We start from the raw sequence: 283,914 nt of genomic DNA, 5'->3' as shown, positions 1-283,914 counted from the left end.
ATGCACACATATATTTATATCTGTAGCTGCTGTTTTGCAGCCGGTGGGAAATGAAGGCTGTTCTCAGCCTTGTTCCCTTTCTGCACATTACCCACACTCCCCCTTGCTGACATCCACTGGACACAGTCTTCTCCCAGAGGAGAAGCCAGGAATTTATTAGGCAATGAAGGTGCTTGACGTCTTCTCAAACTGCTCCTTCTCCTCTCTAGGAGTTTTTTGCTGGGTTGGAGTGTTGGGATTGTGTGAGGAAGGCTGAATGGAGCATGGCTGCATATCTCCCCTGGAGCCTTTCCATCTGACTGCTTTCAAGTGCAAAAGGCAAAACAGAAACACAACTGACCTCTGAACCCTGGATGGGCCCTTTCAGCACCTCAAAGCTGTTGCATTATCTCTCTTTTACCTCCTTCCTCTCTTTCCTCCCGAGCCTGGACACTAAGGCCAAGTCTGGTTCTCAGCACATCTGCTCTTTCAAAGAGTTGGGAGGTCCCAAGACCACTCAGTCCCAGAGTCAGGATCTGACATCTGGCTTGGCCCTGCCTATGAGTCACTTGGGGAGCTTGGGAAAGTCACGTAACCCTTCCCTGCTGGTGCAGCGGCTGCTGGGGCCATCCAAGGCCCAGCCCAGTGGGCCCCAGTTGGCTCCTCCTCTCCAAGGCTTCACCTCCAAGCACCTTGAGCTCTCCTGGTGGAAAGAGCCTTGCAAGTGCCCCATGGTCTGATGTCCCATGATGGCAATACAGGTGTCCTGTGCCAGCGTTTCTCTGCCAGCCCGTCTGGAGAAGTGGAAGGTGCAGAGATGCTCCAGGTAGTCTTCCATCAGCTGTAAAAACTTCAACAGGACTTCATGTAATGCAATCCTGTGGGATTTACCTGCTGCTCCCCTCTGCCCTGTGTCCATTCCAACCCACTATTTTAGAGAGAATTCAACTGTTTCATTGCATTTGCTTCTCCAGACCAAAGCCTCCCTGGAGAAACACCTCCAGTCGCAGCTTCACACTGGGTGAACCCAGCAGAGCCTGGCCCTGAGTGTGTTAATTGTCGGCAGACTCGTTACTGCCCTTTCCTGGTCTTTGTTTCTCCCCGGAGGGGCTGGGAGCCATGGGCCTCGAGCAGAAGCGTGCTGCAGGAATGGGAGCTGGCAGCTCCCAGCCAGGGGTTGTTGCAGGAGATTTTATTCCACCTCCTCTGCTGGGGCTCTGTTTTTCCATCCCCATCCAATGAAATAAACACTTTCACATGTCACAAAGCCCTGCAGACACAGCTTGGGAGTTTTGCTTTTCCTTGTGGAGCGGCTGCCCCCGCTGGTCTCCCCGCCAGCCCAACTTGCTCTGTTGCCATTTCCAATCCCCTCATCTAAGAGGAACCTCAGTGCTCCCTCCCAGGGACTCCAGTGACGCTTTTCAGCAAGGACAGGAATTCTGTGGAGGTACAAAGCCTTGTGGTTTTTGCGACATGGTGCAGGAGTGTCCCCACCATGTGTGGCTGGCAGTGGAGATGAGCTGGATGCCCAGCAGGAGTGTTGGTCAGGGACAAGGAGACAAGTGCAGCAGAGGGGGGCATGTTTGCAGAGACACCCCCAAGACTCCCCACTCCTCTCACTGTGGAATCCCAACTGTCCATCACTGCTCCTTGGCTGAGCTTGAGCCTCTGTGCCCCAGAGATTCATCCAGAACATTCCCCAAGACCCCCTCCTCCCCTTTCCTGTGAGCCCAGAGGCCGTACAGGGAAGGATGAGGGGGGGCAAGGGGGAGGGAGCATATTTAGGCCCCGTTGTTTCTGCTCACAGACGTGGCAGTCCCCGGCCCCTGCAGCTCCAGCCCTGGCAAGCACAGCCCAGCCTGTTTTTATGTTTCCTGCCTCGGCTCCCAGGCAGCCCAGAGCAGCCCAGCACCGAGGCACCGCCTGGCCGTGACCCTGCTGAGCTGGCTGAGCTGGGGGATCTGACCCCTGGGTAGCTGCAAGCCCCTCTGAGCACCTCTGCATGCAGGGAGTGCAAAGAAAGGGCAAGCCAGCCCCAGGAAGAGGAAAGCCTGATGTAGTCTCCTGGTGTCCTGGCTTGGGTCAGGACATGCACCAGCCAGGGCGATGCCATGCCCTGCATTAACCCCTTCCATGGGGAGAGCTCAGGAGGAGGGCTGAGCCAGTCAGCCCTCATCCCATGGGAAGGTTCTGGCCCTCCTGCCTTCCCCACATGCACCTGAGGGAGGTGGGGATTCCTGGGGAAGGAAGGCTGTAGAGCCCAGCAGGGATGAAGGAGCTGTGACCAAGGCTGCATGAGGAATCATATAGCTGGGAACATTCCATGGATCCCTAGTGGAATTAGCTATCTTCTGGGGGGGGGGGGGGGGGGGTTGGCTCTCCTGGGACATCCAAATTAGTGTCACCATCTGCAGTAGGCCACAAACCAGGTGGTTCTCTCTGCCCTCCATTGCTGTCATCAGACAGGTCCAGGTCTGATCCACATCACAGAGAAAGGGTCAAATTCTACTAAAAGCTGGGTCTCTTGTGGCCTGGCTTTCTGGGTCCATTGCTGCATCCTGGGAAAACCAGCTGCACTTGTGCTTTGGACAGATTGCTGCAGAATCAGGAGCTCCCAAGAAATGGGACTGGGTGGCACCTGGAGCAGGGAGAAGGCAGCACCCCAGCAAAAAATATTCAGGGCTGGGAAACTTCAGAGCTGGTGGCAAAGGGAACCAGTAGTCCAATGTCCCCAGTCCGAGGCAGACTGGTTCTATTTTGAGTGCTCAGCCTTGAGCCTGGGTTCTTGGAAAGCCACAGTTTCCACAGCATCCCCAGTGGGCAGCCTGGAACCAGGCTGGGGCCCAGGTGGAAACCTGCTGGCTCCTCTCCTTGCCTCTGCATCCCTGGATCTGGCAAGTGCCACAGGCAGGATAGCAGGAACAGACATTTCATGGCAGAAACACTCATGTCCCCACTGTGTTGGCAGCCTGGCTGCTTTTGCTCCCCCACGCAGGCGAGTCCAAAGCTTCCCCTCTTCCGCTGCGCTTCAGTTCTGCTTCTCTGATGCCACAAATAAAAGGCAGGACATAATAAACAATAACAACCATAAAAACCCCATGCACAAACACATAACAAATCAAAATGACCCTGTCTGTGAATGAAGGGAAAAAAAAAAGGCAGTTCCATCCCTGGAAGTCTCAAGAGCTTCCAAAAATAGGCTGTGGTCCCAGCCAAGGAGAGCACAGCCAGGGTTTGCTCGGTCAGCGCCAGCGCTGGGAGGGAGCTGAGGTTTCCCAGTCACTCCTGCCCTGCTCCAGAGCCCGTGGGCAGCTGTACCACATCCCCCTGGCAGGGGCAGAGCAGCCAAGGGCCCTGTGGGGCAGGGAGGGGCAGCATGGCTCAGGTGGTGTGAAATCCATCTAAAACTTGGGGTTACAATTTATTTTGCTGTTCACAGCTGAGCAACCCATGGGCCACAAAACACCTCCCCCCTAGACATGCACAGAAGGTGGGCATGGCTGGTGCTGTGGCTGGAAGGGTAGAAGGGTCCCAAATTTCAGCACCCAGCTGCCTTCCAGCTCTTATGATGGTCGTTACACAAGCCTGGAGGATTTTCCCCATTTTCCCAGGTGCTTGGTACATGCAATCGGAAATTTTCCACCTCCGAACAGCCTGCCAGCAGCAGCCACTCTCCCCACTGTGCTTTTCCCGGGGATTTGGGCTTCTCCCAAACCTCGCTGCAGGAACGCTCCTCATGCTGGCCACTGCCTCCCACATCTGGGAACCATGAGCGGAGCAACGGGGCCGGAGATGGAAATTTGGACTCGGCCCCATTGGCTCACCTGCCTCACCCTGCAGCCGGCCCGGGGACCGCAGCAAACCCCCAGCAGACCTTGGCACCCTTCCCCTTGTGGAAGGCAACTCCGGGCACCATCTGCCAGGCAGGAGAGGGAGAAGGAGAGACGGAGCTGGAGCTGTCTGCGCTCGGGCGGCGCAGCCCCGCTCGGCTCCGGCCAGGGCCGCGTTCCTCCCTTCGCCCGGCGTGCCGCAGCTCAGCGTGTGCACGGGCGCACACGTCCTCCAAGAGCCCCAGCCGGTGGCCAAGAGACTCCAGATGCTGGAGGAGCTGTGCACAGCTGCTGGCCAGCAGCAGCAGAAGGAAAAATATAAATAAAGACTTGAAACCCTCTCCTCTCCTCTCCTCTCCTCTCCTCTCCTCTCCTCTCCTCTCCTCTCCTCTCCTCTCCTCTCCTCTCCTCTCCTCTCCTCTCCTCTCCTCTCCTCTCCTCTCCTCTCCTCTCCTCTCCTCTCCTCTCCTCTCTCCTCTCCTCTCCTCTCCTCTCCTCTCCTCTCCTCTCCTCTCCTCTCCTCTCCTCTCCTCTCCTCTCCTCCCTTGCCAGCTCGGTCCCTCTGTCCCAGCATGTCCTAGCACAGCAGAGGGACAGTCCCGTGTCCCCTGCATCCCCTGGGTCCCTCCTGCCAGCTCCCAAAGCCAGGCCGTGCCGGCGGGGTCCCCGTGCCTGGCTGGGCGGGGGACAGGCAGAGTTCGTGGCGTGTCTGGAAAGAGAAACTCCCCTGCAGGATGTGTCGGGAGCAGAGCGAGCTGGCCCGTGCGGGGTCTGCGTGAGGAATGAGAGCATGGCGAAGGAATGTCAGGTATTTCCTTGGGCTCCGCAGCGCTGGAGCAGCCCCAGGTAACTGACAAGGGCACAAGAGGGACCAGCGCTGTTACCCCGCATCCCTGCGCTGCGGGAAACCTCCAGATCACAAAGCTACCGGGGCGGAAGGGAGACCGTGTCTTGCTGACGAGCTACGGATCGGATTCTGTTTGCTCGAACGGGAAAGGAAACGGAATAAAAACCGAAAAGATCGCAGGAGGTTTTATTGGAAGATTAAATCGATCGAGTGCGGGAGCTGGGGAGGAACCGCCTCAGACGGGGCCTTGCTCTGTTCAAAATGAAAGCATTTTCTGGGTCGTCAGCCTCTGGGAGAGGGATGGGGAGGGCACCAACACCACGGAGTCCCACAGACCCTCCTGCTCCCTTCTGCCCGCAGGGCCGAGCGTCCGCCGTGGGATGGGGAGGGTAGAAGAGGGGATGCGGGACTGGAGAGACACCAGCCCCCAAAGTTGAACTCAGGTCATGGTCTCACTAGCCCTCGGTTTTTTTCCTTCCTTCGCGTGGCTTGCGGTTGAAACCCGAAACCGGCTCATGTGGCCGGGCTGGGAGCGCTGGATTTGGCCCCCCGCCTCGCCTCGGCTGCGCGCAGCTCCGGCCATCGGCGCAGGGCGGAGCGGCGCAGGAAAGCTCTCGCTTCCTCCTGCGCATCAGGGCCACTGTCAGCCGCAGAGAGGATGGGCAGGTGTTCAGGGCCGGGGCACGATGCAGAGCGGCTCACCCCGGGAGCGGGGAGCCCCAGCACCATCCTTGTGCCTGTGCAGGGCTCGGGCCGTAGGACATGAGAGGAATGGTGGATTTGTCTTTACAAACGAGCTGTGGGTCTGCCGGTAGATAAAACTAGGACTGAGAGAGAAAAGAAACAATGGGAAAGATTCCACTGATTGATGAATGGAAAAAGAGATTTGCTTTTACAAATAAACTTTAGGTTTGCTGATAAATGAAATTGGGCATTGAAAGATGAAAGAAACAATGGGGGAAACCCTAAATTCCATAAGAATTAAAAATGAAAAGGGAGAGTTATACTTTAGTGGGAAATCTTCGGTATCAGGCACACCGGGAAGTCTGAACCTCCCGAGTACCTCATCCAACGGGGAAAGAGAGAAGGGAAACGCGGCCGGGAAATTGGGATAAAAAGGAGGCTGCATCCTCCTAAAACTTGAGAGACCCCAGGGGAATGCCCCACGGCCTCTCCCTTTATTCGAATAAAGTAAAACGACTCCTCTGACTCCTGTTTGGACACAAACCTCTGCTGTTTGTGGATTAATTGCCCCAGCAGCCACGAGCAGGGTGCGAGCGGCCGCAGCCCCCGCGGCTTGCCCGGCGCTGGTGCCAGCGCAGCGCTGCCCGCAGCCGCACGGCGGAGGAGCGGCTCCCGCTGCTCCGCTCCCCCTGCGGACTCTGCCCCCTCACACGGGGCCTTCCCGAACGCAACCCAGCGGCAAAAAACCTGGGCAGCTCGGTCCTTCCCTTTACTCAGCTCAGAGGTTGCAACACCATCGCCTCTATGCTTATGTCCAGGGATGGGGGCAGGTCCCAGCTTCAGCCGCTCCCAGAAGATTGTGAGATGGAAAGCAAAGGGAATAGAGCAAAACAAGGTGACCCCACACTCAAAATCTGTTATTTCGCTTTTACCTTGTGCTTGTTTCTGAGCATCAGTAAGGAGACTGGTTGTGCCAGCTATCCCACATGTGAGGTTTGGCTTAAATCAATAGAAATCCAGCTGCTTTCCATGAAGAATATTAAGTTTTTCTGAAAAAATAGCAGCTGAAGCTTTTAAGTTTGGAACAATCCACAAATCCATCCTGGTGGCTCTGCAGGCCAGGGCACCCTCGCCTCTTCCTAGTGAGGTCTCATTGGATGGGTTCTGCTCTGCCACCTCTTCCTAGGTCACTTGGAAAAGGGGACACTGGACAAGTAGCCTTGTTGGCCACTTGCTGGGGCCATCGAGGGCTGTGACACTGCAGGTGCTCTTTGCAAAGCCCCACAGGGACAGTGACAGAGTTCTTTGCCTTTACTGCTCTGCCCAGGACACGGCTCCCACCTTCAGCCCTCTCTAACCTTGTGCTTTGTCTCAGCAATTCCCATGTTTCACCCTTTTCCAGACTTATTCTTTCCTGGGAGTTGATCCTGCCCATTGCAGGACGTGCCCATGTCCTCTTTTATCAGGCTCCTCACCAGAGGCAGATGCTGGTGGCGCTGGTCCAGCCTTGAACTTGGGGTTCTGCTGCCTCCCCCTTCCTGGCCCCTCCTGCCTGGCTGATATTCAGTATTTCTGTCTCCACCCTGGCTCCTCAAAGGCCATTTCCCAATGCTTGTCTGTTCTAATTTGGGTCTTTGGCAGGACAAGTCTCTCTCCTCTCTGGGTGCAGGTCCAGTCTGTGCTCATGGCTGTGGCTTGGACCCATCTCTGTGGGGACAGGCAGCCTTGCAGTGGCCCCGAGAGCACCAAACTCTGTGGCAAGCACACCTTTTGGTCTCTCTTTCTTTCTGTGGCTGAAGGTATGCAGGAGTTTTATCCTTCTGCCCCACTCCTGAGCCGTGCTGGGACTGGGTGTCATAATGCTGACATCCTGGCTGCTCCCATTGGATGGACAGAACGAGATAAAATTAATTATTAATGTAAAAATTAATTAGGCAATATAACAAATTAAATAATAATTATTAATTATCAATTACATGATCTCTGTAAAGAGGGAAAGGTGGAGGAAAACAAGGCAGAACCAGAACCTCTCTACCCACCAGGTCCTGCCCTCTCCCTCAATAAACAGCAGCTCATCTTCCCTCCCACACACCCCAGCTCTCACCCAGCCTTGGGCTCTTGGAGAAGTCATGTGGTGCTGGGGAGAAGCGATGGTGCCTTTAAAAAAAAACAAACAACCGAAAACCCAACAGAAATAGGTACCTGCCAGGAAAAAAAAAATCAAGCAAATTTTCCGTTGTGTCTTGGCTGTGGAAGGGGGATGTGACAGCCATGGAAAATGGACAGATTCTACAAGCAATAAAAAATGGCTTTGCTTTTTCCCCCTCTTCTCCCCCTGTCTCTTTTCATGTGCTGCATTTCCTACAATCTGATTTTCTTCTCTCCAGCAAATACAGGTTTCAGGTTCCCGAGCACGGGGCTGTGGTTTGAGAGGAGCAATGGAAACTCCCTGCGGTGGGAAGGGGCCAAAGGCACAGGGGGTGCAGGAGGGGAAGGAACATGGGGCTGTTCTCGCTGGGGGTGAAGGCTCACAGGGGCTCAGAGCCAAAGCCCTGCACTGTGCTCCTGTCTGGGCACGGTTTTCGCTCAGTGCCTCCTGTCTCAGGCTGAAGGTGAGGATGCATCAGGAGCTGGGGGTGTGTGCTCCCGTGCTGGAAGAGGGGACCCAAGAGGGTCCCACCACCCCAAGGCCATCCCAGACCACAAGGATTACCACAGGAGGGTCAGAGCTGGGTTTGCTGGTGACGCCTGCCCGCTGTCACCTCCATCCCTGCCTGTGCATGTCCCCCGGGGCACTCCCCTGCCTGGCTGCTGGCCAGCGGGCTGGCCTCTCCCAGTCTGCTGCAGAAGTGAAAGTGCTTCTCCCCATTCCCGAGTGAGATCTTTGTTTACAGGGACTTCAAATATTTATCCAAAGTGCGGGGCTCTGGCAGAGACATCAGGTCTCTCTTCCTCACCTTTGGGCCATCTCCTTCTTTTTATTTATTCCCTTGAGGATCTTCCCTGCAGTAAATCACTGCTGGCAACATCAGCCTGGGGCTGATGGGATTCAGCTGCCCACTGGCATTTTGGCTGTGACCTGCAGGAGCACCTCTCCTTCTCCTTACAGGGGTCAGATTAATCCTACCAACAGGGAAAACAATGGGGTTTTCTAGAGGCTATTTCCCCACATCAGGGAGCTTTGAAGCAGTCGGGACAAATGAGAGGCATCCTCCTCCTTCCCCACCACCCATGCAGGCATCACCAGCGGGCAGGTACTGCCAGCGTGGCTCAGCTGGGTGAGGGTGAGCTCTGCCTGCCCGTCACTGTCTGTGCTCTCATCAGACTCTGAGAAAGAAAAGTGACTTTCTGGATTAGATTCTAGCATGAACAAACACTCATGCTAGAATTTGCCAGTCTTTCAGGAACTGCAAGTATTTTCCCAGTGTCAAATGTTCACGCAGATACTGTATAAGTAATGACCTCGATTATGTCAGTTATTACAATGAGCAGAGCTCTGGGCTTTGGTTCATAACAGTATCTGCAAATCAGTGTCTTGACTTTTTGCTCTTCTTGGGAGATTGCTCATGCTCCAGCACTCTGAGGCCAAGCGTCTGTGCTTTTGGACAGGGCCGTGGCAGCCTGCCAGCACCTTCCTGCACTGGGGCCAAGTGCTGCGTCCCCATGACATGGCAGAGCTGTTCTGGGAGAAATGTGGGGTGTGTGACTTCCCAGGGGGGCTGGCCACGCACCACGGATCAGGGACCTCTGTCCATGGCACCTCCTACAGCAATCCCAAACTGTGGGGAAAGCCCAGCCTGGTCTGCAGCAGAGGAGGTGGGAACACCCCAGAGGGAGCTGGGTGTGAGGGTCCCACTGCAGTGCCCAGGGCTGTTTCCCCGGGGGGTGCCAAGCAGAGCAGGGAAATGCGGCAGTTGTACCTTTGAGAACACAGTGCTGTCCCTGGGGCTGGGGGTTTTGGGGGCTCCTCCTGCCCCTCCCATGCCTTGGTGCCTCTTGGGGGATGGGCCTGGGAGGGGGGAGGTTGGAGACATTCCCCAACCTGGGTAAGTTGGAGACACTCCTGGGTGGGATGAGCAATTAATGAACCCTGACTGCCCTTGGAGAACATCTGGGATCAGCCTCTGCTCCTTACCCCAAGCTTGGCACTTGCAGAAATCTCCCTTTTTCTCTCACCCTGTCCCAGGGCTGCTCCCAGAGGCACGAGTGAACCATCTGCCAAGAGCACAGAAAAGCCCCAGACCAGCACCTCTGCTGCCTCTCCAGAGAAACGGCATCCACAGGCTGTGGGTGAGGAGAGCGCCCGTGGGAAACGGCCAGGCAAAGGCAAACTGAAACTAATCTCAGTCTGTTTTTTCTCCAGATTGCTCTGTTTATTCACAATCTTTCTTTGATAAAATTGTAGAAAAATCAGAGGCAACATACACTGCCTTCCAAATGTAAAGGGAGGGATGGAAAAAGAGCCAGGAAGAGAAGGCAGCTCCAGCACAGAGAGTGATGCAGAGGGGCCATCTGAGAGGCACAAACTGAGTAACTGCACTCAGTCTGTCAGCAGCCTTCATTTGCTGCTCCTTCCATGCAGGAATTTCCCATTAATAGCCAGTGTCTGAATCAGCAAATTTAATAATAATAATAATAATAATAATAATAATAATAATAATAATAATAATAATAATAATAAGAAGATGGAAGAGAAAGACCTTTTGTTTTCCAGGCTTGAAGCAGCTCCACAGCATCTCTCAAGATGATGGCTGCAAAGATGAAACCAAAATCAGGCACCAGTTTCACATCAGCCTGGAGCAGTGTTCTGCTCCAGGACATGTCCTTGCCTCGTCTCCCACTCTTCCTGCTTCCTCCTGCCCTCAGTTTGTCAGAAGCTGTGCATTGCCCATTTGGGATGCTTACAGGGTACATGTGGGAAATGAGATTGAGAGTTGGATTGCTTTGATTTGAGCCAGAGACTGCAGAGTAGGTGAGAGTCTCCAAAAGAAAAGGGAAAAAAACCTTAAGAAAAAAAAAAAAAAGGAAAGAAAAAAGCATTCTTACAAATTTCCAGCAGTTTTTATTGTAGGTGGAACTGGTAATGGATGTAGCCTGACACTTCTAGCTACAAGGCTCTGATTTCATTTGCCTTTAACTTTGTCAGACTCAAAACCCTTGGCCTGAACTTCTCCTGGCTGGCTGCACATCAGCCAAAACAGCACCTCCATTTGCAAGGACAGGGTTCAGGCAAAAGAAAAGCATTTTCTGCACGAGGGCTCCAGCAACCTTCTGCTCTGGCAAGGAGGTCCACTCCCCAGAGGTGCATTAGCTGGAGATGAGATGAAAACCTGCCCAGGTTATAAGCTCTGGAAAACTGAGGTCTGCCTGGCACAAAGGGCAAAAAACCTGAGAGTTCGAGTTTGAATTTGTGTCTTTTATAGGCTGATGTGGAAGGAAATGGTGCAGCCTTGCTCTGAGGCATGAAGGGTGTTAATGTGGAGCTCCAGCCCTGTACAGAAAGCAGAGCTTCCACTGCACTGTGCCAACACAATTCCTAAAATCCAGACTGAAATTTACCCTTCCAGTCCAAAGTGGACATCCACTTTCTTTCTCCTTGGCCTCCTGCTTTGGGAAATGACCCAGGCAGGAATTCAGGAGGGTGGGGAGCATTCAGGTCAGACGTCTCATTTCTCCTTGTTCCAGGACTTTTCCAGCCATGCTCTGGAGAGAGGAGCACACAACACCCTCAGCACATTCACCGGGGGTCCTCAGGACTGGCACATCAATGCAGGAACAAAATAGCAAAATATCCTGTCTGTGTCCTGACTCCAGCAACCAGGGTCCATCCCGAGCCAGCTCCACCCTTCCCTTAAAAAAGTGGGGAAAGGATTTCTCCAACACTTTCTTGCAGATAGATCAACAGCAAGGAAGGGAGTTTCCATTCCTTGTGTGCACTGCGAAGCAGCCTGATGTTGTCTGGGCAGCCAAAACCCTCCTTGCTTCTGCCTGGGATCTGACAGCAGCAGGCAAAACCTTCCTGGCTGCAGGGCCAGCCCTGGGCAGTTGTTATGGCCTGGACCAGCTGAGGAGCTTTGGGGAGCCAGAAATTGCAGCATTAAAAACCTACGGAAGGAACAACTGGGGAACGCTCAGAGCGGATCTTGGCCGTGGCGCCTGACTTAGCCCCTCGCCCTGGCTGGCAGCACTGAGGTCTCCTTAGCAACAGCACTTCAATATTTAACACCAAATGCATGTGCCCAAATGACCTTCCAGGTCCTTTCCATAGTGTTGCTGCTGAGCTGGCTCCAGGAGCACAGCAGCTGCCAAGTGAGCCACTGCCAGCTCAAGATTTCCTCTGCTTCTCCCAGACCAGCACTCACAGGGCTTGCCACGATCTGGTGCTCAGCGCTGGTGAGCTCATGGGCAGGCTGGAGCCTTCAGCAGAAACAGTGTCTGACCAGGGGGGTTAAAGAAAGCCACAGTCCAGAGGGTCCATGGATAGAGACCATCCTGTTGTGGCCACCATATGGAGAAGGAGGAGATGTGCTTGGAGATGCAATCTGCAAAGAGGTGGAAAATACAGCTGGCAGGAAAGCCCTGATCCCATCATTGTCCTGACTTTGGGGAAGGACAGAGGAGATGGTCACAACCTGACCAGCTGAGCTGAGGGGCAGCAGAGGCAGGGAGGGGGTCTGGGGTGGTCCAGGAACAGAGGAGGGCAGTGAGTCTGACTGGCCATGAGGAGCTAATGGAAGCTGAGGGAGACAAAGCCATGGCCTGGAGGCTGTGCAGGCAGGATAATGGGCAGTGTCTAGGCTTGCAAGGGCAGAGACTCAAGAGAAAGTCAGCAAAACAGGGACATGGAGGCTGCAGGAACTCAGCACTTCTCACTCCAGTAAGTGGCTGTTTATTCGGGTTGTTATGAAAAGCAGGACTGACACCGCTGCCTGCAAACCACAGCTCTCCTTCCTTCCCTCCATCCATCCACTCACCCATCCCTGGAGTATCTAAGCCCCTCCAAAGCAAACTGTGTTTATTTTCTACAGATTCATCCAGGAAACTCTAGCACTGCACCTGCCTTCACCCTAAAACCTTTCTCTGTGCCTCCGAGCATCAGTGTGCAGTCACTGTGTGCATGGAGAGGGAGCAGCCCTGCCCCAAGCAGGAGCTGGGGATGCTTTATGAAAAGCAGTTACAGCCATTCTTGGAAAACTTTGGCTCTGAGCCCCTCTGCCACATTCTTAGGAGAGATCATATCAAAAAAACTATTTTTACTAAAATTGTAGTGGTAACAGGCTCCAGATGTCTGTTGTTATGTAATAGGGTTTGTTTTAATGGATCCGACTTCCAGATGTGCAGCGTGGGCTCAGGGTGTCTGCTTGGTCCTCTGTGGGCCAGGGGGAGCAGCCAGCTCTCCCTGCAGTGCCAGAGGGGGCAGCTGCCTCCATGGCAGATGGGATTGCTCCTGCCTCCTGAGCACTGCTCTTCCTGGTCCTTTCTGGTACAGCTTTCGTCATCCTGGGCGCTCATCTCAGGTTCCACGTCTCATTTTGGGACAAAAGCAAGAAGGGTCACTGAGTACTGGTTTGCTCAGCTCTGCATGGGAAAGGAATGAGCTCACTGGCAAGGCTGGGATGAGGAATAGTCCCTGGCAGCTCTGTGGTCCTCCCATGGGACTCCTTGGGACTATCTGTAGGTGTCACCATCACACACACAAGAAGTATTGCTTGGGGATTCTGATTAATCAGCGACTGAAGATTGGAAGCTAAAGGGAATTAAGGGATTGACCATGTCTTGATTTCCCAGGGCCCATTATGTGCTTTCCCTGCTGTGAGAAAAACTTGGGCAGGATAACTGCTAGGAGGAATGAACCAGACAGAGGTTTCCTCAAGCAGAAACATTTTGGACTTGGAAGTGAAGAGGAAAAGCATCTGAGGAAAGAGACTGTCACCTTCCCATTGAGCCTGTGGGAGCAGCTCAGTAAACACCAATGGGACCAGCCCACACATCCTTCTGGACCAGTTTCTATGCTGTCATTGATGGTTTCCAGCTGAGTTCTTGCCTTGGTTCATCTTGCTTGGTGAGGTTCACTTCCCTGCTGGAAGCTGAAGGGAAGGTTTTTGAAGGCATTTCCAGTCCTGGGGGTTTCCCCTTCCCTCAGTGCAGCTCTTGGTGCCACAGGATCAGTGTCCCCCTTCCTCAGCCCTGCAATTAGCTGGAAACATCAGCTGCTCCCCCATTTGATAGGAAGAGCTCCAAGGAGGGATGCAGCAGACGTCTGGATCCTGGCTGCTAGGTGGACAGGGGGATGAGTGGTGCATGCTAAGCCAAGGAGGATTTAAATTCAAAGTGTGTGGCTCTGTGCCATCGCTATTAACATCTGCTAATGAAATGCTAAGACTTATTAAGTGTGCAGATCGAGGAGGGAGATTTAAAGGGATGTACTTGGACTGAAAGCAAGAGGCTTAAGTGCTTTCTGGAGAGCAGAGAAGGGAACGCCCAGAGTTGGCTCCCCTGAGGAGAAAATGGAACTGCCACCTGATGGCAGAAGGAAAGAGCTGGAGAGTCAATACCGACCCTGTAGCACCCCATGGGACACGAGCTGAGCCACAGCTCCGAGGAGAAGGGAGATCAGGGGAGCAGTGACAGATCTGCACCTGTGGAGGGGCACTGACCTGGCCCCAACATCACTGACCAGCCAGGCTGGGACCTCTGAGGCAGCTCAGGAAAAAGTGTGGTGACAGAAGCTTCCTGTGGGTTTGCTGCGTCTCTGTTTGAACCTCCCTAGTGCCAAAAAAATCAACAAAGACCAGTGGGACAAAATCAGCACTCAGCTGGAGCCTGGGAAGTCCAAGGAGGAAAAGAACTGGTCTGGGTTCTCGAGTTCACATCCACTCTTGTGCTTGATTTTATCTGCAGCAAGGCTTTTGCAGAGCTGGGTTTGCTTTGCATTGCAGTCACGTGCCTGTCTCAGTGATTTGGTTTTCTCTCTCCTCTTTGCAGAGCAGCACAAGGCGGCTCTGGGGCTCTGCTGTGCACAAGAAGGAGCCCTCGGCCACGGAGTCAATTGGAAAGCCATCTGCTCCCACGAATGAGGATGTTTCCATGGTTTTATGAAAGAAAGGGGCTCTTCTTCTCCTCTCTTTCCCCTTTTTCTTTCTATGAGGAAGCCATACGTGTGCACAGACAGCCTTGCCAGAAATGTGGTGTTTATCAGAGGTGTATTCCCCCCTTTGCCACGGGACTGAGCCTGAGGGAGGGGTGAGAGGGGAGGGGAGAGTGGATACAAAGGCATCCCCAGCCCAGGAGACAGCCTATGGAAGGTGTGGAAACAAAGCAGGGGAAATGAATGAACACTTCATCCCGGGCCCTTCCCCCCAGCACGTCCATGTGAAATGTGGAGATTAGGTGGAAAATCCATACAGAAGGAAATGTATGCCTTTAGCAGAGCAGGGCTCCCCACAGGCCAGCTAATTGTTCTGAATGGATGTCCTGGCTCACAGACAGTCTTCTCTAGGTTTGTTTTCCTGCTTTGACCAGTGTTTCTGCTGTTAACCCTTCTTCCATGGAGGACAGTGGGTGGGAAAGGGGGAACTGTCCCTGCCCTGTTTAACCAGGGCAGCAACACCTGACCCCTCCTGACCCCTCCAAGAGCTTCCAAAAGTCACAAGGGGGGAAAACATTCCGAGATGAGATGTGAGAGGTGAACAGAGGGGTCTGACAACAAACAGCCAAGGAAGGAGGGCTATTGCTGGAAGGAGAGTATTGAAGCACTCTTGCTTGTTTCCTGGCCAGCTCCTGGACTGGCAGGGATGGCACATGGAGGAGACTGAATTAACTTCCAGGTTTAACCATTAGTGATTTTTACAGTGCAAAAGGATTTCTCCAATACCTTCAAATGTCAGCACCCTTGGGGGAATGGAGCCTCATGTGGCGTTCAGAGCAGGTGAGCAAATGTGGAAAGATGAGCATGGAAGAGGTATCTGGGCACTTTGCCAATGGGAGATCATATCTGCAGGCTGGCTGTGCTGGGCAGGAGAGGTACTGCCCTCTGAGGGCCTGCCTTGAGCCACTCCAGGCCCAGGTGTGGCCATCACACCCGGCCCCTCGCATGGTAAAGAGGTGATTCACAAGGAGAAGAGAAGGGAGGGTTGTCAGACATGGGCTTGAACTAAGATGGGGAAAGCTGATGTCCTGGAGGATGTTCTTCTCAGTCACAGCAAGCACCCAGTTCATCCAAGTGCCAACTCCTCTGGGGACACCAGTGCCTAGGGCCTGGGCTGCTCAAAGCCACTTGGGAAGGGAGGAGGAAACATCCACATGATGAGAGAGTGGAGAGCCAAAGCAGGGGCACCCAGTGCCCTGCTGAGGCAGGCAAGGTTCAGCATCATAGCCAAGGGGGAGGGTGGACAGCCAGACCCAGCCCAGTGTAAATGGATCTATCAGATCTGCCATGGGGAGCCCTTCCAGCCAGCCCTGATGAGGGTTGGGGATCAGGGTGTGTGCAGGCAGGACAGCACAGGGTGGAACTCACAGGCCAGCTCTTGCTCAGCTTCACTGCCTCCCTGCAGCCTTGGGGCAGGATTTCTGCTGCTGAGCTGAGCTCCCAGTGAGGGGATCCCACGGCTGGGGAGAGCCTGATGATAGCTGACAACTGCAGGCAGGCAGCAATGGTTCTGAGCTGGATCCTCCAACTCAGAACCTCACCCTGTCCCCAGGTCTTCTCCTGGACATCAGACAGGTTATGGCCACACACATCCCCACTCTGGCCAGCTCTAAATGGGATGCTAGAGGGATGAAGGAGAAGGCAAGCCCTTATCTCCTGCTTTGCCATAACCATCCTCAACACTTCTGTGGCACACACATCCCATACCCCCTGCTACCCACTCACGTCCACGACCTGGGGGTCCCAAGAGGTGCAGTAGCTCAGCAGAGGAGGGCAGAGCGTGGCCAAGGCAGCGTGTTGAAAATACGACCACTAATTACACAATGGGTTCCTTATGTTCCCTGGAAATGCAATATGTGGGAGGACTCGCAGCCAATTCATGTTTTAGGGCAAATCAAGGCGATATATTACGCGACTCGGCTCCTAAATTTGGTCATACTTTAGCTGGTGTTTTCAGACGTTTGTGAGTTAGGTTGGCCAATGCCACAGAGAAAAGCGATGGGGCAATTATCCTAATGAGGAACAAATGCATTACTTCTGCAAGTTATTTGGTGCTTGGAACAAGCCCTCCCCATTGCGTGACGGCTTTGTACAGAGTTAACCCCTGCTGAGACCTCGGGGAGGTCATTTTTCTGGAAGATGAGAAGGAAATTCAGTGCCCATCAGATTGCTGGGGTTAAACACTGTGCAATGCATGAAGCTTTCACAGCATCTGGCAGCAGCCTCAGTGGGTTCACTGGCACTGAGCAGCTTTTGCCCTTCACAGGGGTCATGGACGGGCTGCGTGTCCTGCAGAGGTGCAAAGGACCAGCCCAGGAAAGCCCAGCTGCCTTTGGGGCCAGAGCAGCACTGCAGAGATCAGCCTGGGCAGTGTGTCTTGGACAAAGCAGCATCTTCACCATGTGGATTAGCAAGGCTTTTCTTGTCCCTAAATCACAGCCTGCAGGTGCTGGTGATGCCATGTGTGTGTCTCCTTGCTTTTAGGACCCTGCATGGGAGCAGCATGAGCTCAGCCAAAGACCTGACCCTTCCCAGTTGGCCACTGGCTCTGCAGACTTGTCCCAGCTTCACACCCCCAGCACCCAGGGGGCTTCTGAAAGAACCAGCAGAAACTCCTGGTCCTGTTGGCCCACCCACTGTGCCTCATTTGCCTCCTTTTTAGCACCATCCCCAGGTGATTTAGAGGCAGTAAGGACCATCCTGCCTCTGACCATCCAGGATTCACAGCCTCTCACAGCAGCTCTTCCCTCAGCCCATAGGCCAGTGGTGTTCAGGCTCTTTGTGGCCACAGTCATTGAGGGGACAGAACCTCATCCATTCCCCAGACCCAATTTCAGAGCCTTTAAATGGCTTTCCAGCTCAGACATCCCAGCATTGTTTTGGGGATTCATCATCTCAGTGGTGACTGACTGAGTCCCCATGGCTGGGTGTTGTGTGGTGAGGGGGGCTCCAGCAGCTTGCTGCACCTTTCTGGCAAGTAGCCCCATCCAAAGCCAGACCCCCAATTTCTGCACATCCACCCCCTCTCTGTATGAGCCTGTGTCTCACACCAAGCTTCCACCACCTGCCCCAGTCCCATAGGAATGCTGGGTGGGTGACAAGGGACACGGCAGGATCGCTGGGACAGGCACAGCCTGGCAAACCCCCATCTATGCAGGACTCCCTGGGCCCATCCACAGTGGGTGCAGGAGCACGGGCTGGAGGAGCTGCTTCTCTCCAAATCCTTTTTTGCTTTTGTATTTTTCTTTCTTCTTTTCCTGCCTTCTCCAGAAGGGCCCAGATGCCTTTACTTTGGCTGGGCTCCCTTGGCCAGCAGCCCGTGGAGGCACCAGGAACGCCGTGTGTGAGTGCGTGAGCCCGTGTGTGCAATATTAATACACAGAAATGGAAGACGACCAGCACATAAACATTCTTTACTGTTTGGGTCACAGCCCAGGGAGCTGTAAGAGCTTTTGTGCTGTTTTGAACACACAGACTAAATAGACAGGGAGCAAGTAGAGCAGAGAGGATGAGAAGCTGGGAGAGACAGGGTGGGAAGATGAGCGAGAAGGAGCAGCAAGGAGGACCCCTGCACACCATGGGGTCAGCCAGGAGTGGGCAGGGGAGGTGTTGGTGCAAGGCTGGGAGCTCCCAAGGACACCCACATCTGCTCCACACAGAGGGCTAGGCTGGGGGTGGGAGACAGACCAGCTTGGGGCCGCTCCTCACGCATATTTTTCTGCATTAAAGTAAAAGGTAAAATAATAATAATAATAATGATGGAAGCTGGCTGAAGGCTGAAATAGCCAGGATTCCTGTGCAGATCTCATTAGAGTGGCTTCAGTGTCAGTTTGGGAATAAGGAGGAGGGGGCTATGCTGGAAGTATTTCTGCAGCAGGCGAGGGAAGGACGGTCTCTCCGGAGCTAACAAGGCCCAGCTGGCTCCCAACTGCAGCCGAGAGTGTTAAATCAGAAACTATTCCGTCAACAGCCAGTTTGGCCACATATGAAACATTTCCAGGGAATCAATGGCCGGTGCTGGTGACGCAGAAGCCAATAGTCCTGACTGCTTTTCCAGAGCCTCCAGAAATACACTCGTCATGTTGGGCTTAAAGGGACAGGCCGCACTCTTCCCGCTCGTCTCGGCGGCGTTCGGCTGAGAAACCCACATGGAGCAGCAAGAACAGAGGCTGCGCTGGTTTAATCCACTGGTTAATGCTTGCAAAGGGCCCCAGGGGGGTTGGACCTGCCAAGCTGCTCCACATGACAAATCTGAACTGGCCGTGTCCTCCCCAAATGTTTTCCGTGGAGATGAGCTCAGATGGAGGCCTTGAGCTCCGCGCAGCTGAGCTCTGACTGCTGCTGCCCTCACCCTCCGTGGTGCCTGAGCCTCTGACCCTCACCTGTGCAGAGCACGACGGACACCAAACGTTCAGGCTGGGCCCATGGGGCTCCAGGAGAGCAGGGAGTCACCAAACCCTCTGGCACAGCCAGGGCCGACCGGTGTCCACCTTTGCACTTGGTGACACATTTATTGTCCCCATCTGCACCAGGGTGAGGGCAGCAGCAGGGCTGCAGCCAGCATGTCTCAAGAATATTTAGATCTTTTAGGAATAAAACAGGGCAAATGGTGTAACTTTTTCTCTAGGTCCTCAGCCACTGAGGTCTTCTCCCACTTTCCAAGGCTCTGGGATACCCCATACCCCAGTGGTTTGTCCCAGCCTTTCTTCCAGCCTGGGTCACACTCATCCCATCCCAGCAGAGAAACAGCCTCCATGGCACCTCACAAGGCACAGCTAAGCATGGCAGAATAATCATTAGAGGCAGAATAATCATTAGAGTATAAAATAATGATCCCTGGGGATAACACGTTGAGGAATACATTGAGTGCAGGTAGCCTGGCGTGCAAGCTGAAGGAAAGTTTCCTTAACAGACAGAAGGGGTAAAAATGGGAAAAAAAGAGAGTATCAAATAATAGTAAATTGCTTGACAATGCAGCAGTAAGGTCTGTGGGGCTGCACTTGCTGCTACTTGGCCTGTACTGCAGTTGGAGCAAGGCTAAACCTGCCCAGGTCTGAGCTTTGCAGTGCCCATGCACCCACGGCCTTTGGCATCCTCCCTGTCTCAGAGAGTTCCTTCCCCATTCCTGTCCCTGATGGGTCATCAGAGATCTTCCCCCCAGATGGCATTTGGTGAGGACATGCCCACACCTGCGGCTTGGTGCTGTAAAAAAGCCCTGAAAACCAATCTGCCACCATGGTTAACCAGGACTTTCTTCCTCATAGCCAAAAGCTGCTGATCAGGGCTCCCTGGGGCAAAGCTGTCCAGCTGCTGGGACACTGGTGGCATGGTCTGGCTTTCCCCAGGGTGTGCTCAAGCACACGTGGCTCCTCCAGCTCTGCACAGCTCCCAGCTTGAGCAGGTGAAGGGCGCTCTGCATCCACTGCACTGTCAGCTGAATGTGTATTCCCAGTAGTGCCTGGACTTTAAAGGCTGGGTTGGTGGTCTCCTCTGGTGATCATAGCTTTTATCAGGGGCCAGGGAGCTGGAAAAAGGAGCCAAGCATCCTGTTTCTCCTTTTCTGCTGTAAGCAGCTTGCACTGCCACCAGCTGCTCTGCCACAAAAATAATCCTGGGAGTTCTCCTGTTGAACAAACTTGGGGAAAGAGTGAAGAAGATGGAGAAGTTAACCTGGGGTGGGGGGCAGCCAGAAGTTGGGCAGAATTAGAAGCAGGGGAGGAGGCATTTGGAGCTCCCTGGAGAAAGGGGCTCTGCTGGGGCATGGCAAGTGTGTCCCCTTGCTTTAAGGGTGATAATGGAGCAACTTGTGTGTCCAGAGGGCACAGGGGTGGCAACTGCCCTCGACATGGCAAGGGATCAGCAGGGCTCCCAGGCTCCTGGGGAGGCTCCTGGGCAAGAGCTCTGGATTCAGTCTTGCCAGTCAAAGGCAGAGCATGGCAGGGAGACTTGAGCCAATGGGTGGAGAAGGAAATCGTGGTCATGCCACAAGGAAAACAGAGGATGAGCCACGAACCCACAAGCTGTGTCCTGTTCCCCATCCCTTGCACCCTTCTGTGCCTGCACCAATCATTCATGCTGATGCTCCCCCTCCACTGTGTTTCCAGAGGTGCTTCCAGCATGGAATGTTCTATTAAAGGGTATTTTTCCTTTCTCTCTCTTTCCCCTGCCCCTACCCCAGTTTGAGAGAGAAGCCAAGGGGCTGTAAAATGCAGAGTTTCCCACCTAGCTGAACCAGAGGAAATGATGCTGACAAAAAGTTTAATTTATCCCGCTGCAGCAGTAACAAGCACCAGTTTTTGGAGATGGTCAGAAAAGCTGGAGTGGATGAGATGGACCTTGGCTTGGGAGAAGAGGCGCTTGGCTCTCCCCCTGCTTCCTAAGCCGCAAGGCACAGCTGGGGAGACCCAGGGTGGGGTCAGAGCAACACAGCTCCTGTGCCCCTGGCAGCTCCCGAGCCCTGGGAAACACCTCGAGCCTCCAGACACAGGGCAAGCTCCCGCTGGAGCTGAGCACGAACGAGCTGAGCAGAGCACGCCCGAGCTCTTGCACCTCCCATGGATCCCGGCCACCTCTCTCCAGATGGTTTCTCTTCCTGGGATGCCCCTGTGGAAGCGCTGTCCGTGCTGGACCCTGCGCTCCGGGACCGGGGCTGCTCCGAGCCGGGCCCTGCGCTCCCGGGGCTGCTCCGAGCCGGACCCTGCGCTCCTGGGGCTGCTCGGGGCCGGGCCCTGCGCTCCCGGGGCTACTCCGAGCCGGACCCTGCGCTCCCGGGGCTGCTCCGAGCCGGACCCTGCGCTCCCGGGGCTGCTCGGGGCCGGGCCCTGCGCTCTCCCCGGGGCTACTCCGAGCCGGACCCTGCGGTCCCGGGGTTGCTCCGAGCCGGACCCTGCGCTCCCCGGGGCTGCTCGGGGCCGGGCCCTGCGCTCTCCCCGGGGCCGGGCCCTGCTCCGAGCCGGTGGCTCCTACCGGAGCAGCCCCGCACACGCCCGATCAAACGCGCTTTGAGCCGCCCCGGCGCTGGGCAGGGAGGTTAATCAGCTCCTGGGAAACCTCTGGAGAGCAGGCAGGGGGCAGGTCTGCCAAAGGCGCCAGGAGGAGGGAAAAAGGAGAGCGCACGTCGGAGGTCACCGCTCTCGGGGGCGACAACGGGAAGTCACCCGGGTCCCCTCGGCCAGGGGCTGCGCGGGACCCGCCAGCCTGTCTGGGATGCAGCACACCCTGTGCCACACGTAGGGGCGATTCCCTTGGGGGATTAGGCTTGATTAATGCTAATTCCTCGGCTGTGCCGCACTTTTCCAGCCTTGCCGGTATGCTTGGTTCCAACACATGCCGAGGGAGCCGCTGTAACGAGTGCGCAGCGTTCCTGGCGGAGCTGATGGTTGTCTCTCACTGTTTCTTGCTAATTGTTGGGACAGTTATTTCAGGGAATACTTCGCTCTCAAAGTCACTGATGGGACATGAGCAGGCACCAGAGAGGGACAATTGAGACCCTGTATCCATCTGCTGCTGCTCCCAGGCAGGGATCTGAGCATCAGGAAGGCAAGAAACACCTCTGTGTCCCTGCAGGCACCAAGAAAGTGATGTGCATAGATGCAGAAGAGGTTAGGGGCAAGCCTCTGCTCCCAACAGAAGGACAGCTGGGCAGTTGAGATATTTGGGGGATTTTGGCTCTTCTGAAAGCCTTTTTCAGGCTCCAGACTGCCAGCATTGGGGTTGCAGTGAAAATGAGCTCTAGGATCATCCCATGTTACAGGAGGGGTGAGCGAAGGAGTGCCAGTGCAAATGCCTGGGGCAAGGGGCCAAATCCAGCTCCAGCTGAAGGTCTGGCTATGCTGGCACTGCCAAGGAGCACAAATCCTGGCCCTGGATACAGCAGCCAGTGGGTAGATAAGAGGCAGCCCCTCCTCCCTGAGCAGTCACCACTCCACAGCTTTTACAGGCAACAGGGTCTGACCAAATGCTGGAGGTCAGGACCTCCTGGAGTCACTCGTTCCCAATTAACAAGTCAGCTGCACACCAAGATCTGCCAGGTTTTGCAAGAAAGCATCCAGGGACAGACACAGACTGGCTCTGTGAGCACTGTGCACCTTCACCATGGGACCCTGCCTCTGGCCGCAGCCACAGAGCTCTTTCTGGGCCAGGGCCAAGCTCCCTGGGGATGCTCCAGAGAGCAGCTGAAGATCCTGGATTTGTTTGCACCCTTCAAGCCAAGCACGCCAGGATCTTCTGCTCTGCCTCTGTTCTCTGGCCTGGGTGGAATTTGGGATAGCACTGTCTGTCCTCGAGTGCCCAGCTGTTGAATGCCCCTGCTGGACTTGTGGCTGGGATATTACCCCTTACAGGTGGGCCTCAGCCTCTGAGATTGCCCAAACTCCACAACTCTTCAAGGCAGCCTCAGTTTTGGGAAAATTCTGGCACTTGCTGCTTGGGTCATTTTCATGCTGTGCTCTTCCCATGCTGAGCTCAGCAATGGTCCAGTCACACAGGCAGATCACCCTTCTAGTCAGATCAAAGCAAACAAATAATTATTTTCAGGTGTTCTTGAACCTTGTTTGCAGTCCTCTTGGATATAAGGAATTTTGCCTCGGATGTGCACCATCCTCTTTGGATGATGCCTTAGATGATCCTCTATCAGCAGTGGTGTCAAAGCAAGATCCTTCTTGGGGTAGAGTCCTTCCTGAAGGCTGCAAACTGCCTCGGGGTTATAATTTCTACACCAGACTCCAGTGATGGGGAGTTTTAAATTCAGACTCTCCATGGGGAAATCTGGACATGCTGCAGCTCTGCCCCAGCAATGCCTCTAAACCGTGCTAAACGTGTGCTACTCCAAGCTGTGAAATATTTAGGATCTAATTGTGAGTTTACCTCCCCCCCTCCCCAGATTCAGAAGCCACACTGGTCAGCCCAGTCAGCTTTGCATGCTGCAACACTGGGAGAAAACGGAGATAAAAACATCCTGTAGGGCAGGAGCAGGATGGTGATTAATCCTTGGAAAAGGCTAACTGACATGGCCATCAATAACTACAGTAACTTGTTATGGCTGCCTCATTCCAGGAGGATTACATGCCTGAACACTCCTTAAAACATCTAATGAATGTCATTTTGTTTTTACTCTCGGTGCTCATGCAAGTGAAGCACTTGGCAGCGCTGGCCAGAACCATGGGGAGAGCCGGCAGGGCTGCTCCAGCTTCCCACACACTGATCCTCCTGCACCTCCCTGCTGACCTGAAATATCCTAGCTGGGTGCTCCCGCTGTCCTGCTGCCAGCTCTGTGCCACCAGGATCCTTGCTGTGGCCGAGTGCTGGCTCTCCCTGGCTTGGGTGACGTCTGGCTGCAGGACACCTTCCCTGTGGCACAGGCTGCGTGGCTCTCACCTTGCTCCTGCTCTGAAAGCAGAGCTTTAATCAAGCAGGACTTGGCGCAGATTTTCCTGCCTCGCCCCCGTTTTTTGGGGATTTCTATGACAGTGTTCACAGAGAAGGATGGCAAAGGCACAAGGGTTGACACGAGTCGTGTTTCACGGAATCACAGCATCACAGAAAGGTTTGGGTTGGGAGAGGCCTTGAAGACCATCTATTCCAACCCCCCTGCCATAGGCGGGGACACCTTCCACCAGAACAAGCTGCTCAAACCCCATTGGACCTGAATTTTAACATTTCCAGGGATGGGGTTTGTCTGCTCCACCCTCAGGTTCCTCCTCCTGGTCCCTGCTGAGAAAACAAACCAAACCAGCCATGAATCTGCCACTGGGGGCCAACAGCCATGAGCCCTGCAGGCTTCAGCAAGCCAAGGCAAGGTGTGGAGTGTCCAGAGAGGGTTTTCCAGCCCCAAGTTTGTCTTGGTATGCACCATCCCAGCCATGAATGTTACTTGCATCTGTGAGATCCATTTCCTCTTAATTTTGCCAAGGAATGTTCTTTAAAAAGGAAGACTAGTGAAAGCAAAGCTGTGAAAGGTGTGTTTTGCACTGCAGGACTATATTGTTTTGCCCCTCCTGAGCAGACAAGCAATGATGAACTGCCTCCCAGCAGACTGGGGCTAGGAATCACTGTGGAGATGCTCACCTCCCTGCCACATTTCAGGGAGGGGCAGAGGGAGTTTTGGCAAAGGTTCTGTACAGCTCCTGATCCTGAGAGTTAATTCTCTGCCTTGTTCATGCTGTACAGGGGCATTATCAGTGAAATACAGGGGCCACTGTTTTTCTCCAAAACCCCACCATTAATCCGTTATGGCTCCAAGGAAGGCTTTTCTGTTTTCTGCTGGCAAGGCTGTCTGGGTTCACTCCAGACTCACCCCTCATCCCCACACCAGGGGCAGCCAGGACTCCTGCCTCACCCTGCTGTGGATTCATTTTTTCAAGGTGCTGACAGTTTCTTGCCTGCTGATGCTGTGGGAGACTTTCTGGATCCCGAACAAAGGCTTTTGAAAAGGTCTGGAGATGCTCTCTGGAGTCACAGTGTCTGACCCCACCATGCAGCCATGCAAAGAGACCTTGGCACTGACGGGGACATCAAAGCAGATCCAGACTCTGAGATCCCACCCCGCTCCTCCCCACATCCTGCCAGTATAAGCAGCCTCACCAGCGAGTCGCTGGAATTCCTTAAACACAGACTGTCTGCAGAGGTGCAGCCGAGCCCAGCCCCGTGCACAGCTCACACCTGACCTTCCCTGATTTCTGCAGCCCCAGACTTGGCTTTTCCTATTAGCAGAGGACCTTTCTGCTGCTTCTTGTACTCTCAGCCTCATATTTCAAATTCCTCCGCAGCTGTGTCTGGTTTTCATTTGAACATATTACATTTAGATAGATCTATCTATATATAATACAATGAGAAAGGATTTTCAAGGTAATAAATGGAACATGCGAGCCTAATTATTCAGGATGACCCAATGCAATTCGGTAAGTCCAGCGAGTTGTTTACATTGGCAAGATGAGAACAAAATATCATTGGATATGGTCATTACTCTTATAAGATTTCAATATATATACATTGTCAGGAGTCCCTGAGTTATGAAGTCCTCCTCACTGCAGGAATAAACATGCTGGGTAGTAATCCTGGAAGCAATCAAAATGCCTTCAGCTGGGTGCCTGCAGAGCCCCTGTCTCTGCAGCCAGCCCTGAGCCCGTGGGCCTTGCTCACAGCCCAGACTCACCCGCAGATGGTTTATCTCGCTCCGAGGCCACGGGCAGAGCTTGGAGAGTGAGCAGAGAGGCAGAAATAGGATTCTTGGCGTTTCAGGTTGAATTACTGGAGCTGACTATGACTGGCCCCACTGGTCAAATAGGAAAAAATAACACGAGGGAGTTGGCTTCGCTTTCAATATGGCTGGGGGAGCCTGACGGGTGTCTGCTCCTGCCTGCCGGCCCAGCAAGGGCCTCAGGTGCTCTGGGATGGGGGAGGCACGGCTGGCTGCTCTGTGCTTTGTCCAGGACATCCCACCTGGGGACACTGCCTCTGTTCCCCAGCCAGCTGAGCATGCCTGGGCAGCAGCTCCTCCATTTGTGGATGCAAGAGTGGGCTCTGCTGGGAAGGACACATGGAAAAGGGCTGGCCTCCACTCCTACCTCCTGTGCACACCTTCCTGCCAGCTGAGAAGACTTCTGGAGCTTCTATATTGCCACCCCTCGCCCACGATCCAGGGAAGTGGGGCACTGTGGGGATGCAGGTCAGGGCAGCACTCAGGCAGCAGATGCCAGAAATGCCACATGAGCCCTTCAGCTTCCACGGCAAGCCTCCAGCTGCTCGGGAACCTCTCTGTTATGGTGATGCACAAACTCCTCCATGAAACAGGGGGAATGGCACTCTCCCAGCTCCTGTGTGCAGCCCTGGGTTTGCCTCTCCTGGGACCCAGGGGACTGTCACAGGGTGCAGGGCTGAAAATACTCATCAGGTCCCAGCTGTGCTTACTGTCTGTCCAGAGACACACAGCTTACCCCCCACAGCCCAGCTCGCTCCCAACAGAGCACCCAGGAAACTCCTGGCAAGGTTCTCCAGCGGGTAAAGGACTCACCCCTCAGCTGGTCCTGTGTCTGGGGGGTATAAATCAGCCCAAAAGACAGCGTTTCTCTTTCAGGGAGAAGTTAACTTTCCACTGAATACACTGAGCTGACAAGCAGTGAAGCCTTGGCTGTTTACCCCAGAGCCCAGGCGTCATGGTCCACATGGCTGGAAGTCTCAGCAGGGCTCTATTCACTTTGATTTTACACCAGGGTTAACTAGACCCCGGTAATTATCCCCTTTTAACAAGGCAGTGTTTACACCTATGAGAAAGGGTCAGCTCCTGACTTGCTCACTTCGGCTGGAAGGAGAGTATTGCTCATGGCAGCTGCAGAGGTGATGTGACCGTAGGGGGGAAAGAAAAGATGGGAAGAAAGAAAGAAGTGGAAATAGGAAAGGTGATCTTAAAGCTCAGATGAAAAATATCCCCCATGATCCCTGACTCCACAGCTTGCTCCCTCCCCATCCCTCCTTCCCCCACCAGGATGCGATGCAGCCTCGGAGTGCACGCAGAGATAGTTGGAAGCTGGGATATGTTGATGGATTTCTTAGCTCCTGGGCTATTAAATGTCTGGACCAGCTAATTTTAAAGCAAACAAGCAAAGGCCAAATGACAAATTGTTTGGGAGGCCCTTCAGGAGGAGGAGGGAGTTTTACGACCACCAAGGGCACAGTTGCTGCCATTAAATCTGTGGACAAAGGGGAAAAATAAGATCTGATTTATTTGGTGATGGTGGAAAATATTATCCACGCTATAATTTATTGATCATTGCATCCTCCCAGTTTTCAAGGCCTCTTTCTCCTGCATATGGAACGTATACATACTTTTCTGCACATATGAGGCTGAATACATAGTGGCTCCTGCACCTGAGGAATTTTTGCATGCTCTGCTGGCCGTGGGGCAGGAGCCAGCAGAGCAGGACTGTGGAGCAGCTCTCTGTGGTGAGGGACAGGTCCCCTTGGGGCTGGGGCTGCTCTTCAGTCAGGCAAGGAGCTGTGGGATCACTGGGAATCACTTGACCCTGGCAGGTTTCTTCCTTCCTGCTGGGCACTGATCACCAGGTCACCGCTGTAGGATCCTTCCTCTCCCATCCTGCCCCCCTCGACCCCGTGCCTGCCCTGCCTGCTGGTCCCCAGAGCATCTTGGAGACACTGAATCGTGTTTGGAAAAACCTGCAAGATCACCAAGTGTGACACAGACATGGGACATGGACACTGTTACTGCCATCACTGACCCGTGTCCCCAAGTGCCACATCCACACATCTCTCAAATCCCTCCTTAGATGGTGACTCCACCACTGCCCTGGGGCAGCCTGTGCCAAGGCTGGATAACCCTTTACATGAAGAAATTTTTCCTAATCTCCAGTCTAAACGTCCCCTGGCACAAGCTGAGGTCATTTTCTCTTGTCCTGTTGCTTCTTGCTTAGGAGAGACCAGCCCCAACCTCACATCCACAAGGAGGAATGCTGTCCCTGGGGAAGGATAAACTGGCCCAAACAGCCCTGCATTCCCATGGTGAGGGGAAAGCAGACCTTGAGGAGGTTTGGTCTTTGCAAAAGGGAGCAGGGACACACAGCAAAGTACTGTCAGCAATGTTTCCCAGTGCTCCCAGCCAGCGCAGGGGCCCATGGAGCCCAGCTGCCTCCGTTACCTGGCTCAGCCAGCAGGATTGCTTCCCACAGCCAGCACGGGTGGTGGGAGCAACATTCAAGATGGCAAATGAAAAGAGGGCAGGTTTGGGCCCCTGGGAGCCTTTCTGGAGCTGGAGGCTCTCTAAGCCAGTCCATCTGGAGAAGAGAGAGCCAGGCTCTGCAGGGATAGCCGGAAATAACAGCAATTTATGCAGTTATGTTTCCAGATTTTTTTCCTCTAACTATCAAATAATACCATAAGGAAAAAATAAAAAGAAAAAAAAGGAGAAAGGAAATAGAAAAAGCAATATAGGGACCAGAGCTTTTAATCCTCTCTGCGTTCCCAGAGAAATCCAGGGGCTCTTTCCACCCTTTAACTCACTCCTGCTCTCCATTAAAGGCTCCTCCAGTAGACCCAGGGAGAGGAGCCCAACTGTTCTACACACGTTCTGGGACACCTTTCCCCCGTGCAAACAATCAGATGCAAAACCTGATCCCTACAGCTTCTGGAGGTGACCACGGTGGCCCTTCTGTGGCAGGTGACATTTGCAGAGCCTCACACTCCTCCAGCCTGGCAGCCCAGGGACAGCAGGAGCTGGTGCTGGGGGATCTGTGGGAGCCAAGCACTGCTCCTGGAGCAGCACGGAGTGCTCCCACCCTGCCAGGACGATGCTCCCTCCCGGTCAGACCCGGCATTTCCCGGGTGTGTCCATCCCACGGCCCCGCTGCGCTGCTGAGCCGCCGGGAGCTGCAGCTCTGCTCCTGGGGAATGACAGGACAGCAGCTTTTACTGCAAAGGCTCCCGGCCCTGCTGCCAGCCGTGTGCTCACCTCTGAGCCTGGGAATGCTCCAAGCACTCCAAGAGCGCGGGATGTGCTCTGGCTCAGAGCAGAGCCCTGTTCCCTCTGTTCTCTGCAGTCACCTATCACCCAGCCCCGCCCCAGGGCTGTGCCCAGGTGTGATGGCACAGAGGTGCCTGGATCTGCCGCATCCTGCTTGGAGAAGAGCACCTGGATCTGCAGTGTCCTGCTTGCAGAAGAGCTCCTGGATCTGCAGCATCCTGCTTGGAGAAGAGCTCCTGGATCTGCAGCATCCTGCTTGGAGAAGAGCACCTGGATCTGCAGCATCCTGCTTGGAGAAGAGCACCTGGATCTGCAGTGTCCTGCTTGGAGAAGAGCACCTGGATCTGCAGCATCCTGCTTGGAGAAGAGCACCTGGATCTGCAGCATCCTGCTTGGAAGGAGAGCACCTGGATCTGCAGTGTCCTGCCTGGAGAAGAGCACTGCCTGGAGAAGAGCACCTGGATCTGCAGTGTCCTGCTTGGAAGGAGAGCCCAGGCAAAGAGCAGCTGGGGAGGCAGTGAGGCAGAGAGCCCCGCGAGCACAGAGCCCCTGTGGTGCCACACATCTGTTTTCCTTGATTTGGGGGGCAAAGGCCAGGGCAAAGGTGGGTTGCCCAGACCACCCACAGCCCTTGGTGGTGACAAGGAGTGATGAGCCACGAGGGACCTGCCATCCCCCCCAGAGCAGAGCCACAGCCAGGCAGAGGGGATGAGCACAAGCTGCAGCAGGGATGGATTCCTCTGGTGGTGCCCGGCTGCTCCCAGCAGCCTGGGGATGGGCGAGGGCCTGGATTGCCTGGACAGCAGGGTTAAATCCAATAAACAATGAACAGCACAGTCTGCTTTTACTCTAGCATAGCATCTGGAAATGAGGTGAAGAAAACTTTTTTGGGTGGATTGAGTGTTCCCATTGCACCTATCATGTTGGAAATCAGGGAGAAGATGGATAACTGTATCCTCCCACCTGTCAGGGAGAAAATAAACAGTGCTCAGAGAGCTGCTGGAGCTCTTGCCTGTGACACAGATGGACCAGGGTACAGGTCCTCATGCCTCTTCAGAGACCAGTGAGAGTATTCAGGTGAATGCAATACCCCAGTGAATGCCTCTTCCCGAGGCTCCCCTCTTGCTGGGGTAAGAGCATGTGGTACCCAACCAGCCTGTCCTGATCAGTGAGGAGAGGGGGCCCTGGGAATGATGATTTCCTGCCTCAGCCCTGAATTAAACAGCAAATATTTTTTTCTTTTCTTGGAACAAACTGGGAAGAGAGTTGTGCTGCTTCCAGGAGAGAGCAGAGCCTTTCAGCGTGCTCATGCATCAGTTGGACTCGATGCCCAAAGCACGGTGCAGGATTTCTGGCATCACCCAGGCCTGCTGGACGGGCTTCCCGAGGGACAGACAGAGCTCCGGGTGAGCCAGCCCCTGTCAGCACAGACCCCCCTCGATGGGGGCAGACAGAGGACATGCAGCCCTCACACTGTGCAAACAGAAGAGGATCTCTCTTGGCACTGGAGCTGTTTTCCCTTCCCAGAGTAAAATGCCCAAGTACTTGCTATATTTAGACCCCGGGGTTTTTCAGGAAACACAAAGAAGCTTATGTGAAGCTCCATATTCACCTCTGGAGATGGCTCCTGGCCTCCTGACTAGGGCTGGCTCCAAAGCCCATCGTTTCATCGGTGCCAACCCCACGTGTCCTTCCTGCCCCACCAGGCCTCCACAGGGCATGGGGGGTCCCTGAAATGCCCTTGGCCCAGGGCGAGCCCCGTGGGCTCTGGGCAGCCCTTTTCACACGGGGAAAGGCTTAGGAAAGCCGGCAGAGGGCCAGGGCTGCAGTGGGAAAGAGCAGCAGTGCCTGAGTCCAGCTGCCACCCCGCCCTGGCAGCGAGGGCTGCTGTGCTGGACGGCAGAGGGCACTTGAGGTGGCAAAGCCATCCCATACCAAAAGCTCCTCCAGCCTTTAATGCTTTTTCCTTGAGAGAAAAAGAAAAAGGTTGCATTTTGGACTAAGTTAAAGGCTTGCCACTTCTCCTTGGGGTGTCCGGGCTGGGGTCCCCATCCCCATCACCCACCCGCAGCTGCAGGGCAGCCCTCCCTGCCTCCCTTTCCCAGCTGGATGGCTTCCCAGCAAGGAGCAGCAGGAGAAATCTTGGCTTCTGGCGGGGAAAGGCAGCCAGCGGCAGGGAAGGGCGGGGAGGGAAAGCGATGCATTTCCAACGCCGAGCGCACCATCCTCGCAAGCATCCCCGTAATTGCAGCCACATGCTGGCTCCCACAGCCCTCGCCTCCGAGCCCCAGATCCCCTTCTCCGCTCCTGGGGCTGCTGAACAGCCCTCCCCGACCCAGACATGCCTTTCATCTCCTGCTCCAGGCCGAGAGCGAGCTGCACCCGTTCTGCATCGCGGACCTGGAAACCCAGCGGGGGCAGCGGGGAATTTCCAACACACCCTTAAGCCACAGAGAAAAACGATGGACCCTGGATTACAGCGGTCCCCAGGCCCTTCTTTCTCTTTCTATCCTCCCTCTCTCCTCCAACATGAATATTTATCCCCTCGTCTGGGCTGTCTCCTCGCCGGCCGTCGCCATCGGCATTCCTGCAGGAATTCCTCCTTCTCCTGCCACCGAGAGCGGCCCGGGGCCGGGGCGAGGGGAGGCAGCGCTTTTCATTGCCAATCCCCCATCCTCGATGCAGAGTAAACATTGTTCTCTCACAAAGGCGGGCATTGTGGCAGGACGGGGGAAGGCGGGCGGGGGAGATCAAGTGCGGGCTGCAGGGAGGGAGGGCACGGGAGAGCCCCCTGAGAAGAGGGAGAACGGGATGTGAATATAAATTCTGTAAATATTTTCTTTAAGGTGCTGCGTGTAATCCCAGGAAATAGATCCAGTTTCACGGGAGAGTGGGGGGAGCCGGACCGCATTGATTGAAAACCTGATGGAGAGCTGGGGGGAGCACCCCAGGCAGCTCGGGAGAGCACCAGAGCCTCCCTCTGCCACCGTCCTGCCTTCCCTCCACGCCCAGCCAGCCGGCAGCAGTGCCTTGCCCCTGTGCTGTCCCCACTTGCACTCTTCAGGCTCTTCTCCCCTAGGATAACATCTGGCCAGGATGGTAAAACGGAGGAAAATGAGGTTCCAGTCCTGCAGCAAAGGGTTTAGACTCCATCAGGCTCATCACTCTGAGCAGGGACAAGGCTCTGAGTTGGGGGGGGCACGTGGCACCCCAGGGAGGGGTAGGGACAGCTCAGCCTGGCCATGGCCCAGTAAGCCAAGTGCAAAGTCTGAGATTTGTCTAAAGGGGACAACCCTGGTGATAGTGTCCCATGGGCAGCAGCAGCAGCAGCCGTGGGACAGCCCCACCATCCCCCTTCCTGCCCAGGAGCTGCTGTGCCCTCTCCTCACCCAGCTGGACCAGCTGCCCTTTGCCAGGGAGGGGACAGGAGGTGGGATGCCTCGGGCTGGCACTGTGGCCATGCCAGAGGGGATGCTGCTGCTGCTGTTGCCTGCCCCCCTGGATGGGGCAGGGGCTTTCCCAGCCCTCCCACAGAGCTGCTCCGGGAGGATGAGCCTTTACCCCGTTCCAGTCGGACGAGCCACTGAGTCTCCTGCAGAAAAGGATTACCAAAACATCCAATTATGCTTTCCTTTCTGCCTGTCTCCCCTCCTTTGATGGTCTTTGTCATTGGAAGAAACAACTGTGTCCAGAATTCAGGCTCTCCATGGACACTTCCCTTCATGGTGATTCTCCACTTGCCCAGGTCCATCCCAGGAGCCCCATTTACCCTCCTGCAGGCACAGCAGCTCTCCCCACCCCACAACCCCCTTGCTTCAGGGCTCTGAGCAAAGCGCTGGGCAGGAGCCAGGGCCACCTCTGCATCCATCACTCCTGTGGGAGCTCATCCACATCCTCAGTTCAGGCCTCTGGGGCAGAGGACCTTGCAATGCTTTTGGTTATCCCACATCATCACAAAGGGCAGAGGCTGGGAGGCAGCCATGCTCCACCTGCTCCCTGAGCCACGTGCAAGCACAGCAACCCCTGATTCTGAGGCATTCCTGGGAATTCAACGGTTGCTCTATAATTATTGCTATCCCCTTGGTCACAGAGGATCCCTGCCACCCCAGCTGGTCCCCCATGGCCCCAGGGGAACGAATGCACACCGTGGCCAGTCCCCTTTCACCAGGGGCACCACAAAATGTGCCATTGGTGGTGGGGGAATGGGGAGGTCAGAAGTAAACCCGCATTGCAGAAGAGATTAGGGCTGTTCAGGGGGGGCTGCAGGGGGCTGGCCCAGAGGTGTGCCTCACCCTTTCACTGCCAGGAGCATCCCTGCACACTTACTTCACTCCTGCTGTCCCAGTTCCTGCTGCTGGCTCATGTTTGAGAGGTGACGTGGGGCTCCCCAGGCCTTTGATCTGCTCGAGCACAGCTGTTCCCAGACCTTCATGTAAGGGACAAGAAATGTGACTGAAATAACCCACGGAGTGAACAGAAGCAAGTGTGAAAGGCTATAAATAAATATGACACAATAGCTGTGGTCACTGCTAAATAGGTTTTAAATTGAATTGATGGTATAAATAGAGTGGAAGGCAAAGATGCCACCAGCAGGTGACATGGATTTGAGGTGGGGAGTGACCCGGGTGATGCAAGTGCAAACACACGGAGGCCCCACGTGTTCTCGTGGCCCTGCTCCATCCTTGCTGTCTGTCAGCCATGGAAATGGTTGTTTTGCCCTCTCCTGCTTTACAGGGGATGTTGAGCAACAGCCAGTACCAGCAGTGAGTCCTCCTGGGGGTCAGAGCACCCCTGAGAGGGGAGAGGGCTACAGTGGGATGGGGAAATGCCAGTGGGACCAGAGGCTGCTCCTTCCTTGCCTTCCCATGGCCATGCTGGACCTGGATGACACAGGCAGAGTGGGATGTGCCAGCCCAGCCCTCGAGATGCATGAAGAAGGTTGAGCCCCTTTGAGGGATGTAGAAGCTCGGGCCCCTCTTACCACCCTCCCAGAGCCCCCTTGGACAGCTGACAGCCTCACATGTGGCCTCCATGCAGCCATTAAATGGAGTTTACATTTCACTTTCAGTGTTTAAAATCTTTTCTCCCTTTCCTTCCCTTCTCTCCCCAGCAGATGTGTTATCCCTCACTCCAGCAGGTCCTGGCCCTTCACGGGGCTGCAGCACTTGGCAACAAGAGCTGTACCTGCATTGCCTCCCTTGCTGGCTGATGCAGAAGCCTTGTGAGCTCCTTAAACCAGTCATTTTGCACCTATGCCCCAAATTCCAGAGGCACAAACGCTCTGGACACCTCAATACCAAACCTGTATGGGAGTGCAAGGGCTGCTTCTGGCATAAGCACTGCAGTTCCCATGTAACCAGGGCACCATCCCATGTGCTTGGCCACAAAAACAGACCAAGGAGCAGAGCCAGGGACCTGCCCCCCCTTGGCTGGCCTTCCTCTTCTGGGCACAGCACTTCAGCAATACCCCAGAGACGCTCAGCAAACGCGGAACACTGAGATCAGCCATGGGAGATCCTGGAGGGGACAGTGATGTGCTGCTGTCCAAAGGGGCTCACACTGCCAACCCCCCTCAGTGCCAGCACAGGATGCTGCCAGCTCCACAATGCTCAGCAGCACGTGGGAGGACATCCCATCCACGGCTGGTGGGGCAGAGACCTCTTCTGATTTCACCCATGGATGATTTGCCCAGCTCAGATTCACAGCAATCCTGGCAAGCTGGAAAACTTTCCCACTCTTTCCTCCCTCTTTTCCACCTTCCTTGCTGTGGGTCCAAACCGATCTCTCTCCCAATTAATATTTTAGGCAAACACCCCCGTTGGTAGAGAGCTCCAGGCTGGGTTCAGCTCCATGCAGGGGGGAACGTGTGGGAAGGGGCGAGGGGCTGCAGATCAGGGCTGATATGGCCTGGCATTTTGGCAGAATTTTCTAGGACAGTTTGTACAGTGTCTTCCCCATACAATGGTTGTGTCTAGCCGCCGCTCTGCAGCTCTCATTTCCATGAGCAAGGAATTCAACCGAAAAGTAAACAGGAAAAAACGTTACATCTCACAGTTTATAAATATATACGGAATTATTTAGGCAGTCAGGCCAATTTGCACAGATGCCGCATATATGCTGTGACAGATCTCTGTGTTGTTTTGGAGCCACCCCTTGTGAATGGGAAACAGGGCTGGTTTCTTGCCATGTCTGCATGAAATATCAGTATCCTCCTGCAAGCTGGCTGCCAGCAGCGAGTGCTCGGGCTCTTGGGAACAGCTCTGTGAGCTGATGTGAGCTATTTGCACGTAGTGCTCACACACTCGAGCCCCCACCTTTCCAACTTGGGCTGCACAAGGCCTTGGGAAGAGGCAGGGGAGTTTTTCCTGGGGATTGCATTGGGGGTTTCAGCCTGGGATCTGATGGGACAAACCGTGCTTCGGTGGGATGGGGGCAGGACTGCCCTGGCACTGACATCTCCATCAGGGTGAGTCAGCATTCTGGAGTCCAAGTTCCCTGCGTCTGACAGGCTGGAGCCACGGGTTCCCAGGGCCTGGGGGCACAGATGGGCACAGGCAGGGCAGAATTGCCTCCAACTCCACACTGCCCAGGGGAACAAGGGACCTTAGTCCTCACCCCATCAACCTGTGCCCCGAACCTGGAGCCGCAGTCCAGATCAGAATGATGGGAGTGGGCTTTTTCACTTCCTCCCCCTCTCACAGCCAGCCTGAGCCCAGAGGTTTATTCAACCTGACAGGCGAGTGACTTGAGCCTTCCAAGCGATGTCTTAATTGCAGGACATCCTCCATGGCGTTTTCTGGCCACGGCTAGTAAAAGAAACTTCTCTTTGCCATCCTCCCTCTGCCCCCCCAGCACCACTGAGCCGTGCCGAGCCACGAGAGCTGCTCAGACAGTGGGGATATTGTTTTGGCCACTGCCTGAATGGCCCAGCCTCCTCAGCTGTAAAATTACCTAGAGGATAACTAAACAAATCCCAGACAAACACTTCTTTAAAGGCACTGCTTACTTTGCAGCAGCCATTTCCCCCTGCCCGCCACATGTGCTCATGCTGTGTTTTCTTTTCCTCCTCCTCTCAAGGGTGACACAGTTGCAGTGCCCTTGCAGGGCATTGGATGGGGAAGAAGGGACATGAGGGCACATGAGGGATGCCATGGGCTCTTCTGGATCAGGCTCTGCTCAGCCCAAACCCAGGAGATGGAGACCTTGCAATGCCAAGGAATCCAGAGCTAACAGGGAGGCAGAGAGCAGCTCCTTGGGCTGGTCCGTGTTGGAGCTGGGAGGAGAGTGGTGTTTCTAAGGGCTCAGCTCTGACCCATTGCCTGCAGGGTCTGGGGCTTTTCCCAAAGGAATACTGGTCCGAAGTCCACTGAAGCCAGTGCAAAAACTGTCCCAGACTCCAGCACCATGCATGACCCAAGGGGTTGCTGAGCTCCTGGGGACAAACCCAAGAGTTAAGGGATGATGAAACCCCTCTGGACTGTGCTGGTTAAATGGGGAGGTCAGGACAGGTCCCCTCTGGGAGGTTTTGCTGCTTTCCAACTATCCCTTTTAAATAGGAGAAAAGTTCTGGCCAAATCCTCCTTCAGAGTCAATCTAAGCATTTCCTGAGTCGGTGTTGATTTCACAGATTAAAGCTGGTCAAAAACAACCTGGTTGCAATCCAGACAGCATTAATTTTAGGAAAAAGACCTTGAGGAATTTCCTTTGAGTTTGTTCTGACGGTAGGGGCTGCGCTCTTCCCACCCAGAACCTTGTTTGCTTTTAGAATACGTGCGATAAACACATGAACACCGAGCCCCAGCTACAAGCAGGAAGGCTGCCTTCTGCTGCAAAGCCTTTTTTTTTTTTTTTTTTTTTTTTGTAAAAATATGGGTTACTAGTTAAGCTGAGGTTATGCCTTTAATTTCAGGTCTGCCACTAACCCAAAGTAATACAACTGCACCCAAGTTTCCATGTTCATGAGGGCTGCAGTAAAAGCCTGGGTTTTGGCATGGGGAGCAAGACAGGAATTTAGGATCAAAAATCCCATTGATCCCATAATAAGGGATGTAAATAAATCCCTCTGTATTCCTGCAGCCTGTCAGAGTGAGGCTTTCCTTTCTGTTGTAGTTGACCCATTCAGAGAGAGTGTGCCCTTCAAAGACAGGGGTGGAAACCTAAAACACAACACTGCAGCGTGGGCTCTGGAAATATGCACAGCCCAACTGAGGCAGATCCCAAACTTTGGCAGATTCCTAGGATCAGGAAATTCCTTGAGAGTTCGGGAAATTCTCCAAGACTGAACCCAAGCTATTTCACTTGCAGAAGATATCAAGTTCTCCTCCTCCTCCTCTTTTTTTTGTTTGTTGGTGATGGGTCAGTGGGACCTTGGCGAGCGCACGTTCCTGTACAGTGAGACAGAGGATTAGCAAACCCAAGCACAGATGCAGGGCCGGCAGGAACAGCTGCTTGCAAAGGGAAGAGGGTGAAGCCAAGTATCGGCCATGAGCTCCAAGCAGGTCTGGAAGGAGCCCAAGCTGGTATCAGTTACTCTTTCTTCCCTGTGCATAAATAACCACCTGTTATTTATGGCCATTCTCATCGCACCCGCGTGCCTGCAGTGTCACCTCAGGGGATGGGGCAGAGCTGGCTGCAGCAACAGGACATCAAGGGCCCCTCTTTGAACCCAAAAATAACTGCCACTCATCTCCTTGCCTCAAGAGATGTGGATGATGGCAGAGTTTCAGCCCAGCTGTTCCCACATTTGGTATATCCAGAGTCACCCAGTGCTTGGGGGCATGAGGGAACCGTGCTGCCCAGGGCTTGGAGCAAGCAGGTCATGGCCACAGCCAAGAAAAAGCAGGGCTGAGATATGGGAAAACTTCCTGCTGTCCCAGGACCCCATCTCGAGGCAAAATGGCCATGGCTAGGCAAAAATAGGAACAAAGTAGAGAATCAGATGTGCAGGATAAGTTATCCCAGGTGGGCTGCTCTCCATCAGTCACCACAGAAACACTCACTGGCCACTGGGACAATCCTCATCCAAGCAGGCTGTGGGTGCATCCTGGGAAATTCTCTGTGGCTCGTGCCTCTAAAATGCAGGAGATGCTGGTGAGGGGTCAGACTTCAGGCTGCTTCTTCACAGAGCCCTGCAGCAGCCTCTGCACTTGGCCATCACCCCTGTGGGCCCACCAGGGACAGGGAAACCTGTATCCACAGCTGTCCCTCATGTTCCTCTCTCTTGCTGAAGTCACCTCAGCAGACCTGGCTTGCTGTCCTTCCCTTGCCTGCACAAACCAGCTGCCTTTGGGTGAATTTCAAAAAAATCACCCAGGAAGTTTGTTTGTATTACTGCCCTTCAATATTCCCCACATCCCAAAGAAAAAGTATTTTCTTTCTGCTCCTGTGGTGCTTTTCTTCCACTGTGTGCAGCCGTGAGGTCACTGAGCAGAGGTTTTGTGACTCAGTTGCTGGGTGGCTGCCATCATCCTGTTCCCAGGAAAGGCAGAAGGTGACTCAGCTGGACATACAGCTAAGGAAGAATATGGATCTTCCTAAAATCCAGAGGCACAGCTCTGCCAAGGACCAGGCTGAGCCATGCAGGAGCAATCAAACATATCAGCAGGTTTGGGCTGGAAGGCACCTTAAACATCATCTAAACAGTTCTGGGGTGTTTCTTTAACCCAAAAGCAGTGAAATTGTTTCTTGCACCAGGGGCAGTCCCTAGAGGACATTGACACAGGAGCCCTGAAGCCACACAGTTCCCCAGAGCCAGGGCTCCTCAGGCCCTGCAGACAGCAGAGTCTGCAGGATAGTGTGATGCTGCTGGGGATGAGCTGGCACCAACCCCTCTCCCAGATCCTTGGGACTGGCATCTCAGACACCTCTTCACATGGCTGATCCTCTGTGAGGGCATCAGGGACCCCCATGGTCTCAGCCAGGCTGAGCAAGCCCATGACTTGCTGCCAGAGCCCTCTCCAGCAAAGCCAGGACGGACAGGAGTCACCAGGACGGACAGGAGTCACCAGGATGGACAGGAATCACCAGGATGGACAGGAATTGCCTTGCAGGGACTCCTCTTGCCAAAGCTCCCCAGCTGCACCAGTACCTTCCCTCACAGCACGTGGCTTCAGCTCTGCTCCTGCCAGCACAGCTCTGTGCCTGACACAGCCTCAAGCCTGCACTCCAAAGGCATTTTCCTCTCCTGCTCCTTTCCTTTGGCTTCAGGGATGTCCTTTCAGGTAGGCAGGAGCCGATTAACATTTTTCTTGCCCTCGGGATCCCTCCCAGATCTCTGCCTGCCCACAGAGCAACCTTTTCTCTCACACCCTGGATACTCTGGCAAACAAAACCCCTACTCCTCCCTAGCCCTGGCACCAGCCTTTTATAGCATTCCCAGGCTCCTGCTCAGCTGAGATCAGGGCTGCTCCTCCTTGGGGCTCCCAGGGCCAGCTACCCCACCACCACAGGCTCCCAGAGCCCCACCATCAACCTGCTGGGGTTTACTGGGAGGGTGCCATCTCCTCCTTTCCTCAGTCTTCATCCTCTTCACCCTGACCTGTGTGCTGCTGAATCCTGCTCCTGCTCCATCTCCATGGCCGTTGCCTGTTAATGCTCTCATCCCTGGTGTCCTGGCAAAGCTGGGAAAAGATTTTAAGCACATCATCTCATCCTTGCTCAATCTCCCGCTGCCAGTCTCCCTGCACATTTTCCTGAAGGAAAGACACTAATGGATATATAAATAAAGCAACCTGTGTATTCTTTTCCCTGCTCAGAGCTTGGATAACCTGTGGTTGACCCCTCCTAGTCCTCCCTAAACCACAAGCCCAGTATGTGCTGCTGCTGCTGCTCTGGCATTTTTATGAATGGCCGTGAGCCCGGGGAAGAGACGTGAGCCTGGGTTTGGAGCAGCTCCATCCTTCCACCGCACGCGCTAATCTTGACAAACGATCAGCGTGTGCCTTCCCAAGGCAGAGATAAGGCTGCTTGGCCACTGCAAGGCTCTCTGCTTTCCCACCAAGAAAGGGATTTTGTTCTCAGCCCCCACTGTGGCCTGGGCAAGGCCAGTGCCCCCAGCCCCGGCACAGTTTGGGGGACACACTCTGCAATCACACCCCGGACTGCGGCCAGGGGCTAGCTCAGAAAAAAGCCTTGCCAACCTCCGAGCAAGGTGAATGCTGTGGCCTTGCCTGGGTTTCTGATGCACCAGGGATGCCTCCTGCTTGCACACCTGTGTTGCCCTGCTCTTCTAAGTTCTTCTAAGCCTTCTGATGTTTACATTTTTGTAATGGAGTTTCTCACCCACTTTTCATGTAAAAAATGTTTTTCTTGCATTCCTTTCTAGAGGAAGAGAGAATTTGATAAAGTGTTGGTTTGACCAGTGTGGCTGGAGAGGTGGCAATTTCATCCTCCAATCCATAGTCACTTTTGAAAGTCTATATATATTGGAGTTTGGAAATAAACTACCCCTTTTTTACCTTAGACATTTCAGCATGTGCATGTCACTCATTTCGTGTCCTATTGGGACACATCTGCATCCCCTTCCAGTTGAGACCAGTGGGAGAAGTGGTCCATGCCCAGCAAGGAGCAGGGATGTGGCAAAAGCATGTGCTGGGAGCCAAAAAGATCTTCCAGTCCTGTAGCTGAATCATGAGCATGGTGGGCTTTCCTTGAGCTCAGTTTTAGCTGGGAACTGGAGCACCTGCAGAACTGTCACTGTTCTGCTTGAACTGGTACCCCCCAGCGCTGCTGTGGCATTGGGGACATGCCTCCTGCCTGGCAGTTTGGGCAACACAGTGTCCCCACCCCTCCCCAGGGCTGGGGGAGCAGTGTGGGATAGCTGTGGGATCTTCCCAGGGATTATGACATGGGAGAATGAGCCCTGAGTGGGTCCTGATGGATGTGCACCTGGGAATCCAGGCTGCGCAGAAGGTTCCCTCTCTCACACAGACACAGACCCGCTGCCAAGAGAAAAGGCCTCTGTGAGTGCCAATTCAAGGAATGCCTTTGATCCACTGGGAATCACTAGGGAGAAACTCTGCCTCTAAATAGAGCTGCTCTCTTGCCTTGCCACTTTGGGAAATGAATTTGTACTTGGAAAAAACTCAGGCTGGGAGAGCACTTGGGAAGCCATCCAATCCATTTCCCTACCCCAAATTGGTCCTGACAGGTTTTTTTTTTTAATCTAACCTTTCCTTTAAAATCTCCAGATGGCTCAATGCAGTCTCCTCCAGGGCTATATTATTTTTACTAGCAGATACTGCTTTATTATTAATATTCAATTTAGATTTCCCTTGCTGCAATCTGCTCCTATCCCATGGCAACAGAGAGAGCAACTGCCCTCTTATTGCCCAGCCTGGTGGGGGATTTTCCACCACTGGTACCTATTCAAAGCTCAGCATTAGGGTGGGCAAGGCTGCTCCTGGCCAAGATCAGGCTGAGTTGCAGAGTTCCTGGGCTGTGCTATGACTTTTGCTGTCTCTGTGGGTCTGGTGGTACAAGAACACACACCCACGCCTGTGCAGGCACCAAACCTCATACCCAGATGGGAACGGGAGGTCGGGGGCTGCTGGCTTGTTGACCCATGAAGGGAGGCAATTACTCAGCTGATGAGGCCATGCAAGTGTTAATTAAAAAGCATGGGAAGCGGACCAGGTCACTGTTTGGTGTCATCCACTTGTGAAATTAGCCTCGTGGTGGTTCCCCCAGCCCTGCCTGGGAGCTGGAGCAGGGGAGCAGCTGCCCCAAGGGCCTCTGCTCTTGCTCTCATCTCTTCCTGCTCAGCTCCTGTTTCTGGGTGCCTCCTGTGTCCTGCATAATGTTCCTGCTGGATCCTTGGATGGGAAAAACTTCTACCTATTCATTTCTGGACTGGCTTGGAGCATAGCTGTGCAGAGGGAGAGGTGGAACCAAAATAATCAGCTCCTGGCAGTCCAAGTGGAGAAGGAAGCTCCCTAGGCACATGGTGAGCCACTGTAGGATGTGCCCATATGGAATCACTGATGGACACAGCCCTCCTGGTTAGGCACCCCTGTGGGTAGGGCTTTCCCAGCATCCAGATTAGAGCAGCAGCAGCTCTGGTCCCCTTTGCTCTCCAGGTGAAGCCAGGGAAGAAAGCAGACCTTTCCTCTGGGAAGCACCAAAGGCTGTGCTCCCTGACCAGAGAGCAGCTCTGCAGAGCCCTTTGGCAGCGGTTCAGTGTGGCAAAGCCCTTCCATTCTGCTGGAGAGCTCAGTGCTCAGCATGTGCTTCCCAGCTCTGGGAGATGGGGCTTGGCATCTTCTCTGTCAGCCCTGGGACATGCCCATGTTGGGAGGATGCCCTGGGAGAAAGGAGTCTCCTGTTTGTTCTCCCCATGAGACCTCTCCAAAGCCAGGCTGCCATGCCAGGCTCCTCATGGGCCCCCTCCTGTGCCTGACCAGGGCTTGCAGTGTGCTGGGGACTGCCAGAAGCACAGCTGAGCACCAGAGAGTTCAACCTGAGCTGCTCCCTGACAAAAGCAACTTCACAAATCCCAGTTTCCTGCTGCTCTGTGTCTCACGGCTGGATTAGCTCACAGCTAACAAGGCACATGAGAGTTTTCCCCATGATTTGGGGCACCCATAATGGCTCTTTCCTGTATGGATTCCTTGATGTCTTACAAAAGAGTTGATGTTGAATCCATTTCCTCAGTTGGGACTCGAGTTTGGCGTTCTCTTGTCTACTCAGATGTCTTTTTTTTTCATAAACAATTAGACAATAGAACAAGAAAATGGGATTCAGTGTCTCTGAGGATCTGCCTCACTCTGAAATCTGGCAGAAAGGGCGCTGGTGCTTCAAAGGTGGGTTTGGACAGCAGTGCCAGACAGACAGACACACCCACCCAAGAGCAATGGCTCCCACCTCCCTCCCTTTCCCAGCCAAGCTGGTGAGAATGAAGGAGCACTTTTAACTCAGCCCCGTTGTACCCATCCAGCCCAGCACAGGCTCCAAGGCTGGGGCCAAGGGCTCTTTCTGAAGCCGTGCAACACCAGATGTTTTTTTCCGGAGGCCTCAGACACACACGTGCAGCATGCTGTTATTAGAACTGGCTCACACTCCCTGCGCACAGGGAAAAAAAATTAAGGCCGTGCTCAAGCTTCGTTCTCCACTTTGGCATCCAGCATTAAACCGGGCAGGCTCGGTCAGCCTTTGTTTGTTTTTATAGAATTGCTCGTGGACCGTCCCTCCTGCAGCATCCCAGCCGAGCAGAACAATTCCGTGCACCAGCTGGATGAGGATTGCTTCATGTGCTGCCAAATGTACCACGTACAAACCACGCTGCAGCACCTCTGGGGTGCAGCCTGACAGGCCACGGCGGCTCAGCAACACCCTGCAGCAGCTTGAACCAAGAGGATGCACTGCTTCAGTGCTCAGGCTTCCTCCTCTTGGTTTTCTGCCTGGTCTGTCCAGCTTGCCTCTCCCAGCTCGGCCTTCTGATGGATTTTTCTTCTCCTGATAATGTTTCCGTACTCACCTCAGACCGAGCCAAGGACTCATTTTAACTGAAAAAGGCCGTTTGTCTCGGTATCTTATCATCTCTGTCTCAGCCCAAGCCTTGATGCCTCCTTTCCCCAGCAGCAGGTTTCACTCCTTCATTTGTAATTTCACACACAGCCACCTTTTCTTAGCCACCTCTTGTTTTCCTCCAAGAGTTTTGGAGAAGCATGGCACACCTTGGCATGGAGCTTCCCTGGCTTCTGCCAGCCAAAATAGGAGTTTCATCCAAAAACCTCTGGTGAGGTTTTGGTAGGATGCTGAAGGGTGTAACTGCCTGCCTATATCACAAAATTTCCTGCTCTCTGGCATGGCTTCACCTCTGCAGGGCTTCAATATGACCTCCACTAGGTAGCACCAGGGATGTTACCCCCTCCCAAAATGCCCATGCCCCAGGTGGGGGCCCTTTCCCCCTACCTTGCAGCCGTGGCTCACACAAAGGGTCTTGAACCGCTGTGGTTAACGGTGTGGAGCCTGGGGAGGGCTGGCAGGGCAGGGCAGGGTGCTCAGGGTGCTCCCTGCAGTGGGTCACCTCTGGGTGGGGGCATCGGGGTGCAGGACAGCAGGGATCTCTGCAGGGCAGGATGGCAAGGAGACACAAACATGCCTTCCAGAGCCATGAAAGACGAAATGTGCTTGGCTATGGGAAATCCAGGGGTCTGCAGGGAAAGGCAAGGGATTCCCTTCTCACTCCTAGAGCCTGGATCCACAGCCAAAATCTGGGGAGGGCTCCAAAACAGCACTACTTCCCTCTCCCCGTTCCTGCAGGCGCTGGGTTCGCTGGGGGATGCTCGGTGCACCCGGCTGGTGCCAGCCGTATGACTGGCAGCTGCCAATCTCCAGCAGGGCAGATGTCCTCAGGGACAGCGGTGGGGTCGCTTCAGCCTTTCTCTCGCTCGTGCTCCGGGGCGAAGCAGAGCAGAGCTGGGGACTGGGGGGGACCAGAAGCCACAGGGCTCCAGCCCCCGCTGCACCTGCTACCCCGTGGGAGCACAGTCCCAGCGCGCAGGGAGGGGGCATCGGGAGAACGGGAGAAGAGGGGGCCGGGAGAGGGTGCGAGCCCCTGCAGCCCCGCCGGGGTGGGCAGCGCGCTCCACCCGGGCCTCAGCACCGCTGAGCACCGCTGGGGGGGCTGGACGGGGGAGAACGGGGGTCGGGGGGCTTCGCTTTGTCTCCCCGCCCGCGGGGCCGGGGTCGGCGGCCGTGGGAGGGCGGGAGGAGGAGCGCGGCCCGCCCCCGCCGCCGCCGTACAAAAGGGGCCGGGCGGGCGACGGAGCGGCGTGTGCCGCCGGGCAGGGCCGGGCAGGGCTGGGGACAAGGACAGGGACAGCAGGGCAGGGGCCGGGCAGGGCGCAGCGGGCGGCGCTCCGGTTCCCTCCGCAGCGCTGTCCCGGCGGAGCCCCGCGGCCGCCCCGTCCCGTCCCGTCCCATTCCATCCCGTCCCATCCCATCCCGTCCCATCCCATCCCGCTCCACCGCCGCCGGGCCGGGACCATGCGGCGGGCGCGGGCGCTGCGCCGCCGCGGAGCGCTGCTCGCCTGCCTCTCCCTGGGGACGCTGCTGGCCCTCGCCGACGCCAAGGGTGCCTTCTACCCCCCCGCCGCCCCCCTGCCCTACGGCGGCAGGTACAGCCTCTACACGGCCGGCTCCAGCCCGCAGCTCGGCCCCGGCAAGCCCGTGGGCAAGCACAAGTAAGCGACCCCCGGCCGCGGCGCGCAGCCCCTCCGGAGGGCACCGGGAGCCGCCGCCCCCGGCACCGAGCCGGGTCTCCGTCGGGCGTCCCTTACCGGGAACGGAGCGCGGCCACCGGGCGCCGGCCGCGCGTCTGGGCTCTACGGGCAGCATCCCCGGGGGACGGGCTGCCGCGGGGACCCAAACCGCGGTGCCGGCCGTGGGCACCTTCCCCGGGGCTCGCCTGCGGGCATCCCTGGCCGGGCGGGAGTCCGTGGCTACCGGCCGCGGCATCCCTTGCTCCGAATCATCTGCCAGGGACTGAGCGAGGGCTGGCGGCAGCGCAGCAGCGTGCGAGTGTCTCGGTGCCCCCCTCCATCTAGAGGAGGGTCCGGGAGTTGTATTTCCAGGAGGGAACGGGCTGCGTGCGGTGGGGACGCGTGTGCTGCGGTGCGGTGCGGGACGGCGCTGGGGCAGGTGGGGATGGGGGTGCCCGTGTGTGGTTTTGGGGTAGGTGCAGCTCCCTGCTCTGCGTGACATCGGCGCGGGGGGCTGGGGGTGCTGATGTGCGGGAGGGGAGGATGGCAGTGCACAGACCTATGTGTGAAAACAGCTTGCTTTGGAGGGAATTGCTTGTAAAATTCATACATGCTGGAGTTTAAATACGTTTTCAAGAAACCTGGAAAGCTCAGGCCGTGAGGAATGTGGGTTTTACACAAACTGTAGACTTTTTCCGTTCAGTTGCATAAGAGCTGTTACATTGGGGGCGGAGAGGGGGGTGTTGCTTCCCTCTCTGCTTGTTTGCTAGGGGAGTTTCTGCCGGGCTCCTTTGAAAGAGGGAGGATGTGGGGTTACGAACAAGCTGAAATGAATAAAGTAACGCTAGGGATGAACAATACTGGCAGTGCCAGTGAGAACTTTCAAAAACCCATAACATTTTCCAGCTGCTCACACTAAAAACATCAGGCTGGAGCTATAAAACTGCTTGCCACAGGTGTGTGAGAAGGGAAGGGGTTCTGAGAGGGAGAGCGAGCCAGAACCACACTAACCCGAGCAGTCACAGGCAGGCAGTGTTCATTAGTAGTGGCTAGCGGATCTGCCTGCTTTGGCTACTAGCTAACTTAGAGGCAGCTGGTGGTGTTTGTAAGCAGGTCTTGGATTTATGGATAGATGGTGATCCTAAATTTCCACATACACACATGAACTCCCTTGCCTCCAGCTGAGACAAGTGGCTGGCTTTCCTTCTCCTGTGGTCCTGTGCACGGATGAGTGACTCACTTGTGGAGGAGCAGGGAGCAGCACAGGGCCCTGCTCATGCTCTGAGCCTGGCAGTCCCTTGCCAAGGCAGAGCTGCTCAGGTCTGGGCAGCTGGAAATGCCAGTCACAAGTGGGAGTGGTGTGCCCATCCCAGGGGATCAGAGAGGGCCCTCGCTGAGGGGCTGGGGTGGATGTGCTGCTGCAGCTCCTGGGGGGAGCAAGTGGGATGTGATGGGGCTGTGGGATCAGGGGATCCCTGCTGGAGGGGAGCAGAGAGAGGCTTGGAGGGAGGATGACCCTGCTCCCACCTTGCTGCTTCACAGAGAGAGCTCCTGCCCTGAGTGGGCTGTTGGAGATCGTGCAGCCTCTGAGTGGGGGCACTGGCAGGCAGCTGGGGCTGCTGCAGCTCAGCTGCCTGGTCGCAGGCTGGGATGCAGTCAGAGCTCCCTGGCATGGCCATCACATGGCCTGTGGAGAGCAGCCTCGGGGCTGAGCACAGAAACCAGCTGCAGGGCCTCAGCCCAGCTCTCATGGGCTTGCTGTGATGGTCCGGATGATGTTGAGACACTTCTGGCAGGTGGAGGTACAGGAAAGGGACCGTGACTGTCAGGATGGAGCAGAAGGGTTTGGTAAGAAGGGCTGTGGTGTCTCCTGTTTGCGTGAGTTTGTGTGCATGCACAGAGTCGGTGTGCAGAGCCCTCCCCCAGCCCCCTCACCATGTCAGGGGCCAGAGCAGCAGCACTTTGGCTCGCCCTGAGTGGGGAAAGATCAATGAAGGAGGGACAAGCACTGATGGCAAACAGGTGAAGACAAAGTGTGTTCCCTAGCCATCCATACCGAGCCCCCAGCTGGCACAGGGGCAGCCACGTCCTCCCGCCTCACTGAACACCTCTCTGCACCTGCAGCTCGCGCTGGCCCATCTGCTCCATCCTGCTGACCTCCCGCCTCAGCTCTGCTCTGCTCCGTGGGCCTGTGCCCTCCTCTCCTCCCGCTCTGCCGTCTGCCACATCCCCCTGCCCTTAATCCCTGCCTCACACACATCCCTGCTGTCTCTGCCCCTGTGGACCAAGTCCATCTGCTCCTGCCGGCAGCCCTGCCTTCAGCTGGAGCAGCCTTGGCCTCCATCTGTCCTGCCAGCAGAGCTACATCCTCCCCACACGCTGCCTTCCTCCCAGCCAGCTTACCCTCAGTGCCTGGCAACTGCTTGGCTCAGGAAAGCTGACTGGTACCTGTGGCACCCACCGCAGGGGGATGGCAGGAGGGAAGAGGCTCTCTGTACGCGCTGTCCCAGAGATCTGAGGGGTTTCCAGCCTCCATCACAGATCTACTCCGTGTCCCTGCCTCCATGATGGAGGGACACACGGTGCTGCAGCCCTACAGAACAGCATCTCCTCTCTGTGCCTTGTCTGTGGCAGCACCCACAGCAAGGGCTGAAGGCTTTTGGGTTGGCCCTGCACTGGCAGCACTCCAGACCAACCCTGCCAGGCACTGCTGGAGCTATTCCTGGGATGCTATTCCTACAACTGCTGCTGCTGGGATTATGATTGTCCTCACAGCCTGTCTCACCACACGGTCCATGCTGTGCCGAGCACAGCCCAGCTCTGGGGACACCACCAGCACTGGTGACAACATGGCTGAGACTGTGACAGGAACCACACTCCTGCAGCATGGTTGTGATGCCCCTCCCTGGCAGCTGCCCAAGCTGGGGGTCTCCTTCCAGCTCCTGCCCCTTAGAGCTGGCTGGCAGTGTCTGGCAGTGCAGGCACTGCTGTCTGCTGCGGGGGGGTGACAGTGCCTCTCTGTGTTTCCCCCAGGAGCTACTGTGCCTACGTGGTGCAGCGCAATGTGACGTGCACGCTGCAGGACGGCGCCGAGAGCTACGTCAAGGCTGAGTACCACAAGTGCAGCTGGGGACCCAAGTGCCCAGGGAAAGTGCTGTGAGTATGGGGCACACTGGGGCATGGCTCCCTTCCCCTCCCAAAGAGCTTCATCTCCTCAGACCTTGTGCCACCTTTCTGACCATGCATCCTCACTTTCCAGAGGGCAGTGAAAGGGGCTGAAGGGCTTTTCCTGGACACGGCAGTCAGTGGCAGGGCAGTGGTGTTGGGAGGAGGCAAGGTGGGATCTGTCAGGAGGGAGAGGGAGCTCTATCCCTCCTCAGAAACTGTCAGGGGAGGTTTAGATTGGATATCAGGAAAAGGTTTTCACCCAGATGGCAGCTGAGCACTGGAAAAGGCTCCCCAGGGAAGTTGATCATCGCACCGAGGCCTGACAGAGTGGAAGAAGCATTTGGACAATGCTCTCAGGCACATGCTGTGATTTTTGGGGGTGTTCTGTGCAGTTGCTGGGAGCAAAGATCCTTAAGGGTCCCTTCAAACTCAGGATATTCAATGATTCAGCAATAAATCTGTAAATCATGGGAAGTGGGGAGGCGCCTGTGCAGGTGTGTAGGAAAGCAATTTGTCACAGACCTGCAATGTGGCAGAATGATGGCAGCTCGGCGAGAACCTGGCTGAGAGGATGAGGAAATGGAGCCTGTGGCTGGGGATGGCTCAGTGCTTCCTGCTCCAGGAAAATACTTGCAAAACTCTGCCACTGCATCAGTGCTGGAGGGAAGCACTTGACTGTGCCACAGCTGGAGTGCTGGTGGTGCAGGGGCTTTGTGCTTCACCACCCTCCAGGGATGCTGCTCTGTGCAGAAAAGCTCTTCTCCTGCATCCTCCCCAGGCTGGAGGAGTGGAGCAGAGCTGAGCACAGAGGAAAACTGGGATGAGAGAAGTTTTTGTCAGAGCCTAGTACCCATCCTGAGGCAGCTGGCTGGGACTCTCCATGTCCCAATGGTGCCACGGGCTCTGCTTGCATCATCTTCTGGCAGAGACAGGCAGCTGAACCCACTCACTCACTTGTTCTTCCCATCACTAGTGTTTTAGCAGCATTTGGGGACTTCAGGATATCCTGCAGCTGCTGGCACCCATGGAGGAGATCTCCAAAGCCTCTCCCATCTCCAGGATGCCCTCTGTTTGTCTCCTTCAGACAAAACCAGGGTGAAACCAGGGTGTTTTCTGAGAGCAGGTGGACTCACAGCTGAATTTTCTGCAGAGCCTCAGATGCTGCATCCATGGACAAAGGGGAAACATGGGTTTTCCATGTGCCGGGGCCATCAGTGAATGTTTGTGCAGCTGGCTGCAAAGACTTTCCCTTGCTGCTGTTTGGAGCTGGGGGGGAAAGATTTGGAGGTGTCCAAGGCTTTGAGCTCCTCTGCAGAGGCTGGGATGACCCAGAGAAGGTGCTGGGATGACACAGAGAAGGTGCTCTGCCTTGTGCATGCCACCCTCCTCCTTTCTTCACCCCCTGACAGTGGCTGGAGCAGCAATCTCCCGTGGTACATCCAGGCAGGTTTCTGCACACAACAGAAGGAAGGATCATTGAAACTCAGCAGCATCTGTGAAGAGGAGTATCAAGAAGAGCTTGTTTTGAAACTGTCCCTTTGGGAAATTGATGTTGAGGAATTTTGAAGAGATTCAAAGAGCAGAGGCTTTGGGTTTGGTTTATCCCCCTGCCCTGTGGTGTGTATGGAGGTGGCTGTATCTTGCTGGGAATCGTGTGGAATCAGCACTGCCAGCGGCTGCAGCCTGGGCTGGGGACACTGAATTCAGACATGGATGGCAGGGAATCAGCCCCGTGTGCTGCCCTGACTGATGGATTAGTGCCTTCTGCAGCCCCTCTGCAGCATGGATGGCTATGCAGCTCCTCCAAGACCCTCTGCTTAACATGCTGGAGAAGAACAAGAGGCTGATGGTGTGTGTTGTTGCAAAACACCAAACCTCAGGAGTTTCAGGCCCTGGTAAATTCAGATGGGAAGTTTCCAAAAGGCAGGCTTAAAGCATTGGTGTTTGGAGGCAGTGAGAAAAGTGTTGTGTTCAGCTCCGTGCAGCTCAGCTCAGCTGGTGGGGGAACACAGGTGCCAGCAGGGCCCTGTTCCATCAGTGCTGCCTCACAGGGAAGCAGGGAGCAGCTGAATCCTCCCCCGTGGCTGGTGGGACCCCATCCAGAGTGAGAGCAGAGGGGGAAGGTGTGAGCTGGGCTTGAACCTTGTATGCTGTAGTACCCAAATTAGTGACGGAGACACTTCCCAGGGCATCCCAGCTGAGGCAGGAGGCAGGGTAAGGAGTAATCCCTATGTGCACATCACAGCATCACCCTGGAGACTCTCACCAGGCCAGCCCAAGCCCCTTTAGTCTTCCCAGCAAACTGATGCCCTCCACACAGTGAGAAAACACCTTTTCAAAGGTATTTCAACCCTCGTGGGGCTTCCAGACAGGATTACAGTTGAGAAGAAGATTTTTTTGATCCCACTAGGAAATTCTATAGGTCAATTCAAAGTGCAAACCACTTTTACAAGCAGTCCACTTCCCTCTTGGAAGTGATGTGAGCTTGCAGGGCTTTTGAAATCAGTTTCATCATTTCATCTTGTGCTCTGCTAGCCACAAGTGTCCAAACAGTGTCACAGTAGTCACCTATCAGGCCAGGGATTGCAGCAATACACTTAGATCTGCAGTTCTAAATCAACACAGTTTCCCAGGTTAAAAAATACTCGACCAAAACCCCACTGTAATGCTGCAATGAGCTATGGTGCAGCAAGAGCTCTTGGAGAAGATGGGCCATGGTCTGCAGGGGCAGCACAAGGGTTTCAGCCAGGCTTCCCCATGTGCCCAGATTTCCCAGATGCAACAGGACTGTGACCCTGCTCTATTGCTTGATGTTGAGGTTGTTTCTCTAAACTGTTTTCTCTCTCTCTCCCTCCCCTCTCCTGGCAAGGTACCGCACCTTCTTCAGGCCCAAATACAAGATTGGATACAAGACAGTGACCGAGCTGTCCTGGAGGTGCTGCCCGGGCTTCATGGGAGAAGGGTGCCATGACAGCCCGACAGACCAGCCTGGCCTTCTGCCCCAGCATCCCAGCCCTAAAATGCCCCCTGGGCAAAAGATGTTTCCAATGCCCAGACTTCCTCCCTATCCCAAAAGCCACCCTGACCTGTTTCCAGGACCAAAGAAGAATCAATATGGTGAGATCTTGCTCCTGCTTCATGTCCCCATGTCACCACACCATTGTCATGCACTCGAACCTCCAGGTTCTCTCTGTTCCAGTGCAGAGCATGAATCTGGCAAAAATTCAGTGGGTGACATGTTTTCCACCAGAGACCTGACATTTGATTGCTTTGAGGACCATTTGCTTTTTAAATCTTGTCTCTTTCAAAACATGCAGCTTCAAAATTGCCTTTCCTCATTGATTTAGAGAATTTTCCCATTAATTTTGGGGTTGATAGGGAGTGCCTCAAGATGAAGCTGTCCTGGGCTGTTATCATCACCTGCTGTTGAACTTGGGAACAGAGGGCTGAATCCCAAGAGGAAAGAGGGTTTCCTGATAGCTCAAGGAGAGGTGTGGGCTGAGATTTTGCTGAAATGACAATAACAGAGGGCAGGACACAAGGTTATTATGGGAAAGGACTCAAAGGAGGGAAGTTAAAGGAGCACCAGCCCTCACTGTGCCCTCTCTATATTCTTTCCCTGTGCAGGCAGGAAGCTGCCCGGCCTCTTCGGGGACCGCCTGGATCGGCTGGAGGAGGAGGTGAGGCGCCTTTCCCAGTCCTACGACAGCCTGCACACCATGGTCAGTGGGCTGGGGGACCGCCTGCGGCTGGCCATCCAGGAGGACACCACCAAGATGATTGGCTCCCTGATGAACAGCCCGGGCACGCCAGACTCGTCCGTGGGCTTCGGCATCATTCCCGACGGCCTGGTGGATGTGGCAGACAAAGCCGACATCGCCACGTACCCTCCCGTAGGGGAGATCCTGACCAAAGTGACCGAGGTGAGCGACGTGCTGAAAACCAAGGCAGATCTGCTGCACGAGGTCCGGGGCATGGTCCTGGACCACGACGGGCAGATCAAGCACCTGCTGGAATCCGCCCGGCCCTCGCCCCTCACCTCCATCGACCTGCTAGAGGAGTATGTGGACACGAGGCTGAGCAACCTGCGTGGAGAGCTGCTCGACGGCTTCGAGAAGAAGCTGGGCAAGATCCAGACCACGTGTGATTTCCGCATCCAAGAGGTGCGGCAGCAGTGCGAGGAGGAGAAAGCCGCCAACCTGCGGCTGCAGCAGACGCTGGATGGGAAGGAGCTGGAGATCAAGAAAGAGATCTCTCAGCTGGAGACCCAGATCCAAGGGCTGACAGTGGTGGAAAGCTGCTGCAGCAACCTGGACTACCTCACCGATCGCATGAACATCCTTGAGAAAGGCCTTCACAGCATCTCCGAGTCCCAGAAGAACCTGCACTCACGCCTAGATGGAGAAATCTCCACCGTCACACTAGGGAACCTCTTTGAAGGGCGCTTCGAGGACCTGGAAGCCAGGCTCAATGCTACAGAGAGGGAAACTGGGAGCTGCTGCTCTGATATAGAGGACAGCATGAAAGGCACAGTGGTGGCAGAGGTGGATGGCATGAGGACTGCCTTTGAAGACAAAATGCAGACCTTGGAGGACAGGTTCATGACCATCGTGGGGGAGCTGAACAATGTCAGTTCTCCCATGGGCATGGACGGAGCAGTGGTGCCTGTGCTGGAAGGGGAGCTTGCCAGCATGAGGAAACGGACGGATGAGACACTGGAGGCATTGCAGAATCGCCTCATCACGCTGGAGAGCACCTGTTCCCTGGGCTGCACCTCTGCCTCCAAAGATGTGGAGACCTTTCGGACAGAGATTGAGGACTGCCAGAACAAGAACCAGGACCTGCTCCTCCGGATGGACAGCAGTTATGACCTCCTGCGCAAGCTGAACGCCACCATCCTGGAGATCCAGCGGCGAATCGAGGAGGAAGCATCGGGGGCTTTGCAAGGGGAGATCACCTTGCTGAAGATCAACCTGAACACTGTCAGCAAGTCTCTGACGGGGCTCAAGGACTCTGTCTCCCAGTACTCAGACACCATGACACATGTCAACTCCTCACTAGATGAGCACGAGCGGAAGATTGAGGATGAGGTCCACTCCATCCAGGAGAAGGTCAACGACCAAGGTTCTCAGCTTTTCTTCAGCAACCGCCGTGTCCTGAACCTCAAGGGAGACCTGGAGCGACTCAAAGCCAGGATTGTCAGCGACCTGAGCTCCTGCAAGAACGTGGCCCATGGCCTGCAGCAGGAAGTCTCTCGCTTCGACGAGCGGGTGGCGCGGGTGGAGAGCGCCTGCGGCAGGCTGGGGGCCATCACCGGCAGCCTGGACGACATCAGGGAGGAACTGGAGAAACACACGGGCAGTCTGTGGGACTACATGGACCACATGAACGGGACACTGGCTGCCCACTCTCAGGAAATAACAGGACTGAAGGACAACTTGCTTGACTGCCAAGCCAAGGTCTCTGAGCTGGCGGAGCAGGTTGGGCACTTGGAGGAGAAGGCAGAGAGGAGGCAGCATTAGCCACACTGCCATGCCATGTGTCTTCTTTCTCCTGCTGTGAAGGACAGGATTAAATTATATCACACAGACTCACTCCAATGTGACAACAGTTCTTGGGATAATTTTTTTATGAAAAGCTGCTACATTTTTTTTTTTCCCTTAATCTTGTTGGCCCCACTTCTCCTTAACTCCACTGTGCTGGTGCTCCCCTCCTGCTGCTCAGCAACTGTCCTGACCCTGGTGCAGCAGTGTCACTGCCTCCTGGCTGGGGGTGTTGCTTTGGCTCCTGGGCTGATGACCCCAGAAGGACAATTCAAGAGTAAGCTGGAGGCAGAAACATTTTTTTCATTTTATTTTTGTGGATTATTATTTGGATTTTATTTTTGTGGATTTATTCTTGAAGAATAAAACCCCGTAGTTATCAGCTGAGGAATAGTTTCTCTGACCTAAAGACCACCTGCATCTTAATCCAGAGACTGAGCAGAGCCAGGGCTCCTTGCAGGGAACAAAACTCACCACAGGAATTGTCGATTTCAAAGAACACACGTATTCACACATCCCTCCGGGAACTGGCTTCCCTTCTCCGAGATGGCAGCCCTCCTTGTGTATGGTAAATCCATTTATAATGCTCCCTCCTCCATGCAGATGCACATGCCTTATGGAGCAGATGAGGGTGTGCATTAGAAAAACACACACACACACACATATATATATATGGTATGTGTATGTATATTTTTGAACAATCCTGTGTCATGGTGCTCATCTGATTCCAGTTTCCTAATGCTGCCCCCATGTCCTTTGCCATATTCCAAAGACCCACACTGAGTAGCTACAAGCTGTGGCAGCAGTGTTTGGAGAAAGCCCATGGTTCTGGGGGCTGCTGTGCTTTGGTGCTTTGCAATCCCACTTCGCTGGGCTCTCTGGTTACACCTGGGACTGACATGATGGTTATAGAAGATTCGTGTCTTCCCTGAGGAGAGGTGTGTCCACAGGTCTCTGCAGAGACCAAGCTGGGCACAGAGCAGTCCTGTCCTCCAGCTCTGGCTCTCTCCTGTTTTATTGCTTAAGCTGTGAACTCCATCATCTCATCCCAGGCAGGAGAGTTCCAGCTGCTCCAGGGTGTGAGTGCAGCGGTGGAGGAGCAGGAGCCTGCATCCTCCTCAAGCTCTTCTGATCCCACTGGGATGCCAGTAGCACTGGGACCAACACCGATGTGGAACAAGGCAGGGCATCTGTGAGAACACCTCTGGAGGCCTGTCCTCAGCTGAGAATGAAAAACCCATTTACCCAGCTTGACTCTGGTTTCCCACAAATCGGCAGGCTGGAAAACGTTGTCCATGTTCCTGAGCAGCTCCAGCCTTTTCCTACAGAGCTGTTGCACACAGAATCCACCTCTCCCTAGGAGCCCACCATAGGCACCCTCCACTGATCAGCCAATGGGGACTTCATGACTAGGATGAGGAGGAAATTAAAGAGCCTCCATCCAAGCAACTCTGGCACTTTATAGCAGAGGAACATACTTTTCTCTCAGCATTGAAGCTCATGAACCCTCCCACACCAGCCAGCCTTTTGCTCTCACACAGTGCCTGTCACCCTCACCGGGCTGTCCCTGCTCTTCTGCACCATGATTCCCTCTTTGACCTCCCCTGATTGCATGAAGGAGCAGCTCTGTGCTCTGACTAGCACAAACCAGCAGCAGCTCCCAGCAGAGAGGCATCTGGGCACCTTTTTTCCCCCAGAAAATCTGGGTGAGCTCTCTTAAACATGCTTCCAGGCACGGGGATCACTATGCCCAGTAGCCACACCATGTTCCCCTGAGGCAATAAAAGCTCATTCCCCTTCCAGAGGAGCACGAGCTGTGGGAGCATAAAGGACACATGGCCCCCTCACCACTTCCCAGCCCTGCCAGGTGCTCACAGCACCAGAATTCACTCTCACTGCTCTGGCCTTTGCTGATTTGGAGCTACCCTCCAGCTGCTGAGACACTTCTCCAGCTGAGGAACAACCTCCTGCTGCCATTGGGCATCCTGCAAAACCCACTCTTAGACAACAAAACTTATTTTTTCCTCCAGCCGAAGGAAGGAGTCAAGGCAACCCTGAGTACTTTGTGATGGGCCAGGGGAGCCCTCACCCTGCAGCGGGAGCATTCTGCCTAAGCCCCTTTTCCATCCCCTCACACCAGGGAGAAAACCAAAGAGAAAACCAAGCCAAGAGCCAGGCTCCCTGTTCCCCAGCCAGGGCTGGGATAGAGTGGATGAACAGGAACAGCTTCCCCAGAAAAGAGGGAGCCAGGACTGGCCATAACAAAACTAGGACAAGGAAGAAATCTGATCTTCCGGAAAATGGTGCTATGTTTGGACTATTCCTGACTAGTCACTTGAAGCTATGGACAGTTTATTTCAGTTCTCAGCTATTCATGTTTAAAAAATGAAAGGAACTTTGTACAAAACTGGGCATTTTTTAAAAATTGCTTGCAGAGTAAGGAAATGCTGCCCATGGGGTTGTGCTTGCATGGGCATCTTTCTGAGGCAGTTGATAACTGATTCTGTTAAAAGACTGTGTTCTATTGTTTTTAAAAACCATGTCTATTTGTTCAGATTTTAAAAGCTGAAAAACTGTTTGTACTGGAAAGGAAAAAAAAATAAAGTATTTCTTGCTGAGGTTTCCAGGATCAAAATGACTTGTGTGGCTTCCAGAAGTGGCAGACAAGATGACTTACACACAAGGGTCAGGGAAGGAGAAGGCAGATGCCAGACTGGAGGAAGGAGCCCAGCAGTGCTTCTGCCTTTGTTTTACTTTATAACCTCCCATGAAGAGAGAGTTGGGAATGCTCAGCCTGGAGAAGAGAGGGCCATGGAGGGGCCTCACTGCAACTGTACAGGACTTGAAGGGTACAGGAAAGATGGGGACAGAGTGTTCAACAGGGTCTGTGGTGGGAGGAGAAGGGGGAATGGCTTTAAACTGCAGGAGGTCAATTTAGGTTGTATCTAAGAAAACTGGTATTTCACTACGCGTGCTGAGGCACAGGCCCAGGCTGTGCACAGAGCCTGTGGATGCCCCATCCCTGGGAACATCCAAGCCAGGCTGGATGAGGCTCCTAGCAACCTGGTCTTGATAGAAGTGCATCCCATCACCCCAGAACCCACCTGGTAGGATGCTTGAATAAGAATAAGCCAAATCACATTTTAGTAAGGACTTGGAGCCTGGCTCCAACTTCTATGCACAGGGCTAGAGCAGACAAGAGACAGCCTTAATTAAGGCATTATTTATTACTGGTTTTTGTTCAGAACACTCAAAACCACAGCATCTTCCATTGACCTTTACAAGCTGGTTGGCAGTTTCAGCTACCAAACTGCAGGTAGCTGGACTGTCTGGAACACTGGTCATACCAAAGGTATTAACAGCTATGTCAGAGGCTCATCAATAAATACAACAGTGAACAACCACCCCTTTTAAAAAAGAGCCAGGCTTTAGAGGAGCTACAAACACCAGAAGAGACCCAGCTTTCAGGAACTTGTGTTTAGCAATTGGAGTTTTTGTAGAGTCAGAACTCCCTCTTACCCCCTTTGGCTTCCTGCTAAGGGGTGTCATGACCTCTATTACAAGTGCAAAATGCCCAAGCAGCAAACAGGGAGGGTGAGGTGCACCTGGAGCATTTAGTCCTGGCAAAGAACATGCAGGAGAGCTCTGGGTCAGGTCTCCACAGGGATGGGGTTAGGAGGAGTCATCCAAGTCATCATCAGGCAGTGGACGTCTCCAGTGGGGAACACGGCTGTACTCTGGGGACACCAGAGCAGCCCTCCCCCTCCGTCCCACAGGAGGGAAGAAGACCTCCACCAGCTCCGACAGCTGCTCATACCTGTGGGGGTAAGAAAGAAGTTACATTGGGGTCATTGGGTGTTTGATGCTTCTCTGCATCAAAGCTGGGTCATCCCAAAGATGCAGAGGAATAAACACTTTGCTTACGTTGACTTTTGGCTCTTTGAGAGCTCCTGGATCAGCTCTCCTTTGGGGTTTACTGTGAATATGCGGCTCTCTGGCAGCCCCACTTGCTTGTAAGCGTAGACATCCTGCCCAAGGAAGGCCAGCATGGCATGAGAGCTGCAGAAGGCACCACCACCCAGCCTGAGCCCTCCCTGCACACCTGGAGACCACTCACATTGGGCCTGTTCCCAAAGCCTGCGTAGAAGGGAAACTTTGTAGCAAACAGTTTTCGGATGTCTGTTAAGCAGGGGACCTTGAACACCTCTGGGTTCCTCTCAATCACCTCCCTGCAGCACAGGAGACACGGTCACAGAGGCATCAGCTGGCCAGGACTGTGGGCACCAAAGCTGTCTGGGGCTCAGGGAAGCGATTTGAAGGGTAAGAGGTTTTGTGCATCAGAAGCTTCACTGAGAAGCTCCAGCAAGGTCAGGCAGCTCCCCTGCTGCCACCCACAAAAGGCATGGTGCACCAAGGAGGGCAGAGCAGTTTAAGGCCAGGACAACCCTCAGAGTCAAGCTGGGGAAGGGGGTGCTGTCCCCAGGGACACAGGAAGTGCAGGAAAAGACAGTACCTGTGGAAGGCAGACAAGACGCTACTGGGGGAAAGCAGCATGGGGCCCATGGGGAGGCCACAGCCCTGCTCATTGACCCATCTGAGGTAGCCTTTGGTGATGTGGGCCATGCCAATAGCCCTGGCCGAGCAGTAGAGGAACTTGTAGCCATTCCTAGAGAGAACACAGGGAGCCCCTCTGAGCTGTGGTCTGGGCAAATCATTCTCCTGCTCTGAGGAGGAGGAGATACCCAAGTACCTGGCCTAAGACCAAATCTTACTCCAGTAAGCAAGGTGGCTCCACAAAGAACATGAATCCCTTATCTGGAAACCCCAACTAAGCCAAATCCCCACCTGCCTCACACTGGGAGCCCCTGCACCACCCTCCCTGCTCATCCCAGCAGCCACACATCCACCCAGCCCAGCTGCATGGTCCCACTGGTGCTCAGCACTCTCACACGCCACTTTTATCCCACAGCACTGCCTGTCAATTGTGGAGGGCTGTACCCAGCCCTTGCAGACTCCCGGGCAGGGGACAGCTCGGCAGAGGTGGTACCGAGTGGCCAGAGGCAACCCTGCAATCCACGGGAGTGCATTCCTCCCATGCTCCTGCCGGGGCCAGAACGGGCCATCTACGGGCCCACAGTGCCTCTCAGTGGCCACAGGAGCCAGGCACCAAGCTAGAGGCTCCGCAGGGACTCACTGCTGGTGTCACCCCTTGCAGGTGAGTCCCCCGGGTTGTGGGAAGCCATTGCTGGGTGCCCAGAGAGGTACCAGCACCGCAGTGTTGGGGACCCCGTGCCACCTCTCTCAGGGGTGACCTTAGGTGGTCTTGTCTTCAGCAAAGCCTTCACTGACACACACTCCTTCCAGGGAAAGTAATGCCAGCATCTGCTCCCAGCGAGTAAGAAGCCCTGACTCTGACTCAATCAGCTTCCCATTTCCCCTTGAACTCAGCTGACCCAATACCTACAGGTGGATTTTGTGGAAGAGTTTAACAATCCCAGGGTGAGTCCAATCTTTACCCAGTTGTGGCAAGATGTGTCCAAGAGCATCGGATCTCAAAGGAAAGGAAGCCGGGTTAGTGCCATCCAACATGGTGAGTATCCACCCCCACCTCACAAGGGTTTGTGCTCCCTTCTGCATGCTTATGCAAGGCTTTAAAGGAGACTTTCCCCTAACAGGGGAAAACAAGGATTTTGGGGTGGGAGAAAGGTCTTTTACTTGGTGATGGTGCCATCGATGTCTGAGATCACCACTTTTTCGTTCCAGTTCCACAGGTAGATGGTGGCCTCACAGCGGCACGTACCCTGGTACTGAGTTGTCACGCTGAATGCCACCTCGTTGGGGCCATCCTGCAGATTCAACCTTCCCTGGGGCAGAGGGGTACCAAAAGTGTTACACCAGCACCAATTCACACCACTCCAGGTGCCAGAGGCCAGACTGCCACCCAGCCAGGCCAGAGATCCCAAGACTCTACAGGGTGGCCAACAAGGGCAAAATAATTGGATGTCCTATGAAAACATGGGGTCAGGAGTAGAGAAATCCCTGTTTAAGGGTTGTCTCACCCGTACATACGTGGACAGTGAAGATGGAGGAATAAATACATACAATTTGTTCGGAGGAGAGCCGCAGGGATTTCTTGAAGACTGGCAGAGGTTTTTGAGCGGGAGCTTTCACTGCCAACATGTCCCTAGGGTGCTGGGGCTCACTGTCACTGGGTGACTCCTTTTCATCCCGCCTACACAAAGAAGAGAAGGGGTCAGCCAGAGTCTTAAAAAAGCTTTCTACCCTCTTTTATTAAGCAAACTTAAGAATAATTAGTCACGTAGGAGAACAGGAGTATCCAGACTCCAGAAGATGGCCTGGGAGGGAGGCGCTCACCTCTGCTGAACAAGGTCACGCAACAGTGTTTCCATGCTGGCTTTCCTTGGCCTCGGCTGCTGCTGCAGGCAGAGAGGGGTGTGCTGGTTCTGGTTCATTTTCTTCACAGTAACTTAGGTATGGGGCTGTGTTCTGGATTTGGGCTCAACACAGTGTTGGATAACAGAGATGTTTCTGTTGTTGCTGAGCAGTGCTTGCACTGAGCTAAGAGCAAGAGCATGGGCTGCTTTGCTTTTCTTCCAGTTGGAACAGCAATGCCAAAAGAGGCATCACTGCAGTCCCTGCCTGCACAGGGACACTGCTGATGGAAGAGGAAGCACAGCCTGATGCTGTGGTGGGGCAGGGAAACCAGGAAGCACACGCGGTGCCCAGGGACCTGGCATGACAGGTACACAGCAGGAGGTCTCACCACTACAAGGTCCACATTTCTGCATTTCTGCTCTGCCGCTCAGGCATTAACAGACCAAAGGGGACAGGTAGCAACCTTAAGAAGTCACCTTGCCAGGTCCTGGATGTCCTCACAGTCAACCTTAGGCCATCCCCAGGACCCTGCTCCCACCCCGGCCAGTCAGCAGAATGATGCCTGTCCCCTGGGGGACATGGTTGTCATATCCACTGCTGCAAACATACCCCCACTGTTGGGAATTCTCTCCTCTTCCAGGAGAACCAAAATCTTCTGTGTTTCTTGGGCATCTTCTCCTTCACCAATTCATCAATGATGTTCTGTGAACATGGCAGAACATGGGATGAGGTCATTCCTCAGCCCAGGCCCTGCTGAGAATCATAGCCAGTAAATGTGTTGTACCACTGACCTCAGGAATGTTCCTCTGGAAAGCCTGCAGGGCCAGGACTATGGGACCAGCCACTGCCCAGTTGTAATACCTGGAAAAAGCAAGAGGGATGAGTACATCACCATCCTGCAGCATGGCCAGGTCCCACAGCTACTTTGGTACAATCATGCTCTGGGATGGAGTCACATTCCTACAGGAGGGTTTCCACAGGGACAAAAGGGCCATGCTGTCCATTGTGGGATGAAGCAGCAGGAAGAGTAGGCCACTCACTTCTTGTTGATCATGATCACCAGGTTTGGGTCACTGATGAGCCTTGGATTCTCAGCAAACTCCTGGTAGGAGACCATGTGTTCCATGAACTTCTCTGGTGGGACAGAGGCTGTGTCATGCCATTGGAGGATAGAAAGGATTTCAGGGCTGCAGATTGCCCCTCTCCTCCCACCTACCATGAGAGATTTGCCTGTTGCCCCTGAGGCCCCCGCACAGTGACAGGGCAACTGTGGGCATTGAGTCAGAGTCCATGGGGCTGTTGGCAGGCGAGGTGGATGGCTGCTGGATAGACAGAGGGTTGCTGGGGTCTGTCACAGGACTCAAACTCTGCTCTGGGTCACTGCCAGCAAGGGAAGAAACGGTGGTGACATCAGATAACAGCTTTAAACAATACCTCCATCCTTTGTGCCAGGGGAATTGCTCAGAAATGTCTGAGCTTGGCCAGCTGGGGTAACTCATACCTCTCGGCCAAATAGAGAGCCACTGGCTTCTTGTTCGGATCGGAGTAGTCTTCCAGGTAAATGGCTCTGGGACCCAAGTGAGGACTTCTTTTGATGGATCCTTAATAGACAGAAGAGAGAGAGCTTAGTTGAAACACCTTTCCAATCACCCCAGCATCTATCGAGAAAGCCAACAGCATTTTCCTCACATCCATGTACCATACAAGCAGGGCAGACATTTTCCTACAGGAAAAACTGCTGTAAGGCAACAGCAACAGAAGTGCCTCAAGACAGTTGCACTAGCGTGACCCTTAAATACACTGTGAAGGAGGGCACAGAAATGCTTCTCTATGATTTTCCCTGACTTGGCAAGCTCAGGATGAAGACACAAGTCAGGCCAGGTGCTGTCTGACACTTGAAATTAAAGTACGGCCTGTACTGCTGAAAAATCTTCTAAGTACGCAAAAGCAGAGATGAAGGATGGACTTCAGGGAACATAAGGCAAGAAAGCCTTCCTGGGAGCTGGGTGGTCACTGAAAGGTGGACACCTGAGGCATGTCTCTTCAAAGCAAAGGTGCTGGTAGCACACAGAGAAGGCAAAGCAAACACACCACACCTAGAAGTCATGGAGTTACACTGAAGGGACAACCCAGGGGCTCATCTGAGTTAGACACATCTGCAGGCTCAAACACCACTTCAAGCAGCACCAGTCACCCTCTCACCTTGCCCCCTCTGCCTCTCCAGCTGGGACACGGGACCTTCTGAGCCCACCTGCCTTGGAGCAGTGGCTCCCTCAAAGTGCTCCACATCTGGCTGAACCTCTGGCACAACATTCACATTCTGTTTCTCTTGTGGGACTGAGTAGGCCCCCAAAAATCTCTTTGCCCTGATAGCAAGGAGGACGTCCTTCAGCCTGGAGATGCTGTTCCCAGCCTGGGGTGTAGGTGTTGGCTCAGTTGCAGACACAGGCAAGGAATGGGGCATGTCCTGAGGTTCTTCTGGCCTTGAATCCCTTCCTCGATGTTCAGAGGTGGTAGCAAGAGGGGTTGCCTCATCCACTGGGACCGGTGTCGCAGAGATGGTGGTTGTTGCAGCAGCAGTGATCTCTGTGGACATGGCTGGTTTAACTTGCACCAATTTATTCACCTCAAGGGAAGAAGAACAGGTTTGAGGATGGGAAGTTGCCCAAAGCATCACACAGAAGAAGACAACTTCTCTAAGGCTGCCTGGTCACAGCCTCCTCTGCTTTCTGCAGGTCTTTTGGACACCCATTCCCAGCAAAAGAGCAAGAGCAGGGACTTACCTGAGGGAGCCTTCCCCAGATCCACTTCATGTGGGATTCAACCCCTAGAGAAAAGCTTTCCTGTGGTTTGATCTCCAGTTCAGAATCACTTTTGGGAGCAGATCGATGGCTCAGCATGAAGCTGCAGGAAGAGAAGGTGATGTGGGGCCTCACCTACCCTGCAGCCCCTTGCTCTCCTATCAGTGCAAGGACATTTAGGGCCAAGAACCCTGTAACGCTGGTTTCCCATAAAGTCACTTCTACCCTATAAGATTGTCACTCCTAAAGGACCAAGATCTATGGAAGCTGAGGCCCAAGGAAGCAAAGTGCTATGCCAGCAGTTGCCCAGAGCAGCTCATCAGCAGACAGCCCTGTGCACACAGGCTTCTCACACCTGTGGCCACAGCCACAAGTCCCTTGTGGTCTCTGAGCTTTCCTCCAGCCACACCATATCAAGCTAGGAGAACTCTTCTCTCCTGACACCTCCATGTCACTTTTCCATACCTCCTTCCCTGCCATGGGGCATGTGCCCTGCTCTCACCAGAGCTGAGCAGAACATCTTGGCTCTGCCCATTACCTGTCCCCTTCGAGCAGCTCCCCATCGGAGTACGGGTATATCTCCTGGGACTGCAATGACCCAGTTACTTCAAGGAGATCACCAAAGGACGAGCGTGATGCATCACTGCAAAGGAGGAAAGAGAAGAAACTTGTGCTACTCTCAAGCAGCAGCCTCCTCTCCAGAAAGCTGGCAATACCCAGTTTCACCATTCCCCCAGGCCTTCTACTCCACAGGAGACTGGGCTCCAGTTGCCAACACTTTCCCCCTGTTTCAAGCACTGGTAGGCATCACCAAATGAACCCACAGGCTTGACGTACTGCATCACCCTGCCCAGACCAAGCAGCTCACCTTGTGGCTGACAGCTCTTTTTTGGTCTCATCACAGCTGTCAGAATCTGAGTCCAACAGCACCTTCTTCCTGGGCCTTCTCTTGCGCCGCCTCCTCTTGTGCAGGATCATTTCAGCGCTGGAGGCCTCCAGCCCACGGGAGGGTCGAACAGCATCCTTCAGGCAGTGATCCTTGCAGATGGGGGACGTGCACAGGAGGAAGGGGACGCTGCCCTGGAACAGGGATGGGGCAGAGCCCATCAGCTCCCTCCAGCACACTCCTTTTCAGCCTAGCAGCTCCTTGCTCTCTATGGAGCATACCATGGAACAGCACAACCAACACCACCAAGCCCTCAGCTCAGGGGTGGTTTTGTGGCCTGGCCTAAAAGGAAAGGATTTGTACCTATAACATGTGAATAAAAGAATATTAGGGTGATCCAGCCACAAGCTAAAGACATCCTTAACATGGTCAAGGAGAGACAGGCAGAAGATGGCACCACAAGACCAGAATTACCAAGGCTGCAAATGGGATTTGACTCCAGAGCCCTTTCCTACTTCCAAACCCAGCCCAAGCCAGCAGTGACCACAAGTACACCTGAGAGAAGAGCTTCCAGGATTTCTGGAAGCCACAACTAGTCTCATCCCACTTCCCATTGGAGCAGGCAGCCTGCCACAGCATCTGTCTCATTCTCATCCCTGCCACAAGATTCCCTGGGAGGCCAAGCTCCAAGATATCCACCTGTGTGGCCAGCAGCCTTGCCCATTGATGGAGGCCAGTCTGGGATGCAGATATTTGGTCTAATACTCCCTCAGGGTGCTCCACCACATGGATTGCAAGGTCCTTTGAGCAGGAACCTTTCCAGACACAGAAAACATCAGATGGGACGATGGAGTCACTCTGGGGAAGAGCAGCATTCCAAACCTGGTCATTCTAACACAACACTGCACTTCCAGGGAGTCACACCAGGACACACACATGCAGCACCTCCTCATAACCAACCTTACGCTCCTCTAACTCCTCGACAAAGAAGGCCTCTCCATTGTCTCCCAGCTTCATGTGCAGGTCCACAGGTTCTCCGTTGATTTCAATGTCAACCTAGCAAGGGACAGAAGCAGTTTGTCCATCTGAACCTCCTCATCCACTGGAGCACAGGGGCACTTCCAGATGGAGGGGATGGGTTGAAGTTGCTCACGGGGCTGACAGCCACACAGCCTTTGAGGCAAGGAACCTCTCCCAGTTTTCCTGGAGATCACATTCCACCCTGGAAATGGATGGGCTCCATTTGGGGGCATCCCCCTCAAAAACTTAGCAACCCTTTCAGCAGGCTCCCATTCCCCTCAAACAAAATCTTTCCATAACCTTTGGGTTATAGAAGATGCTGGCTCTGGAGACACTGGAAAGGAAGTGTAGCCCAGGGCAGGCAGCACTTACCACCTTCTCCCTGGAGCGCAGCACCCCCAGCTTCCCAAAGCGCACATGAAACGGGGAGCACTTGAAGGAGTTGTCGGGCTGCCTCACCACGACCACGTCGATGCTGCCCGACAGGTTGGCGGAGTTCAGGTCATGGTACAGCTTCTTCACCTTGACAAAGACGCTCTCAGCCAGGTGCCCCACGTAGTTCATGGTTTGAGACTGCAAGGAAGAGACACAAATAGACCCAGGTAGGAGAAGAGAGCTCCAACAACTAAAGGCAATGTGAGTTTAGTGTAGGAGAGTCATGTCATGGTTGCAACACAGCCCCATCATGGGGACAGGTAAGCCTCTAGAGAAACTGAGGCAAACACCTGAGGCTTTGATGAAGATCAGCCACGGCCTCTGTGAGCACCAGAAAACAGGACAGAAGCCAGAGCATGAGTTATTGCATCCAGCTTGGAGGAGAGGCGTCCTTGCCATTGGGATACACCATCACGCTTCCTCCTTGAGAGGGCAAATACAACCTCACAGCAACACCGCACAGTCAAACTGTCAACATCCCATTCAAACAAGAATTGGGCTGGCAGGAGACCTCCTGTCCTGCACTGTCCTTAGAAATTCCCAAACAACTCATGGCAGAGAGGTGGGACATCTGAGCTGCTCCATGCACCACACACTCACTTTGAATAAAGTCTAAACCTAACATTTCCCACTCAGAAGGAAAGATATCCCACTTAGGCATTGCAGAATTGGCCAGACATGGCTCCTGTACAAGCCAGAACTCTGTGCTGGGCAGCACAGCCAGGTGATGGTGTGGTGTCCCCAGGGACTCTCAGCACAGCACCCAGTGCACACTCTACCCAAAGGGCAGCTGCGGGGACTTGGTTCCTTACCCAAAGGGACGATGACAAGCATATGCCACGTGACAAGCCCTCTGGCCCAGCAGGCATCCAGCCTCTCCGATCCGTTTTGCATAAGCTCAGCCCTGTCCCATTCCCAGACATCCCTCCTGGAGGGCAGTCTGAGTAGGCAGACGTGGTTCCCGCTCCATGCCCTGTCCCCCACCTCTCCCTGGCAGCCAGGAGCAAGCCCAAATCTCAGATCCTCTCTGGAGGATGACAGCAGGGAAGTGCTAGCCAGCTCCCGAAGCTTCGGTGGCTCCATCAGCTCTGCTGTGAGCGGGGCTCGGATCACGAGGCCTCTCACCAACCTGCTGAGCCCAGCTTTCCCAGGCATTGCTGCCAGGGCAGGCAGCCCTCCAGCTGCTTTCCCTGCCATGCTGCAAGTCCTGGCAGCAAATGGGAGACAGCTCCTCTCTGTACATGGGGGCAGTTTTGGAGAGGAGGAATGATCAGACTGACCCCAATGCTCCCCAGGCAGCACTTATGAACTTCCAGCTGAGACATACACTGACACAGACCTGAAAAGTGTATAGGGAAAGTCCTGGGCAGAGAAATTCCATAGGATTTGGGGTGGGGGCTTGGTAATTATTCCCAGATATGACGCACTGAGCACCACCTTCATGGTGAACACAGGGTGCAAGAGCTCAACACAACACTGCAGCCACACAGCAAAACAAGTGCCAGGGCCATGTCCCCTCTGCAGAGCCACTGTCCACCCTTGCCTCAACGGGCAGCTGCCCACTCCCCAGGCATCTCATTGCTGGGGACTGCATGGCTGTGGCACAGTTTTCAGCGAGTGAATTTAATTCCCTGTGGGTCTTACCTGGGGTGGCTGGAGGAAGGCGGGGAATGTAGAGAAAGAGGCTTTTCCCTGCAGGCCTCAGCCCCACCATGGATGGAGCAGGCCCGTCAGGGAGGTGAAGGGTAGGTTATAGTCTGGAGAGAGAGCAATAGGCAGACAGGGCAAGAGATATGGTCTTCAAGTCATATTCAATAAATAAACCCTCTAGAGGAATGGGGCATCTCCAGCCCTCAGCCCGCAAACCTGCCAGGATCACAGCCCTCTGCCATGCAGCTCCTGTGAAGGATGAAGGGGACAGTCCTCCCCTGCCGACAGCTCACATCGACCTCCGGAGCCAAAGAGCCGCCCAAAATAAACCAAGTGCTTTGCTGACACCAGTGTGCCTTGATCCTGGGCCACCCTGCCAGCAGCACACCCTGCGCCCACCCACAGCCACAGGCACAGCCGCGCTCCCACCATCGCACGCTGCAAACCAGCAGGGCCTCCATTACCCGGGCAGCTGCTGAGCCTCAGCCGCTCCTCGACTTCGGGGCAGAACTGAAGCCGGGATTGCTCTGTGCCGGCAGCAGCCCTCAGCCTCGGCTCCTCCTCTCCCTGCTGCTCCGTTCCTCTCACCTGGGCCGGGGGAGGGCCCGTCTCGGAGCAGCCCCAGGCTGCACACCGTGCCTCCCGCTGGGCCTCTGCGGGCCGCGGCCGGCTCGGGGGTGGCACCGGCGCCTGGGGCTCGTCCAACAGCCCCTTTGCCCCCGCAGCCCCGGGCACAGCGGCCTTGTGCCCGTGCAGACCCTTCCTTCTCCAACCCACCGTCCTGCAAGGACACGGTGAAGCCTAAATGAGACATAAAGGGTGGCCAAACACCAGGGCTCCTCTGCCCTGCATCGTCTCCATGGGGATGGGAAAAGCGGGCACGGTGAAAGGGAAGCACATAAAGCAGACTCTTTAGGAAAATTGATGCTCTCCAGATCTCAGGGAGCCTGAGAGCAGAGGGGAAGTGATGTGGGAATAGGCGGGTGGACTCAGGTGAGAAACTGAGGTGGTGGGGCTTTTTTGTGGTCCCCAAAAAGTGCGTTGACACCCACTATAGTATAACTCCAGGGCAGGGATGGGGCTGGTGTGGGCTTTGTCCTGTATTTACCTGACTTGTGCGCTGGTGATTCCCCAGCAGCCTCTCTGCTGGGTTTTGGAGTGATGGGGATTGAGTGGCGGCACTTCAGGGATGGAGGCTCTCCAACACATCACTCATGGAGCTGACATTGTGCTGTGAGGGCAGGGAAGCACCAAGCATCGAGGCTGGCTGCTTAGGACATCTTTACACCCTGAGAAGAAGGATCCAAAGCTTGTTGGTCCCAGATGATGGAAGATCTGCAGAAATGCCACAGCTTGTTCCCAGGCAAGCCCTCTTAGCACCCAGTGCCTCGCTTTCCTCAGTTATGCTGATGGCAACTGGAGGCACAGACATCCCCCCTGTGCCTGTCCAGTGCCAAGCATGGCCTGGGCACAAGATCCCAGTCCCAACATGGGAACTTTCCTGAAGGCTGTGGCAAATCTGCTGCGGAATGAAGCTTATTTTCCAGCAGCTTAGTCTTCTGAGAGCTCTGCCCCTCAGTGAAATTGGACTGAAAGCAGCTATTGTGGATGGCCTGACATGGCTGCAGTCCCTGAGGAGGGTGGGCTGGCACTGCAGGGCAGGCAGCTGCCACCAAACCCCACAGCCCATGGCCAGGCCACTGGGCACTTCTGCCCAGCAGGGGAGGAATCTGCTGGAATCTCCATCAAGACACCTCGGGTGTGACACTTCAGGTGATGTCCTTGGTGCTTGCTGATGCCACTGGAATGGGTCTCACGCAGGGCAGGGGTTACATCCTGCAAGCCCTGAGGGTGTAACACAAACCTCAGGTCTGGAACACAAAAGCAAGGACAGATTTCGATGCAGATTTCAATGCAGATGCCTGTTAACTGGGGGGACTGCAAATGCCTGGTAACTGGTAAAAATGCTGCAGAGGACATTCAGCAAAGGACATCTGAGTGCAGGACACCATTTCTTCCTTAGCCAGCTGAGTGCGTCTGCAGATGAATACGGAGAAGGAACAAAATGCCAGCAGGAGCAAGCGGGCAGCTCAGCCTTGCTGTGGCTCCAAGCCCCCACGCTCTGGACACAGGGATGACCTCCTGGCACTTGGGCACCCTGCAGAAGTACAGACCCCATCATTTACCTCCAAGGCTCCTTGCCCAGCTGGTTTTCCCCACCTATCTGTACTCCTGGTTCCTGACACACCAACCTTTGCTTGTGCCCCCATGCCCATGTAGCAGATCCCCAGCTGTGCCACGGCTGTTCTGAGTGATGGCTGTTCCTCTCTGCATCCTTCCCCTCAATCCAGGCTTTTACTTCCCTCTCCTTCCCTTCTTTCTCCTCCAAAAATCTTAGAACACTTTTAATTGCCGAGGTAATTTTTTGCAAAGCCATAAAATCATCCTTGGTTCCTGCCAGCTGCTTTTCCTACTTCCTCTTACTCCCCTTTCCTATTTTTTGGAAGGTGAGCCTTGCAGATCCATTCCTTCTTGTGCTTGTAATCCTGCACCCCCCAGTTTCTTGTGAATCTTGTGCATCCTCCCCCAGGAGCTCCTCCATCAGGGAGAGCTTTCTTTCCCCTTTTGGGAACTCCACAGCCCACAGATGTTTGCAATGAGCCTTTGCATAACAAGACAGATTTCTTTATTAGTCAACTGAGATGAAATATTTTCAGCTCCTTGCATTCCAAAAAGCTCACAGGCACACCCAACCTGGCAGCTTTTGTCCTGCATCCCAGCACTCCCCATCCCTTCTGGATGGCAGCCTTCACCCCAATGGGGCAGCTCTGCCTTGTGGGCTCCCCATACCTCTACTGACTCTTGTGCTGAAAGCCCAACATCCTGAGATCCTGGGCTTCTCTAGAAAAACTCCATCCATCCATCCATCCATCCATCCATCCATCCATCCATCCATCCATCCATCCATCCATCCATCCATCCATCCATCCATCCATCCATCCATCCATCCATCCATCCATCCATCCATCAGCTTTGCAGTTGGGAGCACCCACAAACTGCCCAGGAGCCCCCTAAATTTTCCTCTCTCCCAGAAAGCAAGTTGTGTCATTGGTCACAGGGTGGGAGAGTGGACAAGCTGTGTCAAAAAGAGGGGCTTCTTTTTCCCCCTCTTCACATTTTGACTGCTGCTGCAGCCCAGCCAGGCCACAGCCAATTCTCCAGCTGCCTCCAAGGTGGGAGTTCATGAGGGGTTTGTCTCCTCCCTTGACCAATACCTTATTTCTCTGGGATTTTCACAGCTGTTTAATATTTGAGCTGCCTGGGATGCATCTCCCTAGATCCTGCCTTGCTCCATGCCTCTTCACAGGCCTGAAATGTCTGCAGGGAGGTCAGACAATCCAGCAGTGAGGCAGACTCAAGGAGCTGGGCATGCCTCTCTGCCTCACCTGCCTTCATGCTGGCTGAGACCTGACACAGCTCAGCTCCCAGAGATGCTGCAGAGGACAGCAGGGGAACCAAGTTGACTAAAAAAGGGTCTCTGCTTTTCAGACAAGCAAAGCTGGGCCTGGAACAGGAGAAATCCCTCCAGCTGTGGGGCTCAGCCAGTAGCTGGGGACACCAGTACTATTTGGTGGCTGGAAGCCCACACTGCAAACCCCTGCAGCATCTGAATCCTCTTTTCACCCCAGAGCCAGGAAGCTGTGTTCTCCTGTTCCCTTTCCCACAGCAGAAGGATGCTCCAGGTTGTGCTCACTGTTCTGTGGCACAATCCTCTGATGGCTGCTACCTGCCTCCTTTCTCCCTGGGTCTGCTGTCTTTACCTTCACCAGTGTCCCCTTCACATGGGGGTTTCCTGAGATGCTGGCAAAATCCGGGCAGCAGCCAGGCAGGCTGAGGCACAGCTGTAAGGATGCCTTTTCCTGAAAGCTGTGCACTGAGCAGGATGCTGCAGGCACCACGGGTCTGGTGAGGGATGGCCAGAGCTGTGGGGCTGGGTGACAGCAGTCAATCAACCCATCAGGTCCAAGGTCCTTGTGCCAGGCAGCTCCCAGGAGCAGCTGCCTGCTGCTGGCAGGGTTTTCATCCCTGACTGACATTCCTCCGCTGTGACCCCCCAGGGAATCCCTGCCAGACACTGGGATGTGAAAGGGCTTTCTCATTATCATGGCCCCTTCACCCAGCAGGGAGAATCAGCGTTTCAAGAGGAGGGGGAGCTTCAGGAAGGTTGGCAGAGCTTCCTGACCCTCAGCTGACTGGGCTAGGCCTCCCATTTCCTTTCCTGGATCAACAAAGAGCTCCAGAGGCTTGTGAAAGGAGTGATTCAGCAAAACAGGATGAGAGGAGAGGCAGAAACACCAAGTCAGCACAGCTGGACGGGGTCAAATTCCTGTCCCATGAAAGCCATGGGGAGCGAGGCTCAGGTGTCCTACTCCCTCAGGCATAGGGACAACTCCTGAAAGTCCAGCTGTTCTGGATATCAGCCCTGGAGTCAGGAATATAACAGGAAAACAGTGTTGTTGGTTTTGTTTTTTCATTCCCATTCCCAGGAAGATCAAGCCAGACTGGCCTGGCATGCAGTGGAGTGGGTGGGAAAGCTGTTTTGCCTGAAGAGGAGGAAATGCCATCCTCAGTCCCCAATCACAAGCATTGAAAAAGCTGAATTACAGCAGCAGGACTGGTTGAAACCATCCGTTCTGGTTTAAAAACATGCTCTGCTGATTTGGCTCCTAGTTTCTGACCTGTTGGAAATTCACATTTCTTCTGTAAACACAAAGGGTTCAAATTTACTTAATAAAAAAACCCCAGAAAGCTGCAATTTCCAAGCAGTTGTGTGGCTCCAAGAGCCAGGGCTTGCAGAGAAATCCAGCAATACCCTCAAACTGGGAGAGCTGAGAGCCCTGAGCAAAACATGGTCCTGAAAAATGAAGTTTCTGAACTGAGAGCCCTCAGCTTTTGTGTCCCAACCCCCAACAATCCAGCCAGGACATGCACTCCAAAGCCAATAGCTTTAGATAAGCGATCTATTTACATCAATGTAACTGTGAGCATAGTCTGACCATCAGCTCCAAATGCAGGAAAAGTGAGACAAATGTGCACATTCCGGCAACTGGAAAATCTTTTATCTTTTGTCCAAAGCTGGTGTCTGATTTCAAGACAAGATCTTTCCAAGACACGTTTTATTTAAAGGAAATAATTGATGCTCGGTTCGATTCTTGACCTGCTCTCAGCAGTCTGGGAGTGACGCTGCCAAAGCCTTGGGGTGCAGCAGTTTGGGCACCCCCAGCACCTCTCCAGGCCGGGGAGTGCCGGGGGCCAGACAGCAGCTCTGGGGTCCAGCTCACCCCGCGGCCGCTGCAGCCTCCGTCCCTCACCGGGTGGGACAGCCGCACCTGCCCGGGGGGCAGCGGGGCAAAGGGAAGGGGCTGGGGGCTTCCAGCCCCCCAGCCACCCATGCCGGGTCCGCCGCCTTGGGCGCCGTGCAGAGCAGCCCGCCCCGAGCCGCCCGCGGCTCTCGACAACGCTGATGGAGATCGCGGACCGCCCGGACTCGTCGCCCTCCTCCGGTTCCAGCGGAGCCCCGGCCGCCGGGCCGGTTCAGCTCCCTGCGGGGAGCGGCAGAGCGGCGGGGACAGCGGGGGTCCGGTGAGCAGCGCGCCGTGCCCGGCCCCGGCGGCGGCCGCACGCTCCTCATCAGCCTCCCTCCCCGCGTTCGGGGCTGCTCCCGGTGCGCGCACCCCGCGGGAGCTCGGGACTGCTGCGAGCACTCGGGGGCAAAGTCCCGGAGCAGGCGTTCGCCGCACGCCCCGGTGCCCGGGCCCAGTCCAGATCCCAGTCTCGGTGCCCTGTCCCGATCCCAGACCCGGTGACCGATCCCGGTCCAGATCCCAGTCTCGGTGCCCTGTCCCGATCCCAGACCCGGTGACCGATCCCGGTCCAGATCCCAGTCTCGGTGCCCTGTCCCGATCCCAGACCCGGTGACCGATCCCGGTCCAGATCCCAGTCTCGGTGCCCTGTCCCGATCCCAGACCCGGTGACTGATCCCGGTCCAGATCCCAAATCCCAGTCTCAGTGCCCTGTCCAGATCCTAGACCCGATGACTGATCCCGGTCCAGATCCCAGATCCCAGATCCCGGACCCAGTGACAGATCCCGGTCCAGATCCCAGTCTCGGTGCCCTGTCCAGATCCCTGTCCAGATCCTAGACCCGGTGACTGATCCCAGTCCAGATCCCAGATCCCAGTCTCAGTGCCCTGTCCAGATCCCAGTCCCGGTGACCGATCCCGGTCCAGATCCCAGATCCCGGTTCCGGTGCCCGGTGCCGCTCCCGGGACTGCCCCGACCCACCCGGGTGTCCCCGCGCGCACGCGCGCTCCGGCCGGCTGCGGTGACGTCACCGCCCCCCCGCCCGGCGATGGAGCCCGGCTGATGCCGGTGTGTGTCGCGCCCGCCCGCCCCGCGCTCCCCCCGCCGATGCCTGGGCTCGGCGGCGCCCGCCCGCCCCGCCGCGCCGCCCGCCCCGCGCTCGGGGCCGGGGCCTCCGCCGGACCGCACCGGACCGGACCGCCCCGCCCCGCGCCGAGCCCCGCCGAGTCGCCACGGACCTGCCGCGGGTGAGTGCCCAGCGCCCGGCGCGGCGGGGAGGGTCCCACGCCCCGCGCTTCGCTGCCGCCCGCACCCGCTGCCCCCGGTACCGCAGAGCCGCGGCAGGTGCGGGGCAGCGGGGCCGAGGCGGTCGCACGCCCGCCGTCCCCGCGCGGGGCGCCCACCCGAGGGTCGGGACACGCGTGGACCCCCCCGCCCCGCCGCCGCCCCGGTGCGCGCAGCCCTGCCCTGCCGCTGGCCGCGGAGCGGCGGGGCCGCGCTGCCGGGGGCTCGCCGGCAATTCAGATTGAAATAAACCCCGTTAAAAATCGGGTCCCGCCGCTCCGGCAGCTTTGCGTGAGCACCCGGCTGCGTGGGGCCGCCCGGGACCCACTCGGCTGCGTGGGGCGGCTCGGGGTCCCTCTCCCCCGGCGTGGTCTGGGTTGTTTTTCTTTTAGTCTGGGTTTTTAGAGGAAGAAAAGTGCTTTTTTGTAGCCCTCGTTGGCTGCTCGCTCTATGGGCAGCGGGGCAGCAGACCCCACTCGTGTCGCAGCTGGGGCTCGGAGGGTTGGTCACAGGGGGGGTTTCTGGAGCTCTTGGTGTTGCCGCAGTGCCAGGTTTAAAGTGCCGGAGCTTGGGGCAAGCCGGGCTGTGAGCAGACGGCATCTCCCTGGTCACAGGTAGGAAAGCTGAGCGGCCGCTAAGTGACGAGCCCGAGGCCGCACAGGAAATCTGCGGCGGAGCCGGGACTAAACCCCAGATTTCCCGTTCGGTGCTTTTCTTGCCTGGCTGGGGATAGTGGTTTAACCTCACACTGTCGGGCTGCCGGGGTAAAGTCCTGCCCGGGCTATGCCAGCTCCTAGCCAGGGCTCCTGCGGTGGCAGCCGGGCGTGTGGCCAGGTGCCAGCAGAACGAGGCCTCTGCGCTGCGAGAGGTGGGTTTGGAGAGCAGAGATGTCCCTTGGATGGCATGTGGGTCCAAGGTGGAGACTGGATTTGTGCCGCTCGGGTGTCACATTGGCTTGGCACGCTAGCCTGTGTTAAGAAGTGGCCCCATGCTGCTGCTCAGGACACACTTTGTCTGCACCCCCAAATCTCGGGCAGTACGGTTTTTCAAAGGAGTTCTCTGCTACTCTGATTACCTGATGGGAAACTTTTGGGGAGTGGTAGGTGATGCGTCTCGTAAGGCCGTGTGACGTACCTTGAAAAGCTCATATACAAGCCTTTCTTCATCTGAGTTTTCCTATTTCTGCCCACTAAAGCCGTGGACTCTGCCCAGCCATGGGCTTTCTCTCTGCGCAGTGCTGTAGGGTGGCTCCAGTTGAACAGGGAGGGTTTCCCTGCTCTTCTCCCTGACCACCTACTCTGGCTGCAGTCCCCAAACAAGGATCATAGTGTCCTGAGGAGCACTTCTCCATGGATAGGAAGCCAGAAGTTTACTTCATTATCTGGAACAGCTTATTCTAAACTAATCTCTCTTTAAGAGATGAAGAGGAAGGGAAAACCACCCAGATGCTCAGATGCATTTTATTTACCGTAAAAGAAAACAGCAATTTAATGATAACTTCTATTAACTAGGTTGGGTCTGTGACCTTGATGTATTTTACAACGTAGCTGAGAAGAGGGAGCAGACTGTTCCAGTCTGTTTATTGTTTCCTCTTAGTGCATCCCAGTAACTCGCAGCACACGGATGCCCACACAGTTCTGGAGTCCTGACCCACCTTTGGGGGTGGGAAAGAGGAGGCTGTTGGATCTGATTTGCTTCAGATACAGCCTAATCTATAGCTGGTGTTAATTATATTATAGATGGGTTGGGATTTAGCATAGGTTTTTCTGACAGGGCTCAGCCTCCACAATTCTTGCTACTGTAGAAAAACTGTAGTAACTTGAAGTCCCGAAGTCACTCGTGGGAGCACATCCCTATCAATAAATTCCTTGTTGTAAAGCCAAGTGAAACCAGCCCTGTGGGGACTGCTGGCTTTCACCGGGGTGGCACAGGGATGGATGCAGGCGGTGCTGACAGCCTGGAGCAGGGTGGCCTGGAGCAGGTGAGCCAGGCTGGTACTGAGAGCCATCTGGGTTGTCAGTGTGGGGAGATTTCAACAGCAGTGTGCCTCCAGTTCTGCTTTATATAAGTGTGTCTCCTTGCTCTGCAGGGTTTTCCTTCTATTTGGACCTCCTTCCTGCTCCTCCTCTCCAAAAAGGCTGTCCCCTGGTGTATGCCAGCTTTTCCCTCTGCTTTGGTTACTATGGTGCTACTATGTAAAAGCAGCTCGTCTTGTAGCTCCTGGAATTATCTGCACCTTGGGTTTGCAGTCCCGCCCCGGGACACAGGCCTGTGTCCATCCCTTGTGCAGCCTGTCCCTGTCTGTGTGATGGGACGGGTCTGGAGGCAGCGTTGTCTGCAGGGCATGGCTGTGCCTTGGTCCCACGGGCACGGGATTTCTGGGCACCAGGATCCCACTGCTTTGTGCCAGGCTGTCACACAGTGCATCTCTTGCTGTTCCCGAATGTGGGGCAGTATCTGGGCTGTGATGAGCCCTGCAAGACCTGCTCACATTCATCCCCTCCAGGGACTGGGCTGGCAGCAAACAGGGCATCAGCTTCCCGTGAAAACTATTGGGAATGGAGACAAACAACTGGGAGTCTGTAGAAACCTGTGCAAACAAAAGGCAGAAGATGGGAGCAGACATCTCCCCCCACCCTGCTCAGCCCCCCCTGCTTGTGCAAGTTAACCCCCATGGGCTGGCTTGTTGCTGCCCACTTTGCTGCTATGGGTCCCTTGCTTCCCGTTCCCTGATATTGTTATTCCTTTCTGGTTTTCCACCTGATTTGCATGTAAAAAAACATGAGGGAGGCTCGCCCCATGGAGAGGTCCTTGGTTTGCTCACAGCTAATGTAGATTATCAATCATTGCCCTTATTCTTGCAGGGGGCTGGGGTCACCCTGGAATAGAGGGATTTTGTTAGGATTGCAGGAGCCCAGAGCCAGGTTCCCCCACCCTGCTCATCCAAGGGTGATTTGCCCCATGCAGACACAGAATCATGCTGAGTTGTCTTATCTCTTTGCATTAACTACATAAGAGATCAGGAGGATTATGTCAGTAACTAAAACACCTGCTCCAGGTGGAATGAGTCTAGTCCTGCTGTTTTGGAGAAGATCCTGCTTGCTGGTGCCTGATGGTCTTGGTGGTGAAGGTCAGCAGCCTTGCTCCCTCTGGCAGCTGTGATGGCTCTTCTGCTTTTGTAGAGCAGGGTGATGCTTCTAATTATAAAGGAAGAAGTCTTGTACTTCTCCCCTCCTTTGTTTGTTTGCTTTTTCTCTTTCTTTTTTTTTTTTTTTTCTCTTGACAAATGTTCTAAATAACAATGCTTACAATGCAAATGGAACGAGCTTGCTGAAGTGCCTGGGAAGGCCTGGTTGGGGTGGACTGTGGTGGAGCTCAGGAGATGGTGATGACACATGGCACAAGAGCAGAGCCCAGGCAGCTGGTTTGTCACCAGAGCCATGTGCTCATCTCCACTGAAGAACATTCTCATGTCCTTCAAACACTTTGTGGTTTCTCTTTCCTCTCCCCATTCAAAGGGGCACTGTGAGGGTGCTCTCTCCTTGTTCTACAGGCACAATGAGGGGACATTTTACTGGTCTCCCTTTTATTTGTGTGCTCTTCACCTCTTATTCCTACCTTTTTTTTTTTTTTTTTTTTTTTTTTTAATTTGAAATAGAAAAATTGGACAATGAGCCTTCTAAACTGTGTGTGCAGTTACAGTCATGGCATCTGTAAGGTCCCTCCTACTGCAGGCGAGTGCTGCCCTTGCTCTTCCAGCCAGGTCCCTCATGTGTTTTAGCACTTGCTTGGGGAAAAAAAATGAAATAAAATAACATGGTGTTGAGGTTGCAAAAGTTTCCATTATAGCTCCACCCACACTCCTGCCCAGTAATGCTCAGAAAATTCAGTCTGGGTGATGGGGCTTCAGTGCCTCCTTTGCTGCTGGGCTGCTTGGGGAGAAGGGGAACAGCTTTTGGGTTTGTTTTTTTTTTAATTTTAAATTATTATTATTTTAATACAGAGATGCTTGAGAGCCATGTCAGGAATAGGGAGGGGAATGAGCTCTGGTGCCTGGCTCCTCAATGAAGAGCCTGGGTGGCACAAGTTTAAAGTGTGAGCACTCAAAAATTCACTCAGCAACAGGCAGATGGATCAGTAGAAGGGGCTTCCAGAGGGGCAAGGTGGCTCTTTGCTATTTGTGTCGGTGTTGTTTAACTCTTCTTCTCCTGAAGAAGTGCCTTGATGTTGTTTTGAGGCTGATTTTGTCCCACTGGTATAAAGGCATCAGTTTGCTCCTCTGGGAAGGATAAGAGGGGAGTTACTCGCTCCTGGAACATGGCTTGGTGTGCAGGATGCTTGCAAATGCTCTGCTCTCATGCCTCAGTAAATAAAGAGGTTTTCTTGGGACTTATAAAAAACTTCTCTTTTGGAAATAGGTCAAGCAAATATTTATTTCCCTAAGGTGTCATGCCAGTGTTGCACAAATACTTGAATGGGTAGTCATTTTATTTTTCACTGCTTTGTTTCTTCCTAAACACATTCAGGTTGTTTTTTTCAGTGGTATAGGGACACACATTAATAATTGTATGTAATCAGTCCTGTCCCTCTCTCCATCTGGAAGTCTGTGCATCTTCTGTGGGCTCGTGCTGTAAATTGGAAGCTCTGACGCTTTTTTCTTTACATCCAGATGCTTCTCTGCTGTGAGGATATTTTTTGTTTTCCAAAAGAGTTTCAGGTCAGTGGTGGTCCAGCTGCTGCAATGAATTTAAAAACAAAACTCCCAGAATACAGCAAAGATCAACAAAATGGCCATTCTGGTGTCTTGCTTTCCTGTCCTAAAGCCTCAGCCGTGGAATTGCTGGTGTCTTTTTGGAGAATAAGTCCAATGCTTCGGTTATCCCACAGATGGAGAGTGCAGTTACTGCCAAAAGCTTGTGCCCTGCTGTCTGGTGGAGCTCCTGTCTTCCCCAAATAATTAGGGATCAGTTGGTATCTGTCTTTAAAGAGGGATTGAAACTTCTTGCCTGCTCTTAAAATGGTAAAAGTGAAGAGTTTAGTTAAGAGGATCAAAATTAGCCTTGAATGGTTGGATACCTGATCTTAGAGCTCTTCATCTCCAGATGTCCTCAGTGTAGGAGTGGCAAGGGTCTGTGCTGGAGTGCACTGGAGTACTTGGAGTATACTTGTGTAGGAGGATGTTTGAGATGGGGTTGTCTTGGATGCTTTTTGCTGTGTAGCATATTTAATGAACTGAAGTCTTGGGTATTTAATGAACTGAAGTCTTGGGTCTCTGTGTGAAGGGTCCAAATGGACTCCTGGCTACTTGTGCTTGTACTCAGGCAGGCTGCAGTGGCTGGAGACCCTCCTGGTGCCTCCAGGTCCTGCCTTGGGGCATGGGAAGCACAAGGATCATTCCAGCTCCCGATGATGGAGAGCCCTGGGGTTTCTCTTACAGCCTTCAGGCTCTGGTCAGCCTTGCAGAGGTGGTCCCCTCTAAAGCAGCACCTCGAGCAGATGGCTTTGGAGACCTTGAAGGGGTGAATGTGATGCCATTTTTCACAGCCCTGCTAAGACAGGTGTTTACACTTTGCATTAAAGGTTAATTGGCTCTTACATGGTTCCCTGGGTGTGGGGTGGCCCTTGGAGACAGATCAGCCTGACTTGTGCAGGAGGCTGTGCAAGCCTGCTTTGATTTGTTAAACAGGATGTAAAAGCAGGCTCTCCTTCTCAAATGTATCCTGCTCTTTCTTTCTTTGCTAGGAATCATTTCCACGTCAGAAAACATTTAAGAGAAGGGGAATGTCTCTCTGTTTTATAGAGGCAGAGCTGACTTAAACCCAAAAATCCAAGCACAGACCCCCTCAGCTGTGTTGGCACAGGGGAGGCAGGCTGTGGTCTGGGCTCTGAGCAAGCAAATGATGTGAATATTTCATTTAGATCATAATCCACCTGTTGGGCTTTGCTCCCCCAGCCCTGCATGCACTGGGAAGTGCAGCAGATGTTTCAAATGGCAGCCAGCACTCCCTGCTCCATGTTGCTTTACAGGCAGGAAAGACAGAGACTGAGGATGATGTAGAGCTGCTGCAGGTTTGCAGGTCCTTTGTTTTTAGTCGTTTTCCCTCTGTTGTTCTGTCTGCTCCGGTGGTGTGGTGTTGTCCTGCTCTGCCAGCCTGTGCTGAGCTGTGGTTGCTCTGCCATGTGCCAGCATAATTTCTGGAGGTTGGAAATTTGGCCCTGGGAACACAGTACTGCTGATTAAGGCACTAGAAATGAAGGTTCTGTGGGGAGGTATCTTTGGATTTGGTGTACTGGGGGTTAATTTTACAAAACCCCTCTCCTGTGAGCAGTCACTGTGTGTCCACCTGCTCCTAACCCTTTTCCAAGCTCCTTTTGCTACTCTACGCTCTCCTGATTTTCCTGGCATCATTCTCTTTCTTTGTCAGTTCTTTAGATGTGTTTTTTCAATATCTTATTTTCTGCTGTGGAGTCACCTGTGTGTTTCCCTTTGGCGTTGCAGGACATTGTTTTTCTTGTAAAACAGGATTTAGGTCTCTGAGCAGCTTGTGGATGCTGACCAGTTTGTGGGTGCTGAGCAATTTGTTGCAATCAGGAGACTGGGGTGTTTAAAGGAATTTTGAAGCCTTCATGCTCCTACTTTGATCTTCTCTGACACCTAGGATAGGTTTTGATTGTTTGTTTTTTGGGCTTTTTTTTTTTTTTTTTTTGTAGTTTTCAAGGGGATGGTTGGAACGGAGAGGGTGGGGGTGAGAAGCAGCCCTTGCTTTGAGGGGTAACCACAAATAAACAGCACTGACAGGCAAACACTGCATCCCTTGTGTGCTCAAAGCCCTGCTGTTGACAATATTGTTACGCCTGTCCAGGTGAAATGAGATGGTAAATAGTATTTGAGATGCAGTAGTGAAATTAGGGATCTCTCTGCTGAGTATCTCTGAAAAAAGGGTTTCCATAAGGAAGACCTGAGAGCAGGTTAAGGTGGTCCTTGCTGCTCGGTGTTGTTGGGCTGGGGTTGCTCTGTCCCTTGTGCTCTTCTGGTGTGAGGATGAAGCCACCAGAGTCCCCCAGAGCTGCTCATGGGGCAGGGGACATCATTCCTGCCTCTGTGTGGGCATTTCAGCATTGCTGGAGCCCCGGCCTTGGAAATGGGGGCTCGTTTCCCACGTGTGGGGAGATTTCCCTTCCTCATTGCAAATGCCAGCCAAGTGGAAAAGGGTATGGCTGCTGTGAGGCAGTGGAGGGTGGGGGAACAACAGAGGTGTTGATGAACACGGGAGGGTTGCATCGCCTTCCCAAAATATCTGCTCTGTGGATTTCATTTCTGCTCCAGTCCTCAGTGCTGGGAAATGCCTTGTGCATCTGCTCTGCTGGGGCTGAGTCTGTCAGGGCATTGTAGGCATGAGGCTGGGAACAAAATGGGAAAAAAAAAAACCCCATGTTGAATGTAAAATGTCATTGATTTCTTTCTCTATTTTTTTCTATTTTTCTTCTAATTTAATCAATTCCCTACTGGGTTGTAAATTCCAAATGTGAATGGGAAATAATCTCACCAGTACAATAATTAGCATGTAACCAGCAGATGAAGAAAACCCAAACTGCTGAGCTGATTGGTGAATGCTGACTGTTTTCCGAATTAATTTCAATAATCACATCTCCCATTAAAAAGAAGACGGGGTGGGGTGGAAGTCTTAAATTTTCGTCAAGCTCAATGTAGCGAAAAATGGTATGTGCAGTGTAGCTGTTCTGCATGTGATTAGAAAAAAGAGCTGAGGGAGGTTCTTGGGACTGAATTAGCAACAAAGTATTGCTAATTTTACAACCAAGTAGCTCAATTTCACCTGCTTTTTTTGAGAAGAGAAATAGAATTGTAAGTCAAATATCCATAATTTTATGTAGGTGTCTAACAGTAAATAGTCTTCTAGTAGAGGAAAACATTCCCTTGCAGCCGTGCTTTGCTGCAAGATGCAAAACCAAGTCCACTGGAGTAGCAGTGAAATATGATCATTAGTAGTGAAATATGTTTAGTGTGCATCCAGCCATCTCCCAAATATTTTGTTCTTGTGCTTTGAAGGGAGAGATGGAAATTGGTGTTTGGGAAGGGCTGATTTCAGAGCATCCAGGAGCTGCCCACCCTCTTGGCACAGGGATCTTGCAGCCCTGCTCTGCCTTCCTCTCCTGCTTTTTTTTTTTTTTGCCTGGTTCTGCCCCAAGGGTGGATGGCATTTTGAGGAGGTAGAAATCCTGTCTCAGCCTTGATACCTCCATGGTGTCACATCCAGACAGCACAAGGAAAGGTCACCTCTGCAGAGCTGTACCTGGCAGCTGGTCTAATTACCCACCTGAGTTCACAGTCAGGATTAGCAGGGATGATTTTATCTCCTAATGATGTTTTTCCCCTCGTGGCCATGGCCACCTCACCCTCAGGGCTTGTTTTCCAACAGCAGAGCACAGGTGATGCTGCTATCACTTTAGAGATGCTTTTTCATTCCAGTTTAAACTCAATTTTAAGAACATTTGTGAAGTTATGATAGAGCTTGCTGCTTGTAGGCTTAAAATTTTCATTTAGAATTGCAGGGATTGTCTGCTGCAACCCTAGACATACAAGAGGTGAGTCCACACTGTGCTGCAGTGGTGAGAAATCCTGGAGTGTGTGATGGAGCCACCTTTTAATTAATGCAAAATGCTCACTCTGGCATGAAGCTGGTGATCCCGTGTGCTCCCTGTTTCTGTTGTGGGGAATGACACCTGCCCAGAGCCAGGGCAGTGACACCAAGGAGGGAGAGCAGGTCCCACAGAGCATCTCTGGTGTGTGGCACTCGGGTCCTCTCCCTCCCAAAGCCTCAGGATATGCTGGTGTATGATATTATTGTCATGTATTATTTAAAAGAACAATTTGAAAAAGCCAGGCCAGCCTATGTGCTTTGAAACAGAATTTGTTATTTTATTAATTCGAGCTTGATGTGCTGTGGGAAGGTCTGCAAGTGGAGCACTATGGGATTTTCTCTGCATGTTTTCCTAATGTTAGAGACTGTCTCAAAGAAGAATCACATTGTTTCATTTCCCCTCCACACTTGATTAAAAAAAAAAAAAGAAAAAAAAGCTAATGCCCACAACCCTACAATAACCAGTGAGTGAATATGCACATTCTGCACCCAGTTTGGTTGTTTTTATTGTGAAAAGCAAGATTTAGCTGGCAATCATGTTATGAGTTATGGATAAAAATGTATGTTTTAAACCACCTCACTGATGGCTTTTGCTTTTTGCCTTTTTAAAATGCAATTAATCAAGTTAGAGATTTAAAAAAAAATCAAAGCAGAGACTGAGAAAAGTCATTTGAGGTGAGTAAACAAGTTGGCTTTTTTTGTTTAATGAAAGCTCCAAAAATGGCCCACTGCCACGGAGTATGTTAAGGGTACCTTAAATACAGAGTGTCCTTCAGTGCTGACAGGCATCCCAAACACCTTTTATAATAATCCTCTAATTATAGCTTAGTGACTTTGTAGGTTCTCTGGGTCAGCTTGGGAATATTGCACTGAAATCAGGGAGAATATTTCTATTTTCTGTGTCTTTTAAGTGTGAACCAGATTCAGAGCTGGACTTGGAGAGTGTGGTACAGAGTGATGTGTTTATGGTGTGTTAGAGAGTTCTGCTCGCTGCTTCACGATGCAGTTTTGGGGTTAAACTCTGCATTTTGGGAACTACTTCCTGCATGCAGGGTGGATTCCCAAATCCAGACCCCAGCTGAGCTGGTTGGAAAGGGTTCGGCTGGTGGCCAGCGCCTGCAGCCCATCGCTGCCTCCTGATGTCTGGCTCTTGGGGCTCTTGGATTACAGCCCAGCACTCAGAACCAGAGACTTCAGTGAAAACCTCGGCTTCTTAAAGGGAAACAAAACCTCCAGAGCTTTGTGGTTGTGGAGAAAAGCTGGAAAATGGGAATTCTTGGGCACAGAGTGGTAGGGAGATGCATTAGCCTGGTTGTTTCCCAGTATCCCAGACTGGGAGCAGTGCCATGGGGTCCTGGGCTTGACTTTTGGCTTTAGAAGTTGGCATGGCAGACGCTGCTAGGTTGGTTCTTTTCTCCTCTGTTTATTTGTTTCTTCCCTCCTTCATTCTGATACTGTCTCCTGGGAGATTCCAGCCGAAGTCTATTAATTGCTGAGATGTTTCTTTTCCCCCGTGTGGTGGACGCTGGGTCCAGTTTGGCCGCGGGTTGTTTCTGGCACAAAGGGGGGAGCAGCAGGACAGAGGAGCTGTGCTTGTGTTGGGTGTGTGTCTGTCTGTCCCGCACAGGTGCCCTGTAGGTGTCACACACTCGTGTTTGGGCTCAGCCACACTTCCACAGCAGCAGCAGAGCCACTGCTCTGTGCCACCAAGGCTTGTCCCCATCAGGAGCTCTGTGTGTCCCCCAGGTTTTGATGGACCTTGCTGAGTCAGTGTGGGGCTTTATTTCTATTTCTCTTGCAAGCTGAAGTTGGAGGTTTCTGAGATGGCTGATCTGATGCTAAGGCATAACTTTGGACAGCTTTCTGTTGGTCCAGAAAGTCTTGGAGAGATCTGGGAAGTTCCTCCAAAAAGTAGTCACCAGTGGGACACTGCAAAATCCCGAGGATGGCTCAAATCAAGTGACAATTCATCAAAGGTTCCTTCTGCTTGGCTATCAGCTCTTGAAAATCTGGATCACTTTGCCCTCCTACTTGAGAGATTTTCTCCAGAATTGTGCATTTATTCCCTATCCTGATCAATGTGAGGTCCTCATATGCTGATGCTCCCTACAAGGGCATCTTTTCTCTCTCCAAGTATTTTGGAGCTCATGATAAAATTGCAAGGCTTTGGCAGTGCTCGTTTGGGTGCTATTTGTGTGCCAAACCCTGCTGAATACATCTTTTATCAGAGATTTGTAACAGTAGCTGTTGGAGGGGAGCTTCACGGGAGAAGTGCTTTCAGAAGAATTCTTTTGTAAGGGAACACTGTCCTACAAAAAAAGAAAAAAAAAGGACCTTGCACACACACACACACACAAAAACCCCCAGCATTTTTCATGTTCTAAAATTTGCCCATTAATTTGGGTGAATCAGGTTTTGCTTCCATTTCTAGACAATTCTGTCTGTCCTCTTTGTACAAACAAGCACTGTTATGCTGCAGGCATTTTTTTGGGGGGGGGAAGAAAAAAAGAGATTTAGGTTTGGGTAAGAAATGCCAGAATCCTTGTTTTGTGTAGCTGTCCCCAGGCTGAGCCCCAGCCAGGTCCCTGCAGGAGCTGGGACTGGGACCCAGCTGGCACTTTGCTCGGGCTGGCCTTGTTCGTGGTGTGGAGAGCAAACAGGGAAGATGGATCTGTTCTTCTGGTCTATCCTAACAGCAGAATTTAAGGAGAAGAAGAGGCAGGAGGGTTTCTGGGCAGGAGATGGAGCAGTAATAGAGGAGGTGCAGCCTCTGGGACAGGGCTCTGGTGTGCTCAGCTCCTGTCTCTGCTCGGGGTCCCCCGATGGTCCCTTTGTGGCCACTGTTGAGTTGAGCTGTGTCTCTGCAAGAGCCTGGTGTTCCTCAATGGCAGAAACATAAAGCTTGTCCTCCCATGTTTGCCTCACCATTGTCAGTGCTTTTCCTTTAATAAAAGGATTTTTCATGGGAAAACTGGCCTTCAAATCACACTAGAGTCCAGAAGTGTTCTGGCTGCTGAGCGTCCCGTCTCCAAGCAGGGGGGACATGGCGCTGTGCTCCATTTCCAGTTTTGGTTTGGACCATCATACATTGCTCTTAAGTAGCCATTTACTCTTCTTCCCATCTCTCTGGCACAGGAGCAAGAGAATAAAACATTAGAAAAGGAATGTGATTATAATCCTGTAAAAACTGTCAGAGGAATTTGGCAGTGGTTGCAGCCTGTGAGTGTAATACATAATATTATATTCATTTTTTAAAATGATTAGGTTTCAAGCTGACAGTTTAAATGACAAGTCACCTTAAAAAAGATATAATGGACAGTGTAAAGACTGTCAGTGTGGTTTTTTCTTTGCCAACTGTGGAGTTTTCAAGGTCTCTGCACCCCCTAAAAAATAGGAACCTTTGGTTTTTGGCAAGCTGCATGTGGAAGCTGAGAGCAATGAGGTCCCTTGTATTAATAATTTGTATTATAATAGCATTGTCACTGCTGGCTCCCAGGCTTTTTTTATCCCCGAGTTAATGGCAGGGCTGCCCGTCAAAGGGATGTTTTTTGGGAAAAAAATTATTTTTGCTTTTGTTGTCTCTTTGCTCCCACAAAACCTTGTGTGAATGGCACCAGGAACTGCAGCTGGGAAGGGCTGGAGATAAGGGCAGAGGAACTGCTCAGCTGTGTTATTGAATGTATTGGCTGTTTAAATGTGGTATTCAGCATGGGAAGCAGATCGCAGGGGACTCACAGAGTTCCCCATCCCAGAATATCCCAGCAGGAGCTGAAGCTAAAGATGCCAAAACCTCCAGGCAGTGCAGGAATGGAGCCACAGCTTCCCACATCCTGCTGTAGGCCTGGGATTTTTGGATGAAAGGGAAACCAGTGCTCTTCTGTTTCCTCAACTGGAAAATCACACGGATGATCAAAGCCCCATCAAGCCTTGAATAAAATATGGAACAAAGTGATGATTGCTGCTCTCAAATAATAGATTAAATTATAATTTAATCTAATAATGGTTATATTTATTAATAGTTAAATTGATTAAGAATAGTTTAAAATAGTTAAATTTATTTAATAATAATTAAATTTATCTCTTTGTGTCCCCTGTGGCTCTCAGAGCATCCTTTGGGCAGTGAGATGAAAATGAGAGGAGTGGGAGTCTGTTGTTTCCTTTTAGTAGATGAGAAGCTGACTATCATTCGCTGACTTCTAATGCTCCATGTTGTATACACCTGTTTGGTTGTTTTTAAACCCAACCTGAATAGGATTTGACATTTTTAAAACTCTGCAATAGGAATTTTTAGTGCCTCATGGGAATATTCCATAACTCCTTCTCTTTGCAATGGAAAAAATTATTCCAGTAGACATGGATTGGACCACGATCTGCTTGTAAATTCTTGGGGGCTGGGCATAAAACTCAGCTGAAAGTAAACATCAGCATCAGGAGTAGTATAGTGCAGAAGGATGGGAAAGTGTCCTTGTCTGGTTCTGGCAGGAGAGAGGAGAGTTTGGCTGGAGGAGATCCAGGGAGTTATAAGGAGATTGACTGGAGGTCTGGAAATCCCTGGTGTGAACAAACCTGAGCTGTTTGTCTCTAGACGGGAGAAGAGCAAGGCAGGAAAAGCATCTCCAGGTGCCTGAAAGGGAAGGGGGTGGTTGCTCTCTGTGTACACAGCGGGAAGAACGAGAGGTCACAGTCCTAAAATTGTAGAGAAAAAAGTTCCGATTAAATAGTGGGCAAAATGAAGGCAGTACTTTGCCTGAAAGTAACAGCAGGATTTGATAGTCTGAAGAGCTTGTTGGAGGTTAAAACAACTTGGAAATATCTTCCTGATATTTCTTGATGGTCACTGATGCATGAGGAAGATGCAGTTTATTCCCCTGCAGTGGGAGTTGTCCTGTGCTCCCTTCCCTCCTGGCCCGGACTGGTGAGGCTGGAGAAGGTTGGTTTTGGTCTAAAATAAGCAAAAGATGAGAAATTATGTTCTGTGGCTTAAATTTTCAGGCACTTAAAAAAGATTGAAGTGACTAAACATAATGTAAGTTTGCATGCCTCCCTATAAAAGCAGATGTTGCCTAGAAATATTTTATGCTCTTTGGTTCTGAAATTGAATGTTATGGACATTAAATTGTACAGCTTGTCTCTCTCAGTGGTGAAGCTTTTCCAGGACACGGGTTCACTTGAGCTGGAAGAGACAGAGAGGGGAGTGAATGATGTTCCTTTAGTACAGCTATTTCTCTTTAAAGAAATATCAGTGAAATTGAGCTCCCAGCTCTGTAAATACTGGAGAAATAGAAACAGCCACTCTAGAGATCCTGAATGATAACTTGTCAGTCCTTTAATTGTACCTTGGGAATAATAACTTTAAAATCAGTGTTCCAGGAGCAGCAGAGGCTGCAGGACCAGACAGTCTCTGCTGGGCAGTGTCAGAAGGTCTCACACGTCTGAGAAGTTTCTTTTAGGTCCATGTGGACACGATAGGAAAGTGCCCATCTCTGCCAAAGCTGGGATCTTGCAAAGTGCCTTCCCAGCTCAGCTATTTCCTAGTTCTGAGAACAGCAAGAACAGGTGAAGCATCCCTCAAAGCAGCCCCTTCGGAGACTGGCGGGCAGGAGAATTGTTTTTGTGTTTTTCTGTATCATTTTGTTCTTCTTCAGCCCATCCTCTGTGTGGACAGAGAGGTGGGCTTGGGGCTGCTGTGTCTGCTTGTGTGAGTCTCAGGGTGAACCAGGCTTTGCTCTGCAAGGAGGCTTTATTCTGGGACAGCCTAGTTCCCTTTTCAGTCACATAAAAAAAAAAAAATCCCAAAAGAGAGCGAGATCTGTTAAGATCCCAAAAGAGAGCTAACAGCTGTTAAAAAAAAAAAACTGAGGTGGGGTTGTGAGGTAAAAGGAAAACAGAAAAATCTCTATTTTTGAGCCTTTGCAGTGGATTTGATTTTGAAATGTTCAGTCCCTCAGTGGATCTCACACAGGGGGCTGGAGCTTCTCTCTCCCCTTTCATGAGCCCACTGGTCCAGCTGGTGCGGACACTGCAGTGCTAAACCTCCCGGTACAGTAAGAAGGCTGACTGTGTGTGTTGAATTTGCTGTTTGGGGAAGATATTCTCCATTCTGGAACTGTCTGCAGGTTTTGAGCTGCTCAGTCAAGCCTTGGGAAGCCGTAAGGAGAGCAGTGGCATGGTAATGATGGCTGTGGTTCTGGCAGACAGTGCAAATAACTGAGACAGAAGGACCTCAGTGTATCTTGGCTGTTGGATGCTGGGAATTTAATATCTGAAAGAAGTTAGGGAAAAAAGCGTGCCATGGTTGTCCTTGTTGCTGTTCCAGTTTCAGTGATAAGCAGCTGAACTGTTTGCATGTTCTGCTCTGAGGAAACCCCAGTTCTGCCCTCTTGCCCCAGCCCCCTCTGTGTTATTCTTCTTGAAGCAGCAATTCCAGGGAATTCAAGGAGGAGCTGCCAGGGTAATCACGGCTCATGGTGCCAAATTTGCAGGGGCTTTACTCCATATTTCAGAACAAGGTTTTGGAAGACTCAGATTTATCTCTGCCTCCAGCTTAAGTTTCTATTTAAGCCACCTTTAATTTCTTGAAGCGCGAGGCTGTTCTGACTGCTGTGATCGAGGTCACTCTTTAATTTAGGTACTCCAAGGAATGCAAAATCTTGTTTGCTAAAGTCTTAGGCATATGCTGAATCCCTAAAGGAGTGTGTGAAGGATATTAAATGTACCACGGCAGAGGGAGAGGAGCAGCACTGTTACAGGAGGAGGAATGGCAGATAAGCAGTGGGGCCGTGCTGTTATCGCTCTGTTTGGAAGGTGCTGGGGTTGTGCAAGTCCATATAGGACATTTACACAAATTGCTGGAATAAAAACCCACTCCATCAGCAGTCTAGTATTTGTTTCTTATAATATGTTAGATTTTTTTCTGGCACAGCACAGTTTGTCACCTGTTATGTCAAGGTCTCGGCATTCAACGCTGGGATCTTTCCAAGTGTGCTGAAACCCAATTGGTTAGGGGTAAGCCTTCCCTTCATTTTAGGGGAGGAAAAAAAAGAAAAGTGAGGAAAAAAGAAAAGCTGTGGCATCTAGCCGGCATTTAAAGCATTTTTTCTTGTTCTCTCAAGTCTTGTTATTTGCCAGACTTAGGCCTCCCGATTTTTCTCCCCCCTGGTTCTGGGCTTGCTTTGCTTTTCCTGTGAATTAAATTGGGAGAATAACAAAATAATGTCTAACAAATAACATTGAGCAGCCAGCACTGCAGGTCTGGGGAAAGGTTTCTCCAGGCATGGCTCTGCAGCTGGGAACATTGGGACACCTGAATGCTTAGTGAGGGAAAACCTTTGTATCCTTCTACCCTTGTCCAATTGCTTTTTTGGGTTTTTTTTTCTTTTCTTAATGAATCCTGTTGAGTTTGGTCTGTGAAATTTCAGCCAGAGTGGAAATTTCTTGTCTGCAGGATGTTGGGTGGATTTGGGGAGCGCTTTCCTGAGTTTTAATGCATCTGTGCCTGTTATTTGGTGAAATCTCTCTGTGCCGCTTATTTAATCCAAGAAATGCAACAGTTGTGTGCAAAGCATGTGGTCAGCAGGATCCAACCTAAGAAGCAGATCAGTGGGGCTCTGGCAGGGAACTTTAGGGACTGGAGCTGGCTGAAGCACAGGGACACTTCCCAGAATCATAGAATCACAGGATGGTTTGGGTTGGGAGGGACCTTAAAGATCACATAGTTCCAGCCCTCCTGCCATTGGGCATGGGACACTTGGGAGAGGAGGACCTGTCACTGCTCGGGCAGGAGCAACAAACAACTTTAAATTTTCCTTTACTTGGGCAATCACAACCTAACTTTCCTGGTTTTCATCCTTGTTCCAAGCTCTGGCTCACCTTTTTCCAGGGTGACTGTTTTTCAATATGCTGTTTTCTCCCCTGGTCTGAACTTAATCCCAGAAATCCACTTGGCTGCTTATTCTTTAGACAGTAAAGTTTAGAAATTAGGAAATACATGGAGCTGGCTCTGCTGCTTCTCCAGTGGTGAGGGAACAGGGATTGGATGGCAGTGGGGGGAAGTGAGGGGAGAAGAGAAGGCCACAGCTATGAGCAGAGCTGCGTGTTATATTTAGCTGCTGCTGTGGCAGTGGCAGTCAGGGTGCTGTGGTTGCTGCTCTAAATATGTTCTGGCCAGTTGAGGTTTCCAGCCCTGTAATGGACCAAGTGCATTGGGAGCTGGGCAGCAGTGTCTCTGCTTTCCAGCACACTGCAGCTGGGGGATTGCTTTCACTGGGTTCAGGGCTTGGTCATTAATTCAGCCGACTTGGTTAACTTCTGATTAATAATGTCTTTACTAATTGAGAGGGAGAAAAAACCCCAAAGATGGGTGTTTAGGGTGCTTCAGTGGGGATATACTGTGGGAGCATGGCAGGGTGGACACCTCAAACTGATCAGTGTTTTATTTTTGCTTTTAGCCTTTGCTCACCAAAGGCTGCCTTCTCCTTTAGGGGTGCAGCAGTAATTGTCATGTCTTCTCTTCCAGCCCTGAATCCTGGTGCTACTGAGGCAACTGCAGGCAGTTTAAAGATGTGGGTGAGCACAGAGGAGGGCCAGGAGAACGACAGGCTCAGGACGTGGTCCCTCGAGCAGGTAGGATGCTGCTGTCACCTCAGGCACTGTGTGTGATGTGAAACTTTCTGTCCTGTGCAGCCTGGACAGGGAAATGTGGTGTATTCCACTGTGTCACAGAGATCCCTGTGCAGGCTGCTGGAGCCTGATGGCTGAAGGAAGTGATCCTGCAGTGACTGGCTCCGCTGCCTTGAGAGCAGGGCTTGCTCTGTGGTCAGATCGAGCTTGGCTTGTGCTTCCAGGTGTCCCTGACAAGGGGGAAAGTTTTATTTTCTTTGCTTTTGGATATCACTGCTTGAACAAAGCAGAGTTCAGATGGCTTGTGTGTTTGTACTTTTCTCCTGGCTGGCTCCTCTATCTGCGTGCTAGTTGCTGATTTACTTTATTTCCATATCACTTAATAAATATCCATCTGTCCCATGGTGTGGATGAAGGGTCAGGAGAGCAATGCTTTTTCCCTTTGGCTTCTGTGGATGGAAGAAGTGTGCTTGGAAATAACACTCCAGTTTTCCATTACACTGTTCCAGGCTTTTGAAGAAGAAATTGGGTCTCACAGCAGAGCCAAGCCATTTTATTAGCACAAAAAGTAAGCTCCATGGTTGAACATTAGTGAGCAGACTGACAGGGAATTTGTTCACCCAGTTCATGGCTGTGTGATAAATGACAGTGTCCCTGTGGAAATGGGGATTTTCAAACCCTGGAGTGGTTTCTACCCAGCTTGTGCTGCATCTGGAGACTGCTTGTTTCTAGATTTTATTAAATAATCAGCCTTGGGAGTACAGTAACTGGACTGATGCTGTTTGCTGCAGCTTTCCTGACACACTTCCAGTTCTGTAGCCTGTTAAACTGGTAGGAATACACTAAGGCACCCTGCTGAAGCATGTGATGTGCTGGGATCCACGTGCACCCTCAGCCCCCTGAGAGCTGTCCTCCTTGAAGTTCCCTCCATTAATTGCATCTAGGTGGGTCCTCAAAACCTTATGGCAGTGCAAATGCAGTGAACATTGTGGCCCTCTGGTTGTCTGGCTATTATAAACAGAGAACTTTGCAGGAGCAAGAGGATGAAGCTTTGGTAGCTTTGCTCTGCCTTTGTAAACAGAGTTGGTCTCTTAGGAGGGAAAGTAGGGAGAAAGGCATTAAATTTTATATCCCTTGGTATCTGCCATGGAAATACAGCAATAATGGATGTGGATGGTTCATGTGGAAGGTGTCTGGGTAAATAAGAACGATTCCTTTGTGTTCCATCTCCAGAAAAGACATTGTTCATTACTGAAGGGCCAGCACCAGAGCAGGCTTGTGGCCTTGTAGCAGTGTGCCATCCTCCCTGCATGGTCCTGTGCTGGCCCACGAAGGCTTTTCAGTATCTTCTCAGGGAGCTTTAAGAAGCAAGCTGAGGATCTTTGCTGCAGAAGTTGGCTCCTTCCTCTCTGCTCCTCCTTTTCCCCCACCCTCCTGTGGTGTCCTCTCCCTCGCAATTCATTTGTTTTTAAAACGATTGTGCCATTGTGTGCATCAATACGTGCATGGCCTGTCTTGTTTTTCTCTTGGCCTGAAAGTGCAAAGCAAATCTGTTTATGGTTTTGGTGAGCTAATTCTTCCCCACCCTAGATTTTTAAATAGACTCTTTCTTTACCAAGCTAGCAGAGCTTGCAGGATGTATTGAAGTAATGGGAAAAATATGTTGTGTGTTAACCTTCCTTTTTTGCAAAACTTTATTTACAATATTCTATTCCTGGCAGAGCATCTGGGAAGTGAATATCTGGATGCTGGAGAAAGAAGAAAACTTTGAAATAGCAAAATGGGCATTAAATGCATTTGGGGAGGAAATGTTTTGAGTTTTCCACGTTCAGCGCTTGCATTGTGAAGCAAAGTCTAGTGAGCTGTGCTCAGTTGTCCCTTTAATTATTTATCTTTGCCTGCAAAACCCAGTTTCTATGCTTGGCTGTTCCCTGGGCTGTCTGTTACCTTCAAACAGGCTCCTCCAAGGCAGCTGCTGACCCAGACCTTGCAGCTGAAGGTAAGAGCAGCAAGGAATGCTCTTGGCCTGTAAATAGTGCCTTGGATTAAGGGCTTGGTATGTCACTGGTGTGTTGGAAATGTTATTTTTGCCTCTTGATTTCATCCTTCCTGCAAATCAATCTCAGACCTGTCTGTTTAGGTTAACAGCCTTCTCTGCATCCTTGTGGGGGTTGCAGAGCTCTGTGTGCAGCATTTTCAGCAGGGTGCTTTGGCTGCTGGAGGCAGAGCTCAGCTCTGCCATGGGAGCACCGGAGGATCCCCAGGGACACCCCTGGCTGTGATGCCTGGCTGCTGGCTTCCTTCCCAGCCCTTGTGCTGGCTCCTTCCTGTAGCCTGCCCTGCTACAGCACCTCCTCACCTCCAGCCTGGCTGTGAGTTATTTCTACTGAAAACTCTGAGCTGCTTGTGGCTGGCCATGGGGCAGGAGCTCTCTGTGGAGATGTGGGGCTCTGTGCAGCCTGGCGTAGGGTTGGCCATGGCAGCAGGGCTGGACTAAGATGATCTTTAAGGTCCCTTCCAATGCAAACCATTCTGTGATTCCACGGCCATTACATGTACAAATGCACTTCTCCAGCTCCAGCTCTGTAGGGCTTGGCTGAGGCCTCTGGGTACTCCTGTAACATAAATAAGCAGGAGTAGGATTTCAAAGCAAGCAAATTTTTGACATAGTTGATGTCATGCCTCTTCAGCCCTGTGTTCAGGGCCCAAGGATCTGCAGGCCCACAGCTGCTAGTTTGGTCTTGTTGCTAATAACCCTCTGGAGGTGTTTCTGCTGAGCTGGTTCTTGCAGAGGGCTGAGGGGTTCACCCTGATCTGATGGTGTCAGGGAGGACAGGATCCATGGTGGGAACAACATGAGGTGCTTTCCCAGAACTGGGTGCCCCGTGTGAAGCTGCAGCCCTGGACGTGCTCCTCAGTGGGGTTTGAGGTGTGGAGTGACAGCAAGGACTTCTGGTGAGTAGCCTTAAAGCACAAAGGGCTGGGGCAGGGTTATCCCACTCACACAGCCCTTCCACCCAGAGCCTCTGCTCTGCCAGTGAAGAACAGATGGGGAAAAGAGATTTAATTTCCTCACCCTGAGAGGTAAATTTTTCACAGGAGTTTTGTTCACCCGCAGATCTGCAGCAGAACTCAAAGCAAAGAATTCCCCACACAAAGGCTTTGCAAAACAGGATTGTCCTTTGTCCATTGTAATTTGGTAGCATGTGGGGTTTCCTTCTGTAACAGAGTCTTAGAAGAGGTGAAGCACTCTCTCTTTTTTCCTTTTCTCTCTGTTAAGCTGGCAGTGTTGGTGCTCCCTAGGAAGGTGATGGCTGGAGGCTGGCACTGACCAGTGCCCCTCAGTCCCAGACAGGGCTGTAGCCCTGAGCATGGAGCTGTGGAGCCTCTCTTACCTCCTCTTTTCCTATCTCCCCAATCAGTATGTGAAACTGCTAAGTTTCCCAACTTGCAGATCAGATGGAGTTTAACAAATGCCTCTGCATCCTTCTCCCTCATTCCTCCCTTCCTACTCTTACTTCTTACTGACCTGTTTGCTTGGTGCATGTATACAATACCAGAGTGACAAATTAAATTGCATCTACTCAGAAAGATGAGGCCACTGGATGCATAAACTTCTTGGCTAGCCCCACACTAAGAGTTTTGACTCCTGCCCCTCACATTGTATTTTGTGAAAGGCAAATTCCATCCTGCATGTCCCTTTCCAAACCTATTGCCCAACACTTCCACTATTTGTCATCAGCTGGAAGGGATCTGAGCGCTGCAGATATCCACAGATGTGGTTTGACTGTCTGTGCTGTTACAAACCACATCTGTGTATCAGGAGGCTTTGGCTTTGCTGTTCCCCTTTGCAGGGCTTCTCCCTGTGCTGGGGTTTGGGATGCGCAGTGGTGCTGCAGGGGCTCTGCTGCTCCTCTGGTGAGGTGAGCAGTGCCCCAGGGAGGCTCTGGGCTCCAGCAGCAGGAGACTCCCAGGAGCAGCAGTTGATGCTCCAGAGATGCCCTCAGCCAGCCCTGTCTGGCAGGGGTGCCCCGAGGCTGTGGAAGGCTCCAGGGAAGGCTGTGTCCAGGCTCTGTGAAGGGACTGGGGTGTGCTAGAACAGGTTTCTTTATGAAGGGAAAGAACTGTGCCTGTGGCCTGTGGAAGTCTGGATCAAGTCCATTCTATTGTTTTGTACCAACACAAAGCGGTGGCGCGTCAGGTTCGAGGAGAGGCCTGCTGCAAAGGGACAGGCTTTGGGATGTCTGGCTCTGAGCTAAGCCTGCATTATCCTGGGTCCTCAGAGGTAATTGTGAAAGAGGACGCAAATCCAAGGTGAAATGGTGAGTTCTTACTCACCACCCTTCAAACTGTGGACCGGAGGCCACCCCTCAAAACAAAGGGATTCACTGCCAAGGAAGAACAGCTTCTTATTTCCCAGCTTGATCTGGAGCCTTGTAATCACTTTGGTGGTTCAGCTCTCTGCAGCACTGAGGAGTTGTCTGTTCCAGTGCACTGAGCACGCTGCAAGTTTTCTTTTATTTCCAAAACAGCCCTTTAAGCATGTTGGGCTGTAAGGGAAACTCGTAATAATTCCCTCTGACAGTATAATTCAGTGGCAGTTCAAAATAGGAGGGTATCTGACTAAAGGTGACCCATTAAAGGGTGATTTCTGATAAATAACTAGACTGGGGACTCACAAGTCCTGAGTTTAATTACTAACTTTGCTATAAGCTTCCTGTGACCTTGGGTGAGTTATTTAAAATTGCTTTGTGCCTCATTTCCCTTTCTGTAACACACTGGTGACAGCATTTCCCTTCCAGCCAGAAACTGTGGCAGTGGGAAGGTGTCTGTACCCTTTTCCATAGCTGCTGTGTGAAGAACCTGGATGGACTAGGAAGCAGGACCATCTCATGGACCTCTCTTCTGTTTTCCTGGGGAAAAAAGATCCATTTAAAGGGTTTTACAGGTACCCAGAGAATGTGTTCCATTATTATGCTCCTGGCATAACTGCACTGGCAAGGTGGTTGCTCCTTGAGCTGTAAAGTCTTCCTTAGCACTGCTCTCAGCTCTTGAGCTTTCAAGTGATGGCCACTTTGGGCAGAGCAGGTTTCTGGTGCTCCTGTGCTGCCTTTCTGCTTTGAACCCGGGTGAATGCTAGGGAGGGGTGATGGCTTTGGGGATAGAGATGATGGCACATGGTCCTGCTCCCCATGGCAGTGTGCAGACAGACTTGGGCAGATCATTCCATCTCTCCCTGCTCCTTCCCAGTGTAGGGTAACAGCACTGACCACCCCTTTTCCCACACCCTAAATGTCAGGAAAAGCTTTCCAACATGCCTGAAATGTGCTAAACCCTCGTGGTTGGAATAGCAGATACCTGGGAGGAACAAGGGGCTGGCTGGCTGCTGTGTGCTCTGGAAAGCCCTCACATGGCAGCTGTCCTGGGGGGAGCTGCCTCTGGCTGCTGTTTTAGTACAGCAGAGTGGAGACAGAGTGATGCTGAGCCTCCTTTGTCCTGGGGGCATGCAGCCCCTCTTCCCTTTGCCATATATCCAGGGGTGGATGTGGGAGAGCCACCAGCCTGAGACCCCCAGCCTGTGGCAGTGAGTGAGCTCGGGTGGGTGTGGGATGCTGTGGGTGGATGGAAATGATCATCTTGGGGATGTGGCAGAAAATCAGACCTCGTGGTGGTTGTGGGTGGGGAAAATGCTCTTGGGGAGTATCAGACTATCCAGAAATATTAAAATTACTGTTATCTGTATTTTACTCTGGTCACACAGCTGCTCCAAGTGGCTTGTGCAGGCTGTTGAGAGCCAGCAGTGTGAATTGTGGCCACTCTGTTATCTTTGCTGTGACTATAACATAAAAATTTCTATCACCTGTGCAAGAGGCATGGCTGAGCAGCTGGAAAAATCATCCATTTTGGACAGAAACTTTGCTTTCATCTCCATCCTTCTCTTCCCAAGAGCCAAAACCCCAATCCCCTTCTCCTTTAAGGTATCCTGAGTTCCTGGCTGTCCTGCTGGGATGCTGCAAGGCTGGGCAGCTGGCAGCATGTGGCCTCCAGGGCACAGCAACAGGCTGGGGCTGCTTCTAGACCAGGGATTGTAAATCTCAGGCTACAGGCAGGTAGGTCTGGCTGTTCCTCAGACTCTGCCCTGTAACTAGGAGTGAAACTGTCTTGAACAGCACCCCTGACACTAGTGAAAGGGAAGAAATTGAATTCAATGTACAGGATGTGGTATCATTAAGCACTTCTGCTGTCTAACCCTCTCGTTTTTCCCTTTTGTGGTTTGTGTGATCTTCCTGCTGGGCCAACAAACATTTAAAGCTGTGGATTTTTCCCCAAGTTGTGAGACTTTTAGTTGTTCAAGCCACTTTGTGTGTGGGGGAGGGTGAGCTCCAGACTGATGTGTGTGGAAGATCACATGGATATGTGACTTCTAAAAGTCTTCAGGGCTGTCTGCTGGAGGAACTTGGAGCTCTGGGGAGAGGCTTTGCGCACGTCTCTTGGGAAATTCTAAAATGCCATGGAAATAACTACTGACCAAGGAAAGGAGGGATGTGGAGAAGATGCCAGGCAACAAGGAGGCTGGCAGCAATTTCCTGTTGGAGCTGAACCCTGGTGAATGATTTCAGAGCACTGATGTAGTCTGTGGGATGGCAAGTGACTGTACCCTGTCCCTCAGACACGGAGCTGCTGTCTCGTGGGACCTTGCCCAGGATGGCAGCTTGAGTCATTTAAACAGTGCAGGTGTCTCCTGCACTGGCAGCTTCTCAGCACTCACCAGCACTTGCAGATGATGATGAGACTTGTGCCAAATTTGAGAAGGGTGACGAGGATGAAGGGTGCAGATCGGAGCAGCTGGCCATGAATTTTGTGTGTTGCCCCTGTGGTTGCTGCTTGCTTTTGATGTGAAGACAGATGGTCCAGAAGAGCCCCAAACACGGTGGCAGTGCTTTGGACAGGGCTGCCAGCCACTCTCCCAGCTATCCCTGGCAGGCACGTGCAGTGTTACAGCAGTGATCCATGGAGAGCTCCCTGAGGGAGCCTGCTGCTCACTGCTCTGCCTGCTCCGGCCCTTGGGGAGGCAGCTCGATGTGGAATTGATTGCAGGGCTGTTGCTCTCGAGGGGTTCCTCTGCCCTGCCTGCTCCTGATGGGATCAGGGACGAGTCCTGCAGGCTGTGAGTGCTGTCCCCTGGCCGCCCTGACATGGGAAGCTGCTATTCCCTTAATCCTGTGTGGTGGGTGATGATGGGCTGGTGCATGGAGCCAGTTCCTGCTGTCCTGAGCCTGATCCAGTGTGACACGCTGTCATTTTGCTGCAGTATCATTAAGATGCTCCCAACTCTGTTCACTCCTAGCCCAAAGAAGAGGGCAGGTGCCTGGAGGACCATGTTCTCCTAACCTGACTGTGATTTGGGCTGCTGGCCTAGAAATGAAATGCTCCATCATGGCATTACCAGTCAGTCATCCCCATTCCTGTGTGTGCAGGCTGCCTGCTGACACAGCATGGATGTTTTTACCTTACTGTCCCCCGTGCTGACTCCTGCAGTTTACTTTATCCTGCTGTTTTCTTAGTGCTGTGAAACAGAGTTAATAATGTTGCTGTGCCCTTTACCCTAATGAGGATAATGAATGTTTTAGACTGGTGTAATGAGACAACCCTTCATTTTTTTTTTCTGAAAAGCCAGGAGGGATTCTTGATTTCTGTCTTGCCGAAGTTATAACATAGTCTGTGATGCCTTTGGTGTAAATTTTGGTGACAGAAATATTTCTGTCATTCATGGGACACTTTGCAATGAGAACTTTTCCATGTTCATTTGAAGGGCGGGGAAATTTTAAATTTGGAACAGATGGATTTTCTCCAAAGGCTTCAGGTTAAGTCAGCTCTAAGGAAATGACAGTCTTCATATGGCACTGATTTTTTTTATTTTTATTGACTCTTATTTCATTTCATTCCCTCATTTTCATGAAGGATGTTGTTCCCTTCTGCTACTCCTGCACCCAGTCTAACCTAAGTTCGTGCAATGTTTTTGAAGGGTGAGGTGGTTTCAGGAGGGCAAAATGCAGCAGTCAGCTCTCCTGTGAGCACTGTAATGATAGAAAACGGGCATAAATCCTTTTTGTTTTCTCACATCATTCCCCTTTGTCACCTGTCTGCAGGTCTGATTTGGCAAATAGAGCAGGTATTAGTGACCTCCCCACTGTGAACCGGGGTGGTGGGGTGGTAACAAAGGCTCTTTGCACTTATATGAACATATAAAATACTTAGAAAAGTCATCTAATACCGCTGTTGGAGATGTACTAGTAGGTTCACACCCGGCTGCATGCACAGAAATTGTGGGTTTCCTTGGGCTGTCATTTCTAGGGATGGATTTTTGAAGGACCTGAAGATAAGTTTGCTATCGGTTGGTGGTGATCAGGCTGTACTTGCATAATGATAGTAATTTCCTTCTTCTTATATCTTAAATTTGATTTATAAGACCATGCTGCAGTGTGACTTTAAGTGTTTGTCTCTGCTGGCAGTTGGCAATGTATTAGCTGTGATCCTTTACAGAAATAAGTGTTCAGTGTTGGAGCTAAATTGAATAATAAGGTGGTGTTTGTGTCTTAATCTTCCAAATAGCTCTGTTAAGTTTGCTACATTGATGTCTGAAAGGCTTAAAAATAATAAACTCCATTGTACAGAGCTTTGAATACAGAGTGGAAGCTTAGTAATTGCTGGCATTTCATGGGCAGACTCAGTAAAACATGGCAAGGAGGCAATTCTCCCAGCACGCCTGAATTTTTTAAAAGAATCTCCTTGTATCAAGGCCTTGTGATCCACAAGGTACAAAGTACATCCATATAAATTCAGGCTTGCGGGACTCAGTCCAAACCCCCAAACCCTTTAATTGCACGGTCATGTCAATTTAAAACACCTTTTGTCTTCCTCATCAATCTGCTGGGAGTTCTTTGCATCCCCAGCTTTTGGGCAGAGTAGGTGGAGTGGGCTCATCTTGGGTGTCAGCAGAGATTTGGAGTCATGAGCCCCCATTCCAGTTCCCAACCTTTTGCTCTTCACAGGAAGTGGGAAAAAACCTAAATACATGGTGGTTTGTTTCTTTTTAATGAGGTTCTCAGGGAATCAAGTGTCAAAGGAAAAGGTCTGAAGTCAGGGATCTGGCTTTGCTGTTCTTCTCAGAATATGTCTGTAGTTCCCCTGCATCCTTGTGAATGAGTTTTTAAATGGGGAGTTGCAAAGAGCAACTAAGGAAAAGGCTGGCTGGACTAGCAGGCATGATTTAAAAAACAAACAAACAAAACCCAAAAAACCCTCCAACCAACCAGTCCCCCCCCAAAAAAAGAAAACCCAAACAAAAACCCCCTAAAACAAAACAGGAGAAGGAAAGGAGGAGAATGTGATTTGTTTATCACAACTGAACTTGAAACTAATTTTAAATGTCTGTTTTCTGAGAGTAAGGAAATTCCTTTCGCTTCCAGCAGTAAATAACTGGGATGCTTTCAGCTCACAGCTGATCTAGAGGATGGTGAGTTTTCAACTTAAAAAATAAATGACTCTCCAGTAAGGCCACTCCATTCCAAGTGTCACTAAACAGCTGGAGGAAGAGGAGAGTCCTGACTGGCATGGTTGATATCACAAATAACCCTTGAACTTTGTTCTGTGTCGCTGAGCTCTGTCCAGAGTGTCTTGACAAATGGTTTTGAGCAAATACAGTTTCTAACCAGGGAGCAAATGACCAGGACTACATCTGGGTGGCAGGTGCGTGATCCAGATGCCCAGATTTTGTCCAGAGAGATCTCAAATCACGTCTCAAATCCATTTTTCTCTTGCTATCAATCCTAAAAGACATGGTGGGTATTTCAGAGAAAGGGAGAAGGTTGTCCCATGGGAAGTCTTGGGGATCACTGAATGAGGCTGTGGTGGTAAGGATGGTTGTTCTCCATGCCAAGCTCTTCTTGGCAACTGAGTGGTGAAGGATTTAAGGATGGCTGTGGTGAGCAGGATTTCTGAAACTCAGCTTCTCCCCAGGCTCATCTCAGCAAAGGGTTTGGCTGTCAGAGACACCGAGATCTCTTAATGGTCTGCCCTTCTCTGTGCCAGCAGGGCCTGTCCTGTGCAGTCCAGTTGGGACTTCTGGAAGTCTGTCACTTATGTAGGTGCTAAAAAGGAACTGAACTTATTTGGGAACTGCTGTTGCAGCTGAAGGAGCTGAGCACTTGCCAGTCTGACCATATGCTTCTGAAGTCCTTGTGGTTCAGTGCTTTAGTCCAGGATATTGCCTATTTAAGGCAATGGAGGGAAGCCCTGTGCCACTCTTGCAGAGTAGGTATGTGAACTTTAAGCATCAGGACCAAATGGTAGTTCTAGAATTAGATGGTGTCCCTAATTTCCCTCTTCAGTTTTAAGTGGATGCAGCATTCTTCACTTACAGCCTCAACTGCTGTGTTGCATTGTTGTATGGGGTTGAACATCTGCCCCTTCCAGCCACAAAAGTGGCTGTGTTCCAGTGGTGGGTGGTGTCTTTCTATTCAGGGATCCTCTGAGGCCTGGAAAAGCTTGAGTATTAGGCATGCCATACTGTCAACTGCTGCAGATCCCCTTGGCTCCCTCCTCCCAACATCTGCAAGGCCGGAGTTGTCCATCTTGGCTCGTCCATGTACAGTGCACAGAGCAGAAAGACCCGCAGGGCGTGGAGCCTCACCAGGAACCTGCCCATCCCGTGCAGGAAACATTTGCGATCCCAGCCTGTAGCAGAAGAGAGGGAAGAGCTATCACCAGCTCCCTCAGGAGGGTTGTGTTGCTGGGACCACAGTTCTGGGATCATCCCCACTTGCAGCACCCTGGCTTGGGATGCTCATCCTCCATCCAGCAGCTCTGCTGAGCCCCTGCTGTCCTGTGGGGCGGCAGGGGATGGAGCAGGCAGAGCAGCAGCCCTGGCAGGAGCACCTAGCGCCACATTAAAGGCTTGGATGCTAAAGCAGAGCCGTGGTGAGGGACAAGGTGCCTGTCTCACACAGGTCTCTCAGCCCAGTGTTTTTTCCCCTGCAGCATTGTTTCCCTGATTGACTGGCGCTGGCTTGGCAAAAGCCTTTTGAATATTCATTTGGCTGACGGGAGATGAGAGTGCGGTAGCTCCTTGAAATCAGCTTGGGGAGGGGAAGCAAATAAGACTGCCTTTTTCTCACTCCTAGTGCTACTTGAACTCTCTCAAATGCATGCTTCACATGGATAAATGATTGCCGAGACCTCAGCCTACCTAACAAGCCTGCTGTTGTACAGCAAAAATTACAGTGCCTACATACTTGCCGTCCTCATTTAAAAGCCCATTCCTCATTAATATCACTTTATACATATTATTGCAGCTCGAAGTGCCATTCCTCTTTTCCCCACCCATTTCCTTGTCTGGCTGTGACATACAGGAACTACACCCAGTGCTTGACTCGCCTCTCCTGACCTTTTGTAACTTGGCTTCAAACTCCTTTTTTTGGGTCTTTTGCAAAACACTGTCAGAAGGGAAAAATCCTTTGTTAAAACACAGCCAACTCCTGCCTCAACGTGGAACAGTTTGTTCTGCTGAAAGAATGAGCCAGTTCAGTGAGCAGAAAAACATTGCCATAAACCAGCGGGCTCAATAAGCTGCAAAAGCCATCGGCTGTGCGCAGCGTCTGAAAGGACAGCTCTGGAGCAGAATGCATGGGGATGGAAAAGAATAATCCACAATCCCAACCTGCCAAACCCTGTTTCTTTGCTTTCAGACGAAGTATTTTGCAGTTTTCTTTTTGGTTATAGCAACTGTAAGTGGAGGAATGGGAGCTGAGGCTGAGCCAGGATGTAACACAGCTCTGGAAGCTGCATATTGCAAAAGGGCACAGGGGATGAAGTAATCCAAAAATGCTCAGCTGGGAAGGGGCTGCAGCACTCGTAGTCATCAGGCTGTGCTGCAGATGATCAGCTCCAGCGCCTCTGGTACTGTTTAGTAGCTTAGTTTAGTCCTTCCCACCCACATCTTGTTTTAGAGCTCTGGGCACTCTTTACTTCCCTGGAATTGCTGCGGGTCTGTCCCTTTTGCGGCTGCTCGGTAACTGGTGATCAGCCCGGTTTCAGCAAGAGGTTCTTCATTCCACAGGGGACTTGGATGCTTGGTGAGAAACCTGTGCGACAGACTTTTGGGTTTGTGTCTGCAGTGGGATCGTTTTGGTGCTGGTCGAAAAGCTGACACTGGTTTTCTTTTAACAGTAAATGCTGTGCTGGCACGAGAGCTGTGGTTCCCGAATTTGGGGTGATGGCCCCTGGATTAAGGTCGCCCGTATGGAGGTGATGTGCAAGCCTGGCAGTGGGGCTGTGAGCAGGGGTACATCAGAAAGGTGGGCTCCAAGGCTTCCCAAGATGATTCCTTGGGAAGGAATTCCCAAGATGATTCCTTGGGAAGGGGCAGGCTGCAGCAGCACTGAGAGCACAGTGGGGCTGTGGCACCGTGCGTGCTCTGTTGCCATTGGGTGCTCACACCTGGGAGCTCCTCAGCAGCTCAGCCAAGCATTCCCTGCTGATTTAAAAGTCTCAAGTATCCTTGTTAGAAATTTGATGTGGACAAAGATATACCTCTGGTGCTTATTCATTGGTCTGAGCTCCCCAGTAGATTTTTGTCTTGGAGCCAGTTCAGCAATTTCAGATAATAAAAACACAAAGAAGTGTATTTTAGGTGTAACCTATTCATCTTCACATACATTCTGAAGGGCTGCATCTGCCAAAGCTGGGCTTGTCCTACGGAAATGGTGATGCTTGACAATGAGCTCCAAGGGTGGGATCACAAGGCATGTGGTCCATCTGAAGGTGGTGTGGCAGGATATAATTGACGTGTGAGATGCCTGTGTTTCAGATGAAATCACAAACAAAGCCCTGACAATGCAAGCAAAGAGAAAACATCCTGGAGAAGGCACAAGGGGCTGAAATGGGAACTCCAGTAGGTTTACAAGCATGGTCATACTGTGCTGTTCAGGCACAAACCAGCCTGCTGGCAGTCACCAGCTGAGTGTGAGGTGATGGGACACCCCCATACTCATGAGCTTAGAGACTCCTTGAAGCTCCATTAATGCTGTCCAGCGTCCTCTGCTGGTGGTGCTAACCTCTGAGCTGGCTCTAGCTGGCTCTGTTGAGATGTGGTTATCTGTCTGCTGGGCCTTTTGCTTTGGGGGAATGCAGGGAATGTTTTGCAGCATGGAGAAAATCTGAGGATGGAAGCTATGGAAGTGGGTGCCTGGATTGCTGGAACTGTGAACCCTGCTAAGGTAGTGCAACGCGGAGCAAATCTGTAATGAAGCCTCTGTGCCAAAAGAGATTATTACTTTTTTGGAAGATGTTAATGGTATGATTACGTAACATTTATTTTGTGCTCAATCAAATGGATGAAGGCAGAGGAAAAGGAGTGAATTAATGTTAGTGATGTTCAAACAGAAGCACGCAAAGCTCTGAGGGATGATCAGTGGTTTTGTTTTGATGTGTGTTGTGGTGGTTGTTTTTTATTCCTCACATTCTCCTGAAATATAGCACACAGGCTTGTCTCTAAGGGGGGCACATTGCCAATAGTCTAAAGGTTATATTATCCCAGTGACCTATTTTTATACTCTAATCGTGTTCTGTTTCAGCTGGCTCTTTCTAACCTTCCATTTTGCTCAGTTTTGTGCTTGTCTGGGGGGGGAAAAAAAAAAAAGAAAGAAAAAAAAAAAAGCTGAGATAATTGCCCTTAGTCCCTGAGTGCTGAGGCAGCCTCTGCCCAGATACCAACACACAGGAGAGGTGCTGCTGTTACAGCACAAGAGCAATCCAAACACAGCTCAGAAATGGGCGCCTACTTGAGACAGGGGGATGAGGAGCACTGTGGGCCAGAGGAGAGAGGGCTTCTCTTAAAGGCAAGTTTTAAGTGGAGAAGTCCAGCAGTTCGGAGAAGGGTGAAATTTTAATGAATAGCTCTGTTTAACTGGTCTAAATGGAAAAGACTCATTTCTGCTCTAGGCCTGCCAAGGAATGGAGAATGAATACGATTGTTCGGTCAACCGGCTCCCACTGCATTTAGACTGTACCCGTGGTTTCAAAGCCAGGCTTAAGCTACAAAGCACCCTGACCAGTTGGCATAAAGAGAAATTGTTCCTTAGTACAAACGTTGTCTGTGATGCTGCTTGAAGCTCAAAACTGCTGAAGTTTGTGCGTGTGTTTGTACATTCGTGCAGCGTGAAATAATAAGATGTGAAGAGCCTTTCTTGCCTGCGTGGCCTCTCTGGGGCTGTGGTTATTGTATTGCTGGTGGCTCTGCTTGTTCATGTTAAGGTTTGAGTGCCTGCAGAGTTAGTGTGCTACCGATCTGCTCTGGAGGGGAAAATCTTACTAACTGCTCACTGATGAACTGGCAGTCCTGAGTGGGGTTAAACCCCCAAGGAATTAAGGGTGTCACGACCTTGGTGTGGGCTATGAACCAGGCTTTGGATGGCAGACACTACCTCCAGGTGCAAGGGCATGGCATGGGGATGTGTGCCAGAAGCCAGGGTGATGCTCTGCTGCTGGCATTTTTAGGCTGCTGGAGATGTTCCCATGCTGTGACTTCCTCCCAGCTGCAGCCTTTGCAGAGTCACTTGGGGAGGATGCTGGGCTCCAGCGAGCTGGGATGCACAACCACAGAGTGGGAACAGAGGAGCTCAGCCCTGCCAAATCTTGCCCTTTCTTCTCCTTCACAGAGCCATGCCGGCACAGCAGGCAGAGAGGGCCCTCCAACACCTTGGAAGTTTCTCTGGAGAGGTGATCTGCCCCTGCTGGCTGTGTCTGTCCGTATGGAATGACAGGGATGTGGCCTGGAGAGGTCTCTGCTGAGATGTCCATCCACACAGTGTGTCCCTGGGATGGATTAGCAGTGGCCCCCACTGGGCATCCTGCAGCAATAAATAATTCAGACTGGTGAAACTCCTACATGACTTCTCGTGAATGGACTGCAAAGGCAGAAGGAATGTTAATGCCCAGCCAAAGAGGGAGAGTCCCAGGACTGCCCTGGCTGGCAACAGGGCCTGTACCCCAAATACATGGACGTGTTTATCCTCCCTTCCCCAGCACCATGGTAAACGCACCCAGTCCCGGCTACTGAGCTGGCTCCCGGGGCAAACTGGGAGCCTGTCATGGTGGGGGACCTGCTGTCAAACACAGAGGGATATTTGTGGGGGTGGGAAGGGAGCTCAGCCTTCAGGTTTGGGTTGATAGTGCTGGCCACAGGGATCATTTATGTAATGGCCTGGCTAATTGCAGTGTGATTGGGAAGTCATCTGGAACTCCCAGAGACAGTGTTTCATCCTCTGACCCTGGCTGGAGGTAGAGCCTGAAGGGGAGAGACAAAAACCTCAAAAACATCAACTTTTTTTTCCTCCTTTGATTTCTTCCTCTTTTCTCCCTCATATGATGCTATCAGCTGGGGCCTGCGGAGCTTCAACCTAAAACCAAACCGCTTTTATTTAAAGTGCCAATATTGTGCTTGGCTCCATATGAGACAGAAACATTAACTTTGTCTCTGACCTGGGGAGCCTGTCTGCCTGCCTAGCAGGCACTGAAAGTGTTGAGAAAACTGTTATTTTACTTCTATTTCGGTGCTGATTTTTAAAAATCGAGTTTTTTATTAATTTTATTTTATTTTAATTGAGCATTCCCTCTTCAGCAGAGCACCAGAGCCCACAGAACACGCAGCCATCCTTTGTGTCCCCATGGAGCTTTGTCTCTGATGTTGGCACCCAGGAGCTGACAGGGCTGGGGGCAGGGGAGGGCAGCTGTCCCCGTGTTCCCGTGCCTGGGCAGTGGGACTGGAGCTGCTGTGTCCTGCTGCTGCCTGGTGGGTTTTCTGGTTGCTGTTTCTAGGCGAGGTTTGCAAAAGGTCACAAAAAATTAATCTGCTAACTGGGGACCTTGGCTCCTCATGCAGTGAATGTTTTGCATTAACAACCTAACTCGTTAATTCAGTGAAACATTTAAAACCAAACCAGTTATATCCAGCCAAGCTGGAAAAAGCTGAAAGTTCATACTCAGCAGTGCAGATTTCGAAACCTCCCTTTGTTAATCTCTGTAGAAGTAAATTTTCTGCTATTGCAGAGCTCACTGTGACTGGTCTGGGCATTGTTTCCCTCAGCACAGGCAAAGCTGCTCTGCAGAGCATTGGTTTTGTACCTGGAACTGTCACCTTTCCCTCCAGCCTTCATTTCTGTGACCATCACTGGGGAAAAAAATTGGTTTTACTCTGCTTTAAGTCAGTTTTCCCTCAAATTTCCAGCAGCAGGGATGGTTTAGGTGCACTGGACATTTGACCTGCTTGCTCTGCTACCTTGTTTTGAAATTTGCAGGTATAAATTAAATTGGAACCATGAATTTAAGTACAATAACTTTGTCTTCCTGGCTTCAGGTAACTCTTCATTCCTCTTTGTCTCTTTGTTCCAGTTAATAATAAAATAATACATTGGAAATAGAGTTCTTCACTCATGGCTGTGCAGATGGGTCTGAGGCATCTGCAGTGGTGATATATACACTGAGATCAGTTGTAAGGATCTTTTTCAATTGATTATTTCTTCTGCCATTTATTTACCCTATCAATTAGAACACCCTCGCTTAATTTAATGAGGGAGAAATCAGAGAATTTTCCATTCTCTTATATATTAGTGGTGTATTAAAGTATTAAGTGCATTCCAGAAGGTGAGCAGTGAATAAAACATACTCCCAACATGTGGTTATGCAACTGTTCCATGGAAATGAAATGGACAAACAGTACACTTGATTAATTTTCTTTTCCTCCAGTAAATTGCCACTGTGATTCACTTCCAGCTAAAATTTGCAGTATGTGTTCTCAGGTGGCATTAATATTGGAGCCCCGCAGGAGAGCTCTGGTGGCTGGGGCTGCTTTGATTGCATTTTTAAGGAAAGTTGTTGGAGAGAGCACAGAGTTTGATGCAAATGTGCTGGTAAATGAAATGCAGAGCTTTTAGTTTCTCTGTAGGTGGGTCAGGCCATTCACACTTACCCAAAATAATAGCGATGGAGTGCTCGGGAGAGGCACTTTGTTAATGTGGCACAATGGGGGTCTTTGTGTGTCGCTGTTGCTTTGTATCAAATTTACTCTGTTGACAGATAAAAATCATCTTTTTGATATGTGGAGACTCCATAAACACTGGGTCAGATCTGCCAGGGACTGGAGCTGTCTCAGTAATGAAGACTGGAGTTTGCTGGAAAGAAAAAAGGTTGCAGAGGGACAAGCAGCTTCTCTCTGTGCTAAAGCTGCAGGATAAAATGAAATAAGTATTCCCTTTTACCATTGCCTCCCTAACATGAAACTCCTCTCAGCCTTTAAAGCTGTATTTTGTAGCCTTCAGGCTGATCTTACTGCTTTTCCCCTAATTGACTCGACTTGGAAAGGTCATTGCAGCCTGCTAGACTGTGTAATATTTAACTTAGCATCAAAAATGAGCATCTCAGGATTGGTGTCAAATGGATGCTGTTCCCCTCTGAATAGCACAGCCCATTCATAGTCATCCAAATATTCCACTTGCTAATGCTAATGAATAACTCTCTGGCCCTCTGCAGAGGCAGGACCAACCAGGAGAAGGTGGGATGAGAGTGGCACAAAGCAGGTATTGAGGTGTGCAATCCACACCATCTAAATCCAGCTCGCGGCTTTAATACCTGTTTTATTTATAGAATTTTTAAAGTCATAACTTCTAACTCTTCACGATGCCTTAGCATAGCAAGCAGTCTTTTCTGATGCCAAGTTCAGTGATGACTAACACTGTTTACAGGACTGTTTTGTAATCTCAGATCAGCCCACATTAACGGGAAGTTACGTTTTCCCGTCAGTCTTTCAAACGGTGCCTGAGAGTTGCTGAGGCCAGAGCCAGCCATCCAGGCTCTCCTGTTTGGAAAAAATGATGTCAGCTTTCAGAACAAGCTTTTTAAAAAAATCTAATAAAGTTAGGGAGGTCATTTGAAACTGAACTTCCTCCATTTGAATTTTTTTTTCTTTCTTTTGCATGAGGATTTTTCATTCCTCTGTTCTAAAAACTACCAGCAAAACTAAGCACTGGAGGTATTGCATAAGCACCAACAAGGCATTTGCCTGATCTGCATTTCTCAGTGCATGAGATCAGCTCCAAATATCTGATCTGAGAAAGCTGCTGGTGCACAACTGCTGTAACTGATAGGAATTACCTCTGTGAGTCATCTCATAGGATGGTAAGTCTTTTTTTTTTTTTTTTTAAAGTTCAAGTTTTTATGAGTGTTTTTATAAAGCTCAGTTGCTGTTACTGTAAATCTCAGGGAAGTCTGGCACAGAGTCTTTGTAATATGAATCAGTGTGTCCATATGCTTCCAAGTGACCTTGCAGTCTGGAAAAATACCATTTTATCCCTTTGTTGAAGAGAAAAAAAAAAAAAAGCAGAGTTGCTGTAGAAAAGGTTGACAGAGGGTGTCACCAGGCAGATGACTCCTGGTGCCAGCTACAGCAGCTTTACTGCCCTGGGGTCATGATCTCAGGCACAGAGCATTTGCTGTGCAAGTGGGAAAGCTACATCAGGCCAGGAATAAGGTTGTGGCTAATGCCTCAGCCAGCCCTGACCTTCCACGGGCTGGAGCACTTCAGGGTCTGCTGCAGCTTCAGAGGACGAAAAAAAAAGAAAGGAAAAAGTTATTGTTGGTTGGTTGGGTTTTGCTTATTTTTGTTCGGTTTTGGTTTTAAATGTAACAAATCTCTGGTTAGCCCAAGGCCAGCGAGATGGGCTTGCACTGATGAGAAATTACCCTTTGTTAGGGAATACCCCAGAGCACGGGGGATGCGACTGCCAAAAGCTGCAGAGGTGGTGGGAGGGAAGCCTAGGAGCCAGGAACATTGTGGTGCTGCTCTTGAGCTTTGGGGCTTTTACCTTGCCTTGCAGCTCCAGACGAGGACTCACAGATGGTTGGAACAGGAATTAAGTGTACACAGGATGGGAAGGGCATCTCCCAAATGCTTTGCAGGCTTGCTGAGCAAGAAGAGCTAAAATACTGCAGCCTCCTCGTTCCCAGCAGCAGCTCTGGGTGTTTGCAGAGACTCTTGGCACAGGCACAGTGCTCTGAGCTGGCAAGAAACTTCCTGACAGGATGGATGGAAAATGCTGATTTTGAAGAAATTGAAATGTTCTGTGGGGAATATGTGGATTTTTCATCTTTTTTTGTGATGGAAAGCAGTCGTCTTTCCCAGGTGACCCTGCCTGGTGTCACCTCCTGTGTGAGGCTGAGCTGGGCCCTGGGCACACAGGCAGCCCAGGCACTGCACTCCCAGCTGAAACACCAAGCACGGGTCTTGACAGGGTAGAATGAGGGGGAAATTCAGTATTTTTCCTCCTTAAATGAGAATTTGATGTGGGCTGTAAAAGTGACACGTTTGTGTGTTTGGTTTGAAACAGATAGTTCACAGGTTTAGGTGTGAAAATACAGTAAATCCAAGGTCAAGTTAGATTTTTCCAGTGAAAAAAGAAAAATTATTTATTGAGTGAAGCAGTTAAATACCAGAGCAGTTGTACTTTGTCTAATACCAAGGGAACTAACCCCTCCTCCCTCTCCTTATCCTCAGGTTCAGTGGCAAATATGAACATTTGTCATCTCCTCAGGACATCATGAGTTTGCTGGAATCTGGACCACAGAACACTTGCAATAGCGCTTTCTAAATTTGAATTTCATTTAAATGAAAGAAAAATAGTCCTCTGGACCAACTGTAACGATGGCTAGCAAAAGGAAATCCACAACTCCCTGCATGATACCAGTAAAAACACTGGTGCTTCAGGAGACCGAACAGGATGCTGGAGAAGATGATCGTGAAGGAACACAGCCAGAGGCTCCTGCAGAAGGACCAGCAGTGAGTGATGCTGGGGCCAGCAACAGCAATAACGGAGCTCTGTCCAACGGGCACCGCGGCATTGCCGACGGTGACACGTACATCTGCAAGCCTTGTGACTTCGGCTCTCAAGACCTTCACCAGTTCTTTGGGCACTTGGACTCTGAGCACTCAGACTTCAGCAAAGAGCCTGCGTTCGCGTGTGTCGGGTGCAGCTTCCTGGCCAACAGCCATGAAGGGCTCTCACACCACAACGCTGAGGCGCACGCCGGCGAGACCAGCTTTGTCTGGAGGGTGGTGAAGCAGGACAGTCGTACGACCGTGGAGCAAAGTCTCTGTGAGGCCACCAGCAGCTATGACCTGCCAGGAGAGGTCCCTGAGGAAGGGGCAGACGGCCAGTCTGAAATTATCATTACCAAAACCCCTATCATGAAGATAATGAAGGGTAAACCCGAGGCCAAAAAAATCCACACGCTGAAGGAGAATGTGTCAAGTCAGTTGGGTGGTGAGTCAGAGGTGAAGGATGGAGAGCATTCATTCCCAAATGGGTCGGTGCCAGTCAGCCAGCCCACTGCAAGTTCATCAAAGTCATCCCACATAGTGAATGGCTCTATCATAGGAAACGTGCCTGTTCTGCAGGCGGGTGTTGCACAACTTGTGTCTCTGCAGCAGCAGCCCCCATTGCATCAGCAGCTCCCTACATCCAAGTCCCTTCCCAAGGTGATGATCCCACTGAGCAGCATTCCCACATACAATGCTGCCATGGACTCCAACAGCTTCCTGAAAAACTCTTTCAACAAGTTCCCCTACCCCACCAAAGCTGAGCTTTGCTACTTGACCGTGGTGACCAAATACCCAGAAGAACAGCTGAAGATCTGGTTCACTGCCCAGAGGCTGAAACAGGGCATTAGCTGGTCACCAGAGGAGATCGAAGATGCCAGGAAGAAGATGTTCAACACTGTCATTCAGTCTGTGCCACAACCCACCATTACCGTGCTGAACACGCCCCTGGTTGCAAATCCTGGGACTGTTCCCCATCTTATCCAGGCAACATTACCAGGCCACGTGGTGGGCCAGCCAGAAGGGACAGGGGGGCTGTTGGTCACGCAGCCCATCATGGCAAACGGGTTGAAGGGCACCAGCTCCTCTTTCACCTTGGCAGTGACTTCTGTCCCCAAGCCACAGCCGGCAGCGCACCACAGCACCGTGAGCTCCAGCAACACGTCCGGGGTCAAGGTGGTCAACAGCGCGCAGTCCCTGCTCACCGCCTGTCCTGCCATCTCCTCGCAGACCTTCCTGGATCCCAATGTCTACAAAAACAAGAAGTCCCATGAGCAGCTCTCGGCCCTCAAAGGCAGCTTCTGCAGAAACCAGTTCCCTGGCCAGGCTGAGGTCGAGCGGCTGACAAAGATCACGGGCTTGTCCACCAAGGAGATCCGAAAATGGTTCAGCGACAGGAGGTACCACTACAGGAATGTGAGAGGCGGCCGGGCCGTCTTCCCTGGAGACAGTGCTCTTGATTCCCTGCCCGAAATCACCTTAGACGTCCCACCCAGGGGAGCTGAGCTGAGCCCTGCAGCGGTGGCGGCTACGCCGGCCCCTCACCACCCACCACGGCGGCAGTCGTGGCACCAGGCGCCCGACTTCACCCCGACCAAGTACAAGGAGCGAGCGCCAGAGCAGCTGAAGGCCCTGGAGAGCAGTTTTGCCCAAAATCCCCTTCCTGCAGAGGAAGAGGTGAACCGCCTGAGGGGGGAGACGAAGATGACACGGAGGGAGATCGACAGCTGGTTCTCGGAGAGGAGGAAGAAGAAGGTGGCGGAGGAGAATAAGAAAGTGGAGGAGGTGGCTCAACAGGAGGACGAGGAGGCAGAGAATGGCGGCGGGGAAGGGGAAGACTCCTCGGATGAGCAGAGGGCCACGAGTGAAAACGGCTCAGTCGACGCCTCCGGCAGCAACCCGAACTCGGCGGAGCGGAAGGTGAGTCCCATCAAAATCAACCTGAAAAACCTGCGAGTGACCGAGTCCAACGGCAAAAACGAGGTACCGGGGACCGGCGCAAATGAAAAGGGGGACGGCAGCTCCAGCCGGCCGCCCACCCCTCCCAAAACCAAACTGAACTTCAAAAAAACGGCCCAGCAGCGGCATCTGCTGAAGCAAATGTTCGTGCAGACCCAGCGCCCCACGAACCAGGAGTATGATGCCATCGTGTCCCAGACGGGCCTGCCGCGGGCCGAGGTCATTCGCTGGTTCGGGGACAGCCGCTATGGCTACAAGAACGGGCAGCTGAAGTGGTATGAGAACTACCGGCGGGGGGTCTTCCCCCCGGGGCTGGTGGAGGTCAGCCCCGCCGGCCGGGAGGTGCTCGAGGACTACTACGAGAAGCACAAGGGGCTGCGGGAGGAGGACGTGCCCGGCCTCTGCGAGCGCGCCCGCCTCGGCGCCCAGCAGCTCAAGGTGTGGTTTGCGGTGAAGGCGGAGGAGGCGGGCAGGGGCTCCGGCCCCGAGGCGGCCGGCAGCCGGAAAGGGCCGTGCGGAGCCGGCGCGGAGGCCTCGGAGAGCGGCGAGGCGTGGGAGCCGGGCGGCCAGGAGGGCAGCGCCGGGACCCCCGACGCCCCCGGGCCACCGCCCGCCACAGGGCTGGGTAAGGCCCCTGCCTCGGCGCGGGAGGGCTGCGGGTGGCACGGGGCTCTGGGCCTCTCGTGTGTCGGAAGCAGGCTCGGTGAGGAGCTCAGTGTTTGAGGCTTCACTGAGGAAGTGGCGAGGAGCTGTCTCTGAAGGAGAGGCAGAAAGGAAGGACGGTGAGGAGGGTCTGGCAGGATGACAGAGAGCCGCTCCTGCCGCCCTTTCCTGCCTTGGTCTTTGGGTGCTGGCACCGCTCGGAAACCAAATCCTAGCTTTATTTCAAAACTTTAGGAATGTCTGGTCATTTTAGAAGATGACCCACGGTTTTATTTATTTATTTGGGAAGAAAGGGGCCTGGCTGCTTGTCCGGTGCAACTGGTTCCTTCCATGTCCCTGCCTGAGCTCCAGCCGCAGACACACCTCTGCCTCCTTTCTCTCTCCTGCTGCCTGCTTTCCAGACCTGAGCATCCTTGTTTGGTGTGGAGAAAGGCTCAGGTGGTGAAGGTGGAGGCTGCAAAGGCAGGAGGGGACATGGAGTCTCCAGGACTCACTTTTGGAAGGCGTGTCTGTGTGTGCATGTGTGTGTGTAGGAGAAGAGAGGTGCTTTCCAAGCCCTTTTTGGGCTTTTCTGCAGTGCGGCTGGGGGCCACTTCCTGCCTGGTTGGGTTCCCACCAGATGGGGATGGTCGAGTGCTGGCCCTGTCCCATGGTGGTCCACACATGCAGCTCCTTGCCGGCCAGCTGGGATCTTCTCCAGTCCCACTGCCTTGCTTTGGAGCTTCCCACACACCTCTGCCATGGCTGCAGGCCTTAAAAAAGAATTATAAAAATTGAGTAAAATTAATTGCTTCCCTTCCCATCTAATTTGGAGAAGGTGGAGCATGGGTCTGGATGGGTCCTGCCTTTGCTGCACATCGTGTGTGCTTGAAAGGTTGGTGTAGGGACTGGTGGGGGGCCAGATTTTGTGCTGGGGAGGTGGCTGTGCCCCTGCTAGTGCCCTCCGAGCATGGCTTTCTGCCAGCCAGAGTGAAGGTCCTGTCAACCCTCATGGCACAGAGGTGCTTAGCAAAGGCACATCCCTCCTTAGGGGGGTGCAAAGCCAACTCCACTCCCTCAAGGATTTTGGGTTTCCTGGCCCCTCTGAATGTTGCTAGCCCTTCTTTGCGGCCGACTCTATCAAGGCTCCTGATCTTGCTTATCCTGAGGCACTCCTGCATCCCCTCCTCCCCACCCAGCACCCCACCTGGAACAAGACCAGGAGTATCTCTGACACCTCTGTTCTTTTTCAGAAACAGACTGAACTCAAGCCACCAGCCCCGGAGGATCCTCTCTTACCCTTGAGAAGAAATTAGCGATCTTTAAGAAACCCATGGGCCGGCCTGACCCAAGCCTGAGGAGCAGACGTGGTGATGAAGCACTGCCATACATGAGACCTTTGGGCACAGCACACGAGACAGCACGTGCACAAACTGGGCACTCGGTGCTGAGCTCTTGGTGGCCCAGCCAAGGAGATGGCTGGGAGCTGGCAGGGGCAGGGGCTCAGCTCACACCCAGGAAGTAGGATGCTCCTGTTTGCTTTCCAGTGACAGACTTTCAGATTTCATATTCATATACCGATGCCTACAGCTGCCTATACAAGCATAACAAATCTCAGACATTGTGTAAACAAGGTCATTGCTTAGATATGGACTATCATGGCATAGTACTTGTTTCTTTTTTCTTTTTTTTTTTTTTTTTCATCTGTCCATTAAGGTGTTTGTTCTCTGAAGGTTGGCATGGCTGCATATATCCTCTCTGTCCTTTCTGGTCCTTAAGCCCTGGCAGTGAAGGGCTTTGTGGGCACACAGGTGTGAGTGTATTAGGAAAGGGATTTGAGAAGAAAACTGCCAATCTTGAATTTGAGTGAGATTCTCATCCCTCCAGACGAGGTTAGAGTGAGCATTGCATACTCTCTGATAAGCAGCAGGTTCCCAGACCAAGGCAGCCCAGGAGATGGAGTTTGGTGTCATTTGTCCCTTGCTGGCTAGAACACTTTCCCCTGTGCTGCTGGAGACTGACTGTAACAGGCTGTTAAATCTCCAAGTCTCTCTTTAATATCTGAGAACTAGCACATAATAATTTTTGCATCCTGACCTGGAATCCTTTTCATTGTTTGGAGAGAACAGTCTGTTCTTCAGAGAACAAACGCAGAGAGTCACAGCGTGGCTGTGAGTGGTTCAAGTCATTGTTGTCACCAAGGCAGTGGCTCTGCTGCCACCAGGAAGTTTCCTTCTTGCAGCCCTACATGGCAGATCCTCCTGCAGCACTGCTGGTGATTTCAAGAGTTTGTTCCAGTCCTTTTTCTTTTCTTATTTTTCCCCCCCTTTTTTTTTTCCCAGGCCATGTGCAATAGTTCTGGAAAATGAGCAAAATAAATTTCCCAGTTATCCTGCCTGCTACCTGTACATTTTTAATGTGTGCTGTCTTGTGTGGTTGCTGTGTGATGCAACTGCTTGGACATTTTTGCTTTAAATATTCTTTTCTAATAGAAAACAAAGTCTAGAAGGGAAGCTCTTGAGCTGAATAGTCCAGCCAAATGCTGTGTCAGATCATTCTGTCACAAACTAATCAAATCCCAGCTCCAAATTGGTTCCATGTTTTGCCTTCACTTTTGCTCTTGGAAGGCTAGTCCAGAAATTGACTGCCTTTGAGTGGTTAGAAACTGTATTTAAATTTCTAGTTTGAATTAATTTGTGGCTGGTACATTCCTGGTTTGTTTTGGAGCCAACATTGTCCTTTAACTTAAATAGTTTTTTGGTGTTTATCTGCTGATGTATTTATGGAGAGTAGTCATAGCTCTCTATTTTTTGCCAAGCCAACTCAGCCAAGCTTTTTCAGTAGAAGGTTTTTATTTAGTGAGAGCTTTTTAATGTGGGAGACTTTATTGTTGGTGGTAAATGATATTTATTAGGAGGGTGGGTAGCAAACCCCAAAGGATCGGATCCAGAGATTTACAAAATATCTGTTTTAAAAACAAAAAAGCTCTTTCAGAACCTCTGCCAAAGATGGTGTCTGATTTCTACCTTTAATTGCCCTTGCTTTTGGAATTCTTTCTTCGCCCCCTCTTCCAGAGGCCGCCTTGCTCAGCTGCTGGAAGGGGCTGTGGCTGCTCAGTGCTTTGGCAGAGGCTTCCCCTTGCCTGGTGGGATGTGCTGGGTGTTTGTGCCTGAGCTCTCAGGGCTTCCCTGGTGTGAGACCGTGGCCAAGTGTGACCATCTGCTCCAGACAGAGGTGACCTGCACCCCACAGAGAGCGGGGTGACGCCTGGGATGTGGCCACTCACACTGCATGCCACAGGCAGAGCAGCCATCCCACCACGCTGTGAGCAGGGGTGCCTCCGACCTGGAGCAGCCTGTGTGGCACCTCTCCCTCAGTTTGCCTTTGGGAGCCCTGCTGATGGTCATGACACAGCTGGAGGCATGACCAGCAGCCATCCCACCTTGGCTGGTGATGGCTCAGCTGGTGGCATCCCCGTGGCTCTCTTTGGGGACAAGGGACAGCTGTCCTGTGATGACAGCCCCAGGGTCTCACCCCCATGCGTGCAGTCCTGTGCACCCCAAAATATCAGAGAGGGTGGCAGAATGTGGGTGATTCTAGAGCTGAAGGCAGATCTGGGAGTTGTGCAGCCTGAGAATATGGATGTATGTACAGTGTCACCTTCAGAGAACAAATACAGGTAGGTCAATTTACTCTGTAGTGTCTGTGTACATGCAGGTTTATTTAACTACACATATATACAGTTCAAATATGCCATTGATTCTTTATTGCATTATGATGTACATTAAAAATGTACACTTTTACTAACTACTTGCTATATAAATACGTTGGAAGTGTAGTTTGCCCATTCAAGGTGATTTTCTGTGGGATTTTTGGTGTACACTTAAGGGCCTATGGCTGATTTGGAAGAGTGATCCCCGCTCCATCTACAGGAATGCTTAAGGACTATGGTATGAACTGGTCCCTTCAAACCATGTTTTGATGCACTAGCTGAAATATTTTGCACTTGGATTGTATTCAGCCAGTTTTCCAGAAAAATTGAAAAGAAATCTTGTGACCTAGAGGGAGAATTTCCCGGTGTACACAGAAAAACCAGCCTTGAGGGTTGGAAGCTGCTGAGGTTTTTGAGCTTTGTCTCCATGCATTCATACAAGCACAGCAGGAGTTTTCTTTCTTTTGGGTCGGAGGAATTTTAAAAAGTGGTTCCATGCAGACTCCCCTCGGACATGGCAACGGGGCTGGCAAATGCCTGTGCGTGGGGAGGGTAAGATTTAGAGACAAAAAAATATCAAAACACGATCGAGTTCCCTTTCTAACTCCTACATTCCTTGTTATCTGCATTTTTTAGTTGACTTGAAATCTCCATAAAAGTATAAGCTGAAGATTTTTGAGGGTTTAGCTCTGTGGTCTTCTGTTTCTCTGCTGAGGAGGAGAAGCAGGTGCCATCTCCAAACAGACTTGGTTTTGGTGCAGGACATTGGAAAAGTGTTTGCATCTGAAACTGAAAAATTGAGAGGTGGCTTGACAGTCCCAACAGCAGCTCTTGTGGTGTTAAGAGGAAGTGTCACCACAGTTCTTCGCAGTGTGTGAATATTTATCATCATCTAATCAAAGATGACTATCTTGACTTGAAAGGGGTGTACAATCGAGGTGATGTAGCCAGCATCAGTAAGGAAGGGAAATTGGATTCTCCACCTCCATCCACTGTGCCTGAGCTTGGGCTTGGCAGGCACAGCAGAAACCATCAATTTTAATCCGTGTGAATCTTGTTACTTGTGTCTCTGAGGCTGCTTAGATTAAGGGCACAATCCAATTGCTTAATAACCCAAAACCCTGATTTGTTCTGGCCCTGGCTTGCTCATGGGAAGGGCTGCTGATTCTCCTGGTGCAAGGAACTGAGTTTCTTTATTCATTGATGTCAGCAGCCCCTGCCATGGGATTTCTAGACATTTTTCCATGTTTCATTTGGGTACCTTATTTTTCAGCTCTGTAATTAGCATCCTTGATTTTTTTTCTTTTTTTTTAGCAGAACACCAAACAAACAATGATCTACAGGCTCCTATCTCCACTTACTGGAGAGCTGAGTGATGCTGCAGCATGGTGGGAGGATGGGCACAGGTGCTTGCAGGTACTTAGTGTGATTTCATGTCCCCTCCCTGAGTTGGTCACCAGGAGAAGCCACCAGCAAGAGCAGTGGCTGCTGGCAGAGAAACACTGTAGTCCTTAACCTGGTTGGAGGATGCTCACCAGAGCTGGGAGATACCTGCTGGGTTAATTTTTATTATGTGTCCCCTGACAGTTCAAGAGAAGGAAGCTGTAGTAGGCTGGTTTTTCATTTAGGGTTTTGGGTATTTAATTTTTTTAATGGGAAAGCAACAGATTTTCATCCCCTGCAGAAGTGTTATATTGTTCTCCCTGCAGCCCCTCTCTTACAGATATAACAGAAGCAAACTGATCAGAAGCTTGCTTATTGGGAATCAGAAGAAAAAGATTATTTTCAGCACTTGGGCACAAATTACAAAGTGAATGGGATGCTGCACATTCCCATTAGGGTGACAGTATTCAAAATGCTTGTAAAGGTCTTCTCCCTGTTGCCCAGATAATTTTGGCTTTGCTCTCTTCAAATCAGTCCAGGTCCTGATGTGATTCAGCTCACCTGTAAAGCTCTGGTGTCACTTCTCAGCTGCTCCCAAAACCAGCAGGGTAAGATTAGGCAACACAACACATGGAGGGGAATGAGGCACTTGCAGGCTATCCCTGTTCTTCTTTTTATTGAGAAATTTAGTTTCTGCTGTATGTTTTACTGGCAGTGGTGTGTGCCAGGATTGGCATCAGAAAACTTTAAAGCAGAGCAAGGGAGCTCAGTTATGTAAGCAGTGAATTTTTTTTTTTTTCTTAATTTTGGGTTTTCTTGTTATGGCCCAAGTGCTCTGTTGGCTGACGTTTGCCATATTCTGATGGCACAATTAAAGCCCCTTTTTCCCTGTACTGATGGAAGGTGGTGTTAGGAGGATTCTTGCTTACTGGTGCTAGTGAAGGTTGGGCTAGGAATCCATGGCATAGAAAATTTCTAGCTAAAATTGCACTTTCTCTCTGCCCCATCTGGCTCGTGGTGGTGTTATGGGTACGTGGCTGTGATTCCCCTTGCACATACTGACATTGCACTAAAAGAGAGACTTTGGGAACAGCGTGTTGATCACTTTGTTTCTCAGCAGACCACAAAGTCAGCCTAACGGGGTCTCTTTTTTTTTTCTTTTTTTTTTTTTTTTTAATTATTGTTATTTAGAAATCATGCTGGTGCTGAATGACCTGGAATTTTTGCTTGGATTTATCCAAAGGAAAATGTAACTGTGGCTGCAACGGGACCTTTCATAAGGGTGGCCGGTGCAGTGAGGGAGCAGGGTGAGAGCTCTGCTGTGTAAAGCTGTCTTTGTACCGGGGAGGTGTGGGGGGTTCCAGGGGGGTTACTTTGGTTTTTTTTTTTCAAGACCACAATTTTAAATGGTCACCTTGGCAATCGTGTGAAACAGGAAATAGTTTATACTTTTGGTAAAGGTTTTAAAGAGGAAACAAAAAAAGAAGCTGCCTGTGATTGTGGGCTGTAGCTATTATTAGGGCTAGGGTAGCTTGTACGTGCTATGGACTTTACCTGCTCTTATTCTGAGGGCAAGAACTCCCTGTAGCAACAATGCCACTTCTGAGAAGTGAACGGCAAGTTTCCCTTCCTTTTGTATATGTGGATGTGAGGGTGGGCAAGGGGAAGAGCTTGCTTGTACAGTTTGTTGAAATGAAACCAGACATTTTTGGTTGTTCCTAAATAAAGAGCGTAAAAATCAAATGTGAGTTGACTGGTGCTTGCACTGGGGTTTGGGAGGGCCCAGGAATGGCTGTGCTTGCCTTCCAGCTGCTGGGCAGGGAGTGCTCCATCACAACCTCCTCATATATTTTAAAAGAATGACTTTTCCATGGGGTAAGGCCATGAGTGAGTGCCCAGACACCTCTGCCCTAGAGGTGCTTCTTCATCCCAGAGTTCTGTCCCCAGCCTCCCTCAGACCAGCACAGGCAGCTGGAGCACATAACTTTGTTTTACCCTTTTGAGTGAACAGCATAAAACCTGGGGCTGTTCCTGGTTATTTTTCCTCTCCTAAAGCCAGGAAAAAGGAGGGAGCACTGCACCCTCTCCTCAGGAATGGCTGCACCTCAGCGCTGTAGGGCACAGAGCACCAGACACCCGAGCCAGCACACACATAATACTGACACTTTTATTGTCATTTAAAGCTAGAGCGGCCCTGTAAATGTCGAGTTTCACTACTGGACCCTTCGGCAGTGGCTATACAGGTCAGACGTGGTGCCACCAGGACAGACAGAGGTGCTGCTGTGGTCACTGCAGGCCCAGAGCTCTGGGAATGGACACAGCACGGGATGGCTGCGAACAGGCTCCAGCAGCTGCACACCATCTCTGGATTACAGGCAGAGCAGTGGCGCAGAGGCTGGATGGGGAATTTTTAGGTCTCTTCTCGTGATTACAGTTTGGTCTCCGGCAGCCTGGCCGCACCGACGCGCTTCTTAAGGGCTTCGTGGTGAAGGTTGCTGGGTGCTTGGGCTTGGTTCAGGGTGGGGTTTATTTCCAATGTTTTTTTATTTTTTTTTTTTTTAGTTCTCCACTTGAACACACTTCAGCAGAGAAACTGGAAAAGCTGCCTGAAAGTAGGCCATAGCAGTGCCGTTTCCATAGAAACCAGTTCACAGCGTGCTGTGAGATTCACAAGCACTGGAGGTGCTTTCGCCCGCCGCGAGGGGCTACAGCCGGTTGTCCCCGTTGACCCGGGTCCGCCGCAGTACCCTGGAAGGAGCACACACAGGGGACACGGCTCAGCCTCACCACGGGATGACCAGGACAATGCTCTGCTGCTCTCAAGCTGCCCACTGGAGTAAGGTGGGGCTCAGCCACATCCCCCACGACTGGGGAGAATGGCACCGGCTGTGGTGTCCCACCCTACTCCCACAGCAGTGACTGCCACAACTTGCAGCTCAAATTTAGGGTTTGCAAGCAGCAAACAAGGCTGCAGCTCCACTTTGGGTTAGGGGGAGGCTGAATTCATCGGCCTCCAGCCAGACTAAATGCAGGGGGGATGTTGTGCTGCAGGGGAAGAGCTGAACGAGCACTGGCCTCACCTTCGCTCCCGGCTCTCAAAGTGGTCAGCGAGCTGCTCTGGGGCCACACGGAAATCCTCAAAAGGCTGCTGGTACCGCAACTCAAAGGACCCCTCTCTGCCTCTGCTTGCCAGCAGCTGGCTGGAGCCATCCCCTGCTCGTTCCCGTAGGGATGAAGTATTGAAGAGGTTTATTTCGCCATTTTCCTGCTTGGATGAGGAGGGGAAAATGCTGTAGTCAAGGGCTTGTGATTTCAAAGCATATATCCTGTAGTAAGGGCCGGGGTGGTGCAGGGCCCTGGCTGCCCTGCAGGCTGTCCAGGGCTCATGGGGGCTTGGGGTTTGCAATGTGCATCTGCTCTAACAGCCATCGCTGGCTCCCACCAGCACCATTTTAAATGAAGAAATAAAAGAACCATCTGTCTCAGAAGGAGCCCTGCCCTCTGTTTATGCCAACAGGGACAGCCCCAGGCCAGCCAGCTCTGTGATCCTGAGCTGCAATGTCCCTGGAGCACAGACAGGCACTGTGACAAATCCGCCTTCTCCAGCTTTTGCTGAGGGGATTTCCAGGCAAGTCAAACCCAGTGCAGGCAGGACCCTGCCTGAAACACCCTGACTGCTGCAGGAGGCAAAGCCAGTGCTTGCTTTCCTGCTGGGCATCCCTATGGAGCAGCACTGAGAATTCAGCCATCCACAGGCACTCAGGCCAGGCACCACGGAGCCTCACTGCCCCAGCTGAGGCAGGAGAGTGGGCAGGGCCAGGCTGGGCTCACTGGCTCTACTCCTCAGCCCTACAGCATGGTCACCTTCTCGTGTGTGCAGCCAGTCTCACCTTGCAAGGGAAAATGTCTATCTTGACAAGCAGAGAAGCCAGCTCCAGGTTCTCACTGTAGTTGTTCTTCAGGGGAACAGCTCGGAAACCTATGGCAGAGACAGCCCTGGTGTCACTCGCTGCACAGGAGGTGAGGTGGCAGTGCCCTGCCACAGAACTCAAGGGGGTTTTTCTCTCACAAGACCCTTTTTCTCTTCTGCCAAGAGAAGCTGTGGCTGCCCCATGCCTGGAAGCGTCCAAGGTCAGGTTGGGTGGGGCTTGGATCAGCCTGAGGTAGCGGAAGGTGTCCCTGCCCATGGCAGTGGGGCTGAAACAAGATGGCCTTTAGGGTCCCTTCTAATCCAAACCAGTCTATGATTCTGTGATTCTCCAAACCCCCTAATTTCCCTCCAAGTGGCAGGTGGCCCCAGGGGCTGTTAGCAAATGGCTCTGCCTTCCTTTAACTGGATGGGGATGTGACCTGTCATGGGGACAGGAAGGACTGAGCCAGCCTGGGCCCAACAATGCCCTCCCATGAAACTCAGCATCTCCCTGGCTAACAGTGTGAACTGGTGAGGACCACCATGACCCCCCTCCCTGCTGTCCCAAGTGTTCACCTGTCTTCAAGCCTTTCACCAGGAAGGTGGCCTGAGCCAGGAAGTTCTCGTCGCTGAACATGTCCTCCTCGTACACCACGAAGCGGAGGAAGGCAAAGTCAGGGTTGCTGACCTGAAAGTGGAACTGCTTCGGGGTCCAGAGCGGGTTCAGGCCGTTGTCAGCTGCTCACAAAACACAGCTGTCAGTGGGCAGCCCCTCTGAGTCCTTCCACTGCCCCCATGGCTGATGCTGGGCTCGGGGGCAGCACTTGGGCAGCTCCCAGCTCAGTGCCAGGCTTTGCTGCGGAGCCCATGGCTCACACCAGGATCGGGAGTGCTGGTGCATCCCCCTCCCTTCCCTTCCCCACCCCACTCACCCACAATCTCTGTTTTCTGCTTGGCGTTGTCGTACTCAGCACCAGACACCTCCACCTCCACGAAAGGACAAACGATTCCCCTTCCATTTTTGGGAAGGTGCCGGGCCCCCAGGACCTGAGCAGAGAGCAGGAGAGACTTGGTAAGAGACAGGAACAAAGGGGAAAAAATGTGTTTGCATGCCAGGACATTTTCTTCCCAAATAAATCACCCTGGCTCTGCTAATTGGAGAGAGAAGCAGCACTGACAGCCAGCCCAGCCGGCAGCTCGGAGAGAAATAGCTCCCACCCCTGGAAGCTGCTGTGGTGTTCTTGATCCACAGTTTGACTTGTAAGCCACAAAAAAAAGCAGCTGAACTGCTCCAGGTTCTGCCTGCTGCTGGCACGGCCAGGCCTGGGCCACAGCATCCCTCCCCCAGCTGGCCAAGCTGGAGCTGGGCTCCCCGCCGAGCACTGCTCCCTGCTGGGAGCGCTACCCTGCATCCCCTCATCTTTGCCGAAACTTCTCGGCCCTCCTGCCTTGGTGTGAGGAGGAAAAGGAGCTGCCCTCCACCCCTGCTCTGCCTCGTGCCTGCAGCACAGCCTGTGCTCCCCTCAGAGCTGCCTCCTCGCAGCAGAGAGCCGTCGCAGCTCCCTCGTGCCCGTGGCCATATGTCGCTCCAGCGTGCTGTCGGCACGCTGCTGCTGCAGGGGAAGGACCTGCTGCCAACACTGGATCATGTGCTTTCAGTCATGCTGGGCTCGAGATGGCTTCTCCATCCATGAAAGCTGGCTTTGGTGGGGACAGCAGGCAGTTTTGCCAGACAACAAGAGGCTGAGCCTGTCTCTTAAAGGCGACAGTGACTGGCTATGGTACAATGACTCTTGACACTTGCTGGGGGCAGCTGCATCCTGAGGAGCAGGAAGAGTTTGGGAAACAGAATTGGGCAGGGAATTTTTAGGGAGACAGTGGGCATGGGGTCATGGTGCAGAGGGTAATGATAGGGTGTTCTCATGGAGAAGGGCTGTGGCTTTTTTAGGTGGGATCACTCCAAAACAGAGGTGGCCACAGAGGAAACCTGTGAGCACCTGAAGGCAGGATCTCCACTGCATCCTCCCCAAGGTCTACACGAGCTGAGGGGACTGGCAAAGCAGACTGTTGACCCATAGCCTGGTTCTGAGACCACAGGGAATGCCTGTATGGGCTACTGGACCCTGCTGGTCCAAACATGAGAGCCAGCTGGTTTGGCACAGCCCTCCAAAGCTTTGCCTGGTGAGCTCTCCCGTGTCCCTGCAGAGCCTCTGCTGTGCAGCTCTGAGAGCTGTCACAGGAACAATCCAGCCTCAGTTGCACCATTAGGCAAGTAAAAAAAACTCACCAAGCATCCACACTCCATCCTCTGGCACCCCCCACTCTCAGCCCCCCTCCTCTTATCACCAGCAGCACAACACAGAAATGGCCTGAAAAGTTTGCCCTGACCTCGAGCATCTTGCTCTTCCCAAGAGGGGCCAGGAGCAAGGGGAAATGGAAACATCGAGCCTGGAGCAACTGAGTGACAAGGAGGGGACAAGGCACAGCTCTTGTGTTGTTAGCCTGTGGATGGCCGGGCTCTGGGGACAGGCATGCCACCTCTGCGGCTCGTGGATGCCACCTGCTGGCACTGGGACCTGGACGGGAGGAGTCCTGCGGGGAGCGTCCAGGGATGCTCCTGCTGCTCCTCTCCAGGCACGCTCAGCAGCAGCCACGAGTGCTGCTCTTCAGCGAGGGCTCTCCCAGTCTGTGCTGGGGGACAGGGGCTCAGCGGGCTCGGTGAGGAGCAGCTGCAGGCAGAGCCGCGAGCCCACAAAAACCATTCTCTCACCCCAAATCTGGTACCCCTCTGGGGTCTGACCCTGCATTCCCCCACACCAGGAGGAGGTACTGACCTCAATGGAGATGGAGAGTGGTTCTGTGCCCCGCAAGGTGCTCTTGTCAAAGGGGTCAAAGATGTCATCCCTCATGTTGGTCGGCTGCAGGACGTACCCACACTGGCCACTGGACATGAACAAGGCCTGGTTCATCTGCATGGGCTTGTCTAGAGCACAGGCAGGAGATACAGGAGATGAAGTGCACAAGCTGGATCATCGCCCCCATCACTGATGCTTCCCAGGAAGCCCTTGGCAAGAGGACCTGGCTCACCCCTTGGCAATGCTGAGCAATGTATGCCCACTGCAGCCTGTGCACGTGTCAGGGCCATGAGGTGACTCTGTCATGCACGATCTACCCAACTACCCAGTGCTCCATGGGTCACCTCCCTCTTTTCCTATTTTCAGCCTTCCGTGTGCTGCCTGTAGCATTTGCCAAACCCCCTGTGAGATGCTCGAATTCACAGAAGGAATGAAAAAGCCAGCAGGAAGAAAGAGGCAGGTTGTTTACTGGTGTGTTGCTGAGCTGAGCAGGCTCACAGCAGGGTTTGGCAAAGGCCAGGGAAAGGAAGGCTGGACTGCACGGCAGGAGCAGGAATGGAAGCTGGGCAAAGGCAAGAAGAGCAGCCAGCTGGACTCAGACCATGCACCAGCTGGTGTCCCAAGCCCAGGGCAGCACCATCCCCTTTGGCACCTTCCCTGCCTGCCCTGCTTACCACCAGGGACCTGGGAGAACCCCCTGCCTCCTCTCCATTCCATCTTGTTCTCATAATGGCACAATCCCCAGCCTCAGTGCAGCTCCTTGGCTCAGTCCAGCCCTCTGGAGCATATTAACCCGGGTCCCACTGCCTGCAGAGCCCTTCCAAGACCCAGAGCCCATCCCAGCCCCCATTTGCCAGGAGCAGGGCTCAGCAGGTGGCTGAGGAGGCACAGGGCCCCCCCAGGAGCCAGCCCACCCTCCCTGTCCCTGCCTGCTGCGCTCACCCGGGGTCTGGAAGTTGAGTGCCACCAGCTGGCTGCCACAGATCCACATGGGCAGGGGGTCGTAGTTGGAGGAGTCGAGGCGCTGGCCCTTGGGGTAGATGCGGGACAGCTGCAGGCGGTTGTACTGCAGGAACTTCTTGCCCTTGATCTTGTTGACGTACTTTTCCGCCTTGGTCTCGGGAAAGGAGGACATATCCCGGTAACAGGCCCTCTCTGTGCCGATCTCTGGGAGGGGACAGCACTGTGTGAGCCAGGGGCACACTGCCTCTGCTGGCACTTAACCACCCCAGCTCCTTCCTGATGCCACCCTCACACCCCTGGCCCAGGCACCAGGGCTGTGCAGACCCTGCTCTGCCCCAGTGGTGTGTGCCAGGTGCCCAACACCAATGACTGAGAGCACCAACACAGCTCCCACAGACCAGGCATGGTGCTCCCCAGCCCCACCCTCAGCAGCTGCTCTGGGTGCTGACAGACCCCAGAAACAGACCCAAACTTGTACCCTCTGGAGCTACCCAGAGCTCCAAGGTACACTGGGGATTTGGACACCTTGGACACCTAGCCTCTGCTGAGATCTAGCCAAAGCAGCCCCTTGGGGCACACCACAGGGTCTGTAAAGCCACAGTGACTGCCTGTGATGGCCACCAGCTCAGCAGATGCTCACTCTCTTCATCAAAGGGCACAGGTCGGCAATAGACCACCAGTTCTGAAAGCTCCAGGGCAATCTTCTTTCTCCTCTCCATCATCTTCCCTTCAGAGAGCTGCCAAGAGAGGGTGAGAGAGGTGTCAGGCCAGGCAGGAGCAGTGGTGATGGATGACCCAGCTCATAAGCTGACTCTCACTGCCCACACTGTGGGGACCACCAGCAGATCTGCCAGGTCTGCATGGGGGACATCACACAGGTAGGGCCTGGGTAGGTCCTACATCCTGCCCGGAGCAGGACTGGCACTGGTCCCAGCACAGGGCATCTGCAGCCTTGCCACCCTCCACAGATGGAGACCCCCACTTCCTGAGGCTGTAGCACCCACCCAGTTGTCCAATCTTCCCAAATATCCATCCTGAGCCTCTCAAGCCGTGTGGCCACCCCCCCTTGCCACATTGTCCAAGACTGCACTGGCTTTACCAATTCTGCACTGCTCTGCCAGCCATCGCAGGCTGTCACCTCACCACCCCCACCAGCCTGCACCTGCTCCCTGGCTCCTGGAAAACCCAGCACTTGGAGACCCAGCAGATGCCTCCTCCCCGGCCACGGGCTCCCCAGACTCACCCTGGCATCGGCTGTCTGAGCTGCCTCCCGGATCTTCTTCACCCAGTCCAGCAGGTCCTCGTGCGTGTCGGCCGCCACGTCCAGGGACAGGCGTGACACCGAGGACATGCTGATGGAGAAGACGAAGAGCCGGTTGTTCTTCCCCTCGGGGCGGATGGCTGTGAGGGACAGGGAGCAGGGGACAGGGTCACTGCAGGTGCTGAGCCAAGCCCTTCACATGCAGGAAGGGAGAAGACAGGCACAGGGACTCGTGGCTACCCCGGCACTCTACAGCTACAGGAGCTCCCATTTCTGGCCACTGGAGGAACAGATGGAGCCCAGGCAGCAATAAGGGAGGGCTGAGAAGCCTCAAGGGGCCTTTGCAATGCTCCCTCCCTGGCTGATTTATTAAAAAATATGGATATTGATCTAGTACCAATATCCAACTGACAGAACTCTAACAGTTAAAGTTAGACAGTGTGTGTTTATTGCAGCGCCGGGCAGCGTGGGGGATAGCTCCCAAATACACACCACAATTTACAGGTGATTACAGAGCCCTTTTATCTATACAGGTATTGAATACCCAAAATACAAACACATATTCATAACTTTGGTACATCCCATTCCCTGCTTCAAAAGCTATTAAGCATGCGTAGTGTGTTTCTTGAAATGGGTCGGTGGTCCCTTTCATGGGGAGGGGTCCCAAAATGAGCAAGTAAATGAAGTCTTCCTCGTTCTGACCTTTCCACTTTTTCAATGCAAATATGACAAATGAACCCTTGGTAGAACTCCCATTCCCTGTCTTCAACTGGTTTCAGAACAGAGGAGGCCCATGATTGTCTTATGTTCCTAAAAGCTATTTTTCAGTTTCTATATTCTTCATTATAAACCCAGCTAACCAAACATTGTGTTGACAAGCTATCAATTATCAGTTAACTACTAACTCTTAACTTCATCAAGGCCTACCCATTTATTTTAATTAACTCCGATAAAGCTTATCTCTAACTAAAATCTTAGCTCCTCTAAAATCTCTAAATTCCTTAAAGTTCATGTCTGATGGCACTCACCGATCTGGCAGGAGGGCACGTCCAGGACGCCTCCGAGCAGGTCTCCCAGGGGGCTGTTCTCATCCAGCTGCTGCTGGGAAGGAAGCACAGCAGGATGGTGCTGGGCATGCCGGGCAGAGCAGCCAAGCTCGGGGCACAAACCCTCCTTGCTGCACTCATGGCCACACTCACCTCCCGCTCTGGCTCCAGGCTAGTGGGACTGGTAATCTCCTCTACGTAGTTGGAAGGGAACCACAGCTGCTTTTTGCCACCATAATCTCCTCTCCACCTGGAAGGGAGGAAGGCGCAATGTCAGCACTGGCCACGGGACTCCTGAGTATTCTGAGTGGGGGTGAGGGGAACAGGCAGCTCTTCCATCATCTGCTTTTAGGGTTTGTGAGGCTTTGGAACTGTGCTGCTCATGGGTAATCCCCAGACAAACTCACTCCTAGAGCAGACACATCTTTGTGTGGATGGTGACAGCAAGGTTTGACCATATCCCCTCGAGAAAAGGGAGGCTCAGGACCAACTCACCAGCCTCCTTCCTGTTTCTCCACGTTCTGGATGATGGCATTTTTGGTGAAGGTGAGCTCATCCTCCCTCTGCGCCTTGTAGTCAAACAGGGCTTTGACTGCACACTGCAATGAGGAGGGGTCCCATGAGGCTGGCAGGGAATGGACACGTGGACAACGAGCCCACAGGATGAGAGATCACCTCCCACCACAGATGTGCTTGTTGGGGGCTGTGAGGCACATCATGTGCAGGCAAGCAGCATCCAGCCCTGCTGCCAGACCTTAGTGACACCTTGCAGAGCAAATCAAGGCCCCCATTTATGCCAAAGCAGAGCTCACAGGTCTGGTATAGCCCCACACAGGCACCCTCCTCTGTCCCAAGAGCCACTGAGGGGCTTAGTTTGGACAGCTCAGAATACGAGGCAGCCCAGCCTGGGAACCTGGAGGCTCAACCTCCACTGTCTCTCTATTCATGGTCTAGAAATGGATGTGCAAACTAATACAGCTCCTAGAAAATAAAAAGATTCTTGCTAAACTGCCCAGCCCTGTGGTTTGTTTTGTGCCAAACAGTGAGAGTGTACCTTGAAGGTGGGCATGGGGTTGGCTTCCACATAGAACCCAGGATGGCGTCCCTCGTACAGGGCTCCATAGTCCGGCTCCTGTGGAAGCAAAGGGACAGTAGTTACAGCAGTGACTGCAGGGGAAAAGGTTCCCCACCTTGAGGTAGGTGGGAGAGTGCCCCAGGAAGGCACAAGACCAAAGATGATGCTGCAGACAGCCACAGCAGCCCAAGCCTGGCTCAGAGGGGCAGCACCAAACTCCACTCAAGTGTCAGGAAGCCCCAAGAGGTGTGGGCTGCAAAGCACAGAGATGGCTCACACACCACCACCTCAAGGCACCGGCTCAAAAACGACCTGTCCATCATTCTCTGGCTCCTGCACTCACCGCTGTCCCGATCTTCTCCAGGGTCTCCTCGTTGATGGGGTAGCGCAGCTTCATCTTGCGGTACAGCGGGTGCTTCTCGTAGTAGCTGATCAAGTCCACCAGGCTCTCGAACTCAGAGTTGCCCAGCAGCACAGTCTGGCCCTCCTGCTGCACCCGGCAGTGCTTGATCTTCCCTTCTGCCCTGCAGGGATGAAACACAGGGAGAGGCCACTTGGCACCTGGCCAGAGAAGGTCTTTGCCAAAATGAAGACGCCAAGGAAAAGGTGTCCCTGGTGAGGTGGCCAAGCACAGCTCTCTCCCATTGGAATATGAGAGGAAGAGCAGGATCTCAAGAACTTATTCAAGGGCCATCCCAGAGCAATGGGAGTTCTGGGAGGGCTCAAAGCTGGCTGCTGGCACCTGTCCTGCTCTCTCACACACTGCAGCGTCCCAGCTCCACCTCCAGCACCCACCACCCTTGTTGCAGGGACACACCTGAAGGAGATGGCGTAGGAGCTGGGCTCGCTCCTCTTGCGCACCAGGAAGGCTCCATCGCGGGGCACCCGCATCAGCATGTGCTCGGCTTGGGCCCGCGTGAGGTTGGCGTGGTACCACCTGGCAGGAGAGACATCGCTGTGCACAGGTCACACACACCCAGCCCATCCCATCCCACACCCCTGCCACAGCACGTGGCTCCCCCTCCAGCCCCTAAAAGGCTCCTTGAATGCTCCAGAGGAAGACAGGGACTGCAATGGGACAGGCAGGACCAGAGCCTTTGGTGAGGTGTGGCACGGGCCAGGGAATCCCAACCAAACCCAGCAGCTCTGTGCCCTGCACTGAGCCTCCATGAAGAACGAAGCTGTGCAGCATGACTGCTGTGACAGAGCTCCATGGGGAGAAAGTGGGGACCAGAAAACTCCAGCAAGGGAGGAATGGCTGAGGAGAGGTCTGGGAGAGCTTCCTACAGTGTCCTGGCTGCCCAATGGACACACACATGCACTCACTCTTTGCTCTCGTGGGCATTGGTCTGCGGCACTGGCTCCGTCAGCCTCATCTCAAACTCGTTGCACCTCAGTGGCACCTCCTGGTAGTGGGTGATGAGGTCGTAGAGGCTGTCAAACACCAGGTTGTCCGTCAGGAAGAACTTGGGGCTGCCGGCGTCCTGCCGCGAGTGGATCCGGCAGTGCTGCACCTTCCCATTGCGCCTGTGGAACAGGGAGGGAGGGAGGGACGGGGTAAGCCAGGCTTGTCCATGGAGATTCTGCACCTGCCTTAGGCACAGCTGCAGCCTGACACGGCATTCCTGCCCCACAGGAGAGTGACTGCATAAGGATCCCAAGGGATTTGACCCTTCTGCAGGGACAGGGAGCTGGCATGGTGCTGGGGCACAGAAATAGGGGAGAGACTGCTCACAGGCCAGCCAGGAACGGGACCCCAGCACTGAAGAACATGGCCAGAAGAAACAACCCCCAGAGCGACACAGACAGTGGGCTGGCACTGGGGCCTCACCAGAAGGAGAGGGTGTAGTCCCCTACGAAGGTCTCGCTCTCTCTGACGAGGAAGGAGCCGTCAGGGGCCCCCGTCTCGATGCAATATTCCGTCAGCAGCCGCTCCGCGATGTGCCGCCCGTCACGGCCCGCTCCCAGCTTCCCGTGGAACCACTTCTCCGTGGAGTGAAGCTCGGTGCTGTTGCTCACCTGGCAGGGGGAAAAAAGCCATCGCCTTGGGTCACTGAGGACAGGCTCATGGTGCTGGATTCTGCTTTGCTCAGGGGTCTTCCAGCTGGGAGCAGGGAGCTCCTGAAGCAGCTCCCATCCTCCCCACCACAGGATCTCCCCCTGAAGTCAGCTGGCAATGGCAATGCTCAGCCCCTTGGGCAGTCAAGTCCCTTCCTTAGGGAAAAACTCACAGTCCCACAGGAGAGTCCTCACCTCCTTCTGCTCTTCCTCATCCTCGTTTCCTTGGTCACTGGTTGTCTCCCCAGAGTAATAGATCTTGCTGCTGGTCAGCACAAAGTAATGTGGGTTCCACTCCTGCAAGGAAATGAACTCTGGCAAAGAGACCCCTGGGAAGCACAAACTGCCCACCACCCACCCATGGGATCATCTCCTGACCAGTACAGGGTGGGACGATCAGGTTTGTGAAGGACAGCCACCAACACTGATTCCAGTGAGTCACAGGAGCTTGCAATAATCCCCCAGTCCCCCAGAGGCATGGATTTATCAGTAGCAAAAACCCAGCGTGTGACAAATCACACTGCAAACACTCCCACACTTAATAAAAGGAGATGACCAAATAAAGAGCAAATCAATGCAAAAAAACCAAAACAAATCAGTCTGCAGGGACTCAGCACAGGGGCAATCTGAGGTGAAGATACTAGAGATGGTTATGTGGATTTGCCATTGCACTTTACTGTTTAAAAAAAAAACAAACCCTGTTCCATTTGCACGTGGCTTTGCCAGACAGACCCTCAGCAGAGTAAAGCTGCTGACGGTGGGCTGTGAGTAAATGCACACAGTGATGAACACTCAGTGCTGTACAAAGATAAACCCTTGCTTAGGTGTGTCAGGTGTGCAGGCACTTGGCAAGAGGCAGGGCTGGAAGCGCAGCCATCTCCAGAAATTCCTGCAGCACAAATCACAGGCTGCAGTGCCTTGGCCCAGAGCTCCCTCTAGCTCAGCCTTCTGCCTCTAGCAAGGGCCCACAGGAGATTCCTAGGGAAGAGCATGGAGACAGCCACCATAAAACACCCCCAGCCTTCAGGGACACCTGAGAAACCAGACAGACTGAGAGCCTCTCCAATCACTTGCACCACAGCCCTTCCTTCCAGCACACACAGCACCTGCCAGAGCCACCACGTCATTGACAGAGCAGGGACTGGGCCACCACAGCACAGACATACGTGATTGATGGGGTCTTCCAGGTAGAGGATCCCATTCTTGATGGAGTTGCTGATGTCATTCTCTGAGTACATCACAGACGTGGGCAGCTCCTCGTAAGCGCTGCCCTCCGCCAGCTTCTTGTGCTGAGGGATGAGAGAGGGGGTCAGGCACCCAAAACCAGAGTAGATTTCCTGGTGAACAGCCCTAAAAGCCCAGGTCTGCTGCAGTGCCCAGCTCCTCCACATTAGAATAAACAAGACCCATGCCACAGGGATCATCAAACAGCACTGAAGTCCCACCTCTTCTTCCCAAAGGTTTTTCCTCAAGCAGAAATACCAGTGCCCCCCATACCCTCAAAGAAAGGCAGCACCCAGCTGCTGATCTCCTTTCCCAGCAGATTCTCTGAAGTGAAAGAGCTTTTTTGTATCCAGTTGTTCTTAGCATCAGGTCTCCACTTCCAGCCCTATACACTGCCAACCCCCCCCTTCCAAAGGCAGCTGCCTTCAGTCCCAAACCCTCACCCCATTCCCTCGCTTAGGAGCCTTGCTGGGCAAGGGAATTCACCTTGATGAGAATCTTCCTCTTGAGCTGGTTTGGGGATGGAAGGCCATCAGCAGAAATATCGACTGGTTTGGTCAAGAGCATGTCTCCAAAAACCTTCTTGAAATTCTGAGCCATGTTCCTCTGCTGAGCAATGCTGCAGTGATCCTCAATGGACAGAATGACAGGGAAACTGGGAGAAGGAGCAGAGCCATCAAAAACAAGAATGGGATCTGGATGGAACCAAGGACTTCTGAGCTCTGTCTAAAAGCCTGCCCTCTGTGCCCTCCAGGAGCAGGGGGGCTTGTATCAACAGCCATCTGTGCTGCCTTGAGCACCCAGTGTAGCCACTCTTCAGGAGTGCACGGGGTGAAGGACTGCCAAACTACTGGGATTTACCCAAAGCCCATCCTTCCACAACATTTTCCTGGCAAGAATCTCCCTTTGGCTTTTTGACACGCTTTTTTCCCAGCACACCCAGGCCTGGTGCTGCAGCTCTGGACAAAGCGAGCTTCACTTTGCTACAGCCTTGGCTCCACCCTCTCTCTGCTCTGCTAGCTGAAGTGCTGCTGTACTCACTCAGAGGTGACAAAGGCGTGCTCCTTGATGGTGACCAAGACATCAGAGAACTTGATCTTGGTGGTTAAGGTGTGTCCGTGGTAGATGACTGGCATGCCATCGGGACCATCCCAGCAATCCACTGAAAGAGACCCACAGGGGAAACTTAGCCCAAAGGCTGGAACAGAGGCAAGACATGGACATGAGATGGGCTGAGCCAGGTGCTGCTGGGAAATCTACTGGAAGGCAATAAAGGAGTGAGGTGATCAGTGAAAGCCCTGATCTTCCTGTGGGACCAAAACCTTGGACACAGATCACCCAGTGCCACAAAGCAAACGACCTCCGCTCTTTCTGCACATCATGGTCTTAATGTTGACACTGGCCAGTGAAAGGTTTTAACCATGTGCTATGTAAATCACATTAAAATCTCAAGCCCTTGTGTATCTTGCAAGGAATATGGCCTAAACTTGGGCTATAAAGATAATGTAATTGGTTTGTAGACAGTTTCTCTTAAGTATAATGTGCACGTGTAAAACTCAGTGCAGTAATATAGTTCTTCACATTCCACGAAAATTTATAATAGTGGCAATAAATAAAACATCAGTGTTTACCTTTTTCCCTTGCTGGCTTAATCACCAAAACCTAAAAGCTGTTTAATGTCCCTTTGGTGAATTTTTAGAAGAAATGAGGAATCTGGAACCATAAGAGTAGTGAACATACACACACGCTGCACATCGCTCAGACACCTCACACACAAGAAAATTCATTAGAGGGAAAAAGGAAGCATGGTTGGAGAGCAAGGGTGTTTGTGACTGCCAAGGCTCTGCCTTCCTTGCAAAGCCTCCCCTGGGCACCACAAGCTGCTGTGATGGCAGACAGGAGGGGCACCCCGGGGTACTCACGTTCGATGCAGCGGCAGCCCATGCGCAGGCAGCGGGCGTAGGCCTCCAGCGAGGACTCGCTCGAGAACTGATCCCCCGTCAGGTACCTTCCAGGTGAGACAACACATCAGCACACTGACAAGCCCAGGGTGGGCACAGATGTCTGCTGGGACACTGTGGACCTGCCCCTGCCACGGGGCAATGGCGGGAGAGGAGCTTCTCCACACCTGCACTTTGCCCGGGTGAGGGGTTCAGCTCTGCCCCTGCTGCAGGGGGCTGCCAGCGCTCCTCTGAGGTCCAGCCCCAGCTCCTGAGACAAACCTCACACAGCAACATCAGCACCGGTGCCACAAAGAGCCCACTGCAGCCTGAGAGCAGGGCTAGACAAGCTCTTGCAGCCAGACAGGATCTCACTGCCTGCCCTCAGGGCTGCTCAGCTGGCTTAGGCTCTCGGTCCTTTACCTTTGGGTTAGCGTGAGCACAGACAGAGCCTGTCTGCACAGAAAGCAGTTCCTGCAAAATTATTCTAGCAGCAGAGAGCGGAAAACGGCCAATTTCAGCCTGACAGGGTTCATCACATCTGTCCTGAGAGGGTCTGGAGAATGACATTGCTAATGGTGAGAAATTACCAGAGCAACAGCTCAGGACGTGAAGGCACCTCAACGCCTGTGCAGATCTGTGCTGCTGACAGTGCCTGAGCACAACATTTATGGCTAAATGACAGAAGAGAGCACCAAGAGGAAGGTCTCTAACATACTGGCCTTGGTTTGGAAAAGCCTTTTTGACCCGTCATTGGAATCAGGCAAAATACTCCCACCCCAGCATGAGAGAAGGATGCTGAGAGCAGCTGGGTGGAGAGAGCCCTCCCCTTGTCCTTACGTGTTGTGTGAGGAGGAGATCCAGTAATGGGAGAGAGGGTTGTTCATGTTCTCCAGACACACCATGTCCAGTTGTGAGTTCCAGATGCTGTTCTCTTTGGAAAACAGGAAGGTGAGAAACTGCTCAGGAAGAAACAGAAACGTGTTAATGATGCAGAGGAGCCAGCTGCCGTGGTTTAGCTTCACACACATCTCCCATTCTGTGCCAGCAGGCATCCAGCACAGACTGACCAGGGCTGCCCCACAGCACACCAGCTACCTGAGCCAGGGTGCCTGAGTGACCACAGCTTGGGCACTGCCACCTACCCACTGAGCTCTGCCAGATATCTGTGTGCCAGACCCTTTGACCCAGCTAGAGACAAATTAATGCCTCTGCATTTTATTTTGCAGCTCACATGGCAGGCAATAGCTTACTATGGCCATGTGGGTCAAGGGACAAGGGACCTTGGCTTAGTCCAGAGTGCCAGTGACATGGTCATCTCTAGTTGTTTTTATTCTTAATTCAGCTCTTCTTGCTTTGAAGAGATCCTCACATACCCCGAGGCAGCCTTAAGCCAAAGGCAGCCCCTCTCCTCCTCCAGATGAGCTGCCTGGTGAGTACTCCCAGCTGCACACACTCAGCACAAGAGGACAGCCCACAAGCCATTCCCTCTGCCAACCACGTCCATCTCCCAGGGCTACGCAGCTCCCAGGAGCTGTGACCCTTCCAGCACCCCCACCGTGCAGCAGAGGCACAGACAGCAGAGCTGTCACACCTCAGCACACATCACACCAGGGATGCCATCCCCTGCGTCACCCCACGCCACACACGCCACCTTCAAGGTGTCTTACTTCGTCCAGGGAGAAATAAGGCTTATCAATCTCCCTCAAAGGGTCTCTCAGGAAGTTGAACATGAATTCCTCTACCTGACGGGTATCTGCAGCCCAGAGCTCCTGCAAAGCCCAGGGGAGACATAAAAGAAGCCATTTCAGAACGTATTACTGCAAACCACATGCAGCTCATCCAGTTCGAAGCTTTAACCATTAAGGAGGCGGTTTTGGATGCAAGACCATCTCTGCCAGGAACTCAACTGTCAGCACAAGTGCTGGAGAGCACACAAGGAAGAAATCTGCCCTGCTTCTGAATGGGCTTCATTTTCTCAATGCCGTGCATTTTTCTCTCCAACAGCTCCTTTGAACAACATCTGCCATCCCTCCTCCTTCGGCAGAGAAGCCAACCCAGCTTCCTTTGGCTCTCTCCCCCTGGGTTTCTTTCATTAGCCACCAAAACATTGCATCTCCCCACTGGTTAACTCCCTGCTGGCTGCAGACCTCAGGCAGGGAGGTGGCAGTGGGGGACAGGGCAGAGCAGGAGCTATGAGCTATGGCAGGGTTTTGCCAGCCAGTCCTGCCCTCCTGGAGGACACCAGCAATGAGACAGGAACCTGGCAAGAGCCAAGGGGTCTGTGCTGCCCACAAATGCACAGCTGGTGCCTCTGTGTGTGTCTGCACATGCATGCTGTGCTTGCTGAGTGACCCAAATTGCTTTTAAACTGAAGAATCAGCAGCTGAATCCATCAGCTACGCCTCAGGAACTGCTGACACCTCCTGAGCAGCAGGATGGACATGACTTCTTGGCTGCAGCAAACCTTTGGTAACCAGCTGAGGTCATGGGGACTGAATCAACCTCCACTGATCAGTTCCTGCCTCCTGGGACCCCCACTCCTCCCAGATCTCCTGGGTCCTTTTCTGGCCAGGGTGCCCAGCTGAGTTCAGGTCTGCCCTCCCCAGCACTTCCCCTACAACACCTCCTGCTCCAGAAGGATGAGCTGTGCCAGGCAGAGCAGCCCACAGCCCAGTCATCCCAGCCCCCCAGCAAGGCTACCCTCGGAGCACCGGACCCCTAATGTCACCAGTGCCTCCCCACTGTGCCTCCCCACTGCCTGTGCTGAGCTCACCCTCTGGTACTCCAGCAAAAACTTCTGCAGCTCCAGCAGTGACACCCTGAAGTGCTCAGACCTTTCTGCACCCCTGACAAGCAGAAAGAGAGAGAGGAGCTTCAGTCACTAGTGCAGCACATCACGTGAGATGCCATCTGCCCCCTCCCTGGCACGTGCAGCCAGATGTGCCCTGAGCATGCAGCTCTGAAGGAGCAGAGTGATGAGCAGAGAGCTGAGGAGAGCAAACATGTCCACATCCCAGAACCAGGAGCAGTACAGGGCTCACACTGACAAGGGCATGATAACATGAAACTCTGGTGAAGGGCAGCAAAAACCATTAAAGGATGGAATAGTGAAAAAAAAAAATAAAAAAAGAGGGTTTGGTTTGAACCTGAGTGTAAAGAACTAAATAGGGGCAGGGCAGTTAAGGGATGACTGCAGACAGGACAGACCTACAGACATGCAGAGAACATGGGCTCATGGAGGCAAGACAGGGAATGAAGAAGGGAACTGTTTGTAGGTGATAACCTTGAGAGACTGGTCCATGACTGCTGTAAGTCACAATGGACAGCCAAGGGCCATGCTGGGTACTAACACCACAAAATCCAAAGTGGACTGGGCAGTGCTGGCTGCCCTGGGCACAGGGATGAGCCAGATGCTCTGCTGAGGAGCCTGACATCTCTTTTCTATGGTTATAAGGAAAAAAAAGGAAGGAAACCATTGGGAATTACCTGGACAATCAGTAAGTCTTTCGCTCTTTAGCTCCTGTGTCTCAATTCAAGCCAATTCTTTCTCCCACAGCCAAGGTGAGCAGAGGGCAGGGAAGGGCACAGCTGGCAATGGCACCAGAGGCACTGCCTGGGTGGGGAGGGCTCTGCAGCCACCACGAGCATCATCCCTGGGAGATGGCTCAAGGTCTGATCACTTCACATCAACCAACTGACCTGAGCTGGATCCCACTGGGATGTCTGGGAGGGAGAGAGCCCTCCCTGCCCTGAGCTACAGCGACTACAGCAATGATGCTTGTTCAGAGCACAGAACCACAGGCAGCACAGGAGCAGGAGGAGTGCACAATGCCTCATCCCAACATGCTGCTGCAGGGCCCAAAGCACGTTATGGAGCAAAAGAGAACAGCCCCTTCCCCAGAAAACACAGAGAGTTATCCACCTTTCCAAGAACGGGACATCCATCTGCAAAAGAAGAAGCACAAGCATTAGGTTTGCATTCAGTAACTTCTCCCAAGAGATGAGCTCACCCTGAGGGCAGCAGGGTTAAAAAGCCAATTAAGTGGGAATGCCCAGTAACAAATATGGTTTCTCCCTTCCCTCTCCTCCCCTGGAGAATTCAGCTCTTACTGTTTTCTGGGCGCTGAACATGAGGCTGCGGTAGAGCTGTGCGAACTGCCCATACGTGATATCCCCGTTCCTCTGCTCCACATCCTGAAAAACAAATCAAACCCAGAGGTTTTACAGAGGCCACAGGTAACTCTGTGTGGCTTAAGGAATGTCTCTTTCCACCAGTATCCCTGGGGAAAGAAGGAGGGGAAAAAGGCCAAAACCCATTCAGACTTTGCCTCCTGCACAACGGCCTCAAGTTGTGCCAGGGGAGGATTAGATTGCATATTTTGAGAAATTCATGAAAACAGTGGTCAGGCAATGGAACAGGATGCCCAGGAAGCGGTGGAGTCACCATCCCTGCACCTGCTCAAGAAACATGTGGATGCAGCACGTGGGGGACGTGGTTTAGTGGACATGGCAGTGTTGGGTAATGGTTGGACTCAATGATTTTAGAGGGCTTTTCCAATCTTAACAAATCTACCACAGTCTCTGCTGGGGCCAGCGAGACCCAGGGCACAGGCACATCCTAAAATGAGTTTCATAATTCCCCAAGCTCACCCACACCAAGACAACCCACACACGGATAAAGTGTCACCACTTACTGAATACTTACAAAAGGATAATTTGATTTTTTTGTTTGCCCAGAGAATCTGAAGTGTCTGGAAACTGCAAGACCCAAAGTGTGTGCTCTCCTTTGGATACACCACTCTTTGGCCTTGGAGTTCTGTGCTGGTGGGAGCAGCTAGTCACCATGAGATGACCCTTCATGCCCGGGTCAGAGGTGATGCTGGCAGAGCATCACTCACTGGCAGGGGGTGCAAGAGCCAGGATGCAGGACCTGGCAGCTGTTCTGCACTCTACCCCACAGCACCAGCCCATGACTGGAGCCAGGAGCAATGAGGGGAATGTGGGAGGCAGGGTGGGGTAAGGAGAGGGTGCTGGCCACAAATGGGCCAGGGTGCGGCACCCAGTGGGAGCTGGCATCTCTTCAGTCACCACCGTGGGTGGGGGCCCTCCCAGGAAAGGCTGGGAGGCTCTGCAATATGCAAACACTCCCTGGGAGTTGAACCAGCACCAGTTTTTGCTCAAAGGCGGGCAATGGGCTGCTGAGGGTCCCTAGTGCTGAGGGGGAGAGCAGAGGGGTCCCACACTCACCGTGAGTCTCTCGCGCAGGAACCTCATGTTGGGGACGCGGTAGTTGACCTGAGACAGCATGCTCTTCAGATCCTTGGCGGAGATCCTGGCTCAGCAGGGAAAGAGGGGACACCTGTTCAGGAGTCTGGCATGGAGGGGTCTCACCCTGGGGCTGGAACACGCCCAGAGAGGCTGTGCCCAAAGGGACATCAGCTGTGGCACAAGGATGGATGCGTGACCCCAGAACGATGCTGAGGCTGGGAACAGTGGGGAAGAGGTGGGGAGCAGAGAGAGGCACCTACAGGTCAGTGGGGACTGCAAACACTGCTCCTACAACTCCTGACAGAGCAGGGTGAGCCCAGCAGCCTCTGCCCAATCGAGCTGATGCCACAGCTGGCAGGCAGCACCCACTGCCTTAAATGACCAAGCAGGAAGAGGCATTTCTCAAGTATCTGTGCCCCAACATTGATGCTGGGTGACCAGCTCGCTTCCAAAACCCACTCCCTGGCCTGCTGGAGGAGGACAGGCTCTCTAAGTGGTTAGGACTCAGCTAATTTTATCCTAAGGAGAGGAAAAAAGCCATTTTAGGTCCCCAGCCACAGGCACAGCACTGCCACGTCGTGCCCAGCTGTGCTCCCCCAGCCCCACACGCTGCAGGCAGGAAGCAGCCAGCATGGCTGTGCTTCCCAAAGCCCTCCACACCAAAGGTGCTGGTTCCAGACCAGGGAAAGCTCCAGCGCCAACCCTGAGCAGGATCCCACAGCCCAGCAGGCAGAGACAGGCAGGAAGGAGCTCTGGGCTGCCCTTGCCTGTTCCAGAGCTGTCCCCACATGGGGCACCAGCCCTGCAGCAAGGAAAAATGAAGACGCCTTCCATCTGCAGGATTTAGAAGCTGAGGGGTCTGTGTCCAATCATTTCCTGGCAGCTCCTGCCTTAAAAGCAAGTCCTGGGAGTCCACCCCTGCAAGCACAGATGGTGCTTCTGTCCCCCACTGAGCACGTGGGAACACAGGATGCTACAGGATGCTCCCCCATCCCACAAAGCATAGGGCAAGTCTGGAAATCCTTATGGCTTTGGGGTGCAAATATAAAAATACCAGGGAAGATGCCCTGAACAGGGGATTTAACCCAGGGACACGCTGGCATTCACATGTGACATCTTTTTTACACTCTTCCCTGAAAGCAGGGTGATCTCAAGCACCACAGGAAGGAGGAGGGATGGAGAGAGCTCCACGGAGAGGGAGAAACCGGCTGGTGTCAGGCGCTGCAGAGCCCAGGGCTGGGCAGCCAGCAGGACACAGAGAGCCCTTGTTCCTGGCCTCAGAGCCCCGGGGACCCAGACACACACAGGACGTGGCCCAGCTCCTGTGCCCTGCCCAAGGCCAGCACCCAGCCATCCAAGGACTTTGCAGTGTCCTGCCACTCACTGGCAGAACAGAAAAAGAAGAAAAAAGAAGCTGGGAAATGGCCCCAGCCTCCCCTTCCCTCATGGCTGTACAGTCAGCAACACAGCATGAGTATGTCCCCTGCACCTCCACCTCCCTGGGCAGGTGAAGCTACCCTGGGGGCTCAGAGTGAGTGTTCTGGGGAGCAGATCTGCCCCTTCCCTTCTCCAACACACCCAGCATCCAGAGTCATGTGCAGGGTGCTGTGTGACTCCCAGGCAGGGGGTCCCAGCCGTGGGGTCCTGGGTGACAGGGGAAGGTGTGGAATGAGCCAGGAGTAGAAGAGATGCCCTCACATGTCAGGAACCACAGCATGCAACAGCTGCCATGGGACCCCCAACAGGACACACGGAGTCCCCAGGGCTGCCCAGCAGCAATCCCTCCTTGCTGAGAGCATGAGACTGCAAAAAAGCTCACGGAAAAAGAGCAGGAGAGGCTGGAAGAGCAGAACCAGCAGCAGCCATCCCTGGGGACTCGCTGGAGCTGCCACTCAGCTCTGGTGATGCTGAGCTGTTTCACAGGAGGTGCTGGAGCACAGCCCTGCTCACTGATGTGACAAGAGCAAGCCCTGTCACAGCTGTGACCAGCACTTCCCTCTCAGCCACAGAGGGAGGACAGGGTACAGAAGGATTTTATTTATTGTGTGTTATTCATCACGCTAAAGTGCTGGAGACTTGGATAAACAGCTTGGTAGTATTTTCAGACTAGAAAGTAAAAACAAAATAAATTCATTTTTTCTACAGAACAGTTTTTAAGGTTTCATGGCAAACAGGCCAGAGGCCCAGCCCTCTCACAGGGGATGGAAACATTCCCCTGCCAGCCCTCAGTGCTGTAAATGCTGCTCCCAGCCACGGACACATCTCCTGGCCAGAGGTGAAACAGTCTCCTCCACAGCAATTAGGAAAATAACCCCAGCATCCTGTTATCCTCCTCTTTCCACCTAACCTCCCTTGGAAAAACAAATACCCAAAGGGCCAGCAGCCAGTGAAACAGCCACCATCTGCTGGTGCTGCAAGGGACAGCCCGGCCCCCAGCCGGGGAAGGCGGAGAGCAGAGAGAAGAGAGGGCTCCAGCACGAGAGCCATGCCGTACACAAATGCTGGGAATGATTTCTGCAGCTGCCAAAACCCTATCTGCTCTGGGGAGGATCAAGGATGGTGTGCAAGCGGGGTTTTAAAAAAGAAAATAAAAAAAAAAATCACAACTCACTGTTCCCTTTGAAAACCCACTTCCAGGCTGAGAGGCAAAAGCAAAGAGCTCAGTGACATAAAATTTAATGCTGGAATGCCTCACAGGGGCCAGGATTTAATCCAGGAGATGTGTATGTCACATAACTGTAGCCTCTACCTTGCAGAAAATGGATGTTTGTAAAATGTTTGTAAATGGGAAGACCCCAAATCTTACGTGGATATTTGTAAAATGTTTGTAAAGTGGGAAGACCCCAAATCTTTCCACATGCCTTCTGTTGATGTTCTGCTCCTCTCACTCTCTGGGCTGGAGGAGCAGCTCTCCTAATTAAATTAGGTTTTGCACTGAAACCTTTCCCTGTGGGTGACAGGTAAGGAATATTATTGGATTTTGCTGCCTTCATTCTAAATGCTAATAGAAAGATGGTATCAATAGAAGCAACAGGGATGCAACAGGCTGGCTGTCAGCTCTGCTGATCTGCCTTGGGCAGACAGATCTATACATGCAATCTCCTTTTGTACTGCTGGGATGCCATTTCATCAGTTTCACCGCATAACCAGAGGGAAAAAAGGACCGATTATTTCCACTTTTCCTGCACTCCTCCTCCAAAACCTCCACACAGCTACCCCTGCACCTGCCTCAGTTACAGAATTAGGAAATATTGTGCCCAGTCACCAGTGTGTATACAGCCCAAGCCTGGATTCAAAAGGTGTGTGGCTTATGCAGAGCAGCTGCAACAGATTAAAGCTCCTCTTCTTCTCCTTCTGCCTCTGTGAGGATTTATCCCCCCTCCAAAAATCTCCTGGCACCCAGCAGTGTCCTCTTCATGCCACAGTGTAAATCACTGCAAAGGCAAAACTGTCCAGTGCAGCAGGATCTGCCCCATGTGTCACACTCCTGGCCTGCTCCTGGACAGGGTCACTTCATCCCCGGGCTGGCTGTCCTGGGAGGGGCACAAGGACAAAGCAGGGCATGCTCTGGACACCAGTGCTCTGCAGTCAGCCCTCTCTGGAGATCAGAGCATGGAGAAGGGGCAGGTGGGACCTACGTGCTGCACAGCAGCTGGAGGCAGGGCTGGGGCCCCAGGGGAGCACATTAACACGGGGATCAATGCTGAAAGGTTAATGGGCTCAGTTAACATCCCTGCCAGGGGAGAAGCATGTCCCACGGATGGAAGGAGGCAAACAACAGCAGCTCAGTAAGAGCAGGCTGGCAGCCAGCACTGGGACTGGAAAACTGGTGATGGCAGTGGGACAGAGAGCAGAGCACGGTGGAACTCACCTCCCCAACAGGAAAACGTCCCCTCCCTTATCTCATGGTGAATCATGACCCAATTCCCTTCCCTTACCTCCTCACGACATTTTACTTGCTAGGACAACACTAAGCACTCACCCAAGAGCCCCACAGGCCAAGCAGTGGGATGATCCATGCCCTTATGGGCCTCAGAAAAGGAGAATGGAACAAACAGGGTGGAGAGTAATAAACACAACCCCGTTCAGCCCTGACGGGGTGCCCTGAACTGCCTCTTGGCTCTTGGATGTCTGCTTCCTTGGGTGGTGCCAGGTGGGGGGAAGGTGTTTCACAGCTGTGGGCTCTCAAGGTGTTACTGGGTCTAAACAGCTGAGAAATAGGGCAGGAAAACAAGACAGCTTTTTTATGCTTTTTTTAATTCGGTGAAAATCAGCCAGGGAAGTTTGGGACTTGCATTACAGTTCCTTGAAAATGAGCATTAAAAGCCTAAAGAACCCAACAAAACAACCCAAAGGCTGGGGTTTCAAGTGAAAGGTGAACCCTTCCAGCCCAAACCCTCCCCTGAACATGACTGCAGGCTCCCCCCTCCTTACCTGTCCTCCCGGTTGCGATCCAGGGAGTAGAACTGCTTCCGGAGCCACCTAGGCGGGGAGGCACAAACAGGCACACACTCAGCCCCTCAACAACCAGCCCCTGCTCCAGCCCCTCCCCGGAAGATGCTCAGTGCCACACCATCCACTCCACATCCCTCCTTCCCACCAGAGAACCCGGCTCTGCCCCTTTCACAGGCAGCCTACCCTGTTTTCATACAAGTTCTGCTTTAAAAATGCCTCTGCACTGAAGTGCTACAGATAATACAGGCTGTGCACACACAGAAACATCAATTTGTGGTAAAACTCCTTCTCCCTGATGCATGAGATCAAGCTCTGGGGTCAGCAGGATGAAGCTTCTGGAGTGCAGAGGCAGAAGTGCTGGGTCAGCAGGGCTCAGAGAGGGAATGAGATGTCACTGTGCTCACCCTTTTCTGTCAAAACAGACAGAAGAGGGGAAAAAAGAAAACAAGTGCAGGAAAAGGACAGGCTTTCCTCACCTTTCAATCTGCAGGGGGGTGGGTGCCCTCAGAGTGTCTGCCACCAGCCAGTTCAGCCCCTTGATCCACATATTGACCTCATCCTCAGAAGTGGCTGTGGAGAATGCATGGGAGAAGTGGGAAGAAGGGACATGCAGGCTTGATCACCAACCTAAACCTCCTGGGACTATCCCCAGCACCTTCCATGCCCTACTCCTTGCTTCACCCCCTTCCTGGTAACACCTCCCCCCCACGCAGATGCTCTGGCTGGCTCCTCTCCCTGCCAAGCTCCTGCTCCTCTCCCATGGGATGGATGTGGCTGCCTGGACCTCTTGCCCCAGCGTGTCCCACTCCTCCCCCTCCAGTTCCCCAGAGCTGGGAGTCATGTTTGTCCCCAAGCAGCAAAGCTGTTTGGGCACCGTGAGGATGAAGCTCTGGCTCAATCAACCCTGTGTGGCACAAGCCCACGGCCAGGAGAGCTGTACCCTGCAAGCTGAGGGTCTTCAGGCGGAATTCTGTGCCGTAGAGGACGACGAAGCAGTGCGAGTGCTCGGGCCGGAAGCACGGATCCTCCTGGTAGCGGTCAAAGTCACGCGAGTTCTTCCCCGGGCGGATCTCTTTGATCTCACGAATATCCACTGAGAGAAAGGGAGAACAAAGGGTTTGCTTTGGAAACAAAGGGAATGCTTGGTGAATAGCTCGGGATTCCCACGGCATTGGAGAAGGAAGGGCACAGATGGAGGATTTGGTCATCTGAAGAGCTGGGTGAGCACCTAGTACATGATGGCAGCCCTACAGCCTGCAGGCACAGCCCCCTCTTTCCTTCCCTAGGAGGTTTCCCCAGCCAGAACCCCCCCAGTTACCTCCGTGTTCCCCAAAAATGGCAGCACGTCTTCCCCACAGGGATCCCCAGGAAGGGGCAGCTGTGAGCATGCTGGAGCATTGCACTAAGCAAGGAGAAGGAGCTGAAGAGACACTGATAAGGGAGCATCTCACAGCCTCCCTCCCCAGAGGAAATTCTGGGAAAGGACTCCTACTGCCATAGAACAAAGAGAAAACAACAGCAGCAGCAAGGCAAAAAAAAAAAAAAAAACAACCAAAAAAACAAAACAATGAAACCCAACCCAAACCCAAGAATTCTTGCTTCCTGGAAAAATAGTTTCTTAAATGCTCGTGGGAATCAAATAACAACATTTCTGAGTCACATTTCCAAAGCAGATGATGCTTCTGAGCAATGCAGGACTGAGATTAATGCAAACCTGGCATGTAATTCATCCCAATTAAACTCCACTTACTGCACTCACTGTGGATCATCTCGCCTTTCATTTCTATTTACTGCAGTTTAAAACTAGACAGAAATGTGACCTGCTCATCACCCACAGCACTAAACTGCATCATCAGGGATGATGCTCTCCAAACTCCACAGCAAGGCAGACACGGGGACTGACTTTGGGAGGACTTGTAAAGCACAAAGAACATGGGATCCTGTCTTGCATCCTGCTCCTGTGCAGCACTGAGGGTGCACCGGGAGACAGTGGCAGCCTGCTCACTGCCTGGCAAGGGACGTGTCCAGACTGACCACTCTGAATTTTGGGGGTGTCCTGTGCGGAGCCACGAGCTGGACTTCATGAGACTTGTGTGTGCCTCCCAACTCGGGATATTCTATGAATCTAATAACCCTCCAAAGCTCATCAAGCTGTCACAAGAGCATAGAAAGGCCCAGTTCCTTGGGGCTGCAAAGGAAGGACAGACAAGTTTCCTAAAATAAGCAAGAATGTGACTTTTTGAGGCATCATCTACCCTTTGGAAAGGAGCTGTCTGGCAGCTCAAATGTTAGCATGCCCTGCCATAACCTTACCCATGTGCTCATACCCTTAGTGACACAGCAGGTTATTTTAGCCCATAAAAACCCACACCACTCAGGTGTTTGCATCCAGGACACACACAGTGGGGCTGAAGGCTAATCCTGTCCTTGGAGGATGCAGGGTTTGACCAACACAGTGGGGAAAATATGTCAGATGGTTTTTCATGGTAATTTACCAGGCAATAACTACCAAAGGAAGGTGCTGGAATATTCCTGCCCTGCCTTCGCACCACACTGCAAGCATTTTGTCTGCACCTTGGGATGCTGCAGAGTTGGCTGTGCCCTGTGCTCACCCCTTCCTGCACAGAGCACCAGCAGGTTACTACCCAGTGAGGCAGAGTTGCATTCCTAAAATCCACGCAGTGGAGAGAGCCCTGGAGCAAGTGAGGTGCTTATCAAGGGCAAAAGCACGCAGGGAATTCCCAGGGCAAAGGGCAGCCTCCGTGAGGATGGGGCAGGAACCTCCAGCCCACGCATACTTGCAGCTGCTTGCTCCTCTCTCTCACCCTCCCAAACCTGCCTGAGTGTGCTGGGGAGGGCAGCTGGGGCTTGCTTTGTGCAGCCCTCTTCTCACCACGGAGCAGCGCAGCAGCCTCGCCCACCCAACACCTTGCTGGCCCCCTGGCAGCTGCAAGGAAGTGACTCTGAGCAGGAAGCACAGCAAGCACAAATGGCACCGTCCCCATGGCGCAGCAACAGGCTGCCCTGCAGCAGCCTCCCTCTGGCAGGGCAGGACCAGCAGCCACCAGGGAAAGGAGGGCTGGAGGGAGTTAGCTGGAGCCCAGGTGTCACAGAGACACTCTGCAGGCTCTGCCCTGCTCAGCACCAGAGCGTCCCCACCAGCGGTGGCACGGGCTCCGTGACATGACCCACGTGTCCCACCACGGGGCTGCACCTCGAGTCCTTGCTGGGCAAGGCTTACCAAGGATGTGGGCAAAGACACGGGGGCCAGCACCTGGGGGGTCCCAGCTCCACAGGCCACATGCACGCCTGGGCAGGTGACCTGGGGCCAGCCCTCTGAAGAGCAGTCCTCTGGCACCAAGGTGAGCCACGTCGCCTCCTCCCCGAGCTGCCCTGTCCCACAGGGGAGGCAGGGTGTACAAACTGCTCCTTATCCCACCTGCGATGTGGCGAGAGAGGAAGAGCTCGGTCCTGCAGCGAAGGCAGAGGGAATGTGAACTCTGCTGGAACACGAGCCCTGCTGCAGCCTGGCAGAGCTGGATGCCCCAGAGAAGAGCCAGCAGCACGCAGGGGTGGATGAGCAGCGGGTGGGATTGGAGCCTGGAGCAGGCTGGCTCCTCTCCAGCCCTCCTGGGCGGGTGTGCAGACAGCAGCCAGGAGAGGCTCTGGGAAGGAGGCAGCAAAGCCCATCCAGCCCAGAGATGCTCTGAGCTCCCCACATGGTTCCACAGTGCACACTGAGCCATCCCATGGCTCTACAAACAGTTGTGCCCTTCACAACCTCCCAAACTTGCCCGCAGCCCACTGCCAGAAGAAACAGCCTGGCCCTCCCTTTGTCTCCAGGGCTGAAAAAAAAAAAAAAAGGTCACATTTCTGGGCAAAGAGCCCTCTTTCAGCAGAGTGGGTTGCATCAGAAAGAAAAAGCTGACCCCAGATCCAGCTCCCTCACCATGTAGGAAAAAAACCCACCAAATTACCCTCTGGTTACATGAAAACCAGATCCACCCTTGAAGTCATTTAAAACTGAAACTTCATCCAAGCCTCATTTCCCCGCTGATGGATAGGGTGTTGTAACGTGTAAGGATAAGGACAGCCTGGAACAGGCTCTGAGGGTTGCAAAATCGCCACCTCCAGAGGATTTTTGGAAAGATGGAAAACTGATTAAATTTAACAAAAAAATATTTTTAAAAGCTGACCAAAAGAGCATTCAGCCAGATTACTTTCCAGGATGGGTTTAAAAGGGACAGCCCCCAAGCAAACACCCACCTCCTCAACAGGCATTGCTGGCTCTGTGTCTCCCTGGGGAGAAATGGTGCAGTGAGAGCCACGGGGTCACTGCCTGCCCAGCTGGCTGACACGGACTGATCCTGCCCGGGGGCAGCGGAACAACCTCCAGCCTACTCACTCTGGCAAAGAAAAAGAGGTTAAAAAAAGAGTCTTCCTGCTATTTAGCATTGTGGATCCCACTGAGCACAGCCATGTGGTCATCCCAGGCTTCCCATCACTGGAAGGGGCACCGGAGGGTCAGGCGGCCCCCAGGGAGAAAGAGGAAAAAGACATGTATGTGCATGTGAGTAAAATACAAGAAAAATCTATTATGCAACAGCGTGGAGAGTAAAGCAGTGCCAATCCCTTTCAATATCTCAGTGGAAGCCCCTGAAGGGGACATTTGGGCCAGCAGTGGCCATTAGGAGCTGCAGGAGGATCCTGGCTCACCTGCTGCTGCTGGCACCCACCAGCCGGGTGTTCCCCCCACCAGCAGCCCTGCCCCTGGCTCTGCTGCTGCAACCCAACACTGCCTGCAAGAAAAACAAATCCCCACCACAACTCCCCTGTGAGCTCGGGACGGCCGGGCGAGCTCTAAGTGCTTGGCTGGCCGGGGGCCAGAGCCCTCAGCACCTCTCAGTCTGGAGCCTGTCGCTGCCCCTCGCTGCTCACAGCCCCTTCCTCCTGCCCTGCACAGCCCCAAACCCCTGCTGAGCTGGGCTTTGGCACAGGGTAGGAATTAGGGTGGCTCTTGGGACACGAGTGTGACACCCACAAGGAGCATACCAAGGGCAGTCCTGCCCTCTGCATCCCCCTCAGAGGAAGCCAAGCACTCAGCCCAACCTATCAGGAGTGCACGTCACGTTAATATTGGTGTTCAGAGTGACAACTGCTCAACCTCTCAAGGCCACAAGCTCCCCTTCATCGACAAGGCCAAAGCAGGCAGAGTGACAGTGAACTGAACGTCCCTGAACGGAGCACCCCTGAACGGAGCACCCCTGCTCAGCCAAGGTTACCACATCCCCTTCGCTGCTCAGCATCCACTATCAGGTTTCCACAGGAAGAGCCAGTGCCATTAGCAGATGGCTTACCCAGACAGGACAACAAGAAACCAGCTGAGGCCTCTCATTTGACCTTAACTGGTTTTCCAGAGGGCAGGGAGCACGGCTGAGGCATCCACAGAGGCCAACAATCACCAAAGCAGCAGCACCCTGTGCCCCAGAGCATCCCTCACCCCCACAAACTAAAAAGGCAACTCAGCCCTTTCAGTTACTCAAATCCACATAAAACATCCTCTCACTTCCCTTGTTGCCCCAGGGAGGAGCCACCCTGGTGCCCAGGGGATCAGTGGGTCCCACTGCTCTTGTTGCTACAACATGCAGGTGGTACTTCTGCCTCAGGAAAAGAAGCAGGCAAAGTTATTTTCCCCTCCAGACTCTGCTCAGCTGTGGCTCAGGTTGCTCTAACAAGGTGCTTCATCTCACCTCCATCAGCAAACTGGATTTTTTGCTCCAAGCCACTGGATTTTGCTGTGAAGTCTCAGTATCACTACCCCAGTGCCAGCAACACCCGTGCAGATGGGATGGGAGGGGAGGGGAGATGCTGGGGGGAAAAACAGCTCAGCGGGCTGGAGAGGGGACAACAGGGAGCTCCTGATGAGCCAGGGTGACGGGCTAGCCTGGATCCCAACTCAGATCCTGGCTGAGCTCTCAGCAATCCTGTCACTCAGTGTGGGGTGAGAGGATGCGGCAGGGAGCTCAAACACCACCTGGGAAGGGGCAGAGGGCAGCAGGGACAGCAGCGTGCCCTGGGCAGCCCACACAGGGCACATGGGGACATGCTGGCTGCTCTGTGGGCACCGGGGCTTCCTGCCCGAGCCTCTGCCTGCCCGAGCCTCTGCTGTGCCCCCCAGTCACATGGCCTGTGGCTTCTGAGCTCCTGTGCCTCCCTCCCCTGTCTCCCCCCACAAAATCCTTATCACCTGCAGAGGAAGCTGCAGGAGATGTGCAGGGAGATTAGGAGATGCTGCTGAGAGGATGTGAGGACCAGACCTCCCCTCCTCCACCCCACACATACCCCACATTAGGGGCTGGAGCAGGGAGGCAGAGGTCCTGCCTAGGCATTGCTGCTACAGGGCACAGCAGCCTCTTCCCAGGCTGCCTTGCCAGCATCAGCCTCATGCAGGTGGCCTTTGAGAGCTCTTGAACATCCTCTTGATGTGAGAACCAGAGGCAGCTGTGGGCTGGCAGCTGCCTGACCTGTTATCATCAGCACATCTCTCCTGTTCACCCTCAGCTGCAAGAAAATATGTGTCAAAAACCAAAGCTGATGCTCCAAGTGAGCAAAGCAGGATGCTGCTACCTCCCAGCCAGTGGTGGGGAGCTCAAGGAGACAGGCAGTAGATGGCAAATGCCAGGCAAGAGCTCCAGCAATCCTCATCCTGGAATGCCTTGGGGCTCCCTCTTGTCCTCCACGGAAATTTTGTCTTTGTGGAGCTGTGGGGTTTTGTACCAAATCCCAAGCTGGGCACCCAGGGCTGCTGGCTGTACCCACTGCCACATGCAGGGCTGGCACCTCTGAGAGCCATGGACTTGTTGCACTGTCACCACACAGGACACGGGAGCACAGTTCCACCCCAAAGAGAGGCACAGCTGCTCCAGCTGAGGCAGAGCCCCAGTGTTTGCTTGCACAGATGCTGCTCTGAAGATGTTGGTGTCCCTGTCCCAGATGAGATCAGGCTGGTGGCAGCCTGACAGCCCCTTCAGTCATCTCCCTGTCTGAGAGGCACAAAGTTCCACTGACTCATCTGGAAAGGGGAAGCTCAGCACTGGTGCTCTGGACAGCCTGCCCAGGGAAGGCTCCACAATCCACCCCCAAGGTGACCTTTCTTCTGCACGGCATGGTGAGCTCCATCCCCCTCAGCCCTGCCTGGGGGAGAAATGCAACGAATAAACCGGAGGGAGGATGGGATGAAGATCTGTGAGCACAGCTCCTGCCTCTGCCACTCCTCCTCCCTCCAGGGAAGATCTCCTTACAGCTGCAAGGAGACCCCCAGGTGGGCAGGGACAGACTGATGAGGCATCAACACAGGCTGTGTCTGAGCATGGAAGAGGCTGAGAGGCTGAAGGGAGCTGCTCTCTGGGCAGGTGTCCTTCACGGAAGGGCTGAACAGGGAATCCTCCTTGCAATGTCTCTGCATCCCTCTCCTGGACCTTACAGGGTCACTGATGTCCCCAGGCTCTCAGCCAGCCATTGGGATGGGACCAAGCAGACTGGCAGAAAGCAGGCAGGACAGAGGGGCAGAGGTGGCAGTGCAGCAGTTCTGAAAGCACAGCTCACAGCCTGACAGCTGGGAGCCTGGCAGAGGTGGATCTGGGGACCCGAGTGTCCAACAGCAGCAAGCTCTCCTTGGAGCATTTTGGGGATTTCTGCACACTTTGGGGATTTCTGCTCTCCTTGGAGCATTTTGGGGATTTCCGCACTCAACGAAGGCGCCTTCCCAACTGCCATGCCCAGGGGTCATGCCCTGTCACAAAGCAATTGGAGAAAAGAGTTGGATGCACTGTCCCCAGGACCGGGCACAAAGGCAAGGAGCGAAAACCCAAGGACAGAAAAGATTTGTCCCAGGGGCAGCAAATGTCAGTGATGTTCACGTGCTGTGACGCAGTTTTCACCCAGACGACGCAATCAAGTTTCCATGACAGATTTACAGCAGAGGAGCCTGCTGGCCAGGACCCTCCGTGGGCAGCAGGGAAGTGGCCTGTCCCTGTCCCTACCAGGGCTTGAACTCTGCAGTGTGAGGGCAACACTGGGAAGAGAAGGATGGGATGAAGATCCCATCTGCTGCTGAGCTGCTCAAGGTCACCACAACAGCCTGGCCTCTTCCATCCCATGCTCAACTCAAAAGCTGCTCTGAGACTGGCAGGGCTGAGTATTTGCCAGAGCACAGATGGGACGTCCAGATGTGTGCCCTCCCCTCCATCTCCCCGTGTGCCACTGTCTGCAGAGAGGCCCAGGGGCTGGAGCATCTCAGCCACTGAATGCAGGGAGCACCTCCTCCTGTCACCTCCTCCTCCTTGGATTCTCCACCCCACCACAAACCAGACACAAAGTCACCAGAGCAGCTGCAGGTGAAATCAAACCTGTCCCAGCGTGGTTAGAAATGGAAACAGTGACTCTCCTCCTCCTTTCCACCAGATTTGCTCTATCTGCACTAACCTCCATGGGACCCCCGGGCTGGTTTCACCTTCCAGTGCCAAGGCAAGATTTTGGGGGATAACCAGCCAAAGGCACTCCTTACAGCACCTTCCAACTGAAGATGTCCAGGCTCTGAGCAGACACTGCCCAAGCCACACGGCAGCATTTTCAGTTTATGGGGGAGAAGCAGAAGCTCATGGTGATGGTGTGAAACCACTTGGGACTGTTTTTTTTTTTTTTTAATTACCTCACCTGGGATTTATTTGGTCCCCAGAACTGGAGACCTCTTCCTGTTTGTACTCCAACCTGCCCCATGGTTCACATTAAACCTGACGTATCAATGCTCCAAAAATTTAATTCCCTCACCTCTAGAGCTCTTCAGAGCGTGCCCCAGAGCCTGAGCTGCTGCAGGTTACAGGGACAATAATCCAACCAGCAGCAAGACCTTGAGAACAGGCTGACACCAGGCACTACAGGACATGTGAGACATAGAAGAGGGGAAAAAAAAACCCCAGTAAAAATCAATTTCTGCTGCTTTGCTGGGACATAGAGACAAGCAGGGCCAACGGCCCACTGCCCTGGCAGTGCTGGGGGTCTGCGCTGGAACCAGGGACACAGCTCTTTGGTCTTCTGAAGCTGAGCAGGGCTGTGAGCTGGCAGGGATCAACAGGACAAGGACTGCAAGCTCAGGAGAGGAGGAGGGTATCCAGAGTGCCCTGGAATCCTGGCAAGAGGAGCCAGAGGTGGGTGAGTGATGTCTGAGGGCAAGGATCCAAGCTCAGGAGCTTGGAGGGACGAGGCAGCAGGCTCCGTGCTCTGCTCTGATGAGCCAGGGGCACGAGAGCCTCACACCAAGAAGGACCTTGACAGGCAGTGTCCAAATGCTCAGCAAACAAACCCAGCCAGCCCCTGCCCCACCTCCTGCCAGCTGGGAAGCAGATTTATGGGGCGCAGATCTCCAGGGCAGGGAGCCAAGGGGGTGAAAGTCCTCTTGGACATTGCCTGCCCCCAGCATGGCCAAGCCCCCACCTCAGCAGCCCCGTTATCTGAGCTGGGCTGGGGATTACAGCACCACAGGTGAGGAGGAGCAGCAGCAGGGATGAAGGATGCACTGGCACATGCAGGGGGATGTCCTTTAATCACCACACCATCAGCATTTCTGGGAGCAAGTAAACAGGAAAAAGTCTCTCAGGCAGCTGCTGTGCCCGGCGTCCCTGCGAGCACAGCCTGCAGGGACAGCCGAGCACAGCCTGCAGGGACAGCCCAGCACAGCCTGCAGGGACAGGACAGCCGAGCCTGCAGGGACAGCCCAGCACAGCCTGCAGGGACAGGACAGCACAGCCTGCAGGGACAGGACAGCCGAGCACAGCCTGTAGGGACAGCTGAGCACAGCCTGCAGGGACAGGACAGCCGAGCACAGCCTGCAGGGACAGCCCAGCACAGCCTGCAGGGACAGGACAGCACAGCACAGCCTGCAGGGACAGGACAGCCGAGCACAGCCTGCAGGGACAGGACAGCACAGCACAGCCTGCAGGGACAGGACAGCACAGCCTGCAGGGACAGGACAGCCCAGCACAGCCTGCAGGGACAGGACAGCCCAGCACAGCCTGCAGGGACAGGACAGCCCAGCACAGCCTGCAGGGACAGCCGAGCACAGCCTGCAGGGACAGGACAGCCGAGCACAGCCTGCAGGGACAGGACAGCACAGCACAGCCTGCAGGGACAGGACAGCCCAGCACAGCCTGCAGGGACAGGACAGCCGAGCCTGCAGGGACAGCCGAGCACAGCCTGCAGGGACAGGACAGCCGAGCCTGCAGGGACAGCCCAGCACAGCCTGCAGGGACAGGACAGCCGAGCACAGCCTGCAGGGACAGGACAGCCGAGCACAGCCTGCAGGGACAGGACAGCCGAGCACAGCCTGCAGGGACAGGACAGCCCAGCACAGCCTGCAGGGACAGGACAGCCGAGCCTGCAGGGACAGCCGAGCACAGCCTGCAGGGACAGGACAGCCGAGCCTGCAGGGACAGCCCAGCACAGCCTGCAGGGACAGGACAGCCGAGCACGGCCTGCAGGGACAGGACAGCCCAGCACAGCCTGCAGGGACAGGACAGCCGAGCACGGCCTGCAGGGACAGCCCCAGCCCAGCCTGCAGGGACAGGACAGCCGCCCTTGATGTGGCCATTGCAGCCCTGGCTGGTGCGGCCCTGCCACGGGGTGATGCTCCAAGGGAGCAGGATGGAGCTCTGCACAGGATCCCAGGAGGAGAGGAGCACAGGATACCCCAGAGGGAATCAGAGGAGCTCCAGCAAAGATGGAGAGCAGGACAGCTGGAGCAGCTCCCAGAGTCAGGAGGCGGCAGAGCACCCACAGCAGGGCTGTGTGTCACCCAGAGCATAGTGGCCCTCCTGCAGCCATCCCTCCAGGCACCGGGGTCCTGGCTGTGCAGGGGACACACCACACACCCAGCTCCTGGGGGATGGACTTTGGAGCTAGCAGAAAAGGCAGCCCTTGTCCCTTAGATGCTTTAGCCAATAGGTCACATCCCAAAGGACCAGGACTGGAAGGCAGGAGTCCTGCACACCCCCCCACATGGACAAAGGCTGGGGGTGAGCTGCAAACACAAGGCAGCACAGCCCTGGGATTCCACATGTCAAGGCAGGAAAAAAAAGAGTCATATTCCAAGAAAAGGAAAATCAATGTGTTTGTAATGGGTTGGGGACAAAACACAACCTGCAAGTCACAGTCCTGCCCCTTCTGCTGTGGCTTTTGGCCACTGCATCCTTAAGGCCAGTGGGCAAACAGCTCAGCACAACACCTCACACCACAGGAGATGATGTGCTGGACCATGACCTTCCCTGGGGTGATTTTAAACCAGCACCATGGGTTTGCCTGGCTTGGACAGCCAGGGATGCCCTGGGACACCCTCCTGACAGCACAAGAAGGGACTGACCAAAACCTCAGAGCCACAGATGTTTACAAACAGAAGGGAGGACCTGCAGAGGAAAACAAGGGAGAGGTTCATCCCAGATTCTGAGAGGCTTTCCATGGCTCCCCAGCCAGCCAAGTTCAGGACCCCAGATCAGGCTAAAGAGCCACCAGCCCACAGGGACAGCAGAGATGGAGCTAAAAAGCAGTTTGAAAATGACAGAGACTTTCACAATGTAGGCTGGCAGCATCCTAAAGGGCTGGCAGCATCCTAAGGCTCTGCTGACTTGTACAGCCATAGTGTGGCCAGCTTCTGCTAGAGACATCAGCCCCTGGCTGTTTGGGTGCTCAGGGTGCTCCCAATGCTGAATCCTCCTGCCATCCCATGTATCAAGGTGTTCAATAGGTGACAAGGACAGATCAAGAGGCAGCAAGGTGCTCAGAGATAAGGACACCTGGGACAGGGGGGATGAGCCTGGCAGATCAGAAGGATCTAGTCCTGGCCTAGAGTTCCAAGTGCTGGGGGATCTCCAGAAAGGCTGAAAATTCTCAGAAATGAGGAAGTTTCTCATTGGAATCAAAGTGAGGAAGCTTTTTCCATGTAAAACAGAACTTTGTTCAAAATAAGAATACTCAAAACTTAAAGATTAAAACCATTTGGAAGGACAGCTTTTTCCAGCACTACAGAGTCCCTTTAGGAATGGCTGCTGTCCTAAGGGATCTCCCTGGTTTGGAAGACACCCTCCCACCACAGCCTGATGTAACACCTCCAGCAGCAAAACCACGCTGCTGGAACAGCTGAGCAGGAAAAGCCATGAGATCAGCCAGGCAGGACAGGCAGGACACAGCCACTGCCAGGGACGGGCTAGAGGCTGGACTGATCTCTCATGGGACACCAGCAGCAGCAACCACCACGACCAAGGGAGCTGAGGAGCCTGCCAGGTTCCTGTGAGCATCCCCAGATGTCAGGCAGCACACAGCCCTCTCCACACAGCTGCTGCACATCTGTGGGACACCCAGAGCTGCTGGCTCCTTTCATCCCTCTGTGGACAGGTATCCCTCTAGTTGCTCTGGTCCAGCACCATCTTCCACCATCCACTCACCAAGCCTGTTTGGCCAAGGGGAAAGAGGGGGGATGTGGGGGGGAACTTTTCAAAAGCATTGTAAGAGCTGCAAAATGTTCTGATTTTTACTGCCCTTAAGCCTTGGAGAACACTAGAAAAGTAAAAATTCTTCTCCACTGACTTCACCCATTTCCTTCTACTGTATGGTAAGGTGCAGCCAATGGTTTTAAACCCAGAGCTGCTGGGGTTTTCTGTGCTCAAAGGCCCACACCTCCTCACCACACGCTGCAAGTTCTTCCTGGACTCCCCACACCCTCCTTCACTGTGAGCTTTACACTGGGTCTCACAAAACCCGCAGCAGCTCAGGAGCAGGGACACAGCCCGGGGGCTGGCTGCAGCCCTGCCAGGTCACACAGCTCCCAGAGCCACTGTCACACACCTCTGAGCCCAGAGCCACCAGCCTGGCTCTTGGCTGAGCCAGCATTAAGCACAGACTGCCACTGTTGGCCCCTCACCTGCCAGAGCACAGCCCACCACCAGAGTGGTGCCGGGGTGCTCCTACAGCCCTGCAGGACAGCAGTCACAGGCTGAGCTCCAAGAGAGCTCCTGCCAGCCTGTCCCATGGCCTGGACGGGATGCTCAGCACACACTGTCAGGCCCAGCAGGATCCCACCTGGCAGAGACACAGGAGTTGGACACACAATCAAACACGTTCCACTTCCAGCAGCTTCTGAAGCTGCCATCCACCGGCTGAGCTGCAGCAGCTCATCAGCAGGCCTGCAACTCCAGCAGAAGCGTGTGTGATGTAGCCAAAACTGCAAGGCAGCCACAAGTGAAGGCCCATTCTGAGAGCTCCTGCTCATTCCCAGTGTTGCCAAGTTTTACACCCTGGCCGGGCTGCCATCACAGCACTCTGACGTGGGTCAGCTCCACAAGGACAAACTGCCCCCGTGCTCTCTGGAGGGGAAGCTCCCAGCCCAAGAGCAGTGCCCAGGTTCCCAGGAGCACAGAATTTACACCAAGTCTGCTCTCCCGGATAACTCATTGGCCAAGCCTGCCCTGCCACACGCAGCACTTGGGGACTGGGACCTCCGGGCTGCTCAGGGCAGGGGACTTCAGCTGCAGAGCCTTTCCTCCTGTGGCTGCAATCTGTAAGATATGCAGGAGTTACAGGCCCGCTCACACGGGGACAGGCCAGCATGTCCTGGGGGAGTTCACAGGGCAGCCACTGCCATCAGATAAGGAGCCAGCAAACTTTGAGATAAGGATGACCATCCCCACCATCCCCCTGTGCAGGCAAGGCAGCTCAAAGAGCAGCAGGCAGATCCCAGGCTGGGCTGGCAGCTGCTGGCTCAGCTCCTCAGCGTGGACATGGGGCACATTGAAGTCCTCTATAAAATCCCACAACAGAACAGCCCCCGGTGACGGGAGGTGATGGAGCTGAGCTGAGCATGGCACCTCTTGGCATCAGCTCTGCAAGGCCAGATGTCCAGATCCAGCCCACTCAGGTGCTCCTGCTGCCACACGTGGTGTCCAGCCATGGCAAGGAGAAAGCCAAGCCCTGAAAAACTCAGCCCCTTGATGTTGGTGAGAAATAATCAGTCCAACACTTCGCAAAACCTCTCCAGCACATTGTGATTAGTGGGCTTGAGCCCCATAAGCCAATTCCTGCCACGTGGCTGACTGGCAGAGGAAGGAACCAGATGGACGGATGACGTGGGTGCAGGTACCAGAGGAAAACACCAGCCAGCTTCCAGCTGCTCTCCAGGTTCCAGAGCAGCTTTTGAGATGCCAAGGGAGGAGGCAACATGTCTTACTGCATGGGGAGGGGCTTTCTAACCTGCCCTTCCTGGAAGATGCTACCAAGAGTAAAAATGGGATGACAAAGGGATGTGAGGTGAGGGGAGAGGCTGTTTCAGTTTGGAGGTGAAGGCAGAGCAGAGCTCACTTGCTTTGTGTGCAGCACAAATACCCTCACAGGCAGGAAGGGGGACACAAAAAACCTGCCCTCAAGTAGCTCCCACGGCAGAGCGTCAGCAGGGGAAGCTTCAACCATCCTGACAGCCACAAGCCATGCTCTCCCCTTCCCACCCCAGCCCTGGAGCAGCCCCCTGCTCCAGGCACCTCAGGGGGAGCTCCCTCCTCCCAATCCTGCCCACTGCAGGGGCTGCATCCTGCATCCATGGCTGGAGGAGCAGGAGGGGACCCTCCAGTGCAGGAGCCATCCTGCACCCCAAGAGGAGCTCACTCTGAAGTAATTTTTACCCTGGAAAACCATTTCTGGATCTAAGAGCTCCAAGCTCCTCAGCTTAAGCAAATGGCCCCAAAAAAGCATAATTAAAAAAGCTGTGCCCCAGTGGACTAATGAAAGAGGCTGGTGCTTGAAACGGCTGAGGCGAGTACCAGCCACACTTCAGAGCCACTTTGCATTAATATTTTACAGCTCATTTCTTTTCTTTTACACAGGCAATGGCTTTTCTCCACCTCCAAGGGACTGAACTCATTTCACTGAAAGCAAGAATGCAACCAGGGTTTTTGTGAGGTAGTTTTTTTTTTTTTTCTCTCCTCTCTCTCCCCTATAAAACAAACATCTGCTCCAAATTTTCAGCTCACTCTCTGAGCAAACTCTCTGAATTTTCTGACGTGTTTCGAGGCAAACAGTTCAATTTGAAGCTGGCCTATAACCCCCCCAGCATGAGAAGGTAAGAATGCAAGACCTTTTTTTATTAAAAATAAAGAATCAGTTAACACAGGAAGTTTAAAAGAAAATAAATGCATAAAAGACAACTGTCTTGAGGGATTGGCTCTACTTTGCTCTGGGTGCTTAACAAAAAGAATAGAAAATTATTAGCACTCTTCCTATTGTAGCAGCCAGGCCCTCTGCTGAGTTATTAGCAAGAAAGCAATATGTTGGTAATTAAACCTGGCTGGAACCCTATGAATAAAAATAAGTATTAATTGAAAAAAAAAGACTTTTTTTTTTTTCCTTTGGCACAAACCAGGATTGCATTTTGCACAGTTTTGAAGAAGTACAGGAGAAGGAGGCAACTGCTTTGGAAAGGGAAAGGTTTCCTGCCCAGGGGAGCTTACCCCCCCTCCCCAGCCCTCAGCTGATGGAGATTCTCCTCACTCTGGAGTGAGCTGAAGAGCCCAAGGGAGAGCAGGGTCCTGTCCAAGAGAAGAGGCTCTCATGTGGCAGCCCAGCTGGCTGGAGGCCCTGCAGTGCCTGAGCGGCTCACGGAGGACAGTGGGGGACACACACAGTGTCTTTATGCAGCGCTCACAAAGCGCTACACAAGGGTCACAGAGCAGGGCACCAGGAGGGGCTGTCACACCAGCAAGGGCCCTCTGCTCTCTGTCCCCCAGCACCTCCTGGCTCATGGGCAGACAAGGCTGGGCAGCTTCACGGTGGCCAGTGAGGCCAGCTGGTTACCTGACCATCTACAGCACGTGTGGCGATGCCACCCAACCCTTCACAGAATCATTAGGTAGGAAAAGTCCTCCAAGACCATCCAGTCCAACCACCAGCCCAGCACTGCCAGGCCCACCAGGTGCCACATCTACACCGGCTCCTCCCCAGCCAGCACCCCCTGCTCCAGCCCCACTGCTGTTAGGAGAGGGTGAAGCACAGAGAGACCTTCGTCCTTAAGTGCCAAAAGTTCCTTGCAGAGGCCAGTCAGACCCCGCTGGCTTCAGTAACTTGAAATAAAGGTGGCACATCACCTCTGAGCACGGCAGAGAGAGGGAACTCAGACCCACAGCACCAGGCTGTTGAGGCACTGAAGGCACAGGGCACAGGGGTTGCCTGGACCTGTCTCCAGCAGTGGGGTGACCTTCAGCCTGCTCAGGCTCTGCTCCCCTCTAAGCTCCACATCAGTGTGCACAGAAAGCCAAGCACCACCCAAACAATGTTTTTAAGGCAAAGAACTGGTTGCCCATTGCAGAGTTCAGCAGAGATCAGAGGTACTGACAGACCAGCCCCGGCAGATCCTGGGGCAGCAGCTGCCCCACAACACCTCTGACAGTGATGGCAAAGCTCCAAAATGAGCACCACCAACTGAGGAACGAGGGCAGTGGCTGTGCCCAGAGCCCTCTCCTCCTGGCACACTGCAGCTTTAGCCCACCTGCAGATCAGCCAGCTGACCTCTGTCCCTCCATGCACTGCCCACCAGGCAACAGGAGTTTCCCAAGCTGCAGCCACGGGGGCTGTGCTCTTCCCAACACCGTCAGCCATGGAGCCGTCCTCACCCACCCCTCCCTGGGACAAATACACATCTCCTTTCTGCACAACCCACCAGGGGCACAGAAAGGAGCACAGATCCTCTATAGTTGGTGACCATGGAGACAGACCTCTCCATCCACACAGACACGCCCCGAGCCCAAAACCTCCATATGTGATATACTGTGGATGTTCACCCGTTCTGAAATGGATAAAAACCCAGAATCATTCCTACTTAGACAATTAACGTGTATCCAGGGTGGTCTAGAACTTCCTGGTGGCCTCCAGCTCTCAAGAAACACAGGAGCATCCATTAGTGATGCATGAACACAGCATTCTTTGACCTGTAAGTCCCCAGACACCGTTTGGTGCAGATGCTGCTCCACGGGAAGGAACATCTCACCTCCTGACAGCTGGCCACTCCCTCATAGTGCAAGATGGAGCCAAACCAGAACCACCACCAAAAGCAAAACCCCGTCTTCCAACCAGCCCCAGCCTACTGCTCCCTATGCTGGCATGGCTTGTCCTCATGGGGAGAGCTGCATCACTCACTGCCCACGGCTGACACCACCCTGCACCGAAAGTGATGAGCTCAACTCCAGATTACTTCCCCCTCTGGTTCCCACCACAATCACCTCAAGGGGATGAGCCAGGAGGGGAATACCTTGGTGTATTTGCCACATGAAGTGGAGCTGTCACACACCTGGCTTTTCCCAGGCATCCTCTTCCCGCCCAGAAAGCACATCCAGACAAAAATAGGGAAGCTGGCCAAGAACCTAGTACTGCTGGCCATCGATCCCACGGCTTTGCCTTGCCTGCCTAGAAACCCAGGCACTATTTGTGTACACAGGCTGGTATTTCCAGCTGGAGCCCCACAGTTCTGTCCAGGAAGTGCTAAAGCAAAGCTCTGCTTCCCAGCCCTGCAAGCTCAGGGTGCTGGGTGACACCAGAGCAGGGGACTAGGGACAGGGTGGGTTGCTCTGGTGAGAGAGGATGCCATGGGGAAAGCACATGGCATCAGAGAGATGGGGCTGAAGATACAGCAGCTCTTCAGCCTGATGTCCTCTGTGTCCAGCAAGGCCCACCTGGCCCCTTGGGAGGGTCACATATAGTGTGGGAACACCACGAGCTTTGGGAGGCACACGTGGGGAACCCAGAGCCCAAAATCACCAGCCAGACCCCTTGCCTGTGGCACAGCAGAGAAGCCCCAAAGAATTCTCCTCTGTGACATTAAAAGAAACACAATCATCTCGGTGCCTGGGACACTCTCTTTGCTTTCACTGCTCTTGGATGTCTGCACAGCACAAGAATTCCTTGCAGCCATGGCTTTATCACTGTTAGGCCCACAGTTCTGGTACAGAAGCTGAAGTTCTCTAAATTTCCCCCAAAGGTTACAGGGACACACCTAGGTCTGTCCCCAGGAACAGCCACCCATGCAGACATCAGTGGGGACCTCTGTCCCCCATGGGGGCACGTGGTCTGTGGGCTCTGCCTCAGACCAGAATCTCCCCAGCAAAACCAACGTTTGCTCTGCCTGAGTTTAAGAACAACTTAAGCCCAGGGTCAATAGAATGCTGCTCTCTCCTCCCTCTCACACTGCCTCACTGCTCCCAGAGGCCATTCTGGGAAAGAGATGGGGGAGCTTCACATCCTCATGATGCTAAAGGAGCCCAAGGCTCCCTCCAGATCTGCCTGCACACACCTCAGGGCAGAAGGCAGATGACTCGAAGGGTCTCAGGGCAAACCAAAACCCCAAACCAGCATTTTGTGGACCTGCCACAGAGATGTGGCCACCATCTCCATGCCCTTTCCTCCTCTAAGATCCTGGGACTAACAGCATCCCAGCTTTCCATCCTGGACCAACAGCACTTGCCAGGAGAGATGACAAGCCCCTGGCCCTGCTGGGCCTCAGCCACATCCCTCAGCATGGGAAGGCAGTGCCACGGCCAGCACCAGCTCTCCCACCACTTGGCCTTCGTGCACGTCCCCTCTTCCTCATGTCCCACACAGACCAGAGACCCTGTCCTCGTGCTGGTGCACACAGGGGCAGGAAGGACAATATAAGAAAAGCTGGGAAACCAACACCAAGTTTAAGAGTGCAAAGCATGCCAGATCTCACTCCCTTCCCACTTTACACCCATGCATAAGAAACCTGCTTTCACACTCAGGTTTCTTATGCCTCCTTTCCCCTGTCCTCCTTGTCCCCATCCAGCACAGGAAGCCGGGGCTCACCTGACCCCGGGCCATCACCCTCGGGCTGATGTGCACAGAGCAACGGAGAAAAGGACGGAACTACAGCACAATATTTTGGGTTGGTTTTCCTACTGCTTAACCTTTTCCGTTTGGTCTCATCTGTTGCTCCGAGGTGCAACCGCAAAAGGACTCACACTAATCCTGCCTCCTTCTGAGCCTCCCTACAGCCCTTAGGTGCTGCTCGCCAAGGCACCACCCGGGAAAACACCTCGTTTATCCCAGGGGAAGTTTGGTGCCGAGCAGGGATGCGGAAAGTTGGGAGGCGGCGCTGGGCGGGGGCAGCGGCGGTACCGGCCCGCGCATCCCCCGCGCATCCCCCGCGCACAGAGCGATCGGGGTCGGCCCCACGCTGGGACCCCGACCCCTCTCCGCCCCCGCGGCGAGATGCCGGGCACGGCGAGCCTGGGGGCTCATTATTTTTCATTTTCTTTCTTTGTCGCCACAGAGCCCCGGCGCTCCCCGAGCGGCGGCTCCGGGAGGGCTCCGGCCCCGCCCGCGGGGGCGCAGCCCCGGCGCCCCTTCCCCCGGGCTCCCGCCGCGCACTCACCGGCGCCCTCGACCTTCTCGGAGCCGCGGCTCCAGGTGACCTGCCGCGTCTCCAGCTTCACCTGGAAAGTTTTCCGCTCGGGTCGCTGCGACTTTTTGGAGTAGAAGAGGGTCATGACGGTGCCCACCTCCAGGCTGCGGCAGAGCTGCGCCGCCTCCGCCTCGCTGGGCGCCCCGGGGCCGGCGCCCGGCCCGGCCGCCATCGGCGCGGCGAACAAAGGGGAGCGGGAGCGCCCGAGCCCCGCCGCGCCCCGCGCCGCCGCCGCGGGAGGGGAGCCGAGCAGGAGGAGGAGGAGGAGGAGGAGAGGGAGGAGGAGGAGGAGCGAGGAAGGAGGAGGGAGGAGGGAGGGGAAGGGGCGGAGCGGAGCGGAGCGCTGCCGGCGCGGGGGGCGGGCGCGCAGCGCAGCGCGGGGGGTCCGCGGGGGGACCGGGACACGGTGCTGGGGCCCGGGGGCTCGGGGGGGACACGGACACGGTGCTGGGGCTCGGGGGGACACGGACACGGTGCTGGGGCTCGGGGGCTCAGGGGCACACGGACACGGTGCTGGGGCCCGGGGGCTCGGGGGGGACACGGACACGGTGCTGGGGCTCGGGGGGACACGGACACGGTGCTGGGGCCCGGGGTCCGCGGGGGGACACGGACACGGTGCTGGGGCCCGGGGTCCGCGGGGGGACACGGACACGGTGCTAGGGCGCGGGGGGGGACACGGACACGGTGCTGGGGCCCGGGGGCTCGGGGGGGACACGGACACGGTGCTGGGGCGCGGGGGGGGACACGGACACGGTGCTGGGGCTCGGGGGGACACGCACCCGGTACTGCTGGCCCGGGGGCTCGGGGTTCCGGAGTGTCCTCGCCCAGCAGGCCAGCAGGACCCCTTGCGTGGTGGGTGCCAGTGCCGCAGACCACCCAGCGCGCCTGGGAACCGCGCGACCCTCCGCACCACGGCGCGCCTGGGGGACCGGGGAACTTCGCACCCCATGGCACGCCCGGGGGACCACCCTGCACCCCGCAGGTCCCCCGTGGGCCACACAGCCTACAGGATACCTTAGGGCCCCGGCACCTACAGCAGGGTTTGCGTGAGATCCCGGTGTAGCGCATGTGGGGTCCCCACGTCGCATCCCACGGTGGCTTTTCCTGGGGACAGACCCCTCCGTACGGCTGGCACCATGGAGTGGCTTCGTGGTGAAGCCAGGTCTGCGTTTGCTGCAGTTTCCTCCAGGCAGATCGCAGCTGGGTCCGGGCTGGCGTGGAAAGGGGACGGGGCTCGCAGGGTGGCCTGTGGCATCCCGCCCCTGGGCGGCCTGTAGGGAGCCGCGGGTCACTGGGCACTCTCCAGCTGCTCTCCGGCCCCACACAAAAGCCGGGTTAGAGACCACACAAAAGCAGGGTTAGCGAGGGGATAAGTGGCTGAATTGGGAAGCGTTTCAATGCAGTTTGCCCATTAATGTGGTTAAAGCCTGCGATTTCCCTTTCTGTGTGCCACTGACCTTTTCCCCATGCCCTCCTTTCCATCCAGGCACCCCATGGCACACTGGGTGCTCAGGCTGTCCCATTTATATGTATAAATGTATAAATATGGGTTACTGCTTGGACCGGATGATCTTAGAGGACTTCTCCAACTTTAATGATCCTGTGATTTTTTTTTCCTTTTTCCCGAACTTCATGATTTTGTGAATACACACATGCACACACACGTGTCCACAGGCCCATGGCAAGGCAGTCCGTGCTCAGCAGCCCTTATCTCACCCCCTCCAGCTCACAGCTGGGACTGGGAGGGGCATCATCTTCTAAGTGAGGGGCCCATCCCTGAGTGGATCCCACATGTGAGCAGCTCTCTCTGTCCTACTGCTCCACCTGCCTCCACAGGGACGTTCCCCAGCACACACACGTGCACACACGCTCCTTCAAGGAGCCCTTAAGAGGTCGTTTAGGATCCTTCCTGTTGTCTGGGCATCGAACAGGCAAGGTGAAAGCCTAAACCTGTCCTGATAGAAATGAGCAGTGTATGACAGCACTGTAAGGATGCTGGGGATGCACTCAGCTGAGCCAGAGCTACCGGAGCCTGTGCTGGGTGCTGGCACAGCACTCTGGGCCTCATTCTCTCCGGGGTGAGCCGCCGTGGCCGCCAGGGAAGTGGCTCCTGGCTTGTTTAATGGCCTCGCTTGGGACCGGCAGGAAGCAGCCGGCTCCCAGTGGTCTTAAAATAGCTGAGCATTATGGGCACACCCTTGTTTTTGAGGGCAAAACCTGAGAAGGGAGTGTGGCCATCGAAGAAGCAGAAAAGGTAACTCCCTTGTTCCCAAACACTGCCTGTTCCTGCTGATGGAGAGCACCCGGTGAGGTGTGTCCTCGGCTCGGAGCTCGGGGTGGCTGAGGCCAGCACGTGGAGGATGTGGTTTACAATGAGCTGTTTGCGATGGATATTTATTTTCTAAGTTTGACTGATCATCTTTTAGCCTTGCATTAGCTCTCTGTGTGTAAGATGTTGTGTGCCAAGGAATTCTGCGGTTTAATTTGACAGCACAGGAAATTTGACAGCCTTTGTGTGCCTCCTGCCTGTGACAGCCCCATTTGGTGGTCCCAGTTCCTGTACCAGCCAGGCTGTGAACAATCACCCCCAGCCCTCAGGGCAGCCAAATCTTCCATTATGTTCCTGTTCTGCTTTTGAAGAAATTCCCTGGACTGTGTTCATCCTGTGGAAACCTGTGGGTTCTGCAATCTCCCCTTGCAAACACCTCAGGGAAAAGGGGGATTTTCCCCTCGGAGTGGCCCCAGCACCTCCCCCTTCAGAAGCACGGGATGCCATCCCCCATATCCTGCAGGGTTCGTGGAGCAGCTGCATCCTCCCACCAGGAACAGGCCAATGGCCAGGTCACCTCTGGCTTAAGGACAGCCCCGGGAACAAAATCCAGGGACACAGCACTCTGAGGCTACCCCACAGGCAATCGCCAGCATCCCTCTGACCAGTGTCTGGGAAGGGACGCGTCCCTCTCCTGCCCGGGGACCACGCACGGAGAGGAGGTGCCTGATGCTCGGCCAAAGTGGTGCGGTCCCCGGGAGAGATGCCTCTCTCCGGGTTATTTATTCATTCCTGCCTGCTCTGTGCTGCCTGCGCTGGGTAAAGACAACAGCAGCCGAGAAAATCACCACGGGGGGAAGAGCTTCCGTGGTGCTGCCGGGAGCAGGATGTGGAAGGCCCTGGGGGAGGGCGGCGCGGAGCTGCCCGGGCTGGTGTTGGCAGACAGAGCGCAGCGCTGTGCCGGGGATGGAAAGCAGAGCCGCCCGGGGCTGCGGAGCTGCTGCGGATGCTGGCGCGGTGCCGGCCCCGTGCCGCACGCTCTCCCGGGAGCCGGGCACAGCCGTGCCCGCAGGCTGCCTCCCGCACAGCCCCTGCCCCTGCCAGGCATTGCCGGCTCCCTCGGGGTGACAGCCGGCAGCTGCAGAAACCCACTGCAGCTCCGGGCTCCCTGTCCCCACTCCCCAGGGCTGCGCGGGGAGCGCACGCTTTTTTAATATCGAATTCACCTGGTTTCAATTTTCAGCCCTGGAATCTTGAAGACTTCAAGGGGGATGGGGCTGCATCCTGCAGGGTTTTGCACCTCCCCTTGGCCGCCAGGCCCTGTCCATGGGCTTGTGCTGCTCAAGATCCAGTTCAAAGCTACGTTTGTCCCCTCTCCACCAGTCACATCGCTGCTGCCTCAGTTTCCCTGGCTGCCGAACACAGGCCCTGTTGCGGGGGTAGTGGCACTGGGGCAGGCGAGCACAGGCGCTGCAGCGCAGGGATGCAAGACAGGATGTGGCACGTTTGTGGCCCTTTCTCTGTTTGCACAGTGAGTCAGTGGGGTCTGGGAATTCTCCATGGGAAGCGTGGGATGCGTGGTCCTCACCTTGCTGTGCCACAGGCAAAACCACCGATTAAACCCTCCTCAGCCCCCTGCCCAGGACAGAGCCTGTGCTCCCCAGTGCTGGGAAGGAGCTGGGTGCATTTTCAAGGGTTTTGCACCAACATCCTTCTCCTTCTTGCTGACAGAGAGGCACAACAGGCTCCAGCCTTGGGCATCAGCCTGGCCTTGCACTTGCAGGCAGACACAGGTCTCCCAGCCTGGCCACAGCACCCCACCATGCCCAGGGAGAAATGCTGGGGTGGGGGACCCCCTCTGTGGGAGAACACCCACTGCCTTCCACAATTCCCTATTCAGTGGTGCAAGATACTGGAATTTGTAAGATATGGGATAATTGGGCCAGGTCTGCAGGCGGGAAGGAGGGCTGTATAAATAGAAACTTTATTTTTACAGGCTGCATTGTTCAGGCACGGGCAGGCCGGGAGCACAATGAGCCCCTTTCCCTCTCTGCTGGCATTTGTGCCGCTGCACCTTGGAAAGGCCCCAGAGAGCAAACGGCAGCTCCTGCCAAACTCCAAGTTTGTGCAGCCACAACAAAGTGCCTGGGAGATCGCAGCGAGCAGCAGGAAGCCCTGCTCAGCTGGCTGAGCCTGAGCCCACAGCCACCCTCGGGGGTCCGGGAGCCCACCCCAGCTCTGGGGAGGTGCTTGCAGAGGAGCCAGGGCTTCACAATCCCCAAGGGCACCAGGCCAGGCTGCTCCCAACGCCAGGAAGGAGAACGCATCCATCAGCTCATCACCTGTGTCCTTGCCCAGCCTCCTGCCCTTCCCAGCCATGAAGGGGAAGGAGCTGCCCTCCCTCCACCCTGCTCTGTGCAGAGGGCTGGGGCCGAGTAAAAGGCAGCAGAGGAACCAGGACCAGCAGCTCTGGGGTCACTGCATCCCCTGCTCCTGCTCTCGGCGGCCCTGGGCAGGGCTTCTCCCAGGACAAAGCAAACTGGGAGCTGAGCCTGCATGGAATGCCACAGCGGGCACCAGAGGGTGCAGCACAATCACGGCAAGGCAGGTACGGGCACATCCTTCAGGGAATCCCTGCTGGGGATGGGAACAGGAATTGCACCCCACCAACCCCCCTCAAGCCCAGTGACCACAGGGGCCTCACATCCAGGGCCAGAGGTGAAAGAACACAGAGACACCAACACTCAGTTAAGTTGTAGGAATTTATTTTAAATAACCTACAGTTGATTAAAAGGGAATTCATGATAAAAATAGAAGATACTTGTTGAGGAAAGGCTGCAGGAAATGGTCTTGCACACACACTACGCTAACAATGCCTCTAAGACTAATGATTATAGCAAAAAAAGGTTTCACATTAAAATTCTGCTTTTTAATTTTTAAAATTTTTTTACACAATTACAAAAGAAAAAAATAAAAGCCCTAAAATCTTGATTATTTTCCTTTTTTTGGACCAATGCTCATTTCCCTCGAAATTTATTGACCTGTGAAACTTCTTTTTACACAATAAAATCTTTCAAGTAAAAGAGGGGAGTGGGGCTTAGAAAAAAAGGGGGGGGAAGGTAAAACAGTCTGACAAACCTAAAAAGTAGATAATTCTTGGAAGTGTACAGAGAGTGTTCAGAACAAAGGGTGATGGGAATGTCATTTGTTTCCAATTTCACTTGTCCTCAAATTCCACACACATCTTTCCATCACACGGCCCCCTCCCCCCCTCCCCAAACCTACACGATCTTTAAGATCATAAAGAAAGAAAACTGTTTAAATATTTTAAAATAATTAAAAAGAAATAAAAATTCACATTTAAAATAGGAACACTCAAGTCAGGAGGCCGATTTCCCATCATGATTTGCTCTGAACAAATGTGGTGGATATTTGTAATTCATGTTCCAATGCCACGACTGTTTCAAGTGACAAATTGAAAAAGATTTGGGTATTTCCATGACTATAGTGACAGCTGTAACAGGTGCGTTGGGTTCCTTAAATTTTGTTTATTTGTTAAATTCTGAAATGGGGCGGGAGGGGGAGGGGAAGGGCAGGGGTTAAGGAGTCCATTTTCTATTAAAATATAGAAGTTATTGCAAAACCCTAACTGTAAAAACGCACCAATATAATTGGATTTTGTATACAGTAGCTAAAGATTCCCACGCTCTCAGTGTGATGGTGAATTTGCCTGGCGGAAGGTTGACAAATCCCCCATCCACTTGCCCTGCCTCAAGAGAAAAACCACACAAACCAGACAGCTAGAATTTGGATCTCTGAAACATTTTTAAATAAGTTGTCCATAGGACAACTGGCTCAGCTCCTTTAAGATATTTCCAGGTTATGCTTTCTGCAAGATGTTGGCTGTTTTATCTGATGCTCACTTGCCCCTTTTTCCTCCCCCTTCCCCAGCATCCAAGGACAAGTAAGGCTCACAGTTTATCAATCTCCCTAAAAACCAGGCTACTCCCTTTTCCCATAAAATTCATCTCAATAAAAACAGGTTAAAACTCATAGTCTTCCTCTGCCATGTCGATAGCCCAGGCAAATTTCTCTCGTTGGGTTTTGTTATAAATCTTCTCTATAGGAATTCCCCACTTCTTACACCTGCAGGAGAGGAGATGCTGTCAGAGTTAGGGATAAAAGGAAGGCCAGAGACCCTGCCCTTGTTGCTATGTGGGGGGACAGGACAGAGGTGAAGGAGTGGGGCGGGCCACCCCAGCACAGCTCAGGCAGGGGCTTACCAAGCAACAGAGATCCTGGGATCCAGATAGTTGAGTTTGGAGGTGCCCAAAGCAATCTGCTTGTTCTCCTCCCTATCTGTAGCCTGAACCTCCAGCTTCATCAGTTGCTCCTCGATCCTCTGCACTGCTTTCTTCTTGCTCTCCACTGTCCTGGGGTGGCAAAGAACAAAGCATTGGATTCCTAATGCCCTGTCAGCACTGTGGGAACCCAGAGGGACTCTGCTCAAGGTAAGCAATGCCACCAGCCACACAGGGCAGCTGTGTCAGCACAGATGGTGACAACAACACACTCAGCACATGCAATTAAGAACTGACGTTTTCCAAGAGGCAGAGCAGGAATCTTAAGCAGCAGTTTTGTTTTAAGGGGTTGGAAGCTACAGCCTGAACTGTTCTGATGCTACACCACTCCCACACCAGCCCATCTATCCCTCAGCAAGTCCTGCTGTGATCCTGCTTCCAGAGCTCCTGTATCTCAGCTCCCCCGTGGCTGCTCTGCAGAGCCCACACGGAGCCCCAGCACATGGTCTGTGCCAAGGGCTTCCAACAGGGAGTGTGGAACTCAGGGAGGTGCCTGTGCAATTAATTAATTAACTGTGAGAGCCCAGGCTCCCCAGGAAGGCAGCAATGCTGCACGCTGGTCCTGGGCAGCAGCAGGGTGGCAGGGGCACTGGCAGGGGCTCAGCTCTGAGGGCTGGGCATGAGTGACCACGACAGGAACCGCAGGTCAGACCACCCCACAGGGGGCCATTTCTCCACGCACAGAATGAAAAGGGCTAAAGAAAGCCTTCCCAAATCACAGGCCAGGAAAGTGGAGTACAAGGTGAAGGGCCCCTTCTGGGAGCATTGCTCAGCCCAGTAACACCAGCCTTACTTTTTAGACTTCTCATCCCTCCGGACCTTGGCATCAGCTTTGGCGCTTTTCAGTTCCCTCCTGGCATCAGCTAATTGCTCCTTCTTGGCATCAATCTAGGAGAGGCAAAACCAGATGGCAGCACTGAGAATGAGCTGCTGACAGCTGTGTCAGTCACCCCTGGGCAGCATGACCCAGAGAGCCAGTTTGTGACCACGTTCAGAATCTACCAGCAGTCAGATCCACTCCTGCAGAGCAATCAGGCCACTGGCCACTGCACAGCCAAGTGTGGTGAGATATCCCCCTCAGAAAACAGGGCCTCACTCATTTCCAAAGACAAGCTGGTGCTGGGAGCTTTCTCACACAGCTACAACCATGCAGGCCGAGGAATTGGCTTGGTCTGGCTTGGCCAACAAACCCCTCCTGGCAGCTTGTCTGCCTTCACTGCATCCCACCACTACCAGCTCTCTGATGGCTACATGGAAGGATGATCCCTGATCCCTCAAGTAGGAATCAGCCCCAAATCCCACACACTGCAAGGTGTTAACGCCTCAGGCAGTTCTACTTCAGTAAGTTTGGGATTCAGGGAGATTCAGCATTTTGCAGCCCCTGTTCAACCACTCCCCTTAAACATCCCCAAGCTCTAGGATCTAGGGTGAAGGCAGCCATGTTAGGTGTTATGGAAGCAGGGGACACTGCAGTGCCAAACCAGAACTCCTTATTGTGAAGGTTATTCTAAAGCCAGACCAGGAACAGACCTAACCCCTTTGGACCTCATGGCCTTCACCAGAAACAATCTGCAAAGGAAGAGGTCAAGTCAGAGGGGCACAATGTACTATGTACCACTGACAGTGGCCTGGGATTCACACAACAGGGGTGGCCGCCCACTCCAGGTTCTTTAGGGAACACAGGTCAGAGCCAGAGACTGCTGCTCTCAAGTTTCAAAGACAGCAGAACACACAGCTACAGGATGAAGGGCAGAAAAAGGGCCTGGTCTTGCTCTTTACAGGTAAAAGACAACTCAGAGAAGCCCCTTCCAGCTCACCGCTCATCTCTGAGCAGGCCCGTATCTGATGCACACCACCAACTCCTGACAGGGCAAAGCAGGCCCTGCTTTCACCCCAAGGGAAAGGAATGCTGACTCCTGAGATGCAGCCCTTGGAGCCCTCAGAGCTGGGCAGAGGGAGGTACCTTGCTCTGCAGGTTCATCATGGACTTCTCGAAGGTTTTGGGCGGAGCTCTCTGGTGGTTACACAGAATGGCCACCGCTCTGTTGGCACGGTTGTAGGAAAGGATCTTTGCTGGGATGTTGTCATCCGCTGTGAAGGACAGGAGAGTGGTGAACAAGTGAGTTCTCCAGGGCGTGGTGCCACAGCCAGTGTCCCACAGCCACTGCAGAACCAACCTTCCCCGCCTATGTCCGGTCTCAACACTGCACTCTAACTACAGTCCCAAGCCTGGCCACGTCCATCCCAGCCCCTAACTCCTTCTGGATGTTCCTCATCACCACTGACTCCACCTCAACTCAACTGAGGGGAAGCACAGCCAGAGCAGGGGACAGCAGGACCACCCTGCCCAGGACTCTGCTGGGCTTCACAACGCAATGTGCCCACTTGGGAAAGCTGCAAAGTGCAAGCAGCACTGCTCACAGGGCTTGTGCATGAGCAGCCAAAAAACATGGGGCTGTTACACATGCACCTGCCTCGCCTGTCATCTACAGCACCTCACAACTAACAGAAAGCAACAGAGTTGGTTAAGGATAGGCATAACCTGGAAAGCACACCCTGATGTGCTCACAAGTCAGTTCTGTTCTGCCCCAGTGCTGAGCTGTTCAGCTACCCTAAAAAACTGTCTGACAGCAGATTTTTGGTCAGACCTCAGCTGCCTGACATTTGCACTGGGAGAACTGTTACAAGGAAGTGGTGAACAGATACACAGCTTGTGGCTCAGCCAAGGAAGCCAGATCTGTATTGCAGGGTAAGATCTGCTCCCCTCACAGCTTCAGGGGCAAGACTTACGATTCGTGAGCTCCTTGAGCTGCTGCTGTAGCGTGATGGAGGCATTGTAAGTACGGAATACCTTGGCTGTCAGTCCCTCCATAAGGTCTTGAAGGTGTTTATTTAAGATACTGGTCTAAAGAAGCAGAAAGGAGATGGCAGTGAGCACTAGGAATGACCACAGCATTTGTGAAACCTCTGGATCCATGGCTGACACAGACGTGCAGCTCATGGCTGAGACCTGGTGTACTCAGACCTGACCACAACAGAATAGCCACAGCATGACTGAAACCACAGCAAAAGTGAACAAAGAACCAACGAGTAATAGATTAGTAACAAGTACCACAAGTGGCCAAAAAGGATTTCTTTGGTGTGGAGGTTTTGGTTTCCAGCAACAATAAACATGCCTGGACCACCACAGTGCTCCCACAGAGCTGAGTGTGCAGACAGGGATGGCATGTGAAAATCTGTCACCTCACACATTCATCGTCTCTGAACTCTGAAAAAACCTCCCCAGGTCAGAGCCAGGTAGGCTCACCAGGACCAAGGCCCATTGCTTTGGGAACCTGTGGGCAATTCAGACACCAGACTGAGGCAGACTCTCACTGCTTTGAGGTGCTCCGGAAGAAAATTTCCACTGAAACGATTTCCGGAACAGAGCAGCTGTTACTGCCTGGTGCAGAGCAAGCCTGGTCAGGATGCTCCACCACCCTCACCATGAACTATGTGCTTACATTGAGGCGGTCAAAGAGGTCATCCTCAGGCTGCTTGTTCTCCATGAACAGCTGAAGATTCTTAAACACCTGCAGGAAAAGAAAACCAGGAATGTCAGGCCCACAGACCCAACAGCACTGGGCAGTACTAAGTTGTATGAAAGCAGGACTGCCAGGGAGCCATTAAACTGCTTTCAGGGAACAGCGATGATGCTTTATGTTACTTTCCAGCAGGCAAAGACCCATCTCTTAATGCAGTGCTTGTGCTGCAGGCCCCTCCTCAGCAACAAGACACCCTCATCATCATTTGGATCAAAATTACAGTCAGGAGACTTAACTGCTCTGGTGTAGTTGCCTAACAGAGAAAGAGACCCCAAAGCTACTGCCTTTTCCTTACTCTCCCATTATTACATGTGCCCAAGAGACCCCTGAGCCATTTCCCATGGATTGAAGCTCCAAGAAACCAACCCTGCTGCATCGTTTCATACAATTTCATCCCAAACATGTCTCACTGGGGTAGGGAGAATAATCAAAGCATCTTTGATTATAACAGAGACCACAAATCCCAGCTCTGCGTCCTCCAATTCTCCAGCTTCTCAACGACACACATTCTTCTACAGACACCCAATATACAAAGATTTCTAGTTCCACAATAATCAACTCCCCATTTTAAGAACTGAAAAAATACCAAGAGATACCAATAAACTTAAACAGAAAAATATGTTTTCTTCTTTACTTGGGGAACCAAGAATTCTAACACACATTAATTTCTACAGCAGCAGTAATTTAATTTTTTTCAGTTGCTTTGCTCCTCAAGGCACCAACATTTATTGCTGGCTGCCATCACAATTACCTCAGTACTATACACAGGGTATCTCAGACCACAGAGTTGTGGGCCAGATGCAAAGCTGTTACACCCACAAAAACATTTTGGATAGGGCCCTCTTGCTGGATAGGGATTGATTCTGAAATGAGGCCAAAATCACAGCAGATTTGAAACGGGTGAATAGCAGAAGTAGAAGAACTGACATGGCATAAGAAGTCTCGGCTGGCAGACAGCCAAGTTCATAGGCCAGAGGTACCACAGTGCACCTTCTCCATAGGCTCTGCAGCAGCCAAGATCAAGATCTACTCTGTGAGGGCTCAGCTCCAACATGACCCAAACCACTGTGACAGAGGAGTCTATTATCAAAGCCCCAGTCAAACTGCTGCTCTGCCAGTGCCAGCAATATTTCACAACCATTTATGCTGTAACTTGTAACATGGGCCTGCAGCTCCACCATCTACAGGTGACAAAACCAACTCTGATGATGAGAATGAGACCCAGGAAGCTTGTCTAACACAGCTGTTACATCAACTCTTCACATTGAGACCACAGGGAAGAGCTGCAAGATGTCTGAACATCTCATCTGCTGGGCTGTGTCACACCACAAGGATGTCACACTAACTGACTTATTTTCTGGCTCAGTATCTGAGTAGTGGTAAAGCAATCTGTTAATGCCATCCAGAGTGTGCTGACCACACCTCTGTGCTATTCAGTCTGTGCATGTGCTTGTGGAGGTGCCTTACCCTCTTCTCCACAGGGACCTTGTTGTAGTATCGGATGGAGTCCTTCCCGAGGAAGTCGAACTCAACCACGTATTCCTGCCCATCCAGCTCAGGATGCAGCTTGATGTGCTCTACTCTCAGAGAGCAGCAGCCCACGGTGTCAGCTGTCTCTCCTTCTTCTTTTTCATTACCAGCTCTCAGGGCAAGCTACATTTATATCAAGACAAGAGAGGTAAGGAATTCAAACCGTCCCCAGAACAAAGAGATGCTGCAAACCTTCAGATACTGGCCTAGAACCAGCAGTGTCCAGAGGAGAATATCTCCTTTTTTTTAAAAAGAGTTTAAGCCAGGATGCTTTACCAACTTTTGCTCATTAAGTAGCTCAAACTGTGAGACAGCTCTGACTAACAGAAATTAATTTCAGAAAGTGTGTCAGTTTTTAAAAATCAAATTGACTTCCATGTGAACTCTACTTGAAACAATTCATACGGTTCAGTTGTTCATCTTCCATGATCCTACCTATTCACTGCACACGAAATACATTTCAAATAGCACACAAGTTACATAAATATTGGCTTGTGTAAATTATCTAAATGCTACACTTGGCTGCATAAAACCACATATTTTAATAGTGCTGGCCGAAACAATTTCTAACTTTTGAAATCTTCAGTGGTCATATGAAACCACAATTATTCACATCGAAGTTCCCTGCTTTACATCAAACCATTTTGAACAAAACCTGTTAATTTAGTTAGTCAAGACACCATATGCTACTAGGGAGCAGCGCTCTGGGAACTGGTTTTATGTTGCTTTAAATGCATCAACACAACTGCAGTTTTCTTTATGCCTTGGTGAAAAAATTAGCATAATTACAAAACCTCACAACTGTGACCTCATACTGAAGAGGTGACAACCCAGCAGAAATTCCCAGCAGGAAAACTGAAGCAGCTGGAGACAAAAGGCCCACACAAACTTCCCACTAATCCAACTGGGTGATTCTGGAACCAGGCTGTGAGTTTTGCCTGAACTAAACAATGCTGCCTGAAATAGCCGTGTTTAGTACAATAGTTCATTGCTCTGGATTCCAGGTAATGGGAAGGAAAAGGAGCCTGCCCTCCAGGAAGTCTCAGGATACCTTAGTAACTGGGCTCAATTCTGCCTTCAAGACAAACACACAGCACGCCCAAGTCTTCTCAGCAGGACAGGGAAGGTGAGAGGAGCCAAGGAAGGAGCCTCACCTTATCAATGAAGTACAGTGCCACAGCCCTCTGCCGTACTTTCATCTCTTTGGATTTCCAGTCTTCTCGGTATTGATTCCGGATTTTATCTACACACTTCTTCAACCTCCGAGCTGTCTCGTACTTCTGCCAGTCCTTCTCACCCTGCAGGGAAGGTGGAACAGAGTCAGCACTACGGAGCAGGCAGAGGACTAGCTCCAATGTGCATCTCAAGGCTTTGCAAGCCGTGCGTGGCAAACAGCCTCGCTGTACAAAAGCACTGAGATGCTGCTGCTGCACAGCTCAGCTTCACACTGTGCTGCCACACAGCTGCAGGTCATTCAGATTTCCATGATATTAAATACTTCCATGGAAGCAACTAGAGAGAGACACAAAAGACACATCTTCCCTGCTCCTCAAAATACAAATGGTTTCCTTCGCTTTATTCAGATGGCACTTATGTTCTTTCAGCTGTGTAATTAAATACCCATAAAAGGCAAAAGCAACATCAACAGTTCATCATCATTATTATATATTCAAGACACAGCAAAAAGAGGGCAGGAATTCACAAGGAATAGAGATATTTTTCCTCCTGTGTTTGTAGGACAAACTCCTTGTTTCCAATCCAGGAAAAAATCTCTCAGAAAAAGACTTCATGAAAGGAGCTTAAATTCTTGCTTTTATGGACTTGATCCACAGACTGGGTATTTGCTCCCACAGCAGGAGTTTATTTTCCTTCAGTCATGAGCTCCTTACCAGTCTTCTCAGCCAGGAGCCTGGCCAGGTTTTTAATTTTACACACAACTAATTAACAACCCATGGTTAGAACTTCACTACAACACCAGGCAGGGGAAGTTAAGGCCAAATGTGTGTGAAATATCCACCAGAGCAAGACTGTTCTTGGATAAATTGCTTCCTTTTAGGTTTACACAGGTTAAAGGATTCCTACTAGAAATGACATGATGCTTTTCAGGAGACCTTTTCCAGATTTCAGCTGCTCTCCTGGGCAGTAACTCTATCCTCTCTTTTCAAGGGGAACAGAAGCACAGAAGCTTCCCTGTGTTTTTCAGCCACTGCAGGATGAAACAGCCAGGTACAGCTTTACCTCCTATCTATCTCCTAACCACGAGCGACATTTCCTTCTTGGAAACACGACCAGGAAGATTGCTTTGTTTTTGCTTTTTTAACCAGATCTTTACCTTAATTCTTGAGCTAGGGTTCAACATGATGTATTTGATAGAGCCTTGGATGTTCTCAGTCCATGACACCAGCCAGGTCACCTTGTTATCATGCCGAACCTCCTTCCATTTGTGTCCTGGTGGAGGGGCAGGGATTTTGGAATCCCTACAAAGAATTAAAAAACAGAGGATAAAAGCTAGCAAAAGAAAATCCCAGCAGCATCAAAACAGAGAAGGTAATAAACAGCATTACACAAAGAAAGTGCAGGGAAAGGAACAGAGGCAACAGAAGTGCATTATCTCCACAAGCAGGAAACCAAGTAAATAAAATTGAACAAAGATCAGGAATGTAACTGCTACTAAAATATACCTGCTGAAGAATTATACTGTAATTGCCAGGACCAGTTTTGATTGGTGTACACTGTATGTAATAGTGTGGACACTTACAAGGACTAGAGAGAGTGAAGAAAAGCCCACCAAACATTAGCCTTCAACATCACAGAAGACAAGGTAGGGCAACCTATGAATAAGAAAATTATTTTCTGGAAATACTAGCAGGAAAGGCAGTTGAGGCAGATGTAGGCTGTAGGCGTGAAGAAGAAAATAGGCTGAAAAAGCTCTACATGAAACCATGATTGCCTTGCTCAGTCTTTGCTTGCATGACTCAGTTTCTTATCCGTATGAGAACAAGATAAGCTGCATCCCTAATTCTACATGTCTGAGTATCAACTCATAGAGGGCTTTAAAAAATGAGCTCTAGGAAGCAAAGGCAAGGCGTGAAGCATGCAGTGCTCACTTGCTGCAGTTTATGATGATGTCTTCGGGCATGATGCGCCTCTTCAACATCCCCATTTTGGGATGGTTCCCACGACCTCGGAAGAGACCTGGGGGCTCAATCTTAAAGTTGGCAATCCTCTCCTTGTGGTTGTCCATCACACAGTAACCATACTCCTTCAATAGCCGCTCGTTCTCCTCTTTGATTTTCTAGGAAAGCCAAAAGCAAGGATGATGTGGCACAAGCAGCACCACACGCTCCTTTATACGCCAAGACTTGAAAAATTTTTACATTTGTGCCACACTAATGCTGAAGACCCAACGAAAATCCAGATCCCCACCATGGCAATATCAGATGGCCAGAAAAGCACTCATAAAATGCACACAGCATAAACTGGAAAAAGGGAAAAAATGTGTGAAAACTCTCTGAAAAGTTGTATTTGAGGGAAACAGATCAGTGCTGGGGAAAGCAGCTGCAATTTTGCCACAATAGAGGGATGTATCTCTATCCATATATCTCAGCTTTAAGAGTACCCCCAGCACAATATTGCTACTTTCTATTTTATACTGAGCATTTGACATCCACTGGACTTCCTATCTTGTTGTTTATGTATAAAAATTTTGTTTATAAAAGACTGCTGTGTTGGAACTCAGCATCAGAAAGCAGGCAGAGGAATGTCTCCAGGCTGCTGCATGTCAAGCCTGTGTCAGCAAATGGTTTCACAAGCAGAACACAGTCTTCTAAGAAAGAATGTGCTGAGATTTCACTGCATACTTCTGTGCCTGAACTCTAATTATATAGCATGAAAAATAAAAACACTGCAGCTCAAAATAAAACATCTGACCCACAGACAGCAGTGCTGCACCAGCTATGAAACAGAAAAAGCCACTTCTGCTCCATTTTAAGAGCTAGCATGGACAGGAACTGAAGGGCTCACCCACATTTATCAAACAGAAACAGCAGGAAGACAAGGGCTCTCCATTTTGATGGGATCCCTCTGATTCCAAAGGCTGTAATTCCAAACTGCCAGGCCCTTCATTCAAAGGACAACTACTAGAGTATTGAAGAAGATCAAGCTGAGAACTTGGGGAAAGTTTCCACCTTCCAACATTCATTGCAGTTAATTTAATTCTTAACCTATGACACATGTAGCCATGCTGCTGGATAATAAAATTAATTTTTATTCAAAAACCAGCATTACTTGATTTTTAAGATTTCTTCTCTTATTTTATTCACTAATGGCATTGCTGTATCCTTTCTACCACCCTGATCTAAGCCATTCTTAGCTGACTATCCACTGCTCATTATTTCCCAGGGACCAACGAGCCCAGAGGCAGCACCTTGGATTCTCCTTATTGACTTAAGCAGTTACTTAACTTTACTTAAGCAGTTACTTACTTAACTTTCTTTCCCTAAGCAGGATCAGCCCTATCAATATCATTTCAAGTCAGGGTGAAGATTTAGCTGTAAACACAGTGCTCTGCCCTACCTGAGCTGCACAGTTCACATGAAAGCAATAATCTGGAAGCTGGTGAAAAACACTGACGTATGCACAGCAAGGGGAATGATTGCACAAAGATGTTTACAACCATGAAGCCTCCCAGAATTCCCACTGGTACCTGTTTCTCCTCCTTGGACATCTGTTTCCTAGCTTCCGACTGAGCTTTGAAATACTGGCTCATGTGGGTGAAGTCACACTTGCTGAGGTTGGTGATAGTGCTCTTCTCTTCAGAGGTCATTTCCTTGCAGAGGGAAAGCAGTGCTTTAAGTTTACACACACACACGAAGTTTTCATGCATAGCAGAGCTTACCCTACTCCAGGCAGCCTAAACAGGAACAACAGGCAGGTTCTCACAGTAACCCCCCCAGGAATCCCCAAACTCTTGCACAGGCTCACTCCAGCTGAGGTCAAAGAGGAAAGGACAAGCAGCAGATCCTATGGAGCATTGGCCTTGCAGGGTTCTGATGTCCCCAGGCACTGGGCAATGCTGCACCACTTTCCAAAGACCTCCCACATCCTGACTGGGACTGCTGAGGGAGGGGGAGAAAATCCCAGAAATATATCCAGGAAAACTGCACCAAAGTTATCTAAAGGCCTGCTGTTATGGCTGATGACTGAAGTGAACATCTCTGGTTTAGTTCTTTAAAAGGGGTTTCCTTGTAGCAAATCTGGCTCTTACAGAAGGCATTAACAGGCAAGTCAGCTACACCCCATGGTGCTGCAACAGAGGAACCTGACTTTGTTGGTTTAGAAAGGCATTTATGGTAGGGTCCTTCCTGGTGAAACTACAGGATAAATGGGAAACTTCACAGCTACAGTCTGAGGCAGCTTTTAGTTGCCTCAAGCCAACTTTTGTGTGCATGGAACAGCAGCCCCTTTTTTCTGGTCAGTGCTGAGGAGACACTGGCCTTGTCCACAGTCACTGCAGCCCAGGACTATGTGCATACCTTTCTCCAGTCCTTGAAGAAGTTTTTCCTGAAGATCTCCTTTGTAGTGTACTCGTGATCAAGCATTTTTGCAAAGAATGTGGCAACTTCTTCTGCTTTGGTACTCAGCTTCATGACTTTACCTACAAAGAAAGGTTTTCTTCTTAAAGAAAATGGTAAACAGGAATCAAAGTCATAAAGAAAACACAGTAACTACCCTAAAGGATTATATTTTTACTACAGAGAAGTTTGTCTTAAAATGTTACATAATACAGTAACTTGAATGGACAAAGGAAACAGAGGAGCACAATTGCTTGACTTCCACCACAAACATTTTGAAAAAAAATTTCCTCTGGAATCTAAACATTAAAAAAAGCAACAGCAATTTGATGTGAGGCAGGTCTGGGCTGCAGGGCAGGAAGGGAAAAAGGCCTGCTGCAGGAAACCCTCTGCTGAGCCACCCCCGTGCTGGGCGTGCTCCTGGGGAGACACTGCTGTTTGATGTCAAAAAGGCAGGGATTTTATTAAATTTCATATTCCAGCACTCAGACATGTGGGAAATACAGTCCCTGCATTCCTTTTCAATGCACAGACGGACTCCACCTTGGAACAGCCCTTCCAGCCTTTAGCTACTCGTAGGCAGGAAGAGCCCTTCCTCTGGATACTCTACAAATAGGCTGGAAAGAGATGCCAAATATTGAACTCTCCCACATTGCAAGGAAACGTGTCAGGGTTCTGCTAATTGTTCCCTCTGCTGTGGGAATGCACTCCTGCATCTCCAAAGCAGGCTCAAAAGGGAGTCATTTTTAAGAAAGACTGAGCTGTCAGTGAATGGAGGGGTCACATTCCAGCTTCTCTGCATGACTGCAGCACAAAGTGGAATTGCTGCAAGGGGAGACTGAAGCACAAGGGAAAGAGGCTGCTGCTGCATCGAGGCTGTGCATTCAACATCTAACACCCCTATCGAGCATTTTTTGGTCCTGACTGCATTCCTGATGAAATGTGGGGTGCCAGTGATCCCTCTGAAGGATTCTGCACCCAGCTCACATCTCCAGCTAGTTTAGTTGCAAGAAATATTTAAAGTTCCAATGCTTGGCCGTCAATACCTGGGGATTTTTAGCAACCATTTTACTGCACACAAGTGAACACAAGAAACTGTTCCATCTGTGCTCTTGGAAAAAAAAAATACCGTGCTTTGGGTTTACTACATATTTTCAAAAGTTGCATCATCTCTAAAATTAAAGCATGGGATTCAGCTATAAAACCTTAAGATCTATAAAGCCTTGTAAAACAGGACTTAGCAAAACGTCCTCCCAATGATCTGAGAATATTCCACAATTAAACTAAACCAACAGTAACTCTGCCAATTTTTAAGCTGTAACCTAAAATACAGCATTTGTTTGCTTATAACAGGAAATGGGGGAAGGGAGAGACAGCAAGGGAAACTGTTTTTCCAGGCTGCAATTTTAGCTTGACAGAGGCTATCGAGTTAGTAACATGTTATGGGGCTAAAATGTCTGATATTTTCCCCAGCTAGCTGAAGGCTCAGTTACCTTTATCTAATCACTTTAGAATATATTTCACTGGAAACAATTTCCTTTTTCTTTCACAAAGGTTTGAAAAGGCTCTCAGTGACAGAGCTGGTAAAGAAAGGATTTATTGCAGAGGCACGAATATTAGTTACCTGATTTAACACTGAAAAACAGAGAGCAACTAGGGGGCATAACAAGCAGAAGAAACCCCATGGCCACAACTGCAACTGCCACCACCTACACTCTTACCTTGCTCCATCTACAGAAAAATGTGCAAGTCAGAGCCACCTCTGGCCTATGAGCAGTGACTGGTTAACCCCCCAGGCACTGAAAAAGGATGGCTTTGGCATTTCAAGCTCCTTCCCTGAGTTGGTATCACAGGCACTTCCAAGAGCCCCAGCAGTTTTTATGTGAGATGAAAGCAGGCAGTGAATCCCTAGGCCAGGGACAGATTCCTCCGGTGTGAGCCGGCTGCTGGCCAGCCACAGCCTCATTACTGGGCTCTACAAATCACCCTGGGATAATCTTGAAATGAGACAATGCCTTGTGAGCACAGACAGAGGCTCTCAGCAGCTGCTGTGTAAATCAGACATCTGATTTTTTGCCTAGTTTCTCAAAGAAGACTTATGGGATGTCTTTATTTGCCAGACCTCCTCCCTGCCCAGCCCATGACTGTTGAGCTTATTGATGAATTTCTGTGATGACAGAGGCAGAGGTTGCAGAAATCCCTGCAGAGGCTCTGTGAAATAGGGCTGGAGAGACGAGGAGCTTACTGCTGTCTGCACCAAGGGATAGCACAGTGCAATCTGCCCCTCCCCTTCTCTAGACAACAGGAGAGATCATGCATTTTTCACTACAGGAAAACAATTTCCAACTTTGTATCAGTTCTTATCAAACCCCAAGAAAAAAGGCTGCAGACATCCTTGATCGCTGTGCTACTTGCTTGGAGATGGCCTTTAACAGGCTACAGCATATTTATTTCACTACTTTGCTGCTGAAAATGTAATGCCACCTATTCCTCAGTATTTCAAAACACTGTGTCATGTCACATGAAAACAGCACGTTGCTCCTGGAAGAGTTCCATGTGCAGATGTCCCCATCACCAAAAATTACATTTTCATCCATTCAAATACCTCCCACTTAATTCAATCCTGGGTTAATTTGATCCTTCATTTAACATGATCACAGAAAGGAAACACACAGGTCATCAAGTCCAGGCTCCAACAGGCATCACATCATATAATCCCTTCCACATGAGCCTCTACCAGCCAGGCAGCCCAGGATACTTGAATCCCACACCAATTAGTTCTACTACAGGCAGTGGTCAGGGAATAGGACCATGACTTACATGAGAGGGATGTATCCTTGAGACCAGGGTCATTCCAGTCATTTCTACAAGATCCTAATCATCAGTACCCAAATTCAATTGTCTTTTATTTCGCTCACACCACCAAATGATGATGAATTTCACCATGGATGATGGAAGTTGCAGCTCTTGAGGTTAAAGAAAACAAGAGCAAGCCTAAAGGTGACCAGTGATGAGGCAACTACAATTACATACTCCACTGGTCACTGCTACTCTGAGGCATCAGACACCCTCATTCTGCTAAGGAACCCGAGAGATTCACCTCCATAAGGAACTGAGAGCAGGTTCCCCCGTGTCACTTCAGTGAGCAGAATTCAGCAGGCTCAGGTAAATTCCTTTCCTTCCACAGGCCTCACTTTGCTGCTGAGGAGCTGATTTAAGTGAACCACTAAAACACAGCCACCTCCTCAGCTCTTCAGTGCCCAGAAGAACACTGCAATACCCTGAGATGTTTATTTCTCTTCCTAGCAAGTAGAAACACAGATTAACTCACCATCATAATAAAACTTGACATTTTCAGGCAGAGGTTCATATGGTGGAGCAAATACAGGACCTTTGTGCTCTAGGAACTTCCATTTGATGCCTTCAGGGTAGCGCTCTTCTTCCCACCTTCAAGAGAGAAATATGAACCAATACAATTTTAAGCTCCCAATCTTCATTTTATTACTGTGTGGGTATGAGAGCATGCTAAACCAGCAAGAAATCACCGCTTTGTCAGGTACAGACCAACAACAAATACTCAATGTACTATCACCATTTAATTCCTTTTTTCCCTTCTTTTTCTTTTTCCAAAAGCACAGTCATAACCACGAGCAGAACACTCTGGGCTGCAGATTATCTGATGCCATCCTATTCCTCACCTCTCATGTGCTCCTCTTTTCACAAAATCACACAGCTGAAATTGCTAAGATCTTAAGAAAATAAGACTTGGACCCTGTAAACCAGCTAGGATCATGCCAAATTAGTTTCAGCTGTGATCTAACATCAGGTCCAGGATGCCTGCTCAGCAAAGTCAAACAATTGTGGTGTATTATGCAGCTGCTTTCAGATGTGGACAATATGCCATTAAGGGCAGAGATAAAGAAACAGATGTTCATTTATGACCTAAACCTGCTTGGACAAGAAAGACTAAAACCTGCTCTGTCATTTTAAATTCATTCCAATTCTCTGGGTAAGAAAAGCATAGTTGAAGAAAAACAGAGCAGCCCAGAAAAATGCATGTTTGCCTTAAAGACACTCTATCAAGAATGCTCTATAAAAATGTTTTGCAAGTGATGCATTTGGTATCACAACACAGCAAGGCAGGCGCCACCAATCCCACATTCCAAGGGTACAGGGTCAGCAATTCATCTGCAGAGAAAAGGGTCCTGCCAGGCCAGGATACTCCCCCCAGTTCCCAGTGCCAGGCCACTGATTCCACACTCCTCCCCTCCAAGCTCCTTTCATGATTACCACGACATTACTGCTACACGCTGCTGGCACAGGATTCCCTGCTGGGAAAGGCTATTTCACCTTAGTGATCAATCACCTGCAAGACCATTAACCTGTCACAGCACTCAGTCTCTGAATTGCCCAGACAACTTTGTTGAGCAGCCATGACAATAAAAAAAAGGGGTTTAAGCTTCTGTCTGGTGTCAGCTCTAAGGAGCAGCATTCCCATTCCAGGTGCCACAGCAGCTGAGGACTGCCTGCATCTCAGGAGCTGTGATGTACTGACTGATTGCTTCATCTCTATCAAGATAGAAGTCACAGCATGGAAGATAAACACTGTACAGAGACAAGAGTTTCTGCTAGAAGACACTCAAAATGCTTCACTCGTGTCTGTACATCAACAATTTAGGAACAGCAGCAACACAGCAGCTGGCTGGAGTTTGAAAGGCACCATCTTCGACCACACCACTGGACCTGATGAGTTCTCATGAGATTCAACAGCTTTAACAGCAAAGTACCCAAACCCAGCTATCAGTATGGAACTGCATGTCAGACTTCAGTCCCTGGCTGAAAAGAAGGCTTGAGTAAACCATGTTGATATAAGAAACCAATATTGACACAGATTCCAAATATTTACATTCCTAATGATTGTTGTGTTTTGTTTTGTTTTTCTTTTATTAATTAGAAGCTAGACATATAAATATTTTGTCAAACACAGGCCTAGGTTCTTCCACCCAGAAGCTCTATTCAGCAAAATAAATCTAAACCACTCTCAGCCAGAATAAGCTTCTCTCTCACAATGACCAATTTTATTCCAGTAAGAACAAAATAAGGGCATCATTCACAGTAGTTACTGCTTTTCAGGACAGGTTTGTCATTCTTGTTTTTTTTTTTTTTTAATTTATTCCTCTGGTGTTTACTTGGTGAAAAATTCAGTGCCTCTATCCCTTCCTGTTCTTTTACAAAGGACACATGTAGAAGCAGTATTAGAAAGGCAGCAGTTTAAATAGATAGCAGAAGGGCATTGCGCCTTCTGGGAAGGCTGCAAGGAAACATGGGATTCATAGGGTAGTTTCTGAGCTCAAAACTACCAGAAAGTGTGTCCCAAAAAGACCACAAACCATCCCCAATCCCACCTCCACCTTCCTAAATATCATACATAAGCATTAAGACAAAAGATAAAAGTGAGTCTCCCGAGTCTAGCTCATTTTTCATCCTCATTTAGTTTCAAACAGGAAAAGCATTACAGCACCACTGCCCTTGGCAGTTTCTGGTTCTAAGGCAATGTTGTACACAGGATTTTGTGGGAGAATGCTGCCTATTAGGAAAGCTGCCTCACTGATTCCAGCAACAACTCATCAGTCACATAGGCTTCTTAATTAAATCCCACATCAAACTTGTCTAAATATGCCAGGGTAGCTCAGGAAGGAAAAGTTGGAGAAGATCTTTCAAGTGGAATGAAAAGAGAGAACATTCTTGGGAAAAAAAAAAAAGCCCAGAACATACCTCAGGGATATGTTATTTCAAGGAAATGAACTTGCTGTAACACAAGGTGGGAGAAGTGCTCCTAAGGTGCACTTCTGGATCACACTCTTCACACCCTGACAGGGCCTGAAAATGACCTCTGCAGGAGCTCCACCCGCTGATGAATGAGGCCAGGGCCTTGGGGATGGCTGCAGCAAGCATTCACACAAGTGAGGATGAAAACGCTCAAGGCAGCAAGCACTTGAGGAAGCAGCCAAAAAAAGGTATCAGACGCTCAGAAAATTGACTCAGATGGAACATAAAATGCCCTTAAGAGAAACAAGTGAAGTGCAGATGAAACCTTGTCCAGCAGAGACACGCTATACAAAGCTGCAGATGGATGACAGGAACATCAGCAGAAGGATGCAGCTACCTCATGCCAAATTCTGCAAAACATGCTTTCCAAGGCACTTTTCCTCAGCAGTAAGCACAAACTGCAGGGCTTATCACCACTACAGGGGCCTGTGCTGCCCAGCTAAGGGAGGGGAGAGCAGCACAGCTTTCCAGTAAAGGTCTGCTGTTCAAGGATACAGCTCACAATAGAAGGGAGCTGGGATAACAGAATATTGTTAGACAGAACCAGTAAGGGGAGCTGAGAAAAAGCCAAAAAGACAACAGATTGTTAAGGCTAAAAATGACCTTCTGTAGTATCCTATTGCTTTGTGTCCCTGTGGTTTGGTAATGTTACAGCACATCAAATACGCTGTCAAAGGATTTGAGAAAAAAGTGGATTGCGCAGGAGAAAGGGAAGTTTTGGGGAGAGGATGGAAATCCAGGTTTCTAAGGGAGTATATTCAAGTATGAAAAAGATTTGCAAGTGCTGATGTTCTGAGGAAGTTGTGACAGTTAAAGAGAAATATGTAAAGACTACAAACACTACAAAAGATTTTTTTCTTTTTAAGAATTAATCAGTAATAGTGAAAATAAAGGAATAAAGGATTGAACCTGAAAGGATTGAAGACGACTGCAAGGACTTTCCCCAACTCTACAGATCTATTAAAAACAGCCAAATGATCTGAGAAAAGATCAAGGAAACGTCCCTGAAAGGTCATAAAAATACATTATAGGTGGGCAGAAAACTCACATGCTTTCAAGAAGTACATATGCAGCAAAATGAGGGAAGTACTAAGGCCAAAACTTCAAAACACACAAATGGTAGCTCCCTCAAATCTAGAAATAACAGCTTAAATTACTATGGAGGGTTAAAAAAAATCCAGCAGGTTTCTTACACAGAGCACTACTGATGTATCACAGGTTTGTCTTCCAAATGAACCACAAAGGTCAGACTTATTTTAAAAAGGTTCTAAAAAATTTAAGAGTGGGTGAAAGTACAACTTCAGTGATGTTACTTAAAGATCCTGGGCAAGACAGAAAGAAAGTTTCATTTAAAACTCATTTTCAGAAGTCATTTGTTGAACAGGCTGAGCTAACTGGTCACTTGATCAAGTTTCATTTTTGTGCCAGAGGCAGGAGCAGTTTTGAGAGGCACAGCCGACACCCACTCATGCTGTACCTCTATGGAACACAGACAAGTTCTACTAGAATACTGCTTAACACATCTGCACACATTAATATATTCCTTAATCCCCTTGCCCCTATTAATATATTCCTGCTGATAGCCCCAAGCCTACAAGCTTTCGTACTGCTCTGAAGAGTGTCAGCACAGAGCAGCTTCTGGGCACAAGAATATTGGGATCTGATCATTATAGGCAGCCTCTACATGACACAGACAGGGAAAAGAAACCCAACCACCCAGACAACTCCACAAAACACTTATTTCCTGTTTCAGGGATATCACTTCTACTTCAGAGGATGAACACAGTGAATGAGATATTTATTTAGAGCTTACCAGAAAGTAAGCCAATTATTCAGAACAAATCCTCATGAATCAACAGAAGAGAAAGCCAGATGTGCTTATTCAGCCAGCATGGGAGGTACAGGCAAGTCCAGGTGCAGATGGGAGCCTACAGCACTGACTATATATAGTTACCATTTCCATTTTTGCTCCTCTTCTTTTTTCGGCTTCTTTCTTTTGTCTGCTTCAGGGACTTTCTTATCTTTGTTCTTGACTTTCTTTGCTTTGCTGTCCTGCAAAATGAGTAAGATCCTGTTAGAACAAGCTACTGTATTTCTCCCCTCCCCTGAAAAGATGTGTTAAAACTAAAAGACTCTCTCTTGGGGTATATAAGAGCTGAACTCCTGTGGCTTCACCACATAAATGTGCTCTTAGATCATCCCATTAAGTCAAAGTCTGCTGATGGTCCCACTCAAGTTTTCAGGCAAATTCTTTTACTTTACACTGGGGACATGCTAAATGCACACAGCCAGTTATCACCTGATAGGGGGCAAGTCTGGGCCATGGGAAGGGAATTGCTGTGTTACAGAACTTCCTCCCTGGCCTGCACTGGTACGTCTGGTCTGGCAAATGCTGCAGAGCACAACCACCGTAGTCAGATGGCTTTTGGGATTGTCCTGGTGCATGCTCAGTGTAGAGACACTTCCTCTGAAGGGATGAATTAACCCTATTGCCCAGAGGTGCTGCAACATGTGTCTCACAAGGCTGTCTTTGTGTAGTTTGTTAGTCTCAAATTATGGCTAACCTTTTCCAAGTCCCTCTCCAAAGAAATTTCCACCTAGGCTCCATCGAAATGCTTTAAGCTTCCTTCTAGCATCTAATCTCTTTTCCATCTCCCCTGCCTCTGAACCCTGCCACATCATCTGTGCAATTACCACATGTTGTGAGCAAGGCTACCCTGCCCCCTGCCAGCTCCTTAACAGGAGGACTGTGAATTGCCTGGAACAGCCTGGAAGCTCATGTCCTGGAGGCATCTTCTTCACCCATTGTTTTAAGGGTTGGAAAGAAAGTTTCCCTGACTTTTTACAAATTACAGTTCAGATAAGTTAATATCTGCACCCTAAGTGGGGATCTGCCACATGCAGCACTGTTCCAGACAAAATCAGATTCCCCCTGCTCTGCATAATCCCACACCAAATAGCCTGGCTCTTCTTTATGATAAAAATAAACTCATCTGTCACATTACCTCTTCTTCCTCTTGTTTCCTTTTCTTTGCTTTCTTGATGTCTTCTGTTTTGATTTTCTTGGGTTTGTAGTCAGCACTAAGAACAAAAAGACTTGCTGATGAAATTGATCCATTTTCCAGTACAAATAAAGAGAAGTCATAGACATATAAAGTTTATGTGCACAAGCTTGCAGCATAGCTGTCATTTTTAATTTCTAAAGAATATAATTTATACCCTGCTCTTTCAGAAGACTCAATAATCCCAATCCAGCACAACAGCCTACAAAACCTACAAGATGTTATTATCAATACCTCTCCACAAGTTTCACTGCTGAAACAAACATCTTCTTCAATGAAGAATCGATTCAAAAGCATTAGCAGCCATGCAGTGATTCCATGGCATGGGATAAATCAGTATAACATTATTGGCATGTTCTATCCCAACTCTCTTCCCAGTCATCAGTCTGGGATCTTGCCCACAAGACTCACTCTCTGCACCCCCCACTAGTTCAAACAGTAGCGAAATTGAGTGCTGGCAAATTACACAAACAACCTCATTTCCAGTGAGGTTGGAAAAGACCTCTGAGATCATCCAGTGCATCCTATGACTCAACACCACCTTGTCAGCCAGACCACGACACTGAGTGCCACACCTCCAGGGACAGTGACTCCACCACCACCTCCCTGAGCGGCCCATTCCATGTCTAATCACCCTTTCTGTGAAGAAATTCCTCCTAATGGCCAACCTAAACCTCCCCTGGTGCAGCTTAAAGACCATGTCCTTTTGTCCTACCCCTTGTTCCAGGGGAGCAGAGCCTGACCCCACCTGGCTGCACCCTCCTGCCAGGGAGTTCTGGAGAGTGGTAAGGTCACCCCTGAGCTTGCTCTTCTCCAGGAGCCCCCCAGCCACTCCTCATTGGACTTGTGCTCCAGACCTTTCCTGAGCTCCACTGCCTTCTTCTGGACTTCCTCCCACACCTTGATGTCCTTCCTGAATTGAGGGGCCCAGAACTCGAGGTGCCCCTCACCAGTGCCCAGTAAAGGGGCAGAATCACCTCCCTGGTCCTGCTGGCCACACTATTCCTGATACAGGCCATGTGCCATTGGCCTTCTTGGACCTGGGCTCATGTTCAGCTGCTGTTGACCACCATCCCCAGGGCCTTTTCTGCCGGGCACTTTCCAGCAACTCTGCCCCCACAACCCTCTGCAGCACCGCAGAGGGTTGTGGTCAAAGTGTCAGAACTGGCACTTAGCCTTGTTGAAGATGAATGCTGGTGGTCTCAGCCCACTGATGCCCAGGACAGCCTCCAACCGCCACATCTCCCACCTGCCCTTCTGTTTGTGAACAGCAGGTCCAGCAGGGAGGGTACTACCCCTGTAAGGCCACAGCCGTCCTTACCAGCTGAGACAGAAAGGTCTTTTCCACACACTCCAGGAACCTCCCAGCCTGCCTCCTCTCTGCTGTGTTGAGTTTCCAGTAGGTATCCAGCAGGTTAAAGTCTCCCACAAGAACAAGGGCTGGCAGTGGTGAAACACCAGCCAGCTGCTCATAGCATTGTTCATCCACCTCTTCATGCTGGTTGGGTGGTCTGGAACAAGGCTCCCAGCAGGATTATCTGCCCTACCAGCCTTCCCCTTGATACTCATCCATAGGCACTCAACCTTACTGTCACTATTCTTGAGCTCTATGCAGACAGAACACTCCCTAACGTTCAGGAACACCCCAATTCCTAATCTTTCCACTGCAGATGTGAGAGGGGAAGTCATACAAACCTAGCAGAAGGCAGCAAGTGATTACACAAAAGAAAAGATGTCCCACCCATGTCTCTTGGAAATGAGACCTGTAGGGATGGAGTGTCACCATGGTGAAACCCTTCCAAGCCTTTAAGTCCTGCCTGCTAATAAGGACAAACTACGTGAAGAGCTGGACAGGCACAGCGGCAGATCCCAGCGAGGTGGAACTGAGCTTGGATTTCAGTGGGTTCCTGTGTCAGGAAAACATCATGGGTGCTTCTCTTGGAGACAACAACCCTCAGCATAACTTAAGACACATTGAGACTCCAGGCAAACCACGCCAGGCAGTGCAGGCAAACCTCCCCCTGCCTCCAAACAGGCTGACAGTGCATTTTCTACCTCTTGTGCAGTCATTTCCTTGCCCAACAAAAACCACTGCAGCCACTTAGCTACGTTAATACCTCACGTGCTCACATTTCTGTTTTACTGTCTTCATCAGTCTTTACCTGCCTTCTGGGGTTTTTCTTTTTTATTTACTAGTTCTGCAACATTTCACAGCACCATCTGCAGAAGCAGGTAGTGGCATTTTGCCTTGCACAGCACAAACACTATCCCTGCCCTGCTCAGAGAACTTGTAACAGCATAGGGAGTCAGGTCTCAGACCTCCAGTACCCATCTCAAGAAGTCTGTGCTGATCACTTGAAATTCCACCTGCTCCCTCAATGTTCTCCTTTTAAAACTAAAGGCAAACATCCAAGTCATCAGCACTCATGCTACTTACTCATCATCCTCTCGAGGTCTCTTCAGGGGTTTGGAGTCCTCTTTAGGAGATGCATAAAACCCATCATCATCTGGTTCATCTTTAATACGTGGTGGACTACAAAAAGAAGCAAAGAAACACAGTTCTACTTTCAAAGATGAAATTTCTTGAAAACCAGCAACAGCTAAGTTTTAAGAAATAATCATCTGCAAAATGGGCACGTCTTCCATGGAATGTGTTGCCATCACAAGACAGCAAAGGCTTGAGATGTGTCATTTTCTGAATACTCACAGACAGTGTAAGGAGAGTAATTCAATGTCTACACATTTGCCATTTCTCAAGAAACATCAAGTTCAATTTCAAAGGCTCAAAGTTCATTTTGTTTCTCTGAGGTTTTGAGTAAAAACAACTGTAGCTTCCAGCACTTTCAAATATACTTAAAAACTGAAATGCCTGTGTGGACTCAAATGCAGGATGTTATTTAGTTTCAACTCAATATCCTTTTTGAGCCTTTTAAGACAGAAAAAGATTATCAACTAAACAAAGATTTGAAAGCTATTCCCTGGAACATTTTGCCAACTAAATATTGGGGCATGTGAAAACCAGAAAAGGAAACAAAGATTTGGCAAAGTTAAACAGATCAGTCTCTTTTCACTGTCCAAACTTGAGGAAGAAAACAATCCTGTCCTTTTCAACAGACCACAAAGTTAGGCTCAATGTTTTCGGCCATAATGTCCCAAGACATTAGCAATAAGAAAAAAAAAAAAGTATGAGTGCAAGAGACACTATTCTGTTAAACAAACTCATTATTTCTAGATTTCAGAGGAGCATTTCACTGATCTTCATAAACAAAAAGACGTCCAAAATTACATTTTGAAGCACTTAGTGCCATCTTGGGCTTCCTTATTCATGTCCCACCAACAATTTCTATATCAAATTGACTCAGATTCCAAGCCAAGATGGGGATTTTGCAATCAGATGAAGTAGGAGTTAACATAAGCAGCATTCAGCAGGAGACATTAGGGAGTCTCATGTTAGCTGGCAGTGTGTCCATGAAGCAGAACAAGCAGTTTGCTCCTTCACAGCTATAAAGCCACTGCAGTGCTGGAAGAGGCAGCTCAGGGGAGATACAAACAAGCTGCTCTACGAAGCCATTTCTGTTGCATTGCCTGGAATTGACTGAAACACGAGTCTGCAGCACAGAGACAGTTGCAAAACACATATGGAAAAAAAGGTAATTGTCCCACTTAATATATTCTCCATTTCAGAGAGAAATGCAGAACTACAGTGTGTAAAGTCACTAGGAATTTTAACTGTTTTAACACTGAAACATTGCAAGGTTTTGTAATGGAAGAAATAAAGTGTGAGTCTGTGAAAAGAAAGGAGCTGTATCACCAAGCTGAACCTTGACTTGCATTGTTTCCAAGACTGTAACGCTGCTCATGGTACCAAGTCTTAAGGAAGAAAATCAAAACCATCTGAGGGAGGATATTTTTCTCTGCAGGACTCGTAAAAGAATATTTCAGCAGGAAAAGAAAAAGAAAATAATTACTTTACTCTTAGCCAGCACTTGGCCCTGAAAAAGGCACAAATGCAATGGCTCCTCCAGTCTTTTTCACATGAAAAAATGCTCTTGGACCTAAGGAGGATTCATTTATATCGATATAAGAGCATCCAACATCCCTAGTGAGATTAGCACATCATGCCATTCTGCTGAACAGCAGAGGCTAGAGAGAGTTATGAACTATCTGCTCCACCACCAAACACCTGAATGTCACTGCCTTCCACTCCCAGAGTATTCCCCAAAGGGCCTGGAGATGGCGCCTCTGCCCTGCGCCAAGCCTGCCTCCTTCCTCTGCATTTTTAACTAAGAGCAGGGTAACGAAACAGATGGAAGAACTCATGTCAAAAGGGCACATTTAAACCAAACAAAGAATACCTCAAAGGCATGGGCCAGGCAGGTGCCTTCTCCCAACCTCTCTGTATCCACAGAATGGGGTGAGACTGGAAAGATTTTGTTTGTTTTGATTTTAAGCGGGCTCACAAACTGAAAGAATTCATGAAATAAGCGCTGTTCTTGACTAACAGATATGGATGCATGCATCTACCATACCAAACACCTTCAGTAAGTGAGTGGACTCGATTTAGCACCTTAAAAATAACCAGTGGCTGGATTGCAAACAAGTCACAAGAGATCTTGGTTGACTATTAAGAAAAAGTACTCTCTTATCAATTGCTCACTTCAGGTTTTTAATAAGACTACTTAGCAATGACTGATACAACACTCAAGTCCAGGAGGTTCTATTGTAAGCAGGAATTTAGTACTAGAGTGGGACATCTATGCATTTCCTAAGGCACTTCTAATTTTACACGTCACTTGTCACTCCTCTGCAAGGGCTACAGGCTGCAGTCACAACACAGGAGAGACACACAGAGGCAATCTGGACTGGCTTTGCTGGGTCCTGTCTCCAGCAGACTGTCTGCAGGGTTCAAGTTCCAATTTTACAACAGAGGCTTCTTCAGATCCAGCTACCAGTGTTCCCATGGTTCAGTCTGTCCTCAGCAGAATCCAGCTCCTGAATACTTACACAAACCCAGCATCTGCAGGCACACACTAGGTATTCCACAGTTCCCATCTCCAGTTACTGGGTAAGCAGATCTACCCATTCTCATAATTGAGAAGAACATATCTTCAGAAGGGCTTAAGAGTGCCCCAACTTTTTCTCAAGACCAAGTGAGAGGATTCAAACACTGAGCACCTATGAAAAGTCAAACTGCAGCTTTTTCCAAATCATAGACCTGATTTCTTACCTGGAGAAACCATTTTCCTTTTCCTTCTTTATTTTTATGTCACCAGAAGATGACTTCATCTGAAAAACATAAAAAGTAGGAGCTGATTAGCATTTTCCAACATGCAACCTAGAGTACTTAACTTGCAGAGGGAACTGTGACTATCTCCGTCCCCTGTAGTCCTTAGTGACCTACACGACAGAGAGGCAACATTTTCTGCAAGTCTTAATCAATTCAGAACTTTTTGGCCCTCCAATTTCCTCAGCAAATTGGAATTAAATATATAGTTTGTTCTTGCATGGACTGAATGTGAGATGACTGATTTTTCTCCCTTGTCTCTGAACCCAAGCTTGGCAAAGTGAAATGTAACGGGAGAAAATGTGGAGCCAGTGGACAGAGCTCCACAGTGAAACTGTTTCTGTTCACATACCTGCAGACAAAGCCCTTATGAGTTCATAACTACCACTCCACAAAAAAAGTGTCTGGGTTAGCATTGGGATAATTCTCTCCAAGTTGATAAAAACTCAGAAGTACAAGCTACATCTAACCCACTGAGTTTGTTCTATTCAGTATTATAAGCCAGAACCATCCTCTTGTCTCTCCCACAGGAGACACCCACCTTCTCTTCCTTTCTCTTCTCCTTGTCTTTATCTTTGTGTTTGTCTTTGTGTTTCTCTGAGCTGCCATCTTTGTGTTTGGTTTTCTCCTTGTCTTTGTGTTTCTTTTCCGAGGAATCTTTGTGCTCACTGCAAGACAAGAGAGTGTGTTTGCAGAGGAGAACACAAGGAGATTTGACTAATACAATTTCCAGTGGTAAAGAGTCACAGGTTTTGATGATTACAAACCCTAAAAAAAAAGGGATCACCTCAACAGGAAGATCCACCACAGTCTCCTGTCAGGCATGACCCGTTCTCCTTGGGAGGAAGAAGAACAGGAGGGATACCACAAAATCCCAGATGCCAAGCCTCCACTTCAGGAAACCCATCAGCCTGGACTGCTGAGGAAATCCAGAGCTGCTATACTTAAAGCTCAACACTTGAGGATAAATTCCCACTGTCTCTGCTTTTCCTCTTTTTCCTAGTCCACATAAAAGGTCACTGGAACAGAGCCGCCAGCCCCATCAATGCCCGTGTCAGCTTTTGCTCCGACAACAGTTTGTCATTGTAGCAGCTCTCATCTCTGGAACTTAAAGAGAAAAGCGCTGATCTCTATTATTCCCAAACAGATGGGAAAACCAGAGCAAACAGGATATGTGATGTCCTTGTGTTTATGCAAAGTCAAACAGAAAAGGCAGGGATAATGCTGCAGTCCTCAGCTGGAGCTGTTGATGCTGCCACAGCCAGCCCAGCTCTGCTGGAACAGCCCCATCGTGTGGGGCTAGAACCCAACAAAGGTGTTTCCAAGTGAGAGTCTGGTCTGTAACTACTCTGGTGTTGTGAATAGCAGCATTGAGAGTTTAAATACCTAGAATCTTTAGTCAGAACACAGGAGAAAATGCATATACAAGGAGAAGAAAATCAACCTTTATTATTCTGTTTCTACCCACTTCTGATTTCTGAAGCAGCAGGATAAATTTGTATCACATTTTCAAGTTTTTCTTATCAAACAGAAAGACACATGGCTGTTCTCAAATGAAAATGAGGTTTCTCATGGAATGACAAACCTTGAAGCCAAAAGTGAGGCAATACTCTCAGGAGACTCAGAATAGAAACATCAAGAACTGGCCACAAGGATTAGCAGCAGTGGTGTGGAAGCCAAGCAACAAGCCTGGCAATTCTACAGGCCTTCAATACACACTTATAAGGTTGTGTGGACTCCCTGAGGTCACCCAGGGCTTTAGGAAGTCAAAGGCATGGTGTAAATCAGCAGGGATAGGCACTAACCGAGCTGCCTTTCTCATGCTGGCTGTTCACACTCTCCCTTCTCAGCACTTGACTCCCATCACTGCTGTTCTCTGGGACACACTGTGCTTCTCCTCAGGATTACAAAATGCACTACAAAGCTTTTACTAGAAAAAGGCACTTTCCTTATTTCAGTTATTTCAACACTCAGGTGCAAGCCCAAACCAATCTGGGTGAACACAGCCCTGAAAAACAAGCCGGGAATGCTGGGCAAGAGCATGATTTTTAAAAATTACAGATTCTTTGAGATTTCTTTCTATCACAAAAACAGACTGCAAAGAGGTTGATGGCGACAGGGAGCGAGCAGCACATTAACCAGTTCCCACAGTCTGTGTGTGATTAGGAGCAAGGCAATCACAGTCACAAATACACCAACCCACACCCAGTTTACAACTGCAGACACCAGTGTGGACAAATGCATGTGAACCTGTTAAAGGTGTAAATAATTCAAGGCCAGAGTAGCTTGAATAATAACACTCCAATAAATATACATTGAATAAACTGAATAAACACACACCAGCCATCCAAGCTCAAGCAGCTAAAGCATGAAAATCCATCTCCGAAGGAAATCAGTACATTCACATGCTGTGTGACACTAAGAGATCAGCAGCCAGAGAAACCAGTTGCATTTTAACTCTCTAGCAACCTCTTCACACAAAGCAGTGAAGGCCTATCTGAACATCAAAAGGCAACAGGCACTCTAGAAATGCTTGCAGTTAGACACACAGCACCACATGTTGCCTGTGAGCAGGCTCAACAACTGCAGACTATTCTTACCCAGCAGATCATGTTATGTACAGTGTGCTCAGGCCATGCGAGTACAGACACGGAACATCCTGACACTGGATCCTGGAAATCTGTAACATGCCTGCTGCTCCTGCTCTGATCTCTCATCCCAGACTCTGTACCCTGTTTATTCATCAGTATTCCAAGCTCAAGACACCTGTTTAATTTTCCTTTGCTCCAATCAGATTCACTGACTGTCTGAAAGCAAAAAATCCCACACATTACTAATAACTCAGGAAGGTCTGGAAATTCTGACTTGATATCTTGCACTGGTATCTGTATGCCAAGTATGCCATTTGCCAAAGATTTAAGGTTGACAATTTAAGAGGCGTCTCAACCTGCATATATTTAAACCAATAGTCATAATAATAACATCATTCAATATCAATAATCAATAGTCAACCTTCCTATATCAATCCAAGTTGTGGATGTCCCATCCCTCTATTCAAGGCCAGGTTGGACAGGGCTTGGACCACCTCGTCTGGTGGAAGGTGCCCCTGCCCATGGCAGGACATGGAATGACATGAGCCTTAAGGTCCCTTTCAACCCAAACCATTCTGTGATTCTATAATTTTAACATACAAAAAAATCATAATAAACACACACAAGGCTCAGACCCATCTTGTTCTTTGCAAGTCCACTTGTGTTTATTTTCTGACTCTTTCTTGTTCTTATTTGATATTTAAATCCTACCTAAAATAGCATGTTTTACTCAGACATTAATTTGGATTGTTGAAGTGTGGCACATACTGCAGCCACTGGAGTTAGTGCACTGAGGTAAAGTTCATGGCAGTGGCTGTGGCTTGGGAGTTTGGAATAGCGAAAAAACCCCACAAAAGACCCAAAAAGAGACACAATTTGGTTTTCCAAAGCACCATATTCCATCTCACTAACAGCCAAAAGCACTAGCTTTCAGTACATGACTGGAAGAGCCCTGGGATGTACACAAAGCATGATGAAAAGCAAACTAATGGATGACAATCTAGATCAGTAAAGCCAAGACTGAAACAGAAACAAAATCCCATTGGTCTAGAGAGGCAGAGACAATATTTGTGTGTGCTGAATGCTTACAGACTACAGCTGGAATAAAAAAAGAGTGGAATAAAATAAAAACCTCTAAAAACTTAGGCTGGAATAAAAAAAGAGTGGAATAAAATAAAAACCTCTAAAAACTTAGGCTGGTTGAGCAGAATCCCAAATGACATCCCTCTGGAAAGACAGTAAGTGGCCAGCATTGAAAAGCTGTCATGCAATCTAATCTCAATTTTTCAGTGCAGTTTCTCAGATTTTTCAGCATTAGAACCAGAATCAAGAAGTCTGACTTCCTGACTCAGTCTTAATTGGTCATAATTTATTTTTTTTAATCATAAGACTATCCTTCCTCTTTGCTCTGCAATGAGCAGTAAATTTCTCAGCCAAGCAATGTGGGCTCAGATAACCTAAGGAAACTCTGTCTCCAGTTTCACTCTACAGCTTCATTTTCCAAAGATCAGCACTGGTGGCTTGGCCCCGAGGTCCCGCTTGCTGCTGCTCCCGGAGACTGGAAGGAATTCCCTAGATAAAAATCTGATATCGTGTACTTTTCACTCCAATGTTAAAAGAGAGCATAAATTTCTTTCCCTTATTTGTAAGTAGCCTGCTTGCCAGCCCTGTTTCCAGACACTAGACTACAGCTCTTCTACAGCTCAGCATAGAACTTCTGACATGTGCATCAAGGAAGGCTTGTGCCCCTCTTCTCTTGGAGGGATGGAAATCTCTATCTCCCAGAAAACCTCCCTTGGAAATGAGCTGATAACAAAGGCCTCAAGCGACAATCCTTAGAAGAGGAACTTCTTTTTTCTCCCAAAGCAAAGCAAGTTGCTCGCATATTAACTGCAGTCAAGCTGAGCTGCTTTGGTCTTTCACTTGGCTCAGATACACATGTGGGCCTACAGGGAACACAATTTAACCACCACACTAATCTCAAAAGAAAAGAGAAGGCAACAGGATGCCATCCTTACCCTGAAGATGGAGTTTCAGCCTTCTATCAGAAAGCTATTTCAGACAATCCCAAAGCTATTATTAGGAAGGACTGGGAACAATTTAAAGATCAGAAGCCTATCTTCCTGGTCAATTCAAAACTGGAAGAAAAAAATCACTTTTCTTTAAAGAAACCAAGGAAAATGGTCTCAAGATCACAAGCACACTGCTAATTTTATCTTGAATTCATTGTTCAGAGCTCTGTGAATCCTTTGTTACCTTTCCTGCAGATACCTCTCTGCCAACAAGCCAGCTTGGACTCATGGAAGTAGGACAGCAAAACCCTCGTAAGATAGAGGGGAGCTCCAGGGGAAGCTAGCCTGAAAACAGGACAAGTGGATCATAACAATTGCTCATATCCAGCCCTGCTTACAAAGTAAGATCTTCCTTCTCACCCACACCACTGCAGTTGCATCACTGCAACAGAACTCAAGAGTTATTCCTCTTGAAGGTGCTTAATGCTGACAAACCTGCAGTGTTAGTGGTTTTTTAGGGTAACCAAGTGCAGCGGGAGATCACATTAACACAGGCAGAACAAGGGATTACATCATCTACAGGTGTATCATGATACTACTGGCTTCGTTCAGACAAAGGCCAGGTGAGTACACACATCTCCTGAAGCACTCCATCCTTTGTGCCAGCTTGCTTACTGTCTTCCATTTACAGTTTTAGTGTAAACAAGGACAGCCAAAGGCTGTGGAGAGCTCAGGCTGAAGCGCATGAAGCAGAAAATGCATCAGAAGAAGCCATTTCCCTTGTAAGCACGGATATATTTCCCAATGAAAATGCCTGCAGGAGAGAGGAGAGGGAGAGGAAGGGAGCCCAGGCACCTGGCAGCAGCTGCTCAGGCTGAGATCACATGGGAAAGTCACAAGTGGAAAGTGTTTCCAAAGAACAGCAGATGTGCAGATCACAGCTTCCTCCTTCAAACTGCAACAGCTTCGCAGTAATTTAACACTGCGTTCTTCAGGTGCCATTTATGTACGTTAATAATCCCTTCCCAGGCCCTTTCCATTCCAGCTTCAAAACCACAAGCTGGGAAGGATGCTTTATCTAAAGTGTCTCTTATTTCCTCTCTCTGCTGTAATTAGCTCGTGACAGGGAATCTGCTACTAGCGAGTGCCAGCGCCGGTTGCCATCGGAGCTGTGCCTACTCGGGAGCTGCTGCAGCACAAGTGAAGCGTAAAATAACAGGGAGTTGTGATTTCAGTGCAGCCTAAAAACACGATGGGGACAGGGCACAGGTGACACAGCCCGTGTCTCCTTTGACGCAATACCGTATTAATGGAAACCTGTGATCACATCCAGGCTAATGCACACCAAGGGAGAGCTGTCTGTGCAGGGAGCACTTCCAAAGCAACAGCACCCCAGGGAAGGACAGGGTTTCAGCTGGCTTGCGGGATATCGTGCCGTTAGAGGGTTATCATATGGAATTACAGGGAATAAACACGTGAGCCCCAAAGGTCTTGCTGAGTTTCTGGCAATTAAATAAAACAACCTGAAACCATTCTTCCCAGTGGTGAAAGGAGTCTTTTCACAGACCAAGCCTTCAGCAAGAGGAACAAGATAAAAAGCTGGACTAATCAGCAGCTGATAAAAATTTTAGGAATGAAAACAATATTCACACATTGAAACGAGGATCATGCTTAGCACATGCTTTCCATGGACATGTGAGAATTAAGTAGACTACTAAATAAAAAGCAAACAATTTTCACTACTGGAAGGCAGTGTCACATTAGAAAACTGCTCAAGATGAACTGTGCACTAAAATGGAGTAGAAAAACAAACCCACCACCCATGATAGCAAACAGCAGGTGTGAAGTCTTTTTTTTTTAAATTGCTTCTACCCCTACATCAGACACCCCTGCCTCTTCCTGCCCCCGAGACACCATTCAAAGCAAATCAGGATGCCATAATAAACCAGAGGAGGTGTGCAAGAAATCGGAACTGAAATTTATCTTCATCCATGGCTAGCAAATGCCCAGAATCTGTGTTTTTCCTAGCAAAAGCATAAAATTAGAAGATGCCAGTAAAGATCAGGTCTGCGAATCCCTTCTGTGTTCCAAGCTTCAGTTCATCCCAAGCTGTGATCACAAGAGATTTAGTAAATGGAGGAAATATGCAATCTGACAGAAGATTTTCTTCCTGCGGCTCCGGTGCTTGTCAGGCTGACAGCAGGGCTCAGCGCTGCAGAGCAGCTCTCTGCTCCCATCCCCTGTCACAGCCAGCCCTGCCCTCCCCAGGCTCCTGGCAGCCCACTCTCCCTGCAGAGAGCCCAGGACAGCTGGCACAGGCACACCTGTTGCTGCCAACACTTCCAACCCGCTCTCTAACAAGGTTTGGCTTCAAAGGACCTGTTATTCCATTATTTTATGTGGTCTACTTGTCTGAAACACTCAACTCCCACAGATCAGAAACCTATTGCCACATGGGATTTGTTTCATTTTATTTTTATAACCACTGACATTTATATTTAATGGATGTGTATTAGATTTTTGTTTGGAGACCAGGAAGTACGGGGCTGAGAAAATGAGCAAAAAAAACCACACTTTGTCGGATAGTGATGTGGATTTATTTCTTGATGCAGACTGTTCTTCAGTGGGCTTTGCATTTTCTTTCCTTGAGGGGTGATGGGGAGAGGTCTGAGGCACACAAATGTTCTCTCTCAGTTTACTACAGCTGTAAATGAGTGGTTAAGACACAGAAGTGTCATCTTGTGAGTGGGAGAGGAGGAAAGCAAGAACCAAAATTAAGAAGTTTTACATACCATTCCACACACTTCTGTCATATGAAATCAAAATTGTCTATTTTAGGTATTTCAAAGACTTATCTTGGCAGTTTAGATCCTTCAAAGTCTGGATACAGGAAACATTTATTCTCCTGCATTGGAGCTGTTCTGTCTTCTTGATACAGGTTTTATTTTAAAAGCCTTTTTTTAAGTACAGGACAGGAAATGAAACTGTCAAACTATTACAGACAGACACAAAAACGATCTGCTTCAAACACAACCACACACTGCTCTTAACTGTGCCCACTGTGCTTCTCAGAATGCAATCAGGGGCTCTTCACACAGCACAGATAAAATGTCACAGAGGTACCAATCCAAGTGTCCCAGAAAACAATGGCTTCGATTTCTGCTAAAGCACCATTCAACCTCTTTTGAGAGCTACCAAAGATACAGCACAGCTTTTGCAGTAACACAGCAGCTTTTCTGAAATACAGAATGGATTTTGTGAAGATTTACATGCAATTTGATAAATCTAAGATAAACTTTTCAAAAGGATTAATTTACAGCCTCTTATCAAGTGCTTTAAAAATTCTTCATACAGATAAAAACCATTGAAACCCACCCATCTCATTGTTGCATCCTGGAGAATTTTTCTTTAATTGCTACTAGATTCATGGCACTTTTTCACTTGATTCTCATTGTCAAAGGAGAAACATCAGTACAAACAGGCAGGTTTTTTATCCTTCAAACAATGGTCACCTAAAATCTCATTCTCACAGCAACTGACATTTACAGAATTGCATGGGTGACAGCTGAATCAAAGCATTTAGGGACGAAATATTTAAATTTCAATTAATTCTATGAAGTTCTGTTACAAGTCTGCTGTTTTTACACAGCAAGCAGCCAGGTACCCTCTACATGACTGAGCGTGAATGGGATAGTGAAGATTCTGGAGCACTCCTAAAGGAGCAATCCCAACAGGATCACAGGTATGTTAACTTCCCAGAGAACCACCTCCAAAACCAAATCTCAAGATTCAGCACTATAATACATTCATTTTTCAGGTGGCAGCTTTGAAAGGCAGTGTGCACTCAGTCTGGGAGAGTGAAGCCTTCCCTTGTGAAGGAACCTGAGAAGCAGAGCAATATAGTGTAACCTCTCCCCAAAAATGCCATGAACAAACCCCCTGCACAGGCATGCACTCAGTCATGCCACCCACAGGAGGGACCTTGTTTTGGGACCCCAGGATACAGCAGATACTGTGCTCACAGGACACACAAACATTTAACAGAGACATGAAAACAACTGGGAGCATTAGGCACACTGCCTAGAAAACATGATACCTTTCCCAGAGGGATTTCAAGACAACACGGTAGGGAGGAAGGAAGTACTTCAAGATAAGGCATGATTACATGTCACCTCCTGAGCTACACCTCAAAACATCACAGCCATTCTACCTTCCTTCCACTGTTTTGGTATTTATTGTTTGCAAAGTCAGCTGCAACTTACGAGCCATAATTAGCTTTTCCAGTTAAAAACATGCTGACCATTTCAAACTCCTACACAAATGAAGTCAAAGCATTAATGAATTTGGGAATTTAAAAGACAGTGCTTACATTACTCCTTACAAAAGAATGTGCACTGCTAAGATTTCAGGAGAATGGTTTTTCAAGCAAAGCAATGAACATTTGGATATGTGAGGCAGTCAGTTTTAGGGTGCATGATGATCAGGAAAATGAAAACTAGAAATCAAGGCAATATAGATCTGTGAACAAAGGCAAAGAACATGTCCAAAGCATTTCATCCTTGTTGTGAGAGCCAGCAAATGCAAGTAATTTGGCCTAGGGGTTTTTCCCCATCAAAGACACATTATGGAACAGTAGGCTTGTGTAACTTCTCATAAGATCACAGAAAATTCAAATCAAGTGTGAGCCCCATAAAACAAACCCACTTCTCTGCACAGAGTCCCTCCTTTTCATGCTTCTTTTTAATAGAAATCATTGTTAGTACAAACTTTTTTGTTCCTTTTCAGACAGTGCTATCACAGTTGCACAGCAATTACTTAATATACTTGCTTGCCCACAGCATAAACACTATCTGTCATTCACCAAGTGTCACACCAGAAACTTTCCCTCCAGGGACTCGTTTTTGCAAGTTTTGGTGGCAATTTAGGCTCCATGACACTTGTGTGTCAGGACTTATAACAAGGAAAATTTCCCTGACTAACATCCTGGCTGTGACCTACTTGTCCTGTGCTCCACCACACCAAATCATCACACAGACCTCCACATCCTGGTTCCTGCAGCTCACAGCCCAGGCTAGGGAGCAACTGGACCAAGGAATTCAGTAGCTCAAGAGCTACAGGCCATCACATCAATGTGGGTGACCTGGCAAGTGACTGGCATCAAACACCTTCCCCATCCAGTGGCAGCGTAGTGTATAAATCATACTGGACAAAACAGCACAGGATCCTTTGGGATCCATCTAACCCAGCAGTTTCCCAGTGCTGCCTCACACAGCTGGGATATTCAGCCACTGTGGTGGCAGGCAAGGACACCACCATCGTTCTGGGGGACCATCTTTCCAGGCACTTCTCATTAGGAGAAGGCTTAGTAGCCACATGGGGATCTCACTATGCTAAAGCAGTGGGGGTTTATACCAGCATGAAGAGAACTCCACATTTCTGACAAACAACTGGAACCACACACAAAAGATAATGAACAAAACCCATCAATCTGCATGAAGGTGAGGCTGAGGTAGTGTTCTACACCTGTAACAACTCTAACCTACAATAATCTTTTATACATTAGTATCAGCTCACATTTGCAAGATACACAGCTTCAGCCACCCACATGGAAATGCAGGCAATGACAAAAATCAGGCTTAAAGCACCTACACTTGTAAAACCACACTCAAAATGTAGCAATTCCATATTCATTTATTATCAGAGTAGTTCTTGTAAGACTGCTCGTTCAATGGTGTTTCAGCCTACGAAGACTTCATCCACTTTTTCCTCACCTATTACTGTGCTTGGACTTTTCCCGGTCTTTTTCCTTGTCCTTCTTGTGCTCTTTGTGCCGGTGTTCTCGGTCTTTGTGTTTATCTTTGTGTTTGTGAGAATCTGTAAGCAGAGAGGCAAAACAAAAGAAATTAAATTGGGAGAAAACTCCACACCTCCCTCGTGAACCTCTGCATTTTTCCCCACCGCATTCTAGTATTTCCGTGATTCAAAAATTGTAACAAAAATCTTCATCTCAGAGGTCCTAAATGGATTCATTGTTCCTGCAGCACAAGTTAATTCATCTTGGCAACAGCTGCATTTACATGGTCTTTAGTTCAACGACCTTTAAATGCTTTATAGACCCTGAAGAAATGCAACCCTTCCATTAACTAGGTACCTCTTGATATAGCCAGTTCAACCTCCTTTGGTAGATGGGCAGCCTGGCTTCCTATGCCTCCAAGTATTCATGCTGAATACACAGAAAGGATATAGGAACAAAGCACAAAGCTGAGGTGTCAGGCCTGTTGAATCCCAAAATTTAATACTTCCACAAGTATTTAATCTTAACAACGCATCCTTCCCTTCTCCCTGCTGTGAATTAAAACCATTTTATTCTTAGCCCCAACAGCATATAACATGACAGGCAGAAAGCAAGGGAAATGGGGAGTAATGGCAGAAAATAAAAGAAAGGGGGAAAAGGAGCAAGAATTCTCTCCTCCTGCTTCTCTACTGCAGGACACATTTACCTCCCTCCCACAACAGTCCCACCAAGAAAATGCAACCTGACAGCTGTAATGAGCTGTGTTGGTGGTCACCCACCTACACAGGTCAGGGCGGGTCCCAATTATGTGACAGGTCAGAAATGGGAGTTGGCACTCTAGTGAATCTACAGGAACACAGTAATTTTATTGCTATCAGCTTCTACTCTGAGTGACACTTCCCATCCTCAGTGACAACTGTGCCCTACAATGAAGTCCTTTAAAGCAGCAAGGAAATGAATTCAGCAGAGAAAAAGAGCAACACAGTTGAATTGCAAATAAACACATTTACAAGCATTTTTTTACAAGTATATTAAAAAGGAGATGAGGCTGAACTAGCACCTCAAAACCACCTTAAATGATCTTCATTTACAGTGAATATCAGTATAATGGGAGGAATATAGGCAATACCCAAAGACTCCCCCCAGGTTTTGTTTTCAACATGCTACTCAAAGTAACCAAAATTAAACAGGCTCTTCAAGAAACCTAAAATCTGCGCTGACTTTGGCAATTGTTTTTCAGATACCAGTGCTATAATTTCCAGAGATCTTGGATGGAAGGTATTAATGCTTTATTAATTGTAAAGATGCTACCATGCCTCTAAAAAGACTCCTATCCCTGCACTAAGAATAGGAAACTGCAACAAAAGGATTCTGTGACTTTCACAGTCACATGGGAAATCCACTGCAGAGCCAGGAACAAGCCTCATCCTCCTGACTCCAAGTCTTTTGCCACAAATTCATTTTTCTCCTTAACTGACACCAGCTCTTAAAACCTCAAAACATTCAAATGGATTTAGAAGAAACATACCCACAGAACACGGTTTTAACCTATTGCTTTCTGTAACTTCAGTGTTTGCTTTCGGACACCTGCAGAAAGTCAACATAAACCAACACAGGAATACTGACATCCAAGCCTCCAACTTGCCCTCTGCACCTTTCCTCCCTCTCCCTGAACTCAGCAATGTTTCCTGGTGCTCTGGTGTGCACAGTGCACACGCTTAAATTGCAGGGCTTAAGTTTTCCATATTTTGATATACACGTGGCAGGTTATGTGGAACATTTGGTGTTACAGCATAAAGCACCCAAGAGTTTTCAAGTACCTAAAGAGCAGAATCTCTTTCACAGCAGGCAGAGTCTGCAGGCATCTCTAGCTAACTGTGTGGGGACCAGACACCCACACGCTCTGAACTGCAGAGAAGCAATTTCTCTGAGCCCTTCTTCCCACCAGGACAACACACATTTCACTGGCAAAAATGTTTTCGCAGTGCGTTTCACACTTGAGATTCTTCAGTTCAGCCAGGAGCTGGAAGCTCTGGCTGTTTGCAAACTGCCTGGGGTTTATTCCACAGAGGGTTTACTCACTGATTCCCACAGCCCAGGCTGCAGCAAACAGCAGCTATTTACACTTGATGAATAGGTAAATTGCGAGAGAAACCAGCGTGATGCTGTTCACAGAGCTATGTACAGCCACAGTATAGCACACACACAATCAATTTTTCCTATCAACCAATCAATGGAAAGTGTGTGTGACTGCATATCCTCCTTAGAACTAACAGCCACTGATGACTTGTCACCAAGAAAAGCAGATAACAGAACACTTTACCTTGATCACCAGATTTCCTTGCAGCTGACTTGTGCTTTACAGATGAAATTAATATTTACTCTTGGAAAGCAGTTCCAGGGATATACCCTAGAACTGCTGGAGTTGGGTATCTTTTTCCTCAACCCTTGGCTCTGTTACAATGATTTGGTATTTTCAGACAATTAAAGCCTGGTACTGCAGGGAAGAAAAAAAAAAAAATAGCTTAACCAGTTAAACTAGCTCTGCTTGCTAGGATTTGTTGCCAGACAGCTTTCCTTTGCTGTCGACCAAAGGACTGCCAACACGAAGCTCTTCCATGGAGCTATTCTGGCCCAAAGGCCACAGTGGCTGCAGAACAATGGGTCCTGTGCATGGTCTCAAACCAAAAGCACAAAGAAGTCAAGGCAGAACTGCCTGGTGTCTCTCACTATGAACAACACTTTAAATGTAGTGCTTCCATGGAGTGCTTCCTCCCAGGCATATCACCTAAGGATTAAATTATTCTGGAATATTTGCCTAGGATTTAAACTCCATGGTGCTGCTTTCTGACACGATGCCATGAGGTAGGTTAAGAATGAAGACTTCAAAAGAGTTTATTAAATTGTCTTGAACTGACATATGTATGTCTTCAGAAAGCATGAAAGCTCTTGGTTGTTCTTTTTTTTTGTTGAGGGTGGAGCTGGATGAAGTTCAGGAGACTGGGTCATTAAAAAAGCACAGGATTCTTTGTTTTTGGCGTTCTACACAAAAATGCTTTGTTCCAGACTAGCTTTATCTACGGGTCCATGCCAATGGTTATTTGGTGGCTGACATGAAATAAGTTTAAGACATTTCACTCTCATTTGTGTACCCACTTGCCAGGAACCAGGGCATCACCTCCAAATGAACTACACAGGCAACAGATGACTGAGCTGGGAACGGGGCCACCTCACTCCAAGCCTCATCAGCACACAGGCAACCAACGGGAAGTGTTCCTGTCTGTAATGTATCTTCCTTGATATATTTAGCATATTGATTCCTAGAAGAATCTTCCAGCCTTCAGTAACTCTCTCCCAGCTTGCAGCTGATTAGTAGTTGACTAAGTCCAGCCTCACATCAGCCACGGAAAGAGCTCTGACATTATCACACATTCAGATTTGTTTCCTGCCTTATATGTCTTCCAGTAAGTATGTCTGATCCCTCTAACACTAAACAAGGAGATAAATACTATTCCTTCTCCAAGACCATTAGCAAAATCCACCATCTACTGCGAGCAAAGTTTAAACCCCCAAAAGCTTATGTGACAATAAATATTTCTGAAAATGCAAAGTCTCTCTTCAGCACAAGGTTACAGCGGGGACAGGGGTTATGCTCACTGGGCAAGCATCCATTACCCCTGAGGCTTTCCCTTCAGTATCCTCTAACCCAAACAGAGCTTTTGGCATCTCCTCTGTTCTAGAAAGCTTGATGTCTCTGGCACTGGATCTCTGTCTGTTAATGCTGAGCCTGGTATGTCTCCAAAAGATTACCGCAGTCCCTGTACTATTCCTGCCATTCCCCTGTACCTCCAACAAATCACGAGCAGCTCTGCATTTTTGCAGGGTTGATTCATCTTTTAACTCTGTTAGATTACAAGGACGTTGATTTATGGATGGGAAATTCTAAGCACTTTTGGTCTGTGGCTCTGTGCTGTTCCCTGTTCCGCCTTCACTCCAGCGCCGAGTCCCCGGGGAAAGGCTGAGTCATAACCCTATTTGCAATACTTGTATATGTGTCTGCCTGGAACAGGGAAGTTTTACTCTTTATCCAGGAACGGAGCTCTAAAAGGTCAGGCATCTACAACTGCAGCACGGCAAGAACAGGGATGAAGGCAAAGAAAGCCTCTTCCAGCAGGCAGTTGTCACCTGGAGAGGAAGAGTCCCAACAGATGGCAGAGGTGAGCGGTCCCCTTTCATAACAAGCACAACCCTTGGCTTAATTAGTCTGGTGACAAAACAATTATGGGGGACTGTGATGTTTTAATTCACAAGCCAAATTCATTTGCCACAAAAACACTTCTGAACACCTGCCTCTGCACACCTTCCACATTACTACTCACATGTCACAATCAAGGGAAGTAGGGCTACTTCCTACATTAATATTGCAGTTTTGACAGCAACTTTACTAATAAAATACTGAAATCAGAGAGGGGTGTAAGCTCTTGTATAGCCCAATCAGTACAGGTGTCAAGAGAATAGTGTTGGCACATGATACCGGATGCTACAGATGCCATTTTATCCCACTCCCACCCCCCACTTTTATTTCCCTTCCATCATTTTGCACTAATTTTCTTTTTTTTTTTTTTTTAAGTACTGAAAAAAAAGGTCTGAGCACAATCTGGTTCCTTCTAATTTTTCCCCAATTAAGTGAGGTAGCCAGCAAATTAACACCTGGTAACCTCAATTTCTGGTCAACAGTAGCTTTTCCAGATAAATATTAGCCTTTCAGATCTGCTGTCTTTCTGTTCACCTTCTTCTAAGTTTTTGTAAGCACAATTTGAATAGCTCATTAATCTGCTTACAGAGAGGTTTCTTTGTTCTTTAAAATGTCTTATTAGATTCTATGGACAAGGACTTTTTGTATTTTCCTTCTGGTTCCAGAAACATCCCAGTTTCTTTTCCTCTTGCTAGAAATACTTCTAATGCTGAGTATGCTTGAGTTTATGCATCATCTCAATACTTCTCTACACTGATGCCCAGAAAGGTGATTTAAGCTGTCTGGATTCTTGGAATCACGATCTGTGCCCAAAATCTGAGGACACAGCATGAAAAATCCATCTTGTTACCAACATTTTTAACTTCTTGTCATTCCAGGAACACTTCTGCTTCAGATGAGCAGCTGGAATTTCTGCCCTGAGTTAAATCCAATTCCTCAGTGTTAGCTGTGTGTTACAGGAGAAGCAAATGAGCTCTCAAGGCTTTCAGGATCACTGCTGTGTATGAGAACAGGGCTCTCTCCTGTACTCAACGTGAAGCATGAGCAAGAAACCCTCTGCTATTGGCAGAGATGAAACCAGCAGGGTCTTTTCAGCTTCTCTGGAAAGGAAGAGAGAGTCTTAAAAAAGACTTCTCCAGTTCCACTGCTAAATTATGCAGCTGAAAGTGAGGTAACTCTAACACTGGATTAGGTTCAAAAGCTGGTCAAGTTCAAAAACTTCCTGTCACTGGAGAAATGGTCAGTCCTTTCTCAGCTGAAACACCACCTTCATGTAAGGCCATGTACACAGCAGCCTCTTTACTAGTTAGCCTGAATTCTTCTGACTGGTTGTGATGCAATAGTAAGCAAAGCTTAAAGTCTCTTTATGATTGCCTAAATGAAAGAATTTTACTGTTTTTTCCCCTCCCCCACAGGCTCTCCTTTTAAGCATTCATACTAAAATGCAGATTATGAGAAAAAGACTTCTTACTTTCAAGGGATTTTTTTTTCCATTTATTTTGTCAAATCATATTACTTTTAAAGTTTTAATCTCTTGCATCCTGTATATAAAGACACTACTATTAAAATTACCACAGTTTAGTTGATGAAATGAAGCCAGGGAGGGTTATGAGTGTTCAAATGTGTGAATGTAGTCCAAGGTGTCTAAAATATTATTCATGTTCCTGGCAAAGAACACATACTTTTGCCCTTGGCATCTGACCAGAATGGTCTAGTGTTGCACTAACTTTTACAATACACAGATACCCCAGCCAGTAGAGAGTGTAACATTCAGTCATTATCCAAGATCTTTAACACAGATAGTGATGGGGTTACAGTACATTACCTAAACAGGCAATGCAATCCCACGTGTAAAGGTCACTCTGTGAGGTGCTGGTCAATTTATAAATCTTGCCTGAGAAAGCAAACATGGTGCAGAGTTTTAAAATCCTATTTGCAAGCCCTGTGTGGCTCAGAAAAACCATCATATGGCAAACACGGCACGGTCTGAGGCACAGGGACCCTCACTCTTGAACAGGTTTTAACTCTGGACAAGTCACCTGACTTTACTGTTTTGATTTAACCATTTTAAACCCACATACAATAATCCCACCTGAGTAATCTAGAAGAGGTCTAAACCTCGCTAAAATATTTTTATTCCAGTTAGAAAAAGTCGCATTATGGTCACGGTGTTCCAGTAATCAATAAACAGCACTCCTGGAATTTATTTAAATGGATTGACACTGCTGCAGCCCAGAAAAGAGAGAAGCTCCTGGGCAGAAAACAGAACAGCAGCCAGGTATGGGAGACAACACGTTTGCCAATAAAGCAAGGCAGACAAGGAAAACCAAAGTGTACACATGAAAGATACAGAAACTGGAAAACCTCTCTACACAGCTACACGTGTCAAGAGCAGAAAACCATACCCAGAAGGCATTGTTCAGAGAGATGATGGTGTTATGGAAGATACACTGGAGTAGAAAACCATAATCTAAAATAAACTTCTCAAGTGAAACTGGATATGTCACTTACCGGCCCTATTTACACAACTGCAGAATCCACATAAAACATTTACCCTGAGAAAGTATTGCAGCTCTGTTTGCTGTGCTGGTTTATTTCTGCAATAACTCACTACAAAACATTCGGAATACTGAAATGAGAGTGACTGAAACAGTGAAACCACCACTTGAGTCTCCCATAACCTAAGCCTGAAATTCAATAGCAGAAGTAGGATCTGGGTTTTCAGTCAAAAAAGGAAAGAAACTACAATGAAAATGAAGCAAGACTGTCTAGCTTCTGCTTCCTCATTTCATAACACCATACTTAATGGCAAAGATACCCATTCCCAAAGCAACTTGACACAAAACCTTTTACCAGTGTTTATCATAAAGATACTTCCACAATCTACAATGCTACAGAAATATAAATCCTTAAAACCCTCCTCAAAATCAAATTTAAATGAAATAAGTTACTATGCTATCACAAGCTTATTTCACTTCAGATGCCTCACAGGGGCAGGTGCAGCAGTTGAGGGATGCTGACAATTCAACACTTCACTGTTTCCCTCCATAAACCAGATAAAATCTGAGTTTTATAGTATAGTATATTTACTGCAAAATAACTAAACTAACTGTGACTAAGCACAAGTGGAATACACAATGCAGATCTTTACTGCAGTCATTCATTTTCCAATCTTACAAAAAAAAAACAAGAAAGAAGTTGTGAAAACTCAGAAAGGGAGCCTGGAGAAGCACAGCAGAACAATCCAACAGTTTTTCCTTTCTAGGGCAGGAACTGTACTACGAAAAGTAAAACTCCTCCAGAGAGCATTCTTCCTTTTTCTAAGGGCTCAAATGAAGGAATATAGCACATCTGAATAGATTTGAGTCTATTCATTTCCCAGACTATATTTACTCTGAGACAAAACCTATTTTGAGCTGAGCCAGAATTGACCACACCACATTGTACCCAATTCTGCCAAAGCTTGAAATCTTAGTACTTTGGATAGAAACAGAGTAAAACCAATGACCTCAATGACCTCACAACCCCTCTCCACACTTCAGCAGTTACTTGAGGCAAAAGATACTCCAGGGCCAGACAGATATTATGTCTTTTTCCTTAAAAGGACCAGTCTGGGAAACTTGGCTTCAGAACAAGACAGACCCCTTAGATACTGCATTCTTCATCAATCTTGTCATTTGAGGGACAAGTATTCCTTGCTTTTGAATAGAGGGAAAAGAAGAAACCAATGGAATGCCTTGGTGATGAATCTTCACAGGAGAATAGAGACAGGTGGATAGAGAATTGTGTCCAGCCATTCTCAGTCCTTTAAAACAGCTCCACCAACTTCTCAAGAAGTTCCCCTAAGCTCCAGTTTTAGTATGCAAGCAAGGATATTACATGGCTTGTTTAAAACATGAAGTTTGCAAAACGAAATCAATGCACCTTTAGCTCCACTGAAACCTCAGGACAACTTCAATCCAAGGAAGAGAGGTAAAACAACATGCCAGCACTGCTAACAGGGACAGCACGTGGTGGCCACAGGACAGGGCAGGCTGGCGTGTACATTTGTCCATACCCCAAACATTAAAAGCTTATCAGGAAGACTTTAAGGATGCCAGAAAAAAAACCTGACTGATCACTCCTACCTTGTGTGACTGGAGCCTCTGGGAGATGAAGTTAACCTGAAGCAAATGTCACTGCTGTCATTTCATCAATCTCACCCAGACTGCAGAGGCTCGGGAGGCAAAGCAAGACGTGTTTTAAGAGCCTCTTCAGAAAGAGGACAGACACTCTTAGTGCACATGTTTTGAGCCCTTCTTCAAGTTTTTTTTTTCCAGCCACACTGGATTAATTGCTTATTTTCTGTGCACCTCACTTTTTCCCCTGCTGGGGAAGTAGCTAATACTCTGTGGGTAATTAATGCTTAAGTAATTGAGATAGCTGTGTGGCATACAGGGATGCTGACCTTAAGAAACTGCTACGCTACAGGCATCCTGCAAGAAAACAACTAATGGTGAGGACAGAAGCAGCAAGTTTAACGACTTGTCAGCACCTTTTACATGGCCTCTTCCCAAAGAGGTGGCACGTTCACATATGCCCATTCCACAGCAGATCTTAGTTGTTGTAACAAATGCATAAAATCACTGCATGTAAAATTGCAGCAGACAATATTACACAAAGAACAAGTCCAAGGAAGCCTTATAAAGCATGAAAATACATGTTTGATCAGTACAGAAAGGCTAAATTAATAGCTGCTTCTTGCACATGCCAAAGGGTTCCCGACCGAGAGGCAACAATGAAGTTTCAATCCATTATTTGCATTCAAAACCAAAAAAGTTCCATGTGAACAGAAACATGTGTTTCCAGGGATTCCCAAGATGTAAAACATTCTCTTGTAATTGTATATATAAGAGTCAGAGACTGAAACCCATTAGTATGTTTCCACTAACAAAGCAGAATAAAACAGAACAGCAAATTAAAACTTCAGGGAAATGACCAGCGTCAGTGAACAGCTTAAAATGCTGCTGTGCTGGCATGAAGAGCGTTACATCCCAAGCAGTCTCCTAAGGAACCAAGAGCAAACCCACTCTTGTCCCTAGCGACATTTATTCTTATAAGGCTACACTCTTCTGAGTGGAAGTACTTATTTTCCATCGCCTCCTCCATTCAGAACTGGAGTTCCTTGCCTTCCCTTACTGGGGTAGAAATGGATTCAGCAATTTTTTCCAACTGCTTTATGAGTCTACAACCACATGAATAAACAAAGTTCTGCACTGCACGTCCATCTTTTAAAAAGAAGCAAAACACACTTCTGCCTCAAAATTTAACAGCCATAGCCCACACTCCACATCAGGAGGCTGGGATGAGGCAGAAAGTGGGATCTAAAGAGCACAAGCAGATCTAGGGGAAGTAAGTTTAATCATAGTTACCTCTGAGGTTTCAAAAGCCTTACACATATTGTAGCTCCATCTGCATCCCCATTTGCTAATACACAAATATACAAGACTGGAATCCTGAAGGACTTACAGGTACATAAAGTGACTAGCTGAGCACAAACAGCTGTTACAAATCGGCAGGAGGGGGAAAAAGCAGTTGACAAAAGCAGGTTCCTTGCAGATTTCAAGTCTACTAATACCGAAAACTTTTACTACACCATCTAATCTCAGGCTTTTCCAAGTTCTCCCCTGCTTCTTCCCTATTGCGCAAAACACAGTTCACATAACCGGCACGGCAGGACAGACGGACTTGCCAGGAAAGCCTGGACAACAGTTCACAAACCAGTCTGGCATCCAGGGGTGTAAAACTAGCTGAAAATTATGAAAGAAGGTAAAATTTCAGAGCATTCAAATAGATAATGCAAGGGGGGCTAATCCTATTTTCACAGTCAGAAAGAAACCAACCTTTAGCACAGATCCACAGCTTAGCACACAAACTGTCACGCGGTGCTGTCACACAAAATCTTTTCTCAGGAAGAGACAAAGGGAGGGATGTACCCACCGCACCCAGGGATGTGTGTGCGGGAGACAGAGACAAAGAGAACTGCCAGGGTCACCCACGAGTGGCTGAGGAGAAAGAAGCAGGGGCACACGCCTCTGGAGAGCCAGGGCAGAAGGTGAGCAAACAGGGCAATCCCAACATTTACAGCCCTGTTTAGACTTCGGAGCTATCAGGGACTGCAGGAGATAACCTATCCCTTACTTCAACATTATCTAAAGCAAACCTCTTTTTTTATTAACCCTTATTTTTCTGGTTTGCAAGAATCTTCTCCTTTAAGAGCTCTTGGCAAACCATTTTGGCTGCAGAATTTTGGGGACAACACATTACTTTTCATCAGTCCCTTCTCAGGAGGGATGTGCAAGCCAGGTGGACTGAAACACCAAGTGCACATACACCAGAGGCACTTCAACTCTTTGGTTGCTTCCAAGCTCGAAGAACCTGAGCCAGTGCTCAGCTGCAGCACAAGAACCAAGCCCAGAGCTCCAGCACAGTGCAGTGACAGTGCTGCTGCCTCGTCACAGATACAGGTAGGCAAGAGCTGGATCACCTTCGGGAGATTTTTGGCAAAGAATTGCCCCAGGAACAGCTCTGAGAGTTACTTCAACAGACTGGGTCAAGAGCAAAGAGAATCTTTTGGTGCAATCTGTCACAACTTCGCACTGCAGAGAACTTCATGTTCTGTACGCTATCTGCACACTGAGTCAGTGCCCCCAGCACAGCTCCTTCCGCCTCCAAATGCTCTTTACACCATCATTAGACTGGAAAGGTGCAAACAGCACAATTTGTGATGCAAAGGCAACAGATGATTACTGCATGCAAACTTACAAGGTGAACCAGGAGAAAACAGGGACAAAACCCAAGAAATCCTAGTCCTTACAGACCATACTAGAGACTTCACCCATATTTTAAAAATATGCTTGATATTATTTTGGGGTGTAAGTTTAAAAACTGTAGCAGATTACAAGAAAACTGCTGCATTGTCAGGAGTAATCACCCTGCGATGATGTCAACTAGAAAAATATTTTCTCTTGCTGGCTGAGTAAATCACTACTGTACTTGGATTCATGGAAAGTAAGTTTTTTGTAAAGATTACCTGAAATCCTGACACCTCCTTAGCACAAGAGTGATGTCCCAAGAGCAGCTCACACAGAGCCTGTGTTCACTCCAACATCACACAAGGATAGGGCTGGTGTGCTTGACTGTCCTGGGTTTAATCCAGAACAAGGGCTCCCTCAAGGAAAAATTTAACAAATCAGGGAAAAAAAATAAAAGCAGTTGCATGAACTGCCTCTCCTGCAGCAGTGGATGGCCAGCCTGTGTCAGCAGCCAGGATCACACAGTTTATACACAAGGGAGTGGTACATGCTCAGCGTCCTCAGGGAGAGGCTCTACTGGCATTTGCTCAAAGCCTTTTATTAACCATGCCTTGACAACTCCGCGTGGCTTTGGCCAGTGCTGGGCTCCTGCTTGCTGTAGGGAGGAAAGACTAAAGAGGCAGCACCCTTGGGAACAAGCCTCTGCAATGCTTGGTTTGAGAGGGTAAACTGAATGCATAAGACAAAAAAAGTGGCTGGTAGAAGCTTTACACCTATCAAGCAATACCACTGCTTTATGCACCGGAGTCAGATTATTCTCCTACTTGTTTAATACCGTTCCATTAAGACAAGGTAGCATGGCCAAAGTCTTAGAATAATTTTGTTTCAGAAGACTGAGAACTTATTTTTATTACACTTGAGCTGGTTTCTCACTGTAGGAGCAACTCCAACAATGATCCCAGACAGGATTTTTTTAGTTGGGTCTTTTTTTTTTCCCTCATATCTACAGTAATTCCTTTAAAGTGTAGGGCTGCACTGGATGGATACAGCCTGATTTCACCTCTGTCCCCATTGTGGGCGAGTTAATTTATCATTCACCCACAAGAGGCCAATTCCAGCAGTGTCTAGAAGCATTTTATCAGAATCTGCCTTGCCACAAGTCCCTTTCTCAAGTCAAGGGAGGGAAGGTAATTCCCCTGCCTTAAGGGGATTTTACCATAATTAGCATACAAGAAGAAATCTGATTCCAGCTAAAACACACAAGAAAGTAAACACAAGGTAAATGTTTAATGACAGTTGACATTTCTGCACTTCTGTACTCCTGAGTCTTCTGAAGGAAGGGAAAGAGGATGCAGAAAGAAGGATCAGCAGAGCAGTGTAGGACATGGTGGTTTTAAAGTAAGACTATGATTGCAATATTTTAATAAGTAGCTCCTAGATATGGTGCACTAGATTCCACTGGAAGTCTTCAATTTACAAAATGTTACTTTAAGTCACTGCTTTTAATCTCTTCATGCAGCTGTAATCTGTTTATTATGTTAAATCCGGGCCAAATCGCACTGGTTGACAACTGTTACATCACACCACTACAAATACATGAATATAAAGCATAACCTATTGACACAGGATAAAAGGCTGTGGCTATGTTATTATGCATGGTACACTCCTAGCTTCTTCAATTAAAAAGCTCCATGCAATGTATTATCAGTTTGGTGAGGGGTTTTTTTTTGTGTGTTTTGACGATTTTTTTTTTCCATTTTTTTAAAACTAATAGCTGGCATCTCTTCCTGGAACACACAGACAACATTTTCAGATTCTACCCCATGAAAAACTGAAATCTGCCTTGAATAAGACATGAAGGGGAGGAAATGTTTATGTAATTTGTTTCCCATCTAAAAGAAAGCAAGCATAGTCCTCAAAAATTGAACTGAATCAATTCTGGTTACCTTGTGTCTCAATTTTAAGAGCAGGCCTTTCTTTACCTACACAGAAATAACAAGTTGTGGAAACAGCTTTTCTTTTTAGCTTTCAAATGCCCTCCACTACCACAGTCACTAAATGAGCTGTTTAAACCAAAGGAAATAGGTTGCAGGTGCAGAGTGTCATCAAAAGTTCATTTATCACTACACTTCAAACTCCAAGTGCTTAGCTAAAGGCTCCCATCATATCAGAGTTTCTGCTCTACAGCTACTGCAACATAATCACGTTCTCTACTTTCCAGTTTTCTGAACGTGGAACCTGATATTTTTAAAAGGATGACTGGTGAGAGGGGTAGAAAAACTATGCTGGAAAAACTATGAGGACTACAGAAGCGACCATAAAGATTCAAGGCTCTGTTATTTCTCTTTAATATAACCTAAAGTGAGAAACCCAAGTTATAAATCTTATTTTCAGGGGTATTCCAATGCATTAGGAGATATTTATTTCCACTTGATTATTTTACAGCAGAAATAGGCAAAGGAAACAAGATGAACATCTAAGACTATTTACAATCTCATAATTTATTCCTGAATGATTCAGCTGTAATGCTATGAAATATTTTGAAATTTCTTGGCTGCCAGTTTTATATATGTTGAGACAATTTTTTTAACGTTATGATAATTCTTACTAGAGTCAAAATTGAATCAATACATCTATTAAAATTTATTATCAATTTTACATGAATGACTAATACCAGCATGGAAGCTGCAGCCACTCCAGCTGATTTAGCAGTTTGCTCTCACACAAAGAGCCCAGAGCAGCAGCTGCACCATTCTCTCCTGTCCCGATCTCCCAAATACTTCAAGCCTGTGCTAGACAAAACCACATGTGGGAATGAGAGCACTGTGCAGGTATCCAGCAGAGAGCCAGGCTCACTCTCCTCTGAGCAAGTTCAGCTTTACCCGAGTGCACAGCAGCCCCAGCAGTTTCTGAAACTGCAATATCCAAATACATTTAATCTGTTTGAGTTTCCAAGCATTGTAGTGACATTATTCTGCAAGTTTTAAAGTGCACCACATTATTTTTGAACTAGCAATTATATTATTTCCTGTACTCCAGTCTCCAGCAGACCAGGGAAAATTTGCTCATTTTCCTGTGGTCACAACTGCGACCTGTGATCACCTTTTACTTGATCCTCTCAGATGTAAAAAGGCTCCGACAGCGAAAGCCTGGAGCCTTCTGCTTTCATTAATGGGCTGTGTAATACTAAACACGGCCCATAAGTGGGAAAGCTGCATGACAAGTAGCTCTAATACCAGAAGAAAGAAAAATTGTGGATAACCTATTCTGAAAATTAGCAAACAACATGAGATACTTAACTTCACAGGCCACTCTCAAAACTAAGTAGCTGCTCCAACAGATCAAGATACTCCTAAAGAAAGGGGTTTAATAAAATTGAGAATTAAGTAACAGCTTGTAACAGGAATGCTTTCCTTCTCCTGATGTCGTACTAAATACCCCAAATTTGTTGGATACAATGTAAGTTCAACCTGGTTTCCTAAGTACATGTTTGTGCCTCTGCCAGTTAAGCAGGGCAGTAGTCTCTGCTCAAGAAAGGATCTACAACCAGAGAAACAGTTCAGCATTAGATTTTCACAACAAGAGACTTTGGATTATGAGTTCCTTGAGATGAAAATATAAACCAAGACACTTTCTGTCACTGCAGTCACTATGACAAATAGTGGAATCCTGTTGCACTTCACAGTAAGACAGCTACCCTGATAGAGAAACTGCAATTTTCCTTTGCAAGTGAAAGGCATAAGCACAGACAAGTAAAACAAGGAGGTAATTTGCTAATACCAAGCATGATATGCTAAAAAAACCTCCACAAAAACAAAACATCTAACTTTGCTACTATGAAAAGTCTACAGTTAAGGTCATGCCCAGTTTTGTTCCATAACAGAGTGTTTTATGAACTACGTGCACATCTCATGTACAAGGATAATTCTGGGGGGATTAAGTGCAAGGGAAAACTGCAGTGATCTACAGGGAAGAAACATCTTGTGACTCTTGGTGCACAAAGATGCCTGACAACCTTAGCCTGTGCCTTTTTGAAGTACCAATCTCCCCAAGTAATTTGATCTGAATGTAACTAAACCCATTGGGATGGCAGGATCTGGGAAATCACGTACCTGTAGTTAGCAAAGTGCTGAACACAGCACCTCGTAGTGTATATACACACTGTAAGAATACCTGGCAGTGATGGGGAAGAGGCAGGAAGGACTTAAGAAAGAGCCTGAGCCTACAGCATGAGGAACTGAACAAGTGTCCCTGACCAAATGACACCAGCTTCAGACCTAGATATAACAGACCAGTCACAAACCTAGAAATGACACAAATCTGCATTAACTCCTGAGCCTGCAAACACTTCACAGATGCTTAGAAGAAAGCCCTTCTGAAGACCGTATCTTTCCTGAACCAAAAACTAGTGGCAAACTTATTTGTCCAGCCTCTGGAGCTACTATGATAAAAATTACAATTATACTTGTTTGTAGTCCATGTACTACAATAATTTTTAAATACCTTAGTACTGGGGGAAAACAATTGAAGTCAGGCCATGTTTGACTCTGGTTACCTATGGAGCTAATTGCCAAAGACTAATTCCAAAGCTCTGTTGAAATTAAAATGTTAATACATGCAAAAAGACAATATAAAAATTTATCTTAAAAAAAAAAAATCACACACTATCAAATTCCCTTTGGAATTCAAGTTTTCTTACTCTGGATTAGAATCTGACCATGAGGCTCCTGTGCTAGGGTGAATGGATGGGGTATTTACAAAAAGGGAGAAAAAACACAAAAACTTAAATTAAAACCAAACAAATCCTGCCCTTAATAAATGAGGTTCACATCTGTTTTGAACACTGTTTCATGCTATTGTGAAATACAGCTACAGGGGACTTATTTCACAGAACAATGCTCCACAGCTCGTTCCCTACAAAGGAAACCATTTAAAAATACACCCTAACTTCAGTACACAAAGCCTTAGCAAAGCTCTGATCCCTCAGAAACGTGGCCGTGGTGTCAGCATTGTTTCACATTCTCACCAAGCACACTGAGCAGCCATGGGCACAGCTCAAGCACAGATTAGCTCCTGGGAGATCCAGTGCCCCTGCTGAACTCTATCCCTGCTGTCAGTAGCCGTGTACCCAGCTTGCTGAACTGCATGCAGACCAGATTCAGCTGGTGTGCAAAGACAACACTGGCAGCTTTGAAGAAAAATCTATCAGATTCTTGAAAGAGGCAAATATTACCCAGGATGAGTGCTGCAGGAGAGGCCCACTCATGAACACAGGGAAGGAGAATTTTAACTCAGGCTATGTTCAAATGAAAATTCATGTTTTGCTGTGCACAGACAAGCTCATGTTTTTGACAGTGATGTGGAGCAAAACCATAAACTGACGATTATGCATCAGTGGACAAAAGTCACAACAACAGGGCAGGACAGGAAGGAAGGGGAAAATGTGTTAGACAGAAAGCAGTGCTTCCAGAACAACAGCTTTACACCTTCACTTGTGAAACAAGAAAATTATGCACTTGCCAGTTCAACTGCTTCTGCCTTTTGCCCAGGATTCCATTTAAGAATTAAATTACTGGGATAGCCACCTTATTGCCAGCTGCAGCCTCCATCTACTGCAAGACAAGCTATGCACTGGGGCAAATAAAATTACACTGTGCTGGGCTCTCCCAAGACCTCATGCTGACAATTAAAGCTGCCAAGCAAAGGCCATCACAAGCCAAGCTGTACTTTTTATATCTATACGATTACAACAGCCTAAAACCCAGGAAGCAGCTTCCTTTAGACACAGGTGATGCTGAATAAGCCCACTTGATGATAAAAGAAAGACACTGTTTATGACAGCTACCAAAATCCAGAGAGCAGCATATTTTAAATTAGAAGACTCAATCTACTCATAAAAACAGGTATTTCAAGGACAGCCCGCTTATGCTCCCTAATGAAGGGCAGGTGACATACACAGCTATGATAACATGACTCAGACAAAATGATGGCTCCTCTGACAGCCTTCCAGGTTTTGGAGTAGGAAGAAGGCAGGAGGATAGGAGATTGCAAAAGTGTAAAAGGCTCTTGGAAAATGCAAATGTTTTCCGCATTCACGTTCAAAGGTATCCTGGACAGCGGGAGAGATGCCCCATCTGATGGAGCAAGAAGTAACCCAAACACCTACACACTTCTAGGATGACAACTTGTGAGCATCAGAGTTAACAGCACTGACATTCAGACTCTGATTTGTGCCAGTGCTTGCTTACTGCAAAGATGGATGGAGATGACACCTACAGAGGGATTGGGCAACGCTGCAGAAGTTAATCAAGGTCACTGTTGTTATGAGTTCATCTCACTCACCTTGCACCGCATTTCTGCCACATGAACCGGCTGCCCCTGGGTGTCTGGTCACTTACACTGTGCACAGGAACACAACCTGTACCTTAATTTTTCTACTGCAGAAAGCACTCAAAGACTTTTGCTCTGTATCCCTGAGGTGCTCTGTAAATCACACTGCAAGAATCTCATCTTCAGCCAAATGCTAAAACCCAAGTGCTGAGGGGAAACACCAGCAAGGAAAGTTAACTCTGATCCACACATCAAAGGGTTTGCTGTGCACTAGCAGCATTACCACAGATACAGCACATTTTAACAGCCTCAGTGACATTCCCGGTCCTCAAAAGAAAAGCAGGCTGCCTTTTATTCCCCATCTGGTGGTCATTAACTCTAGAGAACAAACCTCAGAGTACGTCACTAGCTCTCCTTCATCCCTCCATTTTGTACATGCTGCTTGTGTTGCAATGATTCATCCCCTTCACATGGATCTCCAAAGAGCTCCAGCTTCCCGTTTCCCAAAAGGCTGCATTAAACTGGAGAGTGCTCGTCTGACTTGTAAGGTGCCTTCCTAAGGCAAGTTTAAACCAGTACCTGCCCATCCCAGCTATTTTATCTTTCCAAAAACTGATCTTACTCACACATTCACCTGCACTCACAAACTGGGAGAAGACATAATTTGCTCTTCCTATTGCTCCAGGCCCAGTTAGGAGACACTCCTAACTCCAGTTAGGAGACAAGGTGGCCTGTATGGTGCAAGAGACTGACGTACCTGATACCAGAACCCTGCACACAAACCAGGAAGACACTGTCTCCCTATTGCAAATCCAGTGATTTCACTAACTGCAGAACCTTCCACACAACATTTCTAATTTATATTGCATCATAAGTATTCGCAAAATAATACAGCACCACAGAAAAAAATGCCCACCTTAGCTCCTGAGATGAGATTTGCATATAACAATATGCTAGAACTAGAGAAGCTCTTTTTTATTTTTTTCTATGTGCTGCCCTTTGATAAGCACCTCAGTCTTAAGCTGGAGAAGGAATTAAAAGTCAGAAGCAAGTGTCCAAGATGGAACTGACTCTCCGTCCTAGCCAGACAGCTTTACATCTATTTCTGTGCTGGAAAAAATCACTCCACGATGTTCTGGTTTCTCCAGCTCTGAGAAGAGCATAGTACTCCCTCTTTCCCCATTGTGTTGCCTATTTAAACAATATGGCCTGAGGACAAGATAACAATGTACAGCACAAATGACCTTAAACCCAGACACAGCATCCATGAGTAACAAAATGTCCCTCCCTGGTGCTTCCTGCCTTCAGCTTCAAAAAGAGTCTCTCTTCACATTCAACCTTTCACCCTCATGTCCTGAGCAGAGCACCAAGCACTCCAGACAAGCTGACAGCTGGCAAGGCAGCACTGCACCAAAGCAGAAGCTGGAATAAGAATTGCCAACTTATCAGCTACTCATCTCCCTAAGGACAGCACAAACTCCATCCACTCGCATCTGCTGCAGAGCAGCTGAAGGAAGACAGCCTTCCACCTGGTTATCAGGCCTCCAAAGACACTGTATGTAACAGGGGGTGGGTCTCCTGCTACTAACTGTACTTTTCTCCTCCTAAAACTCTGCTTACAAGTTGTACTTAAACCCTAACTGCAGAAATCTCTGCCTTTTATTTAGAAGATCACCACGTTTCTCAACTCTACCTCCAGCTACTGAAAAATCTGCAACAGACACTATAGTTTAAAGGGGGAAAAAACGCTGAAGCGTCTTCTTTCCTAAAAGGTCTTTATAAGCCACCTCTGCAAAACAAGAAAGTGCAACCTCAGAGGAAGAGGAGCAGCTGTTTTGACAAGTCTGGCCCTTGTTCAAATACCAGGATAAGCCTTGAGTAGTAAAATATTGCCATCAATAAAAAGTTCAACTAAAGTACATTGCCCTGGCCCTAAAGTACAGGTCATCTATTCCATGCTACATGCACAGGAAAAGCTGCTGCAATGTTGTTCAATTGAAAATGTGTACAGAAGTGACAAATGAAAGAAAAAATGTTCTGGATAACACTCTACAAGTTCATGCTCTCGTGTGTCAGAAGCTGTGTTAGGCAACAGAGTATGTGACAAATGCCAGGAAAAAATTAAAGAGCTATCTGCACTTGGGGATTGCTCCATCCCTAGGAATTATTTTCTTGACTTTTTAACTATGAAGCCACATCTCTGGCCAATATCTAAAAAAGCTGTTCTTAAAAATTCTTAAAAAATTATTCCCTTTAGACATTGCCACACATCTAGCCGCACCAAACTGACAAGACATTTGGATGGAAACAAGACAACTTCCAATTTCCTGCTGCATACACTGAGTAGTAGAGTGAGCCCAGCACTTCAGAAATTCCAATGCATTTGGTAAAACTTTTTTCAGGGCAGCCAAACTGTGAATTTTAGACAGAAAAGCTGTATGCAGATTATGCATGTTCAACACCAGACCTTGTATCTCATTTCTTCTTATCATTCATTCTTAAACACAGCAAAACATTCAACTACTGAGGTCCTGGACTGAGGTCCTGATTTTGCTTGCTGCAAAAATTATTAACACTATGCAAATCGATGACTGGGATTACAAAATGAGCAATAAGGAATAAAAGCCACCAGGGTCTTATTTTTAGAAAATCACTGAAAAATAGCATTATGGAAGAAAATGGACATCTTGAAAAACCAGAACTATGCCTTCATTGAGAATGTAAGAGTATTTCTCCCCCAAATAAAACTGCACTATGTGCTGAATGCTGTGTGTGTGAAAGAGACTGTCAGCTGTACACTGCAGCTGATGAGACCCAGCAGGCTCTTAGCTAGTTGTCCAAACAACTAAAACATCAGTGTGTTATCAACACTATTCTCATACTAAATCCAAAAGCACAGCATTGTACCAGCTACTATGAAGAAACTTAACTCCAGCCTGCCCAAAACCAGGACACAAGTACATCCCCACCACGGAACATGAGTTTAATGGACATGGCCAAAGATGAGTTACATAGACTGATCAAAATATTTTAGTGAAGCTACAAGTACACTCCAAGCTTTCCTGAGGCAGAAATCAATCTCTCTCCAGTGATGGAAAGATACAGGCAGCTGCAGAATTACTTTGCTGCAAAGCTGAATTCCATGAATGTCCATCTGTCTGTAACATGTCTATGCTGGGCAGAATTATGAAGGAAAATCTCCATCTTTTGGAGGGCACCATGAGGGCTCAGCATTCTGCAATACTAATAGAGAAGAAAGCCATTGTCTTGCTAACACTCCCTAAAAAGCTCCTTCTCTGACGAAGGTATAAGATAAAAATACATACAGGGACACCCACACAGCTCACAACTGCACAAAGCATATGGCAAGCTTGTGAACATGAACAAATACACTCACGTCAAAAATATCAATAAGGAATCCAAAAACCTCTACTGATCGGAAGCTCTGTGGGAAGCAACTTTTGTCTCTTTGAGACTGACAGGAGCCTCCAATTAAAACCATTTCCCAACAGTGTGATGCTGTCCCTCTTTAACCTGCCATCATCCCAATTTCAGAAGTTAACACCGTCAAACTTAGAAAGGGGTTGAAGTACTCCAGGTGGAGATGCAGGGTGTTTCTCTTGAGGAGACACTGTCTGCCAAGGCTGAGTGACAAGCACCTACACTAACTTTCCTGCTGTGCCTCCAGTGAGCCTGCACTGCCCCCATCCCATCAAGATAAGCACTTCAGACATTTTCCAGCCCCCGCCTCCAAAGCCTCCCAAGACAGGAGTAAGGCATGCTCACTGCTGCCCGTCCTTGGGACTCCTTCATACTGGGAACAGGCAGATCCCAAGCCCAGAGCAGCTGTCAGTGCAAGTCATTCTTCCAAACTGAACTACTGCTGCAACCACCTTCGAGAGAAACTGTTCAGACTCAAGCAACAGCCATGAAACACGGTGAACTTCCCCAGGGTGAAGCAGCAGTAGGGCGTATTTATTCTAGCAGAGAAACAGGCCTTGAGATGATGGAAAACATCACCAGAACTCTCTGACAACACTAGAAAATTTGTGAGGCAATTCTTACTTGAACCGCTGTCCTTCTCCTACTCATCGTCCCTCATTACAGAACTCCATCTCTATCATTAGTATTAATAGAGAACTAATTGCCAAGGTCTCCCACGTCTCCAAAAGCATCAAGTCTGATCTCCACTAGTTGGAGGATCTCCCAGATTATTGTTTGTTGCAAGGACTGGCACAAAACTGTATTTCCTGCCACCGCTCCTGCTGACACAGACAGGGATTTAAAAAAAATCCTAATTTTTTCTCAAAGAAGTCAGAGAATCATTGATGCTAAGTACATGTTACAAAAGAACAAATTTCAGGAAGATTAACTACTGCTCCACATTCTCCACTTTCATTCTCAACTCTGGAGTTCTCACTTGTTCATCAGCTGAGCAGCTACAGAAGTCAAATTTAGAAACCAAATTTCCACTTGAAAACATGCAGGTATGCTCATACTTCTGAAGCCAAAACCAATTTTTAAATCCTCCTTATACCATGCAGGTCACAAGAATCCAAAATTAACTTCACCCTTTCTTTTCACATCACCTTCCAGAAGTCCTAAGTCTCGCTGTGACACCGCAAGATATTACAGCAGTTGACTAAGATCAGAAGTTTAAAAAGCAAGCATTCAAGATGAAAATATTTCCAACTGTAAACCTCATTAAATCCACTGGAACTATTTAGCATTTATGTCAGCCAGGACATTTTGAACAAACGCTGTGCTAAAAATACTGTAGTCTCATACACACCGGGAAACCACTACGACAACGTGTGCAGCTGAGCTAGGAAATAGCAGGAGCCTGCAGCAGAAAAGGCTCTCTCTGCTCTGCCTGGAACAGCACTTCCACGCTGTAGTAATTCCAGTGTTCAACCACTGATGGACAGTGGAAGCCACCAGAGCACACACAGAGGAACTCGCTGGAGCAGGCAGCTACTGGCAGAGTAAGGACAACAGTAACTGGGAACACTGTTTAAAAGGAGTAATCCCAGTGCAGCTAGGAACTGGGTTTTAAATTTATTTTCTACTGTTTTTTTTCAGAGAACAGCAGCAAACTCGCTGCTGAAACCACAGCAAACCCATGTTCTTCTCTCATTCCCTGACCAGGAGGAACCATTCTAAAATCTAAAGATGATCCACATTTGAATGCTGACAGAGCTGAACAGCTCAGAACAGAGAGTCCTGCAGGGAGAATGTACAGGCAGATGTGTCATATGCTCTCTCAAAAGGGACAGTCCCAGGACAGCAATGTAATAAACACTGATTTCAACATAGACCATCTTCTCTCAGATTTAGAAAGCTAAGGCACAGACCTTCAAAAACCCAGGCAGAAGCAGAATACATAACACTAAATAGATCTTGCTCCCATGTTTTGGAGTGTGAGGTATTCTATAAAATGGGGAGCAGTATCTATAAAACTGGAAGCCACAAAATCAATTAAATTTAATAAGCCAATAAATATTTGTGAATGCTCTACATGATCTACAATGATATGAGAAACTGTATCAGCACAACCAGCTCAAGTGGACTTGAAAGAGAAACTGTCCCATCTTGAAAAGCCACAGGAAAAAAAAATCTGCAATGATTTCCTAGGTGAAACTGTATTTCTTTTAAATAGTCACTGTGACATTAAAGCCCATCCCTGCAGTCCAGTAACAAAAAAGCAGATACACTGTCAGTGCTCCACTGATTTTAGCAGAACTACAGCAATTTACAACACCAGGAAGAATCTGACCTGGAGCCTCCCCCTAACAGGGCAGTGGCTTGTGCTATTTCAGCAGGTATTACTTTAACAGGAATCCAGAGAAATCATTAACAGAGGAATTTGAGTCAATGAGATGTTAAGTACTTGCTATAATTACATATTATTGCACTTTCTGCTGACAGTGCAGCTCAGGAGGTTGGAATTCAATGAACTATCTAACGAATATCTGAAGTCACAGTTGTAAATGAAATTAAATCTGATTTGTGCCTGATCACACCTATGAGCTGTGTGTCTAATTTACATGAAGCCATGTAAAAAAGCACACTTCTACACAGGTCCCCTGGCTCAAAATTTTTCATGTTTCACAAAGTAAACAAAGAAGCCCTGATAACACGTTAATAACAGAGAGTGCTTAACACTGGAGCGAAAGAAGAAACATCTTAAGAAAACCTGCTAGGAGAAAGAAACACACGGGCCATTAACCCCCGAAACACATCTTCCAGCACATTTAAGTAATTCTGCTGAGTTTTAACAAAAACAACAGTCGGCTGCAGCTCCCAGAAACACACTCAACTCCCCACTCCCACCAGACACCCATTAAGTTTTAACCTAAATGCTGAATGTGTCAGAACAATTAACACAACAGACCTCAAGGTCTTTAGCAAAGCCCTTCTGAGGCTTCTGCTGGGGAAAATAAACGCAACCAACTTATGCAGCACATGATAGTGAAGAACAGCTTACCAACAATATGTTTATTTACATTTCTGAGAAGTGTCATGAATGATAAATTTACTTCAGAGTATTCTCACCTATCACAATCTGAAAATTCCCATAGTGAAGCTACACTGTCATATCCTAACAAGCCCTGTGAGAGATTGCTGTAAACATATTGAAAATCAATGCAAAAACAAAATTAAGAAATTTTGCAGAGATAGGCGTCTTATGTAAAATATTTCTGAAAATAAAAAAATAAAAATAAATAAAATAAAATTCTAAGTGGTTGCAGACTTAAAACTACCCAAGTATTGTTCTGAGACTGTGGGCAGCACTTCCCACAGTGCAGGCTCACCACCAGCACGGCAGTCTGGAGCAAAGGCAGGGAGCCATGCAAGGAAGGAACAAGCTACATTCTTCTGGATTCTCATCTCCACGTATCACAGAAAAGGCAAAGGAAATTTTCAGCAGAGATATCAATCTGCACCTAAATACTATTAATTACCTTTTGTACTTTGGATCCCTTGCCAAACGTTTGACATTTAAAGCATTCCCGAGACTCGTTCCCAGGGAACCTAAAAGACAGTTTCTCCCTGACATGTCACACACACACAGAGCACAGGCAGTGCCTTCACGCTTCCTAAATCCGTGCAGTTTGTTTAGCACAGTGGCTCTAACAGCAGTGCTAAGGTACACACAGCCCTATGCCAGAAGTGGCCCTGCTCTCCTTCAAAAACTCTCACCCATCCAGAAGGCGCCAGCAAAGGCAGCAGCAAGGAAGCACAAATCTGGTCTCCAACAGACTGTTTCACAACCACTGAGAAATCCTAAAGATCTCTGCTATGTTGCTCTACAGTTTGTTAGCATTTAAATCACCCACACCTCTTATTGCACAGCTCTGTCATCCATGAAACATGAATTTAATGCAAAACACAAAACGTGCTGAAACTCCTTAACTTGTAAGGCATTTGGTTCAGCACTCCTGTTATTTAATTTGAATTTCCCTCTTGCTCATTCCTTCGTGTTGCCAGCCTGATAAATACACAGATGCCCCATGAGTGCTTGGGCCAACAAAAAAAAACCTGCCAGTTCCTGATAAGATGCTGCAGCAGTAAGGGCTTCAGTTTTTTTCTCCAAAAGAATACTCACAGTTAAAGCAAGCCCCTCCTTCAAACATGTTTGAATTCCAGAAGCCACCTCTGTGAGGCTGGACAAATTCACACTTGACTCCTGTTAACGCACTTGTAATGGCTACTCCAGTGATACTTGACCTCAAATTGCATCTTAACATTACTGGCCAAATCAACTGGAAGCAAAAGGCACTGCTTGGGGTGATGTCCTCAGTCTCCACACTGAGCAGTTCTGGATTTTACACAAGTTCTGATCACAGGCTGCTGAGCAGCCAAGGCACTAATAGCAGTTAGTAGAATTTAGTAGTTTTGGAATGCAATTTGATTATTTTGCAAACAAAAGTAATTTTTATCTACTGCATTCTGCAAACACAATGGGAGAGCTCAAAGTCAAGATAAATTGCTTTTAGTCTCATTGCCCTTAGTAGTAAGAGGTTGTTACATCCAACCTGAGTACACAAAGCTCTTAAAGGCAAAACTCAATAGAATCCAAATCTGTGGAGGTGGGGACATTTTCAGCATCCAAGCTGTAGTTGGAAACAATAATTTTGGACTCCATTTCCCTTCTGAATGCTGAGGACTGCAAGGATGTTACTTGCAGAAAAGGCTAGCTGTTTCAGCACAATACTGCTCTCAGCATGGTCTGCAAACAGGCACTGCTAGGAGTGAACATGGAAAATTCTTTGCAATGCGTACAGATACTAAAAATACAGCTAAGGTGAAAAAAAAAACCCACTACGGCCAAACGGGGGGAGAACCTGGATATTGAAATTCAATGCAATTACTCAAGTTGGAATTTGCCCAGGACACTCTTGCTTAGAGTGATCTGGCTATTTAATGACAAGAAATAGCCAGGAACACGTATTTACTGCTGGCACCCCCTCTCATACCCAACACTACCCTGCTATCAATGAAAAGGGTGTGTAAGCAGACCCAGGCTCCAGCTACAACCAGGCTGCGCCGTGGTGACCTGCAATGGGCAGATCCACCCAACCCATTGCAGCTGCAACAACTGGTGTGACCACAACCCGAGGTAGCGTGTCCACTGACCCAGATAGGAACATTAATAACAACAGGAAGCTTCAAAGTGCTTAAGCTGCCCTATTACTGATACACTAGCCAAAAGTCACCCAAAACACTCTTTACTAACAAGAATGTTTACTGCTGCTACACTCGACACTTAGAATGAGTCAGTACCAGCCCCCAGAAAAACTTCCCTTCCCCCAAATGTGAAGTACAGGAGGCCTAAAAGGAGAGTTTGGCTCTACCGTTTAGTGCTGCCGACAATAATCAAAGTACAAACCAATTCCACTAAATAGGATCAAAAAACAAGAAAATAAGAGCAAGAGCCTGAGTGCTCTGCCTGAAGGGGAACCGCTGTTCTCGCATCCGCGCGTGACAATTCCCGACGCACCAGTGCAAAGAGCTCCTGTGCAGAGGAAACAAGGCTCAGAGCAAGAGAGGTGACAGATTTTCAGGGAGATCAGGGGTGGTGACAAGGTCAGAGAGCCCACTGTCTATTCAGCATTATTCCCTTAGCAAGAATAACAGGGTTACACGTACCTTCCAGTGCTGAAAAGGGTTTTGGGGGTTAGGGGTTTCTGATCAATGACAATGATGTTACACGACTGCCACAAATAATTACAGCAGGAGGGAAAGGGTGCTGATGCCTACACTGGTATGGATTTGTTGGGTGTGCTTGATTTACCAGGAATTTGGTTTTTCCATCAAGGTGTCTGAGTTTCTGTATTGAATTCCTTCAACACATGGTAGAAATAAAAACCACAGGAGTTTTAAGAGCTGTATGACTAAAGCTCTTAGAAGAATAAAACAGCACATGGTCACAATAGAGGAGAAAAACCCCTCTGAAAGGTTCACTGGAAGATGGAGTCAAAAGGTCAAATATACATCACTTCCTCTATGTACAACAGTACTAAACAACTAAAGCTTACCAGGGACTATTTTTCCCTAAATAAAGATGATCCTCAGATGAAACAAGTATTTTCCAGTGCAAGAAGGCTACGAGCATTCCTATATAAACTTATATTTAAATTGCTTCAAGAGTTACACCCATACTTCTTGGGAAATCCACTGCACTCTTTTTTCCTGATAACAATTATTCATAGAGGCCCACTATAAATTCAGAATGGAAATGAAGAGTTCAAAATGTGCATATTTGATACTGTCTGCTCCTGCTGCACACACACAATCACATTCCAATGAACTGACAGAACGAAAGGTGCTCGCAAGCGTAGATCTGTAAATATTTACATCCAGTAGCCTACAAAGCAACCAGGCACGTGGACATCATCCAGAAAAGCATTCTAAAAATTAGTGTAACTATAAGTCAAGCAGATATTTTCAACCATCTTTTTTGTCCTCTACCAACTCAGCAGTCAGGGGACAGCTCAGAGCTCCTCACACATCCCAAACAGTGACAGTAATACAAACACTCAAAGGTTGGTGGTATACCCTCAACTCCCCTTCACCCTACTTAAGCCCTTCAATTTGACACCTATCAAATGAGACAGGCTTGCAATCAGCTGGCTTCCTATAAAAATTAATAAATTATCAGAAAAAGTTAGCAGTCAACAGGCTGATTAGAAAATATTGTATGTCTGTATATATATATATATAAAAATATACATATAGACAGATATGCATATTTATTAATACATAAATATATACATATACAAATATATATATATATTTATATAAATATATATATTAAATTAAAGGACTCCTGTAAATGTTTCTGAACAAAATTAAGTTAGCTTGCAAAGTCCCTAAAGTGATGCTGTCTACCTTTCTGAAATTGTCTACACTATGGTGTGTTGGGTTTTTTTAAAGTAGGTTTTTATTTTAATTTTAAAAAACCCATCTAACAAGGTAAAGTCACATCATTTAAATAGCCAGGAAGAAAGTAAGACTGATCTTAAAATGGATGCAGCAGCTTCTTTTAAAGAGCAACATGTTGCAATCACCTTTCATTTTAGGGGAAGGGAGGGATTCCCTCAAAGGAACAGAGACGGGGAGCAGTGGGGGGAGGGAGCCTGCAATTAAAAAAAAAAAAAAAAAAAAAAAAAAAAGGCGACTTGGGATTTTTTTTTTTTTTTTTTTTTAGCTAAAAACTTTGCTTTCCCCTCGGTTACAAGGGGCTGGTGCCGGGGATGGCGGCCCGGTGCCTCTGCAGAGGCGGCTCGGCGGCAGCTCGGGGAGGAGGAGAAGGAGAGAAAAGCCACAGAGAGAGAGAGAGAAAAAGAAAATGGCGCAGAGACTAAGTCCCGACCGTCGACAAGGCGACTTTCCAGGGAGGAATCGGGGCCCAAAGGCGACCCCGGCAGAGCCGCTGCGCTCGGATCGGGGGCCTGCGGTGCCCCCACTCGGGGCGGCGGGGGTCGGGGGGGGCCGATCCCGGCGGGAAAGGGGCGCTTTTGGCAGCTCGATGGGAACAATGGGGCCGGTGAGCGCGGAGCCGGGACTTAGTCTCTGGGACGCCATGTCTGCGCGAGGGGCGCGCCGGGGCCGCACTCACCGTTCGCTCGGAAATCCGCCTCGATCTGCGGGGAGAGCACACAGGGACACACCGTCAGCACGCCCGGCTCCGCGGCGCTCCGGGGGACCCCCACCCCCGCCCTCACCCTCATTTTTAGGGGGATTATATACTAAATGAGAAAAGCCCGGCGCGATGCGGAAGGTGATGGGGGAACCGGTGAAGCGCCCCCCGGCCCTCACACAGCTCACGAGGGGACCCCTCCCGAGCCCCCCAAAGGGGAGCGAGCCGGGGGAGCGCGGCAGGCGCCCCCACCCCTTCTCCGCCCAGCCCGGGGGTCACACGCGGGTCCCCGCTCCCACCGCCCCCCAGTCCACCGCGGGGGGACAGCTGGGCTGACAGGGCTCTGCCCGGACTTATGGGGGCGGCCGCAGGACACGGTCCCCCCGCTGGGGTTGCGGGGGGTGGCGAGGCGGCCAGCCCAGGGCCGGCACGGGGAGATGCGAGCACCGCGGCAGGGGTCCCCCGGGAGTGCGCCCCGCGGGCGGGCACGGGGCGCTCACCTGGGAATCGTTGTGCAGCTGGTCTCCGCTCATGCCGGAGGCGCGGACGGCCGGGCGGAGCGGGAGGAGCGGCGGGCAGAGGAGCGCCGGGCGGAGCGGGACGCGGGGAGCGCAGCGCGGTTGTGTAACAGACTAAGTCCTGGTTTCGGCGCTCTGCGCAGGCGCGGCGCCTTTTAAAGCGGCGGGGGAGAGGACTGACGGGCAGGAGGCGGGAAGCGGCCGCGCGCGTATTTGCATCCGAGCCACGCCCCCAGAGCCGGCATGATTTACATGCCGGCCACGCCCCTCCGGCGTGACCGCTCCGACCCGCTGCCCCCCCCACCGCGCGCTACGCCTGCTCGCTGTTTTACATATCCGGTCCCGCCTTTTCCTCTCCCTCACCCAATGGCGCAGGCAAACCCGGAACTCATTTACATGTTAAACCCCGCCCCCTCCCCGCGGCTGGCCGGCCCTGCGCATTGTGTAAGAACCCGTGCTGCTCCGTGCTCGCAGTGCGCATGCGCTGTCTCTCCGCCCCGCCTGCATATTTGCATACAATCCCCGCCCCTGGCCGCAGGCTCCGCCCCCAGGGCCGCATGGCGGGCGGGCTGCTCTAAGGGGAGGTGTTTCCGCTGCTCGCCCGACAGTGACGGGCCCGCAGCCCCCGGGGCTTCCCCTGAAGACCCGCCGTGCCAGACCCCCCATAGGCACCAGCTCATGGGCGATTAGAGTGTTTCCCAGTGAGAGGAGTCGAGCGGGTGCGCGCCCCTGTCCCGCAGACCCCCCTGGTAACTCAGGCTCTGTTACCGGTGCGGCTGAGCCCTCGCTGTCCCTCTCTGCACGCCACCGCACCAGGCTGGAGCGCGGAGGCCGCAGCAACCACGGGCAGATGCTGGGAGGGGGAAGCAGAACAGGCAGGTTTGGGCTCACTTGACTCGTTTAAGTCAAGGACAGCGCTGGTGCATTGCATACAAGAGCATTAAAAAGGGATCAGCCCACAAGGTTTTCTTCTGGCAGAAGCAGGCTCTTAAAATTTCTTTCTCCTGCAAGGAAATAGAGGGTAAAAGGGGGCCAAAGCTTTATTTTCTTTTAGGTAATGTGATAATGAAGCACGTGCCTGCCTAGAAAAACACCCCTCCTTCTTCGACCCAAACCTGAAGAGGTTTATTTCTGTTCCGCAGCAGCTCTTATAAACGGGTTTTCTTGTCGGTGTACTAAATGGCAGGTTTAGTATGCATGGCTGGTACGTGTCTCACAGGACTGCCTCCAGTCTTCTTGGAGCTTCCATCCTCTGCTGCAACACAGACTGTACCTTTCCTCAGCTTCTTTACACAACCAGAGCTTTGATTTGACACTAAAATAACCTGGCGCTGCCAGGCTATCTGAAGAGATACATCAAAATGTAAGCAGTGACAGCAGCCACCTATTTGCACTGCATATTTATATCCTGCAAAGGGAAAACTCTGTCACTTTCTTACCGTCTTCAGAAGAGGATCTGAGGACTTCCTTTTTTTACCGAGAGCAGGCAAATATTTCTGGCTCTGGAGCTGTTTATTATGCAAACTGCTTTAGTCACTGTTAGATTTTTAAATATAAACATAATGAAAGGGCTGTTTCAGACACCGGGAAGAGGTGTGTGCCCCTGGCTCACAAGAATGAGGTGAAAGCAGGCTTTGCCCTGGGTTTGAGCCCCTCCTTGCTGCCATCCAGGGCTGCAGGGCTGTGCCTTTTGAGACAGCCTGGGAGCGGACTGGCACCTCCCGCTTCCAACATTAGAAATTCCTAAAAGCTCTTCCTTTGAAGCAGCAGTTTCGCTTTAAACCTCGCATCTTTGTCTCCCCAAGAAGCCCTGCTCAGGTGGCTATGCCTGCCACAAGAAAGGGACCCGCCACCATGCCCGGCACGCTGCAGCTGCAGCCATCCCTGTGCAGGGGAAGGCGGCACGGCCCCTTCCAGCAGCTGCCACCTTCACAGCTCGTCTGCTTGCAAAGCACAGCCCCCGAAAGCGGCACACGAGAGGTTCAGCGCTGTGCTGCCGGCAGGAGCCTGCTGAGAGCCGGGTGGGAGAGCTCCGAAGGAGCAGGGAGCTTCCCAGTCGGGTATCTCGGGTCCTGACAACGAGCGCTGCCGCGGCAGCAGTGCCAGAGCCATCAGGGACGAGCACAACCTCGTGCTCGAATGTCAAACCCCTCTCACACCACGGGGGGAACCTGCAGCTGAGACAGCCGTGCTCGAGCTGCCTCCCAGGAATCGCTTCCCATCTGCCGCACGGAGCTCCTCTGGAGCGACTGGAAACCCACCGGGACACAGACCTGTGTAACCTGCTGTAGGCGAGCCTGCTTTGGCAGGAGGCTGGACTGGGTGTTCTCCAGGGACACCTCCCAAACCCAGCCATGCCGTGTGATCCGTTTTGTTCCCAGTCTTCCATAGGGTTATCCTGGAGCCTGCAGGGAGCCCCTGCTCTGCTGTTAGAGCCCAAGAGGGGGAAATATACAGCTTGTTCAAAACACATTAAACCGGAACACCTGTGTGGCCCCATCTGTTGCAAGGAGCTGTATGATAAAAAATCCTCCGATCTCCAAACCTATACCACCGCCCAGGAGGCTGAACCTCCCTCATCCCCTGGGACACGGGAGGCTCTGCCAAAGGAGAGGAGGGCTCGTACAGATCACACCGCTGTGAAGTGGCCTCAAGCCTGCCAGAGTCAGAGAAGCATTTGGACAACACTCTCAAGCACAGGGGATTCTTGGAGTTGTCCTAGGTGGGAATTGGACTCGGTGATCCTTGCGCGTCCCTTCCAGCTCGGGAGATTCTGATTCTAACCAGCCTTTCCACGGTGGAGGCTGGCAGTGAAGGGGTTAACGTGCTTGGACCTGCTTCCCTGGCAGGGCTGTGCACACCCCATCAAGATAAATGGGGGACATTCACACCTCGGAGTGCTGTGGTCTCTCTCCGGGGCTCCCTGGGACCAGTACATCACCATCGGCTTAATGTAGCCTAGGTGATTGCCTGCAAAAAGAAACAGCTGGAAACTATGTGTTTAAATTAAATCATAAATCACCCAGGATACAAAACCAGTAGAAAAACCTCCAGTTCTTGATCCTGGTGAATTGAATCCTCTCCAATTGTGAGATTGGATTTATCTGGCGCACTGGGGGCCTCACGCTGTGCTCAGGTGCATATTTTGGGTGAGGGAGGTGGGTGCTGTTTTCCTGGCCAGCTTTGCAGTCCTGTATCGGGATGGGATCCTACACCCTGCTCCAGCCTGAGTCCCCACTGTCGTGCATGGACCAACACAAGACAAGAAACCTCGACATCCAAACTCCTAAACCCTGCACAGCCCTCTTTCCAAGCCTTGCTCTTAGCCTCAGGTGAAGCCATCTACATTGTGTTCCTTCAGTTAATTCTCCTTTATATTTAACTTGATTGTATGATGCATTTCAAGTTTGAAAGTGAAACAAAACTGGTCATTAAATATGCTCATATCTTGGTATTTTTGATTACAATATCAAAAGTTCAGACTTTAAAGCTTATTTTGGAGTGCAGAAGGAAGAGCACAACACTGCCAACTCATTCAATTTTATTAGCAGTTCCACAGATCCAAGTTCACTTGCTTAGTTTTCCTTTATATAATTTTGTAAAAATCTTTGCTTTTGTCAGAGGCAGCAGCCAGTTTCTAGCATTTATGTTTTAGGAGAAAAAAAAAAGGCAACAAAACCCCTCCATCTGAATATGAAACAAATGCATTTTGCTTGTGAAAAGGTAACAAAGAACCAGTTACAAGACACATTTAAACACAAAAAAATCTGATTTTTAAAAGCCTGTCATGATTTTTTTAGTCTCAGTTCATTTGTAAGAGCTATGGCTTGGATATTTCTATCACTACTGTGCATTTTTTCCACAGCCAGAGACCTGCCTGATGTGCAGGATTCCCAACTGTTGTCATCCTCTAAACCTGCCGTCTCTAGAGCCAAGTGACACTGGTACAAAATAGGAACAGTCAGATACACGACTCCCCACTCATTTTTCATTAGCATGACCTGCTCAAAACACTCATACTTATTATGTACTGTCGGACGCATTGAAACTAAATGATCTCAGTGCTCTGAAAGAAATGCACTTTAATAAACTGCAGCAATTATTCACAGTTTTATATGTAAGGCAAGGGAGCAAATTAAGCAGAAATAGCAGATACAATTGTAAGTGGGAGCTTTCAAAGGTCAGTCTTAATTACTGAGTTTCACCTGGGATGGGAGACGCTTGCAGAAGTCCTGGGAAATTACCAGTTAGAAAACAATAGCTGATATCACTTGAACTTCATTATGTCCTCATTTGCCTTGGTTAAGAGAGACAGCAGTGGTAGAGAGGTTGGTGTAATGGAAAGGAGAACGTTCGGATCATAATCCAAGGAGCACGTACCTGGATTTCCAGCTAACATTCCCAAGCACATACACACACATCTTCCGTGATGGTTTGCGGCTGCTGCACGGCCAGCGTGTAACACCAAATGCTGCCAGGCACAAATATCCCTCTGTGCCTCATTGCCTTCCTGCTCCTAGCAAATAAAAGTGACTCTCCTGCTTGAGAAAACAGTGAGGAAAAAACAATGAGCCCATAAACAACAGCTTGCTTCAGCCTGGCCTCCTCATTTTGCCGTGCAGAGCAGTCAGTGCCCAGTATTTGGAGGTTACCCCACCCCGGGGCTCCCGGCAGCAAAGCGTGGGTGCTTTGGGAGCCCCAGAGCACGTGAGAAAAGCCACCCTTGCATAACGTGGCAGGCGTGGGAGGCAATAGGATGGCTCTTTTAGAGCATTCACATGTTGCAAATATAGCTGAGATAAGGAGCCATTTCATATAATCTGTGCCCCTGGAATGAATTTCTCATGAATTTAGGCTAGCTGGTTTCACTTTTATCTCCTGTAGTTGATTTCAGTGGCTGTTTCTCACAATGTGACATAATTCTGTGATGCAGATTCCTGACATTGCTAGGAAAAGCGTCCAAGCATTTCTATTCACATCAGAACTGCTATTAAAAAATACCCAGAGTTAAATTTGGTACCCACAGTTAATAAATGGCTCTCCTTCACAGTACAATGAGATAATATTTCTCATGTGTCTACTGTTTTCCATCCAAAGGAGAGAAGAATCCCCATTTTGGGAAAGAAACTGCTCACTTGGAGTGTTTCCATTTCTGGAGTTGCGCCATGTGGAGAATGCTGGGCCCAACTCCAGGAGATCCAAGCAGCCTAAACCCATCCAAAATCCACGGGAGCTCTGATACTCGTCACTCCAAGTGCCAGTCCAGACGTATCCCAGAGACTGGCCCTGCTGAACTCGGGAACACTTTAGAAAAGGAGCCTTTAAAGACTTTGCAAGCACTGAAAATTCAGCAGAGACTCTTGGCACAGCTTCCCTGTGACGTGCCAGTTGCTGTCGCCCTCATGTCCTATGCCAAAAATCTGCTTTTAGCTGGAGGGCTCTGAGACAGCCTAAGCTCAGCCTAGCCTGGAAAACTCAGTGGAAGAGAGCCCCCAAAAAACGCAAAACGTGGGGAACTAACCTTTAGCTGGCCTGCCCTCCAGGCTGGAGGGGAGTCCGGCCAAACGTGGGCGCATTCCGACTTGAAAGCTCGAATGAGGTGGGAATCGCTCACGCCTTAGTCAGGAGGTGACATGTGGCCCCATTAATGGCTTTATTAGCTTTGGTGGCCCCATTCAATTGGGCAGCACATCCCGGTGAGGAGATCAGGGCTGAGAGGGCTGCTCGGTTCCTGCTCTGGCACAGCTTTCTCTTGGTGTCTGTGCTCACTGAACCGCTGCTTTCTCCCGGCAGGGATGGCCCCAGGAGCGCTGTGTCCTGCTCGGTGCACCCAGCTGGCTGGGGCATCCCACCCTGCACCCCTTCCTGCACACTCCTTGGACAGCCAGAGAGGCTCTGGCAGCTCTTCCCAAGTGCCTCAGCTCTCTTCTGCAGCTCTTCCCGAGCTCTGGATACCCTCGTGGCATCTCATGCCTCTGGTACCCTCGTGGCACAAAAAGAAAATAAAGCAGAAGGTCTTTTGCGAGTTGACACTTGGTAAAGGTGAGATAGAGACCAGACCTAAATTTGGGGCTGCAAACCTCTGACTTTAGGGAGGATCTGTTGTAGGTTACCCTCCTTTTGGGCTCTCTGTGCTTCATCTCATCATCTGGCAGATGAGGCTCGTGCTTCCTCCGTGCCAGGGTGAGAAATGCAGGTGTGGGATCCTCTGCTGATCAGGTGAGAGTGACCCAAAGCAGTGGGGGCATTTTCAGGTCTGAGCTAATCAGCCTGATTAATACTGCCATTACTGAGCAGCTGCAGCTCCGGGTGGGGTCTGTTAAGGTCTCTCCTCCCTGGAGGTGGGTTAGCTCTTAGCATCCCGTCCCAGGCCATCAAATTGTGCCTGGGTCCAGCCCGGGTGCAAACCTTGCATTAATATCAGGATGTGGTGAACCATCAGCAGGGGCAGGTGCAGAACACGTCAGGGCTGCTCATTCAGGGCAGGGCTGCCAGGGCTCACCCCACAGAGCAAACCCAGCAGCACCTGCACCCTGGGTACTAACCATGAATTCCATATCACAGCTGGATGCAGTGTCCACAGGCAGCAGCATCACAACAGGCTGGAGAGGTTTTGGAGGAATGTGTCTAAGCCTAGGGCTGTCCTGCAGTTAGGCTAATGCTGCTGGCTCTGAAAATCCAATGATCAAACCTGTGCATTAGATAGCCCTGCTTAAAAATGTCGATATCACTGGCTTTAAATATATTTATCATGATTTTTGCTGGAACATAAATATGTCCTAAAATAACATGCAATGTTAGTATTGTAACAGAGCTATGAAAGCCAAAGCGTGAACCCTTGATCAGGAAATCCACCAAAACCTCAAGTGGAAATAACTACTTTAATGTAATTTTGTCAAGGAGGAAGTAATGAAGATACTTCATAAGGAAACAATAATCAATCTCAAACAATGAATGAAAATAATGATGAAACTGATTTTTAAAATACTGAGGTTTTTGGCATGCCTTTTTTATTTTAAAAGATGGTTGTTATCTTCATTGGAATTTAGATTTTTAAACTCTCTAAACCCTTCTGGAACATTAAGAAACATTTCCATGTCCTTTAGAGCTCTTGATAATATGTGAGATGAATATTGTCAAGGCCAAGGATTTCATACCTCCTTTCAAAAATCCCTAGCCTGGAAATAATGGGACTAGATTTAAAATAATAAATGTAACTTTCTGTTTAAATTCTTCACACTGATGTCTTGAAGGTGCTTTTTATTATCATTTATTAAGATGAGGTGGAATAGAAACATAGACCTGGTCTGCTCAATATAGCTGCACTGATTTAACACAGCAGAAAATCAGTTTAATTAGATCAGTGATTAGACCTTATGTGAGCACTCCTCCATGCTAAGGGAAGCTTACACTGCAGGTGAATTACATCTTTGGGTCAGAGAAACAAACTGCTGGCTTAATAATAATAACAGTAACAACAATAATAATGACAATAACAACAACAACAACAATGTTTTTCCTTTAATACAGATTTTTTTTCTGGATGAAGCCAGAAAATGGGCAGGTAAGTGGTGAGGAGGGAAGTTGCAATCACCCCTGTGTCAAGGTGGTGGGATAAACTTCTTATGGTGGTAACCTCTAAACCCTGTTCAACAACATGTCCTTGTCTGGTTGGGCAAGATGGAGCAAGGCAAAACACACAGACCATAACTAGAAAAAGGACTGTCCAGCAGATCGAGTCCTTGGTTTGTACCATCCATGTCTGACTCAACATTTGTGTCAATAGAGAGAGAGATAGCCAGGCAAAAATCACCACTGCTTTGGAGAGCCCAGATGCTGTGGAGACAGCTCAGAGGTGTGGATAACCAGCTATCTAAAATGGTATTTAACCTAATCTAAGGCCTCTGTCTGATGCTGGTGAGGATGCTTATCTTTTGCTACTGTTCCCAGAACAACAGGAGCTCTGTGCAAGCAGCCCCAGTGTCTGCTTGGAGAAGGGGCTGGAGCTGATCTGGGCACACACACAGGCAGCTGGCAGCAGGATCAGCCCTTCTCAAGACAGGGAGCTTTTCTTAGTGTGTCAGAGGGTTTCTTGCAGGCAGCCCCAAGACCTCCTGGCAGCAGGCTGTGACACAGACAGCAGATGACTTCCTAAGGCTTTTATCAGGGTAGTGCACCTCTGAATTCATCATGGAGACCTGTGAGTATTAACTCTAGGTAATAAAGCAAGGCTGTGCAGATGCAATTATAACGAGAGGCTTAGCCAGCTCTGTGTGGTTTGAAATATAGGCTTAAATATCTTTCTGTAGGGTTGGTATAAGCAGTGTGTTTGTGGGAAAGCAGCCTGGTGGCAAAGCAAAGCATAGCTTGCATCACAGCCCAGCCACGTGGATGTGAAGAAGCCTTAAAAATAAATAAAAGTAACAAGGAGCCCATGGGAAAGTGTCACTGCAGAGCCTGGAGCTGGAGTGAGAAGACAGAAGTAGTGATTTTGTCTAGCTCTTGGTCTCCCTGAGTTCCTGCTGCTGTGGACTGGGGCACACATTTCCCTCCAGGCACACAGCAGAGGCTCCACGAGCCCATTGCAGCTGCTGCAGCCAGGCTCTGTGCCTCCAAGGGGAGCAGCCAGCAGGGAAATTGTGGGGGAGATAGGAGGAGGAAGAAAGGTTCTGGAGAGGATGGAGATGCAGCTGTTGCCTGCTTCCAGGCACCAAGTGAGAACCCACCCAGGTGGGACCAGCTTCTTTCTCACCTCCAAGCCTGGCCTCAGCTCTGGTTGCTGCTGCTCCTGTTTCCTTTTCCAAGACCCTCCAGATGCAGCAGAAGGAAGAGAGTTGGAGATGGGGCTGTACAGCCATGAAATGCCACAGAGCAGCAATTTCCATTCATTCTGCCCATGAAGACCATAGCCTCTGCAGTGCTGGGAACTGTTTTTTGATGATCATACTTAGAGCAATCAAGATGCAGAAGAAATAAATGCAAATACACTGGGCCAGCTGCTGGCACAATGCTGAGCCAAAGCCACTCTGAAAGCAGCAAGAAAGGTTTGTTATAGTTCACAGAGCTCCAAGAAGGGTCCCAAGCCAGACATGCTGAGGGGAGAGGACACATGGCAGCAGAGCAGCTACTCACTTCCAGTGTGGTCTGGAAGGACAGGGTGAAATCCTGGCTCTTGGGAAGCTCTGGGTGCTGAGCATCAACACCAGCAGAAAACGTTTGAGGTGTAAGAGAGCTCAGTGGCTGAGTGACAGGATCCTGATGAGCCCTGACCTGGCTCAGAGAGGTGCTGGAAGGGTTTTCCCAGGAGTATGGGCAGAGCTCTCAGGCACACACGGCGTTGGGCAAGTGAACAAGCTGTCACTGTCAGGTTTACATGATGTGCCTCGAGCGTGTGATGCTGCCGAGCGCTTTGCCAGCTCCGTGTCTTCGTTTTGCATGGAGCGTGTTGAAATCAGCCATCCTTCATCTATCTGCGTTGTGGTAGCAGCTGGTAAAAACACCAAGTGTGAGTGTGGTGTGCACAAGGGCTGCAGGCCAGCTGCTTGAATTGCCTGCCTGTCCGAGGTCCCAGCGTGATCCCGGTGGATGCCTCTCTCCCAGCAAAGCCCCCACATGGCTGGAGTTTGCAGCCCAGCGTAGCAGAGGGAGGCAGCACCAACACAGCCTGCGCTGCTGTGCCAGGGGGTGAGGACTCAGGAGCTGTTTCCCATGCAGTGGTGCCAGCTGGCAACCTGGCACAGGCAGCTCACAGTTGTAATCCAAAATAGTTCCCAACAAGCGGGCGTGGGGCCAGGCTGGGGCTGGGAGGGGAGCATGGCACTGTGCCCCCTGTGGGGTGCAGGCTGTGCACCCCAAAGCTCTGCCATTCCCATCCCGTGCTGCTCCTGATGTCAGAGAAATCCCGCTGTGCCTCCTCCCTGGAGTGAGATACCCCAGGCTGGCAGGGCCTGCTGTCACCAGAGCAGGGCACTCATTCATAAATCCAGCCCTGGCTGGGATGGGGCTTAGGGGAGGAGCTGGGATGGAGCAGGGAACAGGGACTGCTTTGTTGGGATGGAGCTGGCATGGAGAGCGTGTGTGCATGGACAGAGCTGGGGGAACAGGATCGGTGGCTTCGTGGTGGAGAGCTCATGGTCAGCTGCTGCTTGCACTGCTCGTGGCATGGCTCAGCCCACCCCTGGCTGCCAGCAGCACCCTGAGCTCCTGCCTGGGGTCAGCACATCTCAACCCCTGCTCTGTCCCACCCCTGGCTGCCAGCAGCACCCTGGGCTCCTGCCTGGGGTCAGCACATCCCAACCCCTGCTCTGTTCTTCCCAGAGCAGGCCTGGAAAGAGCTCACAACAGGGAATGGTGTTGGGAAAACCCCCTTATGCCAGCACACAGGACAAGCCCCAGAGACTGCAGGTTCTTCTGGCTGCTTGCTTGCTTGTTGAGGGTGCTCCTTAGGGCCTCAGCTTCCCCAGCTGCACAATGGAAAGGGTGATGCTATCTCCTTGAAGGGCTTCAGAGGGAAAATCCTGCAGGAAAAGCTGGCTAGGATAGGAGCTGCCATCAGCATTGCTGGCCCTGAGGGAGGATGGGGATGGGTGCTGAGCAAGGTGGATGGGTCCCAGCTGGCAGAGAGTGGCAGCCCTGAGCTTGGCAGCAGCTCATGGGTGCTGGGCAGGCAGTGGGGCAAGTGCTGCCCATGCCCAGAGCTATCAGCAGTGCCTATAATGCCTGCAAGGATCTAATCCACACCACACATGGTGCTGTGACACCTGCAAGGTGTGAGTGGAGTCACTAGGGCCCCCCACACCTCCTGGGTGCAGCACCCGGCCCAGGCATCCCAGCATCATCCCCTTCCTCACTGAGATGGGCCAGGTAATTTCATCAAGGATGGACTCTGGGATCTTCCCAAACCCCACATCACTGTTGTACTCTGCCTCTCTGCCTCACCCTGCTCTGCTCACGTCTCTCCAGCAGCCCTGGAGTTACTCTTGATTTACACCTCAACTGGCCTATTTTTTTTTCCCCTTCATACCAAATTGCTGGCGTGTGCCTGAGATCCAATTATTTTCATGACCGTGATAAAAACTAATAAACTTCAGCAAAGCCTCTGGAAGCCCCATTGCTGTGTTTGTGCGTCCGTATGGTCACCAGGGCAGGAAGCATTAGAGCTGTCAGCACATCCAGGCCCATACAGGGGCAGTCAGATCTGGTCACAGTGCTTAGGACTGTGTACTGCAACTGCCTGATGGGTAACTTAAATATAGTGAACTTGATCAGCACCGACCCAAACTGCTGTGAGCAAGGGAACAGAGGGAAAGGGCTCTGGGAAGGGTTTTCCGCTTCAGTCAGAGAAGCATCAATCCACATCTGTGGGTGGGAAGGTGCTTTTACACTTTCTGTTCAGTCTACTCCTGTCTCACGTACCAGTGTCAGTGTGACTGTGTCCCATCCCCCCCCTGTCCTGAGGCAGGGATGGGGACACGGCCCTGGGAGCAGCTGATGGTCACAGTCACCGACAAAGGCAGGAGATGCCCCAAATACGAGTGCAGTGGGTTGGAAATCTCCTCAGCCCTCAGTTCCATGACCTTTGGGGCCTCCAGTCTCTGATTAGCATGGGCTTTGTGCTGCAAGGGGCTTTGCTGGGTCCTAGTGCTGCTGCCCAGAGGAGGCCCCGAGCCTGGCTGTCTCCCCCTGCCACGGGGTAAGTGCTGCCCTTCCACCCGTGCTGGAGCAGCTCCTTCTTGCCACGGATGGCACCAAAAGCTGGCTCAGCCACCAGTGATGAGCGCTCACAGATCCTGCCCTCTGTCCTCCACCCACCCATGCATACCCCATGGTGGCACTACACACTAGAAAGGGATTTTTCAAGGCTACATCTTGAAATGAGCAGCTCAGATTTGTTTCTGAATTACTGTGCTTCCTCTCCTTTATTGGGGTGGGGGGATGTGGGAGGGGTGGTGGTTCTGGGGAGTAAAAATCTTGAGGTTTTATTACACTGGTGAGGCTGTCTGTCCTCCAATTGCCCTGATCATCTCTCCGGGCCTCACGCTGAGGTAAATGAGAGGAAAAGTCCCAGGACAAGGGAGAGACTGGAAGTTTTCGTGGTGGGCTGTGGGTGGGGGCACAAGGCTGAGCTGCATCGCCTTCTCTCCCTTGATGCATTAACTCCTGTTGTGCTGCTCTCTGCTGCACTCTCCTGTGGCAGGGTTGCAGGTCTGATCTGCCCTGTTGGCAGCTCCATCAGCAGCCTCCAGCCTTGGGAACCAGGAATGAGGAGCAACAGCAAAGCATTAACGTGTCTCTGGTCTCCCCTGATAATTAAGGAGCCCTGCAGATGAACAGGTTTGAGTTGTCCCATGTGTGCCTGCTGAAATCTTCCACCACTTGCCAGCAGAGGAGAGGAGCCTGCCTTCTCAGTGCATGCAGCTGACAGCACCTGCTTGGATTTTCATGTTTTCAGACTGGTCATTTTTAGAATTCAAAAGTTGCAGCCCATTTAATTTTTTTTTTACGTTTCATTCATCTTGGCAACTGAAAATAGCCCGACCAGTTTCAGATCCTTTTTTTGTTCTTCTTTGTTTTTTAAATCATCAGTTTCATTCTCAGACAATCTCTTTGCTGCAAAAAATAATAATAAAATAAATGCATCTTCAGATAAAGAGATTTGTCTTGGTTTAAAAGACAATTACTGGTGGAATGGCCCAAAAAATGCCACCTCCATGTGCTCTGTGACCATAAATCCTTGCCAGATTCTCCCGCTGGTAGCCAAACAGATCCTGAGTGATCAATGTCAAAGGGTTTATTTTTACAATTCAGAAATGGATTAGATGTTGTGCTTCTGAATTTCCACAATACTCACCACAGGACAAGGGTGTGGGGCCGTGCATGTTTGGGGTTACCTTGTGGATGAAGGGGTTACCTCAAGGATGAAGGCAGCCCTGTGGCTCTGGGCTCACACAAGCCCAAAACACTGCACCTCAGTCTCCCTCCTCTGCCCAGGACACACACAGACTGCACGAAGTTTCTAACTAAAAATGAAAGCTGAGTGATACTGATTTCAGATTGAAATGTATTATCCATGTGCATTTGTGCAAAGGCCACAAAACACAGCAGCAAATGCTCAGCATTGTGACATCTGGGAAGGGAAGGGAAGGGAAGGGAAGGGAAGGGAAGGGAAGGGAAGGGAAGGGAAGGGAAGGGAAGGGAAGGGAAGCTGTGTCAATGCAGGAAGAGTGAAGGGATGCCATTGGATATTGGAGGTGAACATCCAAATCCAAACTGCAAGAAATCTATCTTGCTGGGCCCACTCCACAAGCATTTCCCATCCCAGGGCTGGAGTGCATTAAGCCTGGAAAGCCAAAGCCCCTGGTGCCCAGCCAGGGTTCAGGGGCTCACTACAGGGCTCTGCTGAGCTCTCAGGCTGCTGGGTTAGTTATCAGTCCCGCCATACAGAGCTGCTGTCACCCTTCACTTTGCATGCCTGAGATGGGATTAACATCTGGCAAGTGCCACAACGAGACTGTCTGGTCAGCCCCAGCTCCTCACCCCATTCCTCAGCTCGTGGCTGAGTCCTTGTCCCCTTGGGCCGGGGGAATGAAAATAAACAGAGTCACAGCTCTGCTGCCAGTCAGGCAGAGGGGATGGCTTCAAGCCTTCATTTGGATTGGTTACAGCAGCAACAAAGTTATAACAGGAACTGATATTTTTATTCTTTTCATTTGCATTTGAAATGTCACTCTGGGGACTTCACTATTATTGTTACTGCAAATGCTGCCTTGATTTTTCCAGTCCTGACCGTGCTGCACACACAGACACTGGGACTGATCCCTGCCCTGCAGAGACCAGCCATCCAAATTTCACTGCCAGGCAGAAATTAATTGGAGAAGGAGGCAAGCAGAAATTAAATAGGGAGGGAGAGAAGCATACAGTCTTCACCTGAGGAGCATGTTACAGATCTGCTTCTGCACTCGTGTCCTCTTTGGCTAACTGATAGAACCCGCTTGGCAACAATAAAGCTCCTCCTGAGTGTTGTGATCTATTTGTGATTAATTCCTACACAGCCCAGAGCAGAAGTTTTTATTTTAAAGATATCCTTGTTGCTAGTAATTTTGGAGTGACACCCATGGGTGGGCTGCCATGGCTGGGAGTCTCTCTAGGTGCTCTGCAAACTCGGGAGCTGTTTTGCAGCTGTACCCCAGAGGAGCTGAATGAGAAGCTAAATACTGTTTTTAATTTTTTTTCCTAGGAAAACTCACCAGATCCCCTGCACCCAAACCCCTTATTGCAGCAGCAAGAGGGTCTTGTGTGCACTGTGTGTGGCCAGGGTAGGTGCAGTTGTTGCACATGAAAGGAGCCTGGGTCCTGGAAATGAACCCTTGGATTTTTTCCCAGCGCAATGTGCTTGTAGGAGAATAACAAACAGAAGATCACAGGGGGCTTTACCAGGTCATGCACCATCTGGTCTCTCATTCTTGGCTCCAGCAAGGCTGAAGGGCTTGTCTCAGCCCACCACCACTCCTGGAAATGGTTAGCATGTGTGAAGGCTCTTGGCAGTCCCCGGTGCTGGCCAGGGAGAGCAGGGCTCGGAGAGGAAACTAAGGTGAGCTGGCCTTCTCTACCCTCCTGGTTACACCAGAAATATTTGGGTGCTCAGATCTGTGCTCAGCTCACCAAACTGAGCTGGATCCATCTCGCTGTCTCAGGTGATGCTGTCATGTGAAGCACTTGTGTTGGTGGGGCAGCGAGAAGACAAGAACCCGCTGCACCCCGTTGCTGTGACCGGGAGCTGCTCTCTTTCCCCTCCTTGCCCAGGCCTTGCCAAGTGCCATCTCCAAGTGCTCTGCATCCAGCTGGTGATGGCTGGTGCCATCTGTGTCACCCTGCCAGCAGGGTTGTCCTCTCCTGGGCAAGCCTTCTTGGCTCCCTCAGGCTTTGGTGAGGCTGGAACGCTCTCAGCTGTGCTGTGACAGGCAACAGAGACCCGCTGCCAAAAGGGGCTGGGATCTGCAGTGGTGCTTTTATTTCAGATGTTCACATTCTTTTCTCCTAGAAAACACTCCAGCTCTTCCTCCTCAGCAGGAAAAAAAAAAAGGGCTGCAGGAAAGGATCTGGAACATGCTAATAACTGCACCTGCCTCTCGGGGCACTTGTCAGTCTTCCCACGATGTTCCCATGGAGATGACCCAATCCTCCTCCTCTTCCAGAGCTCTTGAACCTGCTTCACAGGCAGGCAAAGTTTGTTAAAACCAAATTTCTGAACATCCGGCTTGCAAAAATCCTTTTGGGAAGGGAGATGTAGGGACTGGAGCTGCAGCAGGGCCACCCTCTGCTTCACCCCAGGGGAGGAAAGCAGCGCCCAGCAGGAGTTCAGCCCCTTGGAAGGAAGGGAAAGATCAAAGCAGGGGGAACACCCGTCTGATGCCTGAGGTGACCCAGGGGAGTCACAGGGTGACCCACGCCCATGTTTACCCCATGGGATGTTGCTGCCTGCCCTGCTGCTTCCCTGCAGGCTCCGGAGTGAAAGGGAATGATGCTGGAGGGCTTGCTACTCCAGCCTTGGGAGAAAACAGAATGCAAAAGTCATGGCTGCATCTGCTGAGGGGCTGATAACTAGGGACCAGCTCTGCTTATGGCTAGGATAGGCCATGCTCTAGCTGATAAGGACAAAACATGGGAGGAATGACAGAAAAATATAGCTGTTGGGCTTTACTCAATGAATTCCTCACTTTTCCAAGTCACTTTGGAAACTTTGGGGACCAAAAAATGCTTGGAATACACTAGCACAGATTCCCAGTGATTGCAATGTGCAGCTGGAATTGCAGTGTAAGAGGACTCTCTTTTTTAAACATGACCTACCAGCCTATTGCTTCCCAATTTTTGCTGGATACACCCTGCCATTGATAAAAGTTTTAGGAAGAACCCCATAACCCACATAAGCTGCAGCCCTTACACATCCCAGGGACCCTGAGAGTCACTACAGAAATCCCTGGATGAGCCAGGTCAGATCTGAGCAATTCACAGTGACAAATTTAATGATCATATCCTGCATCAAGGCAGAACCTGTCAGTGCCAATGTGACAATCCCACGGAGATAATACAGCTGTGGGTACCCAAATGAACTCTGGAGCACTTTGAAACACAGCTGGGTGAGGGCTGGGCAGGGAGCAGAGGAAAGTGTAGATACCATGGCAAGGGCTCTTTGGGTCTATCTGTGAGACCTGACATCCCCAAGGGCCAGATCTGCCATGGCTTTCCCATGGGAGCCTCTTCCCACATTTTGTGCACAGTGCCCCCTGCTTTGATCTTTGCCTTCTCCCCTAAATCTGCCAGCTGGTGACCCTGCCATAGCACCCCAGCCTGAAACCTTTCTGGGCTTAAAAAAAAAAAAAAAAAAAAAAAAGAAGCAAAAATACCCTCTCTATCACCCCAGACCCCTGACAACACCATCATTCTCCTTAAGTGTGTGCTAAATATGCTATATAAAAATAAAATGTATCTTTTCTGATGACACAGAATCCTAGTCTTAAAATGTAATTTATGAGGGAGGCAGAAATCACCAATAGCCAGCATTGCTTCTGCTAACTCATGAGAAAAAGGCTTTGTTCTGAAATCTTGCCTGTGGTGTTATTGGCAGTGATTATTCTTACAAAAACCTCACCAAGTTTACCCAAAGTCCCTTGCACACATCCCTGGAGTCACTATATCACAGAGGGCACTGCCAGCTTCCTCACAGTGATTGGTAAATTGGGGTTTGGGCCACAAGTGGACTGAGTTGGGCTGTTTCCCCTTTTTCCAGCAGAGATGGCACAGTTTTACTCCAAACCCACCTGAAGTTCAGGTGTTGGAATCAAAAGGCAGCATGGACACAGGCACATTTAGCAGGATTTTTTCACATGCTTCTCCCCCCACCCCAGCAAAGAGCTGAGTGCTGAGCCTTAAGAGAGGATGAGATTTAGCTTTAAAAATAATGAATGTTCACCATGTAAGAGGATATTGCAGAGCTTAATGAATCAGATATTGAAATCTGAGACGAGGGGCTCTGAACACCTGACACTTGCTTTTTCCTTTGAAAACCATCACCCTGCTCAAGGCATCCCTGCTCTGTTCCAGCATTAACCAGACCCCCAGCCCCATGCCATGAGTCCCATCATTACGTGTATGTTTGTCCAAAATCCCCCGCTGGGATGCACTGGGTGGGGATCAGGATGTAGTGAGGTACAGCAGAGGACACTGCCGTGCCACAGGCATTGCCACACGGCAGGTCCCACCCTTCCCTGGGCCACGCTGAAAGCCAGCGACAGGAGAACCAGACTGCAAACAAGAGGGAAGGCATGCCACGGCCAGGGCTCTCCGCTTGTGCGGCCACGAGGGCAGCCTGAAGTCCCCGAGCAGCCCCGGCAGCGCTGGCTTGCGGGGAAAGCAGCAGCGAGAGCTCCGAGCACCATCGTGTGGCACGGACTGTGCTGGCATGTGCTCCACACACAGCGCTCTGCTGGGCTTCCCACTGCTGCTCATCCCACACTGCACATCCCACCCTGCTGAACATCCCACCCTGCTGCACATCCCACCCTGCTGCTCATCCCACACTGCACATCCCACCCTGCTGCTCATCCCACACTGCACATCTCACCCTGCTGCACATCCCACACTGCACATCCCACCCTGCTCAACATCCCACACTGCACATCCCACCCTGCTGCTCATCCCACACTGCACATCCCACCCTGCTGAACATCCCACCCTGCTGAACATCCCACACTGAACATCTGTCACTGCTGCACATCCCACACTGCACATCCTACCCTGCTGAACATCCCACACTGCACATCCCACCCTGCTGCTCATCCCACACTGCACATCCCACCCTGCTGCTCATCCCACCCTGCTGAACATCCCACACTGAACATCTGTCACTGCTGCACATCCCACACTGCACATCCCACCCTGCTGAACATCCCACACTGCTGCACATCACACGCTGCTGCATGTCCCACACTGAACATCACACACTGCACAACTGTCACTGCTGCACATCTGTCCCTGCTGAATCTCACACACTGCACACAGCACACTGCACATCTGGCACTGCTGAATCTTACACACTGCACACAGCACACTGCACATATGGCACTGCTGCATATCCCACCCTGCTGAACATCTCACACTGCTGAATATCCCACACTGCTGCACTTCCCACACAGAACATCCTACACTGCACAACTGTCGCTGCTGCACATCTGTCCCTGCTGAATCTTACACACTGCACACAGCACACTGCACATCTGGCACTGCTGAATCTCACACACTGCACATCTGGCACTGCTGCATGTCCCACACTGCTGATGGCCTGCACACACAGAGCTGCTCTGTGGGCTGCAGGCTGCCGTGCAGGCTGAACTGTGCCCTGCTCCGGGGGCTGCAATGACCAGCAGCAGTGTTTTTTGACATCCCACCCCCCGCACACATGCACACACTAGTGCCAGGCACCAGGGGAGTGCTTGCCCCACCTGTGACCACGGGGATCACTGTACAGAGTCAAACAGATCCACACGCACTGAAGAGGCCAGTTCTTTGGCTGCTCATGGGCATGGCTGCTCTGGGCCTGCCTGGCAGCCCCCTCTGTGCCACCACCACTGCTGGCTCACGTGCCTGCTCACTTCCACTGCCATAAATCAGACCTGAGCAAAATGCTCTGGTGAACTTTACGGAAAAAGAAATGAAAGCCTTTGTAAACCTCTGCAAGAGGGGCACTGTCCCCATGTCATGGCCTTTGTCTCCTTTCCTGGGGTTCTTTGACCACCCCCTCTCTGCAGCCTCACTGCCTTGTGCTCCAGCTGAGGCAATTCCTTCATTTTAAGCTAAAAGTTTCATTCCAATGCTGCCCTTCACTGGGATTTGGCTAGGTGCAGTTGATATGCTGAAAATATCTTACAGTGCACAGTTCTGGAGTTAAATCCGGGTGCACAAAGAAAATGATCTCTCCTTAACAGAATATTAACAGAGAAAAGAGAAGGGAGGTTTCAGTTTGTTGCTTGATGCTAGAGGAGACCCCCAAATTGAGAGTGAACCTGGGGCACAATGGCCCCTCCTGATCCTGAGCCTCTTGGGTGTGTCAGAGACCACAGAACATCCCAGACCCCTCTGTGCAGCTGAACTCGTTCGCAGCAGCTGTGCCTGTGCCTCAGTTTCCCCACAGGACAGCGAGGAGCCCCGGGCTGCCCTGCAGCTGGCAGTGCCTTGGAAAAGCGGTGGAAAACCCCAGGGTGAGGCTCAGTGTAGTGAAACTTTTTCCTCTGGAATCGAGATTTGTAGCACAGCTCGGGGATGCAGCGGGGAAGGAGAAGGAGAAGGGGATGCGGCTGCAGGCTCCCAGAAGATGGCACTCGTGGTCTGCAGATGGAGCCGCACTCTCTGAAGATGGCTACGGCAAGGGAACCCATAAATAGCCCTGGACAGGCTGTCAGGCGGCCTGATTTAAGCACCAGAAATAGTGAAACTGTGGAGGTTTCTCAAAAATTAATTTTTCTAAAATGGGAGAAAGATGAAGCCAAGCCATTTTTTACCTGCTTCCCTTGCAAGCCTCTTCCCCACGAGGAAATCAAATTTAACTCCTTTGTGGCTGCCCCAGCAGCATCCATGGCCTTTGGTGGGGCTGGGTCCCACCTGTTCTGTCACACTGCTGGGGCAGGTGACATTGTCCTCCCCACTGCTGCCACAGGGCAGAGCTGGCTGATGCTGCAGTCACAAGATGGGGCAGGTAGCAAAGTTTCTATCCCTTTTCATCATTTACATGGGATATTTGGGAAAAAAATCTATGCTGCAAGGGTGGTCAACATCAGAACAGGGTGCCCAGGGAAGCGGTGGGATTGCTGTCCCTGACAATGCTCCCAAAGGGTGTGGATGTGGTGCCTGGGGACATGGGTTACTGATGGCCTTGGCAGCGCTGGGTTAATGCCTCGACTCCATGATCTTAGAGGTCTTTTCCAACCTTAATAATTTAGTGATCAGGGCAGGGCTAATTTAGGAAGGAAGAGGTGATTAGCATCCCCCTCCCTCTCAGCTGTAGATCTGCAGGTCCTTAGTCTCGTTTACACATGAGCTCTAGAGCCACACTTTAGCTTTAAGCTTAAGCATAAATACTGGGCTGCTGTTACTGCTCACACTGACAGCTTGGGCACAGATTCCCTGAGAAGTCTAGAGGGTGATCTCCCTCCTCACACACACCAGCAAGCACCTACCCCAACACTGCCAGGACTTCTTCAGCTTCTGCTGTGTTACTTAATTAAGACTTTTTCTTCCTGAGATCTCCCTTGAGTGCTGCAGAGCCAAGTCCCTCAGTGGGAGTGGATTAGCTCAGCTCTGAACTGTCATGTCCTGGCAGGGAAAGTGTTCCTGAGGACCAGATGTACCTGCAAACAGGCAAAGGTGCTCATCCTAACCCCTGCACACCCTGGCAGGGCAGGGGAAGCAGGCAGCCATGAGGACTGATGACATGCAGCCTGGTGGCAAGGCAGATCCGTGGGCAAAAGGCAGAACAAGCATTGCATTGTATTTCCCACTGCCCCAGGCCTTGAGGATGGAGATGGGTTGGAGGTACCAAGCCCCTGACAGGGCACAGATGTGCTCAAGTCACTGGGACAGGCTGTCACCATGCATGAGTTGAGGTGCAGGCTTGTGGGGATTCCTGGAGCCTCTGGTGTAGGAGGGATGGTGGGGATTAAACACCAAGAGGGGAAGAGCTGTGCCAAGGATCAGAGCAGAAAAATGTGACCTCTCCATCTGAAAAACCAACAAAATGGTCATGGTGAGCTCACACCCCTGCTGGGGAGATGGGAGGGATGTACCCAGCTCTGTCTGCAGGATGGGAGGGATGTACCCAGCTCTGTCCCTCCCCTGCAGCTCTGGGACACACACCTGGGAAAGGAGCAGGAGAACAAACAAAACTGCCTCTCTCCTTTCTCACCAAACCCCCTCAGTGTACATTATGCCCTAATTATTGAGCACTGACTGCCCCCTATAAATTATGGATCTGTCACTGTGTGTTGCTCCCCCAGGAGGTGCTGGGTGATTTTTGCAGTCCCTCTGCAGCTGCAAACCTGCCTGGGCCCATCAGCCCTGCAAAGGAATTCTCAAAAAGGGATGTTTTTTTGTTTTGTTTTGCACATTTTCCTGCTTTTCTTTAAAACAGCTATTAACTGTGCAATAATTTAACAATTATTTGCTGCTGATTTGAGTGTCCCCTCTTGGTTATGGATCCTGTTATTAATGTACCAGTCACACCTACATCCCTTCAATTCTCTCCACTCCTGTAATCTGGGATTGTTTGGCCTCCTGTACTCCAGGATGGTGCCCAGGCACTGCTGCTCTGTGCCAGACGTGCAAGCTGTAGTCAAAAAGCAGAGACATGTTATTGGGGTGGAAAAGGAGAGGTTTAATTTGAGATTTTACTGACCGTGCCCAAACTGAGAATAAGATACTCTCCCAAAGAACATCTGTGCTCCACTTAATATTTTCAGAGTGGTGGAGCAATGAGATCTGGACAAGTCAGCAAAGTCAATAACAGGGCTGGGAGCAAAGTACCAGCATGATGGGAAAATAGCCATTATATACTGCATTTACATGGGGTTCTTAATTACAGATATCAATCAATAAAAAAATAAAATTCATATGATCTATAGCCATGTAAAACCAAGAGACAAGGGAGTCCAGACCCAGGATATTCACTATGGACTTAGGCCAGTGATGAATAAAGAAGATCAAAAAAGCTTCTTTAAGGTAATGGAACTTTGTTCTTGCTAAGATAAATCATATTTTTAGCAAAAGATCATGAGAAAGAATGGACTCTAAATGCATTTGTGGGCAGACACCAAGGTGAAGAAGTTGGAGATGGTTTTGGTCCAAGCTCAGAAGGTTGGAAACTGGCTTGAGTATATTTCAGTTTACTGCACAATGACAGGATGAGGGACACCCCTGCGCCCAGAGCCGCCCTGGCTTTGCCCAGTTTATCCTCTGGTGCCCTCAAACTTCCTGCTGGGGGATGCAACTGGCACTTCACCCCATCCTCAGGTACTGAAGGAAAAGCTGGGACAGCCTCTGTCTGAACTGAGGCTGAGTAGAGCTGCAGTCTGCCAGAGCTGGCCTGGTGCCCCAGCCCCTGCACCCCAGCAGGAGAACAAGGGTGTGCAAGAGAGAAAAGGGAAAGAAGGATTCCTGCTGCACTCTTGTGATCCAGCACAGGAAGCATCAGGCTTTAGAGAATCTCTGCCTTTTTTGTAGTTGCTTTCCGAGCAGAAAGGTGCCTTGGAAGTTTAAGGCTGGCATTTGCAGAGTACTTCTCAGCTGATTTTCAGGAAGAGGAAAATGACATTGAAGCTGAGCAGCGTGGGGTGTCTTGCATTGCTCTTTAATGCAAGTGTGAAAATGCCAGTAGGTTCTGTAGGATTTCCCAGGGAAAGACCCCAAAATACACAGCCAGTGCAGTCACTGCAGAGCTGCTTTGGCAGTGCCATCACCTCAGTGACACTTTCACAGCATCTCTGCAGGGAGAGGGGATTGTACAGGGCTCCTCAGCTGCACAGCCTGGCAAGGCAGCACTGAGCTGTCTGCTGTGTCATTTGAGACTCTGCTTTCTCCTTGAGATCACACAATTACTGGGTGTAATTGTTTAATAGAGTCACAGCATCGTCCTCTTGTGAGAGGCAAGGGAACTGACCACATCTCTTTGTCAAGGCAGAAATCCTAGGGGTCTAGATTAGCCAATTACCATAACCTACAAGTGTTGTGCAAGGTACTTTTGATAGATGAAACTGGTTTAGGGGCCTGATAACTTGTCAGTTCAAAACAAACAAACAAAAATTTTCCCTTGTATGATAGCTGGAGAAGTTCTGATTTTTGTCAGCTCCCCAACTCAGTTTTAAAATCACAGTGGAGCCCCTTCTTCTTGTCTTTGTAGGTGCTTCTTACTGTGCAGAGCTCAATCCTGAGCAGCACACTGCTGCTCAGTCTCAGGATGCTGTGAGGTTTGGATGCCTGTGGAAAAGCAGCCATTCTGGGAATGTTTCTACTTATCTGGATTACATGGTTGAGACATTTGTGTGATGTCCAGTGCTGAAAACGTGAGAAATGCACTTGTTTCCTCAATGTGCAATTTCAGGACCATTCCTGACAAACGAAGCCATCTGCTTACCTTAATCAAGGCATCTTGTTATGGGCTGGTCCTAGGAGTGAGTATTAAACATACTGTTCTGTGGCATTATTTATGACTTGCACTGACACCACATCACTCTGTTATCCATACTTATAGAAAAAGACCCACTGTAAGTATAATTAGTTAATAAATCACCATGAGTGATAAACAGAATGATGGATGCAGGTTTCAGTTGATCACTTTTTTATTAAGGAGAGATAAATCAGCATCATATTGTTGCTGTAAACCTTTCAAATTGGTCAAAAATCTTGCAATGCTGAAATGCAGCAGGGAGGTGATTAACGTGTCAATTGTGCAGCAACAAATTGCACCTGATAATTGATATCAATCAATCCTTTTAATTTCTCTCCCATGTAATGGGTGTTATACATCATCCTGCTCTCCTGCCTCTTCACCATGGCTTTTGCAACCTTTCCTCCACACCCAGGCACCTCTGCAGGCATCTCCTCCAGCCTCAGCCCATCTCCTGTGCTTGGCTGCTGCAGCTCCTGCAAAGCCTTTCAGCCTTTAACTAACCCTGCGTTGCTCTTGGTCTTCTGGACTCTGATCCCAGCTGATGTAGGAAAAGGCCAACACAGCCTCCACACAACCTTCTGGCTTTATTTTTGCTAATAACATCACTCTGTCAGAGCTACAAGCCTCACTGATAAAGGCTGGGTAAAACTTCAAAGGCAGAGGCTGTGGAGAAGTGATGGTAACAGATGAAGCTGGGTCCTGCCATCCTTCCAGGTGCTCACTCCAGGCTGAATCAAAGTCTAGAGCTTTGACCTGTTTCATGTAATAAGATGAGAAACTGGCAATAAGGGGGCAACATTCCTTCCTCCCAGGGAACAAACAGGTCAGGCACAGGGGGGAAGCACTGCAGCTCTCTGAGGAAGGGGCTGAAGCAGAGATGCCATGAAACCTTTGGCTTTGCACGAGCTTTTTGGGTCCCTTGGTGATTAGCCACTGCTTTAAAAAGTAAATCTTTATTTTCTTAAGACTGGGCTCACAGCTCTTTTTGTGTCTTCAATATACCAAAGGAGAAAACCCAGAATTTAACCCCTTTTCCTGCACATAATGGCCAGGGAGGATTATCTACAGAGAGCTGTCTGCAGTGGTTGCATCCCTGGCACCAGGGAAAGGGCTTTCTCCTGCATCACGTATGGTAGGATTTGGCCACAGCAGAGTCTCCTGTTGCTACAGCCTGTGCTCAAAGTAAGGGGGGGACCAGGAGGTGGCCCAGAGACTTTCCCTGGGGTCAGACACCACAGAACAGGGCTTGCACCAAGGGTGCTGCTTTAACCCACAGCTCCAGTTAAACAGTGTTTTGATGCCCTTTACCAAATCCAACTGTTCCTAGTGCAAATTTCTGCCTGCAGCTCAATGCAGAGGTGGTAAAAAAGTGCTTAGGAATTACTTTCAGCTACAGTTTTGCCAAAATGAAACAGGGAAGCTTACTTGGAGCAGGCTGAGAGCTTGGCCTGTGCTGCACATTCTGAAGAGTCAGATGTGCAGCAGACAGGACCTGTGTGCTTTGCCAGCTGGAGAGAGCTCTGTGAGGACCCAGCTATATTTAGCCAACAGTGAAATATGTGCCTTTCTGCCCTGCTCCCAAGGGAGTCTGCTACTTCCTCCATAAGACCACACCACCTTTTATAGCCCATGTGCTTGCATGGCAGAGTCCAGCTAACAGGCAGGATATTATTGGATGTTATTGGAAGCAATCATTTTTCTCTTTGCAATGTGGCCATACATTCACAGCTCGTTCCTGGCGGTCCCCTTGGTGCCTCATGTACAGTTCCACTGGAATTACCAGGCACATTAATGCCCTGGGTTTCATTTGTCCACTGAATAAAATCCAAAGCTGAGCAGCTCTTACACTGGAGTTGGTGGGGAGGGGGGCTTTGCCTTGAGTCACAAGTGGATCCTCAGGGCTGTAATCCCCCAGTCATGTCCCCAGCTGGCAGGTATCCACATGGCTCCATGGGAATGATGGAGCTTCCACACATGGAGGAGAGGGGGGGCATCTCCCACTCTCACAAAACCTCTTTCCTGCCCTATCCCCATCCAGCCTGGCTCTGGCTCTTCCTGCCTTTTTCTTTTCATCAGGGTTTCCCCTCTGTGCACGTTGTATCTGTCAGGTCTCCTATCCCCCTGACATAGCATCCTCTCATATTATCCTTGCCATAATACAGAGAAGATGAATATTGCCCCATAAATGCCTCTTAAGTTAATGCAAAACTACATCTTGCTACATCATGTATTCAACAAGCCATCATTTTCCTCATAAATTTTGAGGAGCATTTACCTTCTTGAAACGATTGGCTGGTGTGTCCAGCTGGGAAATAATCACAGCCCGTGGCCTGGGCTGGCTGCAGGGGCTGTAAATCATCCCAGGGCTGAGAAGCCATCCTGCCCTCCCAGCCCCCAGGGCTGCTGATTGGCTTTATGGCATCAGCTCAGCACCAGCGACCCCGCTCAGCTGCCAGCCCTTAAATCAGCACCAGGCAGGTGTCACTCCCTATGGAGAGCAGCCTCACGTCTTCCCTGGGATGGAAAGAGATTTCTGATGCTGCAGCATTGATCCACTAGCAGCAATCAGCACTCAGGCACACGTTACATACTAACAGCCCATCACTTTTTATTTCACTGGGTTATTTCTGACACTTCCCCTTCTGCAGTGGTGAGTACACAGCACTGGAACCACTCAATCTCTGAATGCTCACCAGATTTTCCATTTTGTCATGGGCCCTTGGAGCCCCGAGACCTTCCTGCACCCAAGAGTCACGTGCCAAGCTGCAAACTCTGCTACCCCTTTGCAGTGGGCAGGGACCAAAAGGGAGGACTCTTACGTGGGACGCTCAGCTTGAAGGAGATGTGAATCTACTCACGGAACAGGGACCACTGACCATTTAAATTTCTCTGTGTAGGAAGCACCACAAGCTATAAAGATGCCCAACCACATGAATGGACTTGTCTTATTAAAATTAAGCAGGTGATCTGCTCATTTTGGTATTGCTCAGGACAGAATAGAGACCAGGGAAGCAAAAGCAGCCAACCCCCCCCCTCCCAGCTCACACCAGACCCTTTTTTTCCTGGTAGCCACTGTGACCTTTAAACCACAATTGTGGGCTGAACGCTGCAGCAAATGAGTTTCCAGGCTTCCCTTGGCAGCCATTCCCCTTGACAAAATCCATCATGCACTTTGGCCTGTACAGCTAGCCCAGCATTTGGTTTTGGGGAGGCTTGTCCGGAAAGACACTGGATAATGCACACTGGATATGCCTGGAGTACACGTGGATACATCTTGGTATTAAATCCTTTATTTTTCCATACACAGCTTTTGCTGCCAGTGGCAGTCCAGCTAAAGCCAGGTGATGATAGCAGTTTAAATGCTGCTTTCCTCACATTTTTTCCTACTTGACAAAAGATTCCCCTCTCCACAAGCAGGCTCAGGCTCGCCCTGGGGCTGGACTTGCCTGGGGTCTTCAGGCAGCAGCTCCCAGTGAAGCCCACCCTGCCCTGCCCACTCCTGCTATGCTTTCCCTGGACAGCTGAACTGCCTGGAGCCTTCCTTGGAAAAGGAAATGAATTTCCTCCTGGCTGCCACTTCTCTGCAGAATTGCCTTTTGGGAAGCTTCAATAACACCAATTCCCTCCTGCATTCAAGTACCCCTGAACGAATGACCCTGCTAGTGGTGCAGTTTTTCCCTGCGCCCGCCTCCCCCCCGTCTCCCTCTCCCTCAACTTTGATTTGATCAGGCCAAATCTGAAATGATGTGTGAAAGTAATGATATTTTGTAATTAAATCTCTGGTGATGGCGCCTCTAATTTGTGGTACATGCATTGTTCATAAGGAAAAAGGCATCAATTCATTTTCTGACTGGCTACTCCAGGGACTCGTAATTAGACCCAGTTCATCTCTTGCTGCCTTGCATATTAAAGAGCTACTGAAACGCAAAGGGAATTTGGGAAAGGGCTTTTTTTTTTTTAAAAAAAAAGCCTTCTAATAATGTTAGCTCAATTAGAAACACTCAGGAATTTAAAAAAAAAAAAAAAAAGAAAAGAAAAAAAAAGAAAAGAAAAAAAAGAAAAAAAAAGAAAGTTCTGGGTCATCCAGAAAATAGAGGCAAAATTTTGAACAAGTAGACCAGGGCAGGGCCTTCACTGACCAGGGACCAGTTTTACTTGTTCCCTGAGAAACTGTGATGTTCTCAGCTTTATTTGTAAAAGAAAAACATGTGGCAGTACATGTCACAGAATCCTGTCTTCAGATGTTACGCCTCTGCTCTGCCTCCAGAATAAAAGGGAGAAAACTTTGACTTTCTCCAATTTGAAGAGAAACATCAAGGAAACACATGAAACAGCACAGTGTTGTGAAAAGGGAAACAAGGCAGCAGAGACAAAGGTTATTTTGTAGGGTCATTGCTATAACTCTATTTACATACCACATTATTGTACATTCACAGAATTTGCTGGGAATATTTTGAACAAGTCTCAGATGGAAATGTTTGGTCCTGTCATAGTTACCAAATAACATACTGAGAGCAAATTCAGTAGGTACTGGCTGTAATGAGAACAGCCCCCAAAGATTCCCTGAGCTTCCCACTTGCAGCAGCATGAGAAACTACATTCCCATCCCACAAGGATTTTAAGAGAACAAATTCCCTCCCTCAACTAGCACAAAGTTGAAGTCTCAAAAGCACTTATGTCCTGGTTACCCAGCAAAAAAAAGCCACTGGGGTCAGAAGAGTTTGGGTTTTTCCTTTTTAACACTTTAAATGAAGAAATTCTGCCAGTGTTTCCTTCCCAATGAGAAGTTGCTTCAATATTAGAGTCAAACACTAACAAAGATGCTGAAACCAAACACTGACATTTTCAAAACTTTTTCCTGCCTTCACATTCACTCCTCTAGAAAAAAACCCCAAAATCCCAGAAAAAGATGCACATCTGGGGAATCTGTGTTTCCTGACAAAGCAGCAGCTTTTGGGATCCCTTCTCAGTGCTCTGGGCCCCAGAGCAATGCTGGCATTTTCTTGCCCACTGTGGATGATGGTTGTTCTGGCAGCACCAGCAGGTCCCTTTTGCTGGTGGCCATTCATCCATGCAAATTATAACAACTATTTGAGGCCCCAAACATCCCTGTCCCCCCAACAGCCCCCCTTGGGTCTCCTGGTGCACCCAGACACAGGCTATCAATAAGAGCAGCCCTCCCAGCCCAGCACAGGGGATTAAAAACCAGCTCCAGCTCAAAGAGGGGGTTTTGTGCTCATCCTCAGAGTTTCACAGGAGGCACATTGATTGTCCCAACACCAACAAATCCTTGGGTGGAGGGATGGGAAGAAGCACCTAAGGGAGGGGTTTCGCTGCACACTCAGCTCTGGAATGTTCCCTGCCAAAACAAGCCCAGGGAAAGGAGCAAGGGATGAAGAAGCAGCTGAGGAACCTGCAGGAGTTAGGATCATCTGTGTCAAGAGCAGCCAGGCTGGCACACACACAGCACAGACACCAGCCAGGAGCACTAATTCTGGATATTTACCGTGGGACCTTTCTGGGTGCAGTCAAAATGCTGCAATTCCTGCTCACAGAAAAGAAGTGGTAGAAAAGCAGTGAGCAGGTTTCACCTGGGAATGCACCCTGACCCTGGGTGCTGCAGAGATGAGCAAATATCTTATCAAAATCCACACTCTTTTAAAGAGAGCTATTTTCAGTTAATTCCTCTGCTTTTATGGGGAGTCCCAGCATCTGGCAGAGCCTCCCTGTGCCATGCTGAGTTCAGCTCCTCTGCCTGGGCAATCCTGCTTTTTCAAAGGAGGCTGCAAAGACCCTGCTTCATGGCAGGGTAGAGCAGCCCCAGGGTGGGAATCCTCCTCCCCTGCCCATTCCAACCCCACACTCATCTCCAGCCAGGGCCATGCTCAGGGTTCACTCGGTGCCAGGCCATGGCTATAATTTTGAGCAGGGAAAGGTATCAACATCTCAAAACAGTTTAATTATTCTGAGAATGCTTAGCTATTAGCAAAGACAAGAGAGCTCAGGGCTATTTTTCAGCATTAATTTTCCATTTGAAATGAATTCCTTTTGGTTACACTTTTTAAATGTTTCTTTTAATTAGACGCAATTACTTCAGAAGAATTGCTTTTATTTCTAAGCCTGAGATCTCAATGATAAAGCTGTTAACTGGCTGAGCTGAATGCTGTGTATGGCTCATTTAGCTGGTACACTAAAGTATATTGAACTAGGAAATTATACAGTGAATCAGCTATTAATTCATTTTATGATCCTTTCACTCTAACATCCTGAATGAGATCTTTGGGGGAAATTTAGTCACAATACATATAATTGTTCAACTATATATATGCCACTGGTTTACTGCTCTGAGGTTACTGGCACTGCAGAGATAATCAGAGTGAGCTGTGCAAACAGCATTGACTCCTGACTCTGGTGCTGCAGGGAGCATCCTTAGAGCAGGGAGAAGCAAAGCACAAGCCATGGACACAACCCTTGTCCAGAGCTGGGAAAAATAAACCTGAAATTCTGCTGTTTGACAGTCCACACAGTGCTGTCAAAGGAAAACCTGTGCTTTCCCTTCTGGTCCCAGCTGTGTTATCACAATATTGGGGGCAGGCAGGAGCTTGGTGCTGGCTGAACATCAAACCTCTGCAAACCACCTGAGAACTGTGAGTGAGGTTTTCTCCAAGGGTTCTGCTCCTTGGAGAAAATCAGTGCATTCCCTCAGACCGTGTAGTACTTGAATCACAACTTGTACCTTTCAAACTAGGGGTTGCTAAAGCAGCTTCTACAGCACCAGCTGGTCCTGTGTGGGCAGGACCAGCCCTGGTATGAAAAGATACCAATGCAACCCTGCATCCCCTTCCTGTGTGGCCATGGCAGCACCTCACCCTGCAGCTTTGCCCCTCCTTTGGGTGCCTTATCCTGCTGCGTGGGGCAGAAGATGTCACAGTGGCAGCACACACATCTCAGCAGGGAGCAGGAGATGGGCTCTGACCCTTCTCCAGCTCCTCAGAGCCTGCCTGGGAAATCCATGCCTGGGCTCATTTGCCCATGTCACTGCTGGATTTCAGGCGTGGTGGGCTGCAATGCTGATTTAAACTCATCCTCACAGCTCAAGGGGTTATTAAAAACATCTGGTGGCCTAAAAGATTTGTGTTTCAATTTCCAGGAATATTCCTATGGGGAACACCTAAATGCCACTCCCATTCCACAATCAGTGTGGGAACCCAGAAAGGGCCCCACATCCCAAAAGGGAATTTCCAGCAGATCACAAGCCCTTCTAGCACTGCAGCAGGGCTAGGAGGCATGTTAAGCAGTTGTACATACTGCAGAGTCACCATATGGATATCTCTGTAATCGAAAATGTAATGTAAACCTTGGCATCCAGGGCTGTCTTCTGGAGAAATCACTGTGGAAATGTCATATAATTAATGAATTGCATCAGCTATCAGGGAAAAAGACATTTTAACCATGGGATCATGGGACTTTATTACTGTAGATGGACTAAATCTATATCTTCCAGCATAGATCAGTCCTGACAAAAGTCTGAGGTTGCCAGCTGGACAGGTTTGTTTTTACTAACTTAGCTCTCTTATTATTTTAATGAAGTTCAACTGATGCTGCATAAAAGCCAATTTCTCTAAATGCTGCCAATAAATTAAAATAAAGATGTTGTGTGTGAAGATTGGCAGGTGTCTCCCTGCAGATTTTATCAAGCTTCCAAGCAGAGCCCCCCACTTCAGCAAAAGCTGTGGCCAAATGTTCCCTGTGGAAAGCAGCAAGGCAATGGAGCTTGGAGCAATTAGCAAAATTGTAATTAGTGCCAAATCAGCACCTATCAGTGGGGGTGTGCACAGAGAGGGTCCCATTGGGATGCTAGTCTAGGGTTTGCAGCAGGGGCTTTGTGCTGGTGCTACAGCCTCTGTGGGGACGTGGGATGAATGTCCTGCCCTGGGACATCAGAGTGAAGGTGACCATGTCCTCTCCTGCACCGTGGCCATGGTTCTTTATAAAATGCAGCCTCCAGCAAAACCCCACTCTTGTAAATGCACAGCGAGCCCCGTGGCAGGGAAGAATGATGCATCTGACTCCATGTTGTCAGAAGGCTAATTTATTACTTTATGATACTATATTATATTAAAGAATACTAAACTAAACTATACTAAAGAATGAAGAAAGGATACTTACTGAATGCTAAAAAGATAATAATGAAAACTCGTGACTCTCTCCAGAGTCCTGACACAGCTTGGCCCTGACTGGCCAAAGAGTGAAAACAACTCACAGCAGAATCCAATAAACCATCACCTGTGGGTAAACAACCTCCAAACACATTCCACATGGGCAAAACACAGGAGAAGCAAACAAGCTAAGAATTGTTTTCCTTTTCTGTGAGGCCTACTTGCTGCCTTTTGGCTTCCCAGGAGAAAAACCCTGAGCGAAGGAATCCTGTTCAGGGAATGTGAGCGCCGCCCCTGAGGGACTGATCCCCCTGTGACTACAAGCCCACAAGTGCCTGTGAGGCAGGGCAGAGAGGGCTCTGCAGCTGGGGCAGAGCCAGGCTGCAGGAGGAAGCAATGCAGCTTGTGTTTCCTCTGGCAGGAGGGAAACCAGCCCAGATCTGCTTGGTTTGGGAATTCAGTGGCAAAGTGCCACGGCCGCAGCCTGCACGGGAGGAAGTTGTTGGGTGAGCACTTGCTGCAATCTGGGCTTTCCAAGCACACAGCTCTTGTTGCTCAAAGCATCTACAAGAGGCCAGAGCACTCACACATCCTCCTGGAAAAAGCGTTCTCCTGGAGAAATGGTTGTGGATTAGGCTGCTGGATTCTGAGAAGAGCATCCATCCCCCCTCAGCTGGGGAACAGCCCAGATCCTCAGGTGGGAGCCACGCTGTCCTGCCTACACAGCTGTGACACCCAAATGCCCCCAAATCATCTCTGCTGACCTGTCTTGCAGTGCCAAGAGACTAGGTACTTAGCTGTTCAGAAGTGTTTGCTTAATCCACACAGGGTTAATATCCAAAAAATGTACTGTCCAGGAAGCAGAGCTACCAGGGTTATAACAAAGCTATGCATTAATATGAGTTGCTTTAGTTAATTAGCCATAAAAATTCATACTAATGTGGTACCCTTAATTATATTTATCAATTAACAAAGTAGCTTTCTAGTATTGCCATTTCCCATGTTTTTGTACATTTAGTTGGTGACAAGTTTCGGTGAAATTCCCTGAAAATTCAGAAAGGCACCTGTGTGTTTAAGCACTCCTGCCACCTCCAGGAGTCCATCCCAGGCTAAATAGCCATCCCCAAGCTTTTTGCTATGCACTTTTGTTGTATTTGCACTTATAAATTCAAGCTTATTTTGGCAACTAAAGCCACTGGTAAAAGTACTTTTACAAGTACTTTCCTATTAAAAAAAATGAAGTTAGCTGAATTTTGCACAACTCTGCAGCTGAACAGGCCACATCCACCACTGGTGTGACAAAATCTTTGGCTGCTGTATCCCACAGTTGTCACCAAAGGCTTGTCCATATTTTCACCTGTTTCATAAGACAGAAGGGGTGGGAAATGTTTCACAGCTTCAGCTGGAAGCTCAGCCAGCTCTGTGCCTTCCCTCCAGAACCTGCCCAAACCCTGCCTGGCCTGCACCTGCCAAAGACACACATGGGGGTGCTCAGCTCATTCAGAAAAAAACACCTTTTCCTCTTAGACCAGAGCTGCAAGTTGAGTCAGCCTGGACTAACTTGTTAGACTCTGCTCCAGCATCCCAGCTCACACCTGTGAGCTGTGTGAGCTCATCCCTTGCAGCTCACACAGTTTGTTTGTGAATGTCCCATTTTCCCTCCTCTGCCTCTAGCAGTCCAGTCTTCATCTCCATTGGCACCTTCCTCCTGATTCATGGTGCTGCTTGACTTCATATCACGCAGAGGATGGATATCTCTCTATCAGGAGAGATAAACCTCTCTGTAAAGGGGAAGGTGAACAGCCTATTGAAACACACAGCCCCGCTCTCCGTTCTTGCATTGCCGCTGCCCAGAAACATACAGCAACAAACAATATGATTCAGTAAAGTTATTGAGTGCCAGCCCTTCACATTTGTCTTCCAGTGACTCTTAAGTCTTCCTTTTCTCTATTGAGTTCCATCTCATTGACTTCCTATAAACACTAATACAGAGCCACAGACCTGCAGACATGCCTGGAATACAACCCACACCTCACAGACACTGCCAGGGGCTGGGCTGGCCTCAGAAAGTCCAGACTAATGCAATGCAACTACTACAGCATTCACAACCAGGAGTCTTCTCCATACCTCTAACAAAGCCAAGCTTATGTTCTATTCATCTTCTTTTCATCTGTGAAATTCAGGAACTTGTTTTGCTTTCTGGGGTTTTTCCTTTCCTTATTTTTTTGCCTCAAATGGAAGCTGATATTTGCATGTATTCTCTCAATTCTCAAAGGTTTTTTTTTTTGGAGAAAACCACTCCCTGCCCAGACAATGAAACCACCAAGCAAGACACCTCACTGCATGACACGGAAATGCTGTTAATGCTAAAGCAGGCTCAGAATTCAAAGCGTGCCTCTAATTAATCACCAGTTACCCGGCGTCCTTGGGTGGCATCTTCCATCTTGTTTCCCACACAATGGGCTTCCTCCCCTTTTGTAGTCTCACATGTTCCTCTTCCTCCTGGGCTGGATGACTTCCAGCCTCCTCACCCACCCACCCATCCATCCGCCCTGTTGAAACATTAACCCGGGCTGGTGAATGGCTTTGCTGACTGATACATAAACAAGTGTGGTGTAGCTACCGGTCTGCCTCAGCATCAGCCCCGCTGACATCTGAATGTCACCCCCCTCAGAGATGGCTGGGACAACAGGGGAGTGGACAGACACAACTGCCCGTCGCCACGTTTCTCTTCACAGAGAAAAGCGAAGCACAATTCTTCCCAATAATATTTCTAAAATTCACATTTTCTGAACCTCAGAAAAAAGAAAAACGATTCTTACCTTATTTACTGTACCTGTGTTTGTGCAAAAATAACATACAATATGAAAATTATTTACCCAAAGTAATAATGTTTTGTTTCCTTAGCCTATCAAAGCCAAGTGTGTGTGTGTATCAAAACTGTCAGCTAACAGTCACAAAATTCAATGCAATTCTATGCAGTTGTGTGCAGTTGAATACTCACCAAATTCAGTTTAAATAGAATATAGTATAAAAGAATATAATAATTAATTAACCGAGTTAAATAAAATCCTCCTCATAATTTCTCTCCCCTCATTGAGAATACCCTACAAAAATACTATAACTGCCAGGGAAGAGGAGCAAAATTCAGAACAGGAGCTGAAGCAAAGCTGAGGGGAGGAAATGGCCATGGGTAGCCCGTCTTCAGCAGCCCACCCTGCTACTGCACTTACTGCCCTGTCATCATTGACTCCTCTTCCCATGTTCCCTGCAAGCTACTGCCCCCCACCCCCAGCTGTGCTCCCTTGAGTACATCAGGTAGGGTTGTTATACTTTAGTATTTATTCTGCTCACTAACTTTAGTATTTATTGTACTGCTGCTGCTGGGCTCTGGTGCAGGTCTTTTACAGAAAGGACATTAGAAGCTGCTCTGCAGGACCAGTTTGCTTTTTGGGTTTGTGCAGTGCACATACCCAGAGAATAAATCCTCTGCCTCCTTCAGACGCAAGGCCCAGCTCTTGTGCTGCTCATAGGTTGGACTTTTCAGCAAGTTTAATCCCAGGGCTCAACCTTCTTTGGGATCTGCTTAGGAACGGGTGTCCAGGCAGGTCATGGCAGAGGTGAATCTGAAGTTTCCCTGCGATCCAAAGCTGCCTGGAGCTTTACTTTGCTGATCCCTGGTGGGCAGCAGGGATAGCCAGCTCGCTCCAGAGCCTTGTGCTTCCCAAATGCAGCCTTGCAGACTCGAGCACAGGTGGGTACACACCTTCTCATAAGCACAAGCACTTTCTTAACCCAGCACTGAGGGAAACAGCAGCCTGGCAGGGAAGCAGTGCAGCTACCTGTGATTCTTCACACCTTCACAACCCACACCATCTCCCACGCTCTCCTCTGCTTTCCAGCCACTCTTTGTGGGATAAAACAGAGAATGTGATAAAACATCTGATGATGCAGGTGGCACCATCTGCTCCCTCAGCAGCTGCTGCTACCACTTAACCATGTTTCTCTATGAAATATTAGAAACCCAAGGTGACCACATAAGCAGCAGCTTTCAGGATGGTTGCAGCACAGAAGAGGGCACTTGTCTTGTAAGCAAGTCCTGAACCTACAGCCACCAATTGTCATTCCTTTCCTATAGCCAGGTGAGGTTCTGGTGTGATATAAAACTTGACACCAGTGGAATTTACCCAGTTCCCAGTGTCCAGTGTGTCTCTACCCAAAAATCTAGCGCAGAGCTGGACACCAGGGCTGCAGTATAAGTCATGAGACTGTGCAATGCACAGGCTGGAGTGACCACACTGAGGAGCACTTCAGCTTCTGTTCCAGGAGTACTTTGAGGAGAGAGAGCAGGTCTATTCTCCATGCAGGATCTGTCAGATTGGTGCGTGCTGTCTGGGCACAGAGCCTGCTCAGAGTGATGCACTCACCAGCCAGCTCTGCTCCCTCTGCAGCCACCAGCCAAACCAGGAGAGTGCATGCAGGAGAAGCGCCTGCAGTGCTTTGGTTTGCAGACCACAGCTGGGATTGTGTTCCTGGAGAGGAACACAGTCTTCTAAACCATTCTCTAAAGCATGCTCTATCCCCATCTTTCCTGTCTGTACCCAGGGCATTGCCCAGAGTAACCCAGGTAGCACCTCAGGGAAGTGCCAGCACAGCCCATGGTCTCCTTCAGGAGTGTTAAGACACCTTTTTGTTTTATTAAGGATCACATCCAGCTGAAGTGTATCCTTTACTCTTGTTTGAGAAATAGCTCCAACCAACCCACTTCAGAAAGCACCTTAGGTGTTGCAGTGGCAGCTCTGCAGGCAGCTCTGGAGATGATGCCCTTCTGCAGAAACACGTGTGAAGCGAGTGAGTCTTACTTTACCCATCACCTGAATTTGTTGTTCCTGTGGAGTGCAGTTGGAGTCAGATTCTACTGCTGAAGACAAAGAAATTGAAAACTGAAAGAAAGTAGCAAAAGCTGCTAAAATGGACAGCAAACCAAAGACTTAAAATTTAGGGGTCCAGTGACATAACTGCACAGTTTCTAAGCAGGAAAAGGATGGTGGTACTCTGGTATCCAAGGTATCCTCAAGTGCAGAAACTGAAATGGGTCTTGGGCTTCTCCTGCTGCCTACATATCCAGGATATTTCATATCAAGGCAGGAATGGTTGAAATAGTGATCAATCATTATTCACATAAGACACTGATGCTATCATGCATCATTTAGTGGTTATTTCAAATATGTCTGGTCTTAAGGGCAGATACAATAATTTCTCAATAGAACAGCAGTGGCTGGACCCTGATAGCCCATCAGGACAGAGTCATGTGCTTTCCTCTGTAAAAAAGAAGGAAGCTGGTGTGTAGCTTCCTCTTTTTATTTGCAATTTTTCTTTCCTTTAAAACAGCTTGTCTTTGATCCCACCTCTGCCAGCATCTCTGTTTTTGCTGACTCCTCTCCAGGTGTGCTGGAAAGGGAGGCTGAACTGCAAAGAGTGCTCACAGTTAAGTTTCAGCAAACTTATCAACCAGGTTTCAATCACACAAGCATCTCCCAAACCCAAATTACACTCTGCTAATGCAGTTCACTTAAAATCAGGATAGAAATATGTCTTTGAATCTATCAAAGTAAACCTGGTTTATGACAATTTACAGAGCCTTGTAACTTTTGATTATTGGTTGTAAACACCAGTGCTTCAAGTAAGAACACAAAGGCAGTTCAAACCCATGACATCTCACCAGTGCTCCTTCTACAACTGGCAAGCAGAAGTTGCTTACAGAACACAAAGTTAGCAACCCTTCCAGACTCCAGCTCTGCAGCTTGGGGACTCCTTCCTGAGCCAGAAAGGATCATTTTGTTTAATGGACATGGCTGGCTATTTTTCCTGTGCATTTGTCTAATTGCATTTGGAAGCTTCCTAAGTGGCCATGGTGGTTACAGAGCTGAGCTGGGACAAGCTCCACCAGCCCAGCTCAGTCCTTGTAGGGAGGCAGCACCCCACACAGCACCCCCCCAAGATGCAGGGCTGGGGACATGGCTGGAGCCTCCAGTTCACTCACTGCAGGTTGAGAGGGTGCCAGAGCTGCCAGGTCTAGAACAGGAATTGCTTTGCAAGAGCAGTGTGGTGCCTGGAAAAAACATTCCACTCACTGGGCTTGGAAATGCTGCTCTCCAACAGTTAATCCTGCCCTCCTCACCAACTCTGCAATTCAGGGTGAGGACAGATCAATGGACAGTGTGTTTTATCTTCCTTTAACAAACAGCCCAACCAAAGGTAAAAGATCAGTCACATCCCTAGTCCAGAAAAAACTGCCTTTGTTTTAAAACAAAGGCACAAAATTGTGAGTCACTGCTGAATTTTTTTATGTTGAAAGACTTCTCTTTGATAGGTGAAATGTAACTAGATAAAAGTGAATAACCAGACAAATGCCCTTCCTTCCCACCTCACTGCCAAGCTGTCCCCTGGCAGACTGACTAACAGCTCTGCCTGTCTGGATGCCACTACCCCCACTTTTTTACTTGAAATGGCAGTTTTTAAGAACCCCCATTCCCCTCAAACAGGGGGCAGAGGGTGGAGCAGAGTCCATGTGCTCATGGAGATGAAGGTCTCAGCCCACACTTTGGCACTTTCAAAAGCCCCAGCTCTGAGCACAGAGCAGAGCACTGGGGCTGAGCTGCTGCAGCCACAAACCCCCATCCTGCTCCTCCAGCACCAGGCCAGTCCCTGAGCCCCAGCACGCCAGCCTTCCATGCCCAGGAGCACTGTTCCACCCCCCTTGATTTCTCAGGGCTTTTTGCTCCCCAATATCCATCTGAGCCCCTCCAGAGCAGGGCTGACGAGGAGGCACCAAACACCCCACAGGCAGAGCCCTTTGAGATGAGATAGGGAAATCTTGTCTGCCTGATTAGAGTGTCCTCCTGCAGACCAGCATGACCCCAAGGCTCAGGCACATTGGAAAGATGTGCCTTTGGCATCAAAACACCTTTAGGGTCACCTAACAACCATTTTGCATGAGGAAGGAGACTCATTCCACAGGGGTGCTGATCACCTTCCCAGGAGGAGAGCAGAGGCTGGATTGCACCTGGGTTTACCACCTTTTCCAAATAGCTGCCAAATTCATCACTCAGGAGTTTGCTTGTGATGTATTATTTAAAAATATCTAGCAAATACATTATAGATGCAGGGTCTTTTCTTTGCCAGTTCATTTTAATGTTATTGATTATTCTTTAAATCACTTATTTTGATTTTTCTCTGAAGCATTTAGTCTTTGGGCAAAGGTACCAAAAGCAGCTTCTCAATTTATGGATGCAATTTTTGCTTCAGCAGTTCATAGTCTGAACAACCCCTGCCTTTTGCCTACACCAGTAAAAGCAATTTTTACATGCAAAAATTCCAGGAAATTTGAATTGCTTTTAGAAATTGTCCCTTACATTGATTAATCCTTCCCTTTCTTGGAGTTTGATTGTGAATTCACCTTACATATAAAACTGATGGAGGAACCTTGTCAACCATGGGCTTTCCTTCTCTTTTGAAACATTAACAAGTTATTTGCTGGCTTATTGTATTTTCCCTTATATAGAACACTATTGAATTTTCTAATGCTAGCACCCAAGCACTTGGAGCTGCACACAGAAGAGCCCATGTCCTAACCATGACTTATTTCTCCTCATGGAAGACAGTTTTGGCAGGTTACCTTAAAGTAACAAGCTGCTTTCACCGAAGGGCCTGGTGACAAAGCAAATTAGTACCTCTGAAAGGCTAGGGCAAAACAAATAGTTATGAAAGCCAACAAAAACTTAATATACAATGCAGCCAGGTTGTGCAGTTGCCCATTACAGGACTGCAGAAGTGACTAGTTTTAAATAAATGATCCCTATCTTCACATCTTCTTGGCTCTTCCAATCTTTGAGGTATTTGAAATCTTTTTCTGGCTGTCCTAAGAGTTTTAGCTCCACAAGGGCCAAAGGAAGCTTTAAGCTGGAAAACACTTCTAGTTCATAGCCCAAGATCAAGATCTGTGTTCCTAGTGCCTCTGCATTTGCTTCTCATGCTGGAGAAGGCAGATCTGCTCCTGCTGTGGTACTGCAAGGGTAGCCTGGAGCATCTGAAACCATTTGGAGAGCTATGCCCCAAAACTCAGCACTGCAAACATCACCTTGGGGTGCCAAGTCACACCAACAGCTCTGGAGGCTCTGGCATTGCCAGCAGCCCCTCAGCTGCTTTGCTTTGTCTGAAGCTCCTTCCCTTCCCCTCGCAGCAGGATGCTCAGGGATCAGCCCGTGCAGAGCTGTGGTTTGCTGACAGCTGCACTGGGAATTTCCTTGCTTGCAGCTTTGGGCAGCTCTTTGCAGAAGTGAACAACACGTGGCTGCTCCACCAGCCAGCAGCTCCTGCAGAGCCTTCCTCAGAGCATCTCTGCCCCATCCCTGTCCTCTAGATGTCAGGTCTCAGGGTGAGCTGCCTGAACAAACTTTGGGCTTCTTGCTCCTGCTTGCCACACCACACACCAGGCAGTGCTGCACATCCCTGTGCACACCAGATTCCCCCTGCACAGGGCTGCCCACAGGGAGCAGCACCAGGGCAGGAGCTTTCCCAGCCATGGCAAGGGAAGGGAACAGGTCTGAGCAGAGAGAGGTGGGTCCAGCTGCTGTTCTTTCCAGCTGTAGCTCTTCGAGTACCAGGCTAACAAGTAATCCAGGAATGCTCCCTTCAAGAAATGCACCCCATCCTTGTTCTCTGCATTGAGTACGCAGGGGAGGGGGGCTTCTTTCCTGGGAGTGGAATTCCCCTGCAATTTTTGCTGTTTCAAGCTCAGCTGGCATAACCTAACCCAAGCAGGTAACATGCACCCTGCTTGCCATGACACACATCTCAGAATGGTCTCTGCTAGACAGAGCCTTGATGATCCCTGCTGTGATATCCCCTCCTAGCATCCCCTCCTGACTGAGCACAAAGCTTCATGGCTCATCTGTTTTGACTGGGGAGTCAAACTGCAAGGCCAGCACTGATGCAACAGCCCCACCATTGTCCAGACACCCGTGCTCTCCCTTCCCTCTCTCCCCAAACAGCACCTCCTTCCCACTGCCCTGCCCACACGGGGCCTCTGGCCCTGCTGTTCTTTACATGAGCACCCTGAGCATCTCCATCCTGCCTGTTCAATGATTATCTCCTGGAGCTGCAGTTGTTGGAGCTGGGAGTTACCCCTGTCCTGCAGCTAATAGCCAGGAGGTGAGCAAAACGCCTTCAGCCATCAGCTTAAGAGAAATGCTCATCTCTCAAGACTGGATAAAATGTTGTCTATTTAAAAACAAAAGAGCAATGGATACTGCCCTAAGATTAAGAAGGTCCAGGAATCAAGCTCAGCTCTAGAAAAACAGCCCTGTTATGGTCATTCAAAACTCCAGTTTGTGGGGCTAACACCTCCCACACTGAGCATCGTGCCTTTGGAACATGGCCTCATGGAAAATCAGTTCCCAGCACAGGGAAGCTAAGTGGCAATTTCTACTGGTGTTGCTTTGCCAAATTTCTGGCAAAGGCAGGCTCTTGCCACTGCCAAGTTGGCAGGCTATTGCACTGCCAACAAAATGTATTCATAGTGATGGAGCTGAATGGGGGCTTGAGTACCCCCCTAGCATCCCTGTGCCATGGGAGCATACAGCTGCCCCAGCAGTAACCTCAGCTCAGGGGCCTCAGATAGCTTCTCCCAGGTACAAATCATCACCTGACACTTCATGCCCTCTCTCCAACCCCAGGATTTTGTTCCAGACCTGGGAAAGAGTGAAAAGCAATCAAACAAACATTTCAGAGTCAGAAAAGGTGTCTGCAGTGGATGTAAATTTGCAGAGTTGCTGGAGCTCTTGCTTCATAAGAACCAGCTCACCCATCTTAAGCTGATTCACTCTCCCACTCCTATCCCTGATAATCTATAACTCTTGCCTCTCCAAGCCTCCAGAGAACAGAGTTAGACAAGACTTCAGATTTGTCCCTGGAGATAATCTCCAGGAACGTTTTTTTAATCCCTAGAGCACTTTGCAAAACAGCATGAGTGTTGTACTGCAATTACATTGGAGTGAGAGGGAGTGAGAGGCTGAGGAGGTTTAGGTACTTGGGAAAGTTTCAATATTATTTCAATCTCATGCATAGGGTATCAAGGCAGTTCTAGTGAAGCCAGGGCACAGAGCACTGCACAGGAACACTTCCAGTCCTAGGGCAGAACTGCTCCTTCAGCCAGGGCTCTGCTGCAGTGAGCTCAACATCCCTTCTGCCAGGGGAAGTGGACCTGCTATCTACCAGAGGCCATTTCTGGAGATACCACCCACCCCATGCCACAGCACCATGCAGGGGGGACACTCTTCTACCAGCACAGAGTGTCCCTGGCTTCTGTGCAAGAGGCCAAAACCAGACCTGAGCCATGGGGAAACACCACCCCCTGCCCAGTAAAAACCTTTGCCAGCTAAATTTCCATGTGCTCACCTCCTTTGTGTCCCAGTGCCTCCCTCCCAGCAGCAGCTGCCCTGGGAAGCCTCCCAGCCGTGGGGCAGGGCAGGCACTGTGCTCCACTGGCATGCCTGTGCCCAGGCCAGGGCACTGCTCAGCCACAGGTCAGTGGGAGCTGCAGGGATCCTCTGCCTCTGGGAAAATACATCCAGGCTAGAAGCAACTTCAAAAAACCACATGTTTAACCTGAACTCTTATCTTTTATCCCTTTAAATATCCAAGCCGCCACTTTGCAAGCCTGAAGCCTGGACTCCAGCTACATTTATTTCCCTCTTTCATCCCAGCTGCAGCTCCTCAGAATTTATCTCTATGGTTAACTTCCCCTTTCATAATATTAGCACAGTTGAAGCACTTGCTTTCCTGTTGCAGGCAGTGATTATATAGCAAATTAACCACAAGCTGTTCAGTCCAAGTCCAGCAGTTGGAAAGATGCTCCTCTGAGTAATGGTTTGTGTAGTTGATGCTTTCATCTGTAATTTGCATTTGTAATAAATGCAGGAATAAAAAATGGGGGCCGTATTTTAAAGAATAGCCTGGTATGGCAGGGGCAGGCAGGCGAGCTAATGGGGAGGGAGAGCCCTCAGGGGTTTGAGGGCTGCATCCCAGGGCACCACATTCCCCTGCACAGGAGGGGAAACACACACACACAGGCTTCCCTGCACACATCATGGGCTGCATCCCAGGGCACCACATTCCCCTGCACAGGAGGGGAAACACACACACACACACAGAGGCTTCTCCTGCACACATCATGGACTGCCTGCCCTGGCAGATCTTACACAGGGAGAAGGGGTGCAAGAAATTCCAGCAGAAGTGCTGGAATTGTGCATTGCTTGCACTAGCAGTGGCACCCCAGCAGCTGCCAGCACAGACAGGCTGTTTGCACACCCCAGTGGCACAGGGATTGGGAGCCCAGCTGGCATCTTGCATGGCCTGTGGCCTCGCTGCTCATGGTGGGGGTACAACATCCCCTCTGCAGGACCCATGCAGGCTGTGTCCATCCTGCTGAGTAGCAGGGGAACTCCTGAGCCAGCTTTCCAGGCTCCAGCCTGTGGGAAGGGGGTCACTCCAAGGGTGTGAAGCTCAGCTGGGACAAGCTGACCCCACCAAGGAACAAAACCCCCTGCATTGCCTTGACCAGGCTGCCCAGCAGAGCTGCCACCTCACCACACACCCAGGGACACTCAAGCACAGTGACATTTAGCCAGAGACCAAGCTGAGTATACAGCTAAAACACTGTGGGCAAGTAGTGATGCTTGGAAACAGGAGTGCTGCACCAGTGTCCTGGCAAAGGGGCAGTGCTGGGAAGAGGAGAGAATTTCCAGAGTGCCCTGCTGACCCACCAAGGTGCCAAATCTCTTGTGAGGCCCTGGAAAGGCATTGGGAGGAGGAAGGCTCTTCTGTGACAGCACTGATCCTGGCTTTGCCTCCCACCTGCCTCCTCAGTTACTGTTTATCATTCTTTTGATCCCAATTTCTCAGGTGTAAACCAGGTCACTGTTCCTGTCCAGCCCCGAGAAGCTCACTAGGACATGAACAAACACCTGTGCTAGTGATTCCTGCCATCACAGCAGCCACACAGCCTTAGGCAGTCCCATCCCCTGCATCCCTCCCTCCCTGCCAGAGCTTTAGAGAGCATCTCTGCTCTCCCAGGTTACCCCAGCCACGGGGGCTCAGCCTGCACACCTGGCTCAGTGCTCCCTGTCTGAGCACAGGGCACAGCCAGTGTCTGTGCACTGCCCCAGGGAACTGTGCTCTGCCAGCTGGGAGGGCTCCCTGGGAGGTGACAGTGGTCACAGCATCACACCAAAGCTGGTGCCTCAGGTTTATCTTTTATATTTTTCAGATCCTGTGCTGCTTTAGTGTGTGGGTCTGAGCTTCACATTATGGGATGGTGAGCTCTCTGCACAGAGCAGGGAGACAAAACAATTCCTGCTCTGGCTGGGGACCAAGGACAAATGTTCCAAATCTCAGAGAGGCCCAAGAGCACAAACAATGGCAGAATGAAAAGAGAAAAGCAAGAAGGATGGGACTTCGTGGACTAAAGCTGTAACTGGACAATTTACCCCAATATGCAAATGGACCAAAACTTATAAAAGTGAGAGACTCCATGACTGGTCATGCATTTTGTGACCATTTTGGGTCCATCTTGGGTGCAGCCCTGGCTGGGCTCTTGCACTGCCCAAGGTGCCTCCATTGAGGCCTTTTAATAAATCCCTGCTTTATTCCTTAACTCCATCCAGTCTCTGTTCTGGGTCAGCCTTCACAAGGCATCAATACCTTCTGGGAGATGCTCCTGTTTGCCTCACTCATGAATCCCAGGTTCTGTGACACAGACCCACAGTCCTGGAGACAGAGACAGAACAGCAGGCAGCAGAGTCCATCCTCCTCCCCAGGGACAGCAGCAGCCAGGCAGCCACAAGCAGTTTCCCATCCCCAGGCCACGGGTGTGCTCAGCCCACACAGGGGAACGTTCACAGCCCTGAGGCTGCTTCAGGGGACTGTTCCCATGCTCAGGACGTGCCACTCCTGCTCATTTGCTGAGGTGGCCCAAGAGAAGCATCTCTGCTTCCTAGAGAGGACACCAGAGTGAAGGCAAGGTGGCTGCCTGTGACTTGTTCCACAAAAAGCTCTATGTTTAATTAAATAAGAAGCACAGACCAGAAGAGCCAGTTCCTTAATAAGATTTGGTAATATAATTATTTGCTACAATTAGGAACCAACTGAAAAGGTTCCTTACTAACACTTTGGAGAAGCCCAGCATTTTAAAGCTGACTTGTCTGATGCCAGGGACCAATGTTATCTTTGCTTCTGTGCAGCAGCAAGCACACTTTTCAGCACTACACTGTAGTTACTACTTAAAAATCACACACACATGCTGTGGAGCTACTGAAAATATGGATCAGCCTTCCCAGATGGGCAACCCCAGACCCAGGACTTAAGCCTCCCTTGTAAAACAAAGTTCTCTTCTTGCAGTGATGCTGAAGCTCAGGCAGTGCTGGCACATGCTCTGCCCTCTCCCCACGCCCAGCTGCAACAGGGCAGTTTGCAATGCTGAAATAGCTCATCTTTCTGACCCCCTCCATAGCCAAACACATTAATCCCAGGTTCAAGGGGTCCTGCAGCTTTTAAAGGCTTTCATCTGAGCTGATGTGAACTGAGCTGGGACTTCTCCAGCTGCAAGAATCAAGAGCAAAGCAGGTATTTGTGGGCAGGTGGGAGCCACATCCTCCTGTGCTGGGAAACAGGGGCTCTTCATTTCTCAGTTCTCCAGCAAGCTCTCACAGATAACACTCCTTCCTCCTGCTCTGCAACCTTGAGAGGGCTCGTGCTGGTGAGCTCCTGCTTTGCCTCCACAAGTCAGAGGGCACTAACTAGCAAGGAGGTACCTGGGCAGAAGGTCAGGAGGGACATGGGAAGGGAACTGTCCTGAGAGGCCTCTGGGAGCACCCCTAAAAGAATAAAGGTAAGAGATGGATGAACAGCATATGCACAGGAGGGAAGTTACACACATTGCACAGAGGGGAGAGGGGGGAAAAAGAAGATTGAATCTTCCTGGAGACCAGTGAGATTCTATAAACATAATCAAAATGTAATAGAAACTTTTTGGCAATGCTGTTAGAAGGAGAAAGCATCAATCTTCATGGAACTCCACTCAACAGGCTTTCTCCAGCTAATCAATCACGGTCAAGACATGGGCCGTCCCATCTGTCTGTGCAAGGGACCAGGAGGAGATTGCTGAGTGCCTGGGCTGGAGCTACCAGCTCAGTACCAGGCAATTCATCATGCAGGGAGGGAAGGGGGGAGAAGGCAGAGAAGGAAAATAATGTATAACACTAATAAAGTTTCTCCCCCCTCCTTCATTCCCAACCAATTTTTAGTGAAGGAGCCTGATCCGGAGGGGTTGTCAGTGGGGAGGTGGGAAGGGGGATATGCACTGGGGAGGACTCTGGGCACCAGATGCACTCCAGCAAACACAGACAAAGCCATCATCTGCACAGCAGCCCCTGGGCACAGCCCACGCTGCCACCCTGGCTCCTGGAAGCTGCACAGGAACTGCTCTGCACCCAGCAGGGCTGGTGGCCCCTGCCCCTGGAGCTGGGCAGGACACCACAGGGACAGCAGGGCTGGGGACATGCAGAGGAGAGCCCAGGGCAGCCCAAGCAGCTGCTGCATGCAGGCAGAGTATATTTTCCCCTAAATGTGCCATAGCACTTGTGGGGGCACCTGAAAACAGAATAAAGAGGAGTTGAAGGACTTGCCGGTCCCACTTGCAGCAGAGGGCTTTTCATGTCAGAACAACAGGTACATGCACAGGGTGGGGCTGACACTGCCCACGGGAGCCCTGCACCCCACTCAGATCCCTGCTGCCTTTGAGCTGTTGTCCCAGTCCCTTTCTTCCCCGCTGCTCACCCCCTGTCCAGAGGATGCTGCAGCAGGAGCTCCTGCCTTACACCAAGGGTGCGTGCACAGGTACCACCTCCCCTGCCATGATGCAAAGCCACTCCCTCCCTGTCCACCCTCCTCCTTTTAAACCTTGAAGATTTCTCCCTTCCCCCAGATTTTTGAAGACAAAAAGCACGTGGCTTTTGTCAGTATCCTTTGCCAGAGCCAGTGCTTTAATGGAGCACTGAGAGATCCAAACACAACCCAGGTTTGAAATGTTCTGTGCCACTCATCTCATCAGACCTCACAGGACTTGACAAAACTCCCCTCGCGTTTGCAAACAAGCAGAAAACCACCACAGGCTTTCCTTCCAGGATTCCTTTGACCTCACTGCAGACTCAAGCCCAGCTCTCTGCCATTTCCAGTCCTTACTCTAACACCTGAATTGCCCAGGTTGCATCTAAACCCAGTACTGACTTCTGTATAAAGGACCTTTTCTTCCTCATTTTTATTGCACAAATATTCTTTCCACTAGTGCTCTGGCCAACTTTTGTAGAAATTCTGGCATATTCAGCACCAGGTGAATGGGGAACCAGCAAAATGTGCTCCCATCAACTTCTCAGAATAAAAGATTATTTGAAATAGAAAACCAAAAGAAATTTATGCCCTAAACATTTTTTTCTTGCTCTAAATTTAATCTAGTGAATTGCCTGGGCTCTACAGGTGAAATTCAAAGAATGACAATAAGTAGATGAGGGATTTATTTTTTCAGAATATTTACTCTTCCAGAGCTATGATGACCCCACACCTTCCAGTAAATATCAACATTCTTCCCTTCCTTCATGGATAAAAATAAACCCCACATAAACATGGAGCCACACAGGATTTTAGCCTACTGTAAGTGTAAATAGAGTAACAAATTAAGTAGAACTACCTATTAAATAATTTTGACACCCTGAAAGTGAAATTGCTTCATGTTTAACTCGTACAGGCTGCTCTGTGCCCAGTGACAGGAGGACTTGGTTTAACCATTATAATGGATTTCCTTCTGGTGTCAGTCCTATCAGGTGACACTATTTGTCCTCTTCTGTCAAAGCTCACTTCTCCCCTTTTCAGCCCTCTACAATAAAAATGCCATGGGAAGTGTTTACTGCCATGAGAAGACCGTGCAAAACTCTCAGTCTACAGACACACCAGCAGAGGAATTATAAACAGCTCAAAAACTTGAAGTTGCTTAAAGCTTACCAATCTATCAGTTACTAGGAACTCAAAGCACTAACACATGGTTTGTAGCCACCTCACCTACTCCTAGGTGTGCTTTTAAGCACAGATAAACACCTATTCCAGAAGTCCTAAGGTGCTTGTAACCAGAGGGAGTAGTTTATTAACCCAGAGTCTGAACACAAGGCACAGCTCAGCAAAAACCAAGCTAGAGAGGCCACAAGCCCGTGAAGGATTTACTGAATTCAGGTCACACCCCCCCCAACTCTCACAGTGACATTTTAGAAGAACTGCCACCATCAAGTCCTGCACAAACACAAGGTAGGGATGGTTGCTTGAGCCCTCTCAGAGAGCACACAAGCCCAGAGAATTCCTCCCCTGACTCCAAAAGCCAGGCACAAGTGTCTGGGGAAGCAGTCAGCTAGCATGGCCATAGCTCTGCTCAGCTGTCCTCTCTGACAAGAGAGGACACCTCATGCCAGAGAAAGCAGAGGAGAGACACACACAGCCCTCAGACCCCTTCAGAGTGCAGCATCCCCCCAAACACCCCACTTCTCCTGAAGATCTGTCCTTCCTCCAGCTCCTCCCCAAGGCAAACATACTCCTCCTGCTCCATTGACTCCTTTAGGTATCATCCCTATGCTTTGCTCAGCTGGAAGGGGCAGGAAACCTCCTGCCGTGGTGGGAGCAGCTGCTGTGGGCTGCGGGGGTGTCTGCAGAGCTCTCCCCAGCCCAGGTGAGCACAATTCCAGCCTGGCATGGCCAATTTAGGAGGCAGCATTAGGGACGGGTTTCCTGCACAAAACCTCTTCTTTAGTTGATTTGGCCTTACTCTCAAAGCATACCCTCCCTCCCTAATTACCATGAATGTAAATGACCTCTGGTGTGAGGTTTATTGTAACGATAATTGAGCTGTGGGTTTTTAATAACAACCTCCTGGATCTTCCACTTGATTTCCTGATTTGCTTTGTATTTCCAGGAGCACATATAAGGGTCTGAGACTTTACCAGGCTATTTGTATCAAGTCTGACCATGACTTTCAGTGGTTCTTCTGGCAGAGTATTTTAAATAGTTAGCATCCAAGCTTTTGGGTTTTCAAGGGGTCTTCGGCATTTTGGCTGTGTGACCTGACTTCCACAGACTCGCTGTAGGATGGGGATAGCAGAATCCCATTGTCAAACACAGGCATTCTACTTTTCATCTCAACGTGGGCAGCTGAATTGCAGATCTCATCCTGGTGGAAGGAGGGAATGCATCCACACGGTGACACGGAGTGACAGGGAAGGAGCTCAGTGCTGAGAGTCAGGCAACTTATTGCCTCAAAGGAAGCTGGGAGAAGAAAATACATTCTGTAA

At 50.4% G+C, this 283,914-nt stretch overlaps 5 protein-coding genes across 17 annotated transcripts; 2 read left to right on the top strand and 3 right to left on the bottom strand.

The window, feature by feature from the left end:
- Window positions 1-44,722: 44,722 nt before the first annotated feature.
- On the top strand, window positions 44,723-56,485 carry EMILIN3 (elastin microfibril interfacer 3). The gene is made up of 4 exons (XM_038159426.1): window positions 44,723-45,142; window positions 48,194-48,316; window positions 51,198-51,445; window positions 51,956-56,485. The coding sequence occupies exons 1-4, from the start codon at window positions 44,946-44,948 to the stop codon at window positions 53,848-53,850; spliced, it is 2,463 nt and encodes an 820-aa protein (XP_038015354.1). The 5' UTR covers window positions 44,723-44,945; the 3' UTR covers window positions 53,851-56,485.
- Window positions 56,486-57,346: 861 nt separating this feature from the next.
- On the bottom strand, window positions 57,347-66,273 carry LPIN3 (lipin 3). The gene is made up of 20 exons (XM_038158857.1): window positions 66,222-66,273; window positions 65,347-65,547; window positions 64,915-65,010; window positions 63,949-64,148; window positions 63,607-63,774; window positions 63,051-63,171; window positions 62,470-62,893; window positions 61,769-61,868; window positions 61,484-61,647; window positions 61,308-61,401; window positions 61,059-61,128; window positions 60,877-60,969; window positions 60,247-60,308; window positions 59,974-60,103; window positions 59,587-59,735; window positions 59,336-59,422; window positions 58,385-58,537; window positions 57,989-58,100; window positions 57,796-57,899; window positions 57,347-57,688 (listed from the first exon to the last, which is right to left on the bottom strand). The coding sequence occupies exons 2-20, from the start codon at window positions 65,536-65,538 to the stop codon at window positions 57,544-57,546; spliced, it is 2,664 nt and encodes an 887-aa protein (XP_038014785.1). The 5' UTR covers window positions 65,539-65,547; window positions 66,222-66,273; the 3' UTR covers window positions 57,347-57,543.
- Window positions 66,274-73,539: 7,266 nt separating this feature from the next.
- Window positions 73,540-121,307, top strand: ZHX3 (zinc fingers and homeoboxes 3). Of its 9 annotated transcripts, none has more exons than XR_005259496.1 (6): window positions 73,540-73,669; window positions 90,882-90,988; window positions 110,592-113,496; window positions 114,767-115,147; window positions 118,543-118,641; window positions 121,171-121,307. XR_005259496.1 is itself a non-coding variant. In XM_038158572.1 (4 exons), the coding sequence occupies exons 3-4, from the start codon at window positions 110,739-110,741 to the stop codon at window positions 114,827-114,829; spliced, it is 2,634 nt and encodes an 877-aa protein (XP_038014500.1). In that variant the 5' UTR covers window positions 73,540-73,669; window positions 90,882-90,988; window positions 110,592-110,738; the 3' UTR covers window positions 114,830-120,351. The 9 variants fall into 9 exon arrangements, 5 of the variants coding, with proteins under 5 accessions (XP_038014500.1, XP_038014495.1, XP_038014498.1 ...); XR_005259495.1 differs by lacking the exon at window positions 121,171-121,307 and adding an exon at window positions 119,800-120,351; XR_005259493.1 differs by lacking the exon at window positions 121,171-121,307 and having other exon boundaries at window positions 118,543-120,351.
- Window positions 119,933-164,429, bottom strand: PLCG1 (phospholipase C gamma 1). Of its 4 annotated transcripts, none has more exons than XM_038158563.1 (32): window positions 164,138-164,429; window positions 145,607-145,759; window positions 145,143-145,236; window positions 144,646-144,693; window positions 140,191-140,275; window positions 139,054-139,137; window positions 138,866-138,888; window positions 137,717-137,789; window positions 136,611-136,712; window positions 135,781-135,899; window positions 134,923-135,008; window positions 134,042-134,162; window positions 133,487-133,655; window positions 132,943-133,065; window positions 131,972-132,073; window positions 131,550-131,737; window positions 131,045-131,245; window positions 130,536-130,655; window positions 130,062-130,242; window positions 129,698-129,775; window positions 129,139-129,242; window positions 128,797-128,893; window positions 128,626-128,698; window positions 127,580-127,737; window positions 126,977-127,073; window positions 126,316-126,540; window positions 125,353-125,501; window positions 123,451-123,565; window positions 123,095-123,256; window positions 122,499-122,587; window positions 121,689-121,876; window positions 119,933-121,356 (listed from the first exon to the last, which is right to left on the bottom strand). In XM_038158563.1, the coding sequence occupies exons 1-32, from the start codon at window positions 164,337-164,339 to the stop codon at window positions 121,314-121,316; spliced, it is 3,852 nt and encodes a 1,283-aa protein (XP_038014491.1). In that variant the 5' UTR covers window positions 164,340-164,429; the 3' UTR covers window positions 119,933-121,313. The 4 variants fall into 4 exon arrangements, with proteins under 4 accessions (XP_038014491.1, XP_038014493.1, XP_038014492.1 ...); XM_038158565.1 differs by having other exon boundaries at window positions 121,689-121,873; XM_038158564.1 differs by having other exon boundaries at window positions 128,626-128,695.
- A 4,750-nt stretch (window positions 164,430-169,179) lies between these two features.
- TOP1 (DNA topoisomerase I) lies at window positions 169,180-235,253 on the bottom strand. 2 transcript variants are annotated; one of them, XM_038158678.1, is made up of 21 exons: window positions 235,082-235,253; window positions 234,561-234,585; window positions 206,034-206,136; window positions 196,201-196,327; window positions 195,603-195,661; window positions 192,813-192,908; window positions 190,319-190,394; window positions 189,268-189,365; window positions 184,816-184,931; window positions 181,446-181,567; window positions 180,617-180,739; window positions 179,019-179,206; window positions 178,244-178,388; window positions 177,066-177,209; window positions 175,849-176,034; window positions 174,301-174,369; window positions 173,588-173,702; window positions 172,761-172,888; window positions 171,591-171,685; window positions 170,720-170,869; window positions 169,180-170,582 (listed from the first exon to the last, which is right to left on the bottom strand). In XM_038158678.1, exons 1-21 carry the CDS (start codon window positions 235,112-235,114, stop codon window positions 170,480-170,482), a joined length of 2,301 nt encoding a protein of 766 aa, XP_038014606.1. In that variant the 5' UTR covers window positions 235,115-235,253; the 3' UTR covers window positions 169,180-170,479. The 2 variants fall into 2 exon arrangements, with proteins under 2 accessions (XP_038014606.1, XP_038014607.1); XM_038158679.1 differs by lacking the exons at window positions 192,813-192,908; window positions 195,603-195,661; window positions 196,201-196,327; ... (1 more) ...; window positions 234,561-234,585; window positions 235,082-235,253 and adding an exon at window positions 191,697-192,091.
- Window positions 235,254-283,914: the final 48,661 nt, after the last annotated feature.

This window comes from Motacilla alba, chromosome 20 (assembly GCF_015832195.1).
Source record: "Motacilla alba alba isolate MOTALB_02 chromosome 20, Motacilla_alba_V1.0_pri, whole genome shotgun sequence".
Taxonomy (NCBI): domain Eukaryota; kingdom Metazoa; phylum Chordata; class Aves; order Passeriformes; family Motacillidae; genus Motacilla; species Motacilla alba.
This window is presented reverse-complemented; position numbering and strand designations above follow the sequence as displayed.

Coding starts and splice junctions, on each gene's coding strand:
- LPIN3 (XM_038158857.1), bottom strand. CDS start 65,538: ATGAACTACGTGGGGCACCTGGCTGAGAGCGTCTTTGTCAAGGTGAAG. Junction 60,970..61,058: donor TCCAGAGGAACATTCCTGAG/GTCAGTGGTACA, acceptor CCATGTTCACAG/AACATCATTGATGAATTGGT. Junction 60,309..60,876: donor GAGAATTCCCAACAGTGGGG/GTATGTTTGCAG, acceptor CTCTGCCTGCAG/CAGCAGCCGAGGCCAAGGAA.
- TOP1 (XM_038158678.1), bottom strand. CDS start 235,114: ATGAGCGGAGACCAGCTGCACAACGATTCCCAG. Junction 189,366..190,318: donor GGAAACAAGAGGAAGAAGAG/GTAATGTGACAG, acceptor CTCATTTTGCAG/GACAGCAAAGCAAAGAAAGT. Junction 181,568..184,815: donor TGTCAAGTTTTATTATGATG/GTGAGTTAATCT, acceptor CTTTCTTTGTAG/GTAAAGTCATGAAGCTGAGT.
- ZHX3 (XM_038158567.1), top strand. CDS start 110,739: ATGGCTAGCAAAAGGAAATCCACAACTCCCTGCATGATACCAGTAAAA.
- PLCG1 (XM_038158563.1), bottom strand. CDS start 164,339: ATGGCGGCCGGGCCGGGCGCCGGCCCCGGGGCGCCCAGCGAGGCGGAG. Junction 136,713..137,716: donor TTTTGCTGGAGTACCAGAGG/GTGAGCTCAGCA, acceptor TGGGCTTTGCAG/GAGCTCTGGGCTGCAGATAC. Junction 127,074..127,579: donor CTCAGACAGCCGATGCCAGG/GTGAGTCTGGGG, acceptor CTCTCTTGGCAG/CTCTCTGAAGGGAAGATGAT.
- EMILIN3 (XM_038159426.1), top strand. CDS start 44,946: ATGCGGCGGGCGCGGGCGCTGCGCCGCCGCGGAGCGCTGCTCGCCTGC. Junction 45,143..48,193: donor AAGCCCGTGGGCAAGCACAA/GTAAGCGACCCC, acceptor TGTTTCCCCCAG/GAGCTACTGTGCCTACGTGG. Junction 48,317..51,197: donor AAGTGCCCAGGGAAAGTGCT/GTGAGTATGGGG, acceptor TCTCCTGGCAAG/GTACCGCACCTTCTTCAGGC.